At 38.8% G+C, this 288,358-nt stretch overlaps 1 protein-coding gene and 2 pseudogenes across 7 annotated transcripts; 1 reads left to right on the top strand and 2 right to left on the bottom strand.

Moving 5' to 3' along the window:
• Window positions 1-2,275: 2,275 nt before the first annotated feature.
• LPAR1 (lysophosphatidic acid receptor 1) lies at window positions 2,276-156,854 on the bottom strand. 7 transcript variants are annotated; one of them, XM_059926538.1, is made up of 4 exons: window positions 156,548-156,852; window positions 85,757-85,916; window positions 59,866-60,613; window positions 2,277-3,717 (listed from the first exon to the last, which is right to left on the bottom strand). In XM_059926538.1, exons 2-4 carry the CDS (start codon window positions 85,799-85,801, stop codon window positions 3,416-3,418), a joined length of 1,095 nt encoding a protein of 364 aa, XP_059782521.1. In that variant the 5' UTR covers window positions 85,802-85,916; window positions 156,548-156,852; the 3' UTR covers window positions 2,277-3,415. The 7 variants fall into 7 exon arrangements, with proteins under 7 accessions (XP_059782524.1, XP_059782525.1, XP_059782526.1 ...); XM_059926539.1 differs by lacking the exon at window positions 156,548-156,852 and adding an exon at window positions 155,847-155,917; XM_059926540.1 differs by lacking the exon at window positions 156,548-156,852 and adding an exon at window positions 155,457-155,592.
• Window positions 76,457-76,959, bottom strand: LOC132367937 (ADP-ribosylation factor-like protein 2-binding protein; annotated as a pseudogene).
• Window positions 156,855-210,778: 53,924 nt separating the features above from the next.
• Window positions 210,779-211,724, top strand: LOC132367939 (eukaryotic translation initiation factor 2 subunit 1-like; annotated as a pseudogene).
• The last annotated feature ends 76,634 nt before the right edge of the window (window positions 211,725-288,358 follow it).

A 288,358-nucleotide genomic window follows, 5' to 3' on the forward strand; every position in this document is an offset into this window, starting at 1 on the left:
GTCTTAGTTTGCCAACCTCTGTTTTAGATTTGTAAATGGGTCTTTACCTGCCATATCACTAAACAGATGAGCAGTAAGTAATCTGTGAATATGAGCATTATCAATGTAAGAATTAGAGAATTTTATATGCCGACTATACAAAGTACAGATGAATGTTACGGACTGAATGGTCCCTGCTTTAGAAGACTGATGACCCATTCTGGCTCCTCGTGACACACATTTCTTCTGTCAGATGGTGCCTGAATCCAAGTCCATCTCAACACACAAACCGACCCCAAGCCTTCCTAGGGTTTGGGATCAGGTAAACTCGGTGTTAAAAAATAAGCAATTTGTTTCCAAAGGTCTTAATGTAAAAATGTTCTGCTTACCTTGGTATAATGAAGGGACCTGATCAAGAAGCGTTTCTACGGTTTTTATCTAGCACAAGTCACACTCTGGGTTTAAGAAGAAGGGCTGGAAACAGTATCAAAATTCCATTTCAGACGTTGAGAGACTAATGGAATAAATGAGAAAGATGATGAACAATGGAACCTAAAGCAATAGTTAACTGGGAAAGAGGATGGGAAAACTGATAAGACTCACTAATTGTATAACGTTAACTGAGGTTTTGAGTCTAGGAAATTACGGTTTCACTAAAAAAAAAAAAAAAAGCATGGTTAATTTGTGAAGAAGACTCCTGAGACATTTGATTTCTAACAATCTTACAACCACCTAAATTTAAAGGTTCAGTATTCTATCCCAAATACTCATTGAGACATTCATTTGAATAACCATTGTTATTTTTCCCGTCTTAGCAATATATCGAAAATATAATTAGCGTATAACTGGAAGATACCTACCACTTTTATCCTGTTAGTCATTAAATCTAAAAACATAAAGACCACTGTAACTTTATAAACTCCTAGTGAGAGTTCTCCATAAAGTCATTGTAAAGTTTTTATAAAATCAGTTTTTCCAAAAGAAACTCACTCTAACAGCTATACTGCTGACAAGTGAAGTATTGTCCTAAGATGTTACCTCTCCTTTCATGCAACATAAATCACCACCTCTTGTACACTGGAAAGACTTATGACTCAGGTTGACAAAAAAGCAGTTCTGAGCTGGGGAAGCATATGGTGGCTTCACCTGTGAGTTCAGAAGCCCTTGTGGCAGGAACAGAAAAGAGGTCACAGAAGGCAGGCACCAAGCAGTGCAAGGACGACTCTTCAACAAAAGAAACAGCACTGACCAGAACCACACATTAGCAAACACTGATTGAGAATGATTTATTAAAGTCCAATTAGTATGTTTTTAAATTTCAAATAGTCCACATCTCCTTCAGAATAAATGCGCATGAGTAAAAGTCCAAGTTCGTTTGTTTCCCTTCCACTATAAAATGCTCTGTATTTTGTGTCAAGTCTGTGCAAACACCTTTCTGCTAACCGGTTCCCCATATTCTTTCCAGTTTGGGCACTTGTTGAGTCTGCCCTCTGTTCAAATGGTGACCATGCACTGACCTCCTCCTTCCTAAATAACCATTCTTCTTCTGGACATCTCTCTCTCAAACATACTCCTGACTTTCCCACACCTGCTTCGTGACTGTGACTTTACTGGTTACTTATTACGATGAACTGGTGCAATAATTAGTTTACCTGGACAGCTGAACAGGTATCACCTAATATGGCGGCATCTGTAGGGGTGACCTTAGAGAATACACAGTATCCAGCCACATACCAACACGTTCAACCCATTTGCTACAGAAGCTATTTAATATGAAGATGATCCTTTATTCACTCGGCATGTTTGATTTCTTTGCACTGTCTTCAATTCTACACTAGAGTTGTGGCTACCGAGAGCTGGATCATCCATTGCTCAAATGAAATTTGGAATTGCTAGACATATTAAGTAGGGTATCTTGGCTATTTGTGGCAGTTGACTGTTTCTAGTCCATCTTGTTATATAAAAAAAGTCACTCTCAACTAAAGTAACCACTGCATTTCCTTTGTAAAAAGGTAATTTAACTGGCTTTCCTCACAATTGCCACCTACATAGGGCAAAAGCAGGAAATCCCCTTTTATAAAAGGTAAGAGCATAAAAAGACATTTCACATTAAAAAAAAAAAATCCTTCATGGGAATGTGTCCTAAGTAAATAATCAATTATATGGACAAAGTTTTATGTACATAAAAATTTTGCAACATTATTTATAATAGTGAAAATTAGACATAACCTAAGTAGTCAACAATACAGGAATGGTTAAATAAACTGAGTTGCATCCATTAAATGGAATATTATATAGCCATTAAAATTATGTTTTTGTAAAATTTTTAATGCCATAGGAAAATGTGGCAATTATGCAGTGGAAAAAACAAACTGGTTATAAAACTGTTTACAGTATGATCCCAATTATATAAAAAGGTATATAATATACATATAGGCATACACAGGGGAAAAGCTGTTAATGGTGGTTACTTCTGAGTTGTGATATTATCAGTATTTTTTCTGTTTTATACATTTCTGTATTTTTCAAGTTTTCTACAATGACTATGTATTATAATACAGAAAAACACAGGTCATTAAAAAATTCCTCTGATGAACTAATAATTAGAATGTACTTGGGTACTATAAATATGTGGGAACAATACCACTGTGCTCATCTCTATAACTTTTATAGAGTACACATTCTTCTGATAATAAACTTACATTCCCTGTTTGTTTTATACATGTTATAACACTTTAATAAAAAAAGGTAATATTGTGATTAGATCATTGTTTGTTTCATAACCTAAACAAATACTGGCTTTGACATCTAGGTTCTTCTATTTCCTAGAAGATTTAAAATTAATACCCTTTTATCTTTTTAAGTACAGCATACTGCATACATACATTACATGCATGCTTTCTAAAAAAAGTAATTCTAATTTACAGTTTTCCTACATAAGGAAAAAAATGGAGTTATTGTTTAAAAACAGTCTATAGTCTTATCCATCACAAGCATGCTGATAGGCATAAACATGTTTATTAAATGAAATGTAACCTTTAAAAAGAAAAAAAGGGAAGCCTGTATGTAAATGAAGTTGTGGATTCAATTAGTCAGAATTGATTCTGACTTGCACCAAACCACACAAAATCTTTTGAAGACTAGTTAGTATAGTGTAAATGGACACTCCAGAGTCTGTTTATGAATTCTATTGCAAGGTCTCCACTTTCTACTTTCAAAAGGAACGGGGAGCAGGATGAGGGATGTCCCATAAGCTAATTTTTCAATATACATCAAGTCTTGGTGGGTCTAGGAACAAATACTGCCATGGGTTAGTGTTTAAGTACTCGAGTGTGTTTTTCCTCTCTCTCACACCCCGCCCTGCCCGTGCCTTTGGGAAGGGGGAGGATGATCATCCCTCAGTAGATGATGGCCGCGTCTCATCTTAGTTTCCTTTCTAAACCACGGAGTGGTCATTGCTGTGAACTCCAGCCAGAATGGTGTGGTTGACGGAGGACGCTGAGCGGTCGGAGCCTTCCGTGGGGCCGCTGGTGTTCTCACTGCGCTGGCAGCAGAGGATCTGCCTGAAGGTGGCGCTCATCTCCTTGTCGCGGTAGGAGTAGATGATGGGGTTCATGGCAGAGTTGAACTCGGCAAGCAGAAGGAAAAACTTCTCATAGGCCAGAACGTCACACTGTGGGCAGCACACGTCAAGAAGTAACAACACCAATCCAGGAGTCCAGCAGATGATAAAGGCACCTGCGAGGACGGGGAGCGGGATCGGGGAGGTTGAAAAAAAGAGAGAACAGAAAAATAGAATGATGAGGTGAGCAACCATGGGGTGAAACGATTTCAGTTCAAGGTAAAAATACTGAGCTTCAAAGCCACCGGATCATCATTTGCAATAAAATGTTCATTTTCTGAAATAATCAGAAAAGGTTTTGACGATAAAATGAGCAATTGAATAAAATCTCATTAATTCAGACCTTACTAAAATTGAGTATTTCTGAGACATTGATGATGATTATTTTGAGCAAAACAGAGTTTGCTAAGCAATTGCGGTATGAAATCGAGACATCCTGCAGTCAGGATATACACTTTGATGCTTATAAAAATACAGTTTTTAATAGTATAAGACTGTTTTCAGGCAAAAGCACTGTGACAAACACCCTTTAACGTTTAGTTGAGGCACAGTTTCCGGATTCGGTTTGACTGGGCTCAAATCCTTGCTCTGTTATTTAACAAACTGGGCAAACTTAGGCAAATTACTTTCCTTTTTTAATTGACGTAGAGTTGATTTACAACATTGTGTTAGTTTCAGGTGTACAGCACAGTGATCCAGTTTTGTGTATATGTGCGTGTGTGTGTGTGTAGATACACATATATATGTACTCTTTTTCAGATCCTTTTCCATTATAGGTTATTACGAGATCCTGAACACAGTACCCTATGCTACACCGTAGGTCCCTGTTGTTGGCAAATTAGTTTTTTACCTCAGTTTTCTCATCTGAGAAATAGAAATGATTCCATTTGCCTCATTTGGGGTGTGGCAGGAGTAAATGAGTGTCCAGAAAATAATCACGCAGTAAATCTTACCAGAAACAGCAGTAGCAATAATATTGTTATTATCTGCTCAGCAGCACGGGCCTGTTTGGAAATAGCAATTTCCAACAGTAAGATGCACATTTACTTTTATTTTAAGTCAACTATCACTTAAATGGTACTTTTCTATATGCTTTACAAACATTAACTCACTTAATCTGCACCACAGCTGTAGGAGATAGAAACTATTATCTCATCACCCAGAGGAAGAAACTGAGAAACAGAAAAGTAAAATAACTTGCTCAAGGCCACGGTCCTGGAAAGTGGCAGACCCGAGGCAAACCCCAGAGTTTCTGCTCTTAAAGGCTGACTCCAGAGTCCATGCTCCAGTAAACACTATGTTATATCCCCACTTCTTAAATTAATAAAATTAAATCTTTTAAACCAAAATGTTATGCTCTAGATGTTTCCTATTTAAATTCTCTTGCTTCCCCAACTCTTCTAAATCATGAATATTTTACTATAACTGTAAAGGGATGGAAATACAAATTATGTTCTTAGTTCCAACTTATTTAGCTCCTGAAACCACTCACTTGGCTCCCAGGGGAAATGGAGGTTGTGAAATAGCATTAAAATCTACCACCATATTACCCCAGGAATGAGCTGGGGATCCTTGGCTAAGAGAACGTGAACTGGTGGGCACCATCATGTCCCATTACATCTTAGTTGATGGGCCCCTTACGTGTAATTAGGCTACACAATGAGCAGACAGGGAGTAGGGATGATCCCAGAAGTGCATTTGAAGCTTTTGATTTAAATGGCACTGGCCTAGGTGAAGGCAGGCTTGGATTGGGGTCGTGAATTGGACTAGCCTCAAGGAATGAGTTTCACAAAATGTAAACAAACGAGATTTAGTCTCCAAACAGCCCAGTTTTGAATGTGAGCTTTCTTTCTTTGAAACTTTTCAGCAGGGAAATGAAAATAAAGCAAGGAGCAAAGTATCCCCATAAAGCTCTTTGTTCTAAACACAAATGTGTATTGGTTTTAAACTGCTGTTCGCTTTGAAGACTGGCCAAGGTGCTTCATTTTCTAATAAATACAATACCTTAGACTTTGCTTAGGGAGAAAAAAAAATATTTCAAAAATCAGGAGATAATAGCCAACGAGCTATTTGAACTTCAAGTAAAAATGTTAATAAAGCATTCATTCCAAGTCCTTGAATTTCCTTGCTTGAAAATCACTCAGAAAGCTAAACATAAAGGAAAATCAAAGGAATGCCTCTTGAGTTTCAGAAATAATGCATTATTCATTGAGAAGCCGGGAAGGGAATTATTCTCAGGATGGAAAATGCTTGGATGGAAAATACATGGTCCCATTATTCCATTTACTTGGAAACTAAAAACATGCAGGCCCTTCATGAATGGGAGAGCATTCTTTCAAGTCTCCTTTCCCCCTTCTTTTATCAAAGCTCTAGTTGAGCTCAAATTCAGAGCCTGATTAGATACCAGCAACATGCATCTCAATAGATTTATTTTAAGTAACACGATCTTTTTCTCCTTCCAGGCAGCAGAAGGGAAGACCCTTATTCTCATGGATTTGCTCATGCTGTCTTTCTTCAAAAGTGGCAGAATTCAAATACAGTCATTTGTTGTTTATAACTTCTTCTAATTTTTAAATTCAAAAAGAGCAAGATCTTTGCGATAAAAGCCATGATGGTCTCAGGAACTAGCCCAATGGGCCTTACCAACCCTGCAAGGAGCCTAGATTAGAGACAGGAAGTGGGGACACCATACATAGTCTGACCAGGAGCTAATACACATGGGTGCTTCACTGAGGAACTCCAAGTCCTCTCCCTTCTTCTTCATTAAAAGGAACTGTTTTTAGTACTACAATTAGGCCCAACCACACGGTCCCAACACTCTGTGCTTGGATCTTCGAGACCTGATTGAGTAATTTAAGACTCAGTACAGGCCTCAAAAATCAACATCTAAAATCAATCATACAGAGCTTTTCCTTCTTCTCCCTTCCCCTCTCTTTCACAGAGGTGCCGAGGATCAAACTGACCAAAAGCTGAAGGTGGACTACCTCAGTGGAAAATGGGCCCTGGAAAATTCCAAGGTGATTAGGCTTCTAAACAATCGTGATTGAACATTATGAGATCAACTTTGTTCAAATCACGGATTTACCACCAAGTTTCTATAAACAAGAACTACAACCAAGCCCCTTTAGTAAAAAGAAGCCAACTACAATCCAGTCGGGTCATAGAACTTGAGATGTGCATTGGGGACCTTCGATCTGTAATCTGTGGACAGATTACCAACACATAATCTGTAGAGACTCAAGTGCACACCTATAAGGCAGGTTGATAAGAATGAAAAGAACCTCCATCTCCACATCTGTAAAGTGGAGAAATAATAGCTTTCTGCCTACTCCATAGGGTGTGGTGAGGATCAAATTGAGATAGATATGACACGTAAAAGCCCTCTACACACTGCACATCTACCTGACTACACTACCTATTGCCATCATGGGAGGCATAATGTGTGTAGGCTGGTGTAGCACAGTTCCAGGGCAGATTTCTTCCATGGCAAAATGTGGAAGCATGTTTTGGATCATGAAGACCTGGCATTTCAAAAAGTTCTGAGATGACACCATCCTAATTATAAGAGATTCCTAGGACTTGCAGTTGGATGTGACAAGAATAACAAGAAGGAAAAGAGAGGAACACAGAGAAGCATGGAAGCCCCAAATCATTTTGGAGTTTCTCATGGGTCAGCTCAGTACCTACCAAGATGATGAATAAGATAATGTGGTACTCAGTAGGGACAGTCCTTTAGGTAGTTTGTATATTTCCGGAACATTTCTGATGGACGAATCCCCACAGATCAAGGCATAAAACCAAGGATGGTATGCAATAGCATGAAAGAAAGAGGAAGCACAAGTAGTTTGTGGTTGCTTATTGTAAAGTCAGAAGCAGAAGTAGCAGAAGATAAGATGTTCAAGACCGTGAAGACCTTGTACACAGCCTGGCAAAGATATTTGAAATTTGTCCAGTCTAGCATTGATTCTCAGCCCCAGCCACATACTACAATAGCCTGCAGAACATATAAGAAATAATGATCTTCATCGATCCTTCCTCCCATGAGATTTTAATTTCACTGGTCTCATTGGCCAGAGTCTCATTTAATATACAACACTGTAAGAGAAGGGAAGAAGAAAATGATGTAGATAAAAATAAAGGCAAAACCATCAGATATTTCCAAATTCCAGAGGCGAAAGAAAAGCCTGAACAGAAGCAGTGGCAATGGGAGAAGAGAGGTATGAAAGGATTGGAAAGGTATTTAGAAGATGGACTGCATGGAATGGATGAGAAAGATATGAGTCTAGAATGATTCCTAGATTCTCCATTTGGGTGACAGAAGGATGGTGCTACCTTCCACTGAAGGAAGAAACACAAGAGAAAGTATCAGTTGGTGTTTTCTGAGGGTAGGTGAGGAGAACACAGATGGTGCCCTAGGTTTTATTTCTCTTCAGCTTGAGGTACCTGCATGACTTCAGATGGAGAGGCCTTAAAGACACCCTGATGAGCTCATGGCAATTTGAGTCCTTTAAGACTGCTTCCCAGTGGGCTGAACAAGAGTGGTTACATTTGGCATGATTTGCCAATATTGCAAGTAACATGGGGAGGAGAATAATCAAAATATATCTGCGGTTTGGAATAAATAGCAGAAGTCGCTCTTCCTCGAGTGAGCTTCAGTCCTTTCTTCTACATCTGTCAAATCAATCTGAGAGGGCCCCAGTGCCCACGAAGATGGAAGGAGAGATGCTGGAATGTGGATGCAAAAAGCAGGGAGGAAGGAGGCTGTTTTGGAAGAAGGGGTCACAGCTGCAGAGCAAGATCAGATTACCACACCTTCCCTGAAATCTACACACCCCCATCAGCTGAATAATGCTTACCATCTGGTCTCACAATTAGAGGCTTTTTTCTAGAGGGACTTTTTCCTAACTAGTTGAACTTTGCTTATATTTGGAACATAAGAACCAAAGTTAAAAAGAAAAAAATGTCTGACAGAGAAGACCTCGAGGGAGGGAGTCCAAGGTTTTTGATGAAAAAAACAGAAAGCACTTCCAGTCTGGTTGGCAAATTTGTGTTTTTACAAAAAAATCAGACATCTCACAGATCTAAAACGAGTCAAGGTAAATCCATCCTACACTGCTGCTGTGTCCGAGTCAACCTCTCCTTGGCCTCGCTCTTCTTGCTTCTCAAATGAGGATCTCAGTCCTCCCTACAAAACCAATGCGTGTTAAACCATGTTAAGATGGGTCCCCGCCTCTCCTCTGCCCCCTTAAACATGTTTTCGGATTTCCACCCAGCTCTGTCTTGGAGTGAACTAACTAGAATAAGACTGGCTCACCAGAGCATTATTACCCACTAATATCTAAAAAACAATGCTACTCTAAAGGCCTAACAAAGGTTTTTCTTATAAGTCCTTATCATTTTTAAATAACAGATATATTTTAAACTTAAAAATATATATAATTTATATATATGCACACATACATATATACACATACATACACTATATAAACGTATATATAACATATATGTATGTGTGTTCCATACCCACACACATTCAAAACAGTCACTGCGTCTTAGTGTCTTAAAAAAGACAATAAAAAAAAAAAAAGACAATGAAATTTATTTTCTTTCACACGAGACCCAACGAAAAAGGGATCATGTCACTTACATATTCTTCACATAGGAGACAATTCACCATCCTCAGAACAATTAAACCTGTTTTGCCTCCTAAACATAGTGATTACAAAATTTTTCAAACACAGATTTCCCTCCCTTATTTTAAAAATGATCAATCTTAAATCTCACAGAAAATCAGTGTTGTCAACCACAGTTCAACACCGTCTAACTGAGAAAGTGATACTAAACTTATTGCATGACTGTGGTCTAGCTGTTACCGAAGTGATTTGAATAATACTTATCCCTTAAAGGATAAATGAAACTCTCCCTGCCCAGAATCTTTCCTTAGAAAAAGTTCAACATAAACAGGGAATTTGTAATTGGTTTTACAACATATTTAATTTTTCAGCTATGGATTAGGATTCTCCCAAAATGGTACAGGTCTAAACGACTACTGAAATCTGGCTGAAAATACTCACAGAAGATAGCTGATGACAGAATCCTGTGGATTTTATTCTTTGCAGTTCATGAACTACTGGATGTAGTAGTTCATGGATCGACAAGATATGTGTTACCCAGAAGACAAAATTCGAGGATGAAAAAACATAATGGAAATTTAATTTATAATTCATTATTTTACTAACAAAATGAGGGGAAAAATTAAAATTTAATCCAAAAGCAAATTCAGAAATACTCTTGCAACCTAAAAATGTTTATTTAAAAATTATGTGTGTGTTTATGTGTGTGTATATATATATATATATATATAAATGGCTATATATATATATATTTAATGGCTGAAAGACACAGAAAGAAGAAGAGCAGAAACTGTAAATATGATAGTGCATTTGGAGACTGACTATGTCTCTTACAGTTGCTAAATGCTCTGAATTGATGCTTATGAAGTACAGACTCCTGGCAGAGTAGGAGGGAGGCACAGTCTGTCCTACTACAGTGAGATAGCTGTGTGCCTAAGATATCTCTTGTTATCAGAAACTTGTATTAAAAAGTTTTTTTAAGTGATAAAAATGATTATTCAATTGGGAAGTGGGTATTTAGGCTAAAGAGCTCCAAATTCAAATCATAAACATATTTTTGTACATGAGTTTCAGTTTAACTACATGTTCAGAGTAAAATATCGGTTGCTCAAAACTAAGACAAACTATCACAAAGCAAGTTCTAACACATAAATCCTGAACAAAAATCAATCAGCTCTAAAGCCATCAAAATAAACTGCATCAAGATCACTTCTCAGAATTTATCCTGTAGATATATTTACACATAATACAATTACGTATGTGCCAGGAATTCTTTGCAGCATTGTTTATTTTTAAAAATTGGAAATAATCTAGGCAACCACAAGTAGAGAAGTAAAATAAATTAAGTTGATTCATAAAGTGGGATTCTATTCAACTTTCTAAAGTTCTCAAGAAATTCTATCTTTACCAAATGATCTCCAAGATACACTGTTAAGTAAGAACAAGATGTTAAAACATACACATAAAATGGTATCAATTATGCTTTAACAACAGAAACAAAAAAAGTGTGTGCACACGCAAACACAGATACCCTATAATAAGCTTCAGTTGAGGCTAACAGTCAATTAATTTTAAAAATGTTTAGAACACAAAATTATAAAAATGATACCTTCAATATTTTATTTGAATTTAAAATAACGATTTGTATTCATTTGCCAATCCTTCACCCTAGAGCCAAGGCTTTATATTTGAATATGGGTCTGTTAACTGGAGTTCTGCATCACCTTCCAAGCAAAGCCACACCAATAAAGCATCACATACTAACTCCCTCCAAATTGGCTTCTTCAAAGTGGAGTCAGAACTTAAAATTCTTGCAAAGCAATTTGAGTACAAAAACCTTGCTGATTTTTTATGGTTTTCCCCACACTTACAGTTGTTCTCTCCAGAAAATTTAAAGCAGTTTCTTTTTGCAACTTGTCTTCACTGAATATTAACAAAGCCTTCCCCTTAGCTTTCCCAGAAACATTTTCTCGTTGCCCTCATTTTTATTAGATAATGTGATATTTACCTAGTTACATTATTGTTAGAATAACCTGGCACTTTATTTAGGAGCAAAAACAATTGATTCTTGGTAACTGTCAGAGCTGAATGACTTGGTCTTAGGCTATAGTCGACTAACCCTTTTTTAAAAATTCATCTAAATATATGAGTGTATACTATATGTCAGGTACTATTCTAGGTACTGAGGATGCCACAGTGAACCAAACAGAAAAAACTATCTCCCCTCATGGAGCTTAGGTTCTAGGACGGGTGTGAAAGACCTTTACTAACAAAATAAATCAGTAAAATATCTTTTAGAGGAGGGCAATATTTGGAGACTATGGGAGAGCAAGTGAGGAAGGAGGAGGGCAGCTAGAGGCTCACACAGTGATCCAGACAAGAGCTAAGGGTGGTTCTGAACATGAGACGGTGGTGATCACAGACACAGGTTGATGGTAAAGCTGATATGATTCGCTGATAGACTGAGTGCTAGGAAGAGGGAGAGGAGGGGAGGAAACCTGTAAGCAACTGAAAGAAAGGATTTAGCGACAAGGAGGTCACTGAGGACAGTTCAGTGGGTCTTGAGAATGGAAGCCTCATTGTAGTAGATTCAAGAGTGAACAGGAGAGAAACTGGACCCTCCAAGTACAGACAAAGCTTTTAGGCAGTTTTGCTGTGAAAGGAATAAGAGAAAAGTGGCTATGGGTATGAATTACTATGTTTTACGAAGTTTTTGTTAATAATCAAAATGGTTAAGGGAAAGCTAAGAATAGGTATATACTCTATGTGTGTGTGCATCACACATCCCTCACATATATGTTCATATACGTACAGATTTTTAGATTGCTATACCAGAAATTGATTATTATCAATTATATCTAAACTGTATACTTTAAATATATGTAGCTTGTTATATGTCAATTATACTTTAATAAAGGGGGGAGGGGAAAAAGAGGGGGAGGGGGGAGAGAGAGAGAGAGAAACTGAGATAAGAAAGATTGAATTATCACCAAATCATTTTTAGTTTGTTTTTCCCATCTGTTGGTAGGAAGCATCTGTCTGGCCCTCTCAGAAGCATGCAGGGAGCTTAGTGGCTCAGACTGTGTGTGTGGGCAGGGAGAGGGGGTGGGGGCGGGGGCATGGTTGTCCAGCAGTGTCCATGGCTGGGTGGTTGAGTCTTTCAATCCAGGAATGAAATGCTAGAAAGCTCTTTTGGCTTCAGAACTAAAGCTCATCTGCATTAAATATGATATTCTTATCTTTTAAGATAAGCTAACAGACTGGGGAAGATTTATAATCCTATTAATGATGGAATGAGTAGTAAATCCATGGACCCACCCATATACTGTTGACAGAAGAGTCATCTGACAATCTTTTTGGAGGCAGTTGGGCAATGTCTAAATTTAAAATGTCCTATCTAACAATTCCACCTGTAGAAATGCATCACATCCAGAAATACTTGAAGCAGCATATATTATGAATACAGAATGCTTGATGAAGCAATATTTGTACTGGGGGAAAACTGTAAATCTAAACATTCGCTGACGTTATATATAAGTGGAGTAGTAAGCAGCCATCAAACAGACTGACACCGCTCTACTGTACTGACCCACGTCAGAAGATACACAAATTGTATGAAGCCTGTAAGGTTACAGTATTCCATTTGTTATAAAATCTCTATAGATATGCATATACATCTTACATGTATTACAAAAAGTCTAGAAGAATACACACCAGATTGTTGACAGGAGTTACCACAAGGAGGCAGGGGTGGCAGTATGGACTTTAAATTTTAATGTAAATATTTTTGTAATTTTGGGTTTTTTACAAAGAGCATGTTTTTCTTTAATAATTAAGGAAACAGTTGACAATATTCAGGCATTATTCCCACAGGCACTCAAGAAGCTAGTTGGTGAGGAGGAGGATGGATTGAGGCTCCTCGCAGATGAAATTTCTTTTAACCTCCCAGGCTGCGCAACTGGAGGATTTTAAGGGTCAGTATTCATATTTTACAGGAGAAAAGAGACAGGCCTGAGGTCACATACTGTTTCTTTCGCTTACTAGTTGTGTGACAATGGACAAGTTATTCAATGTCATTGAGCCTCAGTTTCCTTATCTGTCAAGTGGGGATACTATGTACTTGCAACACTGCTGCGAGGGCAGAATGAGACACCCCGCAGGTAGAATATAAAGCGTGAGGCCACCTAGTAGGCTCCCTCCATTTTTTCCCCTTTCGTTCTCCTTCAGGGAAAACTCAAGGAATAAATCTAGAAGAAATATGGATATCCGGGGCAAACTGCTATTGGTTCTCCCAACCTAGAGAGAGCAAACTGCGGGGCTGCGTGCTCTGGTACACCGCCACCTCAGCCGCAAAGGAACCATCAGCCTGCTTTCCTTCAGTTCAAGAACCTTCTGAAAGCCCCCACCAGCATTTCTTGATGAGCTCTCCAATTCCAGATCATCCCCTTTCTTCTTTCAGTTGGAAATAAAAGGAGTATTTTCTTTTCATTTCTTACTTTTAGAGCCTGCCTCATACGAAAAAGGATTTGAGGTAAGAGACAAATTAATACAGAGTCTAAGTGATCCTTGATTTTCCTAGGCTTCAGGCAGAGGGGAACAATTTCTAAAGCGTAATGGGCCACCTTAGCCTGTTCTGCTGCTCTCGAGTTCTGGAAACAATGAAATCCTTCTGGCTTCGGAGAGCCTGGGAACACGGGACTGGAGACGCTGTACTCCGAGCCTGTTCAGAGCTGGCACAGCCAGTGGGGGGGGTCTCTGGGCAGCTTGCTCCAAGTTTCTCTGGGGCGGATGCTGCCGCCTGGCCAGGCGACAGTGTGGGCCCCTCCATGAGGAGAGGCAGGACTGAGTGCCCTGGTCAAGGCCCAAGGCGGAGGCCAGATCTTCCTCCTAACTGTGAAGCTGGGTGAGGCTGTCTTGTTTTTAACGACAGGGCCTGACTCAGCTGAGATGTTCGAAGAAAACAGATAAGGCAGGGAAGGAACTTCCTCAGAGAGGGGACGCAGGCCTCACATTTCTGTTGCCCACAGGTTATGGCTGAGGAGGGGATGGTGGGGACGGATCAGGCCATGAAAGCACTGAGGGTGGGTGGTCAGCATTCGATGCTCTCCGGCCACCTCAGTAGGATTGGACCCCACCCTCCTGAAACAGCTGGGCTGCTGGGAAAGGGCCAGGGCTGAGAGAATTCCATCACACTCTGGTTTTGGCAAAAGGGGAAAAGAAAACAGGTAAAACAAAAAATTTTCCTAAGAACAAATGAAGTCAAGAGGGGTTGCATGTTTGCTTTTGTAAGGAAAGGGAAGGGACGCTTTGGACCACCCCAGACATTTCTCTTGCTTTTCTCGTTACATTCACCCACCCACTTCGTATACATTTCTTAATAAAAGACCTTAATCAGTTCAGGCTTACAGAGAGAAAAATCCTGTTTAGGGAAGATATAAGCTGTGGCGATTCATCTGCCTACTTTCTGCTCCAAGCTGTCAGTAAAATATCTGCTTCCAGTTTAGACTGGAGAGAGAAATGGACTTTCCTGATTTCATCCAGGGCTATGATGCCGATGTAGACCTTCAAGTCTAATTTGTAAAGAGTCTTGTTACCTCTTAAGATTTTAAACTCTGCTGATACTTTTCAGTGCTCTAATTTTTCAAAATTACTACTGATGGTTTCCTTTTAATAAACCTTTATTTTTCAGACACCTCTTATTTCTTCCAGTCTTTTGTAGCTTTTGATTTTAAATATGTAAAGTTATAAAGTGCCATGACACCTTTTAAATGCATTTCTACAAGATACCTTTTATAATGCCCAGTTGAACTTATCAGGGGCAACCCACCTATGGAACATACACGAGGCATCTCAAAGTGTGAAATGTAGTTGCTTAGTCTGACTACTGACAGTTTATTCTGCAGTTTGCACTTAAATATTTGATTTTGAAAAATTCCCCATTGTGCTCCAGGGTACAACATGGAAAGTAACCCAACACCTAAATTGGTTAAGAAAAACAAAGCAAAGGATCAGCAAAAATAGTACCATTCCATCTTATTAGATGGAATAGTATAATAAGATTAGAAAGTTCCAATAAGATGGAACTATTATTATTATAATACGAGTGAGGTTGCTTGATTAAAGACTTCTGAAGAGTGTACTACACATGAACATTTATCAGATAAATAATACATGTAAGCATGGCTTAGAAGTTGGGGCTGAGGGTGAGTAACTTGTATATGGATGTGCAACTTTTTATTCAGGCAGAAGAAATTTTTTCCTGCATCCTGCCTTCCCGACCTCCAACCCCCTTAGCATATTCACAAAGCTCCAACAGATCAGAATTGCACACAGATCATATAGGGAGAAACCTCTGTATCAGTGCTATCTCTTGCATAAGTTATAGACACCTGTGTTCTCCAAACGAGAGTATTCTCATCGTACTTTCTTTGATGATCATAAGATCTACAGTAGAAGAAAAAAGACAACTAGAAAGATAGGGAGAAAGGCAGGATAAGCAGCAAGAAAAAGAACTGGGTATTGACTAAAATGAGCTCTTTAAAGTTTTTTTTTTAACTGAGCAGATACCCACACTACTCCTGTCAATGACTGTCATCTCTACAGCACTGTCGTCGAATTTTCATCATTTGGAGATTATTTCATGTAAGTTACATAAAGTTCACAATCATAGAAATTTTAGAGGAAGGAAGAAAACGTTTAATTGAAAAATGGGGGTTTCAAGAAATCCTACTAATAAAACTTGCAACCTTGCAAAAGTCATGTTCTCACCAGCCCTCAGATTGTATATATATATATTTCAGGAGTTGAAAAGACTGGTGGTTCTTAATCATTTCTATGACATCAGCCCCTCTCAGAGTCCAAAGAAAGGCAATGCTCTAGCCTCAGGGGGAAAAAAAGTGTCCTAAAACAACTTTTTGCTTACAGTTCTAGGCAATCCACACCAAAATCTCTGGACCAAGTTATTTTTTTGCAGTGCTAGTTGTGCTTTCAGGAATTTTAAGTCTGTTTGGCTTTGTCTAGTAAATTTGGAATTGCAGAACTATAACAGAGAATTTACATAATTTGGCACTTTTATTCACCTATGTACGAAATTAAAACTTTTTTATGCAGATTAATATGCACAAAGAAACACGAATTTAAATCCAACTTCAATACTAGTATTGTAGTGAGGGTTTCCACCCCAGATAGAAATAGTCTACAGAGAGGCAGTGTGAAACTATAAAAAGAACATTACTTTTAAAATAAGGAGAACTGGATTAAAAATGTTTTCAAAGTTGCGAGGGGCACGCGAGGATCTTCTGGTTCACTGCATGCATTTATGAGATGAAGACAAGAGGTCTAAAAGAAAGGTCTCCCATGTTGCCCTTTCCACAAAACACAAGCAATGGGACCATCTTTTGCCCCACACTGACTTCTCTGGGTCTCAGTTTACTTATTTTCAAAATGAAAGAGATCCTTTACAGTCTGAATAGTTTATGGCTAATTAAACTACAATTTTTAATTTGTCCCTTTGCTACAGGAGTTAATTCTTATGTATGCTATAAGCTGCAACACTCATAAAATCAAGCCGTTCATGGAGTCTACGTCACCTTACCTCCAAAACATCCGATGAATGTTTTCATTGCATTGGTGCAAAGAAAGAACAAGTTAATTCCTTGCAGTGGCAGCTACCACATAAAGTAACAGATTTTGATTGATACCAAAAAAAAAAAAACAAAAACCTGATAATCCTCCTAGATGACTCAAACATGAGGCATTTATTTTTTAATGCAATACAAATTATTCCAATAGAACACATGATGATTCTGGAGATGTTTGTAATTAATATTAATAGTAAAAAGTGCTGCTACATTTTGTTACCCAGAGACAGCATACTATGACGCATTCTCTTCTTCACATCGTGGAATCACTAGGAACTTTTAATTCACAATGAACCTTTAATTCACAATATTTGAAAAGGTTTTATTTTTTTTTTATAGTCAAAACTCTAGGAAATGCTCATATTATAAAGTAAAAGATAAAAATAGCCATCCTTTTGGTTAAAAGAAAAAGGACCTATACTAAGATTGCTCGGAAGTTATTTCAATACAATTCAGTCCAGAAACAATAACACCAAGCAACTATGTTGTGCAAGACAGTGTGTTAAATGTCTTTGGGGGAGGGGGGAGGGGATGAAATAAGACATAGCTCTGGCTTGAAAAGCCTAGAGACTAAAGTTGAGAAGAAAGGCATTTTGTGCAGCTAAAAGGGAGACAGAAGAAGGAGCACCAGAGGGAAGGAGAAAGGAAACAAGGCAAGAGAAAGCCACTGAGACTTTTCAAACTTGAATGTGAACATGAATCATCTAGGGATCTTATTAAAATACAGATTCTGATTTCATAGATCTGGGGTAGGGTCTGAGAGTCTGCGTTGCTGACATGCTCCTAGGTAATGCTGATTTTACTTGTCCGTACATAACACTCCAGGTAGCAAGGGTCTGAAAGGCCAGTACAACCCAACAGAACTTTCTGCAATAATAGAAATGTTCTATATCAGTTATCCAATATGGTAGTCACTAGGCACCGTGACCAGTGAGCACTTAAAATATGACAAGTGTGACTGAGAAACTTCATTTTAAAATTATTTAATTTTAATGAATTTAAAAAGTCATATGTCTAATAGCCATCCTGTTGGAGAGTGCAGCTCTAGATAGACTACTGCAGTTAATTTAGAGCAAACTGCGTGGTAGGCCTCAACTTCCTGCATACTTATGAAAATCAACCTAGTTTAGGATTTCTCAACCTGGGCACTAATGACATTTTGGACTGGATAATACTTTCTTGTTGAGGGGCCAGTCTTTCCATTGTAGAATGTTTAGCAACATCCCTGGCCTCTATCCACTAGGTGACAATGGCACCCACCCTACTTATGAAAATAAACAATGTCTCCAGACATTGCCAAATGGGGGGAGGGGGGAGGGCAAAGTCAGTGGTGGAGTAATGCTTTTATATAGAAAAGCATATGAAGTGAATAGCAACATCCTTAAATAAAATCTAAGTATTTGCATTAGTTTTCTACTGCTTCCATAACAAATTATCACAAACTTAGGAGCTCAAAACAACAAATTTATTATCTTATAGTTCTAAAGGTCAGAAGTCTGAGATGGGCTAAAATCAAAGAGTTGGCAGGGCTGGACATCTTTCTGGAGGCTTTAGGGAAACCCATTTCCTTGACTTTTCCACCTTTCAGAGGCCACCTGTGTTCCATGGCTCATGGACCCTTCCTCCATCTCCCAAGCCTACAATCCAGCATAATCTCCTCATCTCAAGGTCCTTAACTTCATCACATCTACAAAGTCCCTTCTTCTGTGTAAGGGGACTTACAGGTTCCAGGGAGAAGAATACAGATATCCCTGATAGGCTATTTTTCTCACTCCCATTGTATTAAAATGAAAACTTAAAACAGTAAATAAAGTTTTCCCTCAAAGTCCTGGAAAACTGTGATTTTATTCTGTGCTGCAAGTACTTTCCTACCTGAAAACATTTTATAGCATTTTCCATTCACACATAACTTCATCTAAGGGAGAATCAAGTTTTTCTGCTTTTACTATTACAGTTCTCATGCACTGCCCCATGCCTCCCCAACCCTGTTGAGATCACTAGTATAAAATTATATTGTTTATATTTCTAACACTCAACAAATGAGAAAATATCATTTATTTCTAGATCTTCGGATTTTTCCTAGAATTTGAGATTCCATTTATATATGTATATAGTTATTTCCTAGTCCATTCACACTGCTGTGACAAAATACCACAGACTAGGTAGCTTGTAAACAACACAAATTTATTTCTCATTGTTCTGAAGGCTGGAAGTAACAAGATCAGGGTACCAGCATGGTCAGGTTTCGGTGAGAGCCCTCTCCTGGGTTGCAGACTGTCAGTTTCTCATTGTATCCTCACACTTTGGGGGCTAGGGAGGTCTGTGGGGTCTCTTTCATAAAGGTACTAATCCATTCATGGGGGCTCCACCTTCAGCACCTCCCAAAGACCCCACCTACTAAGACCATCACCTTGTGGGTTAGGTTTCAACAAATGAATCTGAGAGGGACACATTCAGATTACAGCTGTTATATTTACTAATTCTTTAAATTTCCTTTAGATTTTTTTTTTATTATTTCCCTTAGAAATGAAATGAGTATTTTATTTTCTGAACCCTCATGCAAAATCTTCATCAGCAACTTCCCTGCATTTTTCAGATTTTTGCCCAAGGGCTGGGGCATTTTCAGTTATAAAACAATTAGTGACTATGTTAATTAAATCAAATTATTGCTCAAAAATTTAAAAACAAATCCTTTCTTTAATCTGTTCCTATAAACTGCTCTTTAGAGTAAAAGCTTGCATCTGTCCAGCTGTTTCTGAAAGAGAAGGGTGATGAAGAGTAAATAAAGCCAGATGGCATTTACACTTAAGGTTTCTTTCTCTTTTTGAGTTTGATGTACAAGATGTGACAAATTGTCTTTAAAAGCCCATTTTCCCAGGCTTGGGAAGTTAAGCTTGGTGAGGTTGACAAGAGGCCATGGTGGAGGAAGAAGTGGTGGCCCAAGGATAGAGCATTTGCTGATTCACTTTCCCACCACAAAGGGTGGCAAACTGAAACCAGGCTTTAATTTAACTCTTTTTCTGCACTTTCAAAGATACAAGAACTTCCATTCATAGAAGTCTATAGTGGTAGCATGATTAGAGAAGTGGAGGAAGGAGGGGGAAGAAAGAGCAGGTAGATTGTGTTCTGGTTTCATTCATAGGGAACTATGAGAGGTAGAAATGTACCAGAATAGAGTACTTTCTGCTGAAATAAAGTCATTGAACAAATTCATATTTTTCTATTATGGGTAGTCTTAAGGGTTTCCCTCCCCCAAAAGTCCATGAATGAGACTTCCATTCATGGAAAAGTCCATGAATGGCACAAACAACTTTCTCCCTGTACCTCCCAGCTAAGTATTGATATAAACACAAACCCTGGAAAAAATACAAGAGGCAACCAAAGAGAACTCTGAAATGCAGAAAAGGAAGGTGAACGGATTAGAGACCCCAGGACTAAATGGTCTTGCAATCCCAGACCTAACATAAGAAGGTCAGCCAAGCTCAGACTTTCCAGACCCCCAAGCTAGCAACAGAAGGCAGCCCAGGTAGGCTCATTCCCCCCTCAGATCAAATGGGGTACCACCAACACCACCAGGCTAGCAAGCAGCTCTGGCAAAAGGGATGGATCAAGAGCGCCACTGACAGTAAGCGGCCAGGGAAAGCACTCTCCTTCCTCACCAGGCCTAAGACTCCCTTCGCCCAGTGAGAGATAGCAGGCAGCTAGCAGCACCAGCAAAGAGGATCCTGCCACAAAAAAGCCCCACCTGGGAAGTGTTCTCCTTCCCTGCAATGTGGGGGAAGGAGTGAGGAAAAGAGGATCACAGCACAGCAAGCGCCAGGAAGTACGTTTGTTCTCACTGGCAAAAGAATTCCTCTCCCCACCCCCACTGGAGACACTGGGAGGCCATACCCAGGGAAACTCCTCCATCCCCTCAGGTGGAACCAGCAGGGACCGTGGGATCCTGAGCAGCCCCAAATAAACCAAGTTGATCAAAATAGCATCACAAAGTCTCTGAAAATGCTAAGCCTAAATGGGATGACTGCCTGATAAAAGATTTAAATAGGACCTTGAGTCTCCAAATATAATAGCCAAAATGTCTAGAATACAATGAAAAATCACCCATCACATCAAAAACTAAGAAAATCACTACTTGATTGAGAAAAGAATCAGCTGACGCTAACACTGAGATGAATCAGATGTTAGAATTATTGATAAGGATTTTAAAGCAGCCATCATAAAAAAGCTTCAACACACAATTGCAAATTCCTTAGAATGTAAAAACAAATATCTCAGCAAAGAACTAGAAGTTATAAAAAATAACTAAATGGAAGTTTAAAACTAAAATATGCAATAACAAGAATAAACAATGGGTTGAACAGTGGAGTGGAGATGACAGAGGACAGATATTAATGAACCTGAAGACACATCAATAGAATCTACTCAATCTGAACAAGATAAATAAAATAGACTTAAAAAAAGGAAAGAAAAAATCCACAGTGGCAGGGACTGGGACGATAACAAAAGATCCAACATTTATATACATCATCAAAATCCCAGAAGGACAGGAAAAAGGAAGTAAACTTAAAAGAATATTAGAGAAAACTATGGTTTAAAATGTCCAAATTTGGCAAAAAAAATATATAAACCTACAGATTCAAGAAACAGTATGAAACTCAGAGATGATAAATACAAAGAAATCCACACCAGGACATGACATTTCAAAATTAAATTTTGAGAAATGAAGCAAAAAAAAAAAAATCTTGACAGCATTCAGAGAGAAATGACACATTACCCATGAGGGAACACCGATTCAAATAAGAGCAAATTTCCCATCTAAAACCATGACGGCCAGAAGGAAGTGATAACATTTTCCAAGTGCTGGGGGAAAAAAAAAAGAACTGGTCATCTTCAAATTCTATATCCCGCAAAACTATCCTTCAGGAATGAAATGAAGACAGGGACATACTCAGATGAAGGAAAAAAAAGAATTTGTTGCTAGCAGACCTTCCTTTAAAATATGGCTAAAAGAAGTTTTTCAAACAGAAAGAAATGGTAAAAGAAGGACTCTTGGAACATCAGAAAAAAGAAAAAAGGAAAAACAACAAAAGGAACAGAAATATGGCTATATACAATAGACGATTCTCCTCATGGGTTTTATAAAACATATTAGATCACTGAAACAAACACTAAATATTACCTGATACTCAAGATAATTATATTTAAAAGTGGGGAAAGTAAAGGGACCTAAAAGGAAATAAGGCTTCCACACTTCAAAGCGGTAAAATACTGATAGCAGTAGATGGTCATAATACCCAGAGCAACCATTAAGAAAACAATACAAAGAGACACTCAATAACACTGAAAATCAAGATGCAATCCTAAAAGCCCTGAATATCCACTTGGGATTCTGTATATCAGGTGGCTAAATGTATACAAAAGCATAAAGTCATTCAGGGAAAAGTCCTGGACTGGGAGCTACCTCACTCTGGGATAGATCTAGAATACAGCATGATCTGAACCTACCTGGGAATGTAGATCACCAGAACTTACTGGGCATCAGGTTCCACATCTTTGAAATAGAACTGGCTGGAGAAATAGGTCTGTAAGACAACCTGGGCCATTTTTAGGGCTAAAATGTGATTGTTCTATAAATTATGGATCTCCATTCTTCTCATCCACCATGTTATTCCTTATGATTCAGATGTCTCTAAAAGTGCTCTGAAAACTGTGCATATTTATTTGTATGCACATTCAAGGCTCTCACAGATTCCAGTAAAGAGAAGAAGTAAGAGGAGGAAGAGACTTTAAATGTAACATATACCCATTGGAGTATGGACCATTTCCACTTAGAGGAATTATTCATTCCTTTCCCACCACTGGTAGGAAATGAAAGTAAGCAAAGTATTTATTCCTGTTCACTTAGCATTCTTCTTAGATCAACCTATATCAAATCTCTGAAACTAAAGGGATTATAGGAAAATTGGCTGATTCCCATCACAGTACGCCGATTCAACATGCTTCCACTTCTTCTTCAGCTGGCCATGCTACCCTAACCCAAGTCTGCATCAGTGGTCCAAAACTAATTTACCTTTGGGAAGTGCTAGGTCATATATGGATTGTTTGGTACATTAGACAAAGAAATACATTTAATACAAAAATACCCTTCACCATGCTTTATAAATAAGTATAAACACCTTAACTTTATCATAAAGGTTAAAAGCCTTCTGTTTTCTTATCAGTAATGTGTAAGGATTAAAAAGACTCTAGGGAATTCCCATGGCAGTCCAGTGGTTAGGACTCTGCACTTTCACTAATGAGGGCAGGAGTTCAATCCCTGGTTGGAGAACTAAGGTCCTGCAAGCTGCGCAGCATGGTCAAAAAAATATATATATAAATAGACTATAAACTTCCTTCAATCTCTCATGTTCTGTGACCAGAATGAATTATTTTTCCTAAACAGAATTAGATGGAACCACTCAACAAGGCAGTCTAGCTTGGTGGTTAAGAGTTCAGGCTTTGATGTCAGATGTACCTGGACTAGAAAATGCCCTGGTCTGTGTACTTGCTGGCTGAGTGTCCTAGTTTAACATCCTGGGTCTCAGTTTATTCATTTGTAAAAAAGATATGGTAATACCTACTTTACAGGACGGCTGTAAGAACAAAATGAAGTTACATACATCAAGTGCTTGGGATATACTAAGCATTCTACAGCAGAAACATAATTTTGGAAACAAAGTGAAGCATTTCAAGAGGTCAGATCAGTAAGGGTTACGGCACAAAAATACAAGTTCTTAGAGATGTTACCTCCGAAGCCAAAATTCTCCTGTGTTCACATTTGGGACTCTCAGATTATTTAGCACATGACTACAATGCTGGGCTACCCTCTGTCTCCTATGTTAGTACAGCCGTTAACTCCTCCCAAACTTGGTGTAACATGTCCCATAAAATAGAAAATTCTACTTCATTTGTATGATGTAACTCTGACACTGGTGATTTTTTTTAAAAGCTTATTTCAAGCCATGTGTCCTTTTCTTTGAGGGAAAACTGAGTAAAGACATGTAATCATTAAAAACAGTATCTCCATAATTTTAACCTGTACTAGAAACGTAAGCTTATCTTCTCTTTTTTAATACCAAAAAGATGCCAAATCATTACCTAAAAAATGATCTAATAAAAGCACACATTGCAATGATTCTGTGGTAGAACTTTTGTAATATTTAAATATTTTCCTTGGATTTGACTCCCACAATCATTAGCGTTGATAACCAGCTAGTTTTCTTCTAGGCCTCTTCTAGGACAAGACTCTTTAAATTAAAATGATTTCTATTTAAAAAATATAAATATATTTAGAAAGTATAAAATATAAGGGATATATCAGATAAAATATAAGTAAGACCAAAATTTCTATTGGATACACTTTAAGAGGCCAACTTATGGATAAAGGAAGTTTCGGAAAATTATGATATGAGGAAATCCCTCATTGATGCAAAATGCATTTGGAACAATATTTTAATTTTGTAATTTAAAAAAACCTTAAAACTAAGAATAAAACAACTTCTACAAATGTCTTTACAGTTTCTGTTATTACAATGTAGATACCTGATCACAAAAGCTAACACGTGTTTGAAAATATTAAAAATGTATTCATCATATCACTTTAACAAAGAGGACAAAAGGATAACACCATATGAGATTAAATCTTATTTAAGAATTTAATGGAAATGATGTCACAGACAATCAATGTTCTTGATAATGCACTGTTCAGTGAACAGCATCACGGAACCATCAAGGGACGGGTAGAGAGAAACTAAGACTAACAGACATGGGCAGAGGACAACCTAGAATGATTCATTAGAGACCTGGCAGGCCCCCGAGGCACTGAGGGCTCTAATCCCCTTAGCGCTGTAAAACGGCAAGGGGTAAAGCTTCCAGGTTGCTCTTTGGTGGAAGAAAGTGCAGAGATAGAAGTAGAAAGACAGTGAAAGAACCATACAACCACCTACATGGAAATAAAAAGGTTACCCGTAAAGCGAGAATAATCAGACTGACCTCAGACTCTTCTAAATCAGGATCCAGTAAAGCAACATCTATAAGGGTTTGTAGGAAACATCTCTATCCATTAATTCTATATTCTCTCCCTCATTCACATGTCAGAATAACAGAAAGACCCTCTCAGATTATGTTACTGTCTGTGTGATGGGACTATATAGGTGACTATTTTCTTCTTTTTCAATATTTCCCAATTCATCTGTATTGATCATATATTACCTCACAGTGGAAGAAAATAAACATCATTAATAAAAATTTAGCTATTAAAGCAGAATAAGAAGAGAGTAGAAGATGGCTTGCTATATCCAAAGGACATTTGACATTTCTGATTTATATCAGTTTAATCATTCTAAAATTTTCATACCAAAAAAGAAAGACATCCGTAAAACACACACATACACACACACACACACACACACACGCACACACCACATTCACATACCCCTTTTATGATTTCAGAATGGATTCATTAAAAAATTATAGTAGAAAAAGGTTAAACTCTTTCTCAATCCAAATAGTTCAGCCTCCCATCTACTGCTCTTTGTTTATTTGTCCTTCGGAAATAACTATTCAGTGTTTTTCTTATTTTCTTTTTTTCCCTTAAGCTTATTTTAAGAACATTTTCCATTTAAACTAGGAATTAAAGTACTATTAATATTAAATATTTTATTTAAATATTTAGAAATACTCAGCTATTTTAAAATATCTTTATTTTTATTATTTTAAAATACTTAAGACAATTTTAAATGATTTTACGATTTACTAACACTTACTAAAACATTAATAAATTATTATTTAGATGGGTGTTTTTACTATTAAAATATCTTAAATATAATAGTTTAATTTTAATGATTAAAGTCTTAAAATAGGAAACTCCTATGTAAATGAATGCCTTACACATAATATCTTTGAAAGAAACCCAGAGGGAAATGTAAAATAAAATAATAACCTAAGAGGATAAACACATTTTAGTCACTGGATTGAATAAAACATTCTAATCTCTGAGAGAGAAACTCATTAGGTAGTGGGGTTAACTAGATATTGTAAAGCAATGCCTTTTCCTCTGCGGACCAAAAACTCTATGACATGGGCACAACTTCCCAGAAAGCCTTATAAATTCAGACACAGCTCCTAAGGGTGCTGGGAAGCCCACGGTGCTGGCAAGACCCTTGTTGAAGAAAAAGGACAGGCATACCCCACATCCCTTTAGGACAGCTGGTGTGCTCCATGCACACAGACTCACTACTATATATAAAACAGGTAACTAATAAGGACCTACTGTATCGCACAGGGAACTCTTCTCAATACTCTGTAATGACCTGTATGGGAAAAGAATTTTAAAAAGAGTGGATATATGTGTAACTGATTCACTTTGCTGTACAGCAGAAACTAACACAACATTTTAAATCAACTATACTCCAATAAAAATTAAAAAAAAAAAACAAAACAGGAAAAGCTCAACGGGATTTTTAGTTTCCATTTCAGAAGGGACAAGAGAACTAGAGACCAGACACCAGAGTGGTAAAGATCAGTATGATCGTTATAACCCCTTTTTGTACCTTCCCCATATTCCTATTACCTTCTGTTTCTCAGTTGAGATTGGAGTCCAACACTTAACAGTATACAAAAGGTCTGGGTGTTTGTTTAAGGGTCAGCAAGAAAGCAGACAGGCCAGGGAGACACTATCTCAGTCTCCCTCAGAGTAAACCTCAGAGGCAGAAAACCCCAAGTGAGACAGGAAGTGGACAGATAGATACAAAGCCATCTGGGTCACCCAGGACTGGGGAAGGGAGAGAGGAAAGCAAAAAGCAATGCAGAAACAAAACAGCTAAACCACAGGTTTTCAATACTTAATAATAGAAAATGGAAAGACAAACACAACATCTTTCCAAACACACCCGCTTTTGACCACCCATAAGCCCAGACCTCTTTGCTGTGATCCTCTGCCTCTGTAGAACTTTGTATCACAGAAACTTGGAACTTGGAAACTTGGACACTGCCAAGAATCTACCTCCCTCAAAACCAATTCTGACTTCTTTACAAATGGCAAATGTCTGATCCCAGACCCAGAGACAGAATATAAAACTTTGAAAAAGGAAAAACCTTGTCTTTTAATGACAGTTTACAAAGAAAGAGAATTAAGAGAGGTCAGACTTTTTCGTTGACTTAAGAGTTCTCATTCAACTGTTTTTACTTCTAAAAGCAGAGAGAGAAGAGGCAAGATTAAATGAGCTTCACCATTCATAATAAAACCCGTTTTCAGACATTTGTCATTCAGACAGCACTGAAATGCCGTTAATGGAGCTAGTGTTTGGATGTTCAGGCTTTCACCAACTATAGAAACTGGCAATCTCTAAATTTGAACTATTATAGCCCTATGGCTCTTGCTGAAGACAGTGTCTCAACATCACAGTTTTTCATTACTCAGAAACTGTGCCCAGAGGGAAGGGCCAGAGATTCCACTCTAAATGTCACCAGAACACTGTCTTTCCTTCTTCAACCTCCCGATGAGACTGGCCCCTTTTAGTTCACAAGGTGCTTGCCAATCTTGCCTCTCTTGGGACTGCCCCAACTAGTGAAAGGGTTGACCTCAACTGGACTGAGCAACTGGTCAACCTTACGAGGGTCAGATTTTCAGCCATAAGAAGGTCTGGCACAGGAACAAGGACTCCATGGCAGAACATTTTTCATTTACTCTTCAACACAATGGATAAAGTAGGATCAGTTGTCTTATTTCTGAGGAGGAACCTAAAGTTGAATTCAATTGACTTGTCAAGCTACCATGCAAATTAAATCTGTGTTCAAATCCAGATATTCTATTGTATTCCCAGACCCTGAAATTCATTTGGCATGTAACATACTACCTATCTACCTGCTTACCTACCTACCTTTATGGAAATAAAGTGTTGAACTATCTGATTCCAAGACAATTTTCCACCAGACCATGCCACATGAAAAGTACAGACTTTTAGAGCAACCATTACATTAGGTACAGGTTTGCAAAAGTCATATTTACCACTATTACAAGTCAGTCTTACAGCCAAATCAGAAAGGTTCATCTTCCTGAAAGAAATGAAAATTAGCACCAACTTGTCATTACACACACACACACTCAACACAATTCTAAAAGTCCCTAAGTCAAAGTTTTACAGAAGTATTGATAAAAGGTTTTATCTATATTTAAAGTATATCCATTTTTAGCGTTAGATGTTACAAACCCACATAATAACGAGACTAGAACAGCAGATAAGTGCATGATACACCCAAGAAACAATAGCCCATTTTGTATGGAACAAAGTAAGTGAAGGGGAATTATGGGAAATAAGTCTGAAGAACAGGCTGCAATATGATTTTGGAAGGATGAGATTATTAGGGTAAGAGATTTCAGCTTTCCTTCTTAGGCAGAGCGGATGGATCCATTTGAATTAGGAAGATCAAAGGGACTATTTTATAGGATGTAGAAGAATGGTGAGATGCTGAAAGTGGAGAGAATGGCTAAGAAGTTCAACTGGTTACACTGCACAGGAAGGCTGGTTGTTGTTAGATTGTATTAACAGGACATGTCCAAGCTTGACAAGCATCATCACTGCCCTTTATCTTTGGCAGGAGATGAGGAACAAAAAGTTCTCCACTGCTTTTTTCCTGTGGTTCCTGCCCACAAAGGATGCCATCATCTTAAAAGGTGCCTCTCCCCAGGGGAAAAGCAACCTCCACACCCAAGAACTTACAAACTCCCACTGGATTCTAACCATACTTCCCTTTGTCTTCTTATGTAGCTGCCTAACTTTTAAACTGTTTTATCACTGAGTACGCAAATGTCTTTAATAAACGTGTTTCTAACAAACATCTAGAACAATCCTGGTTGAGAGAATAACTCATGGGTTACTCTGGTTGCGCGAATAACCCATGAGTTATTCTCTCAACCAGGATTGTTCTAGATGTCTGTTAGAAACACCTTCCTTCCCAGATTGTATCCATGTAAGCATCGCAGAGGCTTACATGGATATTCCCAGATACTTACATGGAAGATGCCTAACACAGTATGAATACAAAAGTCTTCTCCCTCTCTTTCCACTTCTTTCCTCATTAAAAACTCAAAAAGAAGCTTGCTTTATTTTGCTTGCTGAGATGCTGCTTCTGTGTTTCACTTCTCCTCCTTAAAAAAGGATGTTTTTACGTCTTCAGCTAGGTCAAGTGTTAATCCTTGAAAACGGAAACTGTCCTTAGTTCTAACCACCTGGCTTGCATAGCAACTTGGACGAAACAGACTCCACAAGTTAAAAATAAAAGTCTGAATTCAGCGACTGTAATGAAGATAAGGGCCCCTTTGTGCCAACTACACTGATGTGCAGCATGTGGGTCTAAGACACAGCCACTGTCCTCAAGAATACTTTAGACTGTTTTTAAACTCTGTTTAACTGTACTCTTAAACTACTGTGTTTAGGATTTTGTAGCTTTTCTATACCTTCTTTCATTAAAAAAAATTTTATTGCTATTTTGTGATCATGAGAGTTCTACACAATGTAGAACCCTTTAAAATGAAATATACAACAAAATTCATAGTACCGTCTTTGAGAGCAAGTCTGTGAACAGCATATATATGTGTACATCTATGTACACGCACACATATACATGTGTACATATACATACAACCATATACATATCTTTGTACACATTTTTTTCCTCAGAATAAATTCCTAGAAGTACAAAGACATAAAAGGATATGAATAAAGCCTCTAAATGGAGCTTTTAGCTAATTTTCTATACTTATTATCATGAAGAATGAAATAGTAACTGACTTCCCTAAGAAGAGAAATTGAACAAGTTTGCCTTCTTTTACCTCTTTCTGCTTACTTCGAGTATCTGTCAACATAATAATTTAATCAATTATCAATTATCAAACCACGGTAACAGCATGAATAACCAAAATAAAGCAAACAGGTAAGTATAGAATAAAATAACGCTATGGTAAATATTAGGCAGACTTTAAATATTAAAGATAAAGGAAGCAGTATCAAGTATGATATCAATTTTATAACACGACTGTATATATTTATGTGCATGTATACACACACACAACACCTGATGAAGGTGTCTGCCATGTGCCCTGCACTGTGCTAAGCCCATCCCGTGTACGTGCTCACGTAGTTCTTTAAATAACCTCAGGAGACAGACACTCCTACTGTCTCTATCTTACAAATGAGGAAACTGAGGTTCAGAGAGCTCAAGAGGCTTTTGTGGGCTACACAACTAAGAAATGGTGGAGCTGGGATCTGAGTCCAGATCCGAAACCCTCCGGAAGCCTCTGTTCTGAGCCACAAGGCTACACTGCAATGGGAAAAAACACACTGGGTAGAAATATGTCCAAATGGTGGTGGTCAAAGGCAGGGTGGCTTTACTTGTATTTAAATGTTTGACCTTTATAAAACATTGACATTGGATGTGATGTACTTTTCTAGGCAGGCATAAATCAGTGAAGAGTAAATAAATATCACATGTAGCCCTTGTGACTCCGGGCCATCACTACTGATGATCCCAGGACATTTTTTTTTAATTTTTAATTTTTTTTTTTAACATCTTTATTGGAGTATAATTGCTTTACAATGGTGTGTTAGTTTCTGCTTTGTAACAAAGTGAATCAGCTATACATATATCCCTACGTCTCCTCCCTCTTGCGTATCCCTCCCAGCCTCGCTATCCCACCCCTCTAGGTGGTCACAAAGCAGCGAGCTGATCTCCCTGTGCTATGTGGCTGCTTCCCACTAGCTATCTATTTTACATTTGGTAATGTATATATGTCCATGCCACTCTCTCACTTTGTCCCAGCTTACCCTTCCCCCTCCCCGTATCCTCAAGTCCATTCTCTAGTAGGTCTGTGTCTTTATTCCCATCTTGCCCTTAGGTTCTTCATGACCGTTTTTTTTTTTTTTTTAGATTTCATATATATGTGTTAGCATACGGTATTTGTTTTTCTCTTTCTGACTTACTTCACTCTGTATGACAGACTCTAGGTCCATCCACCTCACTACAGATGACTCAATTTCATTTCTTTTTATGGCTGAGTAATATTCCATTGTACATATGCGCCACATCTTTATCCATTCATCTGTTGATGGACACTTAGGTTGCTTCCATGTCCTGGCTATTGTAAACAGAGCTGCAATGAATATTGTGGTACATGACTCTTTTTGAATTATGGTTTTCTCAGGGTATATGCCCAGTAGTGGGATTGCTGGGTCATATGGTAGTTCTATTTTTAGTTTTTTAAGGAACCTCCATACTGTTCTCCATAGTGGCTGTATCAATTTACATTCCCACCGACAGTGCAAGAGGGTCCCCCTTTCTCCACACCCTCTCCAGCATTTATTGTTTGTAGATTTGTTGATGATGGCCATTCTGACTGGTGTGAGGTGATACCTCATTGTAGTTTTGATTTGCATTTCTCTAATGATTAGTGATGTTGAGCATCCTTTCATGTGTTTGCTGGCAATCTGTATATCTTCTTTGGAGAAATGTCTATTTAGGTCTTCTGCCCATTTTTGGATTTGGTTGTTTGCTTTTTTGATATTGAGCTGCATGAGCTACATGTAAATAAGGAGATTAATCCTTTGTCAGTTGCTTCTTTGCAAATATTTTCTCCCATTCTGAGGGTTGGCTTCTCGTCTTGTTTGTGGTTTCCTTTGTTGCGCAAAAGCTTTTAAGTTTCATTAAGTCCCATTTGTCTATTTTTGCTTTTATTTCCATTTCTCTAGGAGGTGGGTCAAAAAGGATCTTGCTGTGATTTATGTCATAGAGTGTTCTGCCTATGTTTTCCTCTAAGAGTTTTATAGTGTCTGGCCTTACATTTAGGTCTTTAATCCATTTGGAGTTTATTTTTGTGTACAGTGTTAGGGAGTGTTCTAATTTCATTCTTTTACATGTAGCTGTCCAGTTTTCCCAGCACCAGTTATTGAAGAGACTGTTTTTTCTCCATTGTATATTCTTGCCTCCTTTATCAAAAATAAGGTGACCATATGCGTGTGGGTTTATCTCTGGGCTTTCTATCCTGTTCCATTGATCAAAATTTCTGTTTTTGTGCCAGTACCATACTGTCTTCATTACCGTAGCTTTGTAGTAGAGTCTGAAGTCCAGGAGCCTCATTCCTCCAGCTCCATTTTTCTTTCTCAAGATTGCTTTGGCTGTTTGGGGTCTTTTGTGTTTCCATACGAATTATAAAAGTTTTTGTTCTAATTCTGTGAAGAATGCCACTGGTAGTATGATAGGGATTGCATTGAATCTGTAGATTGCTTTGGGTACTATAGTCATTTTCACAATACTGATTCTTCCAATCCAAGAACATGGTATGTTTCTCCATCTGTTTATGTCATCTTTGATTTCTTTCATCAGTGTTTTACAGTTTCCTGAGTACAAGGCTTTCACCTCCTTAGGCAGGTTTATTCCTAGGAACTTTACTCTTTTTGTTGCAGTGGTAAATGGGAGTGCTCCGTTAATTTCTCTTTCAGATTTTTCATCATTACTGTATAGGAATGCAAGAGATTTCTGTGCATTAATTTTGTATCCTGCTACTTTACCAAATTCATTGATTAGCTCTAGTAGTTTTCTGGTAGCATCTTTAGGATTACCTATGTATAGCATCATGTCATCTGCAAAGAGTGACAGCCTTACCTCTTCTTTGCTGACTTGGATTCCTTTTATTTCTTTTCCTTCTCTGATTGCTGTGGCTAAAACTTCCAAAACTATGTTGAATAATAGTGGTGAGAGTGGACAACCTTGTCTTGTTCCTGATCTTAGAGGAAAAGGTTTCAGTTTTTCACCATTGAGAACGATGTTGGCTGTGGGTCTGTCATATACGGTCTTCATTATGTTGAGGTAAGTTCCCTCTATGCCAACTTTCTGGAGGGTTTTTTTCATAAACAGGTATTGAATTTTGTCGAAAGCTTTTTCTGTATCTATTGAGATGATCATATGGTTTTTCTCCTTCAGTTTGTTAATATGGTTTATCATATTGACTGATTTGCGTATATTGAAGAATCCTTGCATTCCTGGGATAAACCCCACTTGATCATGGGGTATGATCCTTTTAATGTGCTGTTGGATTCCCTATGCTAGTATTTTGCTGAAGATTTGTGCATCTATGTTCATCAGTGATATTGGCCTGTAGTTTTCTTTCTTTGTGACATCTTTGTCTGGTTTTGGTATCAAGGTGATGGTGGCCTCGTAGAATGAGTTTGGGAGTGTTCCTCCCTCTGCTATATTTTGGAAGAGTTTGAGAAGGATAGGTGTTAGCTCTTCTCTAAATGTTTGATAGAATTCGCCTCTGAAGCCATCTGGTCCTGGGCTTTTGTGTGCTGGAAGACTTTTAATCACAGTCCCAGTTTCAGTGCTTGTGATTGGTCTGTTTATATTTTCTATTTCTTCCTGGTTCAGTCTCGGAAGGTTGTGCTTTTCTAAGAATTTGTCCATTTCTTCCAGGTTGTCCATTTTATTGGCATAGAGTTGCTTGTAGTAATCTCTCATGATCCTCTGTATTTCTGCAGTGTCAGTTGTTACTTTCCTTATTCATTTCTAATTCTATTGATTTGACCCTTCTCCCTTTTTTTCTTGATGAGTCTGGTTAATGGTTTATCAATTTTGTTTATCTTCTCAAAGAACCAGATTTTAGTTTTACTGATCTTTGCTATTGTTTCCTTCATTTCTTTTTCATTTATTTCTGATCCGATCTTTATGATTTCTTTCCTTCTGCTAACTTTGGGGTTTTTTTGTTCTTCTTTCTCTAATTGCTTTAGGTTTAAGGTTAGGTTGTTTATTTGAGATGATTCTTGTTTCTTGAGGTAGGATTGTATTGCTATAAACTTCCCTCTTAGAACTGCTTTTGCTGCATCCCATAGGTTTTGGGTCGTCATGTTTTCGTTGTCATTTGTTTCTAGGTTTTCTTTTTTTTAAATGTATTTATTGTGATGTCTTTGGCATTTGATATATGCTATAAAACATATAGAAATCTAAGAAATAATGTGATACCATTTATGATATGCTTCAAAATTCAAGTGACATAGTTTTATTTCTAACTTTTTGTTTTTATTTATTCATGGATTGATTTCCCTTTGACCTTGCTAACTTCTTTAAAGCCTTGATTTGATTACCTTGACTGAATTATCTCTTTTCTAGCCTTAAGATTCTAAAACCAGAGGGAGACCTAGCCACTGAAACAATAACTTCTTTACCTGGAATAAACGAATGTTTTGCTCGAAATCCCAGACCTTCAAGTTCTTCATCAGAACTGAACTTAATCCACATGAATCTCCCTGTTGATCTAATTAACGGAGGGCTTTTCACACCACAGTAACGATCTACAACTGGAGAGAAACCAAACGGCCCATCTCGAGCTTCCAAGTGATCAGACCAACATTCAAATGATGGTTCCATATAATAATGTTCATCAAAGGTCAACTCTATTCTTTGACGTGGAGCAGCTTCCAAAATGTAGATACATCCTTGTTTGGTGGATATAAGTCAGGATAATTTGGTGAAGCAAAATGACCTCCATTGCTGGTTTGAACCCAAATGCCACACTGGGTTGCAGGAATGTGCCTGATTCCAATATTTTGTCCCTCTTGGGTCTTCTGGGCCACAGCAATCCCTTCCACTACAAGTATTGTTATTAACAACACTTTGAGGACCGAGCAGAGCTGTTCCAGGGACATGTTCCCAAGCTGCCTGGCGCTTCACGAGGGGCTGAAGTGGTGATGAAGAGGCGGCGGCGGCGGCAGAAGCGCGGCGCTCATGGCTCAGTGTGGCGGCAGCCCTGCTGCGTCCCCATCGCCCGCCACCAGCTTGCTGCCCCCGGGGTAGGACTCAGGTCCTGCGGCCCGCCATGCGCGAGCCTCCTGGCAGGCTCTCACTCTGCCCCAGCCCCCCGACGGGCACTGCCTTCTGCTCTGCAGTGCTCCGTCCCATCGACCGCCGCACTGCCGGGGAGTGCGGATGCGAGGGGACCGGACCTGCGTGGGCCGGTTCGCCTGTGGCCGTGGCACAAACCCCACTGAAGTCTAGATATTTTTTTATTTCCTCTTTGATTTCTTCAGTGATCTCTTGATTATTTAGTAGCGTATTGTTTAGCCTCCATGTGTTTGTATTTTTTACAGATTTTTTCCTGTAATTGACATCTAGTCTCACAGCATTGTGGTTGGAAAAGATACTTGATATGATTTCATTTTTCTTAAATTTACCAAGGCTTGATTTGTGACCCAAGATATGATCAATCCTGGAGAATGTTCCATGAGCACTTGAGAAGAAAGTGTATTCTGTTGTTTTTGGATGGAATGTCCTATAAATATCAATTAAGTCCATCTTGTTTAATGTATCATTTAAAGCCTGCGTTTCCTTATTTATTTTCATTTTGGATGATCTGTCCATTGGTGAAAGTGGGGTGTTAAAGTCCCCTACTATGACTGTGTTACTGTCAATTTCCCCTTTTACGACTGTTAGCATTTGCCTTATGTATTGAGGTGCTCCTATGTTGGGTGCATAAATATTTACAATTGTTATATCTTCCTCTTGGAATGATCCCTTGATCATTCTGTAGTGTCCTTCTCTGTCTCTTGTAATAGTCTTTATTTCAAAGTCTATTTTGTCTGATATGAGAATTGCTGCTCCAGCTTTCTTTTGATTTCCATTTGCAGGGAATATCTTTTTCCATCCCCTCACTTTCAGTCTGTATGTGTCCCTAGGTCTGAAGTGGGTCTCTTGTAGACAGCATATATACAGGTCTTGTTTTTGTATCCATTCAGCCAGTCTATGTCCTTTGGTTGGAGCATTTAATCCATTTACATTTAAGGTAATTATCGATATGTATGTTCCTATTACCATTTTCTTAATTGTTTTGGGTTTGTTATTGTAGGTCTTTTCCTTTTCTTGTGTTTCCTGCCTAAAGAAGTTCCTTTAGCATTTGTTGTAAAGCTGGTTTCGTGGTGCTGAATTCTCTTAGCTTTTGCTTGTCTGTAAAGGTTTTAATTTCTCCGTCGAATCTGAATGAGATCCTTGCTGGGTAGAGTAATCTTGGTTGTAGGTTTTTCCATTTCATCACTTGAAATATGTCCTTCCACTCCTTTCTGGCTTGCAGAGTTTCTGCTGAAAGGTCAGCTGTTAACCTTATGGGGATTCCCTTGTATGTTATTTGTTGCTTTTCCCTTGCTGCTTTTAATATTTTTTCTTTGTATTTAATTTTTGATAGTTTAATTAATATGTGTCTTGGCGTGTTTCTCCTTGGATTTTTCCTGTATGGGACTCTGTGTTTTCTGGACTTAATTGACTATTTCCTTTCCCATATTAGGGAAGTTTTCAACTATAATCTCTTCAAATATTTTCTCAGATCCTTTCTTTTTCTCTTATTCTTCTGGGACCCCTATAATTCAAATGTTGGTGCATTGAATGTTGTCCCAGAGGTCTCTAAGACTGTCCTCAATTCTTTTCATTCCTTTTTCTTTATTCTGCTCTGCAGTAGTTATTTCCACTATTTTATCTTCCTGGTCACTTATCCGTTCTTCTGCCTCAGTTATTCTGCTATTGATTCCTTCCAGAGAATTTTTAATTTCATTTGTTATGTTGTTCATCATTGTTTGTTTGCTCTTTAGTTCTTCTAGGTCCTTGTTAAACGTTTCGTGTATTTTCTCTATTTTATTTCCAAGATTTTGGATCATCTTTACTATCATTACTCTGAATTCTTTTTCAGGTAGACTGCCTATTTCCTCTCCATTTCTTTGGTCTGGTGGGTTTTTACCTTGCTCCTTTATCTGTTGTGTGTTTCTCTGTCTTCTCATTTTGCTTAACTTACTGTGTGTGGGGTCTCCTTTTCACAGGCTGCAGGTTTGTAGTTACTGTTGTTTTTGGTGTCTGTCCCCAGTGGCTACGGTTGGTTCAGTAGGTTGTGTAGGCTTCCTGGTGGAGGGGACTGGTGCCTGTGTTCTGGTGGATGAGGCTGGATCTTGTCTTTCTGGTGGGCAGGACTGCGTCCGGTGGTGTGTTTTGGGGTATCTGTGACCTTACTATGATTTTAGGTAGCCTCTCTGCTAATGGGTGGGGTTGTGTTCCTGTCTTGCTAGTTGTTTGACATAGGGTGTCTGGCACTGTAGCTAGCTGGTCATTGAGTTGAGCTGGGTCTTAGCATTGAGATGGAGATCTCTGGAGAGCTTTCGCCATTTGATATTACATGGAGCCGGGAGGTCTCCGGTGGACCAATGTCCTGAACTCGGCTCTCCCACCTCAGAGGCACAGGTTTGACACCCAAACGGAACACCAAGACCCTGTCAGCCACACATCTCAGAAGAAAAGGGAGAAAAAAGAAAGAAAGAAAGAAAGAAAAAAATAAAATAAAATAAAGTTATTAAAATAAAAAAATTATTAAAAATAAAATTTTAAAGTAATAAAAATAAAGAAAAACAAAAAATGGACAGACAGAACCCTAGGACAAATGGTAAAAGCAAAGCTATACAGACAAAATCACACAAACAGGCATACACATACACACTCACAAAAAGAGAAAAAGGAAAAGATAATATATATCTTTTGGGAAGTCTGCGGTCTTCTGCCAGCGTTCAGTAGGTGTTCTGTAGGAGTTGTTCCACATGTAGATGTATTTCTGATGTATTTGTGGGGAGGAAGGTGATCTCCACGTCTCACTCCTCCGCCACCTTGAAGGTCTCCAGGACATCATTATTATTATGAGGCGATCCTTCGCTTGGCCCCGGTTTTCTTCCTCCTTTTCTTGCAGCTGAGGTGGTGCAGTCTTCTAAAGAGGCAGGTGTCTCCTTAAGCCCCTCAGGTTTTCTTTAGAGAATGTTAATTACTGCCCCTGACCTCCTGCCCCCCCACCAAAAACACTGCACTGACTCCAAACATTTTATACTTAACTTGAAATGTTAAAATTACAGTGGTCCAGATATTATCAGGAAATACCATCTGAAAAACAAAACCTTGAAAAAAGAACTATAATATAATATGCTTGGCAAACTGCATGATTCATTCTTCTGAATAAGGTAAAATAAAGATTCTTAAAGGCTGTTGAGAGAAAATATAGCAAAATTCCGAGTAGTGGGCATATTCATTTTTAATGCTATAACAACTTTATAGCTAGAAGATTACCAACAGCTTCTTTTCAAAACATAACCCAAGGTATGGAAAATGAAATTTTAAAACTTTCTTAAACTTTTGAGGTACAGGACAATAAGATTTTAAAAGTCTAAGAAATACTCTAATAAACCTCACTCTAGATTGAATCAGCCAATATATTAGAAAGTCAAGCCGCACAGAAATGTTTTCACTGAACTGCACTCTGGCAGCAGAACACCTGCCTTCATGAAGGAATATTATAAAAAATGGCCTTATGAGATGTGATACTACTGCACGTGCTGACCATGGTGAGTTGTCCAGTACCTCACACCGTAACCGATGTGTCCATAACAGACAAAGACCCATAACAGAAATGTCTCTTTGGGCTCAGTATTCAAAAGTGCTGTTTCTCCTGATACCTTATGGCCACCAAATCATGATTCTAACTGTGTTTATATGTGCCGTAACTGCTAGAAAGTATATCTTTACATGGCACTTTCTTACATTTATTTTTCCCTTCCCCTCCTTTCTCTTGCTTATTTTAAACTCTGTCTTCCGAACTGTATGCATCTTTTTAAGCTGCCTTAAATCCTTTTTTTTATACAAGGTTAAGTATAAACAAACATAGGCGGATACTCTGCACACGTCTGTAAGACTGTTTATGTCATACTGCTATTTGGACATAACAATTACCCAACACGAATGGAATCAGCATGTCTCCTATAAACCAAAAAGGAGAAAATAGATTTTCACTTCTATTTTAACAGTGAGGTCCAGTCTAAGGTCTGTCACAGGCCATTCAGCAGACACTCAGATGACAACTGACCCCAACAGAGTTGCTGGCTTATCTGCAGGGTCACAATTACATCCTGATTTTGTGTTTCCGAGCCACTGTGCTCAGGAAGTAAGTGGTCAGGGATATAAGACTTCTGCTATCCTTGAGGTGAGTGGACAAAGGGAATTGTCAGGTTGGAGATGTGACATTTGAAAAACAAACAGTGGATGGAGGAAGTGCAAGTGAAGGGATGGGGCAAGAGATAGGAGAATCAGGAAAGAGTAATGTCTCAGCAGCCAGCAGAAGAGAAAAATTCAAGAAGGGCGTGTCCAATGATACATTCTTTAAGGAAGGACAAATATTTATGAAGCAAATATTTTTTAATGTACATTTAAATATATAATATTCCATCCTTTAGTCTTCCATCGAACAACATTAATTCCTTTTAAAATGGTGCTTTTCAAAAGCCAATTTTTCTTCTAACTGTGCTCATATTAAAACACATGGCACATCTATGATGGGCACACTCTACACGACCCCCCATGAGTCACAGCCTTGTATAGTCCCCTCCCCTCATGTGTGGGAAGAACCTGTAACTTGCTCCTAAGAAACAGAATACGGCAAAGGTTATGCGTCATTCCCTAGATGGTTTGGTTACGTGCCAAAGGTGAAAGGATTTTGTATATGTAATTAAACTGACTTTAAATGGATCAAAATAAAAATTACCCTGGGTCAGTTGGACCTAATCAAGTAAGCTCTTTTAAAAAGAAGTCAGACATTGGAAACTGTGAAGACTCTTTCTCTCTGTTGCTGACTTTTTTTCCAATTTATTATTCTTTTTATTGAACTATAGTTGATTTACAATGTTGTGTTAGTTTCAGGTGTATAGCAAAGTGATTCAGTTTTATACACAGACACACACACACACACACACACGTATTGTTTTTAAGATTCTTTTCCCTTATAGGTTATTACAAAATATTGTGTATGGTTCCCTGTGCTATACAGTATGTCCTTGTTGGTTATTTACTTTGAAGAAGCAGGCTGCCATGATTCCACAGCCACAAGAAAATGAACTCCACCAACCACCTGAGAGAACTTGGAAGCAGATCCTTTCCTGGTCTGGCCTCCAGATGAGGAGGCAGCCCAGTCAACACGCTGATTTCAGCCTGGTGAGACCCTCAGCAGAGAACCCACTATGGTGTGCTTGGAATTCTGACCTACAGAACCTGTGTGATAGCAAATAGATGTTTTTTTACCACTAAGTGTGTGATCTGTTATGCAGCACAGAAAACTAATACAACATCTAAAGATAGTCAATTTGCATGAGAATTGCCTTATAATACTAACAGGAAAAAAAAAAGGAAGTTTCAGACCCTTTTTGTGAGTTTCTAGGTATTTATCATTTATATTCTTTTTTTTTTTTTTTTTGGTAGCCTTAATGTTTATTTTTTAAACCTCTTTTTGAGGTACAACTGACTCTTAACTGCTCACATCCTACTTAGCCAAGCTCTCCCACATTAAATGTTCCACATACTTAAAGCTGCTGCCACCATGTCCATGATGCTTGGCTGGAGGACCACCACACTGTGTCACTGCCGGGGTTCAGTGTTTGCCTGCCCAAAGAAACTTGCCTCCAGTAGGCCAGGAAATGTTTAGGTTGCTAGCCTGTGACTTCCACAATTTTCTAGTAAGCCAAGAGAGAACCAAGCTACATCTTTACATTGTTACAGTGACTCAGCACTCGAGAGTCAGTGCCTTCTACCTCGAAGCTACAAGACCACTGGTTCTCCCCTCAGCTTCTATTTGGGCATGAAAACTACATTAACTATGGGACCAGCAAACTCCCTACAGACCTGAAAGGAGAGCCAAGGTTTCACTTCCATTTTTACACTGAGATGAAAACACAGTCTAAGGCCAGGCTATTCAGCTGAGACTCGGTTCCGTAATAGCATGTTCTCTTTGCTGTGTGCAAAATTATACACTGATGATGTATTTCCATGCCTCTGTGCCCAGAAAGTGGTCAGGCGGCAATGGCTCTAGCATGGGTGAAAGGGTTAGGCATGTGAACATTTGGAAAAAAGGAGAATGGGGGAAGGGAAAGTCTGTCTCTTTCTGAAGCACTTTTCTGTCAATTGGAAACTGAACTTAAAAATGCTTGTATTATATTTTTTGATAGATGAATACAATGTTTTTGACATGCAGTTCGACTAAGGCCACACGGCATTTTCTCTCTTGGCATTATTTCTAATGAAGCATTGGCAATATTTTTTTCAAACTGTTGTGGCTCTTCTACACTAAATTAAAACTACTGTAACACTTAAATGTACTAGACACAGCAGAAATAGCAAATTTTCATTGCTTAGAAAAATCGAAGAGAATAACAATCATCTTTTTTTTTTCCTTTCCTTCCTTCCTTCCTCTCTCGTTTTTAACGTTTTGAACCTTAAAGGAAGCAACAAAGTAAGGAGCACTGGCATCGAAATTACAAATCTGGAGTGAGGGTGTGGCTTTCATCAAATGTTGAATTATCTTGAACAATTCACATAATCTCTTGAGTCTCAGTTTTATCATCTCTAAAATGAGCAAAATGTCATATGCGTAAAGTATATACCTATTATGTCATGAAGATCTTGAGATTACATGTCTATTAAGAATACTTTTGGACTTCCCTGGTGGCGCAGTGGTTAAGAATCCACCTGCCAATGCAGGGGACACAAGTTCGAGCCCTGGTCTGGGAAGATCCCACATGCCGCTGAGCAACTAAGCCTGTGCACCATAACTACTGAGCCTGCGCTCTAGAGCCCGCGAGCCACAACTACTGAGCCTGTGTGCCATGACTACTGAAGCCTGTGCACCTAGAGCCCGTGCTCCGCAACAAGAGAAGCCACTGCAATGAGAAGCCCACGCACCACAACGAAGAGTAGCCCCACCTCGCCGCAACTAGAGAAAGCCTGCACACAGCAACGAAGACCCAACGCAGCCAAAAATAAATAAATTTATAAATTTATTTTTTTAAAAACGAATACTTTAATTATACAAATCAAATGTTATGAGTGTAAGGTGTTTTTTCATTTTAATATTGATGTTCTCTCTCATAAATTGGTAAAAAGACAGATACTAAATTTTAAAAATGAGTGCTATTGTTACTTTATTCCTAACAAAAATCAAAATAATTGAAAGTAAATTTTATGGGTGCTGTCAGAAAAAGAAATTAGTAACGGTTAACATTTAGGCACCAGATCTTATTTCGTTTTATTTTCTCATTTTTCATACAAAGTAAGTCCTATTATTAATCTCCATTTTACAGATGAGGAATCTGAAGTTTCAGGAAATTAAGCAGTAAGTGGTAACCCACGATACAAAAGCAAGCAGTCTAATCCAGAGCCCACAATTAACCACGCGACTACTTCAAATACATTTTCTGGATTGACATGCCAAGAACAGGGACAATGAAATGTGTGCTGGGCAGGTCTTTGTTGCCATAAGGCCAAGAGCGGGCCTGGTGGATTGGGACATCTGGTGTGGAGGGCGTGCCCGCCCACAGCACAGGGAGATGGCCACCGACGGATACCGAACGATACCGCACGTCCCTGGCGTACCACTTGCGCAGCCGGCAGAGGAAATGAAGCTCCCTAGGGTTGTGAATCGAAGAAGTCCTGTAAGATTTCGTGCCCAGTGATTGGTCCACAGCCAGCTACCAAACCATACGAGTCCCTCCGGGGCTGCCTCTAGGTCTGCAAAAGTCAAGGAGTAGCTCCAGAGACGGCTGCTGCTTGATGGGGAAGAAGCGGAGCAAGGCTCATGGCAAAGGGGAAGGAAACTGGACAGCTAGAACTAAGAACTAAATAGAAACAGGAACCAGAGAACAAGAGAAGTCGAGTAGCCGGAAGAAAACAAAACTGAAGTAAATCCAGAAAGCAGGAATACAGCAGGGCTCTGGTTCCCAAACTGTGCCCCGAGGCACCTTAGCGTTCCAGTTGATTTAAAAGAACACAGCCAGATAAATAGATAGATAAATAAATATAGATATAGATTAGATACAGATATAGCTATACGTCGAATGTCACTGTTTCCCTCCCCTTTATATGTGTGTGTGTGTGTATGTATATATATGTTCAGAAACCATGTGAACTACTAGCTTGAAGTAGTTCACAGTTTCAACATTAGATGGCATTACATTCCTTTCTGTGACATCATGTCTCTGCAGTTTGTCTGCTGTGATAAAAAAGCAAGTATTGCCTAAAACTCAGTGTGCAACAGGAAATGAGGATGGCGGTGGCCCATCCAAGTCAGGTTTTGAGAAGCTGTGCAGTGCCAAACAAGGCACTCACATTCCTTAGTCACTGCTGTTAAGAATTAGTTAAAAATTATTTTCTTCCTTTCAGTGTATGTGTTTTTGTTTTGTTTTATGAAATGGCTACTAATTTATCAGGACCTATCTACTTATTAAGTTGATTTAACCGCTTAATAAGTGAAACTGTCAGGTACTTCTTCTGGCCTAAAAGCACTGTGAAAAAATTACTGAGACAATAAAGGGCACTGAAGGATTATGGGAACATCTGCATTAGGGATTCAAGTTGTCTAGGGAAGACAGAAACATAGCAGACCTCAGAAGAAAGTTGTGTTATCTGTTTTCAGAGTCATTCAGGATCACCTGACATGGTGGCACCACGCAGTCCAAGGAAAACCTGTCCCACTGAATCCCAGAAGCACGATGGGTCCTAATCCTTCTGGGCTGCCTCTTCTTCTCACAGCATAATGAAAATTTACAACAGTAAGGATTAATACTGGGACTTTAGGTTTCGACACAGCTATATGATCATTCAATGAAAACACCATGTTATGTATTTCATAATAGTATCTACCAAGTCCTTACATGCCTGGCATCTTATATAATAATCTTACTTAATTTTTTGAGGTTTTACTGTTTCTGCCCTGCCTCTCATTGTACAGACAAGGAAACGGAAGCTTGGAGCTGTTGAATATGTTGCCCAAGTTGACTCTGCTGGTATGTAGGAGGGCCAGGATTAGAACTGAGGCAGTTGGCACTTGAGAGATAACACTGTTATCCCCTGTGCTATACTGTTCAGCTGTTAGGCCTTTAGTTTCTTAAGAAATAAATATACTTTAGACTTTTGCACGGAATGAAGTACTTCAAAGTAGTACATACATTTAAATGGGGCTAAATGCATTTCTATTTTTGTTTCTAAATGCCAGAAAAAGTTTCCATCTCTTTTCTAGTTTTGCTAATATCCATCCTCACAAATAGAAATAATGTTAACGGTTACAACATGACACCATTAAGAGAGAAAAAAGAGCCACCCAACAGTGGCATGAATGTAACAAAATATTCTCTTCCCCTTGTGGTAAGAGTGTAAATTGGTACAAACTTTCTACAGAACATTAAACCATAGTTAATCAAGATTCACAAAGTCTCAGTGAAGAAAGCAGAGATTCATATTAGATAATATTTATCTCAATATTATTTATAATAGTAAAAAAAAGAGAATAAGAGATAAAACCTAAATACCCAGGGATTATTAATATTCCATCATTTGGATGTACTGAACTTTGTGTAGAAAACTCATGCTTTCAAAGATTACTTAATGGCATGGTAACATGCACAGGATACTTTTAAAAATCATACAATAAAATTGTATGTACCATATGATTTCAGTTGTAAAGTATTAATCAGAACAAAGGATTGGAAAGAAACAGCATATTCATTCCAATATTTTGGTTCTTCTCTGAATGGTTTAAGAATTCTAAATTTTCACTTCTTAATTTTTAAGTTCTTAATTTTGCATTTTCCCCCTCAATAAATATGTGTTACTTTGGTAATCAAGATTATTATTAAAATAGGATTCAGTCCTTAAGGGGGTAAATGCAGTCTAACAGATTACCTCATTCCTTGAACATCACCTATGATTCAACACTCAACTCAAAAAACTCATTTACATAAAGCCTTCCTGATTCTACTATTGATGGGATTCTCTCTCTCCTCTAAATTCCCATACAGCTTTATCCAGACTTCTCTTCTGTTTTATAATAATCATCTATGTACATGTGGCATCTTTCCTACCAGACTGCAGGTTTTAGGATGGCAGGGCCATATTTGCTTTGTAACTGTATCTGCCTTAGGCCTTACTCCCATTCTGCCTTGTAATTTAGTCATATCTGTAAATGAGTAGGGATTACACATTTTGGTATTTGTTATCCCAACACACAAGAGGCAACAGATGTCACTTGAATTGAATTGGTTTGTAAATAGTTGCAGTGTTCTTTATGGCACCAAAGGGAAAAGAACTAGATCTAGTGGGTGGCACCCTAAAATACAGCTCTTTACCAGATTTTGGCTCAATATATATAATAGTCCTATCTATATGAAGTCAGTCTGGCCTCTAGGGAGATAAGAATGTTTCCTGCATCCAAGATGTTTGAGGAAAGGCTGAGAGACAACATATTACTACTGTACAGACAAGCCAAGCCTGGCTTTGGAAGAGGCTGTGAATGCCATAATCCTTAAAGTCTCATTCCACACCAGGATTCTACATTCGTTGGTTAAATGAGTAATTAAGAGATGAAGGCACAGATGAATAAACAAACCACAGTAATGGGTTGAGTTCCCATATAGGACACTCAATTCCATTTCTATGGGCAGACAGTGGGGAAATGCCACTAGTGATTATATATGTCTATAAAAGAGGGTAAATGGCTCCAAGGAATGACCATCCTGGGAAAACAGTTCAAAAGACTAATTGCTACTGGCCGAAGGTGGCACTTTTATGAATGCAGAACAACAGGTAAGGCATGAGAACTTCATGTTCACTGTGACATGTGCCAGAGAGCATTCTAAGTACTTTAACATCTATTTAATTCCCACTACCTCCCCATTTGGGGGGAGAGTGATAAGTAATGCTGTCCCCAGTCATCAATAGGAAACAGAGCTCAGAAAGGTCAAATATACTGTCCAAGGTCATAAAGTCTGCATGTCAGCTGACTTGGGGTTTTTAACCCATGTATATGTAAGTCTTAATTCCATGCTCTTTAGATTACCCCATGCTACCTCTGGAAGAAAAGGAAAGGGGAAACAGGATATTCTTTATGTAGCCTATGAACTAAATGATTGATTTATCCTATTCTGTGAAGGTCTCCATGTAGACAAATACAACTAACTGTATTAGGTTAATGCAAAAACATACATTGTTGCTTTATCTCCTCTCTTGTGGGAGAGAAAAGGTTCCTCCTTAGAATAATATAAAATCACATGCCTACCTGAAAATATCTTGGATTCTACGCCATGATTTCTCAAGGTATCTTAATGATAGGTCAGTCACATTTTCAGTCACTAAATTTAAAGGTGACATATTTTTCTTGGATGATAATAACAATCAGTGTGGCTACTTCAAATACTTTGAGGAAAGTCTATTAAGTGTAAAAGTATCAATTTTCTTTAATAGTAAGCTCTTCAAGAGCCAAGAATTTTATCTTAGTCGTACTGTGTTTTCTCCCTACCTCGATCTTCCTTTACCTTTTCTCCTCATCCTCTTGTAAAGCAGGTGTACAAACACATGTGTGTAGGGGTGATCACAGGTCCTCACTCACTGTTTAAATGATACCGATACATTTTGGCAGGAAAGGTGAAAAACAGACTTTAGAAATGAGCAAGGACAGATTTAATGCCAGGTTTGTGGGACTGAACTATGGATGCCTGGAAACCAACAAAAAGATTCTGCTTCAGTAGGTCTGGGCCGGGGCCCAGGAATCAGCTTATTAAACAAGCATCCCACGTGATTCAGATGCAGGTGGTCCTTGGACCACACCTGGAGGAACACTGATGTAGCGGAGCCCTTCATGACAGATGAAGAAATTGCCATAGAGGTTAAGAGGATTGCCCAAAGTCACACCAACCAGTAAGTAGCAAATCTGGAGTCAGAACATAGTCAATGCCTTTGCAACCACACTACATCACATTTCATGCTTCGCATTCCAACCTTTTTTTTTTTTTTTGTCACTGCTCTATAAGCAGCAGCTGCAAAAACATTCATAGCTTACATTTATGTGACACATCCTATAAAAAGAGCTTTCACAATCACTATCACATATGATCGTCACAAAAATATATTATCTATATTTGACTTATGAGAGAACTGAAATTCAGAGAGTTTAAGATTCTTGCTTAAATTTTTATATAATATATATTTGAGGCAAACTAGTAGAATTTAATGAGTCTTGATGGTTAGTAAGCACTCAAATGTTAACCATTATTATTATCCTCAATTTTTTTTAGAAACTCTCAAAACTATAAATATTGACCTAGGTAAAGTTAAAATTGGTATAAAAATTAATTAAAAATAAAATTAACAGCCAAACTACACAAAATCTATTACATATTAAAACCTTAAAAAATCAAATATCTTTGATAAAACTTCGCTGTAAAATAAAGCCAAAGGAAAGTAAATGTGAGAGGAAGAATGAAAACTCACAATGGTAGACACTTTAATTGTTACAATCTGGTTTGTTCCCAACAAACTAATGGATAAATTAAGTTTTCATTTTACAATCTATACAAAAACACTTGATGTTCATGAAAATTTCAGTTAAACTAAATCTGAAAAAGTATAGCAAATTAGAAATGTTTTAACTATATTAAATTGTTGAAGGGATTAAAGTAGACTAATATACGCTCTCAAAAATATCTTCTCAACCAAAATTGAATGTTACTGTAATTCTGATTTAAATATCTATATTCACAAAGATAGTACGAAAATGTCCTTGAAGTCGAATTAAAACAATGGGTCAAAATATTCCATCACTTCTATAGGCTACCTAGTAATAAAGCTACATACAACATTATTAATGTTATAATTCAATAGTTGCGAAGGGACAGTGCATTGAACATACAATGTATTATAATGTAACAGCAGCAAATCATTTACTATTTGATATAGTATAGACAAATCAATGTATATAAATGAATGTATTTTCTAATTGTTTCAAATTCTTTCTGTTCCTGATTCTCATGTCTTTCGAATGTATGCACGCTGTAGTGACAGATTTCTAAAAGTGGTAGAACCAACTCAGATTGAACTAAAATATTAAGAAATTCTGTTATGGAATTATATCAACCTCATTATCTTAGCATAGTAATGTAATCATCTATACTACAGTTAGACTTACTATTCCAATTTGATTTCTACTGTATTCTCTTCTATTCTAAATAAGCCGTTCTTATGTATTAGTACTTGTAGATATGCTAGAGTACATGCATGGTGCCTTAGAAATAGTGTTTTTTAATGAAAACATCTTCATTTTTCCCAAGACATAAGAATTTGACAAATTAAATAAAGCTAGTGCTCTAATCTCTACAACTTTTGTTTATTTGATTATTATGCATGGACTTTGCAGGATGTCCAAATATAGGCTTCCCCTGTTTCGTTCAGAAACTCAGATCCCAGAGCCTCGATTTATAGCTGGGCTTCTCCTCTGGGGCTGGGGCAATATACAAAGGAGCATTCCCGGGCATCACGTGCTCAGCAAGGTTAGCAAAGCAAATCCCTCCAGAATAACGTGGTGAATCACTTGTTGGCCACAGCAAACGCTTGTCAGCTTTTCACCTCATCAGTTTCCTGTGCAGGTCCTGTATGGCTGGGCTCCTGAGTGGCTATCTTCCCTCTCCCCCCAAGAAAGGAAAATAACTCGAGCAAATGAATTCCTGCCTGCCACATGAAGAGAAGCTTTCTGAAGTGTAGAAATACCCATTTAGAATGAACTCATGGAAAACCCTACTTAAAGTGCAGTGTTCTTTGTGTCAACAGAAGTCTACCTGGGCAGGATAAATAGGTGAAGCCATGAATTTCCAGTCTCCCGATGCCAGACTAAATCCCACTTCTTCAAAAAGACCCTGTTATTGCTGTGTAACCCTATTAGAACTTCATATTTGCTTTGGATCATTATAATAACTCCTCTATTGGTGGAGGAGACCAGCCAGGGTTTAAGTAAAGCCATGACCACACTCAGTCTAGACAGTATCATCTTCACTGAAATACATGAATAAAAAGTAGCTTCTCAGAGTATAAGGCTCTAGTTTAGACCTCAAAGAAAAAAATAGCAAAGGTACAAACACAAGAAAAAAGATGATTTCTATGGAAAAACAAATTGTTAAGATTTTTTTTTTCAAAGAGCATGACAAAGTATATGTAAAAGGAGAGAAAAATTCAGTTTTGAATTGAAGGTATACATTACCTGTTTGTAAACATACATAATTGCTGAGAAATAAATATGATTCTATAAAGCAGATATGTCCCTTTATTTCTAGACAACCCAAAATAAAAATCAGAAATATTAAGTAAGTGAAACCCCTGTGTACTTAAATTGATCTCCAGGATAATACAGAAACCTGTAATACATAGAAAAAAAAAAATCTATGTATAGAGAGTTGACTGCCATCTAAAATGCTTTATTTCCTTCCCATCCAATGCTGTGTGTGTTGAAGTTGCCTGATAAAATACATAAAGCCAGTTAAATCTGAATTTCAGACAAACAACGAATACTTTTGTTAGTATGAGTATGTCCCATGCAATTACTTATATTTGCTAAATATGGCAATTTGCATGCCTATATGCGTGTTCATCATAAGTGTAAGTGTCCACAGCTCCAGGCAATGATCTTTCAAGTCCTGAAAACATACATGTCACTACAGAGCACTTCTTACTTGCTACAAGATGTTAATTTGCACACACAGAAAAATCATCCTTTCCTTATAGGTCAGTAACCATGCAAACTCATTTACTTCATAACCAATTTAATGTGAATCTGATTAACTACAGTCAATTCAAAAAATGAATTATACAGTGCAAAATGCAGGCAAAAAAATTAAGCACAATGTTGTCTTAAAATCATGCAAGCTTCCCCTCCCACCCCCCAAAAAATGCCAAATGGGTTATTTGCATATCTAAGTAACGTAAAAATTGCAATATAAGGAAGTAACTGAATACTTAATTCAGAGGGCAAAGAATACCTAAGAGTAGTAATTTCTTTGCCTGGGTTCACATGGCAAACTCCTATACATCATCTAAGATGTTATCCCTAAATCTCCTTCATCATGAAATATCCTGACGTTGCCCAATCAGAAGACAGCACTTCCACAGCACCTTCCATATTTTATTTACCAAATTACATCGTTTTTATTTATTTAAATTATCCATTATGATCTCCTAAAATGAGAGCCGCTTGAGAACAGGGTCCATATTTTCACTGATCTCCACTTCCCTACTCCTTAACAGAGGGCCTAGTACACATTCAATGCATGTTTGTTAACAAAACAAACTATTATTAACAAGCTCACACTGGAACTTAACCTAAAGAAATGCCCTTGACAGGCAGGATGTGGAACTGCCTTATTACAACTACCTTTAAACAAATATTCCTTTGAATGAGACTCATTATTAAATCCCATTGAATTTCAAGCTACACAGGTATATTTCTATTGTTACTAGGGAACCGGTAAAACTCCATCCAGAATAAAAGGTGTAGTTCATTTATTCATTCAGAAAATAGAGTTTTCCAAGTGCTAGGCCCTGTTCTAGGGGCTGGGAAACAAGATAAAACCTTGCCATCACTGAATTCCCAAAACAATACTCCAAAGAGGTACGTAAAGTAGCAGTGAGAGATTAGAAGGGGAGTGAAATATCCTTTCCTTTCTAGGTGGATGGTGATGGGACCCAGACTAAAGGAATCGCAAGTGGTCTCATGACCCTCTCCATTTGCCATTTCTTTCATTTATGCCAGACACAGTCTTTCACTTTAGATCAAAAGGAAACAGAATGGTGCCCTGAATGATGGCTGGGTTGCCAGTTGTGCCCTAAGCATGGCAGGTCCACCAAAAGGAGCTAATGACCCCTTCTAACAGATATTGACAAAGTGGCCTGTTCCATTTCAAAACTCATTTTAATGGCCAACACTATTTAACTGTTTAATCTGGAGACGTCCAGAGAGTTACCAGGTCAAAACTGTCATTTCTTATGGGGTAATAGGACTTTTCATACATACGGCTGAGGCTCAACAAACAAGATGCAGGCAACTCTGCAGTGCAGATGTATCTCTGGAAAAGCAAAGGCCACTCAGAATAAAATTTACAGCCTGTTTTAGAGCCAAGAGCTGCTAAACCACAACAGTACTTTAATACCGTGTCATAGAAATGAAGCGCCATCACAGCCACCAAACCCACTATTGTATGTACGCTGGTGTGTGGAAGAGTGGAGGTATGTCAGAGAGGAGACAGAAAGGGCGGGCGGGGCGCAGGGGGAGAAAAGGCACATGCAGACAAGACCTCATGGTAATGACAATACTTGCTACCATTCAGTAAGTGTTTTACATTAGCCAGATCCTGTGCTAAGCATGCTTTACATGAATTACCTCGTCTAATGCTCATGATCACTTGATTATAGGAAGGTCCTACTACCCCTATGCTATTAATTCTGAAACTGAGGCTCAGAGAGGTTCAGTCATTTCCTCAAAGCTATGAAACTAATAAGTGAGGGGTCAGGATTCCAATTCTAAACTCTGGCCTATTTTATTCCGAATCGAAGCTCTCAAGCCCTAAGCAACAGTGATTTCCAGCGGCCACCACAATTCCTTCAGGAAACCTTTGCATCTTCTATGACCTTTAAGGACGAGGACAAATGACTGTGTAAGGTTCATTCTGGGACTGACGGGCGTCCCAACGAGACGAGGTCTGAATCACTCTCATCAGACCTAAAGTAAGAAAGGGCTTCATGTTTTGCCTGCTCCGCCCACACCTCAGAAGAAACCCTGTTAGGTTCATGTGGTATTTTTGTTTTCTGTTTCTGTTTGAAAGTTTCTTCTGAGTAAAAATATTTGAATGGAGTTGGGCAACAAAAGGGTACAAAGAGCTGGTATTTGCAAGTTGTTTTCTCGTTTGACCAGGCCCAGAATCTGGGGTCTGGGCAGCACCGTGGGGCTTCCGCAGGGACTCTCTCCTGACCACACCCGCAGCGCCAGCCAGCCCCGCGGCTCGCCCAACAACGGAGGCTCTCATGAGTGGTCTCACAGGTCCTTCCTCAAAGAGGCCCCTACAGGGACGCCACGGGGACCTGAGGAGACTCGGGGTAGCTCTGGTTCCTCTTCAGAGCAACAGGATGTGCAGTTGGTCACCTGTGGCCAGGGAATAAGAGACTCTTGTGTCTTGTCCCTTCCCTTAACAACAAGACCAACTGGGAAACCCTCCCTTCTCGCCACACAGCTCTCTACTGCAGAGTCTTTTTTTTTTTTTAATTTATTTATTTTATTTTTATTTATTTTTGGCTGCGTTGAGTCTTTGTTGCTGCAGGCGGGCTCTCTCTAGTTGCGGCGAGCGGGGGCCACTCTTCATCGCGGTGGCTTCTCTTGTTGCGGAGCACGGGCTCCAGAGCGCAGGCTCAGCAGTTGTGGCACACGGGCTTAGTTGCTCCGCGGCATGTGGGACCCTCCCGGACCAGGGCTCGAACCCGTGTCCCCTGCACCGGCAGGCGGATGCCCAACCGCTGCACCACCAGGGAAGCCCCTTTTTTTTTTTTAAATCGTTTCTTTGAGACTCTCCTCTATCAATGTGCCACTCCCTTTAATGGGGGAGAGTACACCTAAACCTAGTTATTCAAAAGCTGATATGGAGAAAAATCAGAGTCCCTTGCTTTTACTCCAATTCTATTTCTGCGTTTTCCACTAGAAAACTCTACGTGGCTGATCCACAGTAGTTATGTCTTTATCATTTTATTTATAGAGTTAGTAGAACTCTAAATAACCTTTGAAATCAACTTGGCCAACTCCATCCTAGAGATGAAAGTACAGAGAAATTGCTGCACAGAGAAAGTGACTTGCCCAGAATCACCCAGACAGTTAATGACAAGAGTCAGGAGTAGATCCCAAAGGCATCCTGCCTCAATGAATGTAAGTGGGGAAACACATACACATACACACACACACACACACACACACACACACGGTCAAATAGAAACAATAAAAAACCAAGATAAATAAGAAACTAATACAATGCTGTTATGAAGAAAGCAAACAGGATGATAAGATGTGTATAAACTACATAATGTGCCAGTAATTCAGTTTCCAATGACTTTTGTCAAAGCTTCATTTCAGAGATCACCAGTTGTTTATAATAAGGCCAAATTCAAGGGAACACTTTCTGTGGGTTCCGGGTACCTTTATAGCCACAATGTTTACACCTAAACCTGGGTAGCCACAGAAATACATGTTGATGTTCACAAGGAAGAAAATGATGGAAGGTGTGGATGGAAATGAACCAGCTGGAGGCCCAGGCAGTAGGAACAGCACCTTACTGGAAGTTAACAAACCTAGTTCTTGGTTTGAGCCACCAGCTAACTCAGACCTAAATTTCTCAATTAACTTGGGAGCTTCGGTCTCTTTATTTGTAAGATTAGGAAGTTGGATAGTGTGATTTTTAAAGGACCTTTCAGCTCTAAAATTCTAAATCTGGACAGATCCTTGCTTTAAAAAAAAAAAAAAAAACGAAGAAGTTGTTCTTTACTATGTTTACACAGTGGAACAAGTCCAGTGTTGAGCTCTACATTTACAAAGCCAAAAGAAAATGTAGAAAGAATATAAACAAACAGAAAGCAGAGCCTAGAAGGAGAGTGACTGTACATCCTGGGTTGACCAGACTAGTCTTGGTTTAGGCCTGTTGTCCCACTGTCCCAGTTAGTGCCTGTTTTCACTACCAGAAGTGTCTCTCAGTTTGGATGATAAATTATATGGTTATCCCTATAAGGAACTGGTGTTCTTTATCTTAGGGAATCCTTTAGCATCTCTGATCACCTAAAGGCAGAAATTCAAACTCCTTAATACGTTATAAAGGCTCTAAGTCAAAACTCTATCCCTCAGCCATAAAAAGAAACGTAATTGAGTTATTTGTAGTGAGGTGGATGGAGTTAGAGTCTGCCATACAGAGTGAAGTAAGTCAGAAAGAGAAAAACAAATACAGTATGCTAACACATATATATGGAATCTAAGGGGGAAAAAAAGGTCATGAAGAACCTAGTGGCAAGACAGGAATAAAGACACAGACCTACTAGAGAATGGACTTGAGGATATGGGGAGGGGGAAGGGGAAGCTGTGACAAAGTGAGAGAGTGGCATGGACATATATACACTACCAAACGTAAAACAGATAGCTAGTGGGAAGCAACCGCATAGCACAGGGAGATCAGCTCGGTGCTTTGTGACCACCTAGAGGGGTGGGATAGGGAGGGTGGGAGGGAGGGAGATGCAAGAGGGAAGAGATATGGGAACATATGTATAACTGATTCACTTTGTTATAAAGCAGAAACTAACACACCACTGTAAAGCAATTATACTCCAATAAAGATGTTAAAAAAAAAAAAAACTCTATCCAGCATACCCACCACATGGTAATCACACCTGACTACTTTCAGTTCCCCAAAGGTGAGCTTTTGCTTAGCTTCTCCTCTACCCTCACCCTACAGGAGGACAAGCTCCTCCACACGCATCAAGACCCAGCTCAATATTTCCTCCTGTGGGAGGCGTCCCTTCCCTCCACTCTGCCCAGACATCAACTAGCACGTGGACCCGACTGCTTTGCAACTCTTTCTCAGTCTCCTCTAACACGCTGTAAGCTCAGCAAAGAATGAAGTTTAAAAAGCAAAAATAAACAAATGGGACTACATCAAACGAAGAAGCTTCTGCACAGCAAAGGAAACCATCAACAAAACAAAAAGACAACCTACTAAATGGGAGAAGATACTTGCAAATGATATATCTGGTAAGGAGTGAATATCCAAAACATATAAAAAACTCACACAACTCAACAACAACAACAAAAATCTGATTAAAAAATGGGCAGAGGAGCTGAACATACATTTTTTCCAAAGAAGACATACAGATAGCCAACAGGTACATGAAAAAATATTCAGATCACCAATTATTAGGAAATGCAAATCAAAACCAAAGTGAGATATCACCTCACGCCTGTGAGAGTGACTGTTATCAAAAAGGCAAAAAATAACAAGTGTTGGCGAGGATGTGGAGAAAAGGCAACCCTCCTACATTGTTGGTGGGAAATTGGTACAGTCACTATGAAAAACAGTATGGAGAGTCCTCAAAAATTAAGAGTAGAACTACCATATGATCCAGCTTTCCCACTCCTGGCTATTTATCCAAAGAATATGAAAACACTAATTTGAAAAGATATATGCACCCCATGTTCATCACGGCATTATTTACAGTAGCCAAGAGATGGAAACAATCTAAGTGCCCATCAACAGATGAATGGATAAAGAAGATTGTAGTATATATGTGTGTACACACACACACACACACACACACACACACACACACACACACACTGGAATACTACTCAGTCATAAAAAAGATGAAATCTTGTCATTTGCAACAACATGGATGGACCTTGAGGGTATTATGCTAAGTGAAATAAGCCAGAGAAAGACAAATATATGATTTCACTCATTGTGGAATTAAAAAAAATAAATAAATCAAATAAAAACAAACATGTAGATACAGAGAACAGAGTAATGGTTACCAGAGGGGAAGGGGCAGGGAGGAGGGTGAAACAGATAAAGGAGATCAACAGTATGGTGATGGATGGAAACTATATTTTTGGTGATAAGCATGCTGTAGAAATATAGTGTTGTGCACTCGAAACTTATATCATGTTATAAACCAATGTTGCCTCAGTTTAAATAAATCGTGTTTACCTTATTCATCTTTTTATCCTTTAGCACATAATTAGCACTCAACAATATGTCTGTTGAATTAAACTGAACAGAGAAGTACATAAAGATTTGCTTACAGGATATTTGCCAAATTATCCTTCATCAGAGTAACGAGAAAACAATGGGCTTAAACTCATCTGGCCCCAACTACTATTATTAATACCAGTAAGTCTCTTATATGGCACGTGACCAGTGTCCTATGTTAGAAGGTCATGGTCCACAACATTCTTACAGCTGGATTCCAGTTCTGCTACTTACAAAATAAGCACTCTTGAACAAGTTACTTACCCTCTCTTAACTCAGTTCCCCCAGTATAAAATGGGAGAAACACAACTTTCCTTGGTGTAAGGTTATAAACAGTGCATGAAGAGTAATGCCGAGTATTGACCCTGGCACAGGGTACGTAGGTAAAAAGCAGTAATTTAGCTTCAGTGGTGATCATTTCCAGCCAGAACAGATCCAACTAGAAAAAGTATCTCTCTCTTCTTCCCCAAAGACATAGGCTCCACCTGGATTTATTTTGCTTTATTTTCCTCACTCTCTCCCACAATTAAGATGCAAAAACCTCTACATCATAACCATTATTTTCTCTTTCCAAATCCTGGTTTCCCTCTTCTCTAATTATCCCCAACATAAGTGTCATCAGAAGGAACAGAGCAAGAAAGGCAAGGACTTACAACTCAAGATAGACTGTGGTCAAATAAGGAAGAACTTGACAGCCACTCTGATTCAACCGTGGAACAGACTCAAAAGGAATTCTTGGTAAAATGTCAAGTGGGGAGAATTCAAGCCTGGGGAAGGATTACATGACTTCGCACTAGGACAATGAACCCTCTAGTTAACTACACCTTGAACTAAACACTCCTTCAATCAGAAGCAGTCAGTTACTGGTGCTCCAACACCAAACAGTGGAAAAGGGCTGATGAGATGAGAGTCATAACCATCATGATCAGAAGCAAAGGGAGGAAAGGAATGCTCCCTGAAAGCTTGCTTCTACCCAGGAAATGAAGCACAGGCAGCTAGGCAGTATCGAGAGAAATAAATGGGATCACAATGTTTCAATTTAACAGCACAGTGCTGTTCAAACTTTATAAAACAATCCAGCATGTGCTGGTAGTTGCTTGTATTATAGAGAGGCAGGATAGCATGGAGGTGAAAAACACATGGGCTCTGGAACCAGACTGCCTGAAACGTATCCCAGCTCCTGTACTTAACCAGCTGTGTGATCTTGGGCAAGTTACTTAACCTCTCTGTGCCTCAGTTTTCACCTCTGAAAAATGAAGCTAACAAACCTAGACTCCACAGGGATGCTCTTTACAAAAACTCATTTCTAAGGCAGAGTAGTGCTAGGCACATGATTAATGCTATATGTGTTTTACAAATAAAATTATTAAGATCCAGTACTCACTCAAGAGCAGCTTATACACAATCTTGTGCTTCAAAACTGCTGCTGGTATTGCCATCATAAATCTCAAAGACCCCTTTATTTTATGTTGACTCCTAGAAATTCAACTTGTTGACTAACAAATCCTTTTACTGAAGGATAAATAACCAATAAACACTGGTTTATTGAACTGAATGGGTCTAAAACCCAGAGGTCATTTTGACATGGTGAAATGGAAACCGAAGGTTTGACACTTAATCAAACTGTAATCATCCCCAGAATAAATGAACAAAATACACATTATTTATTGAGCAGCCCTTGTGGTCACTTTCCAAGCTGTTGTATTTGACTGGAAGGCACAAAACGTAATAGGGGTGTAGCTAGGTTTGGCTTCTGCCACACGACTGAACAAAGTGGCATCAACTTAGTGAATTCACTATGGCTTTCTCTGGTCCTCAGTTCTGAAGGCTCAAAAACCTGGTTTTGTCACCACATTCATTCATTCAACAGTTATTTTACAAGTACCTACTTTGTGCCAGATCCCACAACAGGTAATGTGGAGAAACTGGACAACACATCATTACAATTCCTGCTCACTGCCGCAAAGCTGACGATCTGGCAGAGAAGACATATTAAAAAACCGAACGTGCACCACAACAAAACCTGATGGTCAATAAACTTGTTCCTACAAGACCAACCCATCTTTCGCATGCAATCACAACTACATAGAATTCAAGCAGGGGAGTACGTTGTACGAATGGTAACAGGCACCAACTTGACAAACACCTGGCTGTTCAGGGTGGTGAATTACCTGTTCCGAGCCCTGCCCATTCTCCCATTCTTGCTGCTTTTCTCTGCAAGGCTACAGTCCACTTATTTAATTTCTCCTTCCTATATTACAATCCCATACACATCTTGCCTCACCAAATTTCTTTGCCTATCACCCTGATTGGAGTCCTCCATGTTCTAAACGTCTTCCATCACACATCTATAGAGATAATGCCATTTATTCCAGAGGCGGCTACATGTATTCAATCTTTGTGGAGCCCACTAGGTTAACCTCAGAAACCAGTGTTATATTCTGTTATTTTCAAGTCTGGGCTTGGTGTGGTAGGGCAGAAGGGGCATTTAGGGCCAACGTGCACTGAAACTGTGGCCCCATAAACCCTCAGAATAATTCTCATTTAACCTGCAAAACCACCCAATGAGGCACAAAAGTTAATTTTATATGAATCGTTAAGCGTGCTACACACCGGAAAATGCTATGCGTTATACAAAGGTCAAAATTAAAACCAGAACTTAGCAGGTTCATGGTCCAAGTTCAGTAGTCATTTTCTGCTGGTGGTTCTATGAACCATAAGCAGTGCTTGAGATGATACTAGAAAAAGTGCACCCGTATGAAAAGTTTCAACCAACATTCAGATCAGCAGTAAACAAACAAATACCTGAGTCAATACAGAAGTGAAATCTCTCATGTTACTTAATTTAATACAAAAAATAGCATCCATGGTAAACAAAGATGTGCTTCATCCCTATCATGGAGAATGTATACTTGTGGCACAGGTATGCTCAAGGCTTTTGTTGATAATTAAACATAGAGGGAAATCATTTTTATACTTCTACTGAACTCTGTTGGATGGAATAAGACAATTTCACATCTGAGGTGGTGGGGGCCTCAGTGGGGATACTACCTACACGTGCCAGTTAGTTACAGACAGGGCTTTAGTTGTGTCGGCAATCCCAAGGCCTGGTCTTTATTCTTAGAGCCATAATTAGGGCTCTCTTTCCTGGGGCTAAGATTAAAGTAGCTCCCAGAGTTTCAGAGGAGCCACACCATCCCAGGTTCCATCCACTCAACCCTGCTTTACAAACTGGAACAGAGAGCATTAGAGGAACTTTCCACTGAATTTCCATGGAGAAAGAGGAACTACTAAAGATTTTTTAAAAGATATATTTTAAATGTGATCAGACATTAACCCAAATATAGCCCATGGAGAAAATGTAATTCAATAGAGTAATTATTTAAAATGCTCACTGGGTGAACTTTAAAAATAGGCCTTCTAAGCTCCAAAAGAAATGTTCTGTGTATACCGTCTTCATGGACACATTTCCGGGAGTCAGCACAGGGCCTGGAACTCATGAGGTTCTCTTTAACTATTTTCTGAATACATAAATGAATAAATATATTCCTTCTGATCATTACCATGAATTTTTCACCCAGGAAAAACAATAGTTATTTAAAGGCAAAAGTTATTCAAGTATACATTACATAAAAGAATAAAATCCTGCTTTTCACCTTGAAATATGAATTAACTTCCACCACTAAAAACAGAAAATTAATGGAAAAAAAGTAAGTTTTCATAAAGATGACTGTCACAGATGGTATTAATTCCAACCCATTTTGCACAATAAATCTATATAAAATCTTGATATACTTACCTACATGTATGCAGTAACAATGACAGAATGTGAAAGACTCCTTATTTGGAAACAGACTCATAAAAATAACTATGTGTGAAAGCATATTCATAGGACATTAAAAACACTTTCTGAGAATCTGTAATAAAGAGACTATAGGCAAAAGTTCCACAATTTGGGCTGTAATAAAACCTTTCAAAAGCTGATATTTTTCAATACTTGATAGCCAAACTCGTCAATGATATTTTCCACATCACCACCATTTATAACCCATCACTGAGATATTATTTCCCTAAAACCAGTTCTGTAATTATAGAAAGACTGGGATGCTGACTTCATCATAAACATTTGCTATAAAGGTGCCTTGTCCCCTTGTAATTCCTGCATATATACCCGGTGATGTTCACAATGTTGTTTACCACTATCATAAACTACTCTGGTTTGTATTAAGACATTGAGAATCTGTAAAGTAAGTTACAGTCAAGACAAAACTCACCAAGCACGATGACCACAGTCTTCAGAAGACTCATCATGGTATCCCGATTGCGCCGCGGCCCAGAACTATGCCGAGACATCCTCATAGTCCTCTGGCGAACATAGCCAAAGATATGAGCATAGAGAACCACCATGACAACAAAGGTCACCAAGTTGAAAATGGCCCAGAAGACCAAGTAAGAGTCACTGTAGAGGGGTGCCATGTTGGAACAGTTTTCAATATCACAGATGCAGTTCCAGCCCACACTGGGTATGGCCCCCATAACAATGGCCATGGTCCAGATGACCACAATCACCACCACCACCCGCCGGTTGCTCATCCGCGTGTGGAGCTGCATGCGGAAAACCGTAATATGCCTCTCGATTGCAATGGCCAGTAAGTTGGCCACAGAGGCTGTCAGGCTGGTGTCAATGAGGCCCTGACGCAGGAGCCATGTGCTAACAGTCAGTCTCCGAGTATTGGGTCCTGTGTTGAACATTAGGTAGAAGTAGGCCAACCCAGCAAAGAAGTCCGCAGCAGCCAGATTCGCCATTAAGTAATAAATAGGAAAATGGAAGCGGCGGTTGACATAGATCGCCACCATGACCAGCAGGTTGGCCAACATGATGAAGATACAGACGGTGATTCCAAGTCCCATCACCAGCTTGCTAACTGTGTTCCATTCTGTGGCAAGGTACTTTCCACTCCGGTTATAAAAGAAGGCGATGGACTCATTGTAGAAGCACTGTGGTTCATTCATGGCTGTGAACTAGAAGAGAAAGGAAGAAAGATGAAAAAAGAGAAAAACCACGGACCCAAATTTAAAGATGTGTAGATAACGCAAGTCTTCTACGGTAAATGTGGCCAAAAAATAGCAAAAGCAAAGAATTTGAAAATCTGATCCTGTGTAATGTTCTATGATTATGTTGAAACCCTAAGGTTTCTTACTGTTTTACTGTTCTTGAGATTAAAGACAGTTGGAGTTAAATAAATGACAAGGTCTGTTCTTGGTGGCTGCACATCATTGAAGTCTACTAGAAAAGCCACATGACCCAGAAATCATGCCTAAAATACATGAGACAGATGAGAATTTTGCAGAGCATTGCAACTGGAATATTTACCATAGTGAAATCTACTTTGGCCTGTTATTTAGGGAATCTGTAAACACAGTTGGTTTATAGATAGGGTATTATTGCCCTATTATTCTGCATTTCTGTTCTCACATAGTATGTTCAATCTGTGTCGACATTTTATAACGCAAGTCCCCACAAGGACCATCAGTCCCAACATTTCAAAGAGGTCACTATGCATCAAAGCTACTTTGCCCAAAGCCAGCATTTGCTGTTCAACATTCCTGTGGTCAGCACTGTCTTCCCCCACAACTCCTTACCCCAGAATAGCATTCATCAAACAATCTGTGACGTTTGAGAACTTCTTCTTCTTGGAGGACATAAGAAATATGTAACTAATGTAACCTTCAGGGAGCAGTTCATACTTTGACACTGCTCTGAAAGTACACCTTCTAAATGTTGAGCGATAATGTTTCATTACGTGTTTTCTTATTTTTAACATCATCAATCAGAATATATTTGCTTTTTAACTACTTATACTCTCACTTGAATTCAAAAGGATTGAGGAAGTTTCTAGTAAAATGATATAGGCGTCGATAAAACTATTAAAACAAAATTAGAAAGTAAAAAGTGACACGGAGAAACTAGAAAATTACACATCAAATAGAATAAATCACCTTTCCTAAAGCCTTAAGTTTGTCTGTGACTCCTAAAATTAGAGAATAATTCTTGAAGATAGCTCACATCCAAGCTTTTTCTTCATATCCTACACTGCATTTAGTAAATTACCTAGCAAATATGACAGTTTTAACCACTATTTTTGATCGAATATTCTACCGAATATCTGTGAGTTGTGCCTTAATGTTTACCAAACACAGAAAGTTCCAAAACAGTGTGTGAAACTCTTCTTGAATGGTTAGTCTCCTGATCTGTCCAGACATCTAGGGTCTCTTTCCTCATTTAGACTAAATAGCTTTTAGATCATGCTTCTATAATAATCACTCTTACCACGTTGTATAATTATTTACCACCTTGTTTCTTAAAAAGATGATAGTCCAGGGGAAGAGTGAAGACCCTGTCTTACACATCTTGGTATCTAATGTACCTTCCACAGAACCCCACTCAATGGCGATCTGAGAACTTGTCATGTTCCATTCCACTCCAAATCTTGCCATTACTCTTGGTATCTCATCTAATTTTCTAGCCTCTCAGTTTCTTAACCTCATCTTTCATGACTTTCTATTCCATTACAACTCAGCTGCCCACTTCCAAGGTCACACCCTGGACTCTGTAACCACTCAGAACTGTCTCCCTTTGGAAATAATCGATTGATACATTCTAATACTCTTTCTATTCTAATTACTCTTCCCATTCTTCCAAATTTATACATTCTAAGTACTCCCTCCCCATTCTTCCAAATTTCTCAATTGATCCCCCTACATCAGTTCTTTGAAGCCATCTATTTCCTTAAGCATGCTACTTTTTCCCAGTGGATTACTTCCCTATCTTCCCCCTTTTCCCTATCTGGCTTAGGTTCCATAGTATATCGTTTCAACCTCTTTTTTTTTTTTTTTTTTGCTAATACAAGAACACAGTCTCTTCTTGAAGACTCTGAGGTCAGGTGTCCTTCAGAATTCAAAAATTTGCCGGTTTTAAGAACAGTTATAGAGGACATAATCTATGTTTGATGTAACAGCCCCATCAAAATTTGAGACAGCACTCCATAATGATACATGTTAATCTCTAAAGTAAAACATATGAATATATACACTAAGTTTGATAAATAAAGGTTATAAGTAGCCTCATATGTATTCATTCAGAGCAACTTCTGCCACTAAGAAAAAGTCATCAGTTTTCAGACCTTCTTAAATTTTATAGTTTCAGATAAGGAAGTAGAGACCTTTATCTTTTAATCTACTTGCTCCACTGCACTTCTGTAACAATTTCTTAGAATAACAACAGTCTTGGATGGATGTAATTGGTTCCCACTTCTACATCTACACCAAGGCTTCTGAGAAATGTTAGAGAAAAATCAACATATCTGGCAGATTGATTCTGCTATAAATTCATGATGTCTAGCCTCAACTGAGAATTTAATGCCACAAGAAATCTGATTTTCTCCCTAATTATTATTCTGTATCTTCTTCACAGTAACTAAACTTATTATTCTCTCTTGAGTCTCACCTTCCCTCTCTCCAGCAGCAGTTGCCAAAAGAGGAAACTTAGAAATCATCAGATTGGAACTCTTTTACCTTTAAAATTACCTATTCAAGAAACTATTTTTTCTTCCCCTTCTGTTACAATGGAAAAGGTGTACCCTTTGCCATCCAAGTGTTCTGAATCCCATCCATTCCTACTATTTCCAGAATCTTGTTCTATAAATTGCTTCCTTTCTTCAGTTCCCTCCTCACTCCTTCTCCTCTCCCTTGAATCTTTCCTATCCATATTCAAGTAAGTTTAATCTCTACCAAAAACAGGAAGGAAGGAAGGAGAGAAGGGAGGGAGGGAGGGAGGGGGAGAGGGGGAGAGGGGGAGGGGGGAGAGGGGGAGAGGGGGAGAGGGGGAGGGGGGAGAGGGGGAGAGGGGGAGAGGGGGAGAGGGAGAGAGGGAGAGAGGGAGAGAGGGAGAGAGGGAGAGAGGGAGAGAGGGAGAGAGGGAGGGAGAAAGAAAGAAATCCCCATATAACTTCAAGTTTGGCTTCCAGCTCTGATGACTTTTCCCCTTCATAGCCAATTGCTCTCCAGTGTCTCACTGGACACACACAAATTTCTCAATTACCTATGGTACAGCTTCTCCCCCTTCCCCTCCATCAAATCCACTCTAGTCAATTCTTGAGTTTCACATAACTTCCCCAAATCACACCAATCTGGTAGCTGTTCCAATGGAAATTTTTCAGTCCTCACCTTACTAACCCCTCAAAGCATCAGATACATGACTGGGAGCCTCTTTCTTAGAAAATTCTCTTTCTTTAGCTATCATGACATCATACTATCCTGGCTCTTGATCTCTCTCTCTCCCTGGTTGGTGCTTCTCAGTCATTTCTGAGGCTCCCCATCCGCTGTGCAACATTACTGTTTCTACCCTATATTCTCATTCAACACACTTTCATTGAGTTTTCTAATATGTCCTCCAAGATTTCAATTATATATCTCAAATACTCCCATATCTACGTATTTGACCCCTATTTCTTTCCTGAACTCTAAGCAAATACCAAATTGCCCACTGTTATCTCTGACAACCTCATAATTACTTCTGTCTCTGTGTTCAAAACCAAGCTCAAATTTATAACCTTCCCCAACTTGTTCCTCCCACAGTCACTATTTCAGAGGCTAGAGAACCACTATCTTTCTAGTGGCCTGAATGCTAAATGTGGGAATTCCTTTTCCCCTCATCTTCATCATTTAATCAATAACCATACCCTGTACCTTCTCCTTCCTAAGTATCTGTTCAACCTGTTTACTATTCCATCCTCATGGCCACCAGCATTACTACTACACTGGCTTCCTAGGTGTTCTTTCTACCTAGCACCAATCTCTTCTCTAGTGATCTTTCTAAAAGACAAAGTTGCCCAAACTGTTCCTCTACTAAAAACGCTTCAATGGCTAACAAGTGCACTTAAGCTAAAAATCCATACTCTTCAACCACCTTATCAGGCCTCCTTATCAGGTCTCTCCAGCCTCAACTCAAGCTATTAATGACTTTAAACTCTCTGCTTCAGCTCTCTTTAATGTACTGTGCTCTCTCTCACCTCTGGTTCTCAGCATCGCTGAGAACAGAGGTTTTCTGCATCAGCACCCAGAGGGTTTGTAAAACACAGCTTGATGACCACATCTATCTGATTTAGTAGATCTGAGGTGGGGCCCCACGTGATGCTGATACTCCTGGGCTAAGGACCACACTTTGAATACCACTGGCCTAGAACAATCTTCCCCCCATTTTCACCTTACACTCATTCTTCATGTACCAGTTGAAATATTATTATTTCTAGTCATTCTCCCCAGATCTTCCCATGTCTGGGCAAGGTGCCTCCTACCACAGTTCCCTGCATTACTCCTATAACACTTACCACACTGTATAATAATTACTTCATTATCTATTGACACCTCCCCATACTAGGCTGTAAGCATTATGACGGCAGAGATTCTAGCTTTCTTGTTCACTGTTGTATAGCATCCAACTATTAGATTAGATGCTAAATATATACTGATTGCTTTAATAAATTAAAGATAATTCAAAAAATGTTTACACTTCACAAGTTTTCTTTCTGCAAAGGATATTAAAAAAAATCATAAATATTATATAAATGCAAAATTTTGTTCTTTCCTTTAGCCCCTGTAACCATTTACTTTCTCGGGACAAAGAAATTTCTTAATCAAACAAGAAGCATGTAGTATTTCACAGCATTCCAACTTCTAAACGCCAACTGCCAACAAAGTCAAGCAGTGATATGAAAAGCTTCTTTGCTTTTCCCACATAGAAAAACCATATAATTAAGAATGACAAAATATGGGGCTTCCCTGGTGGCGCAGTGGTTGAGAATCTGCCTGCCAGTGCAGGGGACACGGGTTCGAGCCCTGGTCTGGGAGGATCCCACATGCCGCGGAGCAACTGGGCCCATGAGCCACAATTGCTGAGCCTGCGCGTCTGGAGCCTGTGCTCCGCAACAAGAGAGGCCGCGATAGTGAGAGGCCCGCGCACCACGATGAAGAGTGGCCCCCGCTTGCCACAACTAGAGAGAGCCCTCACACAGAAACAAAGACCCAACACAGCCATAAAATAAAATAATTAATTAATTAATTAATTTAAAAAAAAAAGAATGACAAAATAAAGTATAAATTGGCTTTTTAAGCCACAATATGCTAAGATGAATAAAACTGACAAATTTTCTCTGAAGGTATCCAATGTTTACTCAGCAAATGGCATGTGACCTGGTTCTATTCCATCTCTTATCTCTCAAAAATTGAGTAGTGATACCATAAAAACCATATCATATTTAATGACATAACTTACATGATTTTTTGAACCTCAGTTTTACCATCTGTTAAATGAGGAAATTGGACTAAATTATACATAAGGTCTATTTCAGATTTAAAATTCTATACTAAGAATATTGTGGGTAAGAACTCTATATTTAATCAAATTGCCAGCTAAATATTAAAGCAGTAGAAAATATACCAGGAATTAAAAATAGTAGGGGTAGAATATACCTGAGAAAAAAATCAGGAATTTCAGCTAGATTTAGTACAAGAGGACTGAATTGAAAGAATTAAAACTTTTCTCCTATTATCTGCAAAAAGCAGCAGATCTGGAGAATAAGTGAAGGACACCCTGGCAGCATCTTCAATGGTAGTCAGAAGGGTAGTGTGAAAGTGCTTCTTTACTTTTTCAGGACCTGATGGATTTAGGCAGAAACCCACATCAAGCTCCGAGAGAATGCAATTCAACTGTGCTTGGACTATAAGACATTAAGGTAGTCATGGTTATAATGATATGGCAAACAGAAAAAATTAGCAAACACAATGGGGAGAAAGCAATCTCAGAGGAGGAGATGGCCATCCTAAAGAATAACAGAAAATACCTCCCTTTGAAGCAGATTTATTAAAAAAGAAAAAAGGGGGGGGGGGAATGGAAAAGATTAAATACTAGGATATTTCTGATTTGTATTCTCAAAATGCTTTGTTAGGGTACAAGCACTGAAAATAGAGCAAGCCATTATGAAGACAAAAAAAAAATTTTTTTTTCAGAAAAAACTACGTAGAGACTATATTAGCTTCCCATTGCTACTGTAACAGATTGCCACAAAATTTAGTAGCTTAAAAAGACAAATTTATTATCTTATAGTCTTGGAGGTCAGAAGTCCAAAGTGGGGCTCACTGGGCTAAATCAAGGTGTTGGCAGGACTGTGTTCCTTTCCAGAGGCTCTAGAAGAGAATTTTTCTGCCTTTTTCCACTTGCAGAGACGGCTCACATTCTTTGTCTCCTGGCCCCATTCCAGCTTCAAAGCCAGAAATGGCCAGCCAAGTCTTTCTCACACTGACATCATTCTAACACTGACTCTTCTTCCTCCATCTCCCACATTTAGGGACCCTTGTGATTACCTTCCCAGATAACCTAGGATAATCTCCCCATCACAAAATCCTGAACTTCATCACACCTGAAAAGCCCCTTTTGCCATGTAAATTAGCCTATTCAGTGGTTCCAGGATTAAGTATGCAATGGACATCATTAGAACTTCATCACTGTGCCCACCAAAGAGATGAAAAACCATTTCTCAATTAAAAACAATAATTCAGGCAATGAAATGAAGTATAAAAATTCCAGAAAACTGAAATGGCAAATAGAAAACAAACTTAGGAATTTTACTCAGTGCTCAGAGAAGATGGTCAGAGGTAAGAATAAAAGGAAAAAAGGCACGTATAGGAAAAAAATTCCAAACATAACTAGCTTTCCAAGTAAGACTAGGACAAAGCTTAAGTAACACAGCTTGAAGCATAAGAAAAGTTATTGCTTAAAGAGAAAGACCTCAGATTACTGGTTTAAGTTTACATAAATTACAAAAGAGTTGATTAAAATCAACTAAAATTCAGATACAGCTAGGTTAGATTTTGGAATCTCAAGGTTAACATTCGAAACTCTAAAAATATAAAAAAATAAACAAACAAAAAGCAAACAAATCAAATATTGAGAGAGAGAAAATATGGTATTGCTAAGCTTCTGCTGTAGAATTCCAAAAGATAGAACACAACCAATCAAAATCTCCATTATTTCAATTATACTTCAATTTGGAAAAAATCTCCATTATATGGAGAAAATGTTTAAGATCCATAAATTCCACAGCCAACTATACTGATGTTCTCACAGGGGATAATAAAGAAGAGTCCCAGAGATGTGGGAGCTCAGAAAGATCATCATCTACATTTCCTTCCTAAAGAAAATACAAATGCAAGTAAGCCATGAAAAAAGTAAAAATAAAAACCACAATAGAATAAAAAGACTGGCAGCAAGCATCAAAAATACACAAAACAAAATTGAGTCTAAGTAATTGCTCTCCAAATGGTTATAAAACAAAGCAAATATCAAAAATAACTCTTGAGGGTATACTTATTATAAAGACAATAAATTAATAATAATCTGGAATAACTGTATCAATAAGAACTTAAAAATGGGGGAAGAGAAGTATGGAAATATCTGTTCATTTTCTCTTATTACTCAGGTATGAATCAAAACATACTATTTAAATTGTAACAATAATTTTCAAAAATAAGTTTCAATATAATCGATTCAAAAGCCACCAAATTGAGTAGTTAATATACTAAAAGTAAGATGATTACTTTTCATATTACTGGAGAAAATAGAGTAAAAAAACAATGTATAGAATGACAATTCTGTGAAATTTATATAGGTAAGACTATAAATGGTTTTCTTTTCTTCTTTAGAAAAGAAGTATCTGTTGCAAGAAATTTAGGGGGAAACAAGAATATAATCAGACAAAACTCAAATACTTTTTTAAAGTCCATAATTCCAAAATGCCAATAACTATAATTAGAAATTTCTCTGTAATAAGTTACGGAATTCCGCCCTGCTCAAGAAACAAAGACATAAACAAAATAGAATGATTCCAAAAATACATTGTCCTCAAAGCTAAAAAGAGAAGTCCACATTCATGCCCTTTGCACATCCACCAATTACATTTCAGGACGATGGGGTGGAGGGAGGAGGCCTCATTGGCTGCTCTACAGAACAGATGCTCCAAATCTCAAAAATTTACCTCACCCTATCGTGTCATCTCAAAAGAAGTCATAACAACTCTGCCAAGCCTGAACTCTAAAGAGACACAGAGGGTGTTCATCTTCGCTATGCACTTCATTTCTTCATTGGCACATTCACAAACATTTCTGGAATGCCAGATATGGGCATGGCACTGCGCTACGCTATGCCTTCCAGGGGTACCAACATGAAACACCTGGGCGCCTGGTGTGGGGTCACTCACGGTCCATCCAGTGTGGTTTTTTTTTTTTTTTTTTTTTTAATAATATAGTCTTTTTTTTTTTTTTAATTTATTTATTGGCTGTATTGGGTCTTGGTTTCTGTGCGAGGGCTTTCTCTAGTTGCGGCAAGTGGGGGCCACTCTTCATCGCGGTGCGCGGGCCTCTCACTATCGTGGCCTCTCTTGTTGCGGAGCACAAGCTCCAGACGCGCAGGCTCAGTAGTTGTGGCTCACGGGCCTAGTTGCTCCGCGGCATGTGGGATCTTCCCAGACCAGGGCTTGAACCCGTGTCCCCTGCATTGGCAGGCAGATTCTCAACCACTGCGCCACCAGGGAAGCCCCCAGTGTGGCTTTTAATCTCCTGAAAGACAACTACATCTTCATTAGCCAAGTGGAGAAGGGAGCACTTAGCACAATCTCACGAACTGGTAACTAAACCTTTATGATTTAGTAAGCATTTAGATAAGAATGTAAATATGTACTCTACTGACATCCTAAAGGGAGATTTTAATTTATACTGAATAAAGGACCAGTAATAAGATCTAAATCAAGCCAATTTGGTTTCCCACTTCTGTTAAAGTACAACAATGGAGTGGGTGAGGACTTCTTCCTGATTCTGATACTCACCAGCTAATCTGGTCTTTGGTAAGTCTCATAACTGCTCTAAGTGTCAATTTCTCATTTGTGAAATAAGATATCTCTAAGGGCTCTTCAATTCTAGTTCTTAAATCTAAAATAATCAGACCTTCCACACATTTCCTCCCTCTTCCCCCCACCAAAAAAAGATTGAAAAGAGAGGGCACATAATTTAATTAAATGCAATTAAGTCTCTATTAACAAGAAAAATAGTTCTCACACTTTTTAGAGTCTCAAATTAGAAACAATAAAAAGAAAAAAAAGGAATGATCTACCACTATAATCAGAAAATAGGACACAAAACAATGCTGATGCAAACTAAAAATGTTCTAAAGTTAGAAAGTTATCCTCAAAGTAGCTGAAGAATGTGCAACTACTAGATTTTTCAAACTTTACCTGAAAAAGTACATAAAATGCTACTTCTTATACATAACAATGTACGTGAATATGATGGACACACGTAAAAAAGAAAACTATGGAAAACAAAGTGTAAATCAATAAAAATACTTCATATCTGTTATGGCCCCTTGTAACAGGCTGAGTGAGTGACATCATATCAGTTGAATTTCCGGAGAGAATTTTGAGTCTGGGCCCAAGAGGAAGAAATGGAAAACAAACAAACAAACAAACAAGCCTAAAAACACTAAGACATGCTGGAGAAAAATATAGTGTTTTAGATGCACTGCTGAGCTAAAAGGGAACAGCAAACTGAGGTGATAGGCTGCCCTGGCAGCAGACTGTCAAGATCATGGAGACAGGGCATTAAATATTACTGAGAAAAAGAAAATGAGCCATTGGCCTTGACTGAGGAAGTGACTTAGAACTGAGACCCAATAGTTAAGCCAGGAGTCTTGAAGATCTCCCTATCAGTAAAAGAGTGGAACAGAAAAAACAATCTACCCAGGTGCACTGGGGAAAACAAGGAAGTTTGTCTTAGCTTAGGCTCCAGGTTGGGAAATAAATAAATTAAAAGACTCCCTTCAGAAATCAAGACCCCTCCCTTCCCAATCAAGATGGGATTTGAAGTTATTAGACCTTCTGCCAAGTCTGAGAATGAAGTTAGACCTTTGCCAAATCTGAGAACCCACAGGAGGAGAAATTAACACAAACCACAGTCCTTAGCCTGTGATATCTCCGCCCCCCTCCCATCCACGTGCTGGCACTAGCAAGCATCAAACCTCTCCAGAGGGCCAGACCTCAATACAGCCACACAGGATTCTCTCGAATCAGCCCCACTGATGATGAATTCATCATCCCAAAGACTAAAAACACACAGGAAGGATACCATGTATGAGAATCGGCAGAACAGTACACAGTAGGATAGAACCCAAGAATATCAGACTAAAGACAAGACTGAACCGACTGAGGTTTTGCATTCTCCCTTCTCCACTTCAACTGGTTCCAGTTACATTTCCATTTCTATTCTTTAATGCTTATTTTTAATATTTTAACATGCATACTTGACTTGAAGTCTAAAGGTAATCCTCTTCCCTTGATGAGCTTTCACTCCAACACCTCTGGTTCCCATGTTACTGTGGTTCAGCATTTTACTTCCATTTGTTTTGAAACCTACCTAAAATTACCTCATATTACTGTTTTGATTTTCCATTCTCAGTTTATTTGGTTATATTTGTATGAAGCCAGCATACCCACGGTACAAGAACAAAAAGGAGATTAAGAGTGAAATAAATTACTGGCCAGTATTATTTAAGAACATAAATGAAGAGTTCCTAAATAAAATATAGTTTCTATATCTGTATATCTAGATCTAGATCTATATAGGGAAAGAGAGAGAGGTGTGACTAAATAGAGCTTATTCCAGAATGCAAAGATGATTTAACATTTAAAAATCTGGTAATAGAATTCACCACACGAACAAATTCAAGGAAAGAAGAAAGGCCAATGATCATCTCACTAGAAATGGAAATACGCGTTTGGTAAATTTAAATATCCTTTCATGATAATTTGGCAATCTAGGGTTAGAAGGAAACTTCCTTAACTTGGTAAAAGGTTTATGTATGGCAATTGTCATATTTGATGGAAATATTCCCTTTTAAGGCAGAAACAAAACAAAGGTGATTCAATCACCAGTTGCTTTTAGCATGTATTGGTGATTATAGCCAAAACAATAAGGAAAAAAAAAAAAGGAAAGAATTGGAAAAGAAAAACTTACTGTTTTTCACAAATGATTAATCAGTTACATATAAAATGCAAGATAATATATAAACAAACTGTACTAACAGAGTTTAGTAAATTTGCTGGATTAACTATCAAGCCACATGAATCAACTGTGTTCCTACAGAAACACCAGAAAAAAAATTTTTAATTACTATTTCAAGGACAACCCATTTACAATAACAAAAGGTCTAATGTATCTAGGAATAAGTCTAAATATTCAAAAGCTTACAGCGAAACCTAAATAACTGAAGAGATACTATTTCATGGACAGAAAAAGGTGTTAAGATGCCAATTTTCCCAAAATTAATATATAAATTCAATGCAATAAAATGAAAATCCCAAAAGGGTTTTTCACGAAGCTTGACAGGCTCCCTGAACACTGCTACAGAAGTACAGAAGAGCCAGAGTATCCAAGATAACTTGGAAAACAAAGAACTAGATGCCCTATGGAAAAGCATATGTTATTTTAAAGTGATAATAGTAAGACATGATATTGGCACAGAAAAACATGAACAGCCAATGGAATAGAATAAAGAACCAGAAACACACATTTCCATGGTAACTCGATATAAGAGACATGGCTTTACCCACCAATGGGGAAAACAGTGTAACTGTTCATCTATATGAAAAAATAAAACAAATTGATTGTTATGTCATATCATATCATACCCAGAAATCAATTTCAGTTGATATAAAGACATATGTAAAAAGCAAATAAAGAATATATTTATAATTTGTGAATAGGGGGATTTTTCTAAACAAGACCAAAACATTGACAAAATTCAAGACTTCTGTGCAGGAAAAGACTTCCTAATCAGTGAAAAGAAAAGCTGAAGAATAGTAAAAAGTTTGGCAATGCACATAAAAAAGGCTTAGTTTACAAATCAAAACAGAAAAGTCAAACAATCCACTAGCAAAATAGGCAAAGACGGGGACAGGCAATTCATAGAAGAGGAAAACTAAATGGCCAGTCGTCACATGAACAGATAATTACCCTTCCGGGGAATCAAAGAAAGTTAAATACAAACTGCCGTCAGACCCAATTAATCATTCCATCAGGTGGGCAAAATTTAACAAGTCTGAAAATATCAAGAGTTGGCGAAGACTGTCATACAGTTATGGTGGGAATAAAATTTCAGTACAACTGCTTTGCAAAACAGTTTGGCAAAAACCACTTAAATTGGACATGTTCATACACATGATTGAGAGACTCTAACCCCAGAAAAACTCACACATGTGCATAAGGAGACATATACAAGAATTTTCATTGCCACTCTTTTATAATATCAAAATATTAGAAGCAATGTAAATATCTGTCAACTGGAGAATGGATAAACTGCAAAATAACCAAAAGGGTATGCTATAAAGCAGTCAAAATGAACAAAGTAGAGCTTTACGTATGCTAATGACTAAAGCAATTTGCAAAGTATACATGCAGTGCACCATTCTTAGAAATGTAAAAAACTTACAAAAATACACTATATATTGTTTAAACATTTTCTTCACATATGTATATACCCACAAACACATGCGGGGAGATGATAAATAACAATATTTATGGTCTGAGTCAAGACGGAGGTTAATAGAATTGGGAAGGAGTACAAGGGGCTCAACTTTATCTATAATGGTTCTTTGTTTTATTTATTAAAGCCTAAGATATTTTCTTATTGAGGTATAATTGACATATAGCATTAGTTTCAGGTGTACAACATAATGATTCGATATTTGTATATATTGTGAGATGATCACCATAATAAGCCTCGTTAACAAGCATCACCATACATGGTTACAAAATTTTTCTCGTGATAAGAACTTTTAAGATCTACTCTCAGCAACTTTCAATAATGCAATATAAGTATTATTAACTATAGTCACCATGCTGTACATTCCATTCCCAGGACTTTTTTATTTTACAACTGGAGGTCTGTACCTTTTGACCATCTTCACCCAAAAGATTCTGAAGCCATTACATCAAAATGTTAACATTTTAAAAGCTGGGTAATAGACATCCTATCGTATTATAACACTCTCTACACTTTTCTGTATGCTTGACATATTTTTTTTAACATCTTTATTGGAGTATAATTGCTTTACAATGGTGTGTTAGTTTCTGCTGTATAACAAAGTGAATCAGCTATACATATACCTATATCCCGACATATTTTTAAAATAACAAACAGCTTATTCAGTCGGAGTCAAAGCAAATGGGTTCTGTTGTCAATAAAGCAGGGAGGTGAAGGAAGCAGAGGGGAAGAAAAGTAGTGAGCGCTATAGCTAGGCTCCACCAGGCCCAAAGAATGATTAACGGATAAAAACTGAAATACGTGATCATGCTTCACTTAACATTCCTATTTCCTGGGAGACAGCAAAGGGTCTGGGAGATAACATTACAGATTAGAGCTTATTAGCTTATTATTAAGCTTATTATTAGCTTAGAGCTTAGACCCCAGAATTGGTGAGATCTGGGTTCAGATTCCAGTTGTTTTGTTTACTAATATGACTTCAATAAATTACTTAACACTCTCCTCTTAGGAGTTAGTCTCCTCATCTGTAACACAGAGAGAAAAACACCACCTTTTAAGGACTGAGTTATTATTCAGTTTCTGTAACATCCATTTCTCCTGAAACTTTTAAATCAAGTAACCCAGAGGGTTTAAACCTTCATAAACCAAACACCACCTCTAAAATGCACCCTTCTTGAACTCACAGATCAAAACAAGATAATTAAATAATTCATCCAATGAAGAAAATTATTTTCTCTTGGCCCTTTTTATTTCCATAGGCTAAGAACAGAATATCTTTCTTTATTATCTTGTTTCAAATCCATTTTTTTTTTACAATAATACGTGTGGACTGGTGTCTAGGCTCTATTTCTTCCAATGGTTTATCTATCCCTATACAAATACCACACTGACTTATTTATTATAATGTTATAATAAATTCTGATATCTGGAAGATCACTTTTTCCCACCTAGGTCATCTTCTTCAAGATGATATTGGCTAGTTTTGACCTTTTGTATTTTGATATGAATGTTAGAATCAGCTCGTGAGGTTTCAAGACAATTTTTTGGAATTTTTATTGTGACTGCATTGGACCTACAGATGCATTTAAAGAGAACTGACATGAAATCAATGAATCTTACAATCCATTGACATGGTATCTCTCTGTTTAAGTCTTCTTTAATGTCTATTAATAAGGTTTTATAAATAATCTCAGAGTTCTTATACTAATTTTATTATTAGAGTTATTCTTAAATACTTGATACTTTTAAGGCATTTGTATACAGGATTTTTGGGTAGTTTTCTCATTTAACAGTTTTTTAAATTGAGATATAACCGACATAGATCATTGTATTAGTTTTAGGTGTTCAATTTTTTATTATTTATTTTATGTTTACTCATGGTAAAAAGTATTTAATAAGCGCCACATCGGTACAGAAAAACACACAGCCTATATAGCTCATCCTTTAAAACTAGAACAGCCAAGTGAAAAGTCAGCAGGGATTCTTATTTTTACTTTAAAAATAAAAATAAAAACAAACTAAATAACAACTAAGGTACACATTGGGAATTGAACTACTACAGTTTTTCTTTCTAGAGATATGACATCCATGTTTTGTCAGTAATGTTCTATCAAACATTGTACTAAACCAGTGTACTAAATCCAAGCAGACAGATGACCAGTAAAGCTGTTTGCTACCTCCTACTGAGCTAGACCAGTGGAACACTATCTTGGTAGGATTATTTTGACAGTAAGAAGTAAGTGCAGAGCCCCTACCCCAACAGAAAACCTAAGGAGCTGTTTTACACAGAAAGGGTTTTAAGCAAACCTGCACAAACACTAACATGCTCTAAGAAAGGAAACCTTTCAGACTACTTCCAGCATACATTCATTGGTGCCCAGTAAAATAGGAACACCAACGTAGCAAGCATGTTTGCTTTCATAGCACTAACAGCTAAAAAGCACACAGCATATAATACTTTGATCTTGAAGTGGGGAATCATGGAAGTTCCAAGATTATATCCACTAGGTTAGCCTGAGTATTCATCTATAAAAATATTTTTTAAAAAACACGTAAACGAGAGTTATAGAAACAATGGGACTACATCAGGACCAGTAGAAGACAGTGATACAAGGACTGTACCTGTAAGACTAGGAATTGATTTTCACATGTACCTTTTAGGTAAAGGAAATCTAAGTTGATTCCTACGGCCAAGACTAGCTGTGACAGTAGGATTTTCAGAAATCTTAAGATGGGCAGCTAGCTTGAGTTAACCCCTAGATAAATACTCCCAGTCAAAAACCCCACTGAGGCTGCAGGACTGAAACTCTGACCCATATAAAAAGCTGTGAGTGCACAAAAAGCCTGGTGGGACATGCAATGCCTGCTGGCCCAAGAGAGTTGGTGATAGGGTTCTTCCAACATGGGCACACCAACATGTATGCTGAGGAAGTGCCCCCCAGGTGGAATGCTGGTCTTGGGCTTCATGCAGGAGCCAGACTCAGAAGCTCCTGCGAGAGGTGTCTACTCAGGGAGGAGTACTAGGGTTACCGAAGACAAGAACGCGTCCAGGAAGTCAGGTAATTTTCTTCTGATCCATCAGTACTTAACACTAGTGAAGAGCTGCAGAACAGAGTCAGTCTTTCCAAGACGTATTCTTCTGACATCATTAGCCAAAGCCTCTCCCAGTCTATTGGCCTGGTGATGTCTAGAAAGATCCCATTACCTGCAGGTGGGACCTAGTGCCGCAGATTGTTCTGGGAAGGTGGCATAGAAGATGATTTGCACAATGAAATCACCACTAAACCGCTGCTTAAGTCCAGTCCCCAGCCTTCTCTTTCTGCTCGGTAGTCCGGAAACATTTCTTTAAAAGCTGGAAAATCCGTAAGCGTGAGAAGCACGTCGAAAATGTCACCGGCCACTTCATCTTTATGGTGCTGTAAAGTTGTAGTGAAAGCCCCCATGTTAAATCCAGGAATCCGCTCCAACAGCTGTTCTTCTATATACTTTTCTACCAAAGAAATATATTCGTTAAAAGTAGGTGTGTAGGTGAGCTTACTCTCTTCTGTGTCTTCAAACTCCTGGTAGTACTTGCCCATGCAATTCCTCTGTAATAGCTGGAACTCACCATCCATGATAATGTCCTCTTAATATCCAACCACAGCACCAAATTCTGCATCAGAGGCGAAGAGACGGGCAGCGGGAAGCTCTCTTCCTCTGGGGCATCCATTGCCGCCGCCGCCGCATCCACCGCGCTCGGGGGGAGCTGGCCGCCGGCCTTCTACCCCGCCCGCGGCCCGGGCGCATCCTCCGCTCTGCGCCGCAGAGCCCCAACCGGCATCGGGAAGGCCTCGCCGCCGAGGCCGCCGGCGGCTCACGGCCCAGCTGGGTAGCGCCTGCGCACGACGCCCCGGCCTCAGGCTCCGCGGCTGCGGCCACGCGCCGGCCGGGCCTCTAAGCCCTGCCAGGCCTCACTAAACTCGCCGCTGCCGCCGCGGGGTCCAGGCGTCCGTTACCGCGCCCCGCTTCTCAATTTTTAAAAAATCAGATTTGTATATCTATTCTTTAAGTTCTTGTTGTATTCTACTGCCCATACTTACTGTATTCTCTTATTCTTACAAACAGCTTCTCGATGCTTTTTCCGTGACTAGCTTAGAGGAAAGCAATAAGATGTGCAACTGAAAAGAGGCAGTTTTTAATATTTTAAATACTTAATGCAATTTTTTAATATTTTTGAGAAAAAAATCATGCAGAAAAGTTCTCACAAGAATAAATGTGTATTCCAGATACATCATTTGAGTTACACATCTTGGCATAACAGGACTACAATCTCGCAGATTCCCTGTCATTCGCCACCTTGTTCTTTCTACCTTTTCTTTCTCCGCTGATACAGAGTTGAATTCCCAGCTGCAGGCTGTGTTGCTCTGCTTTTCCAAGCTGGTCTTGAATGAGACAGTGAGCTGACCAGCAGCTGAGTCTCTCCATCTGGACTTGTCACATCTATGCCTGACCATAACCTCTGAGTCCTGAGTTCCCACTGTGCATCCATATACAAACCAGCATGTCAGAGGTAAGCCCAGAGCACAGGCCATAGGGCTGGGCTTCTTCCTGGGCCCTTTGTTTTTGCCAGGTGACTTTAGTAACTTGATCAACCACAGTTAAGGTAATGCTAAACAGAGTTCTAGAATATGCAAAGCCCTTGGAGTTGGGGCCCAAACCTGAATCCAGATGAATGACTTTTTCTCCCAGGCTTGAACTAAGGCTTCAAACCTCCCTATGCTGGCTGGTGGAAGTTCATCTCAGTGCAAATACTTTTAAATCGGGCAGCTATCTCGTTCACCAACAACCATACCCTATCCCTCTTCCTACAGGACAGGCGCTCTTGCTCCCAAAGGTTGTCTGAATCTTTGAAAGTTGCTTAATACCTAACCTTGCCTTTCAGGAATTCATCCCTCTCATGGCCCTTTCAGAAACATTTTATCGGATGTTAAGGAGCAGATAACAACCCACTATCACTCCTCTCCCAGCCTGAGCCTGCCCAGGATGATCATTTACGAAATGGAATAAGTCTAACTTACAGGCAGTTCTTTAAGGGATGCTATGTGATTACCAAATGGTAGTATCATCACGCAGCAAATGAAGGTGGAATTTTTAAATGACAGTCTTATTACAGCAAGGTACAGTTCTCAAAAGACAAAGATCCCCTGGACCCTCTGATTACCATCTCCTCAGCTGGTAAAAACAGCAGGGCATTTTCCCACCTTAGCATTTACTCATGGAATAGCTGCAACTAAAGTTCAAAGAAAAATAACTGGAGAAGCTAGGAGTGTAAAAAGGAAAATAGGCCAAGAGCACCATCATGGGCAGTAAGAGGGAGGAAGCCACATCACTTTGAAGGATAAAGAATTGGCTCCATTAATCATTAAAGACTAAACCAATTAGAAAGAAAAAGAAACAAACATGAAAGGTCTCATTTGTGGTTTACCCTAGGTATCCCAGTAAAATTTTGTCTTATGAATAGAAAACTCCAAATGTGCCCTTGGATTCTGAAATAAGATATCCTCTCAAACTTTATCTGTGTTTATAAACACAAAAGGGGGCAGAGATGAATTCAAATTGCAATATGAGAACAAATTTAACTTCTAATAGAAACATGGTTCAAGATGGAGTAAGTCAGAAATCTCAGTGTTTATCTCCACACGCATTTATTCCTGGCAATACACTGGAGTTTTCCTTAGAGTGTTTATCCAACTTGGCTTTCCTCTGATGGATCTTCTGGCATACTACACATAAGCGCGTCATACACACAGGCCATATGTAGAGATAACCACTCACTCCCTACAAAAAACTATGGGGAATAATTATGGGGAAAAAGGAAGGAACTAACAGATGTCAGGGATCTATTAAGAGGTTAATACTGTACAAAGCACCTAGCAGATATATTGCTATTTAAATCTGTGAGCACAGTGTATATTATTGGAATTCTAGACATTAAGAAAAAAGAATTAGCTGAAGAGAGATCTATATTGAAAGGGATTTAAACCTATATTTGAGCCAAAATTCACCTGGATCTAAGCCCACGCATTCTCTTTTCTCTGGGTAGGTGAAGCCAGACCACACTATGTCTTCATTATGTGGCACTGGAAACATACTTCATACTACAAGTAATTGCTCACACTTTAGTCCAAAAGAAAGTTACTACCAAGATAGCCATGATCCCTTACTTTAGGGACTGATAATTTAACACATGCAACAATTCCATTTTTAAACCTTAAAAAGTCATTGAGTAGTTTCAGGCAGAAGAGTAAACTGATCTAATCAGTGTTTTTAAAAGATAACACTTCACATACCAACTGCAAAAACACTTTTGAGAAAAGCAATTGGGAAATTCTGAATATGGACCAGTAGAAAATGATATTAAAATGTTGTTTTTAATTTTGCTATGTGTAAGAACGGGACTGTGGTTATATAAGTGAATTCTTTCTTAGAGATGCATATTGATGTATGAGGACTGAGATAAAATAACAGGATGCCAAAGATTTGCTTTAAAATATTTCATCCCCCCAAAATGGGAGAAGGTGAAGCAAGTTTGGCCAAATGTTAATAACTGTTGAATCTCAGTGATGGCTATGTTGGGATTCATTATATTATTCTTTTGATTTCTGTGAATGTTTGAAAACTGCATAATACAAAGTTCTAAAAAAAAAAAAAAACAGAAGTCTTTCAATCTCAAAAAACACAACCCACTGAACATGGAATTCAACTGCTTCAATCTAAATGTATCCACTCTCTAATATCAGAAATAAAACCTCTAAATACCTATTAGTAATGATGTTCAAAAACACCTGTCTTCCAGCAGACACCAAGTAGAGACCTACTTGTTAGTTATATCAGAGAACTGGGTAAGAACTAGGGGAACAAATCTGTTGATGAAGTTGAAGACATTGAGCATCTACCCAAATTCACATTTTTTTTTTTTAAATAAATTTATTTATTTATTTATTTATTTATTTTTGGCTGTGTTGGGTCTTCGTTTCTGTGCTCAGGCTTTCTCTAGTTGCGGCGAGCGGGGGCCACTCTTCATCGTGGTGCGCGGGCCTCTCAATATCGCGGCCTCTCTTGTTGCGGAGCACAGGCTCTACACACGCAGGCTCAGTAGTTGTGGCTCATGGGCTTAGTTGCTCCGCGGCATGTGGGATCTTCCCAGACCAGGGCTCGAACCCGTGTCCTCTGCATTGGCAGGCAGATTCTTAACCACTGCGCCACCAGGGAAGCCCCAAATTCACATCTTTAATGAAAGCTACGGGACATCACTTGAAGGGATCAAAATATCTTCGTTTCCTTGGCTTGAAACCAAGACAGCCACTTAGCAAATGAGACAGAATGAAATACCGTGTAAAATACTGATGGCAAAGATTCCTTCCTTACTGGAATCACAGGTGTGAGATCCGAACGCCTTTGAAGTTCTTAAACACCTCTTCTGATCTCTAATACCAGTCGGTTTGAGAGAGCCCAAACCACCCATTCATGGATTGAACTATTGACCCCTCCATTCAAAAAGAAAATAAAACTTTTAATCCATACTCCACCCACAGTAACTGGATGAACCACGGTTCAAGTCCTGCTAAACAGCATTGTTCTAGAAACAGAAAATGGTCATTGGTTACCTATTCTACCTCCATCCCCTCCCATCCCCACAGGGTAAGAGCACATTAGTTTAACCAAAGCACGAACATGTTCCTGTCTGCAAACATCTCCGGAGCCTCGTTTGGGTGCTCTTTATCCGGACCAGCGGAACTATAAAGCAGCTCCAAACACAGCCTTCCTGCTGCGGCTAAGCCCAGTCTCGCCTCAGTATTCATCTAGCTTCAGAACAAGGTGCTGTCTCTCCCAGCGTGAGCAAACAAAAATCCATCTTACAGTCTAGGCAGGAGTCAAGCAGGGAATACAAACTTGGCCCACTTCAAAGCACCAGGCGTATCTTTCACTGACTAAACAGCAATTCCAGCAAGAGTGACAATGAACCTTTCTTCCCTATTATTGTTGGAAACAATCACCAGCTATTTTGTTCATATTAATTAGTTTATATCTAGTAATAGGCAGCCTTGATTAGAAAAATGCTCTTTGTTACCAAATGAATAGAGTACCAAACAAAACCAAAAGCTTTTTTTTTTAAATTGTTGTTTTTGTCTTAGGAAAGGATTGTCAGGCCTTTCACACTTGAATGTGGGTTTATCTTTGCACAGGTCCCTGAATTCACTCTAAAAGAATGCAAGTTGATGTGCCAGACAATACCGGGTGAAGCTGATTGAGTGAACAGCTTATTACGCCTTGCCTAAGGAGATGCTGTATTTAAATTACTTTTACCTTCTCTGAACCTGGGGAAAACTTGATAATAGGAGAGATTACATGAATACAGGCTTGGGGGCAAGGGCAAATCAGCCTCGGATTAAAATCTGACTGCACAAATTACATGTGAAGAGTTGACATATAATCAAGATGCTCATCATGGGCGAGAGGATCCTGGGAACCAAGTGACCCAATGATCTGCATCTCTCCGGAAGGGTAAGCTGCCTCTCTCTGTGACCTAACACCCCAGCTTACAGCCGACTCCTTCCAAGAGGGCTTGAGTTCCCCCAACTATCAGAAGCTACTACTGTTCCCAACACATGGTGAGAATCATGGGACTCATTTCCCTGGTTGAGATTCATTAATTAATTGGTTCAACGCAGTTGTTAATAGTCAAGGTTTGAACCCAGGTCTAAGGCACACGAGCTACGCAGGCTTGTTTGAGGTTAATGTTAAATACCTTCATTTGGCTTCCGAGACCCTGCAAAACCTTCTCCAACTTTGTAATCTAACACATCTACCTTTTCTACAACCTTAAGTATGCCGATAAGTATTTAACAATGGGTGCTCAGGAATGAGGGCCTGTGTTTGCCAATTTCTGTGGTGTAAATACTCCACCCTGGCTGATTTCAGGCTATAAGCATGAAGTCAACTGGCTCACGAAATCCCTTTGAAAGTTGAACAATCAGATCTTGTGAGCTGGCAGAGCTGGCTCTAGACATCACTGCTCACAAACTCATACCCCAGTCTACTGCAGCCACCCCTGAACTCACATCCCAATGCTGTGAGCTCGCACCTTGGGACACCTGACATTCACACGGGCTGTTTCCTCTCCCTTACCAGAATAACTCATCCTCATTCACAAGCTCCCAACCTGGCAGTCTTCCTTCGAGAAGCCTTCCCTGATTCTACACGTCTTTTCTGCTGTTCCACTTTACCCGCAGAGCACCCATACTTCCTGTATCATAGCATTTGTGACACAGCATTCTAATTTTTTGTTTGCTTATCTGTGTGTTTCCCACTACATTTATAAACTCTGACAGGGCAAAAGCCTTCTTTATCTTATTTAACTCTTGCATCCCCAGGCCTGCCACAGTGCTTGCTGAAAAATACCGAGATGTATTGAGCAATGTGTCAGACACTGTTCTAAGTTCTACACACATGATCTCATTTCAACCCTAAAACCACCCTATGAAGTTGACTTTTTCATGATGATGCTCATTTTGCAGATGAGGAAACCAAGGCACTGAGAGAGTGAATACCTTTTCTCCTCTCCCCCAACAGGCTCAGTTACGAAATACTGGAGCCAGGATTTGAACCTAGGCAATGTGACTGAAGAACCTTGTGTATCCTTCTGGACCAGTGTTTCTTAACTTTTTTTTTTTCTATTGGTGACGCTCAAGGAGGAAATTTTAATTAAGTTCAAATTCTCCCTATAAGTACTAAGGAATAGGATTTCATCGGGCAAGGTTAAGCTCTGGAGGGATTTTTCATCTCCCAAGATCCAATTTTTGCCCTCTTGGGGACAATCTCTTTCCCGTTGACAATGTGTGTTACAGATTTTTCACTATACGCATTTACATAATGTACCATATGTTTATCCCTAAAAACATATGGTCTTGTTTCATAGTTTTAATGATATCTTCCTGTAAGTTTCATTCTGCATCTTGCTTTCTTTTCACTCCACTAGATATCTTGAGGAGACAGAGCTGTGCTGAGATAGACAGATATCCATCATTTAACTGCAGTATTAAAATCATATCAACATGACCGACTATATTAAGTCCTTCTACTATTGAATATTAGAAAGTTTTGTACTTCTTGGCCTTCAATGAATGCGTCAATGAATATCTTCCTGCACATCTTCTTGGACTCACGTGTTTCTAACATAGGTACCAAGATGGGAACAGAGCATATGCAAAGGTCTATAATTTTAACAGATACTGTCAAATTACTTTCCAGAGTGACTGGACCAATTTACTTTCCCACAGAGACTTTACAAGAGTATATATTCCCCCAAGTGGTTATACTAAATATGACCTCTTTCTACCTAGGGCGGTGCTAAACATTTTCATTAAATGAGTCATTTAAAAATATTTACATTACTCACCAGCTGATAGTAGCTTGTATAAGAGGGAAGATGTGTAGATAAGATGATGCTGTTGGAAATGCTGACAAAAGAGAGCAATGAGACTGGGATGCTGGAATGCCCTGTCCAGAAAACCTGTCCTAGGGCCTAACTCACTCCACAAAAGGCTAAGAATAGTCATTGCGAGGGAACAGCTGCAGTGGACTTTGAAATGGTGACCTCAGGTAACAGGCAGTAAATCTTTTTACCCATTTACCATGTCTCTCTCTCGGGCACCAAGAACACTACTGAGGGCAATGGAAACCAAACACCCAAAGTAAATGAGGTGTTGAAAAGGCAATGATCCATTTACCAGAAACAGAAATACACATGATGGTGATAACACGAAACATCCTGGAAAATGATACCACAAACTTTATAATGTTAAGGAACAGCAATGACTTTCCATATGATAAAATTCCAAGGTCTTCCAGAGAAGAAGAAAAGCATTTATAGTAAATCAAGTAGAAATGCCCCTTTCTCCTTTCTCCCTCTCCTTCTTCCTTTCCCTCCGTCCCCTTCTTTACACACACACACACACACACACACACACACACACACGCTCTCTCTCTATATATGTATAACTGAATCACTTTGCTGTACACCTGAAACTAACATAACACTGTAAATCAACTGTACTTCTATAAAAAAACAAAAAATTTTTTTAAAAAAACCCCACCCAGTATAAAAATACATAGGTCTGTTTCTTCAGATCTCCATTTCCTTAAGAAGGCTCCCATATCATATAAAACTTGTATTCAATTAAAAAAAAAAGAAATATATACAAAATTTAGTAGCCTGCAAAATGATACAAAGAAAAGAAAGTATGGAACAATATTTTGTATCATAATGATTCAAATTTCAATCAATATGGCTTTTTCTCAAAGGTGTATTTTTTTCTTCAACCTTGGCCTAAAAGTGATTCTCGTGAATGCGATCAGAGGTCACAGCCCAAAAGGAAGAGAAGAAGATAAAGGAAGAGCAAGTGGGAAACCACACTTGTTGAGCACTACGTGCTTTGCATAGCTTCTCTCCTTTAATCCCCATAACCATGCTGTGAAAGATGATTACATGAGAAGAAATGGAAGCTGTGGGAGGTTAGCCTGACTAAGGCACCTTATCCAGCAATTGAGATGTGAGCACAGGCCTAATGACTCCAAAGTCTGTTTCCCCGCTATACCACGCTGCCTGCTGAAACTGAAAGAGTCCGGTTAATACTTGAATAGATCAGATTGTAAAACAGTGAGAACAAAGTTCCTGCCATGTGACTGTTCTTCACTGGACAGAAAAAGTAACTCATATTACTGTGGTTCAGAAGCTTCTGGAATTGCATTTTCTTCTCAAAGTTACTAGAACAGGTCAAGACAAAATAATCATCATTATAAGAGGAGGACATCAAGACGACATTCAGAAAACTTGTTGTAAGATTAGATCTGTTCTGGACTTCCCTGGTGGCACAGTGGTTAAGAATCCACCTGCCAATGCAGGGGACATGGGTTCCATCCCTGGTCTGGGAAGATCCCACGTGCCATGGAGCAACTAAGTCCCGTGCACCACAACTCTAGAGCCCACGAGCCACAACTACTGAGCCCACGTGCCACAACTACTGAGCCTGTGTGCTGCAACTACTGAAGCCCACACGTCTAGAGCGTGTGCTCCGCAACAAGAGAAGCCACCGCAATGAGAAGCCCACACACTGCAAGGAAGACTAGCCCCTGCTCGCCGCAACTAGAGAACGCCCGCGCACAGCAATGAAGACCCAACACAGCCAAAAAAAAAAGATTAGATCTGTTCCAAAATAAACCCTAAAAAAGCCAACAGCAGGATTTACTACTGACTGTCTTGATTTGGAGTTTGATGCCTACAGTAACGGCCAGACACCCCTAGGCACTGAAAACCATAAGCACCTCCCTCACAAAAATACTCTTCAAAAAAATCCCCACCAAATGATACTTCAAAGGAGACACATGATCTCCAAAGTGAAACACACTTTCTGAAGCTCAATTGAAATACTCAACAAAACTATGATGAGCCCAGAGCTGTGCAGGTTTGAATCACACACCTGGGGCTGTGAAATGACAGGGGTGGACGTAGCGGCAGCAGCCATGGCAGCTCTGGAGTTGTGGGCGGTGACCAGGCCCCAGCACTAAGGCACCCCACACGGGAGTCAGGTTCTCGTGGTTGCTGATCAGATCACGGTCATGCTAGGAGCAGCTGTGTACCTGGAAAAGGACAGGAAAACCCACCGTCAGCCTCGGAGGACTAGCATATGCGAGTGAAGTACCTTTGGCCACGGGAAGTGAAAAATCCCCTGTACCAAATGCCAACTACCAGCTTAATGAAAAGAGGAACCCGGGAGGGAGCATCTAACATCTCATGGGAGGACTTCTGTACCATTCATCCAAATCAGTTGATGTATTTTCATAAGTCTGAATGCAACTTGGTATGATAGCTAGATGTTTGGGGCAGGTGACTTCAAGTTGTGAAGATAGGGAGAGTGGGCGGAGGGAAGAGCCACCCTGTCATTAAATAACAAAGGAATTGAGTGACTCACAATTAAGAGCTGACAGTTTATAGACAAAGGGCAAAAAGAATAATAGTATCAAGTGTCTCAGAGACACCCAGTTCAACCCTGCCCATTAGCAGATGAAAAACCATGCGGGTTGGAGAAGAGAGATGACTGGAAGCTTACTCTTCACTAATGGCAGAACCAGCCCTAGAGCAGCGAGCAAGTCCCAGTCCCAGATGAGACATAAGTGAATGTGTTCCATGTTTACATTTCTTTAGGGAACTTGTTACCACTTTCAGGATTAAAGAAAGGGAAGATGCCCCAGAGTTATAGACGTGAGTCGGTCACAAGAAAAAGTAAAGTACTTGGGTTGGGGGAGGGCGGGAGCTTTGTAAATCAGACTTCCACATGTATGAGGAAGAGTACATTTCTCAATTCCTCTCGACATCCTTAGAGAGAGGATGCTAGACCTATGCGATAATTTCCACATTGCAATTTAGTCCAGAAGGGGACATTTTTCCAGTTTAAGAATTTAAGAAAATAAATTCATTTTAAGAAAATTTTTCACTTTTAGGTTGTTTTCATACCATCTTACAATATTCTTTCTTTTATTCAAAAGATATTTATGGAGCATCTACAGTGAACTAAGGGCATAATGAATAAAATTGAGCCTGCCCCTGCCTGCAGGGAACTTTTGTCTGTAAATATACTTTCTGGTTTCAGCAGCATGCAAGATAACACTGGAATACTTTCAAACTATTGCCAAAGGATACTCTTCATAACAGTAAAAGTTATGAACCAGGATCACAAGATCCAAGTCTTGAGCAGTTAAGTAATGGCAGAGTTGGATATTTAACCCAAGTCTTTGCCAAATCCTCTGGCACTATTTTCTATTAGCTGGATTATGCTGAGCAAGTCACATAACCTCAGAAGAACTGTTTCCTAAGAAACAATCAAGGTTTGGCAGCAACTTACATTCTGATTTTTGAATATTACATTCTGAGTTTTATCCTGTCTCTGTGTATTATCCTTCATACTGTAGTTTTAATCACTTTAGGTTTTAGCTGTTTAGAACCGTGGCACCTTCCTATTTTCTTCCTCTACCTTTCTGTTAGAGTGACTATTTTTATTAATAGATAAGAAGTAAAGCTGTCAAGCCACATTTTGGACTAACATTCCACACAAAATTCCATAGCTGCCCTAAGACAACAGTGATGTTCTCCTCAGTCCCAGTTTTAGCGGGAAAAATACTTGCTGTTTATTACACTGTGATTTTAAGTAACAGCCCAGGAGAAAGGCACACATCCACAGAGTGTATTTCCTCTTTCATGAGGGGTGCCAGAGAGCCGAGCCTACCCTGGGAAAACTACAGGGCCCTATGGCGCACTCTTTTGTACTGAACTTATTTCTGGCACCGTTTTGTGCCACCCCTACTTTTGTATTTTTCCTTTTTCCTTCTCACGTATTGACAGTTCACATCTTCTTGCTCTATTATATGTGGAGTGGACAGATGAATATATAAATATATTATATAATATATAAATATATAAACAATGATAACCAAAAAGCAAAACAAGCAGGCAAGCGAGATTCTATGCTAAAAGACTCACGCTCTGTGTGCTGGCCCAATATCACTTCTGCCGAGCTAAATCATTAAGCGATAAAACCATAAAATATTTTCAATAATCAGAGTACACAGAGTTGCCCAAAAGGTGAATGCTGGGCACCCAGCCTGCCGTCGGGAAAGGGATATCGAAACGGATGTGACAAATATGCCATATGGCATCACTGCTGACAGCCAAAGGGGGCGGGGCAGGAGACTGGGATTTAATGAACACCTACTAGATGCTGAGCACTGGCACAATCATTTCACATACAGTTTAAGGCAGATATTGTCAACTCATTTCGTAGATGAGAAACTCAATGCATTGTTCCCAGTCATGTGGTCAGGAAATGATGGAGCAGAGACCTGAACCAGGACCCACCCCAGGGCCTTTCCATAGATGAACCCTCCAAGTGTACAAAAATTAACAGTGAGAAAGTGCTTGGAGTTTTTTGAAGCAAAAATTTCAGAAAGTCCTTCAGGAAGCAGAATGCAAGTCAGACGTTCTGCAGAGTAACTCTTTCCCCAAACCCTGAAACAGAGTACCCTGGGCTGCTCTCATCCATATAAAACTTTCATGATGTGCCCCTAGTTTTGATTTATGTGACACATGCCTGAGCTACACAGTAGATACTACAGATTGTTAGTTTCATATTTTGAAGAAGAAGATCAAGATAGACCATTAACTGTCTTCCCCTAAAGCATCTAAGACATATCGAGTTTTGATGCTTTTGTTAAACCTTTTTTTTTTCAGACGAAGAGATCTCTATTTCTGAGATAATAGTGTATAACACTAGAAGATTCATAAAAGTGTATGTTGAACCTATTCTTACGTTATAAGAGCCTTTTGTAAGATGGGATATGGTTACTTAACTCTTAAAATATAAGGGCTAAGCAATACTACCTCAAAGGGTATAAAATAGCTCTCTCAGGGAGCAATGTCTTAAAATTACATTTATGAAACCTATTTACTTCCCAGCCTATTTACAAAACTGTACAAATCATGGGGGAAGAGATGTGATGACAAAAAAGACAATATCCTAAATAATGATGTCATTCAGTCTCTGGCCAAGTAAGCTGGATTACTTTGACATCTTGTGTCCTGCTTTCCCAGAGCCCCAGACTGCCAACTACAGAGTTGCACGGAATTTTTAAAGAAATTCTTCCCTCTTTGAACTCTTCCAAGTATTTAGATACCTGCCCTGCAATTCTTATAGCCTGCCCTCACCGTAACTCTCTGCTTCCTTTGCTTGAGCTCCAGGTATGGGAAACCACAAAGCAGTGTGAGTCAGCTCCATTAACCGCAGGTGCCCTTGGCCATCACTATTGCCCATTCTCTTATTCCCTAGTTGTCCCCATTTTCCATTCTAGGCATGACTTCTAATCTATATCATTCTTCTCAAAACCGCAAAACTACATCTAATGCCACTCACTTGCAGAATATGAGCTTTGTCACCTGTTGACTTGCCCATTCATCCATTTTACAGTCTTTGGGTATGAATTACCTCAAAATCCCTCCCTATAGTTCAAAATGTATATATATATACACACATAAAATAGGTAACAAACGAGGGCCTACTGTACAGCACAGGGAACTCTACTCAATATTTTGTAATAACCCATAAGGGAAAAGAATCTGAAAGAAATAGATATGCATGTATATATAACTGAATCACTTTGTTGTACACCTGAAACTAATACAACATTGTAAATCAACTATACTTCAATTTAAAAAAATGATTTTTTAAAAAATGGATAGATAAAATACCATTTACAAGTAAGAAAGCTACATAGGCTCATGGTTCTGTGCTAGATTAACGGAAAATAACCAATTGAATATAAGAAAAGGAAATACCCTGAATCAACCCTAGAAGCCACAGCTGGATCCCAGCTATTGCTTAAACTTCCAGAAATATACTGGAAAGAATCAATATGGAAGGTTGGAGAACCTTTAAGGCTCAACATTCCCTTCATGTGAAATTGTAATTAGGTGGACAGAAAATAAGTAAATGAGACCCCAATAGACTCACAATGTTGCTCCCTGTTCAGAGGGATGACGGCTGGAGTGAACTAAGCCAGGGAGCGTTGGAGTACATTTAAAATACACTCGGCTCCTTAAAAGGGGTTCATGGCTCCAACTGAGCAAGTAATCTCTGGCTGTATTTACTTCTAATTTACATGTGGCCATAATGACTGGCCCAGAAAATATGTGGGAAAAAAGCACTACCAGCTGGCTTCTGATATGGGTAGCCATGCCAAGTGACAATGATCTTGCTAATTACTGAGTGCCACACCAAATACCTTAAAAAAAAGTCTCTGGTTCTGAGACAAATGTTCCCTTTGATTACTTCTGGAGCTGATGCTGGCTCTTTTCCTAGGCCTCATAGGAAGATGAATTTCCAACTGGCAAATTTATCTACTATAAAGCTAACCTTTTTCCTTCATCTGGACTTGAGTCAAACAGTGACTCATTTCAGTCTCTAGAAAGAATGCAGGGCAATACCTGATACTGAATATGCATAGACTTCATTCTCTAAGGATAAGAGACAGAAAAATCCAAATCCACCAGGCAAATGAAAAATATTATGGGGCTCAAGAGAAGGAAGACTATAGAATCAGAGCAAATATTTACTTAAGAAGATAGGTATACTACATAAAAGAGAACTTCAGAAAAACATGAGCTCAGAAATGAGTCGGCATTAACAAAAAAATTATGAATTATGAACTTGAATGAAGGCAGTCGATAAAGTAGAAAACAGAATAAAAAAGCAGAAAACGGTATTACTGAAAGAAGATAAACCAGAGCTTTGGGTGGGGCCTACATGACTAAAGATTTCAAAGCTTCCATTCCTAAAATAGAACAGATGAACACAAAGTACTAAAGGAGGAAAGAAGTCATCAATGCTGAAACCAGGAATGGATACATTTATCCTCAAAATTTTAGAAAAGTGTTACACATAAATAGAGCCATTTAGATCAGGTAGGAAAAAATTTCAGACTTGAAACGTGTGTATCCTTCTTCAGAGAGCTCTATACTCTATAGAGTCCATCAGAAACCAAACAGAAGAAACTCTCAACCTCAAACCTGGACAGACAAGATGATGTGATAGAGGAAGGTCAGAGCTATAGCTTGTCTTTCTCAGTATTTATCTATTTCTATTTATCTATTTATTTATCTTAAGCATCTGAAGCCAGCTTTATATCTAAAGGCTGAGACTGGAAGATTCTTCTCTTGAATCTGAGTAGATGAAAAGACCTTAACAACAGTAACATCAGGAAGAAGATATTGCACCTATTCAAACAACAACAGGAGACTTAAAAACCAATCATTGGAAATGCAGGAGAAGGATTGGAATATAAAGTTAAGAAACTTGCCCAAAATGTACAGCCAAAAAACAAAGTGAAGGAAAACAGAACAGTAAGAGTGAGAAAGCTAGAGGACTAATCCAGGGGATCTAACAGCCAAATAAAAGCAATTCCAGAATAAAAAAAAAATAAAGGAAATGGAACGGGGGTGGGGAGAGGATCAAACAACAAACTCAAAACATTTCCTAAAGCGACAGACAAGTCCTAAGTTTGTTGACTGTAAGGGTCCACTGATGCATACCTGCCCACCTGCATCGATTTTAATATGCCCACATTAAGCACATCATCATGATTTTTTTAAACACAAGATTTTTTTAAAATTCCTGTAACTGATCAGAATGTGATGGGGGGAGCTCATAAACAAAGGATTAGGCATCAGAAAGTCCTTGCATTTCTCAACAGCAATCTAGAAGCTAGAAGACAATGGACAATGAAGAAAGTGATTTACAGTCTACAATCTTGTTGTAGGATGTCCTTTGCAAAACAGGGAGGAAACTAATCAAAATGAAGGCATGGGATACAGGAACAGGAGTTCAATTCAGGAGAAAAATAAAGGGAATGCCTGGCCTACTTGTGAAAGGACATCGCTGGATGACAGGTAAGTGGACTCACAAAGTAGGTTTGCAGAATAACCACCTGTCTGGGTATGTTGAGAGACTTCTAGAACTGACAGAGTTTGTGACTGAATGAGCACGTAGAATCCTAAGCACATAGAACAGATTAATAAGCACACAGAAAAATAATAAGCAAACATAAGAAGAATAATAAGAAAACATAAGAAGAATAATTAAAATTTAAAAGGGAAGAATTTACAGAAGAGGAAAAGAATCCACAGAATGCTAAAGGAATTCTAAATGGCTCCACTGTGAGCGACATTAACAAGGTCATAGTAACATTGACACTGAATATGGTCTGATCAAAATCACGACCTAACTACATCAGGATGAAGAGGTACAGGAGGGGAGTATGCATGCAGCACATCTTCCACAAAGGATGTCTATCAATACTTGAAACTGATGTATCAAAAAGTACAAGTCTTAGTGATGCAATGCAAATACCCAATGAAGCAGCTAAACCAACTGAAAATGGTAGCTATGGGGAAGGTAAATGGCAGGGAGAGAGAAAAGAATTCCTTTTTCTTAGAAAGCCTCATATAGCTATTTGACACTTTAAATTTCAAACATGTGAACATTTAAATCATTTTAACATTGATTAAAAAAATAAAGCAAAAAAAGGAAAAAAATATCACTGCTGAAACCAAAAATGTATTTAAAACTATAACAGGCAGAAGTGCCACTACAGAAAACCAAGTTGATGCCACGGAAGACAAGCTTAAGAAAAGTCACACGTGCTTATGCTAAAAATAGTTAATAGACTGATTAGAAATTATGGCTGTGGAGCACAGAAAATAGAGATTCAATATAAGAATAATTGGTACCCCTGGAAGAACAAATGGAACAGAAGTTATTTAACAATAAAAGTAAACTTTTCTTAAAAGATTAGAAGTTCTTAGGCTTAAAGAACACAATCCAAGAAAAAACAGATAAAATGCACTAAATCAAAATTTAAAACTTCTGTGCACAAAAACACAATCAAGAGTGAAAAGATAATCCATGGAATGGGAGAAAATATTTGCAAGTTATATATCTAAAAAGGAATTGATATCCAGAACATATAAAGAAAACTCAACAACAACAAAATCAAACAACCGAACTAAAAATTAAAAGACTTGAATAAATATTTCTCCAAAGATATTCAAATGGCCAAAAAGCACCTGACAAGATAGTCAACATCACTAATAGTTAGGGAAATACATATCAAAACCACAATGAGATAACACCTCACATCCATTAGAATGGTTGCTAAAAAAAAAAAAAAAAAAAAGGATGTGGAGAAACTGGAACCTCTATGTACTGCCAGTGGGAATGTAAAATGGTTCAGCTCCTACACAAATCAGAATGGCAGTTCCTCAAAAAATTAAAAATAGAATTATCCAGAATGGCCATCATCAAAAAATCTACAAACAATAAATGCTGGAGAGGGTGTGGAGAAAAGGGAACCCTCCTTGTACTGCTGGTGGGAATGTAAATTGATACAGCCACTATGGAGAACAGTATGGAGGTTCCTTAAAAAACTAAACATAGAACTACCATACGACCCAGCAATCCCACTACTGGGCATATACCCTGAGAAAACCATAATTCAAAAAGAGTCATGTACCAAAATGTTCATTGCAGCTCTTTTTACAATAGCCAGGACATGGAAGCAACCTAAGTGTCCATCAACAGATGAATGGATAAAGAAGATGTGGCACATATATACAATGGAATATTACTCAGCCATAAAAAGGAAAGAAACTGAGTTATTTGTAGTGAGGTGGATGCACCTAGAGACTGTCATACAGAGTGAAGTACGTCAGAAAGAGAAAAACAAATACCATATGCTAACACATATATATGGAATCTAAAAAAAGAAAAAAAAAATGATCAGAAGAACCTAGGGGCAAGACGGGAATAAAGATGCAGACCTACTAGAGAATGGACATGAGGATATGGGGAGGGGGAAGGGTAAGCTGGGACAGAGTGAGACAGTGGCATGGACATATATACACTACCAAACGTAAAATAGATAGCTAGTGGGAAGCAGCCACATAGCACAGGGAGATCAGCTCGGTGCTTTGTGACCACCTAGAGGGGTGGGATAGGGAGGGTCGGAGGGAGGGAGATGCAAGAGGGAGGAGATATGGGGATATATGTATAACTGATTCACTTTGTTATAAAGCAGAAACTAACACCATTGTAAAGCAATTATACTCCAATAAAGATGTTAAAAAAAATAAAATTTAATTTAAAATAAATAAATAAATAAATAAAATAAAAATAGAATTATCATATTATCCAGCAATTCCACTGCTGGGTATATATACCCAAAAGAATTGAAAGCAAGGTCTCAAAGAGAGATTTGTACACCCATGTTCATAGCAGCATTATTCACGATAGACAAAAAGGTGGAAGCAACCCATGGACAGATGGAATGGATAAACAAAATGTAGTATACGCATACACTTGAATATTATTCAGTCTTAAAGAAGAAGGAAATTCTGGCACATATTATAACATGGGCAAACCATGAGGACATTATGCTAAGTGAAATAAGCCAGTAACAAAAAGACAAATACTTTGTGATTCCACTTATATGAGGTACCTATCGCAATCAAATTCATAGAGGACAGTATGTAGAATGGTAGTTGCCAGGGGCTGGGGGAGGAGGGAACAGGGAATTGTTTAATAGGTAGAGAGATTCCATTTTGCAAGATGAAGAGAATTCTGAAGATCTGTTTCACAACAATGTAAATATACTTAGCACTACTGAACTTGAAAATGGTTAAGATGGTAAATTACATGTCACTTCTATGTTACCACAGTTAAAATGCAGGTTTGTTAAATAATTAAACTTCAAGAGTTAAAAGAATTCCCATTAAAAAACAAAGTGGGGAAAAATCAAATCACAAAGGGAAAAACTTAGGCTGGACACAGTCATCAGCTTGGCCACAACAGATGACGAGACACAGAAGCAATTTTCATTATTTTGTCAGAAATATAGAATGACTCAAAAAGTATACATTCAGCCAAGGTGTCATTTACCTGCAATAGCAAGAACAAGGCACGTGTATTAAATATAATCAGGATTTATTTCACCCTGAAATCTCCACTTGATGACATAATACAGGTAATCATGTGTCAAATCAAATTAATGTGCTTAGGAGAGCCTCGGCATGAACTTCTTATCAATCCACGTAAACAAAGAATATCTGTGATAATAACGGTGACCAAAAAATGCAGCTATTATAACTACTAAAAGAAAAGCTATATGACTGAAATGCATGTAACTGTAATGAACGAAGATAAAAACTCCAGGAAATTGCAAGAAAAAAGAAAACATTCTTCACCTTTTGAGAGTCAATCAATACTGTTTTATTTCTAAAGTTGCTAAAAGAGGAATTTCAGGCCAAATTTAAAGAGCCAAAAGAGAAAAGGGGAAATGGGTGACAAAGGGATGGCAGTGCTACACTTTTTTATCTGAGCTTCCTATCCTTACCACTGCTTCCCATAAAACCAGGGAGGCAAATGGTCCAGCTGGGATGAAGAAAGCTGTGATCACTTTCAGAGTCCATTTGCTTCACATGCAGATTTAGAACAAGGAAGTCAGAAAAGCACTTGAGAGACCAAATAATTTCCTCATGTTTTGTTTTAAAATACCACCTTCTACCTATGGCAGCAGAAACTTTCTTCTTCAACGGATCAGACCCAAGATCTTGCTTCAATATACTCACTGAAGACAGTATATTTCATGCTCTTAAAAATCTTTCCTTTTCCACATAGAGGATCAGTTTTTCCATTTGCTTCTCCAGCTTTTCAATCAGACCTACATTTGGCCTAAAAGTCTACCGTTCTTTCCACATGGCACTCAGCTAATGCATTCAAAGGCAGGAATACAGCTAGCCCATCCTGCTTGTGCTGCCTGCACAAAAGAAACACAAGCACCACAGTCGCACTGTTTTACACGTATTTTAACAGTTCAGAGTTCAGGATTCTACAGATTGAAGGAACTGGCCAAGAAGTATTTAAATAAACTCACTGTTTGGATTTCAAAGACTGTATTGACAGGCATACAGTTTTCCCTTTTGGAAAGTGCTCCTGCTGGGGAGAGATGCTATCCTGAAACTTGTCAAAATAACCAGGAATTGTAAAAACACAATTTTCAGAAAAATCTCAGAACAGTTGTCACTACTAGGGCCAAGGATGTATTGGCCACACTCTATTTAGAGTTTCAAGCTCAAGCTACTTTGTGCTATATTATTTAGAAAATGGGGGAAATCTGAAGTTTAGGAATAATGGGTCAGAAATTGGCCAAAAGAGAAACACACCATGTAAGTTCAAAAAAAAAATTTAAAAAAAAAGAATGGTGCTCAATCATAAAGGGAGAGAGCAAGAAGAACTAGGCGATGAGAACAAAGGAAGAGAAGTCAACTCAAAAGACTGAGAAAACCCTCTTGAAAGATAGGACAATTAAAAGAATTACTCTTTGAATAAGAGACAGACTTACTACCACCCTGTTTCTTTCCATTACCCAAGGCCCACAATGTCTAAACTCCTGATCTCTTTAGTATCTGCGTGCCTTGACTCAGCCAACTGTACAGGGACCCAGAGCAAGAGCCCTGAAAAGACTAACGGTAATCAAGAGTTCCGCGCAAGAAAGTGGAAGCATAGATAGGGTTGATACATTTCTACTGAGGAGTGTTCATGGAGCGAGCCTCTGAGCCATGCTGGAAAGTCTGCAGTCCACAGGTTTCAGGACAAGGAGATTACAACTTTATAACCAACCCTCAGGCTGAGCTAGACTCTTCCAACCAGAGCCAATGGAGGAGTCTTGGGGGATAGTTCCTTCTAAGAGCAAGTGCATGTTTCTAAAATCAGAAGTAATTCACAGATTACTTAGAATAGAAAGGGTGTAAGGGGAAGGGAAAGAGGGAAAAAGGGAAAGCAAATGCGGGTGGGGGCAAAGTGTCAAAATAGCTGGCCAGAATGCAGAAGTCTACAGCTGTGATAAGAAAAGTATCCAGCCCAGAATAACAGTTAATAACAGCAAAGGAGGGTTTCCCTGGTGGCGCAGTGGTTAAGAATCCGCCTGCCTATGCAGGGGACACGGGTTCGAGCCCTGGTCCAGGAAGATCCCACACACGGAGCAACTAAGCCCGTGCGCCACAACTACTAAGCCTGCCCTCTGGAGCCCGTGAGCCACAACTACTGAAGCCTGCGTGCCTAGAGCCCGTGCTCCACAACGAGGAGCCACCGCAATGAGAAGCCCACGCACCACAATGAAGAGTAGCCCCCACTCGCCACAACTAGAGAAAGCCTGTGCACAGCAACGAAGACCCAACACAGCCAAAAATAAATAAATAAATATATTTTTAAAATAATAACAGCAAAGGAGTCTGTGGACAGAGGCATCTTCCATTACTTAAGGTTTCCAGTAGCTTAAATTTCAAGTTATTTTCAGAGAGTAAGTCAAAATCAATTCTGAGGGCCTGAATTAAAGAAGAGTGGTTTAAAACTGTACCTCAGACTTGTGGTTGCCAAGTAGGGGGGTGGGGGGGTAGGGATGGAGTGGGAGTTTGGGGTTAGCAGATGCAAACTATTACATATAGAATGGGTACACAACAAGGTCCGACTGTATAGCACACAGAACTGTACTCAATATCCTGTGATAAACCATAATAGAAAAGAATATGAAAAAGTATATATATGAATCACTTTGCCATACAGCAGAAATGAACACATTGTAAATCAACTATACTTCAATAAAATAAATTTTTAAAAATAAAAATAAGACCGTACCTCAACATAAAAAGATTATGCCTGGAAGACAGCTTTCTGATGTGTTTGCCACAACGTAAGAGAATCGGCACTCAAATTTATTTCTGGTATAGATAAACTGTTATGATCTTCCTGGAATACAATATGGATGTGTGCATGTGTGTGTATGGTTTGCATCAAGATCCTAAAAAGTATGTTGAATCAGAGGGTATGTAACTCTACAACTAGGAGTTTATACTGTGGAAAGTGTTAATTAAGAACAAAGATTTTGTTACAAGAGGGCTTAATGCAATATATTACTAGAAAATTTTAGAAACTATCTAATAATACAGTGCTTGCCAACTGAGTTATTAAAACTATGTTCACATGCAATTCAATCTTTTACAGACAATAAAAATTAAATTGTATTGAAATTAGGTATCTATATATCACTCCCATTTGAGAAACACATACACACAACAAGATTATACATATATATGTATTGTGCCCTGAGGTGGTATGAGTATTTTAATTTTCTACAGAAAAGTAATGTACAGGGTTAAGATAGAGTAACAGGGACCTGATGACTGTGTGGCTGAAAAAAAAAAAAAAAAAGAAAGAAAGAAACTATAAAATACTGGACATCTAAGAAGTGGGAAAAGAACAAGGTGAGCCCTATGATGTCCCCAGCTTCCTGCCTCAAGAGTGTCCAGCCACAGTACAGGGGAAATCCAGGTAGGATCCACAGAACTTACTGAGTTAAAGAGGCAGATGTGAGAACCCAAGAAGCTCAAGGCAGCGAGAGTTCCCAGAACAGAGTACCACAGAAGAGAGAACCAGAAAGACAGAAAAGTAAAGAAACACAAAAAATAAAGAAAACATTTTAAATCTTATAGTACAGTACCTTGAAACGTACAGTAGTTCACACCAGACACATTAACTAACATGATTGGACATGCAAACGCACGTTCACATCTTTGAAAGTTTGCATCTTGAAGGTTCGTATGTAGGGGACTTACCAATAGAATATTACTGGGCAAGAAAAAAATAAAATGATAATAAATGCTATTATAGCATTCATGAACCTTAAAAGCATTATTCTATGTGAAAAAAGCCAGTCATACAAGGCCAAATACTGTGATTCCATTTATATGAAATGTCCAGGATAGGCAAATCTCTGAGACAAAAAAGTAGATTAGTGTTTGCCAGGGGATTGGAAAGAATAAATAGGGAATGAATGATAACAGATGTGGGGTTTCCTTTGGGGATGGAGAAAATTTTCTAACACCGTGGTGATAGTTGCACAGCTCTGAATATATCAAAAACCACTGAACTGTATTCCTTAAATAGTTGAATTATATCCCAATAAAGCTGCTAGAAAGACAATTGACAAAAATAATAATGATGGGGTTTATTATAGAAATAAAAGTTTTAGAAAAGTTAGGAGGGAGAAAAGTAAATATACTGTTGTAAGATTCTTATACTATAAAGGGTTATAATATCACTTAAAAGTATCGCTTAAGAAAATATCACTTAATATAATTAATTTAATTAAATAAATATACCTTAAAATAAAGTAAAGCCTACTATAAATGCTGAATCAACCACTAAAACAAAACAAGGAATTAGAGGTAATATGCTTAGGAGGAGATAAAAATCATAAAATATATCAAATGTAAAAAAAAAAAAGAGAAACAAAGAATGGACAGGACAAATAAGCAAACAGCAAGATGAGCAAGATGATGAACTTAAATATAACCATAACAATATACACAATATACACACACATACACACAAGAAGTGGTCTAAACAACCCAATTAAAAGGCAGAGATTGTCAGACTGGATAGAAAAGCAAGACCCAACTCCCTACAAGATACACTACCTACAAGAACCATACTTTAAATATGAAGACACAAATAGTTTAAAAGGAAAAGGAAAAAGATCTGCCAAGCTGACACTAAAAATAAAACTGGAGTGCCTATATTAATATCTGGCAGAGTAGATTTTAGAGCAAAATATATTACCAAGCATAAAGAAAGTCATTTAATAATAATAAAGGGGTCAATTCATCAAGATGACATAGCAGTAATAAAAGTTTATACATCTAATAAGGGAACTTCCAATGATATGAAGTAAAAACTGATGAGAGGAGCAACAGATAAATCCGCAATTACAGCCAAAATTGCAATACCCCTCTGTAATTAATGGATAGAACAGAAAATCAATATGGATAACAGGAACTTGAACAACATAATCAATCAACTTGATCTGACTGACGTTTTTAGAACACTTAACTGAGCGCCAGCAGAATACACAGTCTCCTCAAGCACAAAAGGAACTGGTACCAAGATAGACCATATCCTGGGCCATAAAACAAGTCTCAATAAATTTAAAAGGATTCAAATCATATAAAGTATGGTCTCTGACCACAACTGAATTAAATTAGAAATCAATAACAGAAAGATCTTTGGAAGATCACTAAATGCTGGAAAACTATCATCTCTCTAAATACTTTATGCAATAAAGAAGAAATTGAAGGAGGAATTAGAAAGTATTTTGAACTGAATGAATATTTTGAGTGTTTTGAATTGAATGAAGATAAAAACAAAGCATCAGTATTTATGGGGTGCCACTAAAGCAGTATCGAAGAGGAAAATGATAGCATTGAACATTTATAGTAGAAAAGAAGTCTCAAATAAATGACCATCAGAAACCAGAAAAAGATGATCTAATTAAACCCAAAGTAAGCAGGAAAAAAGGAAACAGTGAATAACAGCAGATAACAATAATATTATAATAGCAGAAAATAAAAGCAATAAACCCAAAAGCTGTTTCTTTGAGAAAATCAATACAATTGCTAACCCTCTAACCAAACTGGTTAGGAAAAAAAGATGACACAAATTTTTAATGGCAGAAACAAAAGAGGGGTGGTCACTACTGACCCCATAGACATTAAAGGATATAAAGAATAAAGATAGTGTGGTATGGGCCTAAAGAAAGACAAATAGATTAATGGAGCATAATAGAAAGTTGAGTAGACCTATACTTATATAAACAACTAATTTTTGACAAAGGTAAATAGGCCATGCAGTGGAGAAAGAAGAGTCTTTCCAACAAATTGTGCTGAACTATTGGATATTTGAATACAAAACAAAAAACAACTTTGCTTCATAATTCAAACCACAAAAATTAACTTAAATTAATCTTAAATTAGCTCATAGACCTAAACGTAAAACCTAGGACTACTGATATAAAACTGCTAGAAGAAAACATAAGAGAAAATCTCTGCGGAGTTGGGTCAGGCAAATTTTTCTTAGGTAAGATATCAAAAGCATGATCCATAAAAAAACAAACTGAAACACTAGTCTTCATCAAAAGTTCTTCTGCTCTTCAAAAGACACTAAGTAAATTTAAAAAACAAGCCACAAACTGGGTGAAAATACTTTCAAATCATGTCTAATAAAGGACTTGTATCCAACATGTTTTTTTTTAATATATATATTTTTTAAATTTATTTATTTTATTTTATTTATGGCTGTGTTGGGTCTTCGTTTCTGTGCGAGGGCTTTCTCTAGTTGCGGCAAGTGGGGGTCACTCTTCATCGCGTTGCGCGGGCCTCTCACTATCACGGCCTCTCTTGTTGCGGAGAACAGGCTCCAGACGCGCAGGCTCAGTAATTGTGGCTCACGGGCCTAGTTGCTCCGCGGCATGTGGGATCCTCCCAGACCAGGGCTCGAACCCGTGTCCCCTGCATTGGCAGGCAGATTCTCAACCACTGCGCCACCTGGGAAGCCCCAAACATGTATTTTTAAAAATCTCAATATTCAGTAAGAAACCAAACTCACTTTTTAAACTGGGCAAAAGATTTAGACACTTCACCAAAGATAATATACAGGCAGCAAATAAGCACAGAAGAACAATTAGGAAGAAACAAATTAAAACCACAATGAAATACCATTACATATCAATAGAATAACCAAAATTAAAAAGACTGACCATACCAAGTGTTGGTGAGAATATGAATCAACGGCAACTCTCACACACTGCTATGGGAATGGAAGATAGGATCAATTTGGAAAACAATTTGGCAGGTTTTTTAAAAATTAAATATGCACTTACTATCCAATCAAGCCATTTCACTCCTAGGTATTTACTCAAGAGTAAAGAAAGTATGTCAGCACAACGACTTGAGCACAAATGTTTACAGTAGCTTTATCTTTAATAGCCAAAAACTGGAAACAGCTCAGATGTCAATTCACAAGCAAACAGATAAACAAATTGCTGTAACGTCCATACAGTGGAATTACTACTCAACAATAAAAATGAACTAGTTATAGACACAAAAGCATGTACCAATCTCAGAATAATTACACTGAGTGAAAGAAGTCAAACAAAACACAGCATTAGCTGCATGATTCCATTTATATAAAACTATAGAAAAAGCAAACTAATTTATAGTGACCAAAAGCAGATCAGTAATTGCCAGAAAATATGAGGGGAGGGTAAAGTAACAGAAGGAAGGACTTCAAAGGGACAGGAGAAAATTTGAGGGGTGGTAGATATGTTCATTATCTTGATGGTGGTGATGATTTCAAGAGTATATACACACGTCAAAACAAATCAAATTGTACATTTTAAATATGTGCACTTATATACACGTCCTTGATAAAAAGTATTAATACAAAGCATGTCTTACAATAAAGAAAAATGCCATGATATAGATTTTTAAAATACAATATTTAAAGAATATTTTCCTTGAAAGGAAAACACTGGCTTATAAGAAAATCTGAGCACTAACTATAATATATACATATACTTGTAACAACGCAAGGGCAGCCCAATGCCGAGTGTCAAGAGGCTAAATAAGGTAAGGAGGATGTGCCCATGGGAAGGCAGCTGAGAGCACTTGTCAGAGCATAAAAGGTAAAGAGGCATCCAGCCCAGGAGGAGAGAGAGATACAGACTCATAGTTTTCAAGAGCTATAGAAATAAAAATAGAGGTTTAAGAGTGTGTGTGGTGGGGTGTACATGTGTGTGTATGCAAGTCAGAGGCCTGGGAGTAGTGGCACCCCAATAACTATGAGTGTCCTAGCACTTAGATCTTGGTCTCTAAATACCATTCTCTACTGAAAGGAACCAGGCTCTTTGGAGAAACGCCTGAGTCCAGAGCTGTGGCCAGGGAAGTATACAATGACTTGGAACATCTTCTTGTGCCCGAAAGAAAGCAAGCACTCAAAGAATTATGAAGAGGTTAAAAAGACAAGGAAATTAGCTTAAAGGGCCCCGCCCTGGCCTCAAATGGACATTTTTGAGATTCAAAATAAATGACAGAACAGATTTACAACCCTTTGAATAAAATAGGAATCTAGAGTTCATTATAATATAAATTAACTAATAAAATTTTGACAAGAAATAGGATATTTACATAGACTCAAATACTTTCCCACAAAATTCTTATTACTTACAAAGGAAAAACAGTAACTTTACAGTGGAGAAGTCTGGAAGACACTACCTTCATCAAGTGATCAAAGTAAACATCACCAGAAATTGGGACAAATACACATTGTGTGCCACCTGATAGGATGCAATGAGAAGACTATGGCATCACTTTTGTGATATTCCTGTCAAAGTTTCAAAATCTGAGTTTAATTAAAAAAAAAAAAAGGGTCAAACCCAAATTGAGGAACATTCTACAAAATAACCATCCTATAATCTTTAAAAGATCAAGGTCATAAAAGAAAAAAAACTGAGAAACTGTCCCCATATTAAAAGAGACTAACAAGAGACATGACCAAGTAACACAATGCAAGATTCTGAAATGAATCCTTCGCTATAAAGGGTATTATTGAGACAACTGGGGAAAACTTAAATGGATTTGAATATTAGCCGATAGTATAATAATGATGTAAATTTCTGAACTCTGATGATTGTTTTGTGACTATGTGGAAGAATGCCCTTGTTTTTAGGAAATACATTATAAAGTACTTGAGGGTGTTAGGACATCATGTCAGTAATTCATTCCTAATTGACTTGGCAAGATAAAAGGTTCTTTGCATTTTTGTACTGCACTTGCAACTTTTCTGTAAGTTTGAGAAAGGAGGAGTGGGGGAGGAGGAAGGGAGGAGCACGGGGAGGAGGAGAAGCCCCATGATCTAAAATAAAATGTGTTTAATTGGAAGAGTGTTCCTGTGTCACTACTAACCATAGGAATAGACGTGCACAAGAAGAAACTGAATTTAAAGAAAAAAATTTTTAATCTAATTAGAAGTTACTGTTACTGTTACAAATTACACCACTATCCCAGACACACATGTGCCTGATTTTAGAGAAGACAGGAATAGACGTCTCAGACAAATGGCAGAGTATAAGAGGCATGTTGCCGAAAGTCAAATAGGTCTTTTGAAAAAGGAGAAATCTGGACCACAGTAAACAGTGCAGGCAGCATCATGCCACCAAGTTTTGCTGTATTTCCAAAAGCTAAAGAAATACTATAGTATTAGAGAGACACATCTATATTCAATGCAGAACAAAGAAAAGGGCAGATACCCCACAAATGTGGTCCTAAGAATGTCTTCTGTTTCCCAGATATATGGAAAATGTGACAAGGTACCATGTTCTTTGAGACGGTGGATTATGAAATTTCTTCTGCCAACTAGTGAGAATAATCTCTTCCAGATGTTGTTTGGCCCACAGTGTGCTATTCAAAAATATGAAATTTTTGTTTATTTTCAGAGTTCAAGAGCCAAATAAGAAACCTTGTTTCTTTCACTAACTTCTAATTAAGTCGGAGATAACAGCTTTAAAAAAAAAAAAAAAATCAGTGTACATCCTAAATCTAGACTTATAGATCCTGCCCAAAGTTTTAAGGGGAAAAAAAAAAAAATCAAACCTGTTGAATACAACCCTAGTATCTAATTCACCACGGGGGAAAAAAATGAAATTTCCTTTCCTTTCCTGCTACAATGGATACCACTTTTCTTCAGTGAAGTCCTTCTTGGCAATATCTCTTTAAAACAGTAGGTAATAGAGGGAAATCTAAAGAAAACTAGTATTGTGCTGGAGGATGAGTTATTCCCAGCTGGGTTGAAGATACGTGAAGACTGTAGTTTTCCTGAGAATTCACATACATGCTTTTGCCCACTTGAGAGGTCAACAAGGAAAGGATGGCCTCATTCATTAATGCAACAATTCTGTGAGCAACATTTCAAACATATCACCCTGTGGAAGAAATCAGGAATGTGAAGCAAAGGGAATCAAAATGACTCTTCTCTGTTCACAATAATTCAGTAACCATGATAACAAATAAACAAAAAAAGGGCTCCTCCCTAACTTTCAAGTGAATGGTATTCAAACTCCTGTTTTCCTTTTATGAAAGGGTTTTCAATGTAACAGTGGGTATCTGGTATCTTTTTCAATTGTTGTTGAAGCTGTTTATCACAAAAGCAGCAGAATATAGACAGGAAAAAGAAGCCTTTTTTAAACTGTGAGGAGATAATAAAACCACAAAGTAGTCACAAGTCCCTCTGCCTGAGATGTGAGATAATAAAACCACAAAGTAGTCACAAGTCCCTCTGCCTGAGATGTGACCTAAGAACCAAGTGGAGACCTAAAAACAGCTGTGAGGTGCCACTTTAAAGACTTCTAACCATCTAACCATCAGCCTGAAAGATGCTGTCCTGCATGTCCAGAAGATCACAGGGGGAAATCCAAATATGTGGAGAATGAAGAGTGTCATACAGAAAATTTCTCACTAGTGTGAAAGGGATTATATGGCCACTCCAAAGAGAAGATAAGGCATTATAACATGAAAAATGAAATTCTGGTTATAAAAGGGATCAGAAAAAAAAAAGGCTTTGCTAAACTGATATTACCTAAAAAATCTGGAAGATGAGGAAACAACCAAACAGACTCAGCTGCAGCAGTTTCTACTTGACCAAGAACTGGGGCTTGAAACTGGGGCTTGAAAAGGAGTGTGCTGGAGGGTCGGACTTAGTGTGATTGCTATTTTAGGCCAAGTCATGGAAATAAAATAAGCAGGCAACATATCTATAAATGCTTTGTGTTCCAAGATGTCTCCATTTTACACTACTGTAGTTCTGGGCTCCAAGAAACTGAATGTAGTGTTAAACCTGCTGCAGAGAAGTGGGTCCAGAGGGAAAAGGAAAAGGTCACCTCGAACCACACCAGTTTCTTTGGGCGGTGGCTGTGGAGGGGACCAGGATGACAAGCAAGGACTCGCCTCCTGCCGGGACCTAATGGTTTCGTTTTGGAGCCTGATCTCAGGTCCATGTTACATGAACTCCTCTCAGTTGGAGCTCAGAGCACCACACGGATTTCTTTTGGCCCCAATCCCACATTGCAGCTGTTTGTACTTACTTGAGGTATGGTGTATTTTGAAACAAAATGAGCCAGACTTCCCCTACTGCCTATGTCAGTGCCTGGTAATGGCAAACATTAACTCTTTCACAGCCAGGCGATAACTGTAGTGCATCCATCAAATGGAGGAGACAAAGAAATACTGACCAAGAGCTGGGAAAGTTTCTCCAAACAAGAAGCTCGTTTCAAAGCAGAGGCAGATATTCCATCATTTACTTATTTTCTGGACCCCATTTATCTCCAAACAAGTTTCAGCCAGGTTACAAGAGGTTATAAAAGAACAAGGGTCATGACTACGAACATTTATAAGCCAACAAATTGGATGATCTAGAAGAAATGGATAAATTCCTAGAAACATACAATCCACCAGAACAGAATCATAAAGAAATAGAAAAATTGAACAGACCAATAATGAGTAAGGAGACTGAAAAAGCAAAACCTCCCAACAAGGAAAGACTAGGACCAGAAGGTTTCACTGGTGAATTCTATCAAACACTTAAAGAAGAATTAATACCAATCTTTCTCAAACTCTCCCAAAAAAGCTGAAGAGGAGGGAACACTCCCAAACTCATTTTACAAGACCAGCATACCCTAATACCAAAGACAAATAAGGACACTACAAGAAAAGAAAACTACAGGCCAATATCCCTGATGAATACAGATGCAAAAATTCTCAACAAAATTCTAGCAAACCAAATTCAACACCATGTTAAAAGGATGAGACACCATGATGAAGTGGGATTTATCTCTAGGATATAAGAATGGGTCAACATAATAAAAATCCATTAATGTAATATACCACATTAACAGAGTAAAGGATAAAAATCATATGATCCTCTTAATAGATGCAGAAAAAGCATTTGACAAATTCAACATACGGTCATGATAAAAACTCAAAACAAACTGGGTATAGCAGAAACGTACCTCAACATAATAAAGGCTATATATGACAAACTGACAGCTAATATCATACTCAATGGTAAAAGGGTGAGATTTTTCCCACCAAGATCAGGAACAAGACAAGGATGCCCACTCTTACCACTCCTATTCAACATAGACCTGGAAGTCCTAACCAGAGCAATTAGACAATAAAAATAAAAGGTATCCAAATCAAAAGGAAGCAGTAAAGTTGCCTGCAGATGATGCGATCTTAACTATATAAAATCCTAAAGATTCCATCAAAAAACTGTTAGGTGTAATAAACTAATACAGTAAAGTTGCAAGATATAAAAATAAACATACAAAAATCTGTTGTGTTTTTATACTCTAAAAATGAATACCTGAAAAATAAAGAAAGACAATCCCATTTACAATAGCATCTAAAACAATAAAATTCTTAGGAATAAATTTAACAAAGGAAGTAAAAGATCTGTACACTGAAAATTACAAGAGACTGATGAGAAAAACTGAAGATACAAATAAATCAAAAGATATCTTGTGCTCATGGATCAGAAGAACATTGTTACAATATCCATACTACCCAAAGCTTTCTATAGATTCAATGCAATCCAAATCAAAATTCCAATGGCATTTTTCACAGAAATAGAACAAACAATCCTAAATTGATATGGAACCATCAAAGATCCCACATAGCCAAAGCAATCCTGAGAAAGAAGAATAAAGCTGGAAGCATCACAATTCCTGATTTCAAGCTTCATTACAAAGCTATAATAATCAAAACAGTATGGGGAACAAGATCAAGACGGCTGAGTAAAAGGACGTAGAGCTCATCATCTCCCACAAACACATCAAACATACATCTACATGTGGAAAAATTCTCACTGAAACCTGGAAACTGGCAGAAGGACTCCTATACATCCAAGGCTGTAAGAAAGATACAAAAGTAGTCAAGTAGGAAGGGAAGAAAAGCAGTCAGCTTGGGACCTGTGCCCCTGGGAAGGGACCCAGAGAAAAAGGGAGATTACACAAGTGGACACCTGCCCTGGGGAGTCAGCAGGTCAAGCCAGAGACTGGGCATCCTAGTCCTGGGGTCCGACGCAGTGGAGACAACCCCCTTGGCTAGTTGGAAGACCACTGAGTCAGACAGAAAGGCTGGAGAAGACTGGACTCCACTCATAAGCAGCATGCGTGAGCAACGTGCTTATCTAGGTAGTGCCCCAGGAGCTGCCCAGATCTCTGATGGCGTCCCCCTACCACAGCTAACTCTCCAACACTCCTTGAGAATCCACGCAGGTTCCCACCAGCCCTGTGGAGTAGTTCCACAACAGGGCAGGGGTGGTAAAGGAAGGGGAGAATGATCGGATATGAGAGACAAAGGGGGCTCACACCTGAGGCTGTGTCTGAGCAGAGCCACAGCCACCTACGGAGGAAACACATTAGACCTCTGTCTATGCACAGGCCCCACTTGCTTCAGCACTTCCCTCTTCTGGGGCAAAGTCCCAGTGAAGGGAGAAGGGAAAACACACACTTAAAGGGAACAGAGCCAACATGAGCTCGACCCTCAGGGCTTCTGCCCCAGCAACTTGGGATCAGACCCCCCACCCCTGACAGGGCGGTGACAGCCACTGAGCAGCAGAAAGGAAGTCCCAGCTCACACCTGGCTCCAGCTCTAGCCCCTCCATCTCCAGCACCCCCGCCCCCACCAAGGTGAAAGCTGCCAGCACACCCTAAGGAAAGATGGGAATGGCATCCATGTCAAACCCAGCACTCCCACCAAAGGCAATGGCTAAAAGCAGTCTGTATAGGGATGCTCCCACATAAGAACACCCCTTCAAGACCACAATAGGTAACTCTTTTATCTAAATTCATAGAGGCAGAGAAAGTTTAGCAAAATGAAAAGGCAGAGGAACTACTCAATTGAAAGAGGAAAAGAAAACCCCTGAAAAAATAATAAAATAAAAATATACAATTTACCAGATAAATAATTCAAAACACTGCTAACAAAAACGTTAACTGAATTAGGAAAAAGAATTGACTTAAACACTGAACAAGGAACTAGAATATATAAAAAAGACCCAATCAGAAATTAATGATTCAATAGCGGAAATAAAAAACACACTAGAAGGAATGAATAGCAGACTAAGTGATACAGAAGAATGCATAAGTGATCTGGAGGATGGAATAATGGAAACCACCCAATCAGAAAGTCAGAAAGAAAAACAAATTTTTTAAAATGAAAGCAATTTAAGAGATCTCTGGGATAACATTAAGTGTTCCAACATTCACATTATAGGGGTTCCAGAAAAAGAAGAGAGAGAAGGGGATCAAAAAATTTGAGGCAATTATGGCTGAAAACTTCCCAAACCTGAAGAAGGAAAATGATATCCAGGTATGGGAAGCACAGAGGGTCCAAAACAAGATGAACCGAAACAGACCCATACCAGGACATATCATAATTAAAATGGCAAAAGTTAAAGAGAGAATTCTAAAGGCAGCAAGACAAAAAAAAAAAAAAGAGTCATATACAAGGGAATCCCCATAAGGCTATCAGCTGATTTCTCTGCAGAAAATTTGCAGGCCAGATGGAAGTGGCATAACATATTCAAAGCACTGAAAGGGAAAAACTTGAAACCTGGAACACTGTACCCAACAAGATTATCATTTAGAATAGAAGGAGAGATAAAGAACTTCTCAGAGAAGCAAAAACTAGAAGAGTTCATTAATACTAAACCTACCCTAAAAGAAATGTTGATGTGTCTTCTCTAAATGGAAAAGAAAGAATCCACAGGAAAGGGAAAACCCCGCTAGAAGAGGCAAATATATGGTAAGGATTAAGAATCAACCACATAAATAAGCCAGTACATGGATTAAAAGACAAAAAAACTGTAAAAGCAACTATAATTGGAATAAACAGTAAAAGGACAAGCATGAAGACGTAAAATAGGACATCAAAAACACAAAATTGGGGGGAGCGGAGGAAAAAAAAATGTAGATCTCTTAGAATGTGCTTGAACTTAAATGACTACCAGTTTAAAGCAAGTAGATATAGTTACAGGTCAACATATATGAACGTCATGGTAACCACAAACCAAAAATCTACAATAGATATATAAAAACCAAAAAGGAAGGAACACAAACATACTAGTAAAGCAAACCATCAAACTACAAGAGAAAAAAAAACCAAAAAGAATTTAAAATGAACAGAGAACTACAAACACAACTGGAAAACAAGTACTAAAATGGCAATAAGTACATACCTATCAATAATTACTTTAAATGTCAATGGACTAAATACGCCAATCAAAAGACATAGGGCAGCTAACTGAATAAAAAAACAAGAGCCGGGCTTCCCTGGTGGCACAGTGGTTAAGAATCTGCCTGTCAATGCAGGAGACACGGGTTCAAGCCCTGGTCCAGGAAGATCCCACATGCAGCAGAGCAACTAAGCCCATGTACCACAACTACTAAGCCTGCGCTCTAGAGCCTGCACGCCACAACTACTGAGCCTGCGTGCCACAACTACTGAAGCCCACGCGCCTAGAGCCCATGCTCTGCAACAGGAGAAGCCACCGCAATGAGAAGCCCGCACACTGCAACGAAAAGTAGCCCCCACTCGCCACAACTAGAGAAAAGCCCACACGCAGCAATGAAGACCCAACACAGCCAAAAATAAATAAATAAATTTATTAAAAAAAAAAAAAACAAGACCCTTCTACATGCTGCCTACAAGAGACTCACTTCGGGGCTAAAGACATATATGGACTGAAAGTGCAGTAATGGAAAAAGATGTTGCATGCAAACATAAATGACAAGAAAGCAAGGACAGCAAAACTCATAACAGATAAAACAGACTTTAAAACAAAGGCTATAACAAAAGACAAAGAAGGCGATTATATAAGAGATCAGTACAGGAAGAGGATATTACACTCATTAATATATATGCACCCAATGCAAAAGCACCTACACATATAAAGCAAATACTAAGAAACATAAAGGGATAAACTGACAACAATACAATAATAGTAGGTGAGAACACCCCACTCACATCAATGGAGAGATCATCCAGACAGAAAATTAATAAGGCAACAGTGGTCTTAAAAAGAGACAATAAGTCCAGCTGGACTTAATAGATATCTGCAGGACATTACATCCAAAAACAATGGAATACACATTCTTTTCAAGTGCACATTAATCATTCTCCAGGATAGATCACATGCTAGGCCACAAAACAAGTCTCAACAAATTTAAGAGAATAGAAATATCAATCATTTTTTCCAACCACAACAGAATGAAACTAGAAATTAACTACAGAAGGAAAAATGGAGAAAGAAAAAACACGTGGAGACTAACAAAGTGCTACTAAAAAACCAATGGGTCAATGTAGAAATCAAAGAGGAAATCAGAAAATACCTCAAGACAAGTGAAAATGGAAACATGACACTCCAAAATCTATGGGATGCAGCAAAAGCAGCCCTAAGAGGAAAGTTTACAGTGATACAGACCTTTCTCAAGAAACAAGAAAAATCTCAAATAAACAACCTAAGCTACCACGTAAAGGAATTAGAAAAAGGACAAATAAAGCCCAAATTCAGCAGAAGGAAGAAAATAATAAAGATCAGAGAGGAAATAAATAGATATCAAAAAACAATACAAAAGATCAATAAAACCAAGAGATGTTTTTTTGAAAGGAAAAACAAAATCAACAACCCTCTAGCCAGGCTCACCAAGAAGAAAAGAGCGAGGACCCAAATAAGCAAAATAAGAAACGGAAGAGAAGAAATAAGAACCAATACCACAGAGATACAACAATCATAAGAGAACACTACAACACTGATATGCCAACAAATTGGGCAACCTAGAAGAAATGGACAAATTCCTAGAAACACACTCAATACAACCTGCCAAGACTGAATCAAGAAGGAATGAACAGACAACCTGAACAGACCTATCACTAAAAGTGAAATTGAACTTGTAATAAAAAGAAAAAAAACCTCCCAGCAAACAAAATCCAGGACCAGATGGCTTCACAGGGGAATTTTATCAAACATATAAAGAAGAACTAATACTTATCCTTATCAAATGATTCCAAAAAACTGAAGAGGATAGAACACTCTCAAATTAATTCTACCGGGCCATACCATTACCCTTATATCAAAATCAGACAAAGGCACTACAAAAAAAAGAAAATTACAGGCCAATATCTTTGATGAATATAGATGCAAAAATCTTCAACAAAATATTAGCAAACCAAATCCAACAATATATAAAAAGGATCATACACCATGATCAAGTTGAATTTATTAAAGGGACACAGGATGATTCAACATTTGCAAATCAGTCAGTGTGATACACCACACTAACAAAAGTAATGATAAAAATCATATGATCATTTCAATAGATGCCAAAAAAGCATCTGACAAAATACAACATCCATTCATGGCACAAACTCTCATCAAAGTGGGTACAGAGGAAACATATCTCAACATAATGAAGGCCATTTATGATAAACCCACAGCTAACATCATATTCAACAGTGAAAAGTTGAAAGTCTTTCCTCTAAATTCAGGAACAAGACAAGATGCCCACTCTTATCACTTCTATTTAACATAGTATTATAAGTCCTAGCCACAGCAATCAGACAAGAAAAAGAAATAAAAGGCATCCAAATTGGAAGGGAAGAAGTGAATCTGTAAATATTTGTAGATGACATGATAACTTATATAGAAAATCCTGAAGTCTCCACTGAAAAATTATTAGAACTAATAAATTAATTCAGCAAAGTTGCAGGATACAAGATTAATGTGCACAAATCTGTTGCTTTTCTATACACTAATAATTAACTCTCAGAAAGTTAAAAAACAATCTTGTTTAAAATCACATCAAAAGAATAAAATATCTAGGAATAAACTTAACCAAGAAGGTGAAAGACTTATACTCTGAAAACTATAAAATACTGACAAAGGAAACTGAAGATGACACAAAGAAATGGAAAGCTCTTGGATTGGAAGAATTAATATTGTTAAAATGGCTATGCTACCCAAAGCAATCTACAGATTTAATGCAATCCCTATGAAAATGCCCAGGACATTTTTCACAGAACTAGAATAATCCTAAAATTCATACAGAACCACAAAAGACCCCAAATTGCCAAAGCAATCTTGAGAAAAAAGAAAAAAGAACAATGCTGGAGGTATCAGGCTCCCAGACTTCAGATTATACTACAAAGCTACAGTAATCAAAACAGCATGGTACTGGCACAAAAACAGACAGATCAATGGAACTGAAGAGAGAGCCCACAAATGAACCCATGTACCTATGGTCAATTAATCTAAGACATAGGAGGCAAGAGTACACAATGGAGAAAAGACAGTCTCTTCAATAAGTGAGACTAGGAAACTAGGAAAACTGAACAGCTACATGTAAAACAATGAAATTAGAACATTTCCTCACACCATATACAAAAATAAACTCAAAATGGATTAAAGACCTAAATGTAAGCCCTGAAACCATAAAATGCCTAGAGGAGACTATAGACAGAACACTGTTTGACATAAATCCTAGCAATAATTTTTGGATCCATTTCCTAAGGCAAAAGAAATAAAAGACTAAACAAATGGGATCTAATTTAAACTTTTCTTTTTTTAATTTATTTTTTATTGAAGTATAGTTGAATTACAATGTTGTGTTAATTACTGCTGTACAGCAAAGTGACTCAGTTATACATATATATACATTCTTTTTCATATTCTTTTCCATCATGGTTTATCACAGGATATTGAATATAGTTCCCTGTGTTATACAGTAGTGCCTTGTTGTTTACCCATTCTATATATACCAGTTTGCATCTGCTAATCCCAAACTCCCAATCCAACCCTCTCCCAACCTCCCCGCCCTCCTTGGCAACCACCAGTCTATTCTCTATAGGACCTAATTAAACTTAAATGCTTTTGTACAGCAAAGGAAACCACTGACAAAAATAAAGACAACCTACAGAATTGGAGAAAATATTTGTAAATGATACTACCAATAAGGGGTTAATGTCCAAAATACATAAACAGTTCATACAGCTCAATATCAAAAAACAAACAACCCAATCAAAAAATGGGCAAAAGACCTGAAGAGACATTTTTCCAAAGAAGACATACAGATGGTGAACAGGCACATGAAAAGATGCTCAACATCGTTAATTACTAGAGAAATACAAATCAAAACAACGAGATATCACCTCATACTTGTCAGAATGGCTATCATCAAAATACAAATAACAAATGTTGGTGAGGATGCAGAGAAAAGGGAACTCTTGTACAACTGTTGGTGGGAATGTAAACTGGTGCAGCCACTGTAGAAAACAGTATGGAGGTTCCTCAGAAAGCTAACAATAGAACTACCATATGATCTAGCAATTCCACTCCTGGGTATATTTGTAGCAAAAATGAAAACACTAATTTGAAAAGATACATGCACCCCACTGTTCATAGCAGCACTATTTACAATAGCTAAGATGTGGAAGCAAACCAAGTATCCATCAACAGATGAATGGATAAAGAAAAATCTTTGCAAATGATATGATATTGTATGTACAAACAAGCAAAGACCCAAAACTATAAAACTACTAGAAAACAACATAGGGAAGAAGTTCCTAGACATTGGTCTTGGCAATGATAGTTTAGATATAGCACCAAAAGCACAAACAGTAAAAGCAAAAACAAGTGGGACTACATCAAACTAAAAACTTTTGCATAACGAATGAAACCATCAACAAAATGAAAAGGCAATCCATGGAATGGGAGAAAAAGTTGCAAACCATCTATCTGGATCAGGGGTTAATATTCAAAATATATAAGGAACCCATACAACAATAGCAAAACAACAAACAATTCAATTAACAATGGGCAAAGGCCTTGAATAGACATTTTCCGCAGAAGGCATGCAAATGGCCAACACATATATGAAAAATGTTCACCACTAATCATCAGAAAAATACAAATCAAAACCACTATGGGGGCTTCCCTGGTGGCGCAGTGGTTGAGAGTCTGCCTGCCAATGCAGGGGGCACGGGTTCGAGCCCTGGTCTGGGAAGATCCCACATGCCGCGGAGCAACTAGGCCCGTGAGCCACAATTACTGAGCCTGCACGTCTGGAGCGTGTGCTCCGCAACAAGAGAGGCTGCGATGGTGAGGGGCCGGCGCACCGCGATGAAGAGTGGCCCCCACTTGCCGTAACTGGAGAAAGCCCTCGCACAGAAATGAAGACCCAACACAGCCATAAATACATACATACATACATACATACATACATACATAAATGAATAAATGGATCATCACATTTAAAAAAAAAAAACCACTATGATATATCAACTCACACCCCTTAGAATAGCTATTATCAAAAAGAGACAAGTGTTGGCAACACTGTGGAGAAAAAAGAAGCCTTGTACACTGTTGACGGGAATGTAAATTGGTTCAGCCACTACAGAAAACAGTATGAAGTTTCCTCAAAAAATTAAAAATAGAACTACCATATGATCCACCAATCTTACTTCTGGGTATATATCCAAAGGAAATAAAATCACTATCTCAAAGAGATAACCGTACCCCCATGTTCCCTGCAGCATTATTTACAATAACCAAGACACGGAAACAACCTAAGTGTGTATCAATGGATAAATGGATAAAGAAAATATGGTGTATATGTATAACATATATACAATGGAATATTATTCAACCATAAAAGAGAAAGAAATCCTGCCATTTGCCACAACATAGATGAACCTAGAATGTATTATGCAAAGTCAAATAAGTCAGAAAGAAAAAGACGAAATACTATAAGATCTCACTTATGTATGAAATCTAAAAAAAGCAAACTCACCCAGAATAGGCAAATCCATAGATAGAGATTAGCAGTCGTCAGGGGCTGGTGGGAGGGGAAAATGGGAGTTGACTGCTATTGGGCATGCAGTTTCTTTTGTGATAATGAAAATGGTCTAAAATTAGATGATGGTGATGGCTGCACATCTCTGTAAATATACTAAAAACCACTGAAACATACATTTTTAAGGGGTAAATTTTATGGTATATGATTTATATCTCAATAAAGCTGTTATTTTAAAAACTAAAAAAAATGGGAATAAAATGGAAATTCCACTAAAAAAATTTTTAAATTAAAAAAAGCGAACTCATAGAAATAGTAGAATAGTGGTTATCAGTGGCTAGGGGGTGGGGGAAATGGGGAGATATTGGTCAAAGGGTACAAACTTCTAGCTATAAGATGAATAAGTTCTGGGGATCTAATGTATAGCATCTAATGTACAGATGATAATTAATATACTATATTATATACTTGAAAGTTGTTGAAAGTAGATCTTAAATGTTATCTCCAACCCCTAAAAAAGCTGATTTTTTGAGATGATGGATGTGTTAACTAACCTTATTGTAGTAATCATTTTGCAATCTATATGTGTATCTGATCACCATGTTGTACACCTTATGCTTACACGATATGTCAATAATATCTCAAACTGGGGAAAAAAGAATAAGAGTCATGGACTGAAGTGGGCAATGGAAATAGATTATTTCAAAATTTTGTGCAAACTTTCACTCTGAGCTGTTAACCAAAGCAAAAGAAAAAAGAAGAGTTGCACATTAACTATCAGGAGAGAGGGACAATTCTCTTCTACTAAATACTAGTAACATTTCTCATACAGAACAAAATACACAGAAGTATTAATATGATGATTTCTTCTATCAATTCTCAATGAAATCCGAAGACAAAAATACATGGGCATTTCACCCATGAACTTAAACACAAAACATACACAAAAACAAATACTTCTCACCCCTAACCAGATCTCTTGATATAGTAGAACCCAGTCTCCGGTATTTTTAAAGTCTCCTTAAGTAATTCTGAAGCAACCTCTGATCACATGCCATTGTCTTAAATCAGAGTTCTACAAGGACATCTACATAGGAACCAAAGTACTGTATTCTTCACGTAAAGCTACTGACTAATGTAATATGACACAAAGTGAGAGCAAAGGTTCCCAAAGCAGGCTTTGCCACAGAATATAAAAACACTGATTCCTGGGCCCTACCTGAGGCCTACTGAATCAGACTCTGTACAGGTGGGAACCAAGAATCAGTATTTTAACAACTGTTCAAAGTGAGCCTAGGCTGAAAGCCAGATGTGTTAACTCCTGCATAAGACCAGTAATTCTCAAACTGTAGCATGCAGCATCCAGAATTCACTGGAGGACTTGTTCCAACATCAATGGTTGGGCTCCACCCCCTGAGTTTCTGATGCAGTAGGTCTGGGATGAGCCTGAGAATTTGCACTTACTAACGGGTTCTCAAGTGATGCTAGTGCTGTGGGTCCCAGGACCACACTTTGGGAACCACTCACTGGACTGTCCATTTAATATACCGGTTGCCTCAAATGGCCTTTGATAGGACTGGAAAGTAGATAATTCAAGACTGAAGTCTCTGATAAGTGTCTGAAGTGTAAGCAGTGAGTACTATTAACCAAAAACCGCTTTCATGTGTTGTTTTCTTTTAATCCCCTCCCCCCTCCCTCCCCTCCCCCTCCCTCCCTCCCCCCCTCCGCTCCCCCTCCCTCCCCTTCCCCCTCCCTCCCTCCCCCCCCCTTCTTTTTTTTGGCTGCGTCAGGTCTTAGCTGCGGCATGTGGGATCTTCGTTGAGTCACGCAGGATCTTTCGTTGCAGCGCAGGTTCTTCATTGTGGCGCATGGGCTCCAGAGCCTGTGGGCTCTGCAGTTTGTGGCACGCAGCCTCTCTCATTGAGGCGTGCAAGCTCAGTAGTTGTGGCGTCCGGGCTTAGTTGCCCTGCAGCACATGGGATCTTAGTTCCCACACCAGGGATTGAACCCACATCCGCCTGCACTGGAAGGGGATTCTTTACCACTGGACCACCAGGGAAGTCCCCTCACGTGCTTTTGATACCAGGCATTTGGAATTTTCTTTAACAAAAAAAATAAATTAGATTATAATCCAAATTGAGGGTCATTTCACCTATTCAATGATGAGGATAGCCAGGAATTTTCTCAGGAAGGAGCTTTTGGATTATTCAGTAAAGACTTTAACTGAAACACCACAGAAAAATGCAGGGCAGGTAGAACCATTCATAAACCTTGGACACTTTTTTAAAAACACACTTAGCGAAGCTGCTAAGAACAAGTTGTTTTTGAGCAGGACTTGATCCCAGTGTGTGTCCATAAGAATAAAAGAGCTGCAGTGTACCCACCACACCATACGAAGTGGCCTGTGGAGTGGAGCTATTTAATGTCTCCACCTGAATGGTGAAGGGTGTCTGCCAAAAGCAACAGCTTTAGTTCTGACGAAGTCTACAGCAAGCTCTCCTTTAAAAAAGGACTGGACAACACATCTGAGGTTTCTTAAATTCATTTCCTGTTCATGAGCATAAGATCATATTATAGCTCTACTGGAAAGGCAATATCTAACTCATACAGAGGTTTTTTTTTAAGCTCTTAAATTATAAATTTGAAAGAAGGCAGAGGGATGTGGACAGGTAGGTTTTACATCATTTGGAAATGGAATTTGATCTGTCAAAAGGTAATTCCTATACACCACGTGACTCTCAGTGCGGCTGTGTCAATCCTCTTAAGAAACATTAACGTCCAAAATCTTTGAGATCAGCCAGTTCAACCAGAGGCATTTCCTTACAATCAAAAGCTATGATTAAATAACTCATACTGTAAATGGTCATAAACTGACTTCTTAATAAAGGTGACATTAGCCCAAATTCCCTGACTGGCCCCACCCAATTTGCAGTTAAAATACACATAAAGACAAAAAGGCAAAAACTCAAAATTGGCTCTGAAACCAAGAAGAGCAGCCAGCCATTTATAAGAACCTGGGAATAATACACACTAAGTGCAGTGTAATATCTATTAAGTGAGGTGAAGGTGGAGCTGAATTAAAAACAATCAGTGTCCAATGAATGCTTTGCTTGCTGAAAACGAACAGGGAGAAATAAGTTAGAAGGGTCAGACCTCCCCCACTCTATCTCATTTTCCAGAAAAAGGGGTGGGGACCAAAGAGAACAGCATGGACCAGCTCCATACCATGCAGCTCTGCTTTCGACCAGCCAGCGATCCACTATTATCCCTTTCTCCCATCACTCTGAGAAGTTCTGTGCTAAGAAGTTTTTTCATAAATCAGTAAGTACAATAAATAATCCACTGGCTTGTGCGTGGCCTCCTGAATACGGGAGAACAGAAATCCAGTTCTAAAAGATCTGGGTAGAGGAAGAATTCTAACACGACAATTTTCCTTTTCAATAGCCAAGCCTCTCAGCATTGATTTGTAACTCAGGAAAGAATGGGCCCCACTTTGACTGGGGAGACTTCTTGGCGAAATGGGGCCAGGGTTTTCTCCTGTTTTAGCAGTCAAGGTGCAGAGCCTACGGGTAGTCGGGGGATGGTCCCTGTCACTGCACAAGGGCATGTGACTAAGTGGGAGAGGCAGGGCTGGAATCCAGAAAGCGCTGGACCACTTGCCCAGTTGTGTGCCTCGCTGTGCAGCTGTGTCTGCCCAGAAGAATAAGCTCTCTGACACAAGTTAGGAGCTACACAGCTAGCAAATGAGGGATGCTTTTAACTCCAAAGACAAGGCCTGCACTGTCCAATATGATAGTCACTTGCCATATGTGGACAGTGCAAAAATAGAATATTTCCATCTCTAAAAGTTTCTATTGGGCAGTGCTGGCATACTGTCCACAAAAACTGTGAAGTGGAAAAAAGTTTTGTCACGTTTCAATGAAAATGGAAGAAGCATCATTCTACAAAATGGGGTCTCCAGAGAATTCTGTCATTTTGGAGTCAGCATGAAATCTAATGAAATGCATCTAGAACAATGTAAACATTAAGACAAGTAGTTATAATAAGCTCAGAATTAACCCTTCTTGTTCATCATGTTTTCTAACTTTTAATACGTTAAAATCAAACACATGGACGCGCTAAGCTGTCCTATGTTCCTTTAAAAGGAATAGAGTTCTAATTACATATTCATCTATTATATTTTCCACAGAAAATTCCCTTGAGAAATAAATTTTCAAACTTATTTCTAAGCCACCTCACTCTGCACACTAAACAGTAAATCAGGGTAATATGTATATGTATTGTAGTTAATGTAAGGTAAAATAAGCAGTTAATTTTACCAGTCAGTACTCACTGTGTGTCAAAGTTAACCACACAAAACCAGAAACAAGTAAGAACATATTTCATAAAGAATTTATCTTTTAAAATCAGGAAAAGTGTCACATGATGTGAACTAACAATGGGTGGGGACAGAATCTAAAAAAAGATACAAATGAACTTACTTGCAAAAGAGAAACAGACTCACAGACTTCAAAAACAAACTTATGGTTACCAAAGGGTAAAAGTAGGGGGGAGGGATAAATTAGGAGTTTGGGATTAACATATACACACTACTATATATAAAATAGATAATCAACAAGGACACAAGGAACTCTACTCAATATTCTGTAATAAACTATATGGGAAAAGAATCGGAAAAAGAATGTATATACGTATATGCATAACTGAATCACTTTGCTGTACACCTGAAACTAACACAACATTGTAAATCAACTATACTCCAATATAAAATAAAAATTAAATAAATAAATAAAAGGACGTGTTATTAAAAAAATTTTTAAGTTGGCTGAAAAGCAAAAAAAGGCAAAAAAAATGTAAACTATATCATTATACATATATTGAACCATTATGTTGTACACCTGAAACTAATATATGTCAATTCTATCTCAATTAAAAAAATTAAACTGTAAAAAAAAAATGGGTGGGGAATACTGAGGCTGATTGTAAAGCAATATCCACTGTCTTCTGAGAGCTAGATAGGAAGGCATTCTCGTCACTAATCAAAGTTAGATAAACCAGAGGATCTAAAGCCACAAATAGAGATAGGATTTTTCTCGCCAAGGCTAAAAGAACAAAGAAATTAAAACTATCAGTAAAAGAGGAATACAAAGGACAGGCTCGAGAAATATGTGGTCCATCCAAACTCTAAAGTATTAGGGGTGTGCGACATCTCTTTAAAATAAAGAAGTGCTGGTTATAAGAAGGCTAATTTGCATACCCAGATCAGGAACTCTAGGAATCCAGGTCATTTAGAATGGAAATCCCTAAATCCTGTGGGGTTCAATAGGAAAGTATTTAAACCACAGACATCCATTCTCAAAACAGAGAAGGACAGACTATGGCTGCCTCAATCCCTGGATTTTAGTAGGCGACCCAGAACACTCCAAGGTAGGAGAGAGCTTATAGGTGCACACAAGTGCTTGTTAAGAAAAAGGCTGGCAAGAGTGAGGCCAGCATGGTGGCACACAAATCATCCCAGAGCATATCCTCTAGGGAAACCTAATGTAATTTGCTTAATGGAAGGTGCCACAAATTGAAAAAGAAAGGCTATCTTTGGCACTTAAAGAGTTATAAACACGCAGGCATCTCTGAAAATGCCTTAAAAAGTTTTCCTACTTGAAAAGAAAACTTCCTTCTGTTTCAGGGGGCTGGAGTAAGGTGAACAATTATTTGGGGTGCAGTAACTAAAAAGTGGTGGCAACAAGCATGGAATGGGCAGCATCATCCAGGTACCCATGCAACTTGGTGGGGTTAGGAGCTTCCTTCCTTCCCAAGAGCACCATCCCACAGAGCTGGAGCATGAAAAATAAACCAGTCTTTACAGAAGTGCAGGCAAGACGCTGGAGCCACATATCATAGTGATCATCCCCCAAAACCTTTGGCTGTACTTCAGGTTCCTGTGGCTCACAGAAACAAGAATGTAAGGGAAACCAGAATTAGGCTGGGCAGCAATAATCCAGAAGTAACTGAATTTACTTATATATACCTTTGAACATTGTTCCAAGGGACATGTAATATTCTTATACTGTTAGTAGTATCAAAGACATATTAATGATCCAATAAAGGTTATCCCAACTATTCAGACTTAGGGGAAAACACCCAGCTAATTTTTCCATTAAGACATAATTAAGGCTGTAGCATACACCGAATAGACAGCTACCAGAGTTTTTGGGCCCATAAACATTTGTGAAATGCTTGCCTGGAAAACCTGTATCTTCCAATGATAGTAACAGTCACCAATCCTGGCCAACACTGACTTTGTAAGACATTTCTCCCACCCATTCTTGTCCCCAATTGGCCATGTCTAGTTTAGAACTAAAATTGGTTTCATTCAATTATTCCCTCTCTGTACCTTCAGCTTTGTTCTCTCCTCAGTTCCCAGCCCTCAGAATGAAAACATGCTATGATTCCCATTTAAAAAAGAATACAGAAAGAAATACTCCTTGACCCCAACTATTACCCCTTCCTCTTCCCCAGCTCCTTGCCCCTCCCACATCCGCTCTCTCTTTTCAAGGCCAAGAATATTGAATGAACAGCCTGTGCTCACTGCTTTTGCATCCTTGTAAGATGTACCATGGTTTCTGCCCTCACTGCTCAAAATTTTGAGAAAAGATCCTTTTCCTCTAAATAAGCACATTTCTCTGTCCTTGACTACTTGATTCTTTAGTGGCATTTTACATTGTTAATCAGTGTCTTTAAAAACTTGCCCTACTCATGACACCACGCTCCTTTGATTCTTATCCAACTGTGTGCTGGTTCTCTCAGGCCTGTTTGCAGCATCTTCTTCCTCGAAGGATCCGGAAATGTTGGTGCACCCCCACCCCCACCCCGAGTCCTTTGTTTTGCCCTTTTCTATTTCTGCTCACTCTCGCTAGGCCATCTTATTCATGCCAATGGATCCCAAAGACACTTGCAGGCTCTTGGTTCTTAAATATGCAGCCCCATTCCAGAACATTCTCCCACACTCCAATTGACCTGTCTATAATTTAAAAACCCCCAATTCGGGCTTCCCTGGTGGCGCAGTGGTTGAGAATCTGCCTGCTAATGCAGGGCACACGGGTTCGAGCCCTGGTCTGGGAGGATCCCACATGCCGCGGAGCAGCTGGGCCCGTGAGCCACAATTACTGAGCCTGCGCGTCTGGAGCCTGTGCTCCGCAACAAGGGAGGCTGCGCTAGTAAGAGGCCCGCGCACGGCGATGAAGAGTGGCCCCCGCTTGCCGCAACTAGAGAAAGCCCTCGCACAGAAACGAAGACCCAACACAGCCATAAATAAATAAATAAATAAATAATGTGGAAAAAAAAAGCAACCCCAGTTCAAAACTACCCCAGCCCCAACTTATTTTCCTACGCTGAGCATGTCACTAAATCCTGTTGACTACACTTTTCAATAAATTCAAATCCATTCTTTCTCCTCCAGCCCCCACTGCCACTTAGTTCAGGTCATCTCCCTGGGACATCTGCAAGGGTCTCTATCTCTAATCTGAATTCACTTCTCTGTATCTCTCCAATTTAACCTCCCATAACGATCTAACTGGAAACAAAACAAAAAAACAAAAAATAAAAAACTGTGGAAATGCTTTCAATTGTTAACAACAATTGAAACAGAGAAGAGGCAAACTTCAGACTCCTTGGAACAGCCCACAAGAGGTCTGGCCTCTGCCTCATGCCTGAGCAAGTCTTCCATTACCTCCCAACCAAACCACCTGGAGTTCCTGGAAAACACCACATTATTTCATGTCTTCTCATATTCTATTTTCACGATCGGAATGCCCTCTTCCACCGCCTATCCACAAGGTGAACTCTCCTTTATTCTTCAGTCTTTCATTACCAAGTCTCAGAAGTCTCCTTCCTAAGTCACCCCCTAACACACACATCAGCAGCAGCAGTGCGTTGCTCGTGCCTTCCTATATGCCATCCCCTCTGCACCTTGCACATAAGAGACAGCATTCATCACACTAAACTCTATTCACTTGTGAGACAATTACTGGACTCTGAGCTCCTTGAGGACAAAGTCAGCACCATAATTATCTTTTTATCCTAATGTTCAGTGTGTCTGGCATAGAGACAGTCCTCATAAAAGGCTTGTTGGACAAAAGGAGAAATGAAGGCAGACAAGGAACCACTAGAAATGAAAAATGAACCAAAAAATTGGTTTACCCCAAAATACACAGTATTTAAACACAGCTCTATTTCCTAACCAGGGAATCTCCATTTATTCATTCATGCAACAAATACTGATTGAGCATCCACTGCATACAAAAAGCCATTTCACATAAGAAACAAAGTGTGGGTAATAAAAGTCTTCCTAGCTTTTTCAATGCAAGAGCCTTTCTGGTCCATGCCACACATTCTTTTTCCAATAGCAATCAGGACAACAGAAAACACACATAGATGGGTGGGAAGATGACCCTGTGATGGTTAAGCCCTATAGTTAACCTTCTTCTTTACCACAGCCCTTAACTCGTTCTTTCTTCCTTAACACACTCACCTGCTTTTTTCATCATGGATTTGGAGTTCACCCCATTGCCTGCATAAACATCTACATTCCCAATTCAGTATCATACCAATTCTATATCATGCCAATTCCGTTTTCAAAAGTTACAGCCTCAACATGAAGAAATTCCCAAATGATTTGGCTTTATCTAAATCATACCTCCAAACAGGAACACAGGCAAACCAGCTTGAATAAGAAATCCACAATGGTATAAAGTGAGAGACAGATCTTCACATTACATAAACAAACACATTTTCTACGAAAAACAAAGCCTTAGCAGACCTAAGGGAAAACATAATACACATTTTTATAATCCTAGAGTAGGGGAGGCTATTTTAGCATAATGCCAAAGCAAAAAGCCTAAAAGACTGATAAAGGTGACTATCTAAACATTTAAAGCCTCTTTATATTTAAGAATAAAGAAATGCACACTGGAAAAATGTCTTACATTATATGAAAAGCTATTAATATCTCAAAAGTTTTAAAAAGAAGAATTATATATATATTAAGTATATAATTTAAATGAATAAAAAAAAACTACTCATGAGCATCCCAGTAGAAAAATGATTGTAAAGATGAACTGGAAATTCATGAGAAATACAAACATTCAATGCTAAGAAAAAGTTGTGCTTAACCTCTCCAATGATCAAAGAAATCTGAATTTTAAAAATAAAATGTCATCTCCCCCGATACATTGATGATTTCTTTAAATTTATAACACTCAGTGGTTAATGAAGTATGGCACTTTCAAGTGCTGTGTTCAGGAGTTTCAATGTGGGACAATTCTCCTCATACTTCAGGATGACTCTGGCAATACCTATCAAAAACCAAACAAGCATACCCTTTGACCTAGCAATTTTGCTCCAAGATATTTATCTTGAGAAAATAATCAGCCATCTATGCTAAGATATCTATATGAGGATATCCTTTGCAACAAAAGTTGAAAGCAACCTTAAGGTCCCAAGGAAGAGGATTATTTAAGTAAATAAAAATGTAATCAAAGGATGAATTATGCCCTACTATTAAAAAGTCATACTGTAGACTTCCTTTCCAGGAATACAGAGGACAAAATACCCTGAAAACCCTCCCAGTACAAAAACACACCTAAAACTGCTGGGTGTATGAACACATATGTAAACGTACACACACACACACACACACACACACACACACACACACACACGCACATCCCTACCTACCTTTTTAAATGCTTAGCCAAGTTGGCCAAAAAAGTAATGAACCTCCTGAGAAGCCAAATTATGTCAAGGTAAAAGAACACATAACCTAGCAACCAGTTATATCCCAATCCCACGTGACCTCTAGTTTTGACTTTTACAAGCAGAAATCAAGTGGGAAGAGGAAGTCAGATCAAAAAGCTGGGACATCCCACCCTCAACAGGTGAACAAGGGGGAAAAGTACTGACCCACGTCACACAGGGAGAGGATAAAGAAACATAACTGTCTCAGATTTGGATCTAAGCAGGAAGGTGCCTCCTCTGAGAATTTCTATCCAGACATTTGCCCCTAATACACTGGGGGCCTGAACTCATACAACTGCTGTGGCCACCCAAAAAACTCAACCGGGGTATTTAAACTGATGTGGACATGAGTTGATAGTGCCCTTAAGGCATCAGTAGAAGCAAATACAAGTTCTCTGTATTTAAGCTCTCAAAGAATTACTAGAGGAAAACTTCCTAGAAACATGAGCTCACATCCAAAAAAAAAAAAAAAATCACAGAACACATGAGGAAGCAAGTCAGCACATACCAGAGTCATCAAAAACAACAAATAGCAGAATCAGACCTACAAAGTCTACAGATAATGGAATTATCAGATACAGACCATAAAAGTAAAATGTTTAGTATGTTTAACAATAAAAGAGGATGAGGATATAGTAAAGGAATGGTACATTTTTCAAGACCACATGAATTTGAAAAAGATTCAAACAGAGTTTCTAGAAATGAAAACCATAGCTCACTGTGTGAGATAACTACCTGATTAAGTGCAACTGATGAGAAAATCAGTAAATGAGACTGTTACTACAAAAAAAAAAAAAATTAACACAGAATGGAGGACAGAGACACAGAGATGAGAATTTGAAAGTGAGGTTCAGAGGCAGGAATGATACTGAAAAGGTCTCATAATCATCTAAATGGATATCCAGAACCACAGAACTGTCAGAACAGAAGTGTTATTTAAAGAAATAATGGACAAAAATGAACCAGAACTGGTGGTAGACATGAATCCTCAGATACAGGAAACAGCAAGATCAATAAAAAGAAATTCATACCAAAACAAACTTAATAGTGCATTTACTGACAAAAAATATTTGATACATTTCTAAGTTAAAAGAAGCCAAACCACAAAAAAACCCTACAAAGCAATATATACTCTAGTACTTTTATATTTTAAAAGTATGCATTTACTATCACAAGTAATGATTTTGAAACCATAATTAAAAATCTTCCAACAAACGAAAGTCCAGGACCAGATGGCTTCACACGTGGATTCTATCAAACATTTAGAGAAGAGCTAACAACCAACCTTCTCAAACTCTTCCAAAAAATTGCAAAGGGAGAAACACTCCCAAATTCATTCTATGAAGCCACCATCACCCTGATAGCAAAACCAGAAAAACATGTCACAAAAAAAGAAAATTACAGACCAGTATCACTGATGAACACAGATGAAAAAATCCTGAACAAAATAATAGCAAACAGAATCCAACAACACATTAAAAGGATCATACACCATGATCAAGTGGGATTTATCCCAGGGATGCAAGGATTCTTCAATATACGCGATACACCACATTAACAAATTAAGGAATACAAACCATATGATCATCTCAATAGAAGCAGAAAAAGCTTTTGACAAAATTCAACACCCATTTATGATAAAAACTCTCCAGAAAATGGGCATAGAGGGAACCTACCTCAACATAATAAAGGCCATATATGACAAACCCACAGCAAGCATCATACTCAATGGTCAAACACTGAAAGCATTTCCACTAAGATCAGGAATAAGACAAGGGTGTCCACTCTTGCCACTCTTATTCAACATAGTTTTGGAAGTCCTAGCCAGAGCAATCAGAGAAGAAAAATAAAAGGAATACAACTTGGAAAAAAAGAAGTAAAACTGTCACTGTTTGCAGATGATATGATACTATACATAGAAAATCCTAAAGATGCCAAAAGAAAACTACTAGAACTAATCAATGAATCTGGTAAGGTTGCAGGATACAAAATTAATGCATAGAAATCTCTGGCATTTCTATACACCAACAACGAAAAATCAGAAAGAGAAATTAAGGAAACACTCCCATTTACCACTGCAACAAAAAGAATAAAATACCTAGGAATAAACCTGCCTAAGCAGGTGAAAGACTTGTACTCAGAAAATGATAAAACACTGATGAAAGAAATCAAAGATAACATAAACAGATGGAGAAATATACCATGTTCTTGGATTGGAAGAATCAATATTGTGAAAATGACTATACTACCCAAAGCAATCTACAGATTCAATGCAATCCCTATCAAACTACCAATGGCATTCTTCACAGAACTAGAACAAAAATTTTATAATTCGTATGGAAACACAAAAGACCCCAAACAGCCAAAGCAACCATGAGAAAGAAAAACGGAGTCGGAGGAATCAGGCTCCCTGACTTCAAACTATACCACAAAGCTACAGTAATGAAGACAGTATGGTACTGGCACAAAAACAGAAATATAGATCAATGGTACAGGATAGAAGGCCCAGAGATAAACCCACACACATATGGGCACCTAATTTATGACAAAGGAGGCAAGAACATACAATGGAGAAAAGACAGCCTCTTCAATAAGTGGTGCTGGGAAAACTGGACAGCTACATATGAAAGAATGAAATTAGAACACTACCTAACACCATACACAAAAATAAACTCAAAATGGATTAAAGACTTAAATGTAAGACCAGACACTATAAAACTCTTAGAGGAAAACATAGGAAAAACACTCTTTGACAAGATCTTTTTTGACCCACCTCCTAGGGTGACGGAAATAAAAACAAAAATAAACAAATGGGACTTAATTAAACTTAAAAGCTTTTGCACAGCAAAGGAAACCATAAACAAAATGAAAAGACAACAGTCAGAATGGGAGAAAACATTTGCAAATGAAACAACAAAGGATTAATCTCCAAAATATACAAACAGCTCATGGAGCTCAATATCAAAAAAACAAACAATCCAGTTAAAAAATGGGCAGAAGACCTAAATAGACATTTCACCAAGGAAGACATACATGGCCAAGAGGCACATGAAAAGATGTTCAACATCATTATTTATTAGAGAAATGCAAATCAAAACTACAATGAGGTATCACCTCACACCAGTCAGAATGGCCATTATCAAAAAATCTAGAAATAATAAATGCTGGAAAGGGGGTGGTGAAAAGGGAACCGTCCTGTACTATTGGTGGAAATGTAAATTGATACAACCACTATGGAAAACAGTACGGAGGTTCCTTAAAAAACTAAAAATAGAACTACCATATGACCCAGCAATCCCACTACTGGGCATATACCCTGAGAAAACCATAATTCAAAAAGAGTCATGTACCAAAATGTTCATTGCAGCTCTATTTACAATAGCCAGGACATGGAAGCAACCTAAGTATCCATCGACAGATGAATGGATAAAGAAGATGTGGCACATACATACAATGGAATATTACTCAGCCATGAAAAGGAACGAAACTGAGTTATTTGTAGTGAGGTGGATGGACCTAGAGACTGTCATACAGAGTGAAGAAAGTCAGAAAGAGAAAAACAAATACTGTATGCTAACACATATATATGAAATCTAGAAAAAAAAAAAAAACCGGTCATGAAGAACCTAAGGGCAAGATGGGAATAAAGACACAGACCTACTAGAGAATGGACTTGAGGATACGGGGAGGGGGAAGGGTAGGCTGGGACAAAGTGAGAGAGTGGCATGGACATATATACACTACCAAACATAAAACAGATAGCTAGTGGGAAGCAGCCACATAGCATAGGGAGATCAGCTCGGTGCTTTGTGACCACCTAGAGGGGTGGGATAGGGAGGGTGGGAGGGACGGAGATGCAAGAGGGAAGAGATATGGGGACATATGTATGTGTATAACTGATTCACTTTGTTATAAAGCAGAAAATAACACACCATTGTAAAGCAATTATACTCCAATAAAGATGTAAATAAATAAATAAATAAATATCACAGGGCCACAAAATAGGGACATTGCAATTCTACTTACCAGTTTTTCACAAACACATGTGTGTTTCTTCAAAAACTGCGTTTTTCTTTTTCTTTTCTTACAGGAGAACATTATGATATGATACTATGTATACTTAATATAAAAGACATTGTTCTGGCTTACTAGGGAAAAAAATAATAATAATAATCAAAATTTTGGGACTTCCCTGGTGGCAAGTGGTTAAGAATCCACCTACCAATGCAGGGGACACGGGTTCAAGTCCAGTCCAGTAAGATCCCACATGCCGTGGAGCAACTAAGCCAGTGTGCCACAACTACTGAGCCTGCACTCTAGAGCCCGCAGGCCACAACTACTGAAGCCCGTGCACCTACAGCCCGTGCTCTGCAACAAGAGACGCCACCGCAATGAGAAGCCTGCGCACCACAACTAAGAGTAGCCCCTGCTCACTGCAACTAGAGAAAGCCCGCGTGCAGCAATGAAGACCCAACGCAGCCAAAAATAAATAAATAAATAATTTTAATCAAATAATCAAAATTTTATAAATCATGAGCCAATAAATAAATAAAAATAAAATACTCAACTCTCCCCCAAAAATAAAATAATCAAAATTTAAAATCTGCTGCATATCCATATATTTATATATAATGTTTTCAGAGACTTATGATGTTATGGGAAAGTGTTGCCTTTAAATGTTAAAATTTTAAAGCACAGAACAAAAATATGTGCAGATCTCATACAGAAACTGCAGGGGAATCACGGGCAGAAATAATAGAAGAATGCTAATGGTGGCCGTCCCTGGTGTCGCAGTTTCCTTCGTGCGTTAATATCAGGAAGGGAGAGAACAAGAGAGCCAGTCAGGGTTTCTCAATGTTGACACACATCTGGCCTCAATTTTGAGTCTTGGGAACAAGAGCAGTGAAAGCAAGAGAACCAGGAAAAAAGATAGGTAGGGGCTAAAACCACCTACCTAAAAAACACTTCAAAATGTACAATTATTGGCATTTAGAGAAGGAAAGTCAACATTTACTACCGCCTTTCAACATAACGGCAGAAGACCGATGCAACGAAGAAAAAGGGGGGACAGCTAATAATGTCTGGCTGCTGCCACTTCTCTTTCATGACGTCAAAATCCACATCAGATACATGATTTGTGTGTTTATGTACAATATCCTTGAACTAGAAACCACAGATTTCAATCTCTAATTTATTCAGGAATACAAATTCAGACCATAGGCAGCATACTTTTATGTGACTTTAAATATATGTTACTAGCTAATGATAGGAAAACCTCACATTGGCTCATGTGTTCACATAAATTGCCATGACTCCCTCTTTCCATAAGCAGATCTCCGAAGGCAGATCCCTAGGCAAAGAACAAGAATCTACAAAATATCAGGAGAAAACTTTTAATTTATTCTATCCAGCCTTCCTCCGATCTTTAAAAGAGTGATTCTGCAGTGCCTTCCAAATTCACAGCAGAACCGATGTATAAACATCAAATCATCAAAGACAGTTCAAGAGAGCACTTCATGTCTCGAAACATTACAAGCTAAAACTAAGAGCTTCTACACCTGCAAATAATAAACTTCAAAGGCAACCCAAAACCAGCCTGGCATTTATCATTTGTGAGCCTGAGAGAGAGAGAGAGAGAGAGAGAGAGAGAGAGAGAGAGGGAGAGGGAGAGAGAGAGAGAGTTGTGTAATCCATTGACCAACTATAGTTTACCTAGTCTTATTTTCGCCTTGGAGTCTTGTATAGCATCCTAAAACTTTTAAGTGTGCTGTTGATGAAATAAGTAGCATCTCACAATTGGAAGGAAACTGCTGAGGTCGTCTAGTTCTACCTCTTCCCCAAAGCTTTCATCTCATCTACATTCTCCAGTATCTGCTGGAACACTTCCAATGACAGGAAGCTCAGTCCCTTACCAGGCCAGCCATGAAGTCCTTGGGCAGGTTGCTCGCTAGAAATTCTCTTATAGTTCAAATCATCTGGCTGAAAAGCCCATCCAGGGGGCTCAGCTGCTCTTCTGTAACCAAATTGAATCTCATCCTTCCAACACCTGAAGGTGGATCAGGCCGACAAGAGAGGTCGAGTCACCCATTTATTCCTTTCCTTTCTCAAAATTCCTATCTCATAGATCCTTTACAACCCCTTTTACAACCTAAAACACAATACAGTACCCTTGCTGGGTGCTTCTGACCAACCCAGAACACGGTGAAACCTACATCTCACTTGCTTTCATTTTAATTTTCAGATATGAGGTATTTAAAGAACACACTATCATGAAATAAAGTCTATAGTTTGAGATAACAGCCACTTCAAATGGGTCCAGCCTTGAAATATGGTATTACTGTGAAACTGAGAATTATAAAAATTAAAGTCCCTAAAAGTTTCTCAAAGAAAATATGGGGGAGAAAATATTTGCTAATGAAGCAACTGACAAAGGATTAATCTCCAAACTTTACAAGCAGCTCATGCAGCTCAATATTAAAAAAACAAACAACCCAATCCAAAAATGGGCAGAAGACCTAAATAAACATTTCTCCAAAGAAGATATACAGATTGCCAACAAACACATGAAAGAATGCTCAACATCACTAATCATTAGAGAAATGCAAATCAAAACTACCATGAGGTATCACCTCACACCGGTCAGAATGGCCATCATCAAAAAATCTACAAACAATAAATGCTGGAGACGGTGTGGAGAAAAGGGAACCCTCTTGCACTGTTGGTGGGAATGTAATTGATACAGCCACTATGGAGAACAGTATGCAGGTTCCTTAAAAAACTAAAAATAGAACCACCATAAGACCCAGCAATCCCACTTCTGGGCATATATCCTGAGAAAACCATAATTCAAGAAGAGTCATGCGGGAATAGAGACGCAGACCTACTAGAGAATGGATTTGAGGACACGGGGAGGGGGAAGGGTAAGCTGGGACAAAGTGAGAGAGTGGTAATGTATATATGGACATACGTACACTACCAAATGTAAAATAGATAGCTAGTGGGAAGCAGTCGCATAGCACAGGGAGATCAGCTCGGTGCTGTGAGACCAGCTAGAAGGATGGGATAGGGAGGGTGGGAGGGAGGGAGACGCAAGAGGGAAGAGATATGGGGATATATGTATATGTATAACTGATTCACTTTGTTATAAAGCAGAAACTAACACACCATTGTAAAGCAATTATACTCCAATAAAAATGTTTAAAAAAAAAGAGTCATGTACCACAATGTACGTTGCAGCTCTATTTACAATAGTCAGGAAATGGAAGCAACCTAAGTGTCCATCGACAGATGAATGGATAAAGAATATGTGGGACATATATACAATGGAATATTACTCAGCCATAAAAAGAAACGAAATTGAGTTATTTGTAGTGAGGTCGATGGACCTAGAGTCTGTCATACAGAGTGAAGTAAGTCAGAAAGAGAAAAACAAATACCGTATTGCTGACACATATATATGGAATCTAAAAAAAAAAAAAAAAAAAAAAATGGCTATGAAGAACCTAGGGGCAGGACAGGAATAAAGACGCAGACGCAGAGAATGGACTTGAGGACACAGGGAGGGGGAAGGGTAAGCTGGGACGAAGTGAGAGAGTGGCACGGACATACACTACCAAATGTAAAACAGATAGCTAGTGGGAAGCAGTCGCATAGCACAGGGAGATCAGCTCAGTGCTTTGTGACCACCTAGAGGGGTGGGATAGCGAGGGTGGGAGGGAGACGCAAGAGGGAGGGGATATGGGGATATATGTATATGTATAGCTGATTCACTTTGTTATAAAGCAGAAACTAACACACCATTGTAAAGCAATTATACTCCAATAAAGATGTTAAAAAAAAAAAAAGAAAATGTGGTCTACCAGTAGAGTTTGTTAAAAATGCAGTTCTGAACCCTTCCCAGATTGCCTGAATCAGAATCTCTGTGAGAGGGTCCAGGACTTCGCATTTTAAACATACTCTCTGTTGATTCTGACGCAAAGTAAAAGGCAAGAACCCGTGCCCTACCTTCACGGTTGCTAAGTGATTACCGCTTAACCACACACAAATCCATCCATTCTCTCTCATCCTCTCATTCTCCCTCCGCCTCTACCTCCTGTAGGTCCACAAAGGCAGAATCCAAGTGACTAGTACAATCTGGGCTGGTTTCAACTGATGGTTAAACTGGTATTAGAAGCCAGTACTGGTAATCCCTTCTTTTAGTTCCAGTCCAAACTTGTCCCTACAGGGAGAACAGTATCTGGGATGTAGTAGGAGAATGAGGAGAAGGGCAGCGTATGAGATGGGACTGAATTTAGGGAAATAAATATCCTAAAGCAATTATTCACTGACACTTGATCCTTGGAGGTGGGTGGTAAAAAGCTGAGAAACTGTTCAATGTGGAGGACTTGCCAGAAGAAAGAAGAAAAGGAAGGCAAGGAATGAGAGGAGAGAAAACGTAAAACCCCAAGCAAAAGAGGAGGGGGATTTCTGTGACTATACAAGACACACCAGTTGGATTTCAGCCCGTAGCTTTGTGAACGCTCTGGAGTTTCACTCTTACAATTTTCAAGCTTTCTTGTATTAATACTAAGCTTGATGTGATTTAGAAAATGCTTTTCCCCAAATAAGCAAACTCAAAATCCAAGTAGTTGATGTCTACATTTGCTGCAACAAGAATTCAAGAGTCATCTTTATATGCTAGGATGAGGGTCAAATTTATCTCCTCCAACATCCACAAGAAATTCTACCAATGAACACAGAATGTGCCCTCACAGTTCTTTCCACTGTTTTGGGTCCTAGCTTTAAAAACGATACTTCGTTCTCATTCCAAATACAGACGCAAACTGCAGACAAAACATCCTACCGCAAAACTAAAATGCCCAGGACCAACAAATCCACAATAAAGAGGTTAAACTCCTAACCCGAAATGGTAAATGTAGTAACAATGACCTTTGCCATGTGGTAAAAGATGAATCCAACTAATGTTACCTTTAAAAGGAACTTCAGTAACTCCTCTCCTTCCTGTCATAATTGCTCCTTACAGGCCTCAGAAGCCAGCTGTTTGGTGGAGACATTTCTGACCAATGTACTACTTCACCCTATGTGAACCCTACGAAACGTGCCCTAATAGATTCCAACGGCATGTAAAGAGGCCATAACCTGGCAAACATTTACAGTTACAAGGGGATCAATAAAAATAGAAGTGTTAAATGGTTACTTTCCAGATTGCTGTATTTGGATTCCAAAACAACAAAAGGAAGGAAAAAAAGGATAGCAGTGGCTCAAAAAAATGACATTTTGTTAAATCATAGGGCTGGAAGGACCTTAAAGGTTATTTAGTAAATCCCTCCTACCCTCCATTCCCTCCTTCAAACAACTCAGTCATCAAGCAAGTCATTAGCAAGAGTAATTTCAACATACCCCCAAATCTGACCTCTCTGCTTAGCCCCTCATTACCCAGAACTGCCCCATGACACTTCAAAATCTCCTTTCTAACTGGAACTGTACATCCGTACAGCTGTTAGCACTCACATATGCTCTATCTGCCCTTGGATGTCAAAATATCCAGCTTCCTGCCCCCTCCATTTTCCCCTGTTCATCAGCTCTGTCCAGCCTCAGTTCCCACAATATCCAGCCTAAATGTCACGGGCCACCCCACCACCAGCCTGTTACCTCACACACTCCTTTCTGCCTTTTAACACCTCAATTCTGATGAGTTCTGCCCCCATTCACAGCCTCCAGGGGCCCCATGGAGAAAACGTATGGACAAGATGAAGATGTCACTGCTCATCAGTTCTTCTCATCTCAGCAGAGCTCATGACAGCAGCCATTAATGGTGTCACTGCTCTTTGCTGTCTTCCATTTCTCCTGGTATCTCTTCTAAGCCTTTTATCTTCTCAAATAAGCTCCGTAACTTTCACAACCATCATGGAGAAATCAGTGGACATCAGGCAAGAAGGCTCTTTAAATTCTGCCCTTCCCCTCCTGCTCTCCCCTTCCAGCCATCACTTGAGTGATCTGGGCCATTCTTCCATACATCTTCTCTGGCTCACCCATCACATGCCCTAGACACTCCTCTCACACTTGGATGCACATTAGAATCACGAGGTGGCTGCCCCAGTGTCTGTCCCAAAGACGGGGTCAGAGGGTCTCAAGTGGAGCCCCTGCGTGTGATTTACTTTAAAAGCTCCCCCCACAAGGTGATTCTTAAAATAAGACAAGGTTGGGTACCATGGTCCAAGGTAACTATCTACCCCCACGGTTTCAACTACCAAATCTGGAGCACTTTTCTGAGCTGTGTTCTCACATCTCTCAACGCATTCCAGAACCACCACTGCATATCCACAGGCATCTCAAACTCAACATGTACCAACTACACTCCTCATCCTTCCTGTTATGGGCTGAACTGTGTCCCCAAAGATTCATATGTTGAAGTCCTAACACCTAGTACCTCAAAATCTGACCTTATTTGGATATGGGGTCTTTAATGAGGTAATCAAGTTAAAATGAGGTCTTTAGGGTGGACTCTAATCCAATATGGCTGGTGTCCTTAGAAGAAGAGGAAACTGGGACACAGACACATGCACACAGAGGAAAGATCATATGAAGATACACAGGGAGGGGGCCATCTACAAGCCAAGAGATGCCTCAATAAAAACCAACCCTGCTGACACCTTGATCTTGGGCTTCTAGCCTCCAGTTATGAGAAAATGTTCCATTGTTTAAGCTACCCAGTTTGTGGTACTTTGTCATGGCAGCCCTAGCAAACGCATAGACTTCCCATGCCCTCCTTGCTCTCTCCTACTTCTCCATCTTAGTCAATGGAATCACCATTCATTCACCATTACTCCCCACTCTCCCTCGCCTACCATATCTACCCATTCACTAAATTGTGTCAATTCTTCCTCCCGAACATCTTTCACATCTGACTCCTTCCCTCCAAACCCACTATCACTGCCTTAATTCAGGCCCTAATCATCTCCCCTAGGATATTCCAAGTCCCTTCCCCCTACCACCATTTCCCTTAGCTGTGTGGAGACTAATCTTCCTGGAAGAGATATCTAGCATGCCAATGCTCAGTTTTAAACCCTTCCATGTTTTCCCATTGCCTCAAGTCCAAGGTCCTTGAGCACAGCCTACTGAGTCCTCCAGCTACTTCCCACTTCAGCCATAACCTACCATCCTCATGAACCATCAGCACTTTGGATCTACTCGAAACTGCCCTAACACATAATGCTGACCCACACAACTGTCTTTACACACGCGCTTGGCTCTTCCTGGAACACCTTCCCTTGCCCAAACTCTGTGCCTAGCCAACACCTACTTCATCCTTCCAGTCCCAGCCTCAGAACCACCTCTCAACGAAACCTTTTATGACCCTCCTCCCCACCCAGAGTAATCACTACCTGTTCTATGCTGCCTCGGAAAGTCACACATACTTCACATTATACTGTGATCATACTTTGGCAGGTGTCACAAACACAAACATCTCCAGGGACCAACCAGGTATCATAAATAAATGAAGTATCTAGTGAAAACAGATCTCAACTCTGCATGATTAGGACCAATCATAATGCCTGCCTGGCTATGTCACCTTTTAAAACCTTATACTGAACAAAGAAAACACATATGGGGCCAAATTCATGTAGCACACAGACTGCCTGTTTTGCAAACTCCAGCCAAAGGCATAAAATGCCAGGGCCATCATTTCTATTCCTTCTACTCCTTTAAGTGAAAAGACTACAGAACATGCCTGTAGGTATTCCCATAGGATGTGGTCGCACTCTTGATCCTCGTTCCTGCTGCCCAGCAGGGGTGACACTTAAAGCACACAGCTCCCCACTTACCTGAGTACAAGGAAAGGATACAGTGTCGAGCTGTATAACCTCAAACTCACTGCTACTCAATACTTAACAAAAATATTATTTTTGAAGGAATAACATTCACAGGCAATATCCTGGAAGGTATCTAGCCCATTATTCCACGAGGAATGTGAAATGTCTATCCTTGTACAGAGCTACACCAGCCAAGAGCTACTTGTCTGAACTGTCTTGCTTTGGCTCCCACAGAATTGCTTTTCTGAGACAAACTCTGGCATTATGCCATTGACCCCTACTGGGCAACGCTGTTGGTGTCTTTCTAACCCCACGGTTATATTCATTGTAAAGATTGTGTTTGGAGACATTGTTCATTACATTAACATACTGAATGTTTAAAGAACCATTAATAAAATCCTCTCTCCTCCCAGCACCATGAAGAGTTGTGCCCTTTGTTTAGCCCTTATACTTGCAGGCTCTCTGGATCATACAGTTGTTTGTGTCCCCTCTTCGTGTCACCTACTAGCAAGGACAGTGAAATGTGTGGCCTTTTCCTAATACATGGATAGGACCCTGAGGGGGACCCTCTGCCTTGGTCTCTCCTGAAACTCACACTCTCACTTTCTCTTCCTGCATTTCCTTCCTGTGCTTACTAAGTTTCTTTACCCTCAGTAGGGAAATATTCAAGTAACTAACTTCTAGCACTTCATTCACCACACAGTATTTTCATTTAGTTCCCACCTCTTCCATTTGTGAGTTTTTTGAAGACAAGGCCTCCATCTTACTCATCTTTGTATCTGTGGAGTCTAATAAGTGACCATTAATTGAATATCAAATTGAACTGTATTACATGTGATTCCTTCTAGATATGGATGAAATGGTAAATTAACTATCTCTTAAGGAAGCTCACTTAATTTCCCCAAAAGAGCAAAAGTAGTCCCTGGCCTCAAGACCAATTGGCATCTGGAGGAAAATAAAACTTATGGGGACTAATATGAGTAATACACACCAAACAAGTACAGGTATAAATACTATTTAGTTTTTAATCCTTTGCTATCCATTTTTCGAGTACTTGTTCCATTTTCTAGTAGTTAACCAGTTCTTTTGCAGAAGCATATTAACCAGGAATTTTCCACAATCAGTCAAGAGAGTGAATGCAGTTAAAACCAAAATATTTTATGGCACATTAAAATCTGTCCACTCAAAGGGTACAGGACCAAAGAAAGCTACAAGATGCTATTTGTTAGAACACGGAACTGTAAAGGAATGAAGGCTATCACTGCGCAGTGGAAAGAAGTACATCCACCAGTAAGGTCTGGTCAGTTGCACTCAGTGTCATCCAAGACCAATTATTATCAAAGCTTCCCGTTGCTCTACTCATTTTGCAAGTTCTACAAACCTACATTTCATTCATGCAAATTTCTATCTTTAAATTTTTCTCAAACTCGGTTGGTAGGAGTATAATGTGTTATCATTGTTTTGGAAATTGATTTAATCATTTTTCACCACTAGTCAAAAAATCATCCCTACCTTTTGAGGCAGTACATTCTGTAACTGGGAATCCACCCTAAACAAATCATCCAAAACACAGAAAAAGGTGTTCACTGCAGTGAAGTAGAGCTTCTGAATGGAATTAAGGTCACCTCTAATTATGATACACTATTAAGACAAAAGACAGTATACTCACTGTACTCAGCAGGATTTCAACCAACTAGTAAAATGTGCAGAGGAAATATTAGAAGGAAATAGCCCATAAAGTTGATAATGGCTATCTCTGGGCGGGGATTATAACAACTTTTTTTTCTTCTTTATATTTTCTTTTGTCTTCTACAATGAACACATACTTTTGTAATTTAAAAAGTTTTTCTTAATAAGCTTTCTAAATCTACTTAGAAACCAAATGATACTACTCTCAAATTAGTGATCTCACTCTTAGTCTCAGAAAATTACATAGATAGTTGTTGGGTGCAGTGTTTTTTTTAAAATAGCAAAAAATAAAATAAAATAAAATAGCAAAGAAATGAGAAATAAAACTAAATGTCCAAAAATAGGGCAATAGTTGAAGGAAAAATAGTTTAACAACTTAATGGATTACTATTAAGCCATAAAAAATATAATGATTCAGACTATATTGTCACATATAACAATAGGGAGAAATTGGTCAATAGAAACAAAAACACATTTGTTACCTCTAGGTAGAATTACATCATAAAATAGACCATAATGGGAACAGACCATAAAACTAACATGATTAAATGAAAAATATATTACATTGGGGAACTGCAAATATGAACAGGTGATTTATTTAAAGATTGCCATAATGTGGTTTCAAAAGTAATTTTTAAAACTTTTTAAAGAATACTCTAAACAGTGTTTTACATAAAAACAAATATTTTTAGATGAGTTGGAGAGTTTTAAATACTTTAATATGTGTTTGCTGAAAATTTTTCTACCAGCGGAGTTATTCCACCATCAAAATAGGATGAAAACAGAAAAAGGAAGGGGTTTGGGTAGGTAAAAAATTCTGTGCATCCTTCCCGTATTAAAATAAGCCCAAAACAGTCCACTAACCTCCGTCATAACAGCTACTGGCCAGGGTTAATACTTACTTTCCCCAAAATGGAATGTTAAATCTGTTTTAAAGGAAATCTCTTGCAGGAACAGACATGAAACCTGGGCTGATTCACACTCCTGAAGAAGGTATTCAACAAGGTCCCTAATCCCTGAATCAAATAAAAACTTGTGATTTGTATCCCTCCACTCTGAGGTGCCCAAAGGCTTGGAGGATTGTAGGGACTGCGCTCCCCGAGGTAATGGTGACACAGCCCTGTTAGAGCATCCAGGTTCCCTTGAACAAGCAGAGATGGTCAACTGATGCTCCCGACTCTGAAAAGAAAATTCCTTCAGGGAGCTTTCGACTTCTGTCTCCGCAGCTTCTCTCTTACGGCTATCCGGAGCACCTTGCCTTAAAATACTAGGTGGTGCATGAGAACACTCTGTGCATCTTCCTGGCTCTGTCAGCCTTGAACCTAACCTAACCCCATGACTCCAACCCCTTCTAATCCAACCTACTTCTAAGAACCAGCCTTGAGCAACATCCATACCTATTACGTGCCTGGACCTATGCCCAACCTGATCCCAAACACCGCCTGTGTGACCTGCCTCTGCCTTGTCCCAGACGGGGAGCCTGAGGTCCTGGCTAGGTTTCCACATAGTATCAGCTTAAGGAGAAGATATTCAACAGCAAATAAAGGCATATAAGCTGATGAAGCAATACCAAAACACGCTAAGTAAAATACCCACAGTTACTTGGACTTCCTGAATAAATATTTATTATGAATGAGGAATTAGGTAGTGCTCAAAAAGAAAAAGCATGAATCTTATCTTTTGTTTCCTCAAATATATTTTCCTCAAAAATAAGAACAAGTGAAATAAAGTACTTGTCAGTGAAATTGGAAGACTGAAAATTATTTTGAAATTACCAAAACTAATGTATTTTAATCAACTGATTTAACACACTGGTAAGAAAAGCTGAGTTGCCAAGTACTTTTCATTCCCTTTCACAGAAAACCCAATCCTTGTCCAATATTCCTTAAACTTGCAATAGTCATTATAACTGAATTAGTCTTCCATGGGATTCCTTAGCCCTTTAAATTTCTTTGATATAACATCACTACTGTTCAATGGGTTTTTGTAAAATGTGGATTATGTATAACAATTTAGATACTACACATTTCCCCTAAAGCAAGCATCCAGCATATAAACCTAAGATAATGATTTTTTCACCCTCACTGAATCAGAAAAGTTAAAAACCAATGTAATTTCAAGTGTGGGCAAACTACAAACTATGATGTTAAAGTCTCAAGAATTTGCTCAGGAAAGTCTTCATCTTTGCCCACTCTTCGTGTTTCCAGAAGTATCAGTGCTGGTGTCCAATGTCAAGATGTTTGTACCACCTGAGCCTCCCAAGGATGCAAATACTTGGGAGTTCTCCCATGTTTAGCTTGAGCTTGTCAGACTAAATTAGCTCAGTGGCACAAGAACATCAATTCTTTGAAGGTGAAACAGCCAGAGCAAAGTTGAAAATAAAAAGCATGAAGTCACTGCATAATACGATGGAGAGAATGACTTATGCACATTTTTCTGAATCTTCTATTTCAAGACAAGGACCTTGAGGCCTGGAAAGGGTGGGTCCTGTCAAAGGCCCCATGGACAGCGGTGGGGAAACTGGTACTTGAATTATGGTCGCCTGTCTTACTTAGTCGCAATCAGTCCACTTAATTTATGGATATCCAATTTAAAATATTTTTAGAACTCTTCACCCAGCTTTAAAAAGGGGCCAGGGGAATGAACCCTAAAGCCCTATCATGACAAAATAAGGAAATAAAAAATAAAAATCCTAACACAGCAATAATTCCAAACCATTATTTAAAAAATCACTAAGAAGCTATGAAATGCTCATTCAGTCATCAGATCTCCACTTACTAAAACTTAACTTCAGTGTTCTACTTTCTCACAAATTATGCACACTTACTAGATTGGTAATTACACTACATAGGATTTTTTTTTTAATCCAACCAAAACTACTTCTCCACATCCACACAGAGCTCTGTACAGTTTCCAGTGCAGAGCATACCTGCAACAAATGCTATTATTATTTAGCAATACACAAAATTGCTATAATACAAAACTGCTTCAAACACACTGGCACCCACCTCCCCCAAAACATTCTTTCTATTCCTCTTTGACTTTTGTCAAGTGAAAAAAAGGCCACAAACAGGAAGGCCCACTAAGTATCACAAAAATGCCAACTCATCAAACAAAAAGGTCTGCCTTCCATCTGTCGTTCACTTCCAGTACTTTATTTTGCTTACATTACTCAGTTCTTCCATGACTCTACAATCCCACACACATCCCACCTCGACCCTTCACTGAGTTAACCCCTTCTCAATCTGCAGATCTAATCAAATGTCACTTCCTTAGGGAAATCCTGAATCACCCCAAAGTCAGATGAGGTTCCCCATTTAATTTCTTCTGAAACTCCCTGTGCTTTTCCCTTGTAACACTCATCACGTTTGTCCATATATGTTTGGGTGCTCATTTGGTCAATATCCTCCTGCCCACTGGACTCTGTTTCATGCCCGCAGTGATGATCACTGCTTTATTCCCCACTCTAGTCCAGCTATTAGCATAAGAACTGGTACCGTGTATATAATAAAGACCTGTAGAAGAATGAATAACCCTAATTCCACATAGAACAGCAACAAACTAGATCAGTGTTTTTCAAACCACCCTTCACAGACAGATCAGTGTTTTCAAAACTTCTAAATTATGACCAACACTTCTTTTAAATGAAAACGAACAGATTATAACAGAAATGGGGAGTATAATAATGTTTATTATATGTAGTAAGCTGCATGAAACTGCCATTTTCTTCATATATATATGACTCTTTCTAACTATGGGTCATGGTCCAAAAAGTTGGAAAGCCACTGAACTGAATGTCCCAATACAACTCCTCCCAACCTCCCACCAAAATGCTCAAAAAGGTGCACACTGGGCATATACCCTGAGAAAACCATAGTTCAAAAAGAGTCATGTACCAAAATGTTCATTGCAGCTCTATTTACAATAGCCAGGACATGGAAGCAACCTAAATGTCCATCGACAGAAGAATGGATAAAGAAGATGTGGCACATATATACAATGGAATATTACTCAGCCATAAAAAGAAATGAAATGGAGGTATTCGTAATGAGGTGGATGGAGTTAGAGTCTGTCATACAGAGTGAAGTAAGTCAGAAAGAGAAAAACAAATACAGTATGCTAACACATATATACGGAATCTAAGGGGAAAAAAAAAAAAAAGGCCATGAAGAACCTAGTGGCAAGACGGGAATAAAGACACAGACCTACTAGAGAATGCACTTGAGGATATGGGGAGGGGGTGGGGTGAGATGTGACAGGGTAAGAGAGTGTCATGGACATATATACACTACCAAATGTAAAATAGATAGCTAGTGGGAAGCAGCCACATAGCACAGGGAGATCAGCTCGGTGCTTTGTGACCACCTAGAGGGGTGGGATGGGGAGGGTGGGAGGGAGGGAGATGCAAGAGGGAAGAGATATGGGAACATATTGTATGTGTATAACTGATGCACTTTGTTATAAAGCAGAAGCTAACACACCATTGTAAGGCAATTATACTTCAATAAAGATGTTTAAAAAAAAAAAAAAAAAAAGGTGCACAAAATGGCAAAACTGGCAGCAGTACTAGAAAGAGGCAGGGAAAAGCCAAAATCTAGGCATTATTTCCACTAACTCTGTGAAGGATGGGTAAAAAGAAAATTCTTGAACCACACGAACCTGAAAGACTCACTCTGCACCTTTGGAAATTCAACAAGTCAGATGCTCTGATAAATGCAGAAAAAATTCTGAGTCTAACTCAGGAATGCAGAAGATACAACTGGCCAGATAAAGATGAGGACATACCCCAACTACATGGGAGGCACCTTTCAGACTAGCATAAGCAAGGGGACCCCAAGTGCAAATGAGGGTCAAAACTAACTAGAGACACACACAAAATACTGCTGCAGATTTTATTACAAACTAGAATACAAAACTCTAAAGTGTATACTTAAAATTTAAGCTATACACTGAAATATATATATTGTGTATATATATAAATATGATGGAAACTGAGAAGCCGCAAGAAGGCAAAAAAAAAATAAAGGCATACTAAATTCTCTGTTGTGCAGAGGAGTGGGATCAAAAGTTATTCAGTTCTTTGACTTTGGGAACCAGAGAAACACAGAATCATGAATGTATTTGGAAAACAAAGACAATCACTAGTAAAGTGAAAACTAGATTTGGCCATTTAAAAATAGTTTATATATATGAAACAAATGATACATAGAAAAAGACAGAAAATAAAGTCCAGAAAGCATATTAGATTGAACCGTAGGAAACTGCCATTTTTATAGGTCAAAAGCAGTCAAATAACAATTTCATATGACTCAATCCATCAACAATGATAATAATAATGTCAGCTAATCTGTTCAGTGTGCGAGGCACTTTTAAAGGATTAATTGAAAATTTGTGTATGCATGTTGTTCCTTTACAAATAAAAAATGTAGTCCTAGAGACATTATGTAATTTATCTGAGGCCATGCAGCTAAATACTGGTGGGAAGAAGTAAACCAGTGCTTTTCATAGTACCTCTCAGAAAAAAAAAACTTAAAGAATTAAGGTCAAACATATTGGCCATAACAATAAATATTAAAGGAATAAGTTTCCCTTTGAGAGGTATGTTAAAATCCAATTAAATGTTGCTTATAAGCAAAAATATATGAAACAAAATGACAGACACCAAAAGTTTAAAATCAGAAGGATGAATGAAATTATCTTAGACAAAGAAAAGAAGAAAACACTGGCAACATTAATATCAGGAAAATAGCAGCATGTAGTTCCAAATGCATAAAGTGTTATTTTATATTGATAAGCATAATAAAGGCCTAACAGTAATCTTTATGCATTTAATATTATGTTAACACATAGAAATTGCTATAAAGAAACTGACAAAAGCCCATTTGTAGAGAGAGACTAAAGGACCATTATTATCAGTCTGTGACAGCTCAAGTACAGAATCAGGACACACAGGATATGAATAATATTACTATAGTGGCTGAGTTAGTAAACATATCTGCACTTGTCACCTGTAGAAACCATGCTCTTTTCAATCCTCAGGACACAGAAATCCCTAATAGACAATAAGTAAAAATTGTACAAACCTCACTTAATTACCATGATAAACAAAACCAATAATTTATGCAAAAGTTTATATGTAAACAATAAAGCAATATTCAGCCAAGTCATACTGAGCCGCTAGTTGCATTCCCAATAAAGTCAGGTATTAACAAAAATGTTTACTTTCCCTGTACTGTTTTAAATTTTTAGTAATTATATTAGCACAAAACATAGAAGTTAAGCTATCTTCATTTTTTTAACTGCCACCTTCAGACTTTTATATGAAAATGCCTCCTCCCTCAATAATGACTGACTCAAAATTTAAAATAAAATACTGCTCATTATTTCAAAATCATTGAAAATGAAGTCATGTACGTCAAAGATGACAACAAAGTTGATCAATGTCTACTCTTCCACTGAAAACAAATGACCTAATATCAACTCAAGAAATGAGAACCAGAGTTTTGTCTATTTTCTTGATTTTTTTCCCCATCAAATCAGCGCATCTTTTTCTTTAATCAATGTGTCCCTCCTCTTCTAGCCTCACCTCCCAGTTTCACTAACCTATCTGAACTCACCTTTCAAGCCTCCACATAAACGCCACTTTCTCAGAGAAACTTTCCTCACCCTCGCAGACAAGGTCAATCCCCATGCGACACTTCCAGGAGACCGTGCTTTCCTCCCTAATTCCAATTACACTTGGAGTTACTTGTTCAGAGGCTGTCTCCTTCACTAGATTGTAAATCTCATGCAGTCAAGACTGTGTCTTATTTACTATAACATGTGGAGATGGTAAATATATTGATTTTTTTATTCAAAAAATTTCAGTTCAAACAAATTTTTAATTCAAAATATTTGAGTTCTACGTGCAAGGTATTACCCTAAGGCTATTACACTGGGAAAACAGCAGTAAATAAAACAGGAATTTTTTTTTTAATTAATACTTTCCCTCATCAAAGAAGTAAAAACAATATAAAATGCAATGGAGAAGAAAATATCAGGCAAGCTCAGTAAATGGGAAGGGTTATACAATGTTAAATGTAGTGATAATTAGAGAAGGCCACACTAAGAAGGTGACATTTGAGTTAAGACATGAAAATGATGACAAAGCAACCATATGGATACCTGGAAACAGAGCATTCCAGCAAGAGGGTACAGTCGATGGCAAAGGGCTAGAAACCACAGTCTACTCTGTAGATAAGTCCATATATGGTTCTTGCTTAAAGTAAGGATAGAACTCTGGGAACATGAGTACCTAAAGATGGGCAGAGAAGCACAAACTCTTAAAAGAATAAAGAAGCAAATAGAGATAGGAAATGATTAAATATGATACATATTAAATACCGTGACTATCATGTGGTCAATGGAAAATTAACGTAAAAGATTTTAATGGCATGTGTACTTATGATACAAAGCAAAATGCTATAAATATTCAGTAAGATCAAATATTTTAAAAACTGCAGGAGTTATCCCAAAATGGAATAAGGAAGTTATCCCTGAGCAGTGGAACTATGGATGAGTCTCCTGGACTTTCCAAATTCCAAAATGAGCATGTGCTGTTTTTACAACTTTCAAATGGAAATGAGTATAATTTTAAAGAATCATAATGGCTTAGAGAGAAAAAGGCTGAGAACAGATTATCTTTGCTATATCTTACTGCAAGAAGGCATGCCCATATCATTCCCTGAAATGAAAATATATTTTTAATTGGAAAAGATCTTTTTTTTTTAACCAGGTAAAGAGCAAAGTTCTACTGTATGTTATTTTTAACCTTCATCAAGCAATTAAAGCTTAAATTTACCTGACCAGAGTTTATAAACCCCCATGGCAAACTTGCTGGGGTTTCTCAAAGTCTGGGCTTTAGGCTAAGAAGTTTTTCAGCTTGTCTTTTATTACAGTGATGACAGTAATATGATACTCAATGCTGTTAGTACAGCAGTAAACTAAAACTATATTTGCAACTCCACTCAGGCCCCAAATCACCAAGAATCTTCCAATTCTTTTCAGGATTTTTTTTTCCTTTGCCGGAACAGATTGTTTCGGAAGCTTTTATTCATCTCAAAGGAACATCAAACTGAAACTCCATCTCCTTTGTATCATACCAGGACCACCTCATCAGAGAAGCCATAGTGGATGTTCACTGAATGTTTGACAACCTACAACACTATTTTAAGCACCTGCTGGATAGAAAAAGTACCTGAAGAATCAAAATATGACTTACTGTCCTTGTTAAGACACCTAGTACTTATATCAATGGGAGAGAATCCTTTCACAATGTGTTCGGATATCAAATCATCACATTGCACACTTTAAATATCTTAGTTTTGTCAATTACACTTCAATAGAGCTGGGAGAAAATCTTTTTAAATAATTTTTTAAAACCCACTGAGTATATATCACTTTTCTCACTCTAAAACTTCTCTCCAGCTTATCACATAAATTTCACTGGTATTTACTCTGACATATAACAAGTACTCCTAAATACTGCCACGCTTTAGTTTCTCAGCTAAGTTGCAAGCTCAAATTTCCAGCTACCAGCTGAAAATCTCTGCCTCTTTAGTTTTACGCATGTCTAAAACCAGCATGCCTCACTGAAACAATCCTCATAGTCTCATGCCCCTGCTCTCTGCTAGTGGCATCAACGTGCCCTTTTTTGTCCCCAGAAGCTCCCTGCACCCCTCTGTTGGCCCTTCAAGACTGACCCAAAGGGCTCCCCTGGTGGCGCAGTGGTTAAGAATCCGTCTGCCAATGCAGGGGACACGGGTACGAGCCCTGGTCCGGGAAGATCCCACATGCCGCGGAGCAACTAAGCCCATGCACCACAACTACTGAGACTGTGCTCTAGAGCCCGTGAGCCACAACTACTGAGCCCGCATGCCACAACTACTGAAGCCCACACGCCTAGAGCCCATGCTCTGCAACAAGAGAAGCCACCTCAATGAGAAGCCCGCACACCGCAACGAAGAGTGGCCCCTCCTCGCCGCTACTAGAGAAAGCCCGTGCACAGCAACAAAAACCCAAGACAGCCAAAAGTAAATTAATTAATTAATTAATTAAAAAAAAAAAAAAAAAAAAGACTGACCCAAAGCAGACCGCCACTCAGCCACAAATTGTAACCCATCACTCACATGCAGCTCCCGGGCCTTCGTTATGACTCCTCTGCACGGAATGAGCTTCTCAGCCCACTTGCCCATTGAGGCCAGAAACCTCCTGCAGATCTTTCCTCTACTCCAAGGTAGAGTCACTCTCTCCATCCTCAGATATTCAGATGGCACTTTGTTTAAACCTCGGTTTACAATATTTATCACTGTCTGCATGATCTCAGACATTTGCATCCATGACTCTCCATGTTTAGGAGCTGGTTGAGAGCAGGGAACCATACTTTCTTGGTGGTTGTTTTTCCTTTTTTAATTTTTTTACTGTGGTGTCCTCAGCCAAGCTTAGGGACTGAATCTCATAAGCGTGCAGAGATTTTAGCTGCATGAAACTGAACTGACAGGGTCTCAGATAAAGGGAGGAGAGCACAGATCCTACTGAATTTGGAAAAGCCAAGTCATCCTGCCCTAGCCTTTGAAGCTTTGGGTCTCTGTGTCTACTCAGAAAGAAAGCAAGCAGTTCTCTGTGGAATTATAATAAATACCGGGTACAGAATGAATTCCTCCTCTTCTCGACATGACAATAATCCCTCTCCCAACAAATCATAGTCCAAGATGGCAAAGCAGCCCCTTAACAAAAGGCAAATCTGTGTCGGCTGTGCTGCTCCCTGGGTAAGAACTCTCCATCCTTATCATCTGCTGATTGCCGACTGCTGGGGGGGGGGGGGGCCTCGTTTAATGCTCCCATAATGAAACCTGCCTATAATGAGTAACTCCCCCTATCTGCTCTGCTCTAGAAGCAGTTGATAGGCCTTCCCCAGCTGCCTTGCTTTGCACCTAACAAAAGGTTCGCAGATGCCCACCCCGTACTTCTAAATGCCCCTCCTTCCCTCGCCAGAGACCCGGATGAAGTAGAATCCTGGTGGAAATAACATTCTGGGGCAATGATGTTTGTTGTCTTGGTTGTCAGGCAGCTGGAAATCGTTTTCTTGTTTCCCATTCATAATAGCCCAACCTTCCCATCTCTGGGACAAGAACCCTTTTTTTTTGTTTGTTTTTGGGGTTTTTTTTGGCCGGCCACACGGCTTGTGGGATCGTAGTTCTCCGACCAGGGATTGAACCCGTGCCCCCTGCAATGAAAGCGTGGAGTCCTAACCACGGGACCGCCAGGGAATTCCTCATAGCACGCTGCACCCGTTCAGGAAGAGCCATGCAGGCTTCTGGGACCTCAAACGTCTGGCCCACGGTGGCAACCTCAATCACAGCCTCTCTAAAACGAAAAGAGGCAAGAGAGAGCACATGCACGCACAGACACATACCCCACGTGCGTCAATATATATAAACACAAACATTAGGTTTGTATAAGCAAAAGTACAAGTATGGAAGGCTGTATAACAAATTCATGACAGAGGGGTTGGTTACATCAGACGGGTAAGCTAGAAAGAGCAGAGGGATATTACATTTACTTTAGACACATCTGTATCATTTGAATCATTACAAAACCCCCATCTTTCTATAAATGAATGCAGCTATCTTCTTCTGGTGAGAACACTTTCTACTGTGCTCATACCCGAGTGACTTAAACAGGATGAGTAAAATGCATTAACGAAGCAGCGTTCACTGTGGCGTGACCTCAAAATAGGTCTGACTTCCCACCAAGGCTAGGTTTGGATTATTCTAGGAAGCGAGTCATCAACTGAATATAGAACCTCAAACACAAATTGGGTCACAAGTAAGAATATCTGAAATAAGAAGGAAGCAAGCCAGGGCTACAGATAAGACACAGTTATGTCTATCTCTAGACTTGACTAAGAGGTAAACTAAGAGGTAAATCTGGGCAAAAAAAGTTTCAAGTTTATAAAACAAAAATGAGAATACCAGGATCCATCTCTTCTCATCTTGTTAAGAAAAGCTAACTGACCTGAAAACACTGGGCCTCGTTTGAAGAAAACATTCCTAAAGTTGAAACTCAACAAACATGCTCCATATCTGAAGATGTTTCAAAAGAACTTCAGTCATTAACATAATATGATAGAATGCAAACTCCTTGAGAGAGGGGACCTTCCATGTCTTGTTTCCTACTGTTCCCCAGTACCTAGTAGGTGTGCAACAAATATCTACTGCATCTGGAATAAATGAACAAATTAAAGATTAAGGAACAAGTAAACGAAAACTAGAATTAGCAACCAGATAATATCAGTGCCTATTCTTATTTTACAGATATAAAAAGAATGGAACTTTGACTCATTCAGCAATAACAACACTGGAAATTAAAAGCCTCTTGATTCCCTCTATCTTGATCACCTTTTTCTCTTCTGTGTTTCTTGCTTTATCTCCTAGGTTCCTCCCAGATCTTAATCTCCTAGGAGCCTTCCCTCACCCTCACCCCCACCCCATGCCCGTGAGGGTCAGGTGCCCCTGCTTGGTGCTCCCACAGTGCCCTGAGCTTATCTCCCTCGTCACACCTGTTACACTGAATTGCAATCATCATCTGTTAATATGTCGGTAAGCTCAGCTCCTGCTGGAGGGTAGGAATCCTGCCTTATTCATCCCCACTCCCTGCCTCCATCTAGCACCTAGCACAATGCTTGGGTTATAGCAGGCGGTCAGTTCAGTGCTGCTAGGGGTAGGACAGAACTTGTTTCCTCTGCCACCAAATCATGTCTCCTTCCAAAGAGCCAGGAGTATCCTTCTGTTAGGGCCAAGTTTCAGAATGAAGGCAGCTTGGGGATTGGTCAAGAAGAACCACTTAAACATACAGGAAGAAAGTTGAGTATAGCAGACTTACATGAAATCGAGTCCAGTCTATTGTTCTGAGATTTAAGAAAATGGGAAAAAAGAAAACTTGCTGAAAAGGAATGGTTCACAGTAGCCCTCTCTGTATAGTGAATCCTAAACCTTAAGAAGCCAAGGCACACATGATGGCCGTAATGAACAAGAGTTCCTTTAACAACAGTTTCAACCTTGGAAATCCCAGCCCAAAGAGATCCATAACCAGGTTTTATTAGTCCAACTTTCTCTCTTTCAGAGAAAGAGGCTGGTTTTGAAATCCCTTTCCTTTATCTCCATATTAAAGAAAACAAACACAACCTGATCTACCTCATTCAGGCTTACACGTATTTGTTTTAGCACTGGACTAAAGTTAAGAGTCTGCCCTGTCCTTACATCACTTTTTTTTAAAACAGTACCACAAAAATCAAATAAATTATAGCCTAAATCCATGCATGTAGTAAAATAGTCCTCTCATTTCTGAAAGAAATTTGAATGTTACATGAACTTCAAAGTTGAAGTTTCTACAGTACTGATCAGATGACAGGAGCCAACATCCAAGGATTGAGACAATTTTCTTTGCCCCACACCCCCAGGTCAATAATAGTAACAACAACATTACTTTGAAATCATACCAACCTGCTGAAAAAAAAAAGGCAGGGAATTTAAATAAAATCACCAAAACCAGCACTCTCCCTCCCCCTCCTATAAAAACCAAAAAACTTTGAGTTACTTCAACTTAACTAATTTAATTAATTGATTAAACGTGCCAAACCCAAGTTCCCTTGCAGAAGATAAAACAAGCTGCTGGGAGGATCATTCATTCAAATTGTATTCAGAAGACAGTAACAAGCAGCTGACCTAATCTCCTTTCATCATGTCTCCTTGTTAGCCCAGCACCTCCAGATTCGAAGGCAATTAGAAGACTTACTCAAATCAGCTCCACCTTTGACATGCAGCTGAAACGCCACCCACTCCCACCTTTGACACAGAGGTATTGCGGTGTGAGAGGAAACCTCCAGAGTTGCTGGAAGTTTCTCCCAAATGGAGCCCACAGAGATTCTTCCTGTCTGAGAGATAATGAGCTATACACCTTCGCTCAGGGGAGTTAGGGGAAAGAACAACAACAACAAAAGAGGCAGATGACCAGAAAGAGGTTGTCAGAGAAGTATTCATCTACAGCATTGGGCAAGCTACTTCTATTGGAGGTTAAACTTAATAAAGGGTCTTCGTGGTTGCGTCAGCCCTCACTGCAACACCAAGCAAGGGTGCTTCTCCCCTCTCCCCAACATCACCCCCTTACCTTTTACAAGGGCGTTAACCCCATTTCTAAACTAATAATAATTCTCTTCTGTGCTGCAAATATTCAACCACTGTGAAATACTATGTATAACATAAACACAGTCAAGAATGTCGGTTGCCATTAGATTCACGTTTCAATTAGCATTAACTAGCAGGCCCTTCCCTAAACAAAAACAAAGCAAAATGCTTTCTTGGTCAGCTCTGAGCCTGGAGAGCAATTTTAACCCACATGCTTCAAGGGCCTCGCAAGGTCCAGATGTAACACAGTAACATCATTAATTTTCACTAAATTAAATTTCTCAAAAGGCCACTATCAATTTGGGGGCAATATTCTTTATTCTGTAACCTTTCTATAATCTGGATAAGCTGGCAGCAGTGCCCTGAAACTCACTCGGCCTGAGTTACCAGGGTATGTAATGGAATCAGGGCTCAGGCACCTCTCAATCATTTCAGCCCTCTCTATGCCCAGTATTTGTGACTCAGTGTCTTCCTGCGTTGTGGGGTTAAACCGTACTTCCCCTTCCCTGTCCCTAGGTAGTACAATTCCTTAAAATAACAGCCAAGGTCTCCACAATTTATCGCCTTGTATCTTTCCAGCCTTCATTACCCCGGACTCCAACTACATAGTTCACTCCCCACCATTCATCTTTTAAGAGACACATCATTTTCATCCTTCAAGTCCCTTTTGTGAAGTCTTCCCCAGAGACAGAATTTAATTTTCCATTCCCTGGCATGCCAAGTTTCTTGGATTCTACAGCTGCCACTTAGTTATGCAACCCAGCTGCTATATATTGAAGTTAGCTGCATCTTTTCCCTCTGTACTGCAGCTCTTTCTAGAGCCTCCCTTTTCTCATCCTTGTATCTGCCACTGTCGAAGGAATTCAGTAACTGCTTATCCAATTAAAATTTCCTCCTTTTCTACCAACTTTCTAAGGCATTCATAATAGCTCTCCATGAGATAGCTAAGTAACACTACAGGGATTTGGAACATAGCGTGGTATGTAAACATTAGAAACCAAATAAGATGCTGAGTTAGCAAGGCCAGAGCAAGCTTTCAGACTTTAAACCAAGTTTTATCACATCACACTTCACTTTTAAAATACATCATGTTCCTCAAGTGTGTATGCATATAGGTACCAAAAAAAAAAAAATTAAATAAAAGGGAGACAGGCCACACATCAAGCACAGATATTAAAATCATGACCTCAAACTAAATTTCAGGTCTTGTTATGTGGACACTTAGAGCTTCCCAGTGAAAATGATACAGTATATTCTGCCCAGGTTGCAACTTTCCTTACTAAGCATTTGAAATAAGATTCTCCTGCCTAAAAATCATGAACTTCAGACTGACTGTCATTATGTATCAAAAAGACTTAGCAAGTGAGAGTTTTACTTGCTTTGAATTTTCCAGTAGGTCTAACAGTCAGAACAGATTCAGTAAAACCTTGAGAAATCTGTGGTAGAATCTTCTTTTAAATCAAATTACTTTTCGGAAAAGATTAGCTTCAAATAAAAATAGACGTTTCAAACTCAGGTGTTGAAAGGGCTGCCACTTACATTCCCATCTCTGGTAACTTTTCCCATCACTCGCAGAGATTTCTGAGACCCACTGAGTGCCCGCAGCACTGAGCAGCAGCTTGCCTCTTGAGAGACAACGATGCAAATGGGAAGTTGGGCAGGTCAGACTACAGACTCCAAGTCAATTTTAAGGTTAAGTAGCTCACCCACTTTAATAAATAATATGGGTAATGGACGACTGACTGGGGTGAGGTGGGGTGGTATTATTGATGTCCTTGTGCAGGAGGAAAAAAAAACCAGGGGAGAACCGACTCCCACCTCCAGGTTCTTCTCCCTCCAGGCATCTCCCACTGCTGCTTTTCCTCAACCCTCTTGGCCTTCCTGCCCTCCCCCCTTACCTCCCAGACTAACAGTTGACACTTCCCTTTACTCTCTTCCTACCGTTCTAACATGGGATAACCACCCTCCAGTTTGTAGTTATGGGGGGGGGGGGCTGGAAGGAACAGCAGAGATGATCAAACCCCTCCATTTTTCCAGATGAGGACACCGAGAAGGAGGACCGGCTGACCTAACCGGCTAAAGTCGCACCGCTAGGGGACTTGGTGTGTCTGTGGGCTCAGATTATGATAACCCAGTCCTCCTGCCTGGCCCCTCAGCCCGGCCTTCCCGCCACACACTACCTCTTTCTCTGGCTACTTGGCTTCTTTATCCTCATATTAAATGGTATCAAGAAAAATGCAGCCTTAACAATGCCGATCGTTATTCACAATTTTGCTTTTGGGGCAAATATGCTCTGGCCTCCCCAGAACTGGAGAATCAAAGGCAGAAACAAATGGATGACATTATGCATGTGTGTGTTAATGCAATTTAATTCGGTCCAAATAGCCATAACTTCAGTACACACCCTTTTTCCTTGGGGCTTACTACTCTTATTTGACAAGGGAATAGTTTCTTATGAGAATGAACTTAGCAGTTTTAAACCAGCACGGTCTCCCTCTGACCCGAATTGCAAGCTTTGAATAACAGACCTCCTGCTTCACAGTTATGCTTAGGTTGGGCAAACGACACTTATGCAAATAGGTGAAAAACACGGACTGTTAAAAGCCCGAAGGAATAGAGGATTTTGCTCTCATAACTGCAGTCACCTGTTTTCAAGATTCATGTTTGTAAATATGTATCTATTCCAATGGGAAACAACGCGTTCATAGTGAAACTTTAACAACCCAGCGCTCGCTGGAAACCCACATTTACGAAACCTCCATGGATTTCAACAACAAAAAAGAGAAGTAGCAGCAGAAAGCAGCAATCTCAGGCCCCAGACTGAAGGCAGCAACAAGTCCTGGATACCGTCATTCTTACACATCAAAGTCCAAATGGCAGCAAAGAAAAACAAGAATAAATGGGTAAATCCATTCACAACAAACTAGTCCTGCGCACACGCGCGCGCACACACACACACAAAACGAGCCCGTCTATTTCAAAACCACCAACTCAAACCCAGGTCCCTCCCTTGCCTTAAATTCCCCAGTTACTTGATAAACGTGTTTGTTAGGCGTCCGGACAGAAACTTAAGTTTAAAGTCCTCAGGCGGGGAGAGACCGCTGCGTGGCCGGTGAGAAGCAAGTGGTGGGGAAGCTCGGCGCTGCGGGGCGCGGGGACCCCCGGCGGGCCACGTCCACCGGGACGCGGCTTGGGGGTAATGTCGAGCGCCTCCCGCCAGCCTGCTCGGGCCCCCACCCAGACCCAGGTAACCGGAGACCACCTACGTGTCACTTGGGCGGGTCCCGGCCGCTGGCACGGGGCACAGCGTGGGCCCCGGGGAGCGCTGACCCGGTTGGGAGACGGGAGGGCCGGCGGCCCGGGAGGCTGCGGCCACTTCCCTCCCGGGGCTCGATCAACTGGTTGGCTGGGGAGGCCAGGAGCGCCTCGCCTCCTGCAGGTCGGCCCGCGAGCATGCACACCCACCCACACCCGGCACAGGCGCGCGCGTACACACACACACACACACACACACACTCAGCCACAAAGCCCGTCTGCCGCAGGACAGCGCGATCCCAGCGCGCCGTTTGGCGGCGGAAGGGACCCGGCGAAAGCTGGCTCCGCGCTCAGAGGGCACCGTCCCCTCGCGCCACCCCGCGCCGCGCCCGTCCCTTTACCTGCGCCCGCCGCCGCCGCGCGTCCGGCTCCCGCCGCCCCCGGGCTGGCTTCAGGCTGCGCGGTCAATCCCCGCAGCCCCCGCCCCGCGGCCCGCCGAGCCCGGCCCTCCGCCCGCCCCTCGGCCGTCGCCCGGAGCGGGGCCGCCCCCTGCGCCCACCCCGCCGGGGTCCCGCGCGCGCGGCCGGGAGGCCGGGGAGGGCTCGGCGGCGCCGGGGCCCAGGCCGCCCGAGATCCCGGCAGGCTCCGCTGGGGGACAGGGGCGTCGCGGCTCCGGGAGCGTCAGCCGCCGCTCGGCCCCGACTGCTCCGGCTTTGGCGCGCTGGCAGGGCGGCGGGGGAGGGGGGCGCCGAGGGAGGGCCGCGGGAGCAGGGCGGACGCCAGCCCCCTTCTTCCTCCGCCTTCTTTCTTTTCTGCAGGCTCCACGTAGCACAAGTCAGCAACTCCCACACCCCCCCGACTCCCTCCCCCTGGCTCATTCCCTTACCTGGCGCGATGCCCCCAGAGCCCCTACCCTCTGTGCTCCTCCTCCCCCATCCAGTTGCCGGACTCCCCGCCCCGCCTGCAAGGCGGGGGCGGAGGGTAGCCCAAGCCTCCCATTCATCATCTTCCCACCGCCCCCCACCCGGATCGGACCCACCCGCGGCTGGAGACCCACGGCCTCCAGCTCCGGATCCCCATCGCCACCCGCTCCCGCGCTCACCTCTGCGACCGACAACTTGCGGGACTCGGGCGGGCTCCCCTACACGATGCATTTTCATTTTGTCGCTCTTCTCTCCCCACTTGAAAAGCTCTGGAAGACATCGCAGGGCCCGCAAAATCCCCGATGTCTGGCCTCTCCCGTAGTTCCGTTTCCAAACTTTCCCGGAGGCACAGACTTTCTCCCAGCGCAGCCTTCAAGTCGAGGCTGCAAAGAACGCAGAGTCAATTTTGCTGCCGGAAAGGTGCACACGTTTCCGAGTTTTCGATTGCCTGGGTCTGCAGACCAAAGCAAGTGCGACGGTGCTCCCCTAGTTCTCCATATCCATGATTATAAATTTCTCTTCCGCTTTCCCAGTGTAACTTTGCAAGTGCAAACTATCAATTTAGAAGAGTAATTAAGGGCGGGGAATACACACCTGGAGGTGTGGGCGGGAGCGGCGCAGGACTAAGGCCTGGGGATGGTTCTCGGGAAAGTGGCGGCCACAGAGATTCGCCCAGGTTCTGGAACAACACCCGGTCCACCGGGGGGCTCTCCAGCCGCGCCACCCCCTACCCACCTCCCACCCTTGGCTTCCTGGAGTGTTGGCAATTCTCTGCCTCTAGCTCCACTGCTAAAGCCGCTACACAACAAAAGTAGCAGCTTACAAGTAAAAACTGGGCAAACTCTAGCCTGAAACGGCACGTGGGGTCTACGACAACAGTATGTCAGGGAACTTGGCAGGACTGATACAAGTACATATAAGCAAGAAACGCAGAACCAGGAGGGAGGGCTGCGTTGGTGGCGGTCACTCGGTAACCTCGGGCTTCGCAGAAATGAGAGGTCACCGGAAACCGCACAGGGCTGGGAGGGGAAGACTTCTTGGTGGGGATGGAAACGTCTCAAGCTTCCAGTGAGGTCTGCTTCGAAGAGAACGTGACCGTCGCCCGCAAGTGACTGCTTCGAACCTTGACTGAGTTCGTCTTGCGGATTTCACAGGACGCTCAAAGCTAAACCCTGACTGCTCATCCATTACTATCTGAAGCTGTTTCCTTTTTCAAACAATGTATCAAATCCCCTTTGTTAAAAAATCAGCCTTAAACAACTCTGCTTCCTCTCCTTTCCTATCATTTTATCATTTATTTTATAATAATCCATTAAAATGTGAAAAAATAAAAATTTTAATACATGCACGGTGCTAATATGTTCATTTACAGCATGCAGAAATGCATATAAAAACTCTCTTATCGCAAAAATAATGAGAGCTGATCTTAAACTCTAAAAAGAAGATACCAGGACAAATAGGAAAATATCCACTATATAATCTAAATATAATAAAAAGCATATATTGGTAAGAAAAGAAAGACTATACTGAAAGGGACTTTTGTTTTCCACCATAGCTCTACCCACCTCAGAAAAATCACTTAGCTCATTTTCCTGTCTTCTTTCTAGTACACGCTCTCTGTATTTACTGTTGGGTTTCTCAATACCAAAACTTCTATATCTAGTAAAAAGAATATTTTAAAATTTTATTTAAAATAATTAAATTATTATATTAACTACAGTAATAGTATCACATAATTAATTAATTTACAAATTAATTATTTCAACCTTTCACCCTTCCTCATAAATCAAAGATAAAGTGCAAATGAGTTTCTTGCCTACCACTCAGCTTGAATGTTTTCCCAGGATATTGATTTTACCTCTTACCATCTTAAGGAATATGGTTGCTTCTGCTTTGACTATATATTAACTGCCTTAACTACTCTGTGGTCCTTTCTAACATCAAATGAGGAGTTCTGTCCACACAAGACATGTATTCAAGAGTTCCAAGTTATTTGCTTTAAAAAACTTTCTTTCCTCTTTATTTGGCCTACCATGGCCTAGAATGAATTGGAGAGCAAAGTACAAGGTCAGCCTGGACAGACCTGTCTCCCTGACACATGTGGACCTGTCTGAATGAGACTGCTCTTCACCCAGTTTTAGTTTAATAACTTTAAAAATCAACTGTAGGTTGTATGCCCAGGGTAAAAGGAGAGAGAAAATGAAATCCAATACAGAATCCAGTTCAGCACAGAGATTAATCCATCAAAACTAGTATTGTGTTCCAAACGAGCCAGTTTTCTCATCTGTAAACTGGGATAATAATACTAATAAAGTCTATTTTATCAGGTTCCAGGTTGCCTTTAACGAAGTAAGATAATATATTTGAGCAGGCTTCTTCAAACACAACAGTAGGTGATGTTATTTCAACAGAGATGCAGAAGGATACCTTGATATACTTTCTTTAATGTTTTTATCTGTCTGTGGCCCCCTTGCCATTCAAACTGATTCCCTTTCTTGGATAGTCATCTTAATGCTTTCTGTCCTAACCTTTCTCTCTTATCCTCTGCCAAGCAATGTTTCTCTAGATCTGTTTCTTCAAATGACTTCACCAGAGCCAGAGGCCCAAAGATAGCTGGTGCTGTCAAACATGAGAAAAAATATTTTCAGCAAAATGAAGAGAATTTGAATGAGGAGTATTTCAAGTACAGTTTACATTAATATCTTGATAACTGTAGATTTTGTCAGATTATTGCTGTTATCTAGTGGTCCAAGGACTATAATTTGCAAAGCATTTAGGATTGAAACATTGGCTGTCACTACTTTTGGCTCTGTTATTTGTTCAGAAGGGTTTGCTGGTCATGCCAGTTCCCTCTGCCTTCCCACATTCCCTTCCTTCTGGCAAAAAGCCTTTGAAATTTTCTACTAGAGAGTAATCAAAACTATCAGCAAAAAGATCTGTTGGAAACTTTCCCTCCAGTCTGTTAATGTAGAGACTGATGCAGAGAAGGTATTCCGGCGAAACAATACCCTGAGAGAATTCAGCCTGCTTGGGAAAATTTTTCAGGTGCCTCTCAGGCAGAGGTTTCTTCCTTTTTAAAATGGGGTATTTATACCTTGCTGCTGTTTTTCCCCTTGACTAGAAAGAAATCATTCTCCTTAGGAAACCTTTCTATTTTAAAAGGCCAGTGGCAGAGGTGGGTGAGGTCAGCCCAATGTAGTAAAACTAAAATAGCATAAAATAAAATAACACTCTTCAGGGTAGAAGTGACATAAAGAGACTCTAGGAACAGAGAGTAGAAGATGGGATTGTGTGTGCAGCAGCCCTGTATGAGGACCAGACTACAATGAAATGAAAGCCCTAAACAGAGTGACTGTTTGCTCACCTTTTTCTTATCACGTATTTCTGCATGAATAATCTGGGTAGTGTCTGAAGTAGATCAAGGGTGAGCAAATCCTTTTCCTGTAGTTTCCCTCACCCAAATAAAAAGATTTTGATCTAAAAGATTTTGATCTAAAGAAGGGGAGGGGGGAAGAAAATGAAAAAAACATATATGTGTGTTATATATATAATTTTAGAGCTAAAAATAGACTTAAATATCCAAAAAATCATAGAAAGGGTCACAAAACAAAAAGTTAGTTCTATAAAACAATAATAAAATTGGTAAATTTCTAGTAAGACATAGTGAGGAAAGAGAGAAAAGAAACAAGACTGTGAATGAGATTAAAATTATAGTTTCGAGACTTTTTTTCTAATACTAACAGAATGTTGTGAACATTTTTAGAACTTAGCTGAAATAGATACTTTTTAATAAGATGCAAATTACAAAACTTTATTGAGTCAAACAAATTAAAAACATGAATATATTTGTAACCATTGAATAAATTGAATTCATATTTCTAAATCTACCTACAAAAAGGGTCAAAAATTTGGTGGCAAAGATTTACCAAATCTTCATAGGTAATCTCTATTCAAATGATTTCAGAGAAAAAGAAGGAAAGCACCCCAGTTATTTTATGAGCTAATAAAATCTTGATGCCAAGATCAGACAAAAAAATAGAAAGGAAAATTATAGACCAATCTCAAAAGGAATAAAAAATTTTATTCTTACATATAATCAAACCAAGTTCAGCAATGTGTTTTTAAAAAATACATCACAAGCACATCAGGCTGATACCATAATGTAAGAATGGCTTCATAGTAGAAAATGTAAAGAAATTTGCCACTCATTTTTCTTAATCTCAGCAAACTAGAAAAGGGAGGAATTTCCTGAACATGATAGAGTTGCTACCAACAACCTAATTCTAGAAGCATTATTCTTAGTGTTAATTCATTAAACATTTTCCTTTTAAAGTAAGAAAACAAGGATCACTTCACCATTTCTATTCCGAATTGTACTAAAGCACCTTGCCAAGATAATAACACACATACACACATACACACACACACACAGAAATTGGAAGATATAAGGGTTGGAAAACAGGAAAAAAATGATTTGTAGATGATATAATTGTCTTCTGAGAAAATTCAAGCAAATCTAATAAAATATTAGAACAGAGAGTTTAGCAACATTGTTGAATAAAAGATCTATATACAATGAAGCCACAGCCCATTAGAAATAATAAATGTTTGAAGGTCTCACTTATATAGCAACAAATTTTTATTATAACTTGAATAAAAATTAAAAGGTATAGTATCTGTATTTACTATATGTAGAAAATTATAAAAATGTATTGAAATACATGAAGAGGCCTCAATAAATGGACAGATAATATCATGTTCATGGATGAAAAGACTCCATAAACAGAGTGCAATCTACTCCAAATTGTAATAGGGTTTTTCATAGACCTTAACAAAGTGATTCTACAATTCATGTGGGAGTGGAAGAGGCCAAGAATAACTAAGACAATTCTGAAGAAGCATAAGGAGGGAAAATTGTCGCTCCAGGTATCAAAATATTCTAAAGCTTCACCAACTGAAACAATGTAGGATTGGTGCAGAGACTGGTAAATAATCTCATGAAAGAGAATGGCAGGTTCAGAAACGGAACCACACATAAATGAGATAAGCCCATGTAAAATAGTACATCAAAGATGTTCTCTGTAGTTCTCCTTAGCACTCTCTAAATATATTTTCAAAACAACATGGGATACCTACCTCACACTGTAAACAAACATAAGTTCCTAATGATGTGAAGACCTAAAGTAAAACTTCCAGATTTTTAGAATATCTTCATCTTTTCAGGATAGAGAAGAATTTCTTACAAATGGTACAAAAAGTACAAACCATAAAAGAGTCTGCTCTTTTCTTTCAAATAATATATGGCCGATTCTAATATGCTGGATTCTTGTGAGTTCTAGTAGTTGATGTGATGTCTGCCTCAAGACCTACAATGAGTGTTCCAAGGAATATGAGCGGTATTGTGACACTCTGGGCAAAAATGGGACAGGGGCTTTCCCAAGTCATGTGTATCTTATGTCATCTCTGTTGTTTTGAATTGATAGCCTATTATACCTCCTAGAGCAAGGTGGAAGAAGCAGTGGGGTAGTGGTCCCTTAACAGAAGGCTCTGAAACATTTTTGGATGTGGACCCCTTTCAGAACTGAATCAAAGCTATGAAACTGCTTTACAGGTAAACGTAGGATATACATATTGTAGCAGAAGCAACTGCAATATCCATTCTCTCCTTTTGGGGCACCAGCTAGATTAGATTTCCCAGCCTCTCTTGCAATTAATCGAGGCCACGTAACTGAGCTGTCTCCAGTATAACTTGAGCATAAGTGACTTCTGCTGATTCTAGGACTACCAGAAACTCCTCTCAGGTGTGCTCCCTCAGGTTCTTTGCCCCTTCTGTTGATGGGATGGCAATACCCACACCAACCTTGGAAGCCACGGATGGAAGATGAGAGGCAGCCATGACTCCTGACGCTTGAAGGACGCTCCTGTCCACGTGAAGGAGAGCCTCTCTACCGACGCGAGCACCTCTCTGGACTGTTATGTGAAAAAGAAATTTTTTGTTCTTTGAGCCACTAAATTTGGGGAATCTCTCAGTTACTTTGGCTTAACTTATATATATATATATTCATACACATTTTGACTGTAATCTCAGGGGTTCAGTGACACCCTATAGCCTAGATTGTGGATTGATCTGAGAAAAGTAGAGATTCTGATGGCCTGCCTTCTAGAGTGGGCATTCGCCAGAAGTGGGCGTGTTACACCTTTGCACAAACTCTACTGGTTACATTTAACTGAATGCCTCTGCCAATCCCCCTCATTTCTCTGACAACATTTACTCTGCCAGAAGCAGAGTAAATTCCACAGGTTGAAAAACAATAATGGACATGAATGGAAGACTGGTCAGCAATATCAGGAACAAACTCCTGATACACACAGCAGTATGGATGAATCTCAAAAATATGCTGAACAGAATTAGATCCAAAACAGTGCATACTATATGATTTCATTTCTGTGACGTTCCAGAACAGGCAACATTTATCTATGATGTTAGAACAATGATTGCGTAGGGAATGGGGACTGAGAGAAAAGGCACACAAGGGAACTTCCTGGGGTAAGGGAACTATCCTATATCTTGCTTTGTGTTGTGGTAACATGGGTGTATATATGTGTCCAAACTCAGTGAACTGAACATTTAAGGTTGGTGTAACTTATTATTTGTAAATTACACCTGAATAGTATATTTTAAAACACAAGTGTAATTATCTGGATCTATCCATACAATGATATTTCTAAGACAAACTATTATGGAATAATATTCAGCCATCACATCCTCTGAGGGCTGCTGTTGTGATTGAACATATTACACACTACAACACTTAAGAGCAGAGAATGATTTTACTCCTATATAAAACCAAGATACACTCTACACATGTCCTAAGAAAAATTAACTATAATAAGCAAGTCAGGATAAACAACAAGTTCCTATTGCACAGCACAGGGAACTATATTCAATATCTTATAATAACCTATAATGAAAAAGAATATATATACATGTATAACTGGATCACTTTGCTGTACACCAGAATCTAACACAACATTGTAAATCAACTATACTTCAATAAAAACTTTTTTTTTAATAATAAGCAAGTCAGTAGATTATTTCTATGTAAAAAGCCTGTGATTTTCCATGGCTAGGATTCTAATTCTATATAACCATAAAATATATTTATATAATCAATGGTATGTGTCTTCTGACTTTAGCAGGATATAATAATTACATGACCAAACTATATTTTGAGATTTTTTTCCCATGTTTTCTTCTCCCTGTATTTCTACTTTCCTTCTTTCATTGTTGATAGCCGTATGTTCTGTGCTCATTGCTCTGGAAAGTATATGACAAAACAGAAAACAGAAGAGCCAAAAATCTTTATAGAAAACCTAAGCTCTTAGGAGAAGAGGATTTACAGACATAAACAGTATGTATAGACCTGAAGGAAAAACAGTATACTTGGAATGTGAGAGCAACAGAGAGAAGACTGTGTATCCCAAGAACAGAGGGCACCTCTGTCCTGCTTCCCAGCAATTCTGCTGGAGAGAAAGCAAGCCGCCTTAGAAGAAAAGACTGCAAGATGTGTTTAGGTAGATGGAACATGGCATAGCTTAGTCACAGATGGTCATGTCTCACAGGTAACATATTAGCAGTGGACTTGGACAAAGGAAGTCTCAGAGGCAACCTCTGCAGACCGATGCTAGAGAAGCCCCTCCAACACGTTGCCATTATATAAAACTAGACAGGGGTGTGTAACTATAATGCCCTAAGAAAAGAAGAAAATTGCAAAAGAACTGAGCTCATGTTTTCCCACCAACCATGAGGAATGGGAGATCCAGAATAAGAATTTAATCTGAAATATAGAAAAATCCTTCTTGAATATCGAAGTTTATTGGCTGAGATTGATACCCACTGTATTAGTTTGGCAGGGCTGCCATATCAAAGTACTATAGACTGGGTGGTTTAAAAAACAGAAATTCATTTTCCCACTGATCTAGAGGCTAGAAGTCCAAGATGAAGGGTTCTTTCTTCTGAGGCTTCTGTCCTAGTCCTGCAGACGGCGGTTTTCTCCAGATGTCTTTACTTGGCCTCCCCTCAGTCTGTGTGTGTCTGTGCCCTAATCTGTTCTTATAAGGATAGTCCTGTTGGACTAGGGTCCACCCCTATGACCTCATTTTACCTTAATCACCTCTTTAAAGGTCCTGACTCCAAATACAGTCACATTCTGAGGTGCTGAGGTTTAAGTCCTTCAAAAAGAGTTTGGGGGGGACACAATTCAGCCTGTAACACCCACTAAATATGGAGTTCTTATCCATGATTGCTAAGAACCCCTGGCCACCTTATATCTGTGCCATGGAAAGATCACAAACCCTAGAACAGGAACTAATTTGATATAAAATATGGCCACAACCTTGGGAGGACTGCTCTGCAGACAAGAGGTGACTTCACAGAAGTCACTGCTAATTTGCAGAGTACAGAGGGACTATAGGGGGTTTGAGACAGTAACACGGGATACTCTAAAACCCCTGGGAAGATGCAGAGTGACCAGAAGGAAGGAAGTATAGCAATTGAGCCTTGACAGAATTTGAGGATGAGGTTAATTAATCTCCAATTTCTGAGAAAATATCTAGAAAAAAATATCTCTGAAAAGTTATCTAAAAGCCGTTTCTGGGAACTTAAGTTGCTAAAAGATAAACAGCAATAACAATAACTGGACTTTTTCCCAGAGAGAGATCTGAACTGACTTGTAGAAATTTAGACTAACAGGTCATGGATCTGACCCATTAGGGATAGGTTTTGGCAAGTATAAATTACACTGAGTATCGTAATATATTCCAAGATGAACTTGAATGAACATGATCCTCCCCCTTCCGTAATTCTTCCAATTGGTAAAGGAGAGGGAAGAGGTGGAATTCCTGATCATCTCCACGAGCAGGAATGCTGAGCCGGCTCCGCAGACACGGAGATGTGCCATTCAAACCCATTCCGAGAAAGAACTCACAAACCTGCTGCAAAGGGTGCGGTTAGCAGATGGTCCATGGCTTTCAGCAATTTAAGGTGAGGCCACATTCTTCTTAGGGCATCCCTTGAGCCAGTGAATAAGCAAAGTGATAGCCAAGATTACACTCTTCTCATGGTCAACCATGGCCAATGACTGAGCGAGGGGGTGGTACAAGGACCCAGCCATTTCTGTCTAACGAGGGACTTCTCTAATGAACCATCTTTGCTCCCAAGGTCTGTATTGGGTTAGTGAAGACTTTATTGGGTCTGTATCATGGTCTGGTAGCTCCCCCTGTCCTATCCTTCTTCTCCACCTTTTCTTTTCATAGATGTTACTCCCCAATAAACCCTTTCTTTGTTCTCCTACCTCAGCCTCCGCATCTACATAGAACCCAACCTGCACAAGTATCTTCCACAGTTTCTATCCTATTTATCTTTCTATTTATCTTTCAATGATCATCATATAATAGTCTTTTTGTTGAGATTTTCAAATTGCTTGAACTGGAATTGTTACGGTCTTCACCCCTTTGTTTAACCTAGTACTGTAGGTTACGTGTTTTTTGTTTTGTTTTGCTTTGTTTTAATGATTTGCTTTGCTACGGATTTTTTTTGACTCTTTAGGAAAAAAAGAAACAGATCTAGGATGGATTTATCAGTGCTATTCATCTTCTGCTGTGTATCTCATTAGTTGTTTTGTTCATAGTTAAATCCTTCCTACTGACTTCCTTGGGTTTATTTTGTAAATCTCCTTAGGTTCTGGTGCTGAATGCTTAATGAATTTATTTTATTCTTTCTTTTTAATAAAAAAATTTAATAATAATTTTTAAATGTTCTCAACTTGGTATACACCTCAGGCACTTGGACTAATGTTTACATTTCTCAACAAGGCTTTATGGGTAGTATATATTTAGTCTTTGTGTATCTTTGAATGTTTTCTATTCTCTTCAAAAAAATAAAAAGTAAATTATGTTGTAACCTAGAAACTACAAATCTACAGAAATAGGTCTTTATATAATAAATTTATAATTCATTTTATAAATTTATACAATAAGCTCAGGAAAGTTTTCTTCTACTATATAGGTAATTGTGGTCTTTGCTTCATTTGTTGTCCCCTTCAGGGTCAGCCTCATCAATATACTGGCTCTTTGTTCTCTGTTCTCCATTCAGTTCCTCTGTTGTCATTTTTATCTCTTTGCCTTTTTTTTAATCTTTTGCCCTGCATCCTAGGAGACCTTATAAAGTGCGAAACCCACATGATTGATTCTATTATCCATAGCGTATTTTTCTTTCTAATCACTCCAATGTGGATTTTATTTACATTGAATTTTAAATTGTTTTCCAGTTCTTCCTTTTATCTTTTTAAAAATCTCTCATGCCGTTAACATTTTATATCAAACTGCCCTTTTCGTAACACACCTGTTTTCATTTCTTAAAAACTCATCTTTTTACACTCTATTAAATAGGTATGCCTCATGCAGTACCTAGCACTTAGTAGAGGCTTAGTAAGTACTTGTTGGATTATTAATCTTAAGTGAATGAATGAACCTTCAACAGTAGGTCAAGTTCCATAGTAGAGAGAAAAGATAATATGCTAACAAAATTGGCAGTTCATTCAAAGAAAAATGAAATGTCATTATTTTCCGTGTTCCAAGTTTCATTCAAAATCGGTTGTTAAAGTATGATGAGATGATTATCTAACATTTAATTTAAATCTGTTTAGAAGAGATAATAGATTATCATCAAGACTGAATCCAGCCTATGCCAACAGGGCACCTCTTTTTAAAAATTGCCTTCAAGAAAAAGCTTATTTCTGAGATGCTGAAATCTCCTACCCACTCTTTTGCACTCCACAAATATATTTGAAGTTCCTTCTTTCTGTGTTCTCTTGAAAAAAAAGTTCGAATTTGAAACATTAACAGCGGAACAGTTAAACAAAAAAACAAACAAACAAAAAAACCCATAAAACCTCTTCTCGTGATATTAACCAGCCACAAATGGCCAGGGTAAACTTCCTTCATGAAAGCTTCTTGCCTAGAGGTGGGATTGGGTCTGCACAATAACCTCCCTGCGAACATATGAATGCCAGATGGTTGGAACTGTTCCATTAAGAAACTAATGTTTTCATTGTTTGGAATTTGATTTTGTAGCTTTCTCCATATAGTGATTTGATTGCAGCATTTAGAAGTCTTGAGAGCCTTCCCATAAATTATTCCACCTCTCAAATGTGAAACTAGGTTAGCCTGTTTTTCCATTAGTATGTCATTCCCACTTTCTTACTCAGATGTGGATAATTTAAGTGGGATTCATAAAAAGAAAATGTGGGTTTTGTGCTTCAGTTGTTTCTTCAAGGAACTTGCTACTGAATACTTCCCTCACTTTGTTTATTTAAATATTTATATATGAATATTCATGAAAAATTAAATAATAATAGCTAACAAAGTTCTTACTATGCATTTATATGGCTCTTACTTTATTTTCATAGTTCTTACACTATTCTAAACATTTTATACATATTAACTCATAGAAGCATCACATCAACTCTGTGAGGTCAATACTATTATTATTTCTACTTTGCAGTTGAAGAAACTAAGGAATAGTGAAGTCAAGTAACTTACCTAAGGTCAAACAGGCAGTGAGTAGTAGATGCAGAATTTTAATCCTGGGGAAAAAGTCTCAGAGTCTATGGTCTTAACTACCTCACCCTACACTACATTGTTTAAGTCCCAGCGAATCTAGCTTTTTCCAAGAGAACAATGGTAAAACTGGAGTCCCTGCTCCCTGCTTAGTCCTCATTAATATGAACAAGATCTTGATATTACTGTGGCAAACGTCTTATCTATTCCAAGCCTTAGAGACTATGGCAGGGTATATAACCAACTATCAATAGGACCAGTCTCCATTGTATCTTGGAGAGATCTATTATTCTGTTTAAGAAATAAAGGAGGTTTTCTTTCCTGAAATCCTTTACAAGTTACTCTTGCTATGGATGCTTTAGTTTTGGTGTCCCTCATTATATTAAATGGGACGTGAAGTTTTTTTAAGTAATCCATTTCATTAGAAATAAAGTACAGGGACTTCCCTGGTGGCACAGTGGTTAAGAATCCGCCTGTCAGTGCAGGGTACACGGGTTTGAGCCCTGGTCCGGGAAGATCCCACATGCCGCGGAGCAACTAAGCCCGTGCGCCACAACCACTGAGCCTGCACTCTAGAGCCTGTGAGCCACAACTACTGAGCCGTGTGCCACAACTACTGAAGCCCACACACCTAGAGCCCGTGCTCCGCAACAAAGAGAAGCCACCGCAATGAGAAGGCCGCACACCGCAACGAAGAGTAGCCCCTGCTCGCCGCAACTAGAGAAAGCCCACACACAGCAACAAAGACCCAACACAGCCAAAAATAAATAATAAATAAATTTTTTTAAAAAAGAAATAAAGTACAGCATGAAGTTACAGAAAATGGAAGTGAGCTGTAAAATGAAAACCTTAAGAAATTATAATTGCAAAATGGCAATTACTGTGATGTAACTCATGATCAGTAGGTCCTTGAAGGAAGGCATATGCCTGCCCTCAGGGTTAAAGGATATGAGGACATGATAATGACAAACACTTGGAGTATGACTGCAAGAAGAAAACTCAGGGAAACTAAGCAGTTTAAAGGGCTTTAAAGTATCTTTATTCAAAGGCAAGTATTTAAGAGTCATCCTAAGACCAGTTTGGATTTGTCAACTTCATAGGCAAATAAATGAGCAATGGACATCTGTTGTTGTTTTGTTGACCAGGATCCATGCTCCCTTCTGCTAACAGAACCCTGATATTCCTTTCTACTGATTTGTGTTGACTTAACCTTCTCCTATGATGTGGTGCTGACCATTCAAAGCATTCAATTCCACAGTCACATTGATTAATTCAAACATGAACCAGTGATCCTATCAGAGCCACTGATGTACAATCTTGGGTACTTTTGCTTCAGCTGAGGAGAAAGGAGTATATTCTCTTTTCCTGCTACAATCAGAGCTATGAAACTTAAAGCCTGAAATGTTTGAGGCCAACACGAATGAGAACTTGCCAAAGGAGTAAACCAACACTCAGAAAAGTAGCATTGAGAGACATAGAGGGAATGAGATAATATCCTGATGACATAATTTGAACCCCTGGATCAAGGTGTACCTATAGTCTGTCCCTTGAGCTTTTAAGTTACATAAGCCAATAAATTCCAATACTTATTTAAGCTTTTGGAGCTACCTAAGAAGTCCTGACAGAAGGAGAGAACTAAGAGTCCTTGGCCCCTTTGGAGAGAGTTTGCCTTGTGTTCCTTTGTGAGGAAAAACAATGGAGCACTTGAAGAAGGCTCTGGAGAAAAACGAAAGGCTGAGATTTGAGGATATCCCCGAGCAGAGCTAATCTTTCAGGGCATTAAAAGAGAGGGTCTAGGTTGTGCCTTTTAGAAAAGCAAAGAAAATATTCTGGACAGAATCTTTGGGGATGAAGCAAACAGAAAACGATTTCAACAATAGTTGAAGTTTTATGGTGGTAACGAAAAGGCTCCATTTGCACTGTTGTGCCAGACTTCACAGACTTGCCTTTTGACTCATAACCCACAAAGATGGATTTGGGCTCTCAGAGAAAGACATTACTGACCTGGGTTCCCAAACTTTTCAAGAGATTTAAGCCCTAGTAGGGATTATCTTGGTGTGGCACGCTGCTAGTGGTTACCAGAAATCCTTTCTTTTCTTCTTCCTTAATAGTGGAATTTTACCTGGCACATGGACATTCAGCTAGAGCCTCCACTACCCAGCCTGCTTTGCACCTAGTTATGATCAGTGATAGGTGATTTGTTCTCACCAATGAAAGTGGAAGAGTGTGAGTGGAAGAAATGTATGCGACTTCTATACCATTTGCTTAAAAGGAAATTGCCTGCCCTCCATCTCTGTACTTTCTCCTTCTAGCTTGATCTAATTTCAAATGATTAATGAGGACAACACCCTAGGGACTGCAGAAGCAGCAAGATGGAAGAAACAATGTTCCTGAATGATTAACTGAAGACAGGAAAGCTCTCCCACCAATCTGGACCACTAGACTGTTTCTTGACCGAGAAATACATTACTGTGTTAGTCAAGCCCCTGTATTTTAGGGCTCTTTTTTCCTATAGCACCTTAGCATCTATTCTAATATTCCTATTTTCTGAATCTTTCACCATAGCCTTCTCTACTTTTTCATAACAGATAGTTTCCATTCCACAATGTCTCCTTAGTTACACTCCATCTGGTCAGGGTCTTTTTGTCTCTCTTTAGGTTCTATAGGCTATTGCAGCCATCACCTTATTGCTTTCTCCTCCGACAACCATGCTCAAACTTTTTTTTTTAAATTAATTAATTAATTAATTTATGGCTGTGTTGGGTCTTCGTTTCTGTGTGAGGGCTCTCTCTAGTTGTGGCAAGCGGGGGCCACTCTTCATCGCGGTGCACGGGCCTCTCACTATCGCGGCCTCTCTTGTTGCAGAGCACAGGTTCCAGACGCGCAGGCTCAGTAATTGTGGCTCACGGGCCCAGTTGCTCCGCGGCATGTGGGATCTTCCCAGACCAGGGCTCGAACCCGTGTCCCCTGCATTGGCAGGCGGATTCTCAACCACTGCGCCACCAGGGAAGCCCCAGGCTGAAACTTTTATCAAACAATATTGAGAAAACATCTCTGCTCAAATGTGAAGAGAGAAGCCCCTCAACTATTATACAGAACTTCATTTTGATCCATTTCTGAAAGACTTGCCTGCTTGGATTTTGTAAAGGGTATGTCTGTGTCACTCTTAATCATCAGGAAGACTTCACCTATTCTGCTAGTGACTCTCACTGAATGTTCTAGAACAAAATGCTCTCTCTCTCATTGGAATTTTAACTGTATAAAGTAGAGGGAAAAAAATGAAAGTTGAGAAATTTTTTCCCATAAAATATCTGACACTTTTCTATTTTCTCAATTTCTGAAATGTGCATGGTCTGATGATTAAGAACCAAATCATCTTCCCCCAAAAGTCAAAGGATGTAATTGTCATACATTGTCCAGGGGCACTCTGCTGCTCTTTGTGATCTCATGGAGACTGGAACTGGATCTCTGAGAGAAGCAGGTTGATAGATACTCACTGTAAAGCATGCATTTAGTGTGACTCCATTGCTATCTCAATCTGTATTCTGTGTCTTCTTGCTTCTCATACTATCAACTGAATTCATCACCCTTGACTGTATGTCTTTGATTTAAATGAAATGTTTTCTGCTTCTTCATAACTTTAACTTGATCCTGGTCCCTAAAATACCTCAAGATCTCTCTCTATACCCTTTTATCTTCTGTTCTTCCTGCCACTGCCTGAATCTCACCATATTTCCTTGTTTGAATTCTTGAGAGTGAGAATCTGACTGGCCCAGCTTATCCCTGTTTGGACAAAACCATTTTGTACCAGGCTTTCTTGTAGGGCTGGCTACCTTTGGGTTAGATGCCCTCTTGCCTCCCTGAGTAAACTGGTATAACACTGTGGTATAATGGTTAATCGATACTGTGATGAACCATTACACCACAATAATGAATATAAATGAATATAAAGTCATAGACAGTGGCCAATTCTGGTGTTTATCTCCAGAATTCATTTGGTGAGGATGGCACAAATAAATAAAATGGACAATTCTTTGTAGCAGGCTTCTGAAGTAGAGTGAAGTCAAAAATTCTGCTCAGTGGAAGTTTCCACCACAAAACCACATGGGAGGTGGGGGGGACAGCTCAGTATATCTATAAAACCCCACTCATGCTTAGTCATTGTAACCCCTCCTGCTTCCCATTGGCAACGACATTTCGAACCAGCCATCAGTGTCCCTGGGATCCCATGAGCAAAGGCTGCGTGAACGGCAGGTTGAGGAATAGTCAGCTACCAGAGAGCAAACCACAGGATGCTGAAAGCCACCCTGAGTGGCCCATGTACAGACCGCTGGCATATCATTCATCCTGAACTCCATTTGAGACAAGTGAAGTTGAGTAGGGCTTTGGCCCCCAAGAACTCCCTAAAGGGGTGGTTCTGAGATTGTTCCTCAGGTCTGCTTCTAGCTGACACCTCTGGAAAAGAAGAAAGTTTTCTGACCCAGACCAGCTGATTCAGTTTATCCAAGATCCTTACACCTACCTGCCCTCCAAAAGGCTGGAAGGGAAGAGGACTACCAAGGGATGCTCAACACAATCCAACAAGATTGCTAAGGAAATCCACGTTGGCCACTGGTGCTGATTGTTCTAACCCTTCACTCATAAGTGAGTGGACAGCGAAAAATAACTAGATGAAAGAAGAGAATCTGCCACCAGAAAGAAGACAGGTTCTCTTCTGAAGAGTCAGAGAAAATGACCTCTATTAACAGTAGTCATGGGGGAAAACCAAACAGAACTTCAAAAGAATTGTAATTGATACTCCCCATGAGATTTAAAGGATAATGCATAGATAAAATTAAAATGGGTTTCCATTAGATGGTATTAGGAAGTAGTCATCGAAAGCAAGAATGAATTCTTATAGATTTAAAAATATGATTGCAAATAAATAAATAAATAAACAACTAAAAGCAAAACTGACAAGTGGCAGAATGGACACTTATGGAAATCAAATTAATGGGTTAGATCCACTGCTAGACTTCTCCTAGAACAGAGTGTAACCACAGTATAGTGTTGTGATGGGATCCTAGACTTTGTAGTTAGATGACCTGTGCTCAAATTGTAGCCCCACTCCTTTTCATGTATTTCATCTTGTGCTACTTTAGTTATCTTTTCTAAGTACTGATTCTAGGTTTCAAGTCCTCATCTATAACATTGAGCTAAATAGTGCCTCCTTCACTGGAGTGCCATAAGGATTAAATGATTAATTTATGCAAAATCTAAACGTCTGTTACATAAAATACTTAACAGGTGTTAGCTATCATTATCAATACCCAGTAAAAAGCAAAGAAGTGGAATTTTTAATAGAGAAGACAAAGAATGTAAAAGAGAGATATGGAAAATCAAATGTTATACGTATCTAATAGGGTGTTGAAGAAAACTTTTCCAGTTTTACAAAAATGGGTTACTAAGGCTGGTAGCTGAAAATAAGGAGATTCCAAGTGTGTGCTTTCTAAAGAGAAACACTAACAAGTAGGAACAGACTTACATGGTGTAATGAGAGATGACACAGCAGTCCCTAGCCACTAACAGCACTGTTTTCCCCAGCCCCAGTCTATACCAGGAGAAAGGAGGAAGGTGAGGATTTTCAGAGAGTTCACATAAATGACTGTATATGATTCTCACTGATTGTACATATTGTCTAGTGAAACCACTGTGAAGCTATAGACATAGCAGAAGCAGCAGGGAAAGATGACCTGCACCAGACTCGGTCCAGCATATTGATGAATCCTGAGAAATGGAAAATAAGTGGGAGGGTAGCAGTGAAGAATACTGTTCATTGTCAAGTCCAGGGGCTCTCTCTTTCTTTCTTTTTTTTTTTTTTAATTGAAGTATAGTTGAGTTACAATATTATGTTAGTTTCAGGTGCACAGCATAGTGATTCAGTATTTTGCAGATTATACTCCATTATAGGTTAGTATAAGATAGTAAGTATAATTCCCTGTGTGATACAGTATATCCTTGTTGCTTACCTATTTTATATACAGTAGTCCCATCCAAGGGCTCTCTCCTGACAGCTCAACTTGGGACAGTTTTAGGTGAGAGATTTCACAAAGGGTAGAGGAGTAAGGAAAAAATACAGAGGTACAGGTGGAACTTTAGATTAAACAGAGCTTAAGAGACATATTGACCAATAGCTATGTATGGACACTTGTTGGATCCTGATCCAAACAAATACATTTTGTTTTAAAAAAATGAGACAATTGGGAAATTTGGATTGTGACTGGGTATTTGATGATATTAAGAAACTATTATTAATGTTTAGGTGTGACAATAGTATTTTAAAGTTATTTTCTTTTAGAGATATATATTGAAGTGTTAAATATAAAATATGATATCTGAGAATTGTTTCTAAATAACCAAAGAACACATGTGGGTACAGGTATTGATGAAAAAAGTTTTAAAAGGTTTTTTTAAAGGTTCAGTGTTTGAATAAAATAACAATTATCTGCTGTTTAAAAGAAGCAGACCTAGGGCTTCCCTGGTGGCTCAGTGGTTAAGAATCCGCCTGCCAATGCAGGGGAGACGGGTTTGAGCCCTGGTCTGGGAAGATCCCACATGCTGCGGAGCAACTAAGCCCGTGCGCCACAACTACTGAGCCTGCGCTCTAGAGCCCGCGAGCCACAACTACTGAGCCTGCGTGCCACAACTACTGAAGCCCATGGGCCTAGAGCCCATGCTGTGCAACTGCAACAAGAGAAGCCACCGCAATGAGAAGCTCACACCACAATGAAGAGTAGCCCCTGCTCGCCTCAACTAGAGAAAGCCCATGTGAGGCAACAAAGACCCAATGCAGCCAAAACAAAAAAAGAATAAATAAGATAAATAAATTTAAAATACATAAATAAATAAAAGAAGCAGACCTAAAGCAAAAAGAAAATATGTTTGAAAATAAGCAGAATAGGAAAATACTAGGCAAGTGCTAGTTTAAAAACTCAAGAATGGCATTATTAAGATCAGAATAAGTAACAGTCAAGGAAAAAAATGAAACGAGATAAAAATGGACAGTTCAGATGAACTGATGGTATAATTTTTCAAAAAGTTGTAGTAACGAAACTTGGCATGTCAAACAATATCGCGTCAACTATGTAGAGCAAAAATTATTGGAAGCACAAGAAGACTTTGAGATAGTAAAAGGAAGTACAAATCAATTTGACTAACAACTATAGATAAAAGTATTCCGGAAGCAACATTTTCAAATAGATGGCAGTATTATAAAAGTTCAAAATAACCACATAAAATTATTTCTAGGAATTTAAAAGTGACTTGTAATTTCATTCATAAGTCATCGCAAAATGAGGTCAAAGGAGAAAACAAAATACATCTTAATAAATGCAGAAAAGTCCCGTTTTACACCGTGGAGACACAACAGTGAACAAAATATAGCTATCCCTCAAGGAGCTTACATTCCAATGGGAGGAGACAGAAAATCAACCAAAAGGCAGATAATGTGTCGGGCAGCAATAAGTGCTATGAAGAGGATTAGAGAAAAGTGAATGCAGAGTGATTAGGGGAGCACTTATTTCAGATCCAATGGTCAGGAAAGACCTTTTGTAAAGATGGCACGTAAACAGAGACCTGAGAAAAGCAGATAAGGGGGTGAGGAAGGGGTGGAGGTAAGCCTCCCAGGTAAAAGGGAAGGTAAATGCAACAGTCCTGAGAGGGCAGTTCACTCAGTTTACTCAATAAGGGAATTTTATAGCAATTTATAATACCTCTAAATAAAAACAAGCAACACTTTTTAAATGATAAACTGGAGAAATATTTGTGTTAGATGAACAATATTTTTGAAATATTTTAATGTGGTTTGTCCTTTTTGAGCAGCCATCTGACTTGGATGATGGTCAGGGGTAATTAGGACTCTTAAGAGCAGGAATGCAGGAGATAGAAAGGTCATTGTTCAGCTTCTGTCAAATGGCTTTGCCCAGAGAGAAAAGGATTTTCTCAATTCTTTGAATCTCACTTTCATAATCATTAACTTGATCGTAGAGTTCCGCTACAAGTATTAAGCAGGGAGAACTCAGAAAACAAAGGCCATGCTACGCAGGAAGGAATGAAAGTCCATCCTTTCTTTTTCTAGTGGAGTTTGGAGAAAAAGAAGGATGAAGTCAGATCCTGGGGATCTCACTTTCCTCCTCTTAGCATAGGGGTCAATAAAAAACATCCAGAAAATGTATCAGGGAAACTGAGGACCGTGGAGCTAGTGGACGGCTTCCCTGGGTCTAGGGAAGCCCTATCTAGTCTTGCTCAGTGCGAGGTCCAACAATGTAGGATGTGTGAGGGCTATAATGCAGCATCAGCAGAGGACGGCGGCTGGAGAGGTGGCTTCCCACACCTGTGTGAGCCATGCAGGGGAACCAGACATTCCCATGCCCCTTCACGTGGGTGACCCAAGGGCACTGGGTAGACTGGGAGGCCGGTGAGTGTCGGCTGCAGTGGGGGGGAAATGCCCACCTTGCTTCCTTCCAGGTGGTAAGGTGTACACAGGTTATTTCAAGGTCTTTGTAGTCAGCCAAGTCCCCTCCAGAATGCAGGCAATTGCTTATCAGTCTATTGAAGACCCATGTTTTCATTTTCTCTGTGGTTTCATAGTTATTTTAGTGAGACTTTATGTGAGTCTGCTTCAGGGAGTAGCAGTCTCGTTATCGGTACACCAAAAAAAGAGACTGGAATGGTTTTAGCCACCCCCCTGCCCTACCCCCAATAATCTCCATCACCCCTCATTCTTTGAGGTGAACAGTTGACTTTCTCAAACTTATGTAAAGCACTATACAAACCCAACTCTGGCTCCCTTCCAAACCTATTACTGCCTGCAAGTCCCTCATACAAAGAAATTTTGTAATCATCAGTGGCTAACCAGATACCATTTTTGAACTCTCAGCTCTTAAAATGGACACTTGAACTTTGACGTTTTGAAGTTTTCTTTTCTGAGGTGGGGAATAACAGCCTTCCATCTTTCCATTGGCAACTTTTAATCCTATCTCTTCCAGATCCGATTTTCTTCAGCTATTTTGAAATTCTATCTTCGTCTCTAATAAAAGGCAGGCACCTCAGTAGAACTTCTGGGAATAAGGGCAATGAATTCAATCAGTCATTTATTTCTGATAATACTTTCTTATGATTTCCCTATTGTGTAATAAATATCTCAAAGAGAAATACTGGGACAGAGGACTTATCAAGTGATCAAGGAATTCAGCCCCAAGTTTTGGCTAATTTAATTAATGCCTTCACAGCAACTTGACCATCTTCTATGTCTTCTCCTTTTCCTGTCTTCTATTTCATCTCATCAGGCAAATCTGGATGTTAGAAGGTAAAAAGAATCTCTATAGGTACTCACTTCCTCTTTTTTTTTTTTTTTTTATAATGAAACTCTCTAGGAGTTAAGCCAGCATTTTATTTATTTATTTATTTTTGGCTGTGTTGGGTCTTCGTTTCTGTGCGAGGGCTTTCTCTAGTTGTGGCAAGTGGGGGCCACTCTGCATCGTGGTGCGCGGGCCTCTCACTGTCGCGGCCTCTCTTGTTGCGGAGCACGGGCTCCAGAAGCGCCGGCTCAGTAATTGTGGCTCACGGGCCTAGTTGCTCCGCGGCATATGGGATCCTCCCAGACCAGGGCGCGAACTCGCGTCCGCTGCATTGGCAGGCAGACTCTCAACCACTGCGCCACCAGGGAAGCCCCTCCCTTCCTCTTTTAACCCTCTTTCTCCCACATCTCATGAGGTCACTTTTGTTTTGCTCCTAACACACTCCTCCGACCGTGTTTTCCTAGTTCCCTCTCAAATGTTCATTCTTCTTTCTGCTCTTGTGACTTCATTACGTGCCTACAGAGCCACTTCAGGCAACTTCCGCAGGCTCCAGTACCTGGGAGCTACTGCCCTTCAACATTATTAAGACTATTAAGTTGTTTCTTGTTAAAATTCAGATTCCTGAGCTCCAGATAAATCAGAAACTGTCAGCGAGTCTTGGGATTCTTCATTTTACGAGCTTCCCAGATGATTATGATATGCACTAAAACTTAAGAAGTAAAAAATAGATAAGGCCTTCAGTCCTCTGAATTCCTGATTCTTTGGTTCCTTCCTTTCTCTCTTCCTTTCTTCCTTCTTGGGAAATTAATGGAACACCCTGGCCTCACTTTCTGGTCTCTAGTCTTTCTTCCTCCCTTTTTTGTCATTCATTCATTCATTCTCTCTCTCTGTTTTCCTCTGACTCTCCTGCCCGGTCCTGACTTGACCTGGCATTTAAGGACACCATGGCAGTATCTGGAACATTACAAGTATCTGATACTCTTTATAAAATTTTTAAAAAGAAAAGAAAAGAAGGAAAGGAAAGGAAAGAGAGAAGAAAAGAAAAAAGAAAAGAAAGGAAGAGAAAAGAAAGCTAACTTTGGGAAGAGCTGCTGGACCAAAATCTCCCTTGAGCTTTGGACACGTAGACTACAACCTAGAAAATGGTAAAGAGCCAGGAAAAACCCCAAAATAAGCACAGCTGGGATCCATAAAGTACCCTCCCTCTGATTCAGGGAGAAGCATGAAAACAGCTGACCTGTTGCTCCAGCATTTCTGCTCCGTCATCTGGAATGTGTGATAAATGGCTATTTAAAAGCTGACATTGTCCTGTCTCCTTTATCCTTCACCACAATTTCACTGCTTATTTTTGAGAAAGTTTCCATCCTATAGCCCTTGTGTAAAAAGGCTTAATTCTTCCACGTGGTTTTAGAGGTCTGTGTGAGCAGAAAATGAAGCAATCTCTTCAAAGCCTGTTGGCTGCAAAAGTGGGTAATACAGGCAAAGTCTGTGGTGGTTGTTTTATTAAAAACAAAAAGCTAAAAGAAAACTGTTTAGAAATTTACTGTTCTTTATTGCAATCAATGTTATTGAAAAGGTGCATTTAATTAAATTATGGTTAATAAAAATATATTTAAACTATATTTAAAGGAATTTTGTAGTAATCTGGGGTTCAAATAATTAATTTTTTCATTGTGCAAATAATTATTCTGCTGTGACTTATTTTGCAAACCCCCATTTTCCTTAAAGTGGAGACATTTCTGTCTCACGGAGTGTTTTGCTTTAAATGTTAGGAGAAACACAAATGCTATAACCATGTTTACTTTGCATAAGAAACAAGGGTAATTATATGTAAGTTAACTGGTGAGTATCACCGTTTATAAAAAACATTATGTGGAAAGTGGACTGAAAAATGTTAGTTGGCTCTAGAATCGTCTCAGATGACCAGGCTTTATGTCCAAGAACTATATAACTTCTTTCACCTGAAAAAAGATCTATTTTATCATTATCAGTTGGTTTTTAAAATAACACATTCTGTTTTATTTGCAAAAGTTCACAAAGAGACCTATTTGATTTGCCGAATTTAAATAATTTATAGACAGATAGCTTTCCTAGAGATAGGAAGGGGGAAAAAGTAACAGCAGCACCCACAGAGAATTATCTTCCAAATACCGCCTCTAAGTCTGGACTTCACATCAAGATCTGGCAAACAGACAGTACTGAAATTGTCAGCTCTCTGAAATAATCACACCCGCTGTCAGTCAGAGGTTTTGCAATTGAATTAATGCACATTTCTCCCTTACAGGGCAACGCCCCCCCCCTTGAATTCCCATTCTTCTCACTTACTTTTATAACAACTTTATTAATTGCCACCTCCCTCTGCTGTGCAAACTCACAAGAGGAAGTATAGGCCAGGGACCTAGGCTGACAGATAAAAAAAAAACCTGTGTGTATGAGAAAAAGATGAAACAGGGAAAGAAAGCCCCAACCCCTGAATAGCTTCAATATGCCTGTCCCAAGTCTGATAAACATCTCTTTCATACTTTCATATTAAATATTGGCTGGAAGTACTTTTACATAAGGGAAAAAGAAGACCTTTTTATGTCTTTCAAAGGTGAGCACAAGATCAAAGCAGCCAGGATGGAAGTTTCTTGACCGGAATTCCACCAACACAGATGGAAAACCCATTTAAAAAAAAAAAAAATCTATTCACAAATAAAAATAAGCCACTAGGTTTTAAGAGCTCTGGCCTGTGTTATGTGGGACATCAGGAACCAATTAAATTGCTCTCCCCTTCTTGTTTATCCTAAATAATATGGTCTTTTCCCTCCTCTGATTATACCAGCTCATGCCCCTGTGGCGGGGGTCTGTTCTTTCACTCTTTATTAAGGCTCTTTCCCCATAGCACACAGGAGTTGGTAGAAGGTCGAAAGCCTGCATTTTATCACGCTAAGGAAAAATAACTAAACACCTACCTTCTAACATGTAGTATATTCTTCTGCCCCCAAAAGACATTTGGCAGTTGGTTCATGGTTGCACGCATCAGTATGTCGAATCACGATAGCCAACCATTGACAATTATTCTGTTTTTCATTTGTTTAAACTTTTCACCTCCCTCCTGAGCTTATAATGGAACATATTCTTCATGTTCTGCTTTTAGTTTTCCTTTTTAAGGCTTGGGCACATGGTTCAGTTCTGAGAGGACAGAAAGCCAGGCTTAGTGCCTTATTGTGAAATATGGACTATAAAATGACATCAATCTTTCCAGTTACTGTCTGAGAACAAACCACTCACCGTGTCTGCTTCCCGTCTGTCCACCAGGACCGCAGCCCCGGTAGAGGGTACTATGTCTCATGTCTACACATCAACACATCTACATATCTGCTCCAAGGGTTTATTCCGAGGAGCAGGGTGGATATTACACATTGGAAAGAGCTACTGGTGAAGCTCAGAAAACCACAAGTCACATGGCTCTTGAACTTGTACAATATACAGACATGATCATCCTTGTACATTTTGCCATAAAAAACAAATGGGGAAAGAGAAGGAGCTTGGGCCATTGCCCTTTTAAATCTATCCAGAGCGACTAAGAGAACACTGGAGCCTCAGTGTGCTTAGGTAAGAGCAGACAACGACCTCACAGGCTTTTTGGAGCTTCTGCTCCCTGTGAATTCCAATCGGTGAGTTCAAAGTTCAATCACGTGTCTTGTTAATGTCCAGATAATTATGCCAGGAAATGATGGAGGAAATATTATCTCTAAGTTGAAACATAGCTTTCATCTCATATCCATAATAACCCAAAGGCTTAGCTTCCCCATCCCAGGGGCTCACCAAGAAATACTTTTTCCTCAATAAATGCCTTCACTGTTCCACTCAGATCTGCTGAGTGCCTGCCATTTACAACTGTACAATATCTCACACTTCTCTCTTTAACTCAACCACTGAACTAAATTCTGTACCTTCGGGGACAGTTTATTGTCTTTTTGCCTTGCTGTCTCTACAATAGTGCTACTCTGGGGGCTTTTCCAGGAAACAGAAAGGAACAGTTGCCTTCCTAGAAACTGCCTAGTGGCCTGGCATAACCAGATATGTCCAGGTTGCCTTGTAGAGGTCATTCAAACTCGAGTGGTGACAAAGTGTAATGGGGATCGGGGGGAATCAGACTAGGAAAAAGGAAACTGAAATTTGGCCAAATCTCATTTTGAAAGACAGCACCTAATCTCTAGACTCAATGTTCTAAATTATTAAAGGGATGCAAAAATTAACATTCACAGAGTAGATACAATATTCCATGCACTTTTTTTAATTTTTATATTTCACATAAAACCCCTTGCAAAGAAAGGTTTTCTCTCCGCATGTTATACATGAAGAAACTGGAGCTCAGAGAGGTTAATTTGCCCAGGGTCACAAAGCAAAAAAGTAGCAGAGCAGAGATTTGAATCTTTGCTAGCTTCAGAGCTATTGCCTCCCCTAAGAATACATGCATGAAACCATTATGCTCAGTACATAGATACTGCTTGAGAAAGGTTCTTTTTCCTTCCAAATTTCCTTCTAGCTTTAAAATACAAATTCTATTGTAAATTCCAAGTTTCAGACCTATTCATTTATGCAAATCACATAGCTCACTGCACACATATCAAGGCATTATCTACTGAATTCCCCACTTTTAGTTCTCACCAGACTACTCTCCCTTTTAACATCTTCATTTCTTTCAAGCAAAATTTCTTGCTACCCTCTTATTCCAGTGTTCCCACATTCCCATCTTTGATGCCTATCAGGTTATGCCCTCCCCTCCAGTACCATTTGTCAAGTTCTGACGCTTTTTTGTATGCTAAGAGCTCTTGAAATTTCAACCTTCATTAAAGGTCTTTTCAGAATAAGTTAAAATAACTGTACTAATTTCCTGACTCCTCAATGACATAACTGACAATTGATTTTCATTACCAAATTGTATTCAAGTGAAAATATACAATATACTATATGTTATATATATCATAATGTCATAGATAATTATATTATATTATATATAATTATAATGTTATATATATGTTGTATATAATGTTATATATATTTATATTGTTATATATAATACATTATATATTATAATATATATATTTATGTCATATATAACATGTTATATATTAAAATGTTGTATAACATATAGTGTATTGTATATTTTATATATACAATATATAATCACCATATATAGTGATGTATAACATATACTATATACAAATCAATGTATAAAATATCTAATATATATTATATTATACTATGTATATATAGCCTGTGGAGAACTGTGAAAACATACACATACACACACACACACACACACTTCATAAGAAAAACAAATAATTTTTAATATCAGTGCAGGGTCTAAGTCATACTTAGAAAAGCAGCACTTTCCAAAAGGAAATAAAATCTGCAAAGATCCAACTCTGCCCACAATGAAGTCAACCTTTTATAGGAATAGCAGAGGATTTTTGTTCCTGGAAACCACATGGTCTCCCAGCTCTCCAATCCCAAATGGGGTATTTGTGGTGGTCTTCCCCTAACAAAGGAATGTCCCCCACATGCACACACAGAGCAAAGAACTGCTGGGAGCTTTGAACTGACATTTGAGCTAGGAATCAAGCTCCCCAACTGTGGGATCCCCTTCCCTCAGCAGCCTTTCAGAGGGAAATAACTTTAGCCAAGCCTGGCCTGGGAAGGGGAGCCAGACCCTGAGATGAAGACAGCAGAAGACTTCCTTCTCCTCGGGTAGCAAATCCCGGAGGTTGTGACCTTTTTTCCCCTGTTAAAGTTATTCTCATACCAAGACATCTATTTCTCCACAATTTTATATTCCTCTTTTTTCCCCAAACTCATAGAATGTGTGAAAAAAGGTATCTTTCTCAAATTTGACGTTGGTGATGCTGCTGATGATGCTATTTTTGGTTTTGTATTTGAACAATTTTACTTTGAAGTAAAATTGTTCAAATACAAAACCCACCTTCTAATAAGTGGTTATTAGAAGGTGGGTTAAAAGAATTGGCAGGTGGGGGAGAAGGCAGGAAAGGAATACTCCAGGTAGGATGGAAAAGAAGTCCTGCAACTATCTCTGTACTTTTGACAAATGAAATTCCCCCAAAGATGTCTATTTTAGGTTATTTTTACTTACTTTTAAAGATTCCATCTCTATTACCCTAAGGGAATAACATTTGTAGACTTTTAAAATTATTATTTCCCTCCCACCTTGAGCTGAAGAAAGGAAAGAAAAACAAAGGAAATCTGGAACCTGGCACTATTTCTCTCTCCTCATCAGCTTTTTCTCTTACTCACTTCCTCTTCTTGCCTACCAGGGATCACAGTCCAAACCCTGCCCACAGAGACTGGTCAGTGAGCAAAAGAAACCATCTCAGCACTCTGCACACTCATAATCTCAGTACCAGAGTCTCAAATTTTTAGAGTGCGTTATACAAGCCACTCTTCTTAGTATAAGGGCATCCTATTTCCTGGAAAAAAGAAATGTTAAATCGCACATGAGAATGAACCCAGACCTAAATATATCTTCAACGTGCTTCCACAAAACTCTTTTGCTGCAGGGAATAAGGTCCCAACTTTCTCATTCCCAATTCTATTCTCTCAGAATAGCAAAACTGGTGAAATACTGCTCCACAAAGGCAAATCAGGAAGATCAAAATCCTACTGGTAGGAGACTTGGGGGGTGGCTAGCTGTCTGGATATTTTCCAGCTTCAGATGAGTTAGATATCAGGGAAAAAGTTATTCAAGAATGTGACCAATAATATCCCACTACTCAGGAACTACAGGACTCTTTCTACCCCATTCTTCCCCTTGCACTAACACCCTCGCAGAGGGTGAAATATTATGATAATTAACACCCTTGTCCAAGGAAGAAGTGAGAAGAACTACAGAGAATGCCCAGAGCTATCAATAACAGGAAAACCCTATTTGGGAATGCCTGGTAGAAAGGGGTGACTGAAAAAGGAGTACTGCGCATCCTGAAATGAATGGTGTGGCTCTGGAACCCAACTCAGCGGGAACTTTCTATTCTTAACAGAGCAGGTAAGTTACCTGTTGGTTTAAACATTTATGCAGAGACATGGAAAAGCTAAAGAAACATATAATTTCATTAGAGGATGGTTCTAGGAACTGATCCAGGCAAAGGGCAGAAGCTATAGAAATGGAAAATACGAACTTAGTTGAGCGGTACGCAATATGGTAACTTTTTTTTCTTTTTTTTTTTTTTTCCCAACCCACACAGCTTGCGGGATCTTAGTTCCCTGACCAGGGATTGAACCCACACCCTCGGCAGTGTAAGTGCAGAGTCCTAACCACTGGACTGCTGGGGAATTCCCAAGGGGTAGGGTAACTTTCAAAAGAGAGCTGATAGTACGTGGCCCATGGCTTCTAGGAAAGTAAAGAGGCAAAATTGACCTCATTGATAAGAATTTTGTGAGATCAGATGAAAAATGCCCATCCCAATGGTCTCCAGAAATCCTCAGAAAGACCTATGCAGACTCTTGTTTAGAGAGTGATGACAGAGGGTGATGACTTTGAGGACTGAATCCTGTTCTTGGGAGGACATTCTGCTGCCCTCAAGCCAATTCTGAGGTCACTTTGTCAGGCCAGCAGTCATTTAGAGAAGGAGTCAATGAAAAGGAAAGTCTTAGAGGTAGGGGATTCCCCCCCAACTTCCTAGAGCACATGGAGGCAGGGGATCTGAAGGCCCTGGCCCAGATCTCTCTTATTGGGCTGGATTTGTTGAGGTAGGAGGTGATTCCTAGGCAATCCAGATATCTGGATGGATTTTAAAATAGCATTGGTGTGCTCTTGATTAAAATGGAGGGAAGAGATTGAGCTCATAGAAGCCACCATATGTGATCAGCAGGAATTTCTTGGGGTTTGGTGGAAAATTCCAAGAAGTGCTCCTCCAACCATATGGTTTCCCTAAGAGTTCTAGGAAACTCCTTAAGCCTAGATTCCTAAGGATCCAGATATAGTAGGAAGTACTCTCTTATTGTGGGGAGGGGAGGGTGGAAGGAAGGGTAGGTTTTATATTCAAAAGTATTTTAATGCCATGTAGTTCTCATTTGAACAATCAAATAATTTTAAATTGTTTCCAAGTTGGCATTTACAGTGCATATAATTCCTAGTTTACCAATAGCTGTTCTCATTGTACCAGATTTACTTTCTCCATTTCTCTTTGTCAGCTGCATTTAGTCTCTTAGTGAACTGGTGTTTAGCATCTAATCTACCTAACTTTTGCTTACATAAATTTGTTGCCATCTCTAGTGGATTTATTCCCCAGGTTTTTCAGAAGGCAAAGTAACTATGTTAAACTGAATGACAGAAGATGGGTAGTTCTAACATTGACTAGTCACATGACCTTGGGAAAGCTACTGATATCTAATTCAAAATGGATTCGATAATAGTGTCTGCCCCACAGAGTTGCTTTGAGGATTAACTGAGGTGACATATGTGTGACACTGACTGGCCTATAACAACTGCCTAATGAGTGGAGTTCCCCTCTGGGATGTCTGGGTGGTGGACTCTTCTGGGACTCTTCTGTTTCCTACTTGGCATCACGTTGGGCAGCCACTAGCTGAATATATTATCCGACCTCCTCAAGTCTCTTTATGTACTTCTCCATTCTCAGACCTAGAAATATGGTGTAATCCCTCCCCTAAAACCCAGAGTTACCTTCTCAGCTTCTTCAAACCTTTGCTCCTCACCATTGCACTGAATACTATTTCCCCCAAGTTCCTTCTGGCCCCCATTCCATGCCCTTCACCCTCCTGTGCTGGCAGCATTTTCTAACTCAGTAACTTTTCTCATCCTCTTTTTGGGGGTCCACAGCCCCGTCCACAATCAGTCTGCCTGCTATGACAACTCCAGCGGCCTTCTCTGTAGTTCAGCCTCCAGAGAGAGATAGTCCAGCTCTCGAGAGATTTAAAAAATAATGGGAAAGAATGATGATATAGGCATTCAGGGGAAGCTAATAAACAGTTCCGTGTGGTTGGAAAACCTACATTCTGGGAGTTAAATGAAGAGTTCATGGAGAACCAGGAAATGTCTTCACTCCCCTCTTCATTCCAGGTCCTTCTCCAATTTGAGCAGCACTGTTTGAGTTCTTAGTATTTTAGGGAGATGGTCTCATTTCATTCTAAACTAAGCCTGTAAGTAGACACATTTATTATCATCATCCTCATTTTATAGATGTTGAAACTGAAGCTTACAATGATATTCAGGGTCCCATGGGCAGGGAGTAACTCAGACATTCTGGCTCCAGGGCCTGTCCCCTTAACCACTGCTCTAAACTCAAGGATTCAAGGCTACTATGGTTTTAAGGCTAAGAGAAAGTAACTATCTTAGCCTAACCAGTTTTTCTAAGACTTTGGACCCTGATTATCCTACTGATACATTTTAATGAGCCTAGGAGAAAGGATCTGACAAAGATAAAAATGTTAGCACACTGCTCTCAGAGCTCCAGAATTTTCCATAGCATTAAGGTTATGAAAATAGTAGCTGCCATTGAGTATTAACTATGTGATGGTGCTACAGTAGGAACCTTCCGTATTTCATTTAGTTCTTAAAATGACCCTTCCAAGTACTTATTATTATCCTCACTTTATAAGAGAAAACTGAGGCTTAAAAATCCTTAAGTTACTAAGTAGCTGGAATGGGATTTAATTCAGGTCTTCCAGTCTCCAAAGCCCTTGTTCTTTCCAAGATACTGTCTTCTAATTATTTTCTTTACTTTTCGAAAAAGCATGCATTGAAATCTTGTCCTGTAGTCTCTGACCTATGACCATCTTTAATTCTGTATGAAAAGATTTAAATGATAAAGAGATCTAAATGATTCAAGTAATCAATTTCTGATTATCTCAAGTTGCCAAACAAAGTGAATTTATCCCATGAGCCAAGACCTTTCACCAAGAAAAGGAATAAAGCAAACACATTATTTTCTCTTTCGTTATGTGGTTTTCGACTCCCAGTGAAAGGAACTCAGCTGTAAAATTAAGAAACAAAAACCAAATGGTTCACAATGAAGTTCTGGAATCTATTCTCTTTAACAGGTAAGAGAAGGGGGAGAAGGGAGGAACTGGGCTAAATAACTAAAGGAATTTTGGAAAGATTATATTCCATGGAAAGAGCGTGAGGGTTTGGGTTCTAATCCCAGTTCTGCACAAATCATATATTCTTGAATCAGTCACTTTTTTATCTCTGAGATACAGTTTCCTCATCTGTAAAATGGGGCCAATATCTACCTTGCTTAACCCATTAAATTGATGGAAGAATTAAAACGAATGAAGATGTATGAAAGTGTTCTATAATTGTAAAAGTCTATTTGAATACATTGCTCTGTCATCATCATTGCCTTTGGAGTTAGATGGGTCAGTCCTAATTCAGTCACTCACTATATCTGGGATGTTGCTCAGGTCGCCTAACCTCTCTGTCCTTCCACTTCTCATTTATAAAATGGATGTAGTGAACGTATGCTACCTAATTCTGGTTCGTTACCAGAATTTAATCCCCCCTTCTGTCATCCTAGCATTATCCATACTTTTCATTCAGGAAACCACCTCTCACCCATGGAGTTCAAAAATTGTAGGTCACCTGACTGCACCTTCAGTTTGAAAGATTAGTCTTGATTGAACTAAGCAAATCAGGGACTACAATCCACCTTGTCATAGGGATTGATTTATAAGTAGCATAATCTGATAACCAAAGAGATTGGTTCAGAAATAAGCAAATTTAATACCCCCCTCTGACCAATGAAAGGCACTGGAGGTTTGCAGATGAACTGGAGCATTGGGTAAGAAGTTTTCTAGTTCTTAAGAGATAGTAACTTAGGGGTGGAGTCAAGATGGAGGCATGGGAAGATGTGGAGTTCGTGTCTCCCCGTAACTAGGACACCTGCTGGATGCTGGTGGGGGACCCTCAATGCCCAAGGAGACAGGAGGAAGCCCCAAGTGAACTGGTAGGACATGGGGGGACTGACAAGGGGAGAAGAAGTGGAGGACGGACAGGACCAGTGCCCCTGAGGGGTGGCTGAGAGGGGGGAGGGGTTCCCACGCCTGGAGGGACCCTCGGGGGCTCAAACTGGGGGGAATGCACTGAGCGTTTCACCTGCCAAATCAGCAGGGGAAGTCTGCCGGGTCCTACACCCTCAGAGGCCCCATCTGGGCCATGATGGTCCTGGGAGTGTAGGAGAGAGAGTGGGGGGAGAACAGGAGAGGCAGGCAGGAGGGGCCCTCCAGAATGCAGGAGCAAGAGAAGAGTGGAGGGCGTCTGCCCCGCCCACTTGGGCAGGGAAACCTGCTGGGCTCCCAAGCGGGGTCCCCCACCCTCTGAGACCAGAGGCATGGACATCTTCTGTTCCGTTGACCCTAAGCCCCATGCCCCACACTCCCCAGGGTCTTTTCCAGCCCTGTGGGTCCTAAGCATAGGCCTCACCCACCACCCAGACCCCACCCCTGCTTAGGCCCCACCCTCCACAGCCAAGGCCTTCTCCACCTTTTTTTTGTTTTTTTTCCCTTTTCTTTTTTTCCTTCTCCTTTTTACTATTGTGGTTCTGTTTTACCTTCCAGTTGTTGTTTCAGCTCTACTTTTATTTTTATATTCTTTCTAATATATCTGTTACTTTCCTAGTCTAATTTTATTTTTTACTCTTTATTGTTCTCCTTTTTTTTTTTGCTACCCTGTGCAGCTTGTGGGATCTTGGTTCACGAGCCAGGGGTCAGGCCGAAACTCCTGCAGTGGGAGCTCCAAGTCCGAACCACTGGACTAATAGAGAATCTCAGACCCCAGGGAATACTCATCAGAGTGAGGTCTCATGGAGGTCCTCATCTCAGCACCAAGATGCAGCTCTACCCAACAGCTTACAAACTCCAGTGTTGGACTCCTCAGGCCAAACAACCAGTAAAACAGGAACACAATCCCACCCAAAAAAAAAAAAAAAAAAAAGACGGCAAAAAAATATGTCACAGATGAAGAAGCAAGGTAAAAACCTACAAGGCCAAATAAATGAAGAGGAAATAGGCAATCTACCTGAAAAAGAATTGAGTAATGATAGTAAAGATGATCCAGAATCATGGAAATAGAATGGAGGCACGGATTGAGAAAATACAAGAAATGTTTAACAAAGATCTAGAAGAACTAAAGAACACACAAACAGAGATGAAAAACACAATAACTGATATGAAAAATAACTAGAAGGAATCAATAACAGAATAACTGAGGCAGAAGAACGAATAAGTGAGCTGGAAAACAAAATGGTAGAGATAACTGCCAAGGAGCAGAATAAAGAAAAAGGAATGAAAAGAATTGAAGACAATCTCAGAGACCTCTGGGACAACACTAAATGCACCAATATTCGAATTATAGCAGTCCCAGAAGAAGAAGAGAAAAAGAAAGGGTCTGATAAAATATTTGAAGAGATTATAGTGGAAAACTTCCCTAACATGGGAAAGGAAATAGTCACCCAAGTCCAGGAAGTGCAGAGAGTCCCATACAGGATAAACCCTAGGGGAAACACACCAAGACACATATTAATCAAACTAACAAAAATTAAATTCAAAGAAAAATTATTAAAAGCAGTAATGGAAAAAAAAAACATACAAAGGAATCCCCATAAGGTTATCAGCTGATTTTTCATCAGAAACTCTGCAGCCAGAAGGCAGTGGCAGGATATACTTAAAGTTATGAAAGAGAAAAACCTACAACCAAGATTACTCTGCCCAGCAAGGATCTCATTCAGATTTGATGGAGAAATCAAAAGCTTTTCAGACAAGCAAAAGCTAAGAGAACTCAGCACCACCAAACAAGCTTTACAACAAATGCTAAAGAAACTTCTCTAGGTGGGAAACACAAGAGAAGAAAAAGACCAACAAAAACAAACCCAAAACAATTAAGAAAATGGTAATAGGAACATATATATCAATAATAACCTTGAATGTAAATGGATTAAATGCCCCAACCAAAAGACACAGACTGGCTAAATGGATAGAAAAACAAGACACGTATATATGCTGTGTACAAGGGACCTACTTCAGACCTAGTAACGCATATAGACTGAAAGTGAAGGGATGGAAAAAGATATTCCATGCAAATGGAAACCAAAAGAAAGCTGGAATAGCAATTCTCATATCAGACAAAATAGACTTTAAAATAAAGACTGTTACAAGAAATAAGGAAGGACACTACATAATGATCAAGGGATCAATCCAAGAGGAACATATAACAATTATAAATGTGTATGCACCCAACAGAGGAGCTCCTCAATACATACGGCAAATGCTAACAACCATGAAAGGGGAAATTGACAGTAACACAATAATAGTAGGGGACTTTTAACACCGTACATACACCAATGGACAGATCATCTAAACAGAAAATAAATAAGGAAACAGAAGCTTTAAATGACACAATAGACCAGATAGATTTAACTGATATTTATAGAACATTCTACCTGAAAGTGGCAGAATACACTTTCTTCTCAAGTACACACGGAACATTCTCCAGGATAGATCACATCTTCGGTCACAAATCAAGCCTCAGAAAATTTAAGAAAACTGAAATCATATCAAGCATCTTTTCTGACCACAACACTATGAGATTGGAAATCAGTTACAGGAAAAAAACTGTAAAAAACACAAATACATGGCGACCAAACAGTGCACTACTAAATAACCAAGAGATCACTGAAGAAATCAAAGAAGAAATAAAAAAATACATAGAAACAAATGACAATGAAAACATGATGACCCAAAACCTATGCAACGCAGCAAAAGCAGTTCTAAGAGGAAAGTTTATAGCAATTCAATCTCACGTCAAGAAACAAGAAAAATCTCAAATAAACAACCTAACCCTACACCTAAAGCAACTAGAGAAAGAAGAACAAAGAAAACCCAAAGTCAGTAGAAGGAAAGAAATCATAAAGATCAGAGCAGAAATAAATGAAATAGAAATGAAGAAAACAATAGCAAAGATCAATAAAACTAAAAGCTGGTTCTTTGAAAAGATAAACAAAACTGATAACCCCTTAGCCAGACTCATCAAGAAAAAAAGGGAGAGGATGCAAATCAATTAAATTAGAAATGAAAAAGGAGAAATCACAACTGACACCACAGAAATACAAAGGATTATAAGAGACTACTACAAACAACTATATGCCAATAAAATGTACAACCACGAAGAAATGGACAAATTCTTGGAAAGCTACAATTTTCCAAGACTGAACCAGGAAGAATTAGAAAATATAAACAGACCTATCACAAGTAATGAAACTGAAACTGTAATTTAAAATCTTCCAACAAACAAAAGTCCAGGAGCTCAATAAACAACCCAACTGAAAAATGGGTGGAAGACCTAAATAGACATTTCACCAAAGAAGACATACAGATGGCCAAGAGGCACATGAAAAGATGCTCAGCATCACTAATCATTAGAGAAATGCAAATCAAAACTACAATGAGGTATCACCTCACACCAGTCAGAATGGCCATTATCAAAAAATCTAGAAACAATAAATGCTGAGAGGGTGTGGTGAACCCTCCTGCACTGTTGGTGGGAATGTAAACTGATACAACCACTATGGAGAACAGTATGGAGGTTCCTAAAAAAACTAAAAATAGAACTACTATATGACCCAGCAATCCCACTACTGGGCATATACCCTGAGAAAACCATAATTAAAAAAGACACGTGTACCACAATATTCATTGCAGCACTATTTACAATAGCCAGGACATGGAAGCAACCTAAATGTCCATTGACAGATGAATGGATAAAGAAGATGTGGCACCTATATACAATGGAATATCACTCAGACATAAAAAGAAACGAAATTGAGTTATTTGCAGTGAGGTGGATGGACCTAGAGTCTGTCATACAGAGTGAAGTAAGTCAGAAAGAGAAAAACAAATACCGTATGCTAACGCATATGTATGTAATCTAAAAAAAAAAATTGGTACTGATGAACCTAGTGGCAGGGCAGGAATAAAGACGTAGACATAGAAAATGGACTTGAGGACATGGCGGGGGAGGGGGAAGCTGGGGCGATGTGAGAGAGTAGCATCAACATATATACACTACCAAATGTAAAATAGATAGCTAGTGGGAAGCAGCTGCATAGCACAGGGAGACCAGCTCGGTGCTTTGCAACCACCTAGAGGGGTGGGATAGGGAGGGTGGGATAGGGAGGGTGGCAGGGAGGCTCAAGAGGGAGGGGATATGGGGATATATGTATGCATATGGCTGATTTGCTTTGTTGTGCAACAGAAACTAACACAGCATTGTGAAGCGATTATACTCCAATAAAGATGTATTTAAAAAAATATAATATAAGAACTAAAGTTAACTTAAAGAATAAGTTGAAGATAAGAAATGGAAATTAAAACAACTAATTATACAGTAAAAAAAAAAAAAAACAAAACAGAGAGACAGTGCCTTAAAAAACCTTTACATTTCCACTTCTGGGCATGATAGAATAACTGATACCAGACTAACCTTCCTACAGTAAACAACTAGAAAACTGGACAAAATTTATAAAACAACTATTTCTAGACACCATACAATTGGCAGCACAGGATTGTGACTCCTGAAAGAAGGAAAACAAGTGAGTTGAATCCGATGATTACCCCAGCTTTCTACCTGGAGATATTTACCAGACATTGACTCAAGGAGGAGGAATCCAAGCAGAGCACAGCAGTCTCAATAAGCTGAGGTTACAAAGGTCAGCGTTCAGGAGTGCCAAAGTGGCTAGAACTTGTATGGAGCACCAGAAAGGAATGAGGTGCCTAGATAAATTGCTCCATAAATCTTCATGGGAATGACCTTGAATATTCAGTCAAATAATAAGCTGTGTATTTATAGGATGAGAACATACAAGAGCAACCACTATAGGAAGAAAACTTATGTGGAGCTGTAAGTTGAACAACTACCAGAACTTTCATAGTGTTAAGAAACCTTTCGGTCTGAGCAATCAAAGTGGAGAAACCTCACTGAACACTCAGGGCATTCATTAGAATCCACAGAAGGCTACACCTTAGGAAAGGTAGAGTGAAGGCTACCTGAAGTGTCAAAATGCCTTAAAAGGATCAAGATCTAGAACTAAAGTAACTGCTTTCCAGAATAAAATCCAATGCTGATTAAAGGAAGGCAACAAAACCCAGACGCTCAACAATGTAGTCATCACATTGTCTAGACTCCAATAAACATGATTATACATACTCAATACCATTATTCACTAGATAAATGAAAATCAAAACTGCAATGAGATACCACTCCACACGCACTAGAATGGCCATAATAAAAAAAATATGGAAAAAAACAAGTATTGGTAAAGATGTAAAGAAATTCTCACATTGCTTTTCAATAAATTAAACCTAGAATTACTATATGACCCTGCAATCCCATTCCTAGATATATACACAAAAGGATTGAAAACATGTGTTCAAACAAAAACTTGACATGAATGTTCATAGCAACACTACTCAAAATAGCCAAAAGGTGGGAACAACCCAAATGTCCATCAACTCATAAATGGATAAACAAACTGTGGTATGTCCATCCAATGGAATATTATTCAGCCAAAAAAGGAATGAATTACTGACATGAATTACAACAAGACAACTTGAAAACACTGTACTAAGTATAAGAAGACAGATACAAAAGATCATATATTGCACGATTTCATTTATATGAAATATTCAGAATAGGTAAATCCATAGAGACAGAAAGCAGATTAGTGGTGACTAGGGGGTGGTGGAAAGAAGGAATCAGGAATGACTGCTTAATGGGTACAGGTTCCCTTTTGGGGTGAAAAAAATGTTCTGGAACTAGATAGAGGTGATGGTTGCACAACACTGTGAATATACTTAATGCTACTGAATTGTAAATTTTTTAATGGTTAAATTGTAAATTTCATGTCATGTACATTTTACCACAATTTTTAAAAATTATTATTAAGAAGTAGAAAAATTCTTGTGTGTGTGTGTGTGTTTTCTTGTTTGGCACTTTTGTTATAAAACAAGGAGAAAAATCAGACAATAGAAATAAACCCAGGAATAAAAGAGATGATGGGATAAGCAGACAAGGACTTTAAAACAGTGATTATAACCATGTTAAATTATTGTATTACTTATCTGTTGCTGTGTAACAAATTAACCCAAAATTTAGCAATGTAAATAGCAAAAATATATTGTATTATCTCACATTTTCCAAAAATGAGAAATTCAGTAGTACATTAGCTCGTGGTTCTAGCTAAGACCCTAACAATTCCTTAAGCATTTAATATGACAAATTTTGCAGTAAATATAAAAGACAATAAAATACAGAGGGCAGTAAAAGTCAACATGGTAAGTATAGTAATAAAATGGCAAACGTGGCAGTAAATATAAAAGATTTTTTCTGGTTTTTTAAATTCTCTCAAAGATAAATGGAAGAATTCTTTGGTTGTGACAGACGAAGTCTCCTCCCCTCTGCAGAAACAACTATGAAACGTAAATATGAACATAGTGCTGAGACCTTTATCCTAAGACAGAACCCAGTGGACTCAGACAGGCAAGAAAGACAGAAAGCTTATGTGTCACATCTTACAGGAAACACAAAAATCACTAGGTAAGGCTTGCCTGGTTATGTCATAATCTTGAATAATCTCAGGAGAAAAGCAATAGGGTTCACGTAAAAAACTTAGACGAGACCCAACTTAGCACACACTGGGGAAAAAAATGAAGTTCAAACCAAACAGTGCTGGTATATGAATTTATTTTTAGGACTTGTTCGCAAATCAAAATTCTCTATTAGATTGCCAAGGAAAAAGTGAAATATCTGTCCCGATGGAGTTAAACATGGAGCAAAATTCTAAAATTCTCCATCTATCCGCTCTTACATGGCATCAAACTGATGTGCTTCCCGCCAGTTGGGATGCTCCCAGCGCCTGATAACCAAGAGCCATTTGAGAGCTGTGGGAAGTCCTTCCAGACAGCTTTCTTAGACAATGTAATTAAGCTTCTTGTTTCCATGAGTACCAAATTATTTGTTTTAAAAAGATTTCCTATGACCTCACATGTTTTTAAATTTGGGGACTTCATGTCTTATTTAGAAAGTCAGCACAGGGACTTCCCTGGTGGTCCGGTGGTGAAGGATCTGCCTTCCAATGCAGGGGATGCAGGTTCGATCCCTGGTAGGGGAACTAAGATCCCACAAGCCGCGGGGCAACTAAACCTGCGTGCCACAACTACCGATCCCACGCACCTCAACTAGAGAGCCCGCGCACCACAACAAACAGCCCACACAAAAGATCCTTCATGCCGCAACGAAGACCCGACACAGACAAAAAAATAAAAATTAAATTAAAAAAAAAAGTCAGCACAGCCCCTGTCTGAGCAAAGTAACATGATATGACAGGATAACTGGGTATGTAGTTCACCCCAGTCATGCTCGGACCAGGAAATTGCAGAACTACATGAATCCTCACCATGAGCGTGGAACAAGGGAGGTGTGTGAAGGGGATTGTGGGAATATCAAGGGAGAACAATGTCCCCTTCTACCAAGTGAAACAAATTAAGATATAAAAATTCAGTGATGCTAGATTTTGGCATCATCAATGAATGGGGTTAATCTCTTCTGCTCTTTGGGGTTTCAGCATGGCTAAAACCTCCTGTTTTCTTTGGGATTTAGATTAATTTAACAAACCTCTCCAGCACCGGCCCCCAGCCCTTGATGTACACTGGAGTTACTGGGGAGCTTAAAAAACTACTCATGCCTGGGTCCCACTCCCAGAAATTCCCATTTAATTGGCCTAGAGTGCTGCCCAGGCATCCACTTATTGTAAAGCTCCCTGCGAATTCTAACAGGCAGCAAAGTTTGAGAACAGGGTCTCTACTGCTTTGTTAGTGAAAGTGTGGGCTGAGGGCCTGGGAGCTCATTAGAAAGGCAAATCTTAGGCACCATCCAGATCTACAGAATCAGAATCTCCACTTTAATAAAATCCCCAGCTAACTCGTATGCATATTCAGTTTGAGAAAGGATGCTCTAGTTCTCTGTATCCTCCTTCTATTCCGCAGAGCAGTAGTTCTTGTCCTGGCTATACATTAGAATCATCTGGAGAGCCTTTAAAAAGTACTGATGCCTAGTCCTCCCTCCAGAGATTCCGTTAGAGTGTGGCCCAGGCATGTTTTTTATTTTTATTTTTTAAATCTCCCTAAGGAATTTAAATATAAACTGAAGGCTGAGAGCCACTGCTATAGAAAGATAGTTTTCTTCTATTAATTTAACAGCCTTTGGTATAAGGCTGTTTATTTCTGTTAAAAATTTAGGGTCCCTGGGAGCAATAACACTTTGTTCTATTTTTCTACATTGGTTGTCAAATGTTAATGTGCAAAGGCAACAATTGAGTTGCTTATTAAAATGCAGATTACCTATAACAAAAAAGAAGCAGATTCACAGATATAGAGAACAAACTAGTGTTTACCAGTAGGAGGAGGGAAGTGGGGAAGAGCAAGATAGGGGTAGGTGATTAAAAGGTACAAACTATTAGGTATAAAATAAGCTACAAGGATATATTGTACAACACAGGAAATATAGCCAATATTTTACAATAACTATAAATGAAGTATAACTTAAAAATTGTGAATCACTATATTGCACACCTGTAACTTATATAATATTGTACAGCAACTATACTTCAATTTTTTAAAATCTTATCAAAATGCAGATTCCCAGTGTCTCACCTTCAGAGAGCTTCCTTTGGTAAGTCTGGAATGGGGCCCAGAATCTACATTTTTTATAAGCCCCATTGGAAATTCTGGTGTGTATGGTCCTTGTATCACATTTTGGAAATCACTGCTAGCTTGTGACAGAGGAATCTGAGTGTAGACTTTGATGGGGATAGGGGGAGAAAGAAGGGCATGTAAGGGCCCAGAGTACAGGGGGAGGGAGCAGAAAGAAGTGATGTAGGCAAAGCAAAATATGGAGCTCCTTAATTCTCAGGAACAAGCAGTAAAGATCAAGCTCTGCTGTACCAGGCTACTTCCGGTCCAATCAACTCCAAGTTGCCCGAGGAGCAGCAGCTTGCCTAACCTGAGTGAGCGCCATCATGGAAGCCCCAAGACAGGGAGACCGGTTAGGCTCTTAATTGCTGCTTCCGAGGGTTCCCAAAGTTTTCCCTTTCCCTTCCTGACCCACCAGATTAAGAATTAGAAGAAATAGAATTTACTCTGGAACCTGAAAGAACACTATTCAAAACCCCAAATCCATCAATGTACCTTGCCCTACAGAAGTGTGTGAACAACCATACATGGAATTTTTGTTAAATCAACTGATATTTTGAATCACTACCCAACATCACTAATAATCAGGGAAATGCAAATCAAAACCGAAATGAGCTACCACCTCATACCTGTTAGGATGGCTATTATCAAAAAGACAAGAAACAAGTATTGGTGAGGATGTGGGGAAAAGGGAACCCTCACACACAGTTAGTGGCAATGTAAATTGGTAAATTTTCCTATGGAAAATAGGAAGGAGGTTCCTCAAACAATTAGAAATAGAACTATCACATGATCTCACTGCCATCCCACTGCCGAATATATATATCCAAAGGAAACGAAATCAGTACCTTGAAGAAATATCTGCATTCCCGTGTTCATTGCAGCATTATTCACAATGACTAAAATATGGAAACAACCTGTGTCCATTGATAAATAAAGAAAGAAAATGTGGTATATATATGCATACACACACCACAACGGAATATTATTCAGCCATAAAAATGGGAAATCCTACCATCTGAGACAATATGGATAAACCTGGAGAATGTCAGGCGAAGTGATATAAGCCAGACACAGAAAGATGAATACTGTATATATCTATGATCTCACTTTTACATGGAATCTAAAAAAGTCAACTCATAGAAGCAGAGGTTAGAATGGAGATTCTAACCAGGGGCTGGAGGGTGGGAGATATGGAGAGACGCTGGTCAAAGGGTATAAACTTCCAGTTATAAGATGAGTAAGTTCTGGGGATCTCATGTACAGCATGGTGACTGTAGTAAATAATAGTATGTATTCAAAAGTTGCTGAAAGCAAATCTTAAGTGTTCTCACCACGCACACACACGCACGCACACACACGCACACACATGCACACACACACACATGCACACACACACGCACAAAGATAACTACATGAGTTGATGTGTTACTTAGCTTGATTGTTGCAATCATCTCACAATGTATCACCTTGTACACCTTAAATATATATAATTTTTATTCATCAATTATAACTTAATAAAGCTAGAGGAGAAACACTGTAGCAGGGAAAAGGGGCTTGCAATTTAAATGAATCCCCTGATAATTTCTGCATTTCTGACTTTCTTAATAAAGGAGGACGTATTGACTGTTGATAGAGTCATTAGTGGATTAAATGAGAAAATGCATTTAAAACATTAGGACCGGGACTTCCCTGGCAGTCCAGTGGTTAAGACTCCGAGCTACCACTGCAGGGGGTGCAGGTTTGAACCCTAGTCAAGAGAACTAAGATCTTGCATGCTGTGCAGCGTAGCCAAAAAAATTTTAAAATAAAACATTAGCACAGTCCCTGGCACATAGTAATATTCAAAAAATGTTAGATATTATTTTTCCTGTGATGATGGAATTTGTATAACCTATACCTCAGAAGACCTATCTATACCTTCCCACCTCAGGGTCATAACCAGTCCTGGGGGCCTTAACGAGATTTATGTCTATTATACAAGAGCTTGCAGATGGACATGTTCTTCAGGCAAAGTCACAACCTGTCAGTGACTGACCAAATGCTAACCCCCTAGAGAAGGTCAGATTGAGCAGAACAGGGAAATCCAGCCCACAGTCTCCACTGGTAAGGAGCAGTTGTGATTCTTTTTTCCCTAACAAATCCATTCATAAACCATTTGGTCTCATTCAGTGCAGGTTTACTAGGTAAAGACACAGGTTGAAATCTCATCTAATCTCTCATGGTTATTAGTTCCACTTTACTGATGGGAAAAGGTCTAGAAAGTGACAAAGCAACCACTAAGAGCTGGGTCTGTCTGTATCCCTAGCACAGGTTGTAACCACTCTGTACATTCCCCTCCCTCAGGAACTACTGTCCCAATAAACGTTCACTTTGTCACACTACCGAAATAAGCAAAGGCAAGTTGTTTGTAAGATGTTGCTTAGCCATGCTTCATAAGACCTCAACCACTTGAAATGATCCCAAATGACAGAATGTAAGCTCTCTCTCTTAAAAACCAGATTCCATACAAGAAGTTGGAAAGATATTGGCTATTCACACGAGCCTAATTTACCTCTTTGTTTGTGAAGTGACATTCTTAACGACGAATCGGGATGTCAGGCAGATCCAAAAGCCAGTCACTTACCCACTGGAGGCCTCCACGGAGAGTCTGAGCCCCTGCTCTACAAGCTGAACTCACTCACACCTGAGCCCTGCCACCCCGCGTGCCTGGCTGTGGACTCGGCTCCACAGACTTTGCCGCAGTGTGTCCTCTATGAAGGGTACGCGGCTACGATGTGATCTGATACATGTTCGCATTGTAAAATGGTCACCACCGTCAAGTTCAGCAACACATGCACCACCTCACATAGTTACCATTGTGTGCGTGCGTGCTCGTGTATGTGTGTGTGTGTGTGGTAAGAACACTTCAGATCTACTCTCTTAGAGAAGTGTAACTATACAAGACAGTATTTTTCTTTATAAATTTATTTATTTATTTATTTTTGGCTGCGCTGGGTCTTCATTCCTGTGCTCGGGCTTTCTCTAGTTGCGGCGAGCGGGGCCTACTCTTCGTTGCGGTGCGCGGGCTTCTCATTGCCGTGGCTTTTCTTCATTGCGGAGTACGGGCTCTAGGTGTGCAGGCTTCAGTAGTTCCTGCATGCAGGCTCAGTAGTTGTGGCTCGCGGGCTCTAGAGCGCAGGCTCAGTAGTTGTGGCGCACGGGCTTAGTTGCTCCGCAGCATGTGGGATCTTCCCAGCCCAGGGCCCGAACCCGTGTCCCCTGCATTGGCAGGAGGATTCTTAACCACTGTGCCACCAGGGAAGTCCCAACAAGACAGTATTTTTAACTACAGTCACCATGAGGTACATTAGCTCCCCAGAACTTATTCCCCTTATAACTGGAAGTTCATACCCTTTGACCAGCCTCTCCTCATTTCCCCCACCCCGTGGCCCTGGCAACCACCCTTCTAGGCTCTGCTTCTGCTTCTGGGAGTAGACTTTTTTAGACTCCACCTAAGAGTGAGCTCACCTGGTCCCTCCCTTCCTTCTTAGTCCAAGGGCTCCATCTGTATTGTCTGGCAGACCCAGGTTTCAGGTTGGAGGCCCCATTACACTTGCTGTCCCAGCGGGTGTTCTCAGATGCCAGGGGCTGACATTTGGTGGGGATTTACATTCAGAGTAGGACCACAAGATGACAGCAGCAGGGCGGGGTAACCCAGCCCACGATTGTCTGGAGCACTTAAGGAAATGAAATCTCAGCAGGTTTCCGATTTTCCTCTTAATTAGCTTCCTCCATTCCCTTAGGCGTTTATTCCCTTAGCAGGATTCTACACCATAAACTTTCCTTTTGTCCCGGCTGAAGGGTGTTAAGTAAATACCTGGCAGCCACTGCCAGCAGCTTTAGAGGACTTCTGCAGCCCACAGCAGGCCCCCTGGCCTGACAGCTTCTGCTAATGCTAACCCGAGCGCATGGATCACACTTTCAGTCCGGAGAAGAGATTTCAACGGTGCTGCTCAGCCTGCCAGACCTCCTGCCAAAGGAGTCCTAGCGTCTCCTGCGAAGAGCTTCTGTCATGTGCATTTATTCCTGGCAAGTCTCCCAAAGGGGCAGCAGGTGTTTATTTTATACACATTAAAGGACTTGCTTTCCCGTATCTCCAGGTGTTCTGAGATGGAGAGGTCAAAGGACAAACAGAATAAACCCATAACTATAATAACATTAATTCCATTTGAAACAGATTAAAGCAACTCAAACTACGGATCCAATGGAGCCAATGTTAATTCTACAGATAAATGTTATAAATCTAGAAACAAAACAGACTCACAGATATAGAGAACAGACTTATGGTTGCCAAGGGGGAGGGGAGTGGGGGAGGGATGGATTGGGAGTTTGGGATTAGCAGATGCAAACTATTATACATAGGATGGATAAATAAGATGGTCCTACTGTATAGCATAGGGAACTATATTCAATACTCTGTGATAAACCATAATGGAAAAGAATATGAAAAAGAATATATATATATATATATATATATAAATAACTGAATCACTTTGCTGTACAGCAGAAATTAACACAACATTGCAAATCAACTATACGTCAATAAAATAAATGTTATAAATCTCATCACCACCAGGTTAGTTAAAATCACACATCATGTGAAAATGACACTGACATCTGGTGACCTGTAGGGTCTCTGATTCTGCCACAACAGCTGTTCCCTCTCCTGAACCTTGACGGCTCCACTGGTCTGTCCAGCATTATCACTACGTTAATTTTTTAAAGAAGAAAGTGGCAAAAGTTAAGAGAGAGAAGAGAATCGGGGAGAGAAGGGACATCTTTCTACTTCTGTATTAGAAAACCTGAATCTTTATTTCTATGGCTGAATTATGCTTCCAGGTAAAATGCTGCTAGATAATGTAATGCAGAATGTTGCAGTTGAAACGTTTATCTTTGCTTCCTTTCGTTGGATGAAGATAAAAATTCATTCATTTGTTCATTTATTCAACAGGTACTGGGGTTGTAGTTTAGAGAACGAAGGGTTGATTTATTATTCCACCTAGACAAAGGGACATCCCAGGACTGTTCTGAACAAAATGGGAGGTAAGATCACCCTAATTATTGAGCACTTTCTATATACCTTGTGTAAAAACAGAAAATGTCTATGGGGGGTGGGTGGAGGATCTGTTTTCATTCCTAAACCCAAAATCAGTGCTAACGCCCACCTGCTCTCAAAATATCTGAAAATGTTGGTACAACCTATTGGTTCTTTCAGGTAAAATAAAAATGTGTGCTCAGGTCATCCAACCACTGATTTTTCTGGCTTGGAACAATCCTCTCTACCCAAATAGGATCCAGGTTCTTCCCTGTATTTATGAGAAAAGGTTGAATTTGAATAGATAATTCTGTTTTTATTTGTATTAATATATGATGAACAGGTCCCTGAGACCTAATCTTACCAAAAAAAATTTGTTCTCTTTCGAAAATGAGGAAATCACTGAATCACCACTCAAGGGAACATTACACAGATGGTGAAGATCTATTTTAAATAGTCAAGCAGGACAAAGTACAAAAAAATACACATATGTGTGTAAATACAAATATGTATAGATAGGTAGGTGGATATAGTTTTAGAAAGACTTGAGCATAGTTGGTGTTAACTCATGTTTTCATAGAACAGTATTTAAGGTTTAGAAATAAATTTTGCCCACATTATCACAGTTGATTCTCACAACAATTGGCTTAGATAGCCCCATTTTACAGTCAAGGAAATTAACTACTATAGATAGACACAGACTGGCACTTGAAGCTTTTACGCAGACCCCACTGATCTTCTTACAATAAAACAATAGCTCATTATAGATGTTTAAGGGATAATGTTTATAAAAAAGAGTCCCTATACCTCCATCAGATTTGAAACTTTTCAAAGCACTTTCACATTTGTTTATTCAATATACTTAAAGGGACTACTATGCAGCACACACTGACTAGATGCCAGAGGCACAGAGGTGAATAAAACTCTCCCTTGTTATAAGGAACTGGACGTCTAATGTATAAGACAGATAAGGAAACTGGTCCAGTTCAGTAGACCAGTGAAATGAAGGATGGGCACAATATGCCATGAGCCACAGAAAAGAGCACCAAGTCCAAGTTCTGGGGACCAAAGAAGGCATTCCACTGGCGTAATGCTTGCAAGAGAAGTAGGAGTTTGCTTATGCACATGAGCTCATGACCTCAAGTTGGGGAACATCAGGCTACATTAAAGCAACACAAGTTATCTGTAAACAGTTGTAGGAAAAGATGTGTTTCAGGATAGAATGTTGGATAAGTAGCCAGGCCCAGGATGGGAGCCTGGAATGCTGGGCTAAGGAAGTTGAAATGAGTCTATAGGTTTAGGATGCCAAGGAAAGGAGAAAGAGGTGAGACAGGAGACAGGGAGACACCTGGGGAAGCAAATGCAATAGGCTTGGGGAAAGATGGTTGGGATCTAAATTTAAGAGGAGGAGGAGGAAAGCATAACCAGGAAATGTATTTAAGATGTAGAGTTAGTAGGATTGGGGGTCTAAATGTGGGAGATAAGGGGTGAGAAGAAAGCAAGTGTAACTCTAAGTTCTTTAAGTAAGTTTCATGAGCCAGGACGGGGCATGTAGAAGATGAGCAGCATTTCTGAGGGACACCAGTAAGCTCACTTTTTTGGGAGTTTGGGATTAGCAGATGCAAACTATTGTATATAGAATGGACAAACAACAAGGTCCTACTGTATAGCACAGGGAACTATCTTCAATATCCTGTAATAAATCATAATGGAAAATAATATGAAAAAGAATGTATATATAACTGAATCACTTTGCTGTACAGCAGAAATTTAATACAACAGTATAAACCAACTATACTTCAATAAAATAAATTTTTAAAAAGAAGTTCACTTTTGTACATATTGAGCATAAGTGCCCTATAGAGCAGTGAAGTGGCAAGACCTAGAGAGTACTGGCAATCAACTCCTGAAGCTCAGGGGAAAATTCTAGGTGGTAGATATAGATTTGAGACTCTAGTGTGAGGCCAAAGGTGAGGCAAAAAAAAAAAAAGAAGGCCATTCACTGGACAGGGGAGCAGAAGAATACTTCAGCTGGGGAGACGGGAAAGGATTTTTAAATAGTAGAAGGCTGTTATCCTGTTTTGTTTTATTATAGAGCTAATTAGTTGGAAATATGTGTTTTAATCAAACAATATGTAGCAAAAAAAAAAATTCCCCCTCACCTTGTTTTATTAGGAAATATACGTGTACCTCCACAGTCTTTTCCCTTAATAAATGGACTTTGAATCATATATAAGGAAAAACAAGATTAAAGGAAGCTTTTCTTCCATGATGCCAAATTGATGAATGTGCGGTGACCTTTCATAGGGGGAGTTGCACTAGGGAGAAGGGGACATAGTTCTAGAAGCCCCAGAGCACTGACCTCCAACGTTTCTGCCAGTTCCAGCACCATTTCATTCAGCCTCTCCACGTACTCATATCTAAACAAATACTTTCAACCTCCACCCACCCATGTTCTCATCCCTTTCAAATATCAGATGTAGAGGTCCCCATGGCCAGTAATAATGCCAAAGAATGACTGAAATCTCTCTCTAGCCCTGGGAAACAGGCCATGTAATAAGAAAGAGGGAGGTAACTTCGTTAAGTGTCCCACAGTGAAGTCACTTTTGGCTCCATTCTGATTGTCCAAATGGCCTGAGCAATTGGATCCCATCATCTCAAGAAACGGCTTCCTACAGTGTGAATATGGCTCTGACCTTTATGACCTTGGATCATACTGTGGGCAGAACTGTCCCCTACCCTAAATTCATATGTTGAAGTCCTAACCCCCAGAACCTCAGAATATAATTAAATTTGGAGAGACAGTCTTTAAAGGGTGATTAAGTCAATGAGGTCTTTTGGGTGGGTCATAATCCAATATGACTGGTGTCCTTAGAAGAAGAGGAGATTTGGACACAGATGCACAGAGAAGGCCAAGTAAGGGCACAGCAGGAAGGCAGCCATCTGCAAGCCAGGGAGAGAGGCCTCAGTAGAAAACCAAACCTGCTGCTACCTTGATCTTGGACTTCCAGCCTTCAGAACTGTGAGAAGATATATTTCTGTTGTTTAAGCCACCTAGTCTGTGGCACTTTATTATGCAGCCCTAGCAAACCAATACAGACACTTATTAAACATGGCATAAAATATGTGCCGGGATTTCCCAAAATGAAGTTAAATGGGAAAAAAAAATCAGGCTTGTTTTGCCATTGAGGGTATTGATGACACATAACTGTATTTTGTAAAATCTGTTCATCTATTTACACATTCTATAGAAGTCTAACCATCCAGGAGAGAAGCTAGTGTGTGGTTACTTGAATTTTATATCATCTTTGCTACAGAATTTACTGATGAATAGGGTTGCATGAAATTACATCCATTCTATGGCTCAGATGTACCACAAGATACAGTGTACTGACAGTTCTGGGTGTACTCTGATGCTTTTGCAAATATGTTCCTATAAAAGGGTTTCATCTTCAAGGAATTCATGGAAAAGACTCTGACAAGTACAGGTTTCTGGTAACTGATTGTACTGCTGAACTGAATGAATAAGCATTTTCAGAACTCTAATGAAAAACTGATGAACTCATAAAAGTGCTAACAAAAGATCAAGATGAAAAAAAAAATTAATTACATGGGACTGAGTGAACTGATGAGGATGATTATAATTTTTGTGACTTTCTGTTTGAATTAAAAAAAAAAATCCCACAAGGACTCAGAGGCAAAGAATATACAAATCAATTTTCACTGCAAAGTAAAGGAGCTGTTACAGTGGAGGATTACTGGACTGAATGTCTATATTGTGACATAGTATGAGTGTGTTTCGTGTTTCGTAATTGCAATCATTGTTGCTTTTGTTGTGGTCATCCATTTACAATGCTTGGTGTCAGCCTATTTATCTCTTGTAAAAATAAAATACAGTGTGTGTGTGAAGAAAGAAAGAAAGAAAGAAAGAAAGAAAGAAAGAAAGAAAGAAAGAAAGAAAGAAAGAAAGAAACAGTGTACTGCTTTAGACAGATTGAATTGAGTTGATTCTGCAAAACTCTTAATATTTGAAACACAAAACTCTAAATATCATACAATATTTCCAAAGCAGAAAGAAAAAAGTGTGGATAGTATCTCTGCTTGTGCACCAACTTATATTTTCCCCTCACCTTTCCCTGTTTGATTTGTCACCAAGTCTTTTGAAATAGCCCTCACATCTGTCTTCCCACCCAGACTGACTGTCACTGCCTTCATTCAAATCCTTATAATTTCTGGCACATCCTATTAGCCACTGAACTAAACCTTTCAAAGGGAATAAAATGCTGTTGATGGGGATGTAAACTGGTGCGGCCACTATGGAAAATGGTATGGAGGTTCCTCAAAAAGCTAAAAAAAAAAGTTTTTATATGATCCAGCAATCCCACTCCTGGGCATATACCCAGACAAAACTACAATTCAAAAAGATACATGTACTCCTATGTTCATAACAGCACTATTTCCAATAGCCAAGTCATGGAAACAACCAAAATGTTTGTCGATAGATGAATGGATAAAGAAGATGTGAGATAGATATATATCTATATCTATATATCTATATGTATATGTATATATAAAAAACGGAATATTACTCAGCCATAAAAAAGAATGAAATAATGCCATTTGCAGCAACACGGATGGACCTAGAGATTATCATACTAAGCGAAGTAAGTCAGAAAGAGAAAGACAAATACCATATGATATCACATATATGGGAAGCAGCTGCATTGCACAGTGAGATCAGCTTGGTGCTTTGTGACCATCTAGAGGGTGGGATAGGGAGGGAGACACAAGAGGGAGGGGGATATGGGGATATATGTATACATATAGCTGATTCACTTTGTTATACAGCAGAAACTAACACAACATTGTAAAGCAATTATACCCATAAAGATGTTAAAAAATAATAAAATAAAAATAAAATACAATACAAATGAACATATCTACGAAACAGAAACAGACTCACAGACATAGAGAACAGACTTGTGGCTGCTAAGGGGGAGGGGGTGGGGGAGGAAAGGATTGGAAGTTTGGGATTAGCAGAGGCAAACTAATATATATAGGATGGATAAACAAGGTCCTATCGTATAGCACAGGGAACTATATTCAATAGCCTGTGATAAACCATAATGTAAAAGTATATGAAAAAGAATATATATATGTATAACTGAGCCACTTTGCTGTACAGTAGAAATTAGCACATTGTAAATCAATTATACTTCAATACAATTTTTAAAAATAAAATTTTAATTAATTTTTTTAAGGGAGTGAAATGCTGGGGAATGGTTAAGGAGCACGGCCACTGGAGTTAGAGTTCCAGCTCCACCTAATTGTGTGACCTGACCCAAATCTAAGCCTCAACTATTCATGATTAAAATAGAGGTAATTAGTAACAGTACTCTCCTCATAGCACTGTTAGAGAATTAAGTGAAATAAGTAAAAAGCATTTGGCATAGTGCATAGTAAAATACTCAGAAAATATGGGGTGTACTATGATTAATCTTTTGGAATCCATCACCCTACAACGTTTTGTCATGCTCTCTTATGCAGAATTTCTTTATGCAGAAATTCCAAGATTTTCTCATGCTGAGATTTCTTATCATCTATAATATGAAAACAATAGGCCTGTTGAATGTTCTGTTTCAGACAGCACAGGCTTCTCCTGCCCAAGTCTCCACAGTGAAGGGCCCCGCGCTCCCTGTTTGAAAATCCCGGTCCTAACTGACATTTCCCAAGTCCCCACTAAAATCCCTTCTCCGTACTACCCTCTGCTCCAACTTCTTTTTCCAAAGCACCAAACTCATCTTAACAATCTTTCAGTGGCCTATTCTGGTTCAGGAGATGAAGCCCAAACACTATGACATGGCCCACAGCACTTTGGTCAAGATGCCTCAGCCTCCAAATTCTCATCCCCAGCCATGAGGCCCAGCCCACAGCCTGGCAAATGGCAGGAGCTCAGCAAATGTTTGTTTGATGAGAAGAGAACCTGAAAAACTCACACCACAGGCTCGAAGGCTTGCTTCTCCTCCATCTGCATCCGTGTGTTGTATTGTTTCCTCGGGGGCTGCCATAACAAATGACCACAAATTGGTTCTCTCACAGATCTGAGGTCCAGAAGTCTGAAACCAAGGTGCTGGCAGAGCCATGCTCCCTCTACAAATTCTATGGGAGTATCCTTCCTTGCCTCTTTCAGCTTCTGGTGGCTCCTGGTGTTCCTGGGCTTGTGGCTGCATCACTCTCATCTCTGCGTCCATCTTCACGTGGCCTTCTTCCCTGTGTCTGTTCTGTGTTTGTGTGTCAAATTTCCCTCTCTTTCTCTTATAAGGACACTAGTCATTGGACCCAGGACCCACTCTAAAACCAGGACGACATCATTTTGAGCTCTTGAACATAATAATATCTGCAAAGCCCCTAGTTCCAATAAAGTCACATTTGCAAGTACCTGGGGTTAAGAGTCGGACATATCTTTCTGAGGAACATAATTCAACCCACTACAACTTTCAAGGGTTAGGGAGGTCGAGGAGTGAGGTGTGACTGGAACACAGAGAGCTCTGACCATGTTCAGGAAGGAAATGGGATGTTCATTTGCAGTTCAAAGATCAAAGCTATCTGGGTACTAAGTATGCCATCTGGCAAGATCTCCTGAACCAGCCCAGGGGAGCAGGGGAGCAATGTTTTCTGCCCAGCTGTTTTGTTTCAGATCCACATGTTAATGGTTTGGGTTTTTGTTTTGGAACTGTGAAAGATTATTTATTAATAAGACAAATTAGAGGAAAGAAAAAAATCACATAAATCCCTACATTCTCACATCTTTTTTCCCCATATTTAGGTTTTAGTTTGGGTTTTTTATAATAGGTAATTTAAAATTAAACCTGCACATAACTTAGAGTTTATAAGGTTTGTTATAAAAAGGAAAATAGATCACAAAACAAAAACAAAAATAGCAATTCATAGCTCCCTCCCATCTCCTGCTAGTCAAAGACAACCACTCTCAAATCTTTCAGCTGATTCTTTAAGCATCTACTTCCATATATTCAGAACCATGCTTATAGTAATTGTTCTTGCTTTGTCAGCTTCAGGTGTTATCAGCTGGCTGGTGCCTTGGCCTAGATGGCTCTTCATCTCTCCCCCACTTCCACCATCACCACCACCACTACCACACACACACCACGCACACACTCACCCACGCACATATACACACACAATCACACACTTCCTATTGCCTTGTACTTTTGACATGCTTGTATATTAATTTTAGTTAGATCAATAGTCAGTGTTTACATTATCCACAGTTGAGCCCAGAAGTATGCCGTTTTTTGCTGTTTTCTATATATTTATCACTAATACATTTTCAAATTTTTCTGCGTTGTCTAAATCTCCTCTCAATATTCTATTAATGCTTCTTTTGGAGCCCTGACTTGTTTTCACTGGTTCAGTTGCTTCCTGTGCCTGCCACACACCTGCCGTCCTGGGCTCTCCCCTGGCCCTCACCTGGAGGATTCCCTTCACCCCTGTCTCCCACAGGATCTCCTGTTTCCCAGGCCCCCATCTTCCTTTCATTTGTTTACTCTCGTTGTGACGGAGCACTTCCTCCAGTACCTTCCTAAGAAAGGATGTCGATTCCTAGAGACCATGAAGTTCTGAAAATATCTTCAGTCTATTTCATATTTAATTGATGTGCTGACTGGGAATAAAATTCTAAGTCAAAAATAATTCTTTCAGAATTTGTAAGAAATTGCTCCACTGATTTCTAACTTTCTCAGTTGCTACTGAAAAATCCACAATCATTCTCTGCCAACATCTTCTCCCAACCACCCACCTCTACCTCCAAGCTTATAAGATGTTCTCTTTGTCCCCATTGTTCTGTAATTTCATGAGGATGTAAGGACCAGCCAGAAGCAGGAAACCAACCATACTCCCAGGTGGACATTTTTAAGACTTTTAAATAAAGGAACTAGTCACATAGGCCATGATGAAAAGAACCAGGGATTTGCAGACACTTTGGGACCAGCAAGTACAGAAAGCTCACAGCACCCTTTGATGTGAGGGGCCAGGGAAGAAGAAAGAAATATCTGTAACAGATTCTGTTGCATGCAGCAGCTCTAGACAAAGGATTGCCCAAGGGAACTGTAGCAACAGCAAGAGTAGCCACTTTTAGGACTATGTATGATCTTGTCATAGCTGGGGTCATCTGGTCGTGATGAGAGGAAAACCACATTTTTGTCCTCACTCACGTGGTCTCCCCAGTGGCTGCTTGGTGCTTGCTGGCTGTATACTGGCCTCTGGCTTATCAGACACTCCTTCCTATATTTATATGTAACAAAGGCTTTCTTTTTGCTGAGGAAGAGGGTGTGCATTAGCTGTGGACACAGGAAGGAGATTAGTTGGTAGAACTTAGTCCTTGCAATTTAGTTGGATAGTCCAGTGGTCCAGCAGGGATGAAGTACAGCTCTTGGCCCACTCCCCCAGGGCCCTGCGCAAAGGCCAGTTTGGGCAGGAAAGAAATAGACAATGGGATGCTGAGGAGAGTCGACGGCTGCTGTGGGCGGATCAAGTCTGAGCTCTCTGATTGAAGAGCGTGGCGCGGGACACCAGTGGGGAATTCACACACATACCTCACAATGCCGGGTCTAATTTGTAGATTTTATCAGCACAAATTTCCTGAGGTGGAAGATGTGGTGATGGTGAAGGTAAGGTCCATTGCTGAAATGGGCGCTTATGTCAGCTTGCTGGAATACAACAACATCGAAAGCATGATTCTTCTGAGTGAGTTGTCCAGAAGGCGTATCCATTCTATAAACAAACTCATCCAAATTGGCAGGAATGAATGTGTGGTTGTCATTAGAGAGGACAAAGAAAAAGGATGTACTGATTTTTCAAAAAGAAGAGTTTCTCTGAGGAAGCAGTCAAATGTGAAGATAAATTTACCAAATTCAAAACTGTTTACAGCATTCTTCGTCATGTTGCTGAGGTCTTAGAATACACCAGGGACGAACAGCTGGAAAGCCTGTTCCAGAGGACTGCTTGGGTCTTCGATGACAAGTACAAGAGACCCTGATACGGTGCCTATGATGCATTTAAGCACGCAGTCTCAGAGCCATCTATTTTGGATAGCTTAGATTTGAATGAAGATGAACGGGAAGTACTCATTAACAATATTAATAGGCGTTTAACCCCACAAGCTGTCAAAATTCGAGCAGACAGTGAAGTGGCTTGTTATGGTTATGAAGGCATCAATGCCGTAAAAGCAGCCCTGAGAGCAGGTTTGAATTGTTCTACAGAAACCATGCCATCAAGATTAATCTAATAGCTCCTCCTCGGTATGTAATGACTACAACCACCCTGGAGAGAACAGAAGGCCTCTCTGTCCTCAACCAAGCTATGGCTGTCATAAAAGAAAAGATTGAGGAAAAGAGGGGCGTCTTCAGTGTTCAAATGGAGCCCAAAGTGGTCACAGATACAGATGAGACTGAACTTGCAAGGCAGCTGGAGAGGCTTGAGAGAGAAAATGCAGAAGTGGATGGAAATTATAATGTGGAAGAAACGGAAGCCAAAGCCGAAGATTAACTTTGTGGGCAACAGAGTCCAGTTTAAGGAACACAAAGCAGCCTTCCTGGCTGTTAAGCCTAGACTTGAAAGTCTTCCAGTATTGAAAGCTTCAAAGTTGAGTATTTTTTATTTCGAAGTATTTAAATGTTCCGACAGACCAAAATGTGAAATGCCCTCCTAAATGTCAGCTGTTTTCACACAGTAGCTCTAACATCTTGAGCATTTTTTAAGGGAGTGGCCTAATTTCACTAGAGACAAATCTTTAAGAACAGTCATAAAATGGGGCGTGTGATTTCCATTTCTGATGTCTCCAGATTGGCATCCCTTGTAGTTCAGTGCCTCCACGAGATTTACCAGGGGCACCCAAAGCAAATAGTCCTAACCTTTCTATATAAAATGTATCAAGCAAACATTAAATAAATTTCTGGGATATATAAAAAAAAAAAAAAAAGAAAGAAATAGACAATGGGACTTGTATCTGGAAGGTCTTAAAGGCTCTTTTAAGTAGGACACAAATGGGCAAGCCATGAAGGAAAACATCCTTCAAAGGACCCAGGATGGGCCAAGGTAAGTCCTGATAGAGCCTCCGCAAGCCCCTATAGAAAGAGCTTGGTATGAGCTAAAGAAAGGTACCCCTTCTATGGAGACAAGAGAAAAAGATGCCCTCTCTGGGCAGATCTAGTCCTGTGGGAATACAGTTTGGTGAGCAGAACAGGGCTGGGTGCCAGTCCCCATTCACTCTTGGGGTCAGGTGCCTTTGTCAAATAGGCAAACTATAATTATGTAAAGTGGCCCTGGGTCCTCTTTTAGAGATTAAATATGACACATTTGTCAGGGTATGGACCATGACCAATAGGGCATGGTGACGCCAGGAAAAGAGAGGTCTATTGTCACCATCCCAGAGCTGACTCAGAGTGAAATAATAAATTTTTGGAATCTAAAAATGCAGAGATGAATAATAACCAACTTATCAGACCCAAGAAAGGTGAATCATAAACCAGCAACAGGGAATGCCAAGATGTTATCAGAATTACACCACAAACAGAATTCCCAGGACACCACCAGAATTCCACCCAGTCTCCCCATTCCCTATTATGTCCTTTACTTTGAAACAAGCTTCACTTATGATCATAAGAGTGTTGTTCTCCCAGTGAGGCCAGACGCCTGGAAAGGACCCTGCTAGCTTTCTGGAGCAGTACCTACAGAGCTGACTGTAAGGATACAGGAAACCCACAGCTCCCTCGGATATCTTGAGAAAGGGTGGGATGGAGGAGTTCTGGGCAGAACAGATAGAGGGATGGATTGGTAATCCCCAAATGGGGCTGCAGAAGCTACAAAGTCTTGGGTGGGAGAGTTTCAAGGCAAAGTAATGTCTGGCGACCCTTGTTACCCCGGTTTTCAGAAACATTGGAACGTGTTCCGTTATGCTTCCGAGGAAGCTTGTGGCCGTAGGGACTTCGGCACACCACCAGTCCACGCCTCTTGCTGCTCCTGCCCCATCCTCCCAGGCCCTGAAAGAAAGGTTTTATAAGGAGCTCACTTTCCCATTCTGGACAGTTTAGCTCAGCTAGGAATAAAGAATACTCAGAACAGTAGGTCATAAGTCTAGGTTCTGTGGGCGGCCCCCACTGTGGCATTGCATTTAACATCTTGTTGTAGCTCCACAAGGACACTGGGGAAATCTCCAAGAACTTGAAGGCCTTGACCTTCCCCAGTAATGCACATTGGAATCCCAGAGACCCATTCAGGAAGATCATAGGTCAAAACCATTTTCGTAATGATACTAAGGTATCATGCCTTTTTCACTGCACTGACATTTAAACTGATGGTACAGAAGCAATGGTAGGTAAAACTGCTGGTGTAAATCAAGGCAGGGACACCAAAAAGTCCAAGTAGACTAGTATTTCTTTACTGCCACATATTCACAAGGGGAAAAGCCAGTTTCACTTTAAAATGTCTTTGATAAAGCAGTAAAAAGTATTAATTTCATTAACTCTTGATTCTTTTTTAATATTCTGGGTGATGAATTTGGCAGTATGCATTAAGTTTGATGCATTCCAAGGTAACTGTCTCCAAGAAGAGCACTTGTGCAATTTTGTGTTTCAAGAACTAGCTACTTTTTTTTTTTTCTCCACAGAACATGATTTTCACTTGAAAAATTAGCAGAAAGACAAATGTTCTTATTCAGATTTGGGTGTTTGACTGACCTCTTTGTGAAAATTAAAAAAGCAAATCACGGAAAACAACTGACAGTACTTGTTGGCAATTACAAAATTTGAGCTTTGAAGCAACAATTACAATTTTGGAAAATTTGTGCCTGTACCTTGAACTTGACAGCTTCCCAGTACTTAAAGACTTGACTATCTTTAAGTTACTTACATTGTTTTTTCTGAGATTGGTGTTGATGTGAATAGTTGGGATGCTTTGATGTTGTATAATAAAATGTGTCAACATTTGAAAGATCTATACAAATTGGTGAAGCAATATTGTAAAGTCATGAATGGGTAAAAGATCCATTTAAAGTGCAAAACAGACCAGTATGTTCTTCATGTACCTGAGTATGAAAGTTATTTGATATAGTTTCAGATTTCACATTGTCACTAACCTTTAAGAAACTACCACTTATATTTGTTGTAGTATCAAAGAAGAATAAAATTTTCTGAAATGACTACTAAAACACTCCTCCCTTTTCCAACTACTTATCTGTGTAAGGCTAGTTCGTCCTCACATACTTCAAGCAAAAGAGCCTATCACAGCAGAGTTCATGCAGAAGCATATGTGAGAATCCAGCTGCTTCTATTAAGCCAGACATTAGGAAATTTGCAAAAATGTAAAAAATTCCTCTCTTCTCACTAATTTTTTTGTCTTGGAAAATATAGTTATTTTAATTAAAATATGTTACTTATCTTAACACGTACCAGCTTTATTATTTTAAATGAATTAGTAAATAATTAAAAATTTTAAATATGGCTAGTTTTCATTAAAATGTACTATATATGTTAATATATAATACTATGTTAATATGTCATAGGTTTATTACAGTTATTTTTAAATGACTTAAATAATAAATAAAATTTTCTTACTTCTATTTTCTAAATATGGTAAATTTGGGCTTCCCTGGTGGCGCAGTGGTTGAGAATCTGCCTGCTAATGCAGGGGACGCGGGTTCGAGCCCTGGTCTGGGAAGATCCCACATGCCGCAGAGCAACTAGGCCCGTGAGCCACAATTACTGAGCCTAGGCGCCTGGAGCCTGTGCTCCGCAACAAGAGAGGCCGCGATAGTGAGAGTCCCCGCGCACGGCGATAAAGAGTGACCCCCGCTCGCCGCAACTAGAGAAAGCCCTCGCACAGAAACGAAGACCCAACACAGCCATAAATAAATAAATAAATACACATTTTAAAATAAATAAATAAATATGGTAAATTTGCCCATAGAAACAAAAGCTAGTTGGGGTCCTCAATAATATTTCAGAGTCTGAAGAAGCCATGAAACCAAAAAATATGAGAAACCCTACCCTCGAGTATGATCCAAGGCAGCGTGGTTGAGGCTTATGCACTGGACAGGTTCATGGAAGAGGGCAGAGAAGCAGTAAAAGTGACTTCCTTAATCAAAGCCAACCTGGAAGTTACTATTCCTGCTCACATCCTATTGGTCAACACTCAGTCTCACGGGCACGCCCAGCTGCCAGAGAGGCTGGGAAACGTAGTCTCCACCTGGGCAGCCGAAAGTGAAGAATGAGAGTTCTCTGCCTTACTCCTAAATCTGGACTTTGTTGGCATTAAAAAATAGAATTCTCTGAGCTGGTTTAAAGGTAGTCGTGTTACAGGGACTTCCCTGGTGGCGCAGTGGTTAAGAATCCATCTGCCAATGCAGGGGACACGGGTTGAAGCCCTGGTCTGGGAAGATCCCACATGCCGCGGAGCAACTAAGCCCGTGCGCCACACTACTGAGCCTGCGCTCTAGAGGCCAAGAGCCACAACTACTGAAGCCCGCGTGCCACAACTACTGAAGCCCGCATGCCTAGAGCCTGTGCTCCGCAACAAGAGAGGCCACCACAATGAGAAGCCCGCGCACCGTAACGAAGAGCAGTCCCCGCTCGACGCAACTAGAGAAAGCCCACGTGCAGCAACGAAGACCCAACACAGCCAAAAATAAATAAATAAATTTATAAAAATTAAAAATACAGGTAGTCGTGTTACAGTGGCCAGCACTGCGTCGGCTGAGGCTCATGTGGACAACGTTTGGGCAATACAGAAGCTAACAGTTTGCAATCCTGTGATTCAGTTGGCTCAGCGAAGGCTGGCTCAGAACGTGGCATTTATAGTGTGCACAAGAGTATATAACACCTGGACCTGAGGCTGGCCAAGCAGACAAGAACAAGTAGATATAAACACTGATACTATGCAGTCAAAACCACTCAGTCTCCCATGATCCACCAGGGCTCATGTATTGTAACAATGATAATAATAATAGCATCGAGGGAATGTGGGTGGAGAAGGGACCCTCACCACAGATTTCAATGTGAGGAGACTAGCTGCCTCAGAGGACGGTTGCCATCCTTGAGAGAAAAATCTTTCTCTCTTGTTCACTCCAGGATGACCTCTTAATAGCAGTATGTTGGACCAGCTACCAGAGCCCCAGGGGAAAGTGGGTGCAGAGTGGCTTCCTCTGAGCGTAAAGCACTGCAGGTGGGACCAGTCATCACGGGAGTGCGAGCCCAGCCCAGGTGGTTAACACTGGACAGCTGACCCACCAACCGCAGCAGTGACCCAACAGATCCCCAGCTCAATTCACACAAACAAATCACTTCTTTTCATCTTAGTTTCTTGGTCTTTAAAATGGAGGATAAAAAATGTGTTCCATTCATAGGGTTGTTAAGGAAATCAAACAAGATATAATTTGTGAAACACTACGCACCAAAAAGGAAAATGACCAAGTTTGAGTAGCCAGTTGTCATGGCTACTACCTCCACTTGACACACCTGAGGGATCGTTAGGTCACTTATGATTTCTTGTGTTCATATGTCCTCTTCCTTGTCACCCAACTTTGTTTTTTTAATTTTTATGTTTAATTGTAGTAAAACACGCAAAGCATAAAATTTACCATCTTAGCCATTTTTAAGTGGACAGTTTGGTGGTGTTAAGTATATACATATTGTTGTACAACCAATCTCCAGAACGTTTTTATCTTGCCAAAATGAAACACTACCCATTAAATTAAACTCTCTATTCCTCTCAAAATTTGTTTGAAGTAATCCTTTCCCTCAAACTTCCAGAGCCATGATCAGCTAAAGCTGATGTGCCACACTGCCCCAGGACTTTTCTTCACCTTCCCATAATTTACTCATGAACACGTGTTATGTTGAGCTGACCGTAAGACAGGTTCTTAGCAATGCTTTGAAGCTAAAAAAAAAGTCATTATTCTCAAAGATCTCGCAGTATGTTTTACAAGTGTGTCAGTAATCAAGTGTGATTCAATGGTTATAAATGATACAATTAAAGTCCATACAAGGTGTAGAAACAGCACAAAAGAAGACGCCATCAATGTGTCAGGGAGAGGAATGCACAGGAAACAGGTGAGGAATGTTATTAAAGGTTTCCTGAAGGAGAAGGTCTTCAAGTTGGGATTTTAAGAATGAAGGGGCAGGAATTCATCAGAGATAACAGTGAAAAAGTTTTGAAATACAAACAGTTCAGTCTAATATGAAGTATTTTTTGTCTAGCGTTTTCTCATCAATTGTCTAATTCACCACAGAGGTTTGAAATGATGACAATTTCAGGCAGGAAGTTTAACAGAGTTGGGCAGGGTGGTTATGACAGTGGTGGACCAGTGAAGGAGACGATTTTTGCAGAAAGACATGAAAATTCCATGTCTGTAGGTGACCCCTATCCCTACCATGCACACATTCTTCTAGGGACCAATATTCAGAATAAAAACAAAAATTATTTGTAAAATTTGGGTCTAAAATTTCTTCGTCTTATGATGTCTTTCCTTTCTTTGTTTCTCTCTCTTGATCTAGAACTTGAAAATCAGTAATTCCTTTTCTGATATATTTTCAGTTTTCATGTTTGATTTCAAAGCTTGAGTCCTGTTTATATTGCTAAAAAGCTTACCAATTGTGCAGGGAGAGGTTTTTAAAAAAACTATTCTTTTGTTGTTCAATGCCATTTTTAAAAATCAATCTTTTTAGAAACAATTCCTAAAATCATATTTTACCAATAGTCATTTCAAACATATCTTTTAGATATATCCCAATTTAACTACTGATTAATGAAGAATTTAACTATTGATTGACTTTCCTTTTTGCCTAAGTACTCTAAAATGTTTATAGGATTGCTCTAAATTATTCCAGACACAATGAGATATTTGAAAATCAGCACATTATGGCTTAAGTGTAAAGAGTTATTTCTAGTACAAATCCTACAGATGTTTTGAATGAAGAATCAAAATATTTACAGACCTGTATATTTTAAGATCCCTTGTATCTTGCAATTGTAGTAATAGCTTCCATCTCACTTCAAAAGAAGGGATCGCCCAGGTAAAGAGAAGAGTGAAGTAAGAGCTGGGATCTCTCTTGGAGAAACAGTCCCAGGGACTTGGGAAGCACTGTCAGCTTCAGAAGGCTAATAGCCCCAGGATGTCTCAACTTCTGAGGCAGAACTTACCTGAGTTCCATCCTTATCTGTCTTAGTTCCCAGGGGCTATAATTCAGAGGCTGCATTCCACAAAAGAATCCTAAACCCAAGTGAAATAACCCTGAAATGTCATGCCACTAGCACAGACCTGAGGGCAGGATAAACATATGGCCCAGGTAAACATAACAAGAATTGTACGCAAGCTTAAAGTAGGTCTCCCTTCACCTTGATTTTCTTTTGCTATGTCTATGACATAATTTTAATGACAGATTAAAATTCAACAAAACGCTGAATGAGGACAAAGTTGAAATCTATTTGGAAAACTAGAGATACTCGCTTTTATGTGTATACACACTTGGGGAAAAAAAAAAAAAGGATGAAAGTTTCCCAGATGTTGTGGACCAGGGGCAAACATCCAGTTGCTTTCAATTACTGGAGAAGCAGGAGAGCGTTTTGACAGAGCATCTCCACGTATAATTTAAATTCCATGATTCAGGGAGTTTAATTAGACGAAGGAAAAATGTCCTGTACTAATTTGTTTCATCATTGATCTCTCCAATTATAGTCTTTAATATGCCAGGAAATCTTATAGTCCTCAGGATGCAAAGTATATAAAAGCCTCATTGGGTTTCTTTTTATTCCATTTCCTCCTTTAGTATCAATTTTTCCATACTTGATTAATTGTAGCCAAAGTAAATATTTTAACATATCTCCCTCCTGAAATATAAAGTAACACAAATGTTTTTTTTGAAGTGACCATTTTTCTTTTTCATTCTGTGATTTTAGATTTTCTTTTCTGTTTCAGATACTAGAGCATCTGTTTTAAATATAATGCTTTTGGTTTTGAGTTCCCTCCCACATTTTTGTTAAGTGATACATCTGCTTAATGGTTCATCCTGAATTGGTTCATCTTGAAATGATGTCTGATTCTTTGAAATATGAAAATATATATGAGGAAATGACCATATTATTCATATTTAGAATACTATGTTTATGGATATACACATTTATGGTAAAAGATTTAAGACATGCATGAGAACGTCAGGACACAAGCTAGCTCCCAGGAGGGAGGGAAGAGAAAAGATGGGCTTCTGCTGTATCACTAACATTTTATTTCTTTAACAGAATAAAATATCTGAAGCAACTATGACATATTATTAAATCTGGTGTAGGGTGTAGAGGCCATTAACTGTCACAAGAATAGTCACAGAAACCTTAGGAATAAAGCCAATGCTAAATTCACATGAACTGTAAAGGTATAAAACATGAAAAGAATTAATATCATAAGGTAGAAGGTATCGTGATACAACAGGAAAAGACCTGGCTTTGAATCCCAGCTCTGTCACTTTGTAGATACAACCCAGGACAAGCTTTCCAACCCCTGTAAGCCACAACTTCTCTATTTGTAAAAGGAGTACAATAATATTTACTTTGTGGGTTATGAAGAGTATTGTGTTGCTATACATGTAGAATGCAAAACTATTATCGGACCCTTACATAATCTTTAGAGATAGAATGATGATCACTTTATCAATAAAGTCTTAAATTCACTTCTAAACTGATTTCTAGATTTATTGAATTTTTTAAAAATTTCCGACAAACAGATTTCAATATTCCTCACTGAAACACTTTATAAAGTAATCCAAGCAATGAGATGCTAGTGTGAAAATGGATTATGTAATAAGGGATCTGAATAGAGAGAAGAATTAAAATAGAATATGGAAAATGAAGCAAACTATATATAAAAATGGGGTACTGGGGATAACTCTCCTTAATTTTTTTTTTAATTTTGGTGGAAAAAAAAAAGAGGAAATCAACTGAACCATCTGACTACCCAGAGGGAAGAGAAAAGGAAAATTAATTATTTCTTTCACAGATGTTATCACATTTAACACTCTTAATAAAACTCAGAGGTTACACAAGCTAGTAAGTGGGAGAACTATTCTTCAAAACTAGGTTAATTTCATTCTCAAATTCATACTTTTCCATTATTCTACAAAAGTATTTCCTTTCCGGATCTAATTCTGATCAACACAGAGTTGACTAAGGGTAGGTGATAATTATATACCAGTTTACAGAGCAAACCTGCTTATGAAATCTCTAAGTCACTACATCTTTGAATTTTGAAAAATGTAAATGTGAGAAAAATATAATTCCAATATTGAAAAAGATAGATTCTGCAAACTGTTCACTAAGGAATTTTTTTAGTATCGACCCTTATTAAAAAAGCAACTGTAACCACTGAAAAACAAATCAGAGTGCAGTCACTGTGGAAAACAGTATGGAGGTTTCTCAAAAAATTAAAAATAGAACTATCATATGACCCAGTAATTCCACTCCTGGGTATATATCTGAAAAAAATGAAAACACTAATTTGAAAAGATCCATGCACCCCAATGTTCATAGAAGTATTAATTAAAATTGCCAAGACATGGAAACAACCTAAGTATCCATCAACAGATGAAGGGATAAAGAAGAGATGGTATATGTGTATACAATGGAATACTACTCAGCCATGAAAAAGAATGAAATTTTGCCATTTGCAGCAACATGGATGGACTTGGAGGGCATTATGCTAAGTGAAATAAGTCAGACAGAGAAAGATAAATATTGTATGATATCACTTATATGTGGAATCTAAAAAAGACAACAAATTCGTGAATGTAACATAAAAGAAGCAGACTCACAGATATAGAGAACAAACTAGTGGTTACTAGTGGTGGGTCGAGGGAGGGACAATATAGGAGTGGGAATACAAATTATTGGGTACATGATAGGCTCAAGGATGTACTATACAACGCAGGGAATATAGTCAATATTTTCTAATAACTATAAATGGAGTGTAACCTTTAAAAATTATATAAAAATTTTAAAAAAAGAAAAATCAAAGATCACTAGAACCATAATGGTTATAGAAAAATGGTTGTGGTAAACTAACTTCGTTTCTCTTTTAATAGATTATGATAGGCTGATCAGGGAAAGGCAATAGAAAATACTTACCTGAACTTTATCAGGGCACCTGGAAAAGTCTCTAATTCATTCACTCAGTAAGCAATTATTCAACACTATACTTTGCAAAGCCCACCTTGATATTTAAATAGCCCATTCCATGATGCTCCACACAACACACTTGCTAGGATCTGCTCACATATTTCCAAGAGTGCCACTCAATGAGTTTCCTCCATCTACCTCTTTGGTTAACATCTTTGCTCATCCTTCAAGATTCAGGAGTCTCTGACTCCAGGAAGGCTTCCCTGATGCTCCTTCCCTTGAAGCAGTCCCTCCTGTGTACAACCAAAGCTTCTTGTGCACTTATTTATCTAAGCATCTGTCCCACTGACTTGCAACTGTTTGTTGACTTGCTTGTCTCACTCCCCATTATAATCATCCTATTGGCAGGAGCTCTGTTCTATCTCTGTCCCTGGCAGAAAGTAAGGGTCCTATAAATACTGCTTAAATGAAAATCTGTTAAGCAGTATTGGAAGTGGTACCAGACCTGACAGCGGTCACCTTACACATTTATTCAAGACAGTTTCTTTTGCGCTTGTTTTGACATGACTAAGTGAGCAAAAGCTGCTCACTTCCCAGCTCCCCTTAGAGGTCACCTTACCTACATAAGTGACAGACAAACTTCTTTCCTCTTCAGATTGCCCAACAGTTAACTGCTAAATCATTACAAACACATATAGAGAGCAGCCACGCTCATTGCCATAAAACAAATAGTAAAGCCTAATCCATAGGAAGCAATTTCCTAATTGCTCCCCTAATTAGCTAAGAGCATCCTCCTCCCAGGTGTTTATCCTGAGGTTGAACTGAGGAGGGAGTTCTAACTACATTTTTTGAGCACCTGGTAGCCTAAGCCCTGTCTATGCTTTAGCCCTTTACATGCATCTCTATGTCAATCAAGATCAGCCATTTGGGGTACTTCCCTGGCAGTTACCCATGGTTAAGACTCGGCGCTTCTACTGCAGGGGGCATGGGTTCAATCACTAGTTGGGGAAATAGGATCCTGCATGCTTCACATGTGGCTAAATAAATAAATAAATTCTTTTTTTTTTTTAACATCTTTATTGGAGTATAATTGCTTTACAATGGTGTGTTAGTTTCTGCTTTATAACAAAGTGAATCAGCTATACATATACATATATCCCCATATCTCTTCCCTCTTGCGTCTCCCTCCCACCCTCCATCTCCCACCCCTCTAGGTGGTGACAAAGCACTGAGCTGATCTCCCTGTGCTATGCGTAAATAAATAAATAAATTCTTAAAAATTAAAAAAAAAGATCAGCCATTTGGTTTTAGACATGAGGAAACGGAGGTAAAGAAAAGAGAAGTGAGTAAGGACATGCAGCTATTTAGAGGCAGGATTTGGACCCAGGAGCTCTGGGTCCCAGGAAAGAGTACATTCTATAACTTAGTACCTTTGAGCCACGATTCCTTTCCAAAGGGAACATCCCTGCAGGGTTTGTCGATCACTCTCAGATTATATCAAACTCTTTGAAACTTCAAGGTATTTTCAAGTATTAAAACTTTGTAGGAAGGGATGATAAAATGTGGGTCTCCACCTACCAACATTATGCTCTCCATGCCCCTTAGCACAACTTGTTTGCTAAAATGCACACAGAGATGAGATAGCCCAGAGGGGTGAGATCATTTTTGTTTACTTGTTTTTGCTAGAAGGGGATTGTCTTCTCCCAGCCCCTGATGATCGGTAGCAACTACTGCAGCTGAATCCCTGCAAATCAGGCTCCCCTGGTCAGCAGACACAGCTCCCATCCAATGAATAACATTTCAAAGCTCAGAAGAACAGGCCTATTCCATGAGATACTCAGTACCCAGGCCCCAGGAAGACTAAGCCCTTAAAACCGTCAACCTAATGACTTGTACACCAAACTGCCTTAAATACAAAATCCCATGGAACAGTTTGATTTGAGAGGACCAAGATACCTAACACCCAATCAGGCCACTATATCCAAGGGCACACAAGAATTAGGGAAATTATACAAAAAGTAAATTTTTTCCCCATTCTTTGTTTATAGCTGATTGTTCGATGTTGCAAATAGAGTTTGAGTCTCATCCGATTGGAGTTCAGTGCCTTGAGCTTCTAATTTAAACCTGGAATCTCTTAATGAAACAAGTACAAGCCACTGGGCGCCAACGTCATTTGTTGGTCAGTAACGTCCAATTGCAAGAAGTAATGGCTGTATCTTGGACAGTTAATAGAGTTCAAAATAACTAAAACTTGCCCTAGTTTTTAAGAAATTCTGTAAAACACTTCTGGATTACAATGACATCTGGCTAGCAGTTCCCCATTTAGCTTATCCACTTCTTATGAAAAAGACTGTGAAATAATGGAAAAGAATATGAAAAAGAATACAGTCACTTTGCTGTACAGCAGAAATTAGACACAACATGGTAAATCAACTATACTTCAATAAAAATTATTTTAAAAGACTATGAAGACACTGGAAAAAAGATGAAAACTGATCATGAACCAAAACTAAATCAAATAAATGCCTCCTTTCAATAGGTCATTCACTGCTTCCAGAAGTGCAAGACTAGTGAATTTCTTGGGCACATACCCTTTGACATACTTCTTTCACCATTTGTAGCAACATGGATGGACCTGGAGATTATCATACTAAATGAAGTAAATCAGATAGAGAAAGACAAATCTCATATAATATCACTTATATGTGGAATGTAAAAACAAAATGATACAAATGAACTTATTTACAAAAACATACTCACAGCCTTAGAGAACCAATTTATGGTTACCAGGGGGAAGGGTGGCAGGGAGGGATAGATTGGGAGTTTGGGATTGACATGTACACACTGCTATATTTAAAATAGATAATCAACAAGACCTACTGTATAGCACAGGGAACGCTGCTCAATATTCTGTAATAACCTAAATGGGAAAAGCATTTGAAAAAGAAGAGGTACATGTATATGTATAACTGAATCACTTTGCTGTACACCTGAAATTAACACAACATTGTTAATCAACTATGCTCCAATATAAAAAAAATTTTTTTTTAATAAAAATAAAGCTGATGTGCAGTGAGAGTATGGGGGAAAACGGAGAAAGAGGACTTACAGAGCAGTTCCTTCTCAGTCTACTCCTGAAACATGGTATCGTATCACCTTTGAATCCCATGAGAGTGCCTAGAATCAAACAAATCCATCGATTTTGCTTAAGTTTAATTAGAGTTTGGTTCCTGTGACTTAGAATCCTAATAGACCATCATTACGAACACACAGTTAACACAACTCAATTCGTTGATATGTGATGTCAATTCGAATTTGTATCAATGTTCCATTCTCAATTTCAAGTGATTATTTTTGGAAAACATGAGAAATTAATGAAAAGAAAAAGAAACATTACATACATTGTCTGAATAAAGAAGAGCCAAAGAAAAGAAATTGGGGACCAAGTGGGTTACAGTTTTCTACTACAGAAACAGAAAACCCCATTAAATCTGTATAGGCAGTTCTAGGAATGGATCATTGCAACTGCACATGAAATTTGTGTGGAAGGTAGAAAATCTCTAAATTATCTGAACTTCTAAATGGTGGGTGTTTGACTCACAACCAGTTTAATTTCACCTAACCAATGTCCTCACATTTCAGAAATTACCAGTGGCATATTCCCTTCTCAAAACCCCATGAAGACTAGTGGCTTATGAAAGTCTATATACTCAACACTGAACACAAATAAAATGGGTAGTCTTGAGGGAAAAAAAGTTGTTGAGAAAATGACTTTTCAAAGGAGTTTGAATCCACAACCTTCCTTGGCTAAAATTCCATATCTCAGATTTCTAGACCATGATCTTAGCTTACAACACTTATATACTAGAATAAATATCCTCAAGCAAATAACATCATTCTAATGTTCTCTCCTAAATCCAAGCTTACTTCAGGAAAAGAAATTTAAGTTACTGTCAGAATTGGTCACAGAAGTTCAGTTTCGGTATACATTGAAAAAACACATTTATTATATTCCGATCCTGACACAAGAGAGGTTCAAATGACTTTGCTTGGTTGGCTGTGTTTAGTTAGTAGGGGAATGTTTGTTCTCCCTCTGTACTGCTATCATAAAACACCCTGATCATTGTCTGTAGCCATTTGGTTTTACTGTTTATATTTGAGAAATGTTGCAATATTGAGCAAGGAAGCCTCTGTCACAGAGGGGAAATTATTTGGACCATAAATGGTTATTTACAAATAAAGCCAGCTTATTCATCTGTTTTTTGTTTATGTTGCTAATTATCAGAGCTAAATGAGTCCTTTCATGTAGACATCTCCTGATTCCCAAGTCTCCTTCAAGCCGATCTTAAATACCAGAGGATTTATTTTTCTCCAACCATCACAAGCAAATATTTAGCCTAATTTCCAAACGATTGCAATTGTGATTCCTGCCCCCTTATCTTGCCCTAATTTCATGGAATGAACATAAAAAAATGAGGACATTTTAAATTCAGTGGAACAAACAAGCACCGGATATTTTCAACTGCCAGGCCTGTGCTAGCCATTTAGGGTGCAAAAAAATGAATACAGTTCTTCATATATTTGGAGATGAAAGGAAACCAGAGGATCCACAAATGTTGGCCTCTATTCTCCATAAAGTCAAGACGGTCATTAAGAGTAGAGGCCAATGGAGAGGAAAAGCAAGTTCAAGGGAGACGATATAAGGAGAGGGGCAAAGTTTAGGATTTGCCACTAAAACCAGGGCTAGCATTAATTGAGTACTATATGCCAGCCAGTGGACAAACTGCTTTACGTATATTGCTCTTTTAATCCTTAAGACAATCTCTTGATGTAGGTACCATTGTTCTCATTTTAGAGATGAAGTAACTGCGAAACGGAGAGGTTGGATGACTTGCCCAAGGTCACACAACCTAGTGAATTGTAGAATCCGGATAAAACCCACCTTACCTGCACAGCAGTAAGGGCCATGTTCAGTTTAACATCTACGAATTCACAGTAACACAAGCTTGTAGAACAATGCCATTTTTTCCAGCAAAGCTAATTGTTGAAGTCATCTAGGATTGACTGAGGATTGATTTGGTTGTTGTGGCTAAAGTATGGTCATGATGAAGTAACTGAGTGCGCTGAAGAGTCCTGTGGGAAAGAATGTTAGATTAGGAAGCGGAGTTAGTGCTGCCAGTTGAGGGCTGATGTTTTAGAAAAATTGAGTTTATTGATAGACTACAGGATTCAATAAAGACATAGAAGAGATTGAGGGAAGGTCAAGAAGTGAGAAAAATGAAAGAATAGGAAGTGTAATCAGAATGGGAATTCCAAATTAGTTTTTTTTTTAATTTTAGGCTGCTTTGGGTCTTTGTTGCTGTGCACGGGCTCACTAGTTGTGGCGAGCGGGGGCTACTCTTGGTTGCGGTGCACGGGCGTCTCATTGCGGTGGCTTCTCTTGTTGCGGAACACAGGCTCTAGGAGCGCGGGCTTCAGTAGTTGTGGCACGCAGGCTCAGTAGTTGTGGCGCATGGGCTTAGTTGCTCCGCGGCATGTGGGATCTTCCCGGACCAGGGCTCGAACCCGTGTCCCCTGCATTGGCAGGTGGATTCTTAACCACTGCACCACCAGGGAAGCCCCCAAATTAGATTTTAAAAGTAGAGTTAGGGAGGTCAAAATGGTTGACACCATCAACTTCCAATCCATCCCAATGATTAGACTAAACTAAACATGGTAATCCCAGTCTCTCTATCAAGGATTGGTTTAGGACTAGGCCTGCAATCTAGTCTTGGTGGAATGAGGGAAAGTCTGCTGGGGAGCTTCTGGGAATGTTTTTCATCACTATAGTAAAGAGGCACATGGAAAAAACTCAGTCCCCTTCCTCCTTTGGATGCTGTAGTGTCTTGGTCCCCTACTACCAGCTTAAGGTCAAAGCCAGCACAGACAGGAGGACAGAGACCATGGGAATTGTGGAATAATAAAACCAACCATGATGAATATGCCTAAAGCTGCCTTATGTCTTAAATTTTATTATGTGAATTATAAATTCCCTTATCTTTTAAAGCAAGTTAAACTGGGTTTTCTGTTCATTGCAGCCAAGGGCATCCTAAGTGATTCAGGGGTGGTTTCAGAAGATGACAGTATATTTTTGTAATTGTAAGTGACTAACATGGAGTGAAATCTGAAGCTGACAAGCAGAAGATGAGAATGGTTTTATACAAACCTCCCATGAGTCTACAGGAGGGAAATTTTTGGCTTGATGAGGTAAGAGGAATGGACTAGGAACAGCAATGGTCTGGGATGCTAAAAGACATTGTTACATATTTAATAATAAAAATGATATATTCATTTGATCAACTAGTGAATGCCCATAAAATATCAGAATTGTGCCTTGGGCTGGGAACACATAGTAAGCAAAACTATGTCTGCCCCAACAAAGCTTTGAGTCTAATGGGGGACACAGACATTAATCAAATATTCAAATAATCACACAAACAAATATAAAATTACATCTGTTACAAATAAAAGGACATCTGTCACAAAAGAGAGGTTGAGATTTCTAGGTCAAGATGGGAAAATGCACAAACTACAACTCATTTCCTCCTATTCCAAATGAAGATAAATGCTACATAAAAATTATAAATAAAAATATTTAAAACTACACAGAGAAGGAGAGAGAGAGAGGTCTTAAGGAACAAAAAACAGAGAAGGAACCCATGGTGTTTGGTAGGAACCTAAGTCAGGAAGCCAATAGAGGACCCAGATGAAATGCAGGCCTTGGGGCTGGGGTTTTGGTGCCCTGTGGTGAGGGAAGCTGAAACCATTAGACTCAAATGCTGTGCTGAGCCAGAACTGGGCTCACCCTGTAAAACTGAACACTGGGAATATGTGGCTCATGTATGAACTGGGACTGAAGGAGCTCCACACATGTGCCCAAGTTGATGAACAGAAGCTAGGCATTTGCCCATAGCCTTAGACCAGAAGCCTCTATCTATACCTCATATAATGCAGGGCCCATATTGCATTATTCTAGTTGTTCAAAACATCAGAGTGGGAAGAAGGAAAGCAGGAGGTGTGACATAGCCATTGCAGAGAGTAGGTAAGTAAATTACAATTTTATATCTGAACCATTGTGACCTATTGCATAACTTCCTCTTGCAGCACTGGGTGCAGACATGGAAAGAACAGGTAACTGGATTCATCTAGGATCAGGGATTTACCAGACCAAGGTGATGAACGAAACAGAAGTAAAAGAGAATTTTGGCTACAGGAAGGGGTGTTTTTGAAATCATGAGCCTTAGACTCTAAACCAGAAATAAAGAGGGAAATGAAGAAAAAAGAAGCTAGAAGAGTTGTTGGATTACATGTTTTGAAAAGAGGAAGAAAATTCTAGTAGGAGAATAAGCAACTGTCAGGGAAGGAGATTTTGGCTACAGATAATGATGTATGAAGTAGTGATTTTGTAAATGGATCAATTAGAAGTACTAGTAATGTGAGAGCACATGGCAGAAGTGCAGAGGAGAAAGAAATCAGAGTTAATAGCACAGAATGGGTCATCTATGCCATTATCATCCACAGATTACAGGAAAAGATGGGAGGAACTGAGACGGAGAAAATTAGGCAGGTGCCAATATTTTAGATGAATGGCAGGGGAAATGACTGGGAAAGTTGGTGTATGACAGCAAGCAATAGGATAGAGGGTAATAAAATGGATTAAGTCTCAGTGGAGAGGGTTTTTACAAGACAGTGGTGAAATGGAGGTGGCAGTGGTAAGCTAGCAAGACACCAGCCCTACCTTCTTGTCCTAAGGTATATAGGGTTTGTGACAGTAAACAGCCACAGCCACTTACGAGAGCTTCAGGTCTTCTCAGGAAAGAGCCAGATTTCATGAAAGGCAAGGAAGCTGAGAGAATATTCAGGCAACAGTTTGAAAATATGAGGAAAAGTGTCACTGGCTATGGAGCAGCGGTTCTAGAGAGAAGAGCAAAAGAGTTTGGGAGGTGAGGAAATGTAGAGCGGCTAGTTGAAGAGGAAGGAAGCAGCAAGCATGATGGGAACTTCACTCATGCTTTGACTGATTAAAAAGGAAGATGAAGCATGGGGGATCTGATCTCAGTAGTCTCTCTGAGAAAGGTAGTCAATGGACCTAGTAGCCAGACTTAACTCACTTGACTGGGATGATGGTGGATCCAGAACCTACAGACAAAAGCAGCTACTATATGAGCTTCCACTTATTGAATGAATATTATACACCAAGTATTGCTTGTATCTATTTCATTTAAAGCTGGCAACAGCCTTGTGAGTTAAGTGTCATTATTCTAAATTTACAAATGAAGAAACAGAGACTTAGACGAATGTGGCAAAGCTAAAATCCAAAGTTTAACAGAGGTTGCCACCAGTGGCTCATGAACCATAATAGGCCAAAAACATACTTTGAGTGTTTCATTTGGCCCACATGTTTTCCAAAACAATACACATAGCTCAGTAGCTAATGGAGTTGATTATCTAGATCACCTTACTTGTTTTTAATGTTACCGGATTACTCCTGTGGGCATCTAAATTTGCTAACCTTATTTAGACTAGATGTATCTAACTCCATATTTTTCCAAGTATTTAAAAAGTATTTAACAAGAAAAGGCAGCTTCTATTTCTGGCCATGACAGAGTAAACCACCCTAAACAACTCTAAAATTGGACAAAATATACAAGGCAACTACTTTCAGGTATTGAACCACAAGCAATACAGGATCATGATCCTCAAGAGAAGGAAAATACACGATATGAACAATATTCTCCATAGATTGCTGCCTGGGGAAAATTTCCAGATGACTGAGTAGGAAGGTGAAGCCCAAGCAGAGCATGAAGTCTCACTGAGCTAACGAAGCAGGACTCAGAGTTCAGAGCTACTGAAGCAGCTGGAATTTGTGCTTCATAGTTCAAGAGAAGAAGTAATGCACAGAGGAGAGGTTCCAAAATCTGCATGGGGTGCCCAGTGGGTTACTGGACAAGGCTGGGCTATATACACAGGATAAGGTAACACAAGGCCAGCAAAGAGTAGATGATGCAGGACTGAGAGCTGACAGGAGACAAGAGAGATCAATGGAGCTGAGAGATGGTGGATTTCTACTCCAGCCACTGTTGAGGCTCATAGAGAACTCCATAAATATCATGTCTTAGGAATAGGACCATGACCTTAAGTAAAAGCCACATCCTACAAATAAGGAGAGAAAAGGCTCAAAAATATTTGAAGACATAATGGCTGAAAATTCCTAAAACTGGTTATAAACAAAAACCTACAGATCCAGGAAGCACAGCAAACCCCAAGTAGCATAAACTAAAAGAAAAGCAAAATCAAGCCTAGGTATATTACAGTCAAACTACTAAAGAGAAAAATTTTAAAGGAGCTATAGAACAAAAAAGGACCTTAAATACAGAAAAATAAGGATAAAAATGATGTCTGATTTTCTATCATAAACAATGGAGAATAGGACACAAGGGAATGTGTTCTTTAAAACAACAAACAAAAAAGGTCTACCTAAAATTCTTTAACCAGTGAATATATCTTCTAAAAATGAGAATGAAATACACACATTTTCGGATAAAGGAAAGTTAAGAGAATTTGTACCCAGCAGACTTGCATTATAAGAAATGTTAGAGGAAGCTCTTTAGGCTGAAGGAAATGACATATCAGAGGAAGAGTTTTGTTGACACAAAAGAAATAAATAACACTGGAAGTGGTAAATAGCTGAATAAATACAAAGGCTAGCACTTTTGTTCTTCCTTAATTTCTGTAAAACACAATTAACAATTTAAAGCAAAAATAATGGCATTGTGTTGTGAGGTTTATATCATATGCAAAAGCAGAATATAAGACAACAAGAGCACAAAGAATGGGGATAAATGGAACTATTTTGTAAAAAAAGCAACTCATTTTCAATTCTACCAAAAATACATAAAATACTTAGGAATACATTTTATAAAAGAAGTTCAAGATTTGACCACTGAAAAACTACTGCAAATCATTGAAATAAGTTAAAGCTCTAAATAAATGGAAAGACATTCCATGTTCATGGATTGGAAGACAATATTATTAAGTATAAATTATCAACAAATTGATCTATAGATTCAATGAAATCCCTAACAAAAGCCCAGCTGACTTTTATTTTTGCAGAAATTAACAAGCTGATTGTATGAAAATTCTAAGAATCCAGAAGAGCCAAAACAATTTTACAAAAGAAGTTGGAGGACCCACACTTCCCAATTTTAAAACTTACTAAAAAGCTATAGTAATCAATATTATATGGCACTTGCATATGGATAGACATACAGATCAATAGAATAGAATTGAGAATCTAAAAATAAACTCATACATTTATGGTCAATTGAGTTTTGATGAGTGCCAAGACAATACAATGTGAAAAAATAGACTTTTCAATAAATATTGCTACTACAATTGTATATACATGCAAAAGAATGAATTTGGAATCAATGAATCTACTTCATACCACATCACTAATCAACTCAAAACAGATCAAAGACCTAAGTAGAAGAGCTAAAACTATAAACTCTTAGGAGAAAGCATAGCACAAGTCTTCATGACTTGGATTAGGCTGTTTTCTTTGATATGACACCAAAACCTCAAACAACAACAACAAAATAGATAAATTGGACTTCATAAAAATTTTAAACATATGTGCTTCAAAAGACACTAGGAAGAAAGTGAAAAAACTCACAGAATGTGAGAAAATATTTGCAAATCATATACCTGATAAGGGACTTACATCCACAGTATATAAAGCACTCTTACAACTCAACAAATAACCTGACTAAAATATGGGCAAAGGATTTGAACAGACATTTCTCCAAAGAAAACATACAAATGTGCCAATAAGCACACTGAAATATGCTCAACATCACTAGCCATAGGGAAATGCCAGTGAAAACCACATTGAGCTACCACCTCACACCCAATAGGATGGCTATAATTTTTTCTAAAAAATAGACAATAACAAGTCTTGGTGAGGATGGGGTAAAATCAGGACCCTTGTATATTGCTGGTGGAACTGTAAAATGGTATAGCCACTTTAGAAAACAGTTTGGCGGTTCTTCAAAAATTTAAACACAGAGTAACCATAACCATACGACCCAGCAATTCCACTACTAGGTATATAACACGAAAATCGAAAATATATGTTCACCCAAAAACTTGTACACAATGTTCATAGCAGAATTAGTCATAATAGCCAAAAAGTGGAAATCATCCAAAGTCTATCAACTGATGAATGGATAAACAAAATGTGGTCTGTCCATGCAATGGAATATTATTCAGCCATAAAAAGAATGAAGTACTGACACATGCTTCAACATGGATGAACCTTGAACACAATATGCTAAGTGAAAGAAGGCAGATACAAAAAGCCATGTATTATAGGCTTCCATTTATATGAAATGTCCAGAATAGGCAAATCTATAGAGACAGAAAGCAGGTTAGTGATTGCCAGGGCCTTGGAGGAGGCAGAATGGGAAGTGACTGCTAATGGTTAGGGAGTTTCTTTCAGGAAGATGAAAATGTTCTGGAAGTGGATATTGGTGACGTTTGCACACTCTCTGAATTTATTAAAATCCACTAAATTATACACTTTAAAAAGGGTGAATTTAATGGTATTTGAATTAAATCTCAATTTTAAAACTTGAAGAACTCTGTAGAAAGACATAAAACAATGTCTGTCTTATTTGGGACAGGAAAACTCCCAAAATTAAACTATAAGTTTTGTGCAGTTCCAATCAAACTCTTAACAGGACTTTTTTTTCACTTGATGAAATAATTGTAAATTTCATTTGGGAAATGAAAGAATCATAAGGAAAAAATCTGGAAAATATAAAACTTAAGTTCATTGAGGTTGTTGAATTAGTTATCCTGGATATTATGTTGTGTGTGTTGAAATGCTACAATGTTTAAAAGCACATTCAGTGAGGTATTGTTCCATTTTTAATTTTTAAAATAATGCAAATATATTACATTTAAATAACACTAAATCTAACAAAAAAGCAAAATAAAAAATAAATTAAAATTATGCATCCCCTTCTCCAATACTAGTTTATTCTATTTCAAACTGAAAATCCCTCTTCTTTCAATATATCCTCCTATGCATAATTTCAAGTCACTTTTTTAGCCTTGTTGATTTTCTCTGAATATAGATTAATTTATGAATAGCCTCCCTAGAGTTTGGCACCTAACCTGAATATATTTGATATGGAATGATTGGCACAAAATAAAGGTTTATTTTGTTGGTTAATATGGTTACTTCATTAACATTAATGCATCCTAAAATCATATTAGCCCTTTAGGGCAGCTAAGTTACAATGTTGACTGATATTGAGTCAATGACTAGTGACTGAAGCCCTATGAGCTGTTCATAATCAGTGCAGCTAAGCCAAAACTCTCTTTATCATCCTGTCCCTTGTGCAGTACTATCTGGAATAGAGTATGTGACCTTACCTTTATTTCCATCAAATTTCACTTTAATCTAATTGTCCCAATCCTTTGTGTTTGATGTAATCATTCAAGGTATCCATGAACTCAGCCAACTCCGTGAAATCTGAAAATCTGTAAAGAACAATCCTAGATTATATCTAAGTCACTGATGAAAATGATTATCAGGGTATCTTGGGGGACACAGACCGCAGAAAATATGAAAATCTCCATATACATTAATTAGTTCCCATCATGTTTCTGGCATTTAGCCCAAAGGTGCTCAGATCTTAGTATATTTAAGAGTCACCTGGGTAGCTTGTAAATTTCCTGGACTCATTTCTAGAGATTCTGATTCAATAGGTTTAGAATGAGGTCCAACAACTGGCAATTAAACCTAACATCCACAGAACTCACTTTTAGATTTACCTAAAACTGTATTTTTCTCTCTTGCTGATAAGCACACTGAAGAGGTCATGTCATACACCTTGCTGAAGGCAAGATGCAATGTCTATTGCATTCACTTCACCCACCAACCTGGCTCCCTGTCAAAGAGAATGGAATTAATATGCAACAAAACCCAAGTTATTTTCTTATAAACAATGTTGCCTATGTGCTCACAAACCATTTTTTAATAATCAGTCCTAGAAGCTTACTTTTATGCATTTTTGTTCAATTAACAAGTATTTGGGGGGGTTAGTATATGCTAAATATTATGCTAGTTACGATCCCCCCAGTGGTATGAGTTTTTCATTGTACCCATGTTCACAGTGGGTCTTATAATTCTTCATTGTACTCAGTTTGACAAAATAGAATAAAAATTTGTGTTATTTTAATTTGCATTTTGATTATCTTCCATAATGAAATTGAAAACTTCTCCATATTTTTCTTGACCATTGCAAATTCCCTACTGATTCCCACCTATCAATTGCTGCATTTATTTTTTTTCCTAATAAACATGTAAGTTATCATTGTTATTTTTAATCTGTTATGTGGGTTGCGAATAGTTTTGTTTCTTTGTTTCTCTGTTTGTTCTCAGTTTGTTTTCTTTTAACTTTTTAATATAAATTTATTTATTTATTTATTTATTTATTTTTGGCTGCGTTGGGTCTTAGTTGCTGCGCGTGGGCTTTCCCTAGTTGAGGCAAGCAGGGACTACTCTTCGTTGCAATGTGCAGGCTTCTCATTGTGGTGGCTTCTCTTGCTGCGGAGCATGGGTTCTAGGCACGCGGGCTTCAGTAGTTGTGGCTCGCAGGCTCTAGAGCGCAGGCTCAGTAGTTGTGGTGCACGGGCTTAATTGCTCTGCGGTATGTGGGATCTTCCCAGACCAGGGCTCGAACCCGTGTCCCCTGCATTGGCAGGCGGATTCTTAACCACTGAGTCACCAGGGAAGTCCCTCTTTTAACCTTTTTATGACTTTTTCCTTTTATAGTATGTTTCTATTTGTTATGCAAAGCTAACAATCATTTTATTGTAGTTTCTGCTACTGTTCTAGACCATGTTTTAAAAGTCTTCCTCCAAGATTATGTAAATATTGAATTATATTATCTTCAGAATCTTCTATTTTTTATATATTTAAATTTTTGATATCTTTGTATCTTTTAATCTGTTATATATTTCCATAATTCCTTTAAATATAATCCTTCAAAAATCTGGATCAAGGATATTAATAACATTATTGTTTAAATACTAAAAATTGACGGACTGCCTAGATGTATCATAAGATGAGACTAGTTAATTATGTAGAGCATCCATAAGACGGAACGCTGTGGCAAATGAGGTTTTGCTCTAGGCAGATATATTCTGACTTGAAAATATTCAGAATTTAATGTTAAGTGAAACAAACAAAGTAGGAGTAGACCTAGACACACACACATACATACATATTCATCAAGTTTGAAGCTAAAACTATATACTGTGTTGAGCTGTAATAACTTGGAGCAAAATAAGAAAATATGATATAGTATAAAGTAGAAACTATTTGGTTTTAGGCGACCTGCACACTATTTGGAAGTTATTTAGAAATTTTTGTTTTCAAATACAACTGTGCTGTCCCTGTGAATCATCAATGCCCAGACCAAGTCAGTAAAACATTTACTGCAAATGAGCACAAGTTTAACTATTTCTATGTTGTCATATGCAAATATAAATATAACACATTTTACTGCAGTGACAGAGCCAGCGTGCTTCTTCACTTAAACTCTTACAGTTAAATAAATTTCTAATAGTCAATTAAAAACAACTCTGGGATAAGAGTTTCAACAACATGAAAACTGTGTCAGGGTCCCCAAGGCCACCCCCAGGTTTGATGATTTGCTGGGAGGACTCATAGGACTCAGCAGAAAGCCATACTCATGGCTATGATTTATTACGGCAAAAATATCAAAGCAAAATTGAAGCAAAGGTCAGAGGAAATTATGCAAAGTTTCCAAGAGTGCTCTCCCAGTGGAGTCACACAGGAAGCAGTTAAATCACCAGCAACAAGTTGTGACAACACGTGTAAAATGCTGTCTACCAAGGAACTCATTAGAAAGGCAGCGCCCAGGATTTTTATTGGGGGCTGGTCACATAGGCACCCTCTGCCTAGCATGTGCCAAAATTCCAGACTCCCAGAAGGAAAGCAGGTATTCAGCAAAAGCCATATTGTTTGTACAAACTGTCTAGGCAGAGTGAGCCGCTCTTATCAGTTCTGGGAATGGTAGAAACCTTGCAGAAATCCAAGTTTCCAGACGCCAGTCAAGGGCCACCTTGCAAGCAGGCATTTCCAAGGACAGCAGTCTGCGGCCTGCTGTGTTAACTCTTTTCTGCACACACATGTTCACCCTTAAGTACAAGTTACCAAGTGTACAGGAATGTGTTGGGCTCATCCACACCCAAATAAACAAAGAAAATAAGTGAATTAAGTTCACCCTAAAACTCACTGTTATTGGGCCCACCAATAAATTATTGATGTGACCAACTCAGAAGGGATCAGAAATTAAAATATTACATTTTCCTACCTTTGTAAAACTAAATGTACATTTGTTTTAGACAATGTGGAAAACCTAGAAAAATATTAAAGAAGATTCACTGAAACCCTCAATCCTAGATTACCATTGCTGACTTTTTCATGTATTAACATAGTTGATGCCACGCTTAATATTAACTTTTACTTCAGTTAGCTTCATTTTTCATGTCACTAAAAATTCCCAATAAACATTTTTCACAATGAAAAGTATTTTATCTCTGGTTATAAAATAATTTCTAAAGCCTCTCCCTTCTGTTGGATAGATAGGTAATTTCCTGCCATTAATATTCTTTTTAACCCTCATAAAACCTTTCAATGGCTTCCTATTGCTCTTAGAATGAAGGTCAAAATCTGTAATATGGTCACAAGGCCCCATATGTTCTAGGACAGCGGTCCCCAACCTTTTTGGCACCAGGGACCGGTTGCGTGGAAGCCAATTTTTCCACGGACGGTGGGGGGAGGGAGGTGATGGTTCAGGCGGTAATGCAGGCAAAGGGGAGGGGTAGACGAAGCTTCCCTTGCTCACCCGCCCACTGCTCACCTGCTGTGTGGCCGGTTCCTAACAGGCTGCAGATTGCTACCAGTCCGGGGGTCGGGGACCCCTGCTCTAGGGCCTCCCTCCCTCCCTCTGCAAACTCACTCTTTCCCATTCACCCTCTACACTCAGTCACCATGGCCTTCTTTGAATTCCTCAAATGTGCCACTGTTTCCCACTTCATGTTTTACAAATGTGTAGGTAGTCCCTACCTTATATACTGCAATTATCACAGTTTTAGTCATGTAATTATTCAAGTACACAAATCTTTAAAATGTCCATCTCTCATAATAGGCAGTAATCCATGAAGGCAGAGAGCATCTCTGTCTTGTTCACGGATGTGTTCCCAGAGCTAAATGTTGTCCCTGGAATGTAAACGTGCAAAGATAATTGTGAAATTAAAGAATAAATGCATAAATAATAGAATTCTACCTTTATGTGAACTTTAAATCAGTATATTTCATAACTTTATTCACTGAATTTCCACATTTCTTAAGCTATCATTAAATTTGTTTTTCTTGTAAAACTTTCATTTCCTTTAACATCTTCATCTATTATGGTAAATAGTTAAAGCCATTTTATTCTGTATACATTTATCTTTTTTTTTTTAAGATCTTTATTGGAGTATAATTGCTTTACAATGGTGTGTTAGTTTCTGCTTTGTAACAAAGTGAATCAGCTATACATATACATATATCCCCATATCTCCTCCCTCTTGCATCTCCCTCCCACCCTCCCTATCCCACCCCTCTAGGTGGTCACAAAGCACCGAGCTGGTCTCCCTGTGCTATGTGGCTGCTTCCCACTAGCTATCTATTTTACATTTTGGTAGTGTATATATGTCCATGCCACTCTCTCACTTCGTCCCAGCTTACCCTTCCCCCTCCCCGTGTCCTCAAGTCCATTCTCTACGTCTGCGTCTTTATTCCTGTCCTGCCCCTAGGTTTTTCAGAACTTTTTTTTTAAGATTCCATATATATGTGTTAGCATACGGTATTTTTTTTTTCTCTTTCTGACTTACTTCACTCTGTATGACAGACTCTAGGTCCATCCACCTCACTACAAATAACTCAATTTCATTTCTTTTTATGGCTGAGTAATTTTCCATTTTATATATGTACCACATCTTCTTTATCCATTTATCTGTCGATGGACACTTAGGTTGCTTCCATGTCCTGGCTATTGTAAATAGAGCTGCAATGAACATTGTGGTACACGACTCTTTTTGAATTACGGTTTTCTCAGGGTATATGCCCAGTAGTGGGATTGCTGGGTTGTATGGTAGTTCTATTTTTAGCTTTTTAAGGAACCTCCATACTGTTCTCCATAGTGGCTGTATCAATTTACATTCCCACCGACAGTGCAAGAGGGTCCCCCTTTCTCCACACCCTCTCCAGCATTTATTGTTTGTAGATTTTTTGATGATAGCCATTCTGACTGGTGTGAGGTGATACCTCACTGTAGCTTTGATTTTCATTTCTCTAATGATGAGTGATGTTGAGCAAGGAATGCAACAGATTTCTGTGTGTTAATTTTGTATCCTGCTACTTTACCAAATTCATTGATTAGCTCTAGTAGTTTTCTGGTAGCATCTTTAGGATTCTCTATGTATAGTATCATGTCATCTGCAAACAGTGACAGCTTTACTTCTTCTTTTCCAATTTGGATTCCTTTTATTTCCTTTTCTTCTCTGATTGCTGTGGCTAAAACTTTCAAAACTATGTTGAATAATAGTGATGAGAGTGGACAACCTTGTCTTGTTCCTGATCTTAGAGGAAAGGGTTTCAGTTTTTCACCATTGAGAATGATGTTGGCTGTGGGTTTGTCAAATATGGCCTTTATTATGTTGAGGAAAGTTCCCTCTATGCCTACTTTCTGGAGAGTTTTTATCATAAATGGGTGTTGAATTTTGTCAAAAGCTTTTTCTGCATCTATTGAGATGATCATATGGTTTTTCTTCTTCAATTTGTTAATATGGTGTATCACATTGATTGATTTGTGTATATTGAAGAATCCTTGCATTCCTGGGATAAACCCACTTGATCATAGTGTATGATCCTTTTAATGTGCTGTTGGATTCTGTTTCCTAGTATTTTGTTCAGGATTATTGCATCTATGTTCATCAGTGATATTGGCCTGTAGATTTCTTTCTTTGTGACATCGTTGTCTGGTTTTGGTATCAGGGTGATGGTGGCCTCGTAGAATGAGTTTGGGAGTGCTCCTCCCTCTGCTATATTTTGGAAGAGTTTGAGAAGGATAGGTGTTAGCTCTTCTCAAATTGTTTGCTAGAATTTGCCTGTGAAGCCATCTGGTCCTGGGCTTTTGCTTGTTGCAAGATTATTAATCACAGTTTCAATTTCAGTGCTTGTGATTGGTCTGTTTATATTTTCTGTTTCTTCCTGGTTCAGTCTTGGAAGGTTGTGCATTTCTAAGAATTTTTCCATTTCTTCCAGGTTGTCCATTTTATTGGCATATAGTTGCTTGCAGTAATCTCTCATGATCCTTTGGATTTCTGCAGTGTCACTTGTTACTTCTCCTTTTTCATTTCTAATTCTAATGATTTGAGTCTTCTCCCTTTTTTTCTTGATGAGTCTGGCTAATGGTTTATCAATTTTGTTTACCTTCTCAAAGAACCAGCTTTTAGTTTTACTCATCTTTGCTATCGTTTCCTTCATTTCTTTTTCATTACTTCTGATCTGATGTTTATGATTTCTTTCGTTCTGCTAACTTCGCGGGGTTTTTTGTTCTTCTTCCTCTAATTGCTTTAGGTGTAAGGTTAGGTTGTTTATTTGAGAGGTTTCTTGTTTCTTGAGGTAGGACTGTACTGCTATAAACTTCCCTCTTAGAACTGCTTTTGCGGCATCCCATAGGTACTGGGTCATCGTGTTTTCATTGTCATTTGTCTCTAGGTAGTTTTTGATTTCCTCTTTGATTTCTTCAGTGATCGCTTGGTTATTTAGTAGTGTATTGTTTAGCCTCCATGTGTTTGTATTTTTTACAGATTTTTTCCTGTATTCAATATCTAGTCTCATAGCGTTGTGGTTGGAAAAGATACTTGATAGAATTTCAATTTTCTTAAATTTACCAAGGCTTGATTTGTGACCCAAGATATGATCTATCCTGGAGAATGTTCCATGAGCACTTGAGAAGAAAGTGTATTCTGTCGTTTTTGGATGGAATGTCCTATAAATATCAATTAAGTCCGTCTTGTTTAATGCATTATTTAAAGCTTGTGTTTCCTTATTTATTTTCATTTTGGATGACCTGTCCATTGGTGAAAGTGGGGTGTTAAAGTCCCCTACTATGACTGTGTTACTGTCGATTTCCCCTTTTATGGCTGTTAGCATTTGCCTTATGTATTGAGGTGCTCCTATGTTGGGTGCATAAATATTTACAATTGTTATATCTTCTTCTTGGATTGATCACTTAATCATTCTGTAGTGTCCTTGTCTCTTGTGATAGTCTTTATTTTAAAGTTTATTTTGTCTGATGTGAGAATTGCTACTCCAGCTTTCTTTTGGTTTCCATTTGCATGGAATATCTTTTTCCATCCCCTCATGTTCAGTCTGCATGTGTCCCTAGGTCTGAAGTGGGTCTCTTGTAGACAGCATATATAAGGGTCTTTTTTTTGTATCCATTCAGCCAGTCTATGTCTTTTGGTTGGAGCATTTAATCTATTTACATTTAAGGTAGTTATCAATATGTATGTTCCTATTACCATTTTCTTAATTGTTTTGGGTTTGTTATTGTAGGTCTTTTCCTTTTCTTGTGTTTCCTGCCTAAAGAAGTTCCTTTAGCATTTGTTGTAAAGCTGGTTTTGTGGTGCTGAATTCTCTTAGCTTTTGTTTGTCTATAAAGGTTTTGATTTCTCCATCGATTTTGAATGAGATCCTTGCTGCGTAGAGTAATCTTGGTTGTAGGTTTTTCCCTTTCATCACTTTAAATATGTCCTGCCACTCCCTTCTGGCTTGCAGAGTTTCTGCTGAAAGATGAGCTGTTAACCTTATGGGGATTCCTTTGTATGTCATTTGTTGTTTTTCCCTTACTGCTTTTAATATTTTTTCTTTGTATTTAATATTTGGTAGTTTGATTAATATGTGCCTTGGCGTGTTTCTCCTTGGGTTTATCCTGTATGGGACTCTCTGCACTTCCTGGACTTGATTATTTCCTTTCCTATATTAGGGAAGTTTTCAACTATAATCTCTTCAAATATTTTCTCACTCCTTTTCTTTTTCTCTTCTTCTTCTAGGACCCCTATAATTCGAATGTTGGTGTGTTTAATCTTGTCCCAGAGGTCTCTGAGACTGTCCTCAATTCTTTTCATTCTTTCTTCTTTATTCTGCTCTGCAGTAGTTATTTCCACTATTTTAACTTCCAGGTCACTTATCCGTTCTTCTGCCTCAGTTATTCTGCTGTTGATTCCTTCTAGAGAATTTTTAATTTCATTTATTGTGTTGTTCTTCATTGTTTGTTTGCTCTTTAGTTCTTCTAGGTCCTTGTTAAACGTTTTTTGTATTTTCTCTATTCTATTTTCAAGATTTTGGATCATCTTTACTATCATTACTCAGAATTCTTTTTCAGGTAGACTGCCTATTTCCTCTTCATTTGTTTGGTCTGGTGGTTTTTACCTTGCTCCTTCATCTGCTGTGTGTTTTTCTGTCTTCTCATTTTGCTTAACTTACTGTGTTTGGGGTCTCCTTTTCACAGGCTGCAGGTTTGTAGTTCCTGCTGTTTTTCATGTCTGCCCCCCAGTGGGTAAGGTTGGTTCAGTGGGTTGTGTAGGCTTCCTGGTGGAGGGGACTGGTGCCTGTGTTCTGGTGGATGAGGCTGGATATTGTCTTTCTGGTGGGCAGGACCGCGTCCAGTAGTGTGTTTTGGGGTGTCTGTGACCTTATTATGATTGTAGGCAGCCTCTCTGCTAATGGGTGGGGTTGTGTTCCTGTCTTGCTAGTTGTTTGGCATACGGTGTCCAGCACTGTAGCTTGCTGGTCATTGAGTGGAGCTGGGTCTTAGCGTTGAGATGGAGATCTCTGGGAGAGCTTTTGCCATTTAATATTACGTGGGGCCGGGAGGTCTCTGGTGGACCAATGTTCTGAACTCGGCTCTCCACCTCAGAGGCACAGGCCTGACACCTGGATGGAGCGCCAAGACCCTGTCAGCCACACGGCTCAGAAGAAAAGGGAGAGAGAAAGAAAGAAAGAGAGAGAGAGAGAGGAAGGAAGGAAGGAAGGAAGGAAGAGAGAGAAAGAAAGAAAGAAAGAAAGAAAGAAAGAAAGAAAGAAAGGAAGGAAGGAAAGAAAGAAAAAGTTATTAAAATAAAAAATAAAAAATTATTCGAAATAAAAAAAGTAAAAAGTAAAAAAAAAAAGAAAGAAGAGAGCAACCAAACCAAAAACAAATCCACCAATGATAACCAGTGCTAAAAACTATACCAAAAAACTGGACAGAACCCTAGGACAAATGGTAAAAGCAAAGCTATACAGACAAAATCACACAAAGAAGCATACACATACACACTCACAAAAAGAGAAAAAGGAAAAAATATATATATCTATATATATATTAAAAAAAGGAAGCAACCAACCAAATCAATAAACATATCTACCAATGATAATCTCTAAATACTAAACTAAGATAAACTTAAAACCAAAAACAAATTAGATGCAGAAAGCAAACCCCACGTCTACAGTTGCTCCCAAAGTCCACCTCCTCAATTTGGGTTGATTCGTTGTCTATTCAGGTATTCCACAGATGCAGGTACATCAAGTTGATTGTGGAGATTTAATCCGCTGCTCCTGAGGCTGCTGGGAGAAATTTCCCTTTCTCTTCTTTGTTCGCACAGCTCCCGGGGTTCAGCTTTGGATTTAGACCCGCCTCTGCGTGCAGGTCGCCTGAGGGCGTCTGTTCCTGCCCAGACAGGACGGGGTTAAAGGAGCAGCTGATTCGGGGGCTCTGGCTCACTCAGGCCAGGGGGAGGGAGGGGCACGGATGCGGGGCGAGCCTGCAGCGGCAGAGGCCAGCGTGACATTGCACCAGCCTGAGGCGTGCCGTGCGTTCTCCCGGGTAAGTTGTCCCTGGATCACGGGACCCTGGCAGTGGCGGGCTGCACAGGCTCCCGGGAGGGGCGGTGTGGAGAGTGACCTGTGCTCGCACACAGGCTTCTTGGTGGCAGCAGCAGCCGTAGCGTCTCATGCCCGTCTCTGGGGTCCGTGCTGATACCTGCGGCTCGCGCCTGTCTCTGGAGCTCCTTTAAGTGGCGCTCTGAATCCCCTCTCCTCGCGCACCAGGAAACAAAGAGGCAAGAAAAAGTCTCTTGCCTGTTCGGCAGCTCCTGACCTTTTCCCGGACTCCCTCCCGGCTAGCTGTGGCGCACTAGCCCCTTCAGGATGTGTTCACGCCGCCAACCCCAGTCCTCTCCCTGCGACCGAAGCCCGAGCCTCAGCTCCCAGCCCCGCCCGCCCCGGCGGGTGAGCAGACAAGCCTCTCAGGCTGGTGAGTGCTGGTCGGCCCCGATCCTCTGTGCGGGAATCTCTCCGCTGTGCCCTCCGCACCCCTGTGGCTGCGCTTTCCTCCGTGGCTCCGAAGCTTCCTCCCTACGCCACCCGCAGTCTTCGCCCGCGAAGGGGCTTCCTAGTGTGTGGAAACCTTTCCTCCTTCACAACTCCCTCCCACTGGTGCAGGTCCCGTCCCTATTCTTTTGTCTCTGTTTTTTCTTTTGCCCTACCCAGGTATGTGGGGAGTTTCTTACCTTTTGGGAAGTCTGAGTTCTTCTGCCAGCGTTCAGTAGGTGTTCTGTAGGAGTTGTTCCACGTGTAGATGTATTTCTGATGTATCTGTGGGGAGGAAGGTGATCTCCGCATCTTACTCCTCCGCCATCTTGAAGGTCTCCTCTATACATTTATCTTCAACTCAGAATTTTTTCTCAACTATTTTACTAGTTCTAGTTATTTTTAGATTTATTCTTTGGTGTTTTCTCCAAATCACAGTGACTATGACTTATGATACTTTGAGTAACACTGTTATATTTTATCACATATTATTCTCATATCCACTCAGTTACATATCAACTTTGAATCAATACTTACACAGGTTTTTTTTTTAATTTCCTTGATGATGGTGTTTTGCTTAATGTTTGCTTAATGATTTTTAAAAATCAATCTCTATGTCTTTTAGTATCAGCTCTTTGGAATTTGTGGAGGCTTAATTATAGATAAAGGTGTTCACCTACAGATTTTTGTTTGTTTTTAATTGGGATGTTGGGCTAAAAGTGATTGAGGGAGGGTGAGATTTTTTCCTTTGCTGGGTTGTGAAGGAATTGAAAGCCACGGACTCTTGTAGGGCACAAGGTCAAAGACACCCCATTTGGAGAACGTGAACCAGTTCCTACAACCTGGTAATAGGGGCAGGGGAAACAAGACAGATGCCCTGAAGGGTCCTGGGAATGGGGAATAGGTTTTGGTTTATGAATCCCAGAAGTACTCATATCTAATACCCAGTATTTTCTTTTCTATACCGAATCTCCTTTTGTTATCTGGTATTGTTAGTAGAGTTTTGTTCACTGTTACAGCCTGATCTTAGCTGAGCTCTGGGTATTCATCAGTGGGCTTATGTCCATATTCAGGTTGAAGGTGTACAAGGTGAGCTGCAGTGCCCTTAGCAACCAGTTAAGAAATAATTAAAAATTGTTATCCAAAGATTAGAGATGCAGACCAGAGGGAGGTCGCCGGCCCAAGTATGCAGTGAAATCCAGGACTGATCTAGGAAACACTCAAGCATTCTATATGGAGTCCCAGAGACCTTAGGGAGGGGAAAATGGGAAAAGCCTAACTTTCCTGTGGTCAAACATAATGAGGGCTCAGATCCTTTCATTTAGAATTAAAGGGAAGTGCTACTTCTGACAACTGCAGAGGTCAGAAACCTCTGGGTTACAAACCAATAAATTATTTTAATAGGCAGTCAATGAGACAGAAACTACTTTTCCAGATGCTTGTGTGCCTTCCTGCTGCACAGCTATGATTACTGTTCTAAAGCTCTATTTCAAAATACATGATATTAATAACTTTGTTTTTAAAAAAACACTGAATATAGATGAAGGTACAATAAATGTGGCATCTTCATATATGGGAATGTGAATAAAGAGCCACAGAAAACTTGTGTAATTAAACTTAGAAATTCTACTTAATGAAAATATGCTAAAAATAATAATTCACAAATATAAGGGAAGGGCCAAAAAAGGGTAAAAAGAAAAATAAATTCAGTTTCACAAAAACACCTTAAAACTCTAGATGAAAAGGAAAACGTTTTGACTCATGGATAGAGATAATACTGATTAAAAATGATAAGGAAAATATATATTATCTACACCATTAGCATAAAAGTTTTGGACTCACGTAGGAAATTAGAGAGAGAAGTGAAATAGACAGCAGGATGAGTGCAAAATGGCAAACAATATTTTAAGCAATTAAAAGGATTAAAATATTTAAAATATTAAGTTACAAAAGAACAGCAGTATATTTGCTACAAAATCGGCTCCACATGGCTTAAGAGCTCCTGGTAGAATGGACAGTAGCCAACCTCAAGTGATTGTTAGGGGTGTGTGATGCCCAGTCACCCACAGGTTCCCATTTTCATCTTGATTCAGCCACACTGCAAGTTTTTAAGGAGGGCCACCAAAAAAAGGATGCTCTTGTAGAATAGATAAATAATAAACCTCAAGAAGAAAAAATGGTACTCTAATATTGAGCAACCACATATATTTTTTTAACATCTTTATTGGAGTATAATTGCTTTACAATGTTGTTAGTTGCTGCTGTATAACAAAGTGAATCAGCTATATGTATACATATATCCCCATATCCCTTCCCTCTTGTATCTCCCTCCCACCCTCCCTATCCCACCCCTCTAGGTGGTCACAAAGCACCAAGCTGATCTCCCTGTGCTATGTGGCTGCTTCCCACTAGCTATCTATTTTACATTTGGTAGTGTATATACGTCAATGCTACTCTCTCACTTCATCCCAGCTTACCCTTCTCCCTCCCCATGTCCCCAAGCCCATTCTCTACGTCTGCGTCTTTATTCCTGTTCCGCAACCACATATATTTTTAACCCTATTATCTCCATTTTATTTTTTCTTCCAACTTTATTGAAGAATAACTGAAAAATATAATTGTAACTATTTAAAGTGTACAACATGATGATCTGATATTGTGATTTGACATTGTGAAATGATTACCAAAATCAAGGTAATTAATACATCTCTTACCTCACATGGTTAACTCATGTGTGTGTGTGTGTGTGTGTGTGTGTGTGTGTGGTGAGAATGCTTAAGGTCTACTCAGCATATTCAAGTATACAACAGATCCTCAGAACTTATTCATTTTACAGCTGAAAGTTTGTACCCTTTGACCTACATCTCCCTATTTCCCCCTATCCGCAGACCCTGGCAACCACCATTCTATTCTCTGTTTCTATGAAATCAGCTTTTTTTTTTCTTTTTTATTAAGATTCCACATATAAATGATACCATACAGTATTTGTCTTTCTCTATCCAACTAATTTCACTTAGCGTATGCCCTCCAGATTCACCCGTGTTGTCACAAATGGCAGAATTTCCTTCTTTTTTAAGGCTGGATAATATTCCATTGCATATGTATACAACATTTTCTTTATCCATTCCTCTGCCAAAGGACATTTTGGTTGTTTCCATATCTCAGCTATTGTGAATAATGCTGTAATAAATATGGGAGTACAGATATCTCTTTAAGATTGTGATTTCATCTCCTTCAGATATATACCCAGGAGTGGGATTCCAGGATCATATGGTAGATCAAATGGTAGAATGGTAGCTCTATTTTTAATTTTTGAGGAACCTCCATACTGTTTTCCATAATGGCTGCACCAATTTACATTCCACTCACTGAAGGGTCCCCTTTCCTCCACATCCTTGCCAACATTTGTTATCTCTTGCCTTTTTGTAATAACACCCGAGAGGCGATATCTCATTGAACCACATACATTTTAATTTCCAGGTAAAAATAACCCTTTGCAACAACTAAGGAACCTGTGGGCACAAACTTAAAATTGAATTATGCTAAGTGGTCAGATCACACCTCTGTCAGTGTGAAGGAATATTACAGCAGTAGAGAAGTAGTCAGAAAACATCAGAATCTGGAATTTCACCAATTCATGACAACCACAGAACATCACAAAGTCTTCTCTGGAGAAAAAAAGTAGAGAAAAGGGAGGATATTCTCTCTTTACCAGATTCCAGTCCATCCCTTTCATTGTCCAGAGCCTACCATCTGTGAATTTAAACTCCACCCTCTCTTTCCAGTCTTCTCAGTCAAGTGTTCTGTAGCAAGTGAATGATAGTAAAACCTAGTATATGTCTCCTTGTTAGTAATTAAAGTGGCATAAACAGAATTGCCCTACATTATTCAGCACATGTTTTCCTTTCTCTTCATGCCCAGGGACAACAGATAATTTGACTCTACTGATAGCTAATCTTTCGTGTGCCTTCAAACAGATATTTAGGTATATATCCAACCTTGCTGAATGCTGAGTCAGGAGGACCTCAGCCTCTCCTGCATTCTCCTGGAACAAGAAACCCAGTGACCATGACTAGAGTTTGCTTCCTAGAAGCCAACTCCTTCCAACTGAAGTGCTTATCTAGGCAAAACACTCTTCAATCACCTACAGAACTCTCCTTAAGAACAGCTGTTCAAAACATAATTTTCTCCACATAGTTACATTTCCAGTAATGTTTTAGTACCCCTATGACCAGAGATCCAGGCATCTGTCTTCTTGGCTCACCTGTTTCACAATTATAGGAAATCAGCACCATGATAAAAAATCAGAGTGGTTGACTTTGGAAGGGTGAGGGGGAGCAGAAACAGGGGCAAGGATTGTCTAGGACAAAGCACAAGAGAACTTTCTGAAATGAAGGTAATGTTCTGTACCTTAATAGGCGTTTGGGCTATACCGGTGTATGCATTTGTTAAAACTCGAAATTAACACCTAAGACTTGTGACTTTCATTGAACGTAAATTTTACATCAAAAGAAAAAACTAGAAATTAATATTCAACTCTTGCTAATGATATATACATGATAAAACATACTGATGTCAGTATATTGAGGTCAGCAATTTACTTTGAATTGCATCGTCAAAAATAAGATGGATTAATAAATGCTTAGAGGGATGGATAGATAAATATGTCACAAAGAAAGTACAGCACAGGGGAAAGGGGGGGAGGGATAAATTGGGAGATTGGGACTGACATATACCCACTACTATATATAAAATAGATAACTAGTAAGAACCTACTGTATAGCACGGGGAACTCTATTCAATACTCTGTAATGACCTATATGGGAGTAGAATCTAAAAAAGTGGATATATGTATATGTATAACGGACTCACTTCACTTACAGCAGAAACTAACACAACATTGTAAATCAACTATACTCCAATTAAAAAAAAAAAAGAAAGTATAGCAAAATGTTCATAATAGAATATAGATAGCAGGCATAGGACTGTTCACTGTAAAATTTATCAACTTTGTTGTATGCCTACAATTTTTCATAATAAAATGCTGGAGGGAAAAAGAAATCAACTCATGTCCTTCACCCCCTCCAACGACCTTCTCCACTCCTGATCATTTTAATCTGGGGGAATTACAGCTCCATTCTCCTCTCAAAAATAGGATTGCTTGTATTGTTTCAGTATACTGCTGCTACTGTGAACATCACAAGGCTCACCTTTAATTACTTTACCTAATCTGGACTATTTGAGTATTAGTTCTTTGGTTGTGATTACCATAAACTGACTAACTTAAACAAATGGGTAATTTATCGAAAGGCTATTAGGAAGTCACAGGATTGAAAAAAAGCTTGGAAACCAGGCATGCAACATACAGAAAATAGACTGCTCCAGAGAGCTTAGGTAACAGGAACTACAGTGGTTCCCCAGGAACTGACGCCATAATGAATTAATTCCAATAATTAACAGCCTTTCATCATTCTGCTCATAATTAAAAGTTCAAGCAGGGAATTTCCAACTGGACTTCATTAACCATTAGACTGTATTTAATGGGAGAAAGATCATTTCCACATGGAAATTCAGGTGCTATTATCAAAAGCAAATGGAAAGGTTGAACACCCAAAAAAAACCCCCGAAACAAAGCAGCAAAACAAGCACTACAGTATATTTATATTTTCCTGTCACCCTTAACAAGATGCTAGATGCTGTATCATTTATTCAACCACCATTCTCTTTTTCACTTCCATCTATCTCTCCGTTTTGTCACTCTAACTCTGACTGTGACTTTCTTAAAATCTCCACCAGAATTTCCTAGGTTCTATTTTTGCTCCCCTTCTCAGGTCAGATTCCAAAATTTCAAAAAGAGTCATTATCTCCCTATACCCACTACTAATGCTGGCTGAAAATTTAAGACTCCCCTGGTTTACGTTCTGGATCCCACATTCGTGTATCGAAACCTAGATCACCATGTATATTTGGATCTATCTTGTGATTGGAAAGTTCTTCTCTGCATGTTGGTGAGGATGGGACCTAGGTCCAAATGCTTGTCCAACACACTATATCTGAACATGACATGAGCCCCAGGAGCTAACCTGATCCATCCAAGTGCCGCTCTCTCTAGACCAGGAGGGCTCCAAGGATGACTGCTTCTTAGGAGAACTGCTACCTAACCACAGGAGAGTAATGAAAGTCTGGAAAGCAGAGTAAGCCATTTTAAGCAACCAGATTTGAAATAACTAACAATTTCAACAGAAATTTTGTGAGTCGGGAGTGGAGACTTGGCGCTGGAGCTGCACATTTGGGCTGTGTTTATGTGAGTCAGGAGAAAGTCTGGCTCTGAAGCTGACACACTAGCACAGTAGTGGCTGGTGCCTCTCAGGGTAATTTGGAGCTCGTCCAGCAAGGATTGGCCCTCCAGCATGGGAGGCCGGAGGCCAGCTGGAACTATTCTCTCCATGGGTACCACACCCCTGGATTTTCAGGGTGTCCCTAGACCATTGGCTCCTTTGTGAAAGTGCACGCCCATCAGCAGATAGCAACTTGGGGGGTGCCTATCGCCACCTGATTGTCCAACTTCTGACTTCATTTTCTCCAAGGCATTTTCTCCTCATTTTTCTGGTTACAAGGGACTGCAGCTGCTTTATTTGGCTATGTCTGTCCTTAAAAATGAAATATTAATTGGTTTAAGAGTCTACAGCTGCCTATTCATAGTCAGAAAATTTTAATTCTAGTGCTAGCTTCAAAAATCATTAATTGTTTGAGTTTGGGAAAATCACTCAAGCTCCTCCAAATTGTAGTTTCTTCCTCTGTTAAAAAAAAAACAAAAAACAAAAAACAGGGGCTTCCCTGGTGGCGCAGTGGTTAAGAATCCGCCTGCCAATGCAGGAGTCACGGGTTCGAGCCCTGGTCCAGGAAGATCCCACATGCCGAGGAGCAGCCAAGCCCGTGAGCCACAACTACTGAGCCTGCACTCTAGAGCCCGCGAGCCACAACTACTGAGCCCGTGTGCAGCAACTACTGAAGCCTGTGTGCCCTAGAGCCCGTGCTCTGCAACAAGAGAAGCCACCACAATGAGAAGCCCGCGCACTGCAACGAAGAGTAGCCCCGCTCGCCGCAACTAGAGAAAGCCCACAGGCAGCAACAAAGACCGGACGCAGCCAAAAATAAATAAATAAATTTTTTAAAACAATAACAACAACAAAAAACTGTCCTATCTACTTTAGATTATTATGAGAATCAAATGTCATAATTTTTGCCCATTCCACTACAGGTTTCCAATATGTTTGTGATAAAATTACATAGGTCCTTTATATATTAAATATATTACCATTTTTAAAATGCTTAATCTGGTGTTTGCCTTTAATTCTCTCTAGGTTGCCTTAAAATTATGAAAAAGACTAACTACAATGATTATGAAAAGAACACAAAAATATTATACTTTTTAAAGAGACACTCTAAAAAAATTTAAAACTACTCATAAATGCATACCCAGTGTGCATTTTGGAATATACACTTATCTTTTGACTATGCATATATTTGTGAAGACATACATATTTATAACAAAATAGGATCACAGATACAGGCTGTTTTGTATTTCCATTTTTATTTCACAATGCATTGCAGTTGGCAATGTAAAATATGAAATATCCTGCAAATATTCCCTATTACTGTCATTATAATAATTACTTTTACTATTGACCCAGCAAAAATTATTAGTTTTGCTAGGATAGTGACTACTTTTAATATTATATGTCCAGTCTTAAAAAGTATTGTTTCTAAAAGAAACTAGCTAAAATGTACAGAATGCTGAGAGCTAAACAAAGAGGGTAATGTCTCTGAAAAGGACTTGCAGATGTGAACACAGGAAAGTATTACACCAGAAGAATGGAAGCCTGGGTTTTGGAGTCATATACATTGGATTTGAATTCTAGCTCTGTCCCTTTAAGTCTTGCTTTTCCTGTCCATTAACAAAACAAAATATAGTTCTTAACTTAAAACAATTTTTTAATACTTAAAACACTTAGGAAAAAATAATAAATAGTACCTGTCTTTAATAATATTACTACAATTATTAATATTCAATCATAAGATATTTAAGTTATAAAAATAAGCCTTCAAAAATACTAAGCATGTCACGGCTTTCATGGTTGAATTTAAGGATATGACCTATCATTCAACTGTCACAAAATTGTCTTTCGCCTTTACCTGGAAAAAAAATTAGACCATTAAAATCTTTCCTAGTATCATGTTATTAGCAGAGTAAATGAAAATAAGTGATCAGAGATTTCACAAAAAGGGAAAGTATAGTAATCATTGCAACCAATAATTGTAAGTCTCCAGGCTTCCTATTAATTAAGGAAATGGTTATAAATATAATATATAAATTTTCACCCATTACATTATTAAAGGAAAACAAACACAAGAGCCCATTGTGGGCAGCTGTCCACTAAATAAGCATGCTCATACATTGGTTGTGGTGGTAAAAAGGGCTACAGTATTTTAGAAAGTAACCAGACAGTATGTAGTAAGATGATTTAAAAATTAATAGCCATTGACCAGTAATCCCAGTTCTAGGATTCTCTTCTAACAAAAAAATTTGATTGCAGTAGAATTTTTATCACAGATTTGGTTGTTATGTCTTCATCCATGGTAGTGAAAAATAATACAAATATCTGAGAATAGGAGAATAACTATGAAAATATTAGTACCTCCATTCAGGGTAACATATAGTCATTAAAATAGGTTTATGGTAAGTTTCTAATAACATTTTTAAATGCTTACATTATAAGGGTATGAAAATGCAAATTTCAGAATATTTCAAAGGCTTCATGTTATTTTGTTTTTCGTGCATAAACAAGGAGACCTCTACTGGGCACTACAAGGTAGATTATCTTTACTCTTTGTCCATTCATTTGCACCCTGACTGGATCTCCATCTCAGACCCACTGATGTTCACAGCCTTCTAGTGTAGCTCCAAGTCTCTGACCATAATAGGAAACTGCATGCAGCCTGAGATTTTACTTTGTTCACGGATACCCTCCGAAAGCCCTCCTTGTACCCACCACATCCTTTTCATTTCTTCCCTGACATATCTCCTCTTAGTTGAAGCAAATACACATCTTGGAAAATAACACATCCCCTGTACCCCTCTCCATTAGTTCGTGCAACTGACAGGTTGCTGCCATGAGTAACAAAAGAAGATACTTGATGGGGACTAGGAATTTGAGAGAGAGAGAGATAGAAGTATATTTGGCACCTTTACCAAAAAATTCATATATATGAGGTGTCGAGGGACGGTTGACCTTCTTCTGGCCTGTGAACCTTCTGTCTCTCAGAGCTAAGGTCAGAGAGTGGAGGTGAGTCAAAATCTCTGCCTTATTTTCCTACCTGCCATGCTCTAGTGGCATTTCTAAGGGAGCATATAGGTCCTGGTCTTTTAGTTTCAACCCAACTTCTGTTGTCATTGCAGCTGGTGGAATTGCCTTCTGTTCTCTGGAACGTGGTCTCCAATTATCCATAGTTTCTAGGGGCTTTATTTCCTCTTATTTGGTTTTAGGGTATTTTTATTTAGTTTTATATACTGGTAACACCCTAATGGAATATGGGGAAAGGGCATATCATACACTGAGTTTTAAAAGTAAATTTGGTAGTGCCAAATCTAAGTAGGCATTGTTCACATAAACAGTTGCATAACCTAAAAGTGCTTAAAACATCTTGATCACAGATCACTGTTTCCAAATTACTTGCTGAGACTATCTAATTGTAAATAGATTTTTATATTTCTTTGGAAATTCAATGCATATAACTGTTAAATATAATTTTATTTTAATAAAAACCTATTTGGGGTTCTGCTACTCTCATATCCATTTCTAAATTGTCTTACTTTCCCTAGATAATGGTCCTAAGGAGAACTTAATTGAGATGATTAGAGAAACAGGTAATGTAGAAAGAAAAAAATAATTTTGTTTTGCTTATAGACAGACTTTTTTTCAATGATAGCATCAGCTGAATCTGATTAAACTGCAAACAACGGTGGTAGCATACCAAGAGGTTTCAATTAAAGGGAAAGCCATCAATGCAATTTAATTGGGATCTCCTTCCAGAGCCAGATATGAGGCCCCTTGCTCTGTTGGGGCTGTGCATTACTGGGGCTGATGTGTGAACAGCTACATGCTGAGGGTCTCACCGTCACTCTTTACATCAAAGCTGGAAGTCAAGCTTCTCCAGTGACTTTAAAGCAAGTTAAATAAACAGTCATCAGGGAAGAGAGGAAAAGCTGTGGTGGAGAAAAACACAGAGAATTCAGAACAGCCAGAAGCAGCAGATATTATGGAGAACCATCTCGCCACCCCCATTGGCAGGGCCAAGGACATGACTTTCCCAAGTTTCTCAGAACTGGGCTGTGGTGAATACAGCAATACACTAACCCAGGTCCCCCTTCAAGAATGGACTTACTGGGACTTCCCTGGTGGTGCAGGAATTAAGAATCCACCTGCCAATGCAGGAGACACGGGTTCGAGCCCTGGTCCGGAAGATCCCACATGCCGCGGAGCAACTAAGCCCGTGTGCCACAACTACTGAGCCTGTGCTCTAGAGCCCGCGAGCCACAACTACTGAAGCCCACGTGCCACAACTACTGAAGCCTGCGCACCTAGAGCCCGTGCTCTGCAACAAGAGAAGCCACCGCAATGAGAAGCCCGCGCACAGTAACGAAGAGTAGCCCTCACTCACCACGACTAGAGAAAGCCTGCGTGGAGCAACAAAGAGTAGCCCCCGCTCACCGCAACTAGAGAAAGCCCACGCACAGCAACGAAGACCCAATGCAACCAAAAAATAAATTAATTTATTTATTTAAGAAAAAAAAAGATAGGACTCGTTGCTCAGCTAAGAGGACTGTGGTCAGGAGTGAGCCTCCAGCTGACAGCAACTTAAGGGTCAGCCTCATCTGCCTAGAACTGCTTTCCCCAAGGTTATACCCTTCTCCCTTCTCAAGGCAGCACGCATCCAATGACCAAGCAAGCTGGAGATATAAAACTCTGGGCATTAATGTACACAGTGTAACTCCAGGTGGCCCTAATACATCAGAATCACAATAAAATAAAAATAAATAGGAAAAGAGTATGAAGTAGGAAATAAAATAATACCAGGTGATAGATTATACAAAGCACCTTCTGTAAAGTCCTGTACACTTGCTAGCAGTGGGCTGCAAGCTTGAGCTTAGGAAGAAATGTGCCCCTGAATTAGTAATTAACTGAATGAATGAATGAAGGATCAAATAAAATATGTAAAGACTAAAAAATTACTAAGGAATGTAAAAATATTTGAAGATATGAACGACAAATCATAATCTAGAGTATAAAGATAACCATGCAAATATTCTTCCCAAAATAATTCATAAATTTAATGCAATTCTAATGAAAGTTCCAAGGGGTTTAGGAAATTGACAAAAATATTCTGACATTCACCTGAAAGAAAAAACAGGTGGCAGTAGCTACAATATTTTGAAAAACAAGAATAAGAAGAGGGAATTGCATTACCAGATTAATGTATGCAATCAAACAATATTAAGAACAATGTGAGAGATGGGTAAGAAAAAAAATTAGATGATACCAATCACACTAAATGATAAGAGACTGAAACAGACCCAAGTACACATTAGAATTTAGTATAAAAATCATTCATTGCTTCTCAAGATTCTGAAATTTTGGTAAGGCTCAGAATAGACAGCTTATTTCTACCTCACATTGTATTGACTATAGCAGCTCAGCTGGGGCTTGGAGGTTCCAAGATTGTTACCTACTTCTCTTGTTCTCAGTCAATCAATTCTCTCTCCTCTCATCATTCAGTAACCTAGCCTGAATTTCTTTACATGGTGACTGATCACAAGAGAAGCAAAACAGAAGGTGCCCAGCCTCCCACGGGCCACAGCGGGCACAGCACGACTACAGCTGCATTCTACTGGTGAAGGCAAGTCACAGGTTCCAGAAAAGGCAAATAGAGTTTCATGTGCAGACAAGGATGGGCTCCTCCTGTCCCATTGCTCATGTCTACCTCTGCAGACAACCCACCAGAATAAATTTTGTTATTATTATGATACACGTCTGTACAACCAGGCCCAGCTGGTTTTGCAGACTTATTCTACCATACTTATTCTTCCAGAGAATAAAAAGATAAGGAACATCCCAAACTCATTTTATAATGCTTACATAACCTTGATTCCAAAAGCACACGGAAGTACTGTAAGAAAGATTAATCCAGTCTTGTTTAAAAATATAGATCAAAAAATACCTAAATAAAATATTATCAAATTGAATCCAACAATGTATAAAATAAATAATTCATTCATGTCCAATTTCATATGGGTTCACATCTGAAAACCTAATTGATGTAATTCAGTCACTTTAACAAAATAAAAGAGGAAAGAAATGAACATTCCAATGGATGAAGGAAATGATTTTCTATTATTCAAAAATAATTCATGATTTTAAAGAACTCTTAGCAAATAAAAATAAAAGTGAACTTCCTTAACCTGATAAAGATAATCTACTGAAAGCCTACAACAATCACCCCGAATGGTGAGAAGTTGGAGCATTCCTTTTGAAGATAGGAATAGGATAAGGATACCCACAATCAATACTTCTATTCAACACTGCACCAGACACCCTAGCCAGATGGGTAAGCAAAGAAGAAAAGATAAGTGGCATACAGGTTGGAGAGGAAGAAACAAAACAATAATTATTTCCTGGTAATATTTCTTGACATTTAGAAACTCCAAGAAACTCTTCAAGCAAACTACCAAAGCAAATAATACAGTTTAGCTAAATTGTTGTATGAAAGGTCAATATACAAAATCAATTGCATTCTCACACATTAATAATCCAATAAGGCTGGTATGAATTATTTTTTAAAGCAACATAAAAATTAGCTATTGTAAATTTAAAACAAAACATATCTTAATCCCAAATAAACTTTTGTGAATTAATGTTAATTTTTAAAAATGAAATTATTGGACTATTAGAAATTATAGGTGAAGGTTTAAGTAAATGGAAAGAGATTTTCCTAATGTAAAAGCCATGGAAAGAATCATAAAACAAATAATTGATAAATTCAACTCCATAAAGTATGTCAAATGATATAAGAAAATCATCGTAATACTTAAGTGACAAACTGGAAAAATAGCCACAAATAGGAAAAAAGGTTAATACCCTTAATAGACAAAGCATACTTATAAATCTTAAAATCCATTGGAAAAACACTAATCCGCCAACAGAAATTTTAGCAAAGAAAATTCATGCAAGAAAATATCACTAACAATCATGCAGATTAAAGTTTTTAGCTTTACCATAATAAAATAATTGCTTATTAAAATAACAGTGATGTGTTACTTTTCAACCAACAAACAGAAAATAACACCAAGAAAGGGTCAGTTATGTGCTGTGAGACAGGTCCTTTTGTGCATTGCTGTTAGGAGTTGAAGTTATACAACCATCCTCCAGGCCATATTTCTCTAGCACAAAAGAATAGCATCTATGCTTGACCCAGTATCTGAGTTTGGATCTATTTATACATATATATCTTAAAGGAATACTTATATATTTATATAGTTTATGAATTTAAATATACATTATATATTTATTTACATATTTATGTTGAATATATTACATTTATATTATATAATTTAAAAGTTGTCCATGATATTACTTAAAACTACAGAAACACTGGATATGCAACAAATGCAAAATGGTTAAATAAATTATGGCTCAGGGGTAACTGATTTCAAATTTGATGTGCTTGGGAATCCTTCAAGGAGAATTTTGTGCAGAAGCCATATACATAAATTAGTTCAATGTGGAGCTGCTCTGTTTGAAAAGTACAAGGGGAGCCTAGACTCAATGGCCTCTGTCCCAACTCCTGCTTCCTCCAAGCTCTGTGGTGGCCCCCGGGACACCTCTAAGAATCCCTAAGACTTTATGGAAAACCGTGAAAGAAAAAACTGCTGTACAATATTATAAGACTATTGAATTCATACTTTGAAACATCTGTAAAGATGAGAGCAAAAGCTCAGGATATAATATCACATAAAAACTAATATACAAAACTACATTCTGCATGATCTCAACTAGATAAATGTATGTATGTAAATATGTATATGATTCTTTCTATTTTGTTTTTTATAGTTATCTGTAACTTTCAATTTTTCTACCAAGACCATGAATTCCTTTCATAATTAGGGGGAAATGGAACATTATTAACAAACATGTAGTTTTCATTCAGGCCCACTAGTTCATGCTGGAATTATTATATGCATCTGTAGAAAAAAATATCTTGGAATTTTAAAGAAAATGTTATTAGAAACAGCTAAAGAGCCCTCCAATAATCTACCTCTGGGACATTTATCTTCAGTGTTATTCAGAGCACATCTGAAATCCATTACAGCCCCCAACTGGCTTCAGGAACCTCTGTGGGCCTCCAGCCATCTCCACAGCAAATTGCCTCAGCCGTGGTCAAAGTCAAAATTTCTCAGTTGCCTTGTTTGACCTAAAAATGTTTTATGTAATTTGCCATTATCTGAAAGGGAAACAGTTGTTAGAAAATAAATCTTTTTTGACTGTGTCTTGTTAAATGGGTGCCAAGAAATGTTCTTCATTGTTCAGACATACCAGAAGAAAAATAACAAATATTAGGTAAAGAAATGGAATCTCCAAAATAAATCCAAAGGAAAACAAAAATCACTGTTAGTCTGTCTCTAGAGACACAAAGGGAAGGGTGATTTGCTTTATAATCTTTGAGTGCCAGAAATGGGACATCTATGAGAACTGTAAATATGGAAATTAAAGGCAGAACTTTTATTTTGCCTTCCTTCCTCCATTCAGTAAACATTTACCTAAAAAATCTACAATATGAAGATCTTGTACTAGGGGCTGGGAGTAGAAATATGTGCATAGTAGAGATGAGAATGGAGGCATAAATGTAAAGAACTGATTGCGGCTTATTGAAGAGTGCTCTAATAATGGTGTGTGTAAGCTGTTTTGGAAACTGAAAAGAGAAAACCACTAACAGGCTTCCCTAGGAGTGAAGGAACAAGGGAAAGAAATCGTGAAAGGGAGTGAAGGGGGGGAATGGAGACAGAAATATCCAGTACTTCTCAGAGGCAATGACAGTATTACAACTTTTCTTTTAAGGTAGAAAAAAAAAGGGGGGAAGTGTGTTACATAAAAAAGAAAATAACTGATCTAGCTTTACACGGATGATCACTAAACTCAAATGGTCACTTAGAGCTTCCCAGCAATTCAACTATATTTCTGTAGCTCATTCACTTACCTATTCTCAAACGTGACTAGCTGGTACCTTTTTCTCTCTCCTCAAACCAACACTTCCTCCCCATCTCTGCTCTCACATGACGAGCCTGCTTTCCTTTTCACTGAGAAAATAGGAGCAACTGAAAAAGATTTTGACCACTTCTACTGACATATTGCTCTGTGTGCCCTTACTCTCCTCCATCCCTCCTGTGGCCCTGGATAAATTCTTGGCCTCCAAGCTGAGGCCAAGCCCACCACTTGTGCGGTAGATCTCACTGCTCTGGCCAACCCAACAACACTCCTTCAGCAATTGTTTCCTCTCTCCTCTGCATCTTCAATTTTCCTCTCTCTGCTGAGTCATTCACATCAGCATTCAGAAATGCCAGATCTTAAAATAAAACCCTCACCTGACCCCACATTCTTCCCACCAGCTACCATAATACATCTCTGTCTTCCTCTACTGCAAAACTTCTATAAAAGGTTGACTATACAAGGTGTCTCAAGTCTTATTCACATGCATTTCTATCAGGTTTTCCTCCCAACCCCTCTGCTGAAACAGCTTTCATAAACATCCCCACACCTACCTCCATCACTCACACTCTTTATCTTCCATATCCCTGGCAACAGCACCATCTCACACACCATATATTTATTTGCTTGTTTGTTGCCTATCTCCCCCAATGAGCCTGTAGTCTCCAAGAACTCTACCCCGGAAGCCCAGAACACTGCCTGGCACATAACAGGTATTCAATAAATATTTGTTAAATGAACGGGTGAGATAAATTATCATGCCTAAGATTATGCAATTATTAAGTTGGGGAGCAGAGATTCAAACGCAGATGTACCTGACTTTAAAATCATGCTACATGCTACAACCAAAGCTTCACGCTACAACCTGCGCCTCTGATGGGGTGATTGGAATAGCTGGCAGAATCATTAGTAAATTAGGGTCTATGAGAGAAAGATGATGTGAGACGGAGCGTTGTGAAACCATTTACTAGTTTGCAAAATAAGCATAACGTTAGAGAAACTGCCTGCTTACTCAGAGGTGAGTAATCTGGCAGTCTTGGATATCTACAGCACAATCCAGAATGAGAAATGGAACAACCACAGCCTCTAAGTGACCTAAGCCGATGTCTCAAAGCCCAAGCTTACACACGAGGAGCTTATTAGCAGGCTCTCAGAGCCACATGTTTAGGTCTAGGTATTCCAACCACAGAAGCTTAAAAGTAACCAACTATGAGGATGGTACTAGAGGGAGCACACCCACACACAGACATACACACAATTTCCAAAAGCCTTTCCAAGAACCTAAATGACCTAGCGTGCTTTCACTCAGCGCTAGCACAGCCCTTCACATCTCAATAGCCCTTCACACCTCAGCACTGATTCTCCTACCACACTCAAGTACAGGGTAACATAAGGCAGTAATTGTTTACAACAATGATCTGAGCTCATGAGGATGAGACTAAATTGTATTCAGTATCTTCTTCTTAAGAAGGCAGACAGATAACTCGTATACTTTAGAAAGATATCCATAGAATCTGGTGGTAAGTTTTTAAAGGCTGCATTTGAAGAGGTAAAATTTCTGGAAAAAAAATCTATTTAATGGAAGAGCTCAACCCCCAAGCATGCTGCATAAATGGAACATCAGTGTACTTCTCCGAAGAATAAAAAAGAGAATCAGCAAGTGGGCTTGATTTTTACTTTTGTGTTTGACTCATGCCAAAGGTATCTGAGAGGTAATTTCTATATCACAACTTCGGCATCATGGAAGTAACATCTGATATCAAAAATCCAACATAAGTTGGTATTCACTGGTCCAGGGAATGGGAGATTACTTACTTTAGTAGTTCTGTGATCTTCTAAAGAGAGAAAATAGTTATTTCTTCTTCTTATTTCTGGGTAACTACCATACACTTTCCAAGTAAGAGATTGGTTTCTCTAAGATTAGCAGTATAATATTCTCAAAACTGGAAATATACTAATAGTACCAAGGGAAATTTCAATAATCAGGCTGTTAACTCTGCAGACCAGAAAGAGAGAGGAAACAAGAGCGTAATATTAAAATTTTCAAAATTTTCCACCCTTATTAAGTGCTTCCGGTCTCAGATTTCACTGCTGGCATTACCCATAGTGTATCGAAGCTTGTTTTTGTCACACGTGTGAAGATTTATTTAACTTGAAAGTCTTTCCCAGTTCACGTGGATTGAAACATAACTAAGTACCTTGTCACATGCTTCTTGTTGTGGACAGGCGTACATAGCTTTCCAAAGAATAATTATTATTCCAGTGAACAGATTTTGCCAGACTTTCAAAAGGTAGACTATAGATCTTGAGAAACTTAAAAACTTGTTTCTGATTTTTAATCAGCAAAAGACTGTGTTCAAGACATGGAAAACAACTCATTCTCCAGAAAATAGGAAAATAAAGCTTTTGAAAACCAATTTTCCCTTTTCTTTGAGCCAGATTCTAAGATCTATGGTTTAAAAGATATTGCATGAGAAAAAAACACTCCTTTTTTTTTCTGTATTCAGTAGCCCAAATGTCATATGAGATACTTGAAACTTTTTGCTTTGGGGGGGCATGGAATGGTTTCCTAGATGTCATTAGGACCATCACTCTGCATTCTGGCCAAATCTTTTTAATGTCCCTACAATCTGATATGCAAACATATAAAATTCAAGGTAATATAACATAGGAGTTAAAAGATTATAGGCTCTCACTATTTACAATAGGCATGTCATGGAAGCAACCTAAATGCCCATCGACAGATGAATGGATAAAGAAGATGTGGTACATATATACAATGGAGTATTACTCAGCCATAAAAAGTAACGAAATTGGGTCATTTGCAGAGACATGGATGGACCTAGAGACTGTCATACAGAGTGAATTAAGTAAAGAGAAAAACAAATATCGTATATTAACACATATTATGTGGAATCTAGAAAAATGGTAGATGAACCGGTTTGCAAGGCCGAAATAGAGACACCGATGTAGAGAACAAACGTATGGACACCAAGAGGGGAAAGTGGGAGGCGGGGAGGAAATTGGGAGATTGGGATTGACATGTATACACTAATATGTATAAAATAGATGACTAATAAGAATCTGCTGCATAAAAAATAAATTAAATTAAATTTAAAAAAAGATTATAGGCTCTCAAATCAGACAGACTTGAGTTTGAATTCTCCATTCGACCTACTATCCTAGTGACGTTGAGCTATTAAATTAACTTCTATGAGCCTCAGTTTTCTCATCTGCAAAATGGCATAAAAGTATGGCCTGTTTCCTACTTTCAGGGTTACTGAAAGAATTAATGAAATAATATATGTAAACCACCTAGCACAGAGTAAATGCTCCAGCCCTGTTAGAGCAATTACAGTTGTGAATGTGATTGTGATCACTGTTTCCCTTCCTAGTAGCACTTGCCTGCATGGCACACAGCCACATAGTGTTTCCTTCCTAAATATTTTGTAATAGCCTGATGAAGGGATGAGTTTTAACCTGGATCCTTGTTCCTAGAAGTCAAGAAATGCAAAGGCTCCTTTCTATTCCATTCGATCTACCCTCATTGTTCCTTCAACTTTCTTCCCAACTTTCAGAAACAACTAAAAAAGGAAAGAATGAGGAAACTTTGGTTTTTGAGGATTTGGAAATTGGGTAGAACGAGGTTGACACTTGGGAGATTTGAAATGAGGTTACATAAAATGAAAGATGAAGGACATTCGGCCTAAATGAGAAGAAAACAAATACTGACCTCTGCATATGTCAATCACTGGTATGACATAATGAAAGCCCAGCCTAGCAGCTACGTTTTATCCCCACACTACATAATTATACCTTGAGCCTTTTCCATCTCTTTAAGACAAACTCCCTTCATGTGCTAGCTGGATTTTAAAAGTACCAGCGAACAAAAAGTAAAATTAACCCACTATACTATGAACCAAGAAATAATGACAATAAAGAAGGTACCAGCAACATTACTGGAAGATTGAAAAGGGGTATTCAGGTAACTTCAGTGGATGCTGAACTCCTTTGCAGTCTTCCCCGAAATCCTATCCAGAAAGGAAACTTCAGTCCCTTCTGTTTTCATATTGGGCTTGACAATCACAATCATGTTTTGTCAACTATTATCATGACTGACCTTGACATTAAAAATGTTATTTCTTCAAACTAAAAACAACCTGCCATGGCCCTTCTCTGTTGTGCTTCCCCATCCCCCTATAATTATGCCCTTTCACCTCTGTTTTTTTTTTTTTTCTCCTTCTTTCTTCTTCTTCTTTTACTGCAGGATTTATGAAATCCTTTGAAACATGTTGTTTCCAGATGTAGGTCCCAAGTGCCCTGTCATTTACTTCCTGTCCAAGCCCTGAGCAGATGGAATTACACAAGTTCAGCTGTGTGAGTCTGCCCTCCAATGCCTTCATTAAACTCCAGGATTTTAAAGAGTCTGCCCAGGTCCTGGCAGGGACCTTTCCATACATCCACCCCGAAGCTGTAAATTACTACCTCATTAAACGCAATTGTAAATGATTAGGTGTCTGGAATGTACTTTCCTTTCCCTGCCGCCTCCCTGGCGTAATTACTGCATCTCAGGCCTCACTACTTAACTCAGCGCATTATTCAAGCAGTGCAGTGTTTGGGTAGCTCATTGAGGGAGGTTTTCTTTCTGTTAGAGCATTATAACTCTACCTTTTGGTTCTAAAAGGAGAAGATTTGTGATCTTTCATTTCCCACTGAGCAATCTCTCTTTTAACAAGAGAAAGCTGTAATCAACAGGCCTCTTTCAAGAATTCATTTTTCCTTCTACCACACATGCGGTTGGAAGTACAGAACTTTTGTTTTTTCTGATCATCAGTGATAATTTAACATTTTTTTAAAGGCTGCTGTTGTTGCCATTAATTTTCATAGGTAAAGATCACCTGGGAAATGTTTAAATTTTTTTTTGTTTTTGAGACAAAGAGAAACAAAAATAACTCAGGTGATCAATGCCTATTCATCTAATTTTGATTCTTTGATGAGATTTGTTTAAAAAAACTTGAAGAGTCTGGAAAGGTCATGGGTAAAGGGTTAGAGGGAGGGAAAAAGGAGGAGGGGCTGTCACATTGAATAAGTAATCTATCCAAAGTTCCCAGCCTGGCTGCTATCATTTTAGCAGGAAAGGTAAAACTAATATCCCCTGAGGGACAAAAGCTCAGAAGGTCACCTCTCTATCTTAGGGAGATTTTTGCCTCTTTAGTTGATTCACTGGTTTAGAGTCTTAAGATTTTTAGTATGCTTGCCATGGGCTTCTCTGCCACTTGCTTCCCTCTAGTCAATCAGTGTTGGGTCACCATGTCCCTAGACTAGAGATAAAGATATTGACATATCATATGGAGAAAGAAAATGAGGGCCCTAGAGCAAAATGGTTTAGCTGAGGTCAAACAAGTATTCACAGTACAGTCAATGTTGAAGTAGAATTTCCACCACGTGTGAAGGAAAATTCAAAAACATCATGGAATGGAGCATCCCTCACTCCTTCCTGACATTTGTGAAGGAAAAATTCAGAAAGAGGCAGGGGAATGGGGCATCATTCATTTCTAACTCAGCCTGTGAATGCGTTCTTGCATGTTGTAGATGATTGTAAAGGACGTTCATTCATATCTGGACATGACAGACAAGGGGTGGACCAGGCATCTTAGGTGTTCTTTTGTCTGCACTAATTTGTGTGTGAAGAAAGTTCAGATGAACTTTGCATGGGAGACTACTCTCTAACTGGGATGGAATAAAAGGGTATATCTTGGTTGTGGTTCCTAGTCTGGTACCTTGGAATAGACAGAAGGATTGTGAGGCAAATGAGCTGTTACCCCAAGGAAGAAAAAGGAGCACAGTGTTACCCAGGTGACAAAGTGTAACACAGAGTCAGGAAGGATGCAGGCTCCCCCATTCTGCCCTCCACACACAGCTTTGGTTTAGCGAGGACTAAAGGAATTGCAGTGACACTTAAACACCTCAAGGGCGTAAGGATTTGGGAAATCATCTTTTGGCAATGTCCTCAATGTTGTCGTGGTGGACGCCAGTAGTGGTGATGATGCTGAGTCACAATTCTCAGGAAGTTGCATGAACATCAGACAGTCAAAAGGGTGCACATGATAGAAAAGCATGAGCTAAAGTAAGACACCAGAGAAATAATCCAGTAAGACATGAAAGGGCTGGAATTTCTCTCTCAGCCTTGGGCAGATGCCAGTGGGATTTATTATTATATTGACCCTATCCAGACCTAAGTACCAGTGAGTTCTGGAAAAAACAACTTTCACAGAGAAACATATTAAAAGTAGTACCACAAAATGGGCACAGAAAACAACAGCACTTAAGTAGACTGAATAGAAGCAAGGCAGGCTTCTGAAATACTGCAGGTTAACTATGTTTTAGGCAATTCACTCTTTGACAAATTTTTTATTCACTATAAAATTATCATTTAAAAGCCTAGTAGAATATTAAGGTTATTCCTCCCCCTCCCACACACACAGTGGAGTAAGAAACAAAAAAAATGGTATAAGAGGGATCTTTGACTACTAATGATGTATTTTTTTTTAATATCTTAAGACAGTTGTATGTCTTTGTGAATTACCTGTTAAGACATATTCCTAATTGCCTTTTTCTTGTTGATTTATAAGAGCTCTTTATATATTGAGGGTGATAACATTCTGTGTCATTTATTTTACAAATATATTTTACCTGCTTTAGAGATGGACTTTTAAATTTGTTCATGATAATTTTTGAGGTAGAAAAAATCTATTTCTTATTCTCTTCTATTATTTTTCTTTAATTTTATTCTTAGAAATATTTTACTAACCCTGTAAGCAGAATCTGTTCCTCCATATTTTTAAGAATTTTTATCTTGTAGTTTCATCTTTCAAATTGACTCCTATGTAATCTCTTTATGAGTACTGGGTGAGGAAAGGCTCTAACTTTATTTTTTTACATTGAATAATACATTACCCTGCAAAATTTTGGGGAAAACTATCTTTATCAAAAGCTAAAACCTTTTCTGTTTCTTGACTTTCTATTCTGTTTGATTTAACTACATTGGTCTACTCTTGTGCCAACACCACAATATGAAATTATAATATGTTCTAAATTTCCATGAGGCAAATGTCATTTCATAATTCTTTTTATTTTTTCACAATTCTATTGCAGAATTTTACTTCGGGTTAAGATGCAGAAGGTTGTGACAGATCATTGCTCTCACCAGAAAAATTATAAAAATATGGATTAAATAAAAATTCCTATGTTTCAACACACTGGAGAGCTATGAATGAAAAGAATCTAAAGACTCCGAGAGAGGAATAGACCCTTCCTGGTTGAGCAGAGACCCTGGACTGCTTTTCTCCTGGGAACCCTAGCTGAGTTTACACAGAAAGAATCTGCTGGGGTAGGGAGAAACCAGTTAAACTTTTAACTGGCATGGTGAAAATGTCATGTGAGGTGGTGTAATGGAATAGAATCTTAGGAACCCCAAATGCACAGCTAGTTCTTCCTTCCAGCAATTCTCCCCTCTAGATTTCTGCTCAGTGTCTGGAAGAAGCATCTGGGGATCTGGGGCAAGGCAGGAAAGCAAATATAGATCCCAAAGTCCACTAGAAGGAAGAGTCTGTTATATACACAGATAAGATTGCATTCTCAAAAAGTTTGAAAACAAATGCAACCTAAAACTAACTAAAGCTACAAACCAGCCTGAATTCTGTTAAATTCCTGATAAGATCAAAGCAAAAATACTCTTTACTCCTCTTCAGATGACTGATAAGAAGAAAAGATACTCCCCCTCTGGGGGAAAGAAATATTTATTTCAGTCTCTGTAATTTTTAAACACAATAAAAAGTTATAAGTCAAGTCATGGAAAGAAGGAAAATGAGACTTTTATTCAAAGGAAAAATAAAATCTATAGAAAGAGAACTACAGATGACCCAAATGTGGGATTAACTGAAAATGACTACAGAATCACTAGTAGAAATGTTCTAAAAATTAGAGCAAAATTTAGACCTAATTTATGAAAAGATGGAGAATTTCAACAGAGGAATGGAAGCACTAGCAGCAATAAAATCTGGATGCTACCATATTTAAAATTAGGCAGGCAGGACTTCCCTGGTGGCACAATGCTTAAGAATCTGTCTGCCAATGCAGGGGACACGGGTTCGAGCCCTGGTCCGGGAAGATTCCACATACCGCAGAGCAATTAAGCCCATGTGCCACAACTACTGAGCCTGTGCTCTAGAGCCCACGAGCCACAACTACTGAAGCCCGCGCACCTAGAGCCTGTGCTCCGCAACAAAGAGAAGCTACCACAATGAGAAACCTGTGCACCGCAACAAAGAGTAGCCCCCGCTCACCGCAACTAGAGAAAGCCCACGTGCAGCAATGAAGACCCAATGAAGCCAATAATAAATAAATAAATAAATAAATTTATTTAAAAAATTAAATTAGGCAGGCATTGGATGGGCTTAATATCAGACTAGACATAGCAGAAGAAAGAATCAGTGAATCTGAGGACAGATCAATAGAAACAAATTAAAACACAAAAAAGAACTTTTTTTAAAAGCAGAGAATGAGGGAAATATGAGATAATATCTGTCATTAATAATTTCATAAACATACAGGCTAGCTTAAGAGCCACTGCTTTAGACCTAGCTTGAGGAATCTAAGGAAGCTGAGATAACATGAACAAAAAACACTCCATAACAGTTCAAAACACAGGCCTGCAGACAGCGGAGTCAGGACACGAAAATAAAACCTTCTGGCCTGGAGAAGGTCAGGTGACAGGTCTAATCTTCTCCATGTATAAATGATGCAATGGAGAACCTAAGAGTGGTATCTACTTGTCCAAGGTCAGACAGTAAACCATTGGCAGAGCTGGGCCTTGGAGAGACTGGGTCCTATAAGAAATGCTGGGAGTGGGGATGGGGAAATGAATCTAAAGGAGTGAAAGGAATTTGAGAAAAATCACTCAAGAAGGGAGCATTAGAGCCAGAACTGGAAGCCAGGCCTCCTGTCTCTTACGTGGGTACATATTCACTAAATCTTTTTTTTCCACTCCTGATCCTCACATCCTCCATACTTCAGAGCCCCTACCCATGTTTGAAAGCTGTCTGGTACAAGAATTTCTCCATGAAGTCTTATCCACATCATTGTATTTAAATGTGGTTCCTGACATTCCAACTCAATGGAAATGTGGGGATGAGACTCCCGTCAGGGGGCTGGGGGTCTCTGAACTGGCCCTTGACACACTGGGACTATGATGTCCCCACCCATGCCCCAGTCAGTAGAGAGTTACAAGAGTCAAGATTCAATGGTATTCAGAATAATTCTGAAGAACAGGGAAGCAAAGGGAAAAGAAGAAGAAACAAGAGGCTTGGTTTCTTGTTCTGTTCTTTTTGGTTCTGCTTCTTTCTTTTCCATTTTCCTTTTTTTTTTAAATTAATTTTTATTGGAGTATAGTTGCTTTACAATGTTGTATTAGTCTCTACTGTACAGCAAAGTGAATCAGCTATACGTATACATATATCCCCTCTTTTTTCGGATTTCCTTCCCATTTAGGTCACCACAGAGCACTCAGTAGAGTTCCCTGAGCTATACAGTAGGTTCTCATTAGTTACCTATTTTATACATAGTATCAATAATGTATATATGTCAATCCCAATCTCCCAATTCATCCTTCCCCCCCCTCCCTTATCCCCTTGGTGTCCATACATTTGTTCTCTACATCTGTGTTTCTATTTCTGTTTTGCAAATAGGATCATCTATACCGTTTTTCTAGATTCCACATATATGCATTAATATACAATATTTGTCTTTTTCATTTTCTTCATTGAGAAAATATTCACCTTAACATTCACCATTTTAAAGAGTGTATAATTCTGTGGAGTTCAGTATATTCACGAGGATGTGCAACCATCACCACTGTCCAACTCTAAAACATTTTTATCACCCCAAAAAGAAACCCTATGCTTGTTAGTAGTCACTGCCCATTCCCCTTTTCCCCCAGTTCCTGGCAACCACCAATCTGCTTTCTGTCGGATGGATTTGCCCCTTCTGGACATTTCATATAAATGGAATTATACAAAAAAAATTTTAAGGAAAAAAAAAGAAATTAAAAAATGCTTTGATTTAAGACATGCAGTTTATGGTGTTTTTGTTATAGTAGCCTCAATGGACTAAGACAGTTAGGAAAATTAAAATGAAAACAACAGTGAGATAGCATTTCACACCATGAAAATGGCTAAAATTAGAAGACTGACAATATAAAGGGCTGATGAGAAAGTAGAGCAACTGGCCTTCACACACAACACTAGCGGAAGTGAAAAAATGGTGAAAATCACATTGGAAAAATATATATCAGTTTCTAATCAAGTTAAACATTCACTTACCCTGTGATCCAGCAATTCTCTTCCTATGTATATACCCAAGAGAAATGAATGCATATAGCCACAAAAAAGATTTGATCAAGAATGTTTATAGCAGCTTTATTCTTAATAGCCCAAAACTGGAAATAACCAAATGTCCATCAATAGGAGAATGGAGAAACAAGTTGTACTATAGCCATACAATGGACTATTACAGAGCAATAAAAAAGAACTGATATACTTAACTACATGGATAAATGTCAAAAAGAGACAAAAAAGAGCATCTACTGTAAGATCCCATTTTTATGCAATTCATTACTAGGCAAAACTAATCTATGATGATAGAAATAATGTAATTACCTTTGTACTGGGGCTGTTGACTGGGAGGGAGCATGAGGAAATTTTCTAGGGATATGAAAATGTTCTATATCTTGTGTGGTTGTCACAAAGGGTATATACATTGTAAAACTTCATTGAGCTGTAAAACCAAGATCTGGGTATTTTACTGTATTAATTACACCTCAATAAAAATAATGTTTAAGAATGTTTAATGCATATATATTGAATATTCTTGGCTTTATATACTTCCACCAAAAAAAATAATTGATAAGCCCAGAATACCCATGTTGGGATCTTGCTTAGAGTCACATTAAATACATAAATTAACCTGAGGAGAACTGATGATATGTTGGGTCATCCTATCAAAAACATGTTACATCTCCATTTATTAATTTTTATTTGAATATTCTCTCTCTTATTGTATTGTTTTCCCTTAAGTTAAATTTTAATTATATATTTTTGTAGAAATTTTAATTATATATTTTTCCATATGTATAGGAAAACAATAGTATAGTTATTTTAACTGGACTTTTATATTTCCATTATTTTTTCTCTCTAGGATTTTTTTGTTATTATCATTTTTGTTTGTTTTCACTGAGAATATCACTGAGAAAGATTGATAATATAGCCTTGTTCTTAGCTCAAACTGCCAAAATATTATTTTTTAAAGTGATGAAAAAACTTATTCAGTGCTGTACATCATTTATATCTCAATAAAACGGAGAGAAAAAAAAGTGATGAAAGTTACTATTCCTGTCCTTTTTGTAGACTTGATAAAATGCCTTTAGCATTTACTAGTAAGTATGATGTTGGTGCTAGTTTGAGAGAGACATTTACTATCAGATTAAGATATTATCCATCCATCCTTAGTTTTCCTTGAAGTTTGTTTTGAATGGGTATAAAATTTTGCATCTCCAAGTAAAGAAAATTAATCTCAGGAATGGTTTTCCTCCTTTGATCTAATGATGCCATGCCATTATGCTGAGTTTCTAGTGTTAAATTATTCCATATTCCTAGAAATCGTATTTCTTTTAATGTAGTTCTACATTTGGTTTGTAAAGAATTTAGGTAGGTTTTTTTTCCCTCTATAGTTGTAAATATAGTTTTAGAAATTTTATTTATTTATTTGTTTATTGGCTGCATTGGGTCTTCGTTGCTTCGGGCGGCTTTCTCTATTTGGGGAGAGCAGGGGCTACTCTTCGTTTCAGTGTGTGGGCTTCTCGTTTCAGTGGCTTCTCTTGTTGGGGAGCATGGGCTCTAGGCGCGCAGGCTCAGTAGCTGTGACTTGCAGGCTTAGTTACTCTGCGGCATGTGGGCTCTTCCGGACCAGGGCTCGAACCCGTGTCCCCTGCATTGGCAGGCAGATTCTGTCTGTCTATCTATCTATCTATCTATCTATCTATCTATCTATTTATTTATGGCTGTGTTGGGTCTTCGTTTCTGTGCGAGGGCTTTCTCTAGTTGCGGCAAGCGGGGGTCACTCTTCATCGCGGTGTGCGGGCCTCTCACTATCGCGGCCTCTCTTGTTGTGGAGCACAGGCTCTACACACGCAGGCTCAGTAGTTGTGGCTCATGGGCTTAGTTGCTCCGCGGCATGTGGGATCTTCCCAGACCAGGGCTCGAACCCGCGTCCCCTGCATTGGCAGGCAGATTCTCAACCACTGCGCCACCAGGGAAGTCCCAATATAGTTATATAGTTTTATTTTTGTCTTTTTTTTTTTTTTGGCCACGCCGTGCGGGTTGTGAGATCTTACTTCCCCCACTGGGGATCGAACCAGGGCCCTCGGCAGTGAACGCCCGAGTCTTAACCACTGGACCACCAGGGAATTCCCCTTATTTTTTTCTTTTATAAGAATTTTAGGTAGCTTTTTTTGACTCTGCAACTGCAAATGTAAAACTTTTCCCCCTGTGGTAAGCATTTCAGGAAGTTTTGCTTCAGTGATCATAAATGTAGAGTTTTAATTTTGTCTGTAAGTTTTGTCAGATTTTGGTATCAGTGTTTAGCTAGTGCTGTACAATAAATTGGGACACTTTCCTTACTTTTATGTAGTACTATAGAATATGTCATATATGTCATGTATTGTGGCAATCACCAGTTATCAAAGTTTGAAAAACTCACAAATAAAAATGACTCAGGTCTTTATCCATCTTGGAAATAATTCTTTTTGCAACATTTTCAGTTAATTTGAAGGTTATTTGTCTATTCAATTTTTCTGTATCCTGACTCAATTTGAACAAAATACACTTTCCTCCAAAACTGCCAGTTTTCATACCTATTAGTATTAAATATCATATTCTCTTCTAGATTTTTATAACTCTATTATTTGAGTTAGATCCCATTTTAATTCATAATACTATGTTCTATATATGATGAAATTTATTGCCAATTTCTCTTTTTTATCTGTCTGGATTAATTTCTGATTTTATCTTTAATCCTTTTCTCTTGCTTCCCTTAGATTAATTTGATTATTTTACAACTCTTTAATGGTATTAGCTAATTTTAATTCTTTCTGATGTACTAGAAATGCACTGAAAGAATGCATTCTGGTCATATTTTTAGCTTCAAATATGTAAGTTCTTATATATTCAGTGTTCTCGTCATCATTTTCAATAATCTCAGCTTCAGGTGTTTTTCCTACTTAACTCAAGAAAAGAGACATATTACTTAGAAATCAGGTTTGGCTGCTGTGAGAGTGGCTAAAATAAAGTAAATGTCCATGCAGGCAGTCCACGGTGGACGGCATCTCAGTCTTTTCCAATCTTGATATCCTACCAGTTTCCACAGTAGGCCATTTCCACATCATGATTTCATATCCACATTCCAACCCACAGAAGAAGAATAAGGGGGAAGGAATGGATTTGCACCTATCACTACCATCCACATTAGAATTTAGTCACATGGCTGCAGCTAGACTCAAGGGGTCCTGGGAAATGTAGTCTTTTCTCGGTTGGCCATATGCCCAATTAAAAATTCTATTACCATGTAAAATGAAAAAACAGATAAACAGGGAACAATATCACAGTGTCTGCCACAGAGAGTTTTAAAAATATTTCCAGTGATCTGATTTGTTATTTAAATTTTTTGTTTTTAATTTCTAATATTTTTGCAGTGGGTAAAACAATGGGATTGGAATTATTTCTAGTTTTCTAATTTATTGACAATTTTTATACCTTAATACATGATTCTGTAATTTTTAAATATCCACAGATATTGAAAAAAAAAGTGTTTTCTTTGTAGGGTACAAAGTTTTATACCTATTTATATATCAGCTCTCCTGTTTCCTCCTGTCTATTCTTAGATAAAACACTGCCTGTCAGTTACATTCCTCCCAGGATCCACACCTCTGCTAGTTTCCTTTTACTCATTTTCCAGTTTTCTACAACTTCTCTCTGAATAGATGCTTAGAGATGGCAGAGTGGTGGTAGATGACAGCTTCACGTATCTCACTGCCATAATTCTGTAAAATATAACGTATCTTAGAAATGGCTAGTTTGTTATTTTTCACTGGCATTAATAAGTACCTTGCGCAAATGTGCCTCTTTAATAAAAAATTAGGGGCTATAATTACTCAAATAATATTAATAATAACTGGGCTATATTTCAAGTTATAGTTTCACTATAAATTCTTGTTCCTAAAAAAATTTTTATAATAATATAACTTGATTGGCTTTAAATTAAGATTTTAGAAACTACTGTACATTGTAGCCAAAATTTTTATGCAACGTTTCTATATTTTCCAGTGGAGCATCATTCCATTATTGCAGCATGTTTCCACTATTTTTAAATTTTTTAAACTATGTCACTATTCATTTCATATTTTTTAATAAAATTGTATAATCTATGTTACAACTTCACATGGGTCCCTAAAAAATTATGTGATGCTTTTTATTAGCGAATCCAAAGTTGTTCATTTTATAAAATATAACCTCTTGCATGTAGTTCAAAACTGGAACTTGAAAATAATATGTAGAACGGCAGCTGGTGAAAAAATAAAAACTCTGTAGAGTTAAAAATTATAGAAGCTGAATTCTTAGTCATAAGATGTGTTTTCCCAATGTCAGGTTAATAACTTTGTGTGCCTGGCACAAAACAGTTGTAGTTCAACTATAAACAATGGAGCTCCATCAGGATGAAATTGTTGAAGGGGAGGGGAAGAAGAAAACAAAGAGGGGTGAGGAGAGTATGATTTTAACATCTGAAACTCAACTTTATAATGAGAAACACTGGAGACATGATGTCATACTGTAGAAGGTAGCTCCGCTGTATTTTTTTTCAAGCTGGCTTGACCTGAGGCTTCAACTAAGTCCAGATGGAAAGAAGGGAGAAATGTATATATATTCCAAGTTTAAAACAAAGGCTTAAAGCAGGGGGTTTCTCACTCATGAATTTAACATGATTGCATTTAATGCAGACCAAGTAAAGCCACCTTGTTACTCCTTCCTCCTCACCTGCTTATTCCAAACCTTTTAACCTCCCTCTGAATCTACAGGATACTGTCTGGCCTGATTAGTCTCCTAACCACTAAGATGGTGAGGAGTGGGAGGGAGTTGTTCTTTAATTCCCACTGATGGGAAAATCATCTATTGTTTTTTCATCAACTCTAAGACCCAGGTTTGGTTTTGTTGTTTGGGTATGGTTTGGTTTGGTTTTCATATTTTAACATCTCAAATTGGGATGAGTCTTACAATCAATGATGCCTCATAGTTTAATTGGAAAAGGTTTTTGCTTGTTTGCTTGTTTGCTTTTGTGGTTTGTTTTTTTGTTATGTTTTGTTTCTTGTTTTTTAGTGGAACATAAAATAATGCTGCATTCACTGTCCATGTTGTCTTAGAATTTACAAAATATAATAACTGACAGGGGCAACTGATGAGGCACCTGGATTTTGCTTTGTTTGGTTTTTATTCTGGAGTCATCTCTCGGTTTAAGAAAAGATCTAGAAAGTAGTCCCCTAGGAGCTGGTCTGTACTCTGTGAAAGTTCACTTTTGGGGCTGCTCTTGATTAAGCAAATATAAAGCCAGCAGCCACTTTTCACCTGGGGAAAGGTCACACCCCCTCACTGAAAGTTCTAGGTAGAGAGTGTATCAACTTGCGTAAGAAGCCCAGAATCTTCAAAGAGGAAAGGATGAGACTGAAACTCCTATTCCCCCAAAATCAAAGACCAGGGAAATCTGGGATGAACCAGGGTGCCATTAAGCAAGAGATGCTGGAAGAAAGTGACAATGAGTTCACCAAAGGAGAAATCACTGAGGGGGAAAAAAAAAGACTGGCCTTTCTTGAGCATGTGGTACAGCCTCAAGAAAAGCCCAGGTTTTAAGGAGAAAGACAGTGGGTGGCTGAGAGAGGACGCCCTGCAGGCTCAGCCACTCTGGCCTGATGTTGAGCTTTTTGAAGAACAGTGTCCAAGCTCAGAACATGGCAGTCCAGCCAGGAACCACTGCAGTGCTGGCAGGAATCCAGGCCTTCAAGAACATTTCCTCAACTGCAGACAGGCATCCATCTTACTGAGCAGGACCCGCCTTACAGCAGCAATGACACGCAACAAAAGCCAAAGCAATAGCACCAACGGACTGACTCTACTTGCCAGTCCCTTCTCTCCACCTGGCGTTTGGAAGTAAGACTGCCACCCTCTGGGCAGGATCTGCCACTGCATTTGTGGAAAATTAACTGAAAATTAGGACACTTGCCAATCTTTGCATCCCAGCCGCTTGAGTAAACTATTTGTAAACCTGGCACCACAGAAGACACCTTTAAGAAGTTCTCAACAAAGAGACTCACAGACATAGAAAACAAACTTATGGTTACCAAAGGGGAAAGGGGTTGAGGGGAGGGATAAGTAAGGAGTTAGGGATTAACCTATACACACTACTATACATAAAATAGATAACCAACAAGGACCTGCTGTATAGCCCAGGGAACTATACTCAATATTTTTTAATAACCTATAAAGGAAAAGAAGCTGAAAAATAATATATATATACATATGTATATGTATATATATAGCTGAATTGCTATGCTGTATACCTGAAACTAACACGATGTTGTAAATCAAGTATACTTCAATTAAAAAAAAAATTTTTTTTTAAGTTCCCAACAATCAATGAGAAGTTGTGATTATTCTAAGAAAAAAGAGTCATAATGGTTTAAAAAAAAAAAAAGTTGTCTAAAGACACAAAGCTAGTAAATTAGTGGCAGATTAAAGACTCAAACCCAGGTCAACCTGGCTTGGAAAGACATGTTCTTTTCACAACATTATGCTGGCCACCTCTGAAAAGATGAGAATTCTCACAAGGATACACTGGCAAATCAAGTTCCTCAGAGATTATCCACAATGCTTAACTTATTGTTTTACGTCTGGATTAGACAATATAACCTGTGTTTGGAATATGAAGAGGAAATATCAGATGGGCCTAGAACTGGCCATCTAGTCCAGTCAAAATTCCTTGGGTTCATTGTGAACAGGTTAATGCAAAGCTTGACAAATTTAGGAGTTCCTGACGGTCTCTAATGAGAGGTTTTCCAAATTATAACAGAGACCCTGACTACTTCCTCTGGAGGAAACACTATAGAGAAGCTCTGAAAAGCTCTTTCAGAGCCTCTTTTCACATGTTAATACGGAAAGGTGGAGGGGTTTGTCACTAATCTAAAATCCATCTACTAAAAGATTGATGGGACACCTCTAGACCTTTCTAGACATTGAACTCCTTAAGGCAAAAGGGACAACTAACACTACTGCATTATTTTTACATTCTTTTGCTGATTATAAAATATGATATGACCTTGTATGAAATGTGGAATAAAAACAATTTGTACAAATAAAGACAAAATAATATTTGATTCATAATCTTCCCATGAAGTGATATGAACTGTTACCTGTTCAAATTACTATGTTTCCAGTCATGGCTATTAAAAAATCATAATTAGTACCACACATGGAAATAGTTTTATATCCTTCTTCTTTTCCTTAACATTATTACATCATGAGTTTTCCCCTAACCATTACAAATTTCCACAATGTGCCAAGATCGTGACTTGGGGTATGGGCCATCAGGGATTCTAATTACTAGCCTGTTTGCTAGTTCATAGAGGAAAAGGTAACCAAAGTCAGCATCCCAGATAAGGGTGTGCTTAAGAGGAAACGGGAAACCCAAAGTATTATTTTAAAAGGCATGAGTGGAAAACAAAGAAAAAAAATCAGAAAACATGTGCCCCAAACACCAGGCAATATAGGTTAAAGTAGTTAGGGATTTTAAAATCTATAGAGATTTACTGGAATAATGGTTTCCAGAGGGAGGGAGATTTTTATAAACAGGGTGATTATATAATTTATCATTCAAACAGGGACACTATTGATAACTGCACTGAGACAACAGCTGTAAACCAGGGCATTCCTGCAGAAACAGAGACAAATAGTTACCTTATTTATAAATCTTTTATAGCCAATCTAAAAGATATGAAGGTGAAGAGTTCCTAAGGTTCCCAGACTGCTTGGATATTATTGCATTGGCAATAATTCCTCTACAGTATTGTATGCTAATTGTAGTATCAACAGTTCTTGTTCTGATCCTGTTTCACTCTCACTGTTAAATATTATGGTACTTAAAGTCAGAGCAATGTTTCAATATCATTAAAAAAAATAATAATAACAAGAATGATCCAGTGGGATTCATGGGACAGAGACAAGAAATTCCCCTAGAGCAATGGTACAAAAGTGTCTACTGTTGACTCAATGCTTTCAGTGGAGACTGTATATTAATTGTACGGTATTGCTAAGGTCTCTGGACTGTTCTGTCAATCCCTGCATTCAACCCAGTGCATCATCATAATTCCAGGATTTCCCCCAGGTCCTTTTTCCACAGGAATGCTAAAAGGAGAATGAGATTTTGGTAGAATGAATGAATGAGGAGTAGTGAAAGATGGGGTCAATTTGCAAGAAGAATGGCACCTGGAATCCAAAGGTGGCAGGATTAGCCACCCCACCATGACTCCACAGGCACACAGGTAGCACATCTCCACTTGGTATTGTGTCTGAGGCAGAGAGACATACTGTTTCTCTGATGCAGATGGACTTCCCAGATCCTGAACTGGTTAGTGTACATTTCTGAACTGTCCTTTGCTCAGAAAATGATACCTGGAAGATCCCCCTATTACTTCAACATTCTGAGCAATTTTAATAAAGTCTTTTTCTGCTTCAATCAGCCAGAGTCCATTTCTGTGGCATACAACCAATCCCTCTAACTGATAAAGCCCTTTAGAAGTAGCATGCCCTTCATTCCTCCAGTTCTTCTTATGGTCCAATGATTGTGAAGGTCACTAAAACCTATATTAAATCCTTATTCCCAGAACACATAGAGTGGTTTTCTATTTTCCATATAGTTTTATTGTTTTTTACATGTAGAAAAAAGATATCTATTGTAGAAAGTTACTCTAAAAGTGAAATAATTTTACATGTAAGAAGGTGTGGAGAGGAACAGGAATGGGGTTGGTCAAAAGGGACTTAGTCTTTAATCGGTAACGTTCTGATTTTTAATGAAAAGAATATTTTACTATATTATGGGTGCAATAAAAGTTCATTTTAAATTAATGCAACTTTAACACCTAGCATAGACCTAGCACTGGGTCTAGCTATTATTTATTCAATAGTACTACTTATTCAATAACACTTGCTGGGAGAATGGGTAAAAGAAATATCAAGTAATTCCAGACTGTTATTTTATAAGATAAAGCTTATAACACTGCAAACACTGAACTGCTGGCTGGCATGTAGCAGTGGCCTGGAGTGTTAGGTGTCCACTTCTGAACAATATATATAGTGGAAACTAGGTAGCGGAAGGGAACTAAAATGTATGGTCACACGACATCTAGATGGCTGTGTACACTGAGTCATTAGTTGTAAGCAACAGAATAAATTATGGCTGAATTACATGATAAGAGCTTTATTAAAATTGCTGAGAAGCTTGGAGAAGCAGGCACAAGAAACAGCAGGAAGTAGGGAGGCTGAACAGACTAACCCCAGACCAGGTACCACCAGAGGATCAGTCTAGCATTTGCTGCTACCACTAAAAAAAGGTTAAGCAACCTGCCCAAGATCACACAGCTACAAAGTGGTAGAGCTGGGATTGGAACCTGGACAGTCTGATTCCAGACTCTTCACCACTGCTGTATACTAACCAATTCAGCCAAGTGAAGTCCATAAAAATCTACTGTACCGAGAGGTGTGGAAGGAATGTTTATGGTAGTGTGAATGATTGCTTCATATTCTCTTGCTGGCATTTTTTATGACCTCCCATGTTTACTCTGAATGCTCTGTCTCTGATCTATTAGTTTTTTAATGTTTCTTCTCACCTATAGGACACAGTGAAGACATGGACCAGAATAACATTCTCCTATCACATCTTGTATAATGTCTATAATCATACACTAATGGGAGGAAGAATGCACGTGCAGCAACATTCATTGGCAGTAAAAGTTGATGATAAGTCTGGGGCACAACATGGGAAAAAGGCTATATTTGTCACCAAAATAAAGGAGACAAAAATTTTAAATGACTTGATAATCAGTTTAATTAGGCAAATAGATAAGTTACTGTTTTAAATCAACTACACTCTAAAATTATCCTTCTCTATGTAGTATTTTGTGCAAACTCTCTCGAAAGAAAGAAAGAAAGGAAGGAAGAAAGGGGGGAGGGAGGGAGAGAGGGAGGGAGGAAGGGAGGGAGGGAAGGAGGGAAGGAAGGATGGAAGGGAGGAAGGAAGGAAGGGAGGGAGGGAGGGAGGGAGGGAAGGAGGGAGGAAGGAAGAAAAAGGGAGAGAGAGATAGCTATTTCTTCAGTAGCATTATTTGAAAGTAAACTATAGGGTCCTTAGGCTCTACGGGGTGTTTTCAGTTCCTCGATAACTCAGCTCTGTGGAAGGAGCTACAGAATAATACAACTTCAATTTTGTCTTGTTAGAGGGAAATTCCAGTGGTCTACCATCTTTTTCAGTGACAAAGCTTTCCAGCTGAGCATTAACAACATTCTTTACAAAAGACAGAGACCAGGAACATGAAGACCCAAGCTAAACAGTGTGCACACGCTTGTTAAGCACGACAGAACCCAAAATATGTCTGACAGCAAAGATTAACTCCATGTGTTACATACACTCCAGCAACATATGAATCTTAAACATCAACTTCTTCAACAATTTTCACTGAGAGTTGTAACAATCACATCAACTTTCACCAGTCTAATCTGTTATTTAGGGATGCCAGATTAAATATTTATAAAAGTAGAAGAAATTATTCACTACCCTTGTTTATTTTTGAGGATAGAGAGTCCCTCATGGTATATGGAGCACACATGTCTTAAGAAATAATCTATATCCTTTTGCATTCTTGAACAATTCTGGGAAAATGAGATTATTTTACACAGTTAGAAAACTAAGTGGAATTCTCCCTTAGTCTTGAAATGTTTTCTGGTCATATATTATACTTTTGAGAATTTGGACAGAATAAAATTTCATGGAAACTATGGCAGTACCCAAAATGTTTGCAACTGATCACAACTATTACAGTATACTGTATCTCTGCAGATTGTAGTAGAGAGACCATCCTCGTTATTGGGACAGAACTATTTGGTAATACTGAGGCAGCATGACACAGAGAAAAAACAGAGAATTTGGAGATGTATATGGGCTGGAAAACATATAATCAAGAATGCCTGTCTCTCCATCTATAAGCCCCAGACAACCCATGGTCTAAAGAGATAGAAACACTTCCTTCCTTCTTCAGGGACTATTTCAAAATGAATGAAAAGTCTGTAAACAAACAGGAACTGCTTCAAAACAACAGTGCAGCATAAACATCAAAATAATAATTCTTCTATGGGTTGCAGTTCTTTATTCTTGGCACAGAGATAAATATGATAGTGTTTACCTAGCTCGCTGAGTGGACAATCAACTTAATAATATACAGGAAGCATTCAGTGTTCACAATCTGGATTGGAAATTGTGAGTCTTATTAATTTTTGAAGTTATGTATTATTTTAATATTAGTGATTTGGCTACTTTTTTAAAAATAAAAATTCATTTTATGTATTCATTATTTATGTCCCTCCAAATTCCAAAAAGGATTTTAAGAGACTTAAAAGGAAATGAAAAGAAAGAATAATTGAGACATTGAAAGGATGTAGTAGAATAAGGAATTATATGAGAAAACAATGTTGAGAAAAAAATATTTCAATTGAACAAAAGACTTAAATATTTCCACCAAATAGAGGGAAATATAAGGCTTTGGTATAAAATGGTACTGCTAAGCAACTTCTGCAGCAACTTTTCCTAAATACACACTAACATTCTGATGAAGATTCAGAAAACGATGAAACCAGCAATAAGATTAATAGACAATATAATAGAAATGTGTGGAAGGAAAGCAATTTCCACCAACTTAAAACTTCGATGGAGCTGGATTGAGTAAAGATAATTCAGGGATTCTCAAGCTTAATTATGTGAAAGAAAGGGCTCTGCTGAGTTGAAACATGACAGTGGAGACACTTCATCCTTCTTCTAGTCTCTTTCTCTGGCTCCATACAAGGAGACATCTATAGCAAAGGCAGAAATGGGAAGGACCTTGGTAAGAATATACAACACAGGCTGTGATATTTCACATGCTCTTGGATTTAGAAAAAGGAGCTAAGACAAAAGCATGATTCATTCCAGCAGAATGCACTCTACAAATGTACAGAACATAATGATATTTTGGCTGAAGCACGCAATGAGATAGCACAAAAAGACACAAACAGGTGGAGAGATAAATCATGTTCTTGGACTGGAACAATCAATATTGTGAAAATGACTGTCCTACCCAAAGCAATCTACAGATTCAATGCAATCCCTATCAAATTACCAATGACATTTTTCACAGAACTAGAAGAAAAAAATCTTAAAATTTGTATGGAGACACAAAAGACCCCGAATAGCCAAAGCAATCTTGAGGAAAAAAAAAACAGAGCTGGAGGAATCAGTCTCCCTGACTTCAGACTATACTACAAAGCTATAGTAATCAAGACAGTATGGTATTGGCACAAAAACAGAAATATAGATCAATGGTACAGGATAGAAAGCCCAGAGATAAACCCACACACCTATGGTCAACTAATCTATGACAAAGGAGGCAAGGATATACAATGGACAGTCTCTTCAATAAGTGGTGCTGGCAAAACTGGACAGATACATGTAAAAGAATGAAATTAGAGCACTCCCTAACACCATACACAAAAATAAACTCAAAATGGATTAAAGACCTAAATGTAAGACCGGACACTGTAAAACTCTTAGAGGAAAACAGGAAGAATACTCTTGGACATAAATCACAGCAAGATCTTTTTTGACCCACCTATTAGAGTATTGGAAATAAAAACAAAAATAAACAAATGGGACCTAATGAAACTTAAAAGCTTTTGCACAGCAAAGGAAACCATAAACAAGACGTAAAGACAACCCTCAGAATGGGAAAAAATATTTGCAAGCAAGTCAACAGACAAAGGATTAATCTCCAAAATATACAAACAGCTCATGCAGCTCAATATCAAAAAAACAAACAACCCAATCCAAAAAGGCATTCTGCATTAGGCAGAAGACCTAAATAGACCTTTCTCCAAAGGAGATATACAGATGGCCAAGAGGCACATGAAAAGATGCTCAACATCACTAATTATTAGAGAAATGCAAATCAAAACTACAATGAGGTATCACCTCACACTGGTTAGAATGGGTATCATCAGAAAATCTACGAACAATAAATGCTGGAAAGGGTGTGGAGAAAAGGGAACCCTCATGCACTGTTGGTGGGAATGTAAGTTGATACAGCCGCTATGAAGAACAGTATGGAGATTCCTAAAAAACTAAAAATAGGACTACCATACGACCCAGCAATCCCACTACTGAGCATATACCCAGAGAGAACCATAATTCAAAAAGACACATGCACCCCAATGTTCACTGAAGCACTATTTACAATAGCCAGGTCATGGAAACAACCTAAATGTCCATCGACAGATGAATGGATAAAGAAGATGTGGTACATACACACAATGGAATATTACTCAGCCATAAAAAGGAATGAAATTGGGTCATTTGTAGAGACGTGGATGGACCTAGAGACTGTCATACAGAGTGAAGTAAGAGAAAAACAAATATCATATATTAATGCATATACGTGGAATCTAGAAAAATGGTACAGATGAACCGGTTTGCAAGGCAGAAATAGAGACACAGATGTAGAGAACAAACGTATGGACACCAAGGGGGGAAAAGGGGGATGGGATAAATTGGGAGATTGGGATTAACATATATACACTAATATGTATAAAGTAGTTAACTAATGAGAACCTGCTGTATAGCACAGGGAACTCCACTGTACAGTAGAAACTAACAGAACATTGTAAAACAACTATACCCCAATTAAAAAAAAAAAGACTCAAGGGAAAGCCACTTATCTTGCTGATGACATAAATACCAAGTCTGAATAGGTCTTATCATGCTTTAAAAAAAAGAAGAAAAAAATGTTAATTTCAATTTTAAGTGAAAATTTAAGTCTTTTAATTAAACATTTTAATGTTTTTAATTTAAAAATTTTAATTTAATTTTTGTAAAATTTTTAATTTTCAATTTTTTTAAGAAACAGAAGAAGAAAAATGTAAATAGGCCCTATGTAAAAAAGTACTGTATCATGAGGAAAAGATAATATCACTCTGATAACCTAAAAGATACCTACCTATCTTTGAAAATGATATTTGGCAGGAATCACAGGGGAATTTTAGAAAACTTGGCAATCCTAAATAGGGCCCAAGAGGACATAGTGAGTGTAAAAGAGAGAGAACGGAGACAAATAAGAATGCAACAAAATGAAAGCAAGGGCAATAATTAGAGATAAACAGGGGCTGAGATAAGGAAGGACAAAATGGAAATTAGCACTGAAATAGCAGAATTAAAATCTGCAATGGAGATATTAAAGAGAAGGAATGACATGGAAAATAAAGCAAATGTGGAAAATAACTTGAAGAGCTTTCCTAAAATGTAGCTGTAAAGGACAAGAGCTAAAAACTATGCAAGAAATTATACATATAGAGCACTCAGATGAAAATCTAATCAAAGGATTAAGTTATGGTCACACCAACAAAATCAGAATTTTAGAACTCATAACTTTTCTGCTTAGAAACATAAGAATTAGAATATTCAGATCAAAAGCAATTAACAAGTTCTAAGTAAAATTACCAAAAGCAGACCAATGTCAAAATTCTTCCATTACAAGGATAAATATCCTATAACTTTTCAGGGACAAAGAGATGTTACCCACAAAGGAAATGTTTAAAATTAAAAATCACCACCACCACCACCAGCAACAAACAACATCGTGCTGGCCTCAAAATTCTCTCCAATAAAAAATGTCAAAAGAAAATAGAGAAAAAGCCTATAGAATTTTCTGGGGGTAAAGTTGTGGCACAAAAATGCTATTTCCACATGAGTAGTTATTCCTGTGTGAAAGAAAAAACAGGCATTCCAGACATTAAAAAATCCAGAAAATACAGAATCCAAGTGTCTTTTTTTCTTAGAGTAAATTTTCCCTTTTTAATTATAAAATGTATAACAAGTTTATTCTTTAAATTTTTTCAAATAAGCAATAGAAAAGGTTAGAATCACTCATAAATCTACTACTCAGAGATGACCTTCCAGTTTCACTTAGCAATATGTCACAAATTGTTGTCCATCTCGTTAAAAATTCTCCTACAGCATCATTTGTAATGTTGAGGTTAGGGGTTAGAGTTTACTCCAATACGGAAAAAAAGTTTAAACTATGGATGTGCCACCATTTTTCTTTTTACCAATTCCCTGTGACCCAAGTGTCAATTGGGCTCACCTTTGGAAAGGCACTGGTGAGGTCCAATGCTCTCTTCCAAGATCATGCAAATTTCTAGAGGATTTAAATTCTTATGCTTACCTCTGGCTTTGAGCTCTAACTCTCTGCTGAGTTCATTTGGACTATGGTTGCCTTAGCATGCCCATGCTGTATCTGATCCTGTCACTTCTCTGCTTAGAACCTTTTAATAAATAATTTTCTGTTGCCCTTGTAATATAGTATATATTACTCAGCTTGAAGTACCTGTCCTGCCTATGCCTCCAGCCTCATTTCCAGACACTGCCCCCTCCCATTACCTTCTCCCCTCCTTCCCCCTATGCCCCAACGATATGAACAATTGATTTCAGTTTCCCAAATGACTCAAATTCCCTCTTACCTCCAAACCTTCAGCAAGTTGTTCAAAAAATATTTGCTCATTTATATTTTTGACGCTTTGCTAGAGACCTAAAGGGTCTGGTCCAGAACAAACAAATAGATCAGTGGAACAGAATGTGAAGTCAGGAGACAGATTTTAGTATGCATAAGAATTTAATATATTATAAAATGCTATCATACACCCATGGGAACATAATAAACTATCTAACAAATATTATTGGGAACATTGGCTTCCACTGGGAAAAAAACGTCAAGAATAAAGTGAAAGCCTCACCTAATACTATGTATAAAACTTAACAAACCAGACTACAAAGTTAAATGGAGACATGAAATCATTAAAAACCAGAAGTAATTACAGCTGCTTATTTAATTAGTCTTAAGGTGTGAAAGAAATTTCTAAGCATATAAGCAATGGAGAAATCCTTAAAGGAAAAATGTAACAGGTCTGATAAGATGAAAATTAGAAACTTTGGCAATTAGGGAAAACAGAGCAAATAAGAAACTGGGCTGTATATTTTCAGCTGTAATGAATGCTTTATATGTCAGGGGGTTTCCAGCTCACTCAGAGAAAAGGTCCGAGTCCATACACCCTCCAGTTCTCCGGCCTCATCTCTTTCTACCACTCTTACACCCTCCCCCCAACTCACTTGACTCATCACCACATGGACCCCTTTCAGCTCGTCAACCCATCCTACATGCTGCCACCTCAAGACCTTAGCTCTTGCTATGTTCTCCTCTGGGTTTTCTCTTTCCCTGGTTACCTGCAAATCTTGCTTCCGCATTGCTGTATTAGTTTCCGATTGCTGTTGTAACAAATGACCACAAACTTAAAAACAACACAAATTTATTATCTTACAGTTCTGGAGGCCAGAAGTCCTAGAATCAAGGCTCCAGCAGGGCTGTATCCTTTCTGGAGGCTCTAGGGGAGAATCTGTTTCCATGCCTTTTTCAGATCCTACAGGCTGTTTGCATTCTTTGGTTCATGATCCCTTCCTCCAACTTCAAGCCAGCAACATAGCCTCTTCAAATCTCTCTGACTCTGCTTCTGATACACATCTCCTAATGGACTCTCCTGCGTCCCTCTTATAAGGACCCTTGTGATTACATTGGGCCTACCTGGGTAATCCAGGATAATCTTCCCATCTCATAATCATTAACTTAATCATATCTGCAAAGTACCTTTTTCATGTAAGGTAACTAACATGTGCATGGTTTTAGAGATATGAACATGGAAATCTTTGGAGGGGGGCATTATTCTGCCTACAGAATTTCCTTCAGATCTTTGCTCAAACATTACTTTATCAAAAAGACTATGACACACCTAAATAAAATAGGAAGAGCTTCTGCTCCATCTCTACACCTACCCTTCTCACTCTACTTTATTCTTCTGCATAATACTTTACACCCACTAATTTATGAAATCTCCATTAGGCCAAGGACTTTGTATTGTTTACTCATAGATTCTCATAGCTAGAACAGTGGGAAGCACATGGTAGGTTCTCAGTAAATGTTTGTTGAATGAATAAATAAGAAAAAATAAAAGTGACTTATTTCTAGGGAAAAAATTTAAAAAGGGAAAAATAAGAAGAAAATACCAGAGGTGATAAGTTGTCTCTTATATCAAGAAAGAAATAGCAAAAATGAAGGAACAAAGGAAAGAAGGAAGGAAGGAAGGAAGGAAGAGAGGGAGGGAGGAAGTATTGCTGCCTCTCCTCAAATAGCCAATGAATTGTGAAATTTTCACTAAATCATGCATTAGGTTTTCCTTAAATTTTAGTCAGAGCAATGTAAGTCACTGTAATGGAGGCAAGATGGGAAAAGCCTATACAATGGTCAAGAAAAATCTACTTCTTACATGCTCCTCCTGCCTCCATGGAAGGTAACCTAAGGAAGGTAGTCTGAGCAAAATCAAAAAGGAAGAAGGGAAGAGGATAGTTTAGCCTCTGTGGCTGGTTCACAACAAAAGTCTGTTACACCATGATTTGTAGTCCATTATTCAGCAGGAAAGAATCTTGGAAAAACAAGCATCTTGTTCTTGGAACGTCAGAGAGAATCAAAATAATTCAAAATCCAATCAGCGGCTTTGAGCAAAACACATATTCTATTCTCCTGCTAGTTTTGAACAGTAATTCCTCACACCGTAGATTTTTATAGAGCTGGAAACTACTAGAATAATGAAAAGGTCTAGGAAAAACCTGAACGACCCTGGCTTGCTAAGATTTGGGGCTGGTGCAGGGCTGCAGGGTGTGACCAAGGGAGAACGTGGGAGGGAGAGTGATGTGTGAAATGGAAGATTGGGTTCTGGCAAGGGGAGTGCCTGCTCCGGGATTCTCATAGCAAAATAATTACACTTGAAATCTTTGCTTTTACTTTTCCTTAAAATGCATGAGGCCATATGATTGTTCCAGTCATTCTTGCTGTATAAAAATTATTCCACAATTTAGTAGTATAAACTACAATGGTTTGGTTTTGCTCACAATGTCAAAGGTGGGGAATTTGGGAAGCGCTCTCACTTGGGGTCTCTCATGCAGGTGCATTCAGATGTCCACTGAGGCTGCAGTTATCTGAAGGCTTGCCTGGCTGAACATCCAAAATGGCTCAATCATGTAGCTGGCAAGTGCTGCTAAACTTCTGCTGGGAGCTCCACTGACTACTCACACCCTCTCCAGCGTGGCGCTATTAGTTAGTTGAATTTCTTACAGAGCTTCTTCTATCGCATGATAGAACATGGCTTCTTTATCCCAAGAGAGAAATGTGGAAGGCACATGGCCTTTTCTGACCTTGCCTTAGAAATCACACAATGTCACTTCTGCTGCATTCTCTGAATTACAAGTGAGTCACTAAGGTAAGGTCAGATTTAAGGGGGAGGGGTTACCAATCCCACCTCTTAATGAGGTATGCCAAGCAATTGATTCTTTAAATAATTTTTAACAAGTTTGACTAACTGTTCCTTTCTTCCTTGTTATGTCCTACTTTGGATATTGTTCCACTTGTTCTATGTTGTGATGTTTACTTCTTACTTCATGGAATATATTGCTAATTCTTAGTGGGTTATCTCTGCAATTTATTTGGTGTTTATGGAAGACTCTGCTTCCCTCCAAAATTCACTGTACAGTGCAGGTTGAGGCTGTGTGATGCTGTAGATCCCTGTGTCTCCATCCTGAACTAGTCTGCTACTCCTACTGGTCAGCAGTCCTGG

Source organism: Balaenoptera ricei, chromosome 6, assembly GCF_028023285.1.
Source record: "Balaenoptera ricei isolate mBalRic1 chromosome 6, mBalRic1.hap2, whole genome shotgun sequence".
Taxonomy (NCBI): domain Eukaryota; kingdom Metazoa; phylum Chordata; class Mammalia; order Artiodactyla; family Balaenopteridae; genus Balaenoptera; species Balaenoptera ricei.

What these genes read in the sequence shown, in the direction of transcription:
- LPAR1 (XM_059926538.1), bottom strand. Translation starts at nt 85,801, where the DNA reads ATGGCTGCTGCCGCTACGTCCACCCCTGTCATTTCACAGCCCCAG. An exon ending in CTGTCATTTCACAGCCCCAG is followed by an intron (nt 60,614 to 85,756) that starts GTGTGTGATTCA and finishes TTTCTCTTCTAG; the next exon opens with TTCACAGCCATGAATGAACC. An exon ending in GACTGTGGTCATCGTGCTTG is followed by an intron (nt 3,718 to 59,865) that starts GTGAGTTTTGTC and finishes CCGTCCTCGCAG; the next exon opens with GTGCCTTTATCATCTGCTGG.